The sequence below is a fragment of the Diplotaxodon limnothrissa genome, linkage group LG8 (assembly GCF_057381915.1).
Source record: "Diplotaxodon limnothrissa isolate DT_005_m linkage group LG8, D_limnothrissa_male_GT1.1, whole genome shotgun sequence".
Lineage (NCBI taxonomy): Eukaryota > Metazoa > Chordata > Actinopteri > Cichliformes > Cichlidae > Diplotaxodon > Diplotaxodon limnothrissa.
In genome coordinates this window covers 10,925,973-11,214,330 of record NC_140603.1, presented here as the reverse complement: position 1 = coordinate 11,214,330, position 288,358 = coordinate 10,925,973, and the positions used below count along the sequence as shown (strand labels likewise).

The window sequence follows — 288,358 nt, the reverse complement described above, 5'->3', positions numbered from 1 at the left end:
ATTAGTTTATATAACTTAGAATTAATCTATCAAGAATATACAAGAGCTGGCGCTGGTTTGCAGAAGCTAACATGTTGCCCTTAATCCAGAGGCATCGATGTTCCATCTAATCTCTAACACACAAAAGCATACATAAACATACTTCCCTATATTATCATAATCATCCACAGATTACAAGGTAGCAAAACAACAAGTTAATTGTTATAAACTAACATTAAACCAGCTAATGTCAGACTGGAGTGTCCTAAAAATCACACTTTTGATAAACTGTTTGATTACATTGTCACAATGAATGACAGTTTATTCCCCAAGTGTTCAACAATGTAAGATCTATTTGAGAGAAAGTTTTACTAACATTGACAAACATCAGCTAACACGTTAACAGCAGCTAGCAAATTAACATTAGCTAACAGTGGCAAAAACAGCAGTGCTGCTTTCAAACAGAAAAACTCAAGATATCCTCAACAACTCCCATCAGCATTACTGTCATTGGACAGAAGTGAGCTTCACTGACTCATCAATGACTATCGGACTCCTTTTACAAAGTTATACATACTCCTCGACAGTAAATAGCTGTGCACACATATTGGCAGCTAGGTAAACAGTCGACTGACAGGCTAAACCTAGCCAACGATGTCTGTCCTACACCAGTGACCGTATCAAGTAGTGCTTTTGATATCGATCTGATACCAAGTAAATACAGTCATCAAATCAAGCCTGTCTTAAACCAGAGACAATGGTAAAGGCATGTCACCTGGGCTAAAAAAGAACCGGGTTGTTGCTCAGTGGTCCAAAGTCCACCTTTTAAATGAAGGTAGATTTTGCATTTCTGAAGGAAAACTGGAGAGGCACAGAATACAAGGTGTTTGAAGTCCAGTGTGAAGTTCCCACAGTCTGTGATTCTAGGTGCCACAGCCTCTGCTGGTGTTGGTGGTGGTGGTTGGGCCACTGTGTTTTATTACATCCAAAGTTGAAAAGGTTTTCAAGCACTTCGTGCTTTCTTCTGCTGGCAACCTTTATGGAGATGCAAATTTCCTTTACCAGCAGGATTTAGCACCACGGTGCTAATCCAAGTGAGAATCCATGGCTTATTGTCAAGAGGAAAATGTGAAACAACAAATACAGACAAGCTAAAAATCCAAGACCATTAAAGCAACCTGTGCTTCAATAACACATCAACAGTGCCAGAAGCTTATTATCTACATGCTACCCCACAGTGATGCTGTAATTTGTTGTAAACTTTTTAGAAGTCAGATATTGTAAATCATTTTTTCATTAGGAATTCTAGTAATTTGAAATGTGCACATAGCTGATTTTCATGAGCTGTAAGTCATAATCATCAGAATTAAAACAAAAACAGACTTGAAATATTTCACTTCAAACAGGATGAATACAAAATACATAAAAGATAAATGACCAGAATACAAAAGTTAACCTTCGTTATATTAAATTCCAAAACGGAAACTTTTTCACAATATTACAATCGTTTGAGATCCTCTGGTATAGTCCTTTTATAAACCTAACAAAAGCAAGCAGATATCAATGTATGAATTAATAATTTAACCCTAAAATGAACTTATTATCCACTCTGAAGCGTTAAGCGTAAATTCAGCTGTCCTGCACTGAAGAAGGGCACTGAAGTTTGGTGCATACTGCATTGCTTGGCAGATGGGAGCAGAGGGAACAGGATGGATGGCTGGATGACTCAACTCCCTGACGTCATCACTGCTTGGTAGATGTTCGATCGCTCGGCGGGTTCTCGGCGCATATATTCACATGCTGGAAGAATATCCCAAACTCTTACTAGACTAACTGGACTCACAATCGAAGCAGTTTTATGACTTTTCTTTAAGAACCAGTGGCAACATCTGGTTTAGAGGCTGGTTTTAAAATCTTTAACATGTACAAGCATCCAAGGTTTACATTCTGATTGGAAGCAATATTAAGACGTGTCCATGTGTAATCTAGTCCACTCGGAATGATGAATTTTTAATGGGATCTTGCTGTCAAAATAAAGGTAAAGCCAAAATATGCCTTTCTTTGTACAGGCAAAATTGTCAAGTCAGGTTAGTCGATTCTATTTTTGAAAAACTGGGTCTTCATAAGGGTTTCTATATTTTACACATATCTGTTTTTAATTAAAGTTTTACTGGATTTCTCCTAGAGTGCATTCTGAAAAAAAGCAGGTAAACACCCTTGATGAGTCATTAGTCTGGCGCAAGGCCCACAGACAAACCAACACACTCATTCTTAGTGGTGATTAAATTTTTGACATTCACCTGAGTGCAGGGTTTGGGATATGCAGAGACTGATTAATGCAAGTACAGTGGAAGTTTCCAATAAAGCTTTGCTGTGTTTTTTGTTTCTTTTCATTCTTCAAATGCAGTTTAGTTTCACACGTATAGGCTAACCAAATCTGTCTACATGTGTTTGGATTCTCATGACTTCCCTCGTCAGCACAACTGCAACACAATCAACACTTAACACAGAATGCTATCAATATAACGGAGTCAGGCGCAGAATATTACTACACAAGCTTTCACACTTTTCATTCAAATGCCATAAGGACTGGATTTAGTGGAAGTAATTAGTGGCAATATTCCAGCGACGCACACACACACAAAAACATACAAACACGCACATGCACTGTCCTAGAAAAGTAAGTCTTTAAAAGCATTGTGTCTGTTCTTCAGTGACATATTAACTCTTTATTTTTCCAGAGGACGGATTTGTGAATTACAACCAATAATGCTTTGATCGATGGGAGAAAAAATAACGGCCCCATTTTCCATCCGACAGAAAAGCAGCAGCATATGTCAGTGTCATGGCATGTTTCGTAATTCCACGGCTCTGAAAATAGGGAGGAGAAAACATTTGTTTTGTGTTGTCTTAGAGGTGTGTGGAGTCACCGGTAGAAAATAAGTCTGGTGCAAGAAGTATCAATTTATTAAACAGGAATATGGAGCAAACCTTTGCTAGATATGCACACACACACACAATTTATTCGCACATTTCTGTAATATTGTATCTCCTCCAAGAGGTATTCTTTAATTATAATGTAACAGGATGCGTAAATATGAAAAAATAAAACCTTTTCATGTCTTATAAATCCTCTTGGCAAACGTATTCACTCACCCATCAGTTGTTTAATTTCATTGCTATTAAATATTCCACCATCAAATGTTAAACCAAAGCATTATAACAAAGTGGAAGTGATTGGGAATGACAGCAATTCAACCATGAAGTGATTGGCCGTGTAAAATTACAGAGCGGGGTCATACTCCCAACTTTGTAGGAACAGTTTGGGGATGGCCCCTTCCTGTTCCAGCATGACTGCACCAGTGCACAAAGCAAAGTCCATAAAGACATGGATGAGCAAGTTTGGTGTGGAAGTACCTGACTGGCCTGCACAGTGTCCTGACCTCAACTCAATAGTACACCTCTGGGATGAATTAGAGTGGAGACTGTGAGCCAGGCCTTTGGTCCAACAGCGGTGTCTGACCTCAAAAATGTGCAGTTTTCTAAACCGTGTGGAAAGCCTTCCCAAACAAGTTGAAGCTGTTATAGCTGCAAAGGATGTGCTGATGTGAAACTTTTTTCTTTTTCTTTTTTAACCTCTTAAGCCCCAACGCCCCCTGATACGGGGGGCAAAAGGCAGGAGATCAGGTAGGCTTGGGGCTTAAGAGGTTAATATATAATGTATGTATGCACCTATGACCTCAGCATCAACTGAAACTTTTGTTCCAGTAAATACAATACATAGATGGACAGTCAAAACATTTGCCTACTAGCTTTGTGGAGCGTTTCATCACATCTTCAACATGAGCTTGAATCTGCAAAGGGTCCATTCGTTGCCTGTGTCAAAGACATCTTGCCCCACTGTGGCCCTAAGGGCTGCAGACTCATGACACTGACATCACACATCATGAAGACCCTGGAGAAATACAACCAGCTCCATCTCATGGTCAAGCCACAGATGGACACCCTTGGAGCTGAGGACAACATTCGCTTCAGCACCATCAGACCAGCTGTCCTGGTTAATAAACTGAAAGCAATTAAGGTGGCTGTGTCACTAGTGACTTGGATAGTTAACTATCTGCCTAGCAGACGATACTGCGTGCGCCTGTAGCACTGCACATCGGATCAATATCACCACAGTCCTGCAAGGTGCCATCCTGTGTCCCCCTCTCCTTGCCCTGCACAGAGATCAGGCACCTTAAGGAGTTTTCTGATGACCCAGCTACACTGTTTGAGGAAGACCAGAACACCAGTGATCCCCCCCCCCCCCCCCCCCCCCTTCGTTCCATCGATGCGGTCTGTATTAAAGTAGTGAATGACTACAAATACACTGACAACAATCTGCAATTCACTAAAAACAAAATGCCTTCAACAAGAGGTTAAAGCCATCTCTGTTATAGCTGCTGAGGTCTTTGAAAATATGCTCAGACATCAGCAGACTCAGGAAAAACAAAAACTACAAGGCCAATTGCATTGTGGGTGTGGAGCTTGACTCTCTTGAGTCTCTATCATGTGCTTGAGAGTTACAGCAGCACATTGAGTAATTCATTCCACCAACATGCACCATAGAAAACTACAGGAAATCACTCCTACTTGTGACACCTGGATTATTTTCACTGCCATTATCTTGTAGCTGTACATAATATTTGGGGTATTTATTTGAACATACTGCGATTTATGTTTTTCTATATTTCAGAATAAATACTCTGTAAAGAATGTAATTAGGATACTCTGTTTATGACTCTGATTCAAAGCAAAAACAATATTTATTTTATGACTTATTGCGATCAAAGGGCCAACTGTCTAATTTTGCTTCACCAGCAGCTGCTTCTCTTGCACTGGTTTTTAGAAAACAAGACCACCGTGGCCCCAAGTAAGGAACAGACAGTTAGCCTATTAGCTTGACTGCTCAGTAAGCCACAGTATGCTGGAGCACAGCTTCTGATATTGTAGCAAGGGCAGAGATGCCAGTGGAATATGAGGTGGCAGAAGATGAATATGGATGATACTCGAACAGCTGCACACAGTGGAAATGTTATTGGCATGTGCTGCTTAGTGTGCCAAAAAATGCTGTGAATAGAAACCACGATGTGGCTCATTGTGCCAGTTGGAACACTGACTGTGCGCAGGATGGAGATTTTTGTTGTTGTTGTTGTTCTTAACCCTCCTTTTTAGTTAATATGTCTAATAAGACAGCTTCTCCTGACTGAGCCGACTGCGCTTGACTGACGTCTCCCTGAACCATATTCTAGTTTGCATATTACCAATCAAAATAGAACAAGTTGTACTTTTCAATATACTGAGCACCGTGACATCAAGTAATTTCGAGGGTACGATCGTGCACCTTCAACCGATGCAGAAGCTTAATTAGCCGGAATAACTGAAAACACTTGAGCGGGTGTGAAGGATCCACACAAGTGTTATTAAAGTTGGGAGCTCAACGGCGTGCGTACGAGAAGCTGTTTATGGAAACAAATGTTTTGGGGTCACAACTGAAGCTTCATGTATCCTCCCTCTGAAGTTCCTGACTTCTATCTGCAGGATTTTATTGGTCCGACATCATGATTGGCTGATTAAGTATTTTCATTAACATAGGCATGTGCACACATTTCTACATGCTAGTTTAAAAAGGACGATTGTTTAATCTTCTCTTAAATCAATTTGGAGATGTGTTGCATCTGGAAACATTATTCTTTTTACAGCTTAATTTATTTGCTGTCTAATATATATATATATATATATATATATATATATATATATATATATATATATATATATATATATATATATATATATATATATTAGGGGTGCAACGATACACAAAATTCACGGTTCGGTTCGATACTTTGGTGTCACGGTTCGATATTTTTTCGATACAAAAAAATGTTCATGCATTTTTAATTTGTCATTTATTAAAATTATAAATATATATTTTAACTCAAAAGTACAGTTTTTAAATTTAACCCTAACCCTTGTGCGTGTTTTTTATTTTGACAGCGAATGCGCACCTGCGGACCACTTATGTGCAGCCCTGGTTATTTAGCTCGTCATATTGCAGCCACAGAAATTCTTTTGTCCATATAAACCATAAAGCTGCACTTTCTTTTTGCCTTATAGTCTGATTTGTCATAACTTCTCCGTTTTGTGGTAAGCTTTTCTTTGGCTGTCACTTCTTCACCCTGACCTGTCTTATTTGGCTCAGCAGAACTGAAATGCTTTTACACACTCACTCACATAAGCTCAGCGATTCTCTGCGCGACCAACCTCTCACATGTTTAAGCTTGCTGCGGGAGATTTCACTTGTCATGTTTGCATAGTAAGCTAACGATTAATAAGACGATGTCAGAGGAATTGGTGCACAAATTATCACTCACAGATCAGTGCTGTCGCTCTCTATACACAGTTCGCACGATTGCAAAGTGAAAGCAAAAAACAAGCGCAAATTCAAACGCGACTTCAATATGTCACATATTGACAGTGGCTCACCGATGCCAATGACATAATTACCCAGCTACATTTCTGAAAGAATGCAAAAGCATTGACATATATTTTTCCTTCTTACAATAGCCCGACGGGCAGGGAAGAGATAGATTTTGGTAGCCCGACTGAAAAAATCGCTAGCCCCAGGACGTCAGGCTAGCGATATTGCAAGCCCTGTATCTGATTGAGGAATCACTCATCTTTGGAAAAGAGAGTTTATTACAGAGAAATGGCTCTTTCCAAAATAAAAGCTATACTATCCGCTTCTTCTGGGCTATATTCTCAGCAGCATAAGGAGAATCATGTGCTAACAGCTGTCTAAATGACTCGGCTAAAGTTAGTAGCATGCTTGCTTTGTTTTGTCTGCTTCCACTTGTCTTTGCACTAGGATGATGTCGGCGTAAATGTGCAGTCATATTCGTTGTGTTCCCACTAGTGCTTTCAGGTTAATCTCGTTGAAATGACCTTAACGCCACAACACGGCAAATCTCCGTTAACGAGCTACCGCCGATCGCTCCGTGCATGGGGCTAGACGGCCAACACGTTAACGAGCTAACTGCGCTAACACACTAGTTCACACCAATGTAATTGAGCATTGCATGGCACATCCAACATACTGTTTTACTTTGGTCCATGACTCGCTTACCTTCAGGGTCATACGTCACATGAAAACCAAAATAATTCCAAACGCCAGATCTGAATGAGGTTCAATTTGCCTGTTGCAAGGAGAGCTTAACTTCTGTCTCGCTAGCTTGCCCTGCGCTCTTCCTTCTGACTATGCTGTCTGTGTTGAGCGCTCAGTGGATCTGCGCTGGACAGTGCAGCCTAGGCGGAGTAGTCGAACGCAGATTCACTGAGCGCTCAACACAGACAGCATCGTCAGAAGGAAAATTGATAAAATAAATTACAAATGTTGTATTGTTCGATACATATGCGTACCGAACCGAAAGCACTGTATCGAACGGTTCAATATCGATACGAATATCGTTGCACCCCTAAAATATATATATATATATATATATATATATATATATATATATATATATAATTACTGTCTACTTATTAAAGTTTACTTTTTTGTTAATTCTTTTATCAGGACCTTGGCCCCTTGCGTATCCATGGTAGATCCGGTTACAGCGTTTGATGAAGTTTTCAAATAAATTTGAGCTCACATCAAAGAGATTCTGTAAATATTGGAAATTATTCCTTGACACCGAGCGCATGATTACTCCAACAAGTGGCTCTCATTCACTGTCACACACTATCAGAGGTGCTCCTGATCAGTTTTTCCACGTTGTAGCTCTTTGATGTGAAGTGAGAAAGGTGGTTTTCATAAACCAGTGCAGGGCGAACACACGGCTGAATGATGATGAGTCGCAATGTGACGAGGCTGACACGAGTGACTTCAAAGCCACCGGAGGGGAATCTACATTAACTTCCTTACAGCATTTCTGCATACGGCTGGCTGTGCACTGTGCAGGCGGGGCCGCGCAAGAATTGGCACGCGCACGGGCGACACATGCTCATACCCACGGAAAGCAAGAAACGGGCAAACAAACAGATACACAAGCGCACAAACACCCATCAATCTCCTTCCTTTCACCGCCGTGTCCCGTCTCTCCAGCTTGGCTTTTCCCCGCTCCATTCTTGCTTTCACATACAAACACACAGCCACTCAGGTGAGGTAATTGAATGTGACAGCAAATCCTGAGAGGGTTGTTGGCAGGTTATCAGGTTAACCTGTGAAATATAACCCACCTGACACCAGCGGGATGGCTCTGACACCTACAGCAGAAATGGTTGAACCATTCCAGCAGAGACTCCAGGGTAAACACGGTGGGTTCCTTTTCTTCAGCAGATGTATTTTCACTTGGCCCGAGTTCACCGTAACCTCCGAGTAATAAAATTAACATAATCAAGTCCATCTTTGCCATAAAATGCTTAAAAATGGAATCCACACTAAGGCCAGCACACAGACCGGAGTACAGCACCAGGAAAATTACATTCAAGCTTTAAACAGAAAAACAGATATTTAGTTAAGACTTCAATAGCCAATAGTTCTGACACTGCATTCTGGCAAAAGCAGGCCCTTCTTCCTCTGCACCAACTGTTTACCTGCATGCAGCCAAAGCCTGCTCAAACATGACTGGTCAACAGAAGTCAGATTAGAAGCAAGATCCCAACAGATGCTAGAAAGCTTTGAGTACCATTAGTCTTGTGGCTTGCCTGGAGATACCTTTTGACACTCAGGCTCTCCATCAAAGGTCCACACTGTGTCACAACAGTTTCATAATCATCATCTCGTCAGGAGTAGGAGTGAATTAGGTTACTGGTATGCTCTGCGCCTGTTGCTCTATAGCTCTAATTAACAGGTCTTTAGTTGAGTACTCCCATGTCAAATGCTGCAGTCTATTAGAGGGCTTTGCCATGTAAGATAGGCTTACGTGGCAAAGTTGTATTCTCTCCACTCAAATCTTACACCAGATTAAAGGAAGCACATGCGTAGCCTGCTGGAGGTCATTTTGGAAGGCTCTGGCAGTCTTTTCCTGTTGCTCTTCACAAAAAGGAGCAGATACCGGTCCTGCTGCTGGGTTAATGCCCTTTCACGGCTCTGTCAGCTCTCCTTGTGCAATGGCCTGTCTCCCATGATCTCCTCCATGTTCTTGAGCCTGTGCTGGAAGACACAGTAAAACAAAGAGCATGTATTGGATGTGCCATCCTGGAAGAGCTGGACTACCCGTGCAACCAGAATGTTCTGCAAGTGCTGCTTCATGCTAATAACAGCAACTAGAATAGAAAAAATCTGAACTAGAGAAACATCAGTCACCTGGGATCAGGAGAGAACAATGGTGCGTGGCGACCACCTGCTAAACCGTTCCCTTTTTTAGGGGTTGTCTTGTTGTTGCCTCTCCAGTACATGTGCACATAAAAGATTTTCATACTAACCTCATTCAACAGGTGGATGCTTCTTTATGTTTTCCAGAGAAGTAAAAATTCAGCAAATTTATTTCTCCTTTTTTTTCCTGTGGTAAAATCTCTTGAGGAAGGCTTACGTCATTTATGCATCTTTCCAAGTTTGTTCCCGACATAATCAGAGACCCGTGAGTGGGAGCGATTCCAATCAATGATCAAGGCCGCATAATCAACTAGTTGCAGCAGAGCACATGTGTCTGGTGGCCACAAAATCAACCAAGATGTGGGAAAACATTAATCAAAATTCAGGAAGGAAGTGTAGGTCATGTGCGTGGAATAGCATGAGAAGTGTGAGAAGCGGCCTTGATTTTATTTGCATACACATATATCAAGGCCTTAGAGACTGAGGGTTCTGCACAGCATTCATGCTGTTCTATTACTGCATTCTTCTCAACAGATATTGCGTTGGGAATCTGCCGGAGCTCCTCTCCCACTTTGCTCCTTTAATCTCTTGCATGCTTTTAACTTCACCTTTCACATCTAAATGTGATTTTGAGTATGGTTCAATCACAAGTTATTAATAATCTCTGGCTCTCTTCCACAGCATGTTTTTTTTGTCCCGTCTTCCTCCCCTCACTCCAAATAAGATGCGGCAGATGGCTGCTCCTCCCTGAGCCTGGTTCTGCCAGAGGTTTCTTCCTGTTAAAAAGGAGTTTTTCCTTCTCACTGTCGCCAAATCATCTGATTGTTGGGGTTTTCTCTGTTTTTTTTTTCTGTAATATTCTTGAGTCTTTTCTTGAAAATAATAAATCTCCTTGAGACTACTGTACATGTGATTTGATGCTACATAAATAAAACTGAATAGAATTGTTGTTTTTTTACTCTGAATTTTATCGGAATTTAGAATTTTGTCTAAATTTGTAATGTAAAGATTTGAAAATTTGATGGGATTTGATCTCACTGTAAAAAAAAATTTTTTAAATTTTATGTGTACTAGGTAATAAACTTGATGTGTTTATTTATTTCTTTTCTTTTATTCTGAAACAGAAGAAATGCCGTTTCCTCCTCTAAGCACAATACTCCGGTCTCATGCATATTAAATCCTTTTTGTGATGTTCAGTGCACTTCGATAGTAAGCATATACAGATGTTGCAGACAATATTGCTCAACGTCAGCATTTAAATCCCTCTTGTATCTGCTGTATGTCTCCTCCATTGGGGAGAGGATGTAGGTAGAAAGGGATTAGGGGCTTTATGCCTGAATTTACAGTGTCAGAAACATAAAGAAATGCTTTGTGAGAAGGGATGTGGTGAAATCTCAATTGTGATTCTTGCTTGGCAGCAGAACAATGTAACAGTTTACATAGAGTTGCAGTTGTCCTTAACTGATGCAGGAGTGTGGTGATGTCTCCTGCCATAGACAGCCATCGCGAGTCAGAGACCTGCCACAGTGTTATTGACAGCTCGAGATTCAAAAAACACCCATAACCAGTCAGTCAGCAATTGTCATTTCAACTTTTAAAATCTATGCGCAAGTCTGCTGCTGTTTAACTGATACCAACAAAGCTCACGCATGATGAAATGCAGCGCAATCGCCAGGAAGGTGGTGCGTTCTTGCTATCAGTCACTTCTTCGACACGATGAAAGCGTTTTAACTCTTAGGGCCACAAACATCAGTCAGTGGTCTTCAGTCGCTCACTGCGACTTTGATCTGCAACGATAAAGGTGACTTTGAGGCTATCTGCACGCAATCGTCGCTTGATAACACAACGATGACTGACAGTGTAATGACAGATGACGATCAGGAGAAGGAAAAGATGGAGGGTTGAAAGAGATAACTTTGCTGCTGATCAAAGCGTGAGGGATGTGAGGGATAGAAAAGTAAGAAAACGGCCAACCCCCATAGCCCTACTTTTCTACCATTCAACCCACGTGCTGTTTTGTATTCACTGTTGGAGCCAAGTTTCCGTTCTGCCCCACATTCCCTTTGCCCGTATATCATGCAGGAGGATAAGTGAGTGTTTGATCGGGATTATATGATCATGCTGATGGTGCTCATTACAAAGACAGTGAATCCTGGACTCTGAGTTCAAGAGAGAAGTCTAAACATGTTCATTAAACCACACTAGGGATAGGGATATTGATCAGTCGCTTAGTCTGTACATTATTTCGGCCCTGACTGAAATATTTAAACAGAAACTGTATTCAGATTTTATTCATGTTCTCTACAAAGAGTCAATGTTAATCACATCTTAGTAAATGGCCTGCATTTGTATAGCGCTTTTCTAGTCCATAGGACCCCAAAGCACTTTACACTACATTCAGTCATTCACCCATTCACACACACATTCACACACTGGCAATGGCAAGCTACATTGTAGCCACAGCTGCCCTGGGGCGCACTGACAGAGGCGAGGCTGCCGGACACTGGCGCCACCAGGCCCTCTGACCACCACCAGTAGGCAAACATGGGGTTAGTATCTTGCCCAAGGATATTTGACATGCAGCCAGGATGCAGCCTGGGATCGAACCACCAACCTTCTGATTAGTGGCTGACCTGCTCTGCCACCTGAGCTACAGTCACACTAGAGTAAAGCTAGGACAGCAATCTCCCTACTACTAGGAAAAAGTAGTGGTTGACTGATAAATGTATAGAGCCATCCATCCATTTTCTTCGCCTTATCCGGGGCCAGGTCGCAGCGACAGCAGCCCAAGCAGAGAAGCCCAGACCTCCCTCTCCTCCAGCTTATCCGGGGGAACACCAAGGCGTTCCCAGGCCAGCCAAGAGATATAATCTCTCCAGCATGTCCTGGGTCTGCCCCGGGGCCTCCTCCCAGTGGGACATGCCTCACCCAGGAGGCACCCAGGGGACATCTTTGTCAGATGCCCGAACCACCTCAACTGGCTCCTTTCGATGTGGAGGAGCAGCGGCTCTACTCTGAGCCCCTCCCGAATGGCTGAACTTCTCACCCTATCTCTATGGGAGAGGCCAGCCACCCTTCGGAGGAAGCCAATTTCTGCCTCTTGTATTCGCGATCTCGTCTTTTGGTCACTACCCACAGCTCGTGACCATAGGTGAGGGTAGGGGCGTAGGTCGACCGGTAAATTGAGAGCTTCACTTTTACACTCAGCTCTCTCTTCACCACAACAGACCGGCACAGCGTCTGCATCACTGCTGCCACTGCACCAATCCGTCTGTTAATCTCCCGCTCCCTTCTCCCATCACTTGTGAACAAGACCCCGAGATACTTAAGCTCCTCCACTTGGGGCAGGGTCTCGTCCCTGACATGGAGTGGGCACTCCACCCTTTTCCAGCTGAGGACCATGGCCTCAGATTTGGAGGTGCTGACTCTCATTCCCACAGCTTCACACTAGGCTGCGAACCGTTCCAAGGCGAGTTGGAGGTCATCACCTGATGAAGCCAACAGAACCACATCATCTGCAAAAAGCAGAGATGAGATCCTGAGACCACCAAAGTGAAAGCCTTCTGCCACTTGGCTACGCCTAGAAATTCTGTCCATAAAATTTATGAACAGAATCGGCGACAAAGGGCAGCCCTGGCGGAGCCCATCACCCACCAGGAGCAAGCCAGACTTATTGCCGGCTATGCGGACCAAGCTCTTGCAACCGTTTAAGTTTAAGACTGAATGGCCCGTAGCAATGGGCCAGACACCCCATACTCCCAGAGCACTCCCTACAGGACCCCCCGAGGTACACGGTCGAATGCCTTCTCCAAGTCCACAAAACACATGTAGACTGGTTGGGCAAACTCCCATGCATATCCTCCTTGAGTATCCTCGAGAGGATAAAGAGCTGGTCCAGTGTTCCACGATCAGGACGAAAACTGTATAACCATATAAATGTATAGAATTTCTTTGAATTTGACAACTAATTGCAGTTAGTTGCAGACTAACTACCTGGTAGGTAGCAACCAATCACTCAGATTGATGAAGGTTTACAAACTGCTATCTAACTCATTAACGCAGACAGGTTGCCAACATATTGCAATCAGTACGAGTCAGTTGGTTGCCATATGGTTGTAGTGTTTATATTGCAGTTAAATCTCTGTCATGCAGCAACTACGTCACTATTTATGAGGAATTTATGGTTCATATCTATAAAGTTCTGGCAGGATTCAGAATACAAGAAGTTAATGTGAATTTCTGTGTACCGACATGGCAATAGATTAGCAGTTATGAAGATTTTCAACAGTTAATTGTCACTGTAGGAGCCTTAGATGCAGTTTGTGGAGTTTATATGATTAACATAATTTGGATTAATAATTCAAACTAAGTTATGGCTCACTTGCTTAGATATTGGAAGTAATACAGATTGACATATTAAGAATAATGGAATATGTTTGTAACTTGATTTCTTATGCTTAAAACCTTTATTTTGATAGTCTGGTAGAGACAGGAAGTTAGGTGAGAGGAGAGTGGAGCCACAGTTCTTTAAGCTCTCAATCTCTCTGCATCCATTTGAACTGAACTTTGTAAGCCTTTGATAATTCTGGATTCAGTTACAAATGTGCAAAACAGGCATACTGTGAGTTAATATTTAAAAACTATATCAAGGACTCCTGTCAATTTTTGGATAAAGAAAAAAGGGGCTGGTGGAGCGACATTCACTGGAGAGCTACAGTCACAATGTCAAAACCAAATTTGGTTATTGTTCTTTAATCCTGCCCTGTCAGAGTTGTTGTGAGCTATGAGGTCATCATGGTGGTCCTGAACTTGGTACTGCAATATGAGCAAAGAAAGATACAATAGTACACAAAACACAACGGTTGTTGAATAAAACACAAGAGAATTAGGGGGGGAAAAGTCTCACGAAGCACATCTGTATGGAACGCCAGGACTGCCATAATGAATTAATTAAATACACCATTAAATAATTAATTAAATGTGGCAATAATTAATTAAAATTGGAATTAATTAATTAAATAAATAGTTATGACACATGTAATTAATTAATTATTGACACATTTAATTAATTATTTATGTATTTCACATTTTAATTAATTATTGACACATTTAATTAATTATTGACACATTTAATTAATTATTTAATGATATATTTATTTATTTCATTTTGGCAGTCCTGACGCCTGGCTCTCCTCATGAAATAATTTTATCTGTCAGCCTCACCCATCAAACTCAGGGGGCGGGGTTAACGCTGCCCATGCAGCTTCTCTAACATTTGATTGGTTGCCGTGCAAAGTAAGTCAAAACAGGTCGATCCTAGAAAATCGATTGCTTGTGTAGACTTGGGGCAGCCAGTTATCCCAGAATGCAGATCAAATCACAAGCAGCAATGGTGGTGGTGTAGTTTTAAAATACCCCGTTTTTCTGTCACCAGCTACACTTTTAACAGTGTTTTAGCCGCGAATGTCGCGCCGTATGTCTGGTCAGGTTGTCAACATAGAACATGTTTGCAAAAGTGCTCAGATGTTTTCAGAGATTTCACTAGCTCTGCTAACAGTTAGCATGCAGAGTGCACCGAGGGGGTTACGTTAACCGGTTTGTTTACATATTCCACTCTCCGTGTTCCACATGTTGCATTCGCAGATTCTCATTTTCACCGAACGATCGTCTCTTTCCGCCTGGTCTTGTGTCTCTGTGCTTCTGTAACATAAAGAACGAGCTGACATTTTTCTCACGAAACCAGCGATCAGCTCAACAGACCCTCAGTTTACCTGCATGCATCCTCCTCCTCATCTGTCAGCTGTTTAACACCTGCTGCTAATTCAAGAAACACGCCTACGTTACCTGGTGATAGTCACAGTTTAACTGGGCAGCGGTGCTCGATATAACGCAATGTCAGCGCATTTTTCTGCACAAGATAAGTAAATATAGTGTTTTCCCCGAGCGCAGAGCTGCTGGAGCTCGTTTCCTTACAGAGCACTTTATAGGCGAACAGCTTCATCAGCGGCTGATGTCCAATCACCGGCACACAGCTTTCAAACCTCAGCTGAGTTTTAGCTCTCAGTGGTTAAACGCTGGACTTCATTCACTCAGGTTCTGTCTGTCGGGTCACGTTTACTTCGCTGTTTTATTTAGAACTGAGCAAATCGGTTTGGCTGAGGTTAAAGTTACGTTTCATAACTGCATAGTTTCACAGACGTTTAATGGTTCACTGGCACATGTGTTAGACTGAACTATCATCTAAATATCATCTGTTTTTTAATAGTTATTCAACTGTATTCTAAGCACCAGCTGTCTGTTAGAATGTGATTTTTTTTCTCTCTCTGTTGGCAGAGGTATAAAAATGCGCAGGAAAATCTGACATGCATGGCGAACTTCACCGACGATATTTAGGGAGGAATAAACACACATCAAACATAAATGAACCATTTGTCTGTCTCCATAATTGAGAGAATTTTCTCTTCTTATGTCAACACTCTCTCTCTTTTTTTTTTCTTTTTTTTTTCTTTTTCGGTCATGTTATGTTTACCTGTCAAAGGCTTGTTACAAACTATGAAACACATTGTGCAGACTTCTGGATGTTAGAAGAAAACTAATACTGCTCATGAATGAGACTAAAGGCAGGAAGGTGTCCTTTAAAACTAAACATGTTAATAGGACCTCCCTGTTTATATCATAGTTTATGATATAGCACGTGTATTTCAGTAATAGCCTGCTGAGGCCACTATACGTGCTGGCTTCATATCAAATGTGAAGGCAGACTGAGTCTATGTTTGACGTTTTTTATATCTAATCTTCCTTTTCAAACATTTAAACAGCAGCGAGTCTGCAGCTGAGGGAATACAAATTCAAATTGCCGGAACAGGTTTGCTCGTTTCTTGGATTCATTTGGTGATTTATTAAATGTATAACTGTTATTCTAATCTGCTGCTGAGTCTCTTACACTTTTCTTTATGCTGTATATTTTCACGTCTCTGGAATAGTTGGCAGTTAGATAGTCAGCTGGGAAACTTTGTGTTAACTCATGGAGCTGAGGATATCGTGGATATGCTGACCTCGCTGCGTGGTGTACAGAGCGAGGTCAGCATGATTAATATTCACAATAAAAATATTAGCCGAACATCATGAAGTCTGTATGTGTTTCATAGTGTCGAACAACCTTTGTACAGTTAAAGCCAGCAGTTACTACATGACGGAAACACCAACGTTATCTCTTTTATGTGTTTATACACAGGTCACGCTGATTACTGAACAAAAACCCAAAGATCAGATGTTAAACAGATTTATTTGCTCTCTCTCCTCCTTAAACATGTTTTTAATGTTAGTTATAATTCAGAATTGGCGACTGAAACACGTAGGACACATAAGAACATCAGGAAATAAAACACCGATAAATATAACCTCAGTAAAAGAAGTCAGCGGGGGTTACTACAGCTGTGTACCGGGGCCTGCGCTTTGTCGGTGGGATTGCTTGCGAGGCGAGCGGGTCTATCCCACGCTTTGCCGTGAGACTGGGCAGACATCTCCGAAATCATCGAAACACTTTTGCAAAGAGGCTGTATCTTGACAAACCGACCAGACACATGAAGATTAAACCACTACATTCTCGGCTAAAAAAATATTAAAACGGTATTTGGTAACACACAAACAGGGTTTTTCAAAGCTCAGTTCTGTTAGCTTCCACATGCCGGTTGTTGTGTGCTAGAAACAATGGCCACCAGGCCAAAGCAATGGTTTTGACTCGATCAGCGTTAACCCCGCCCCCTGAGTTTGATGGGTGAGGCTGACAGATAAAATTATTTCATGATGAGAGCCAGGCGTCAGGACTGCCAAAATGAAATAAATAAATATATCATTAAATAATTAATTAAATGTGTCAATAATTAATGAAATGTGTCAATAATTAATTAAAATGTGAAATACATAAATAATTAATTAAATGTGTCAATAATTAATTAATTAAATGTGTCAATAATTAATTAAAATGTGAAATACATAAATAATTAATTAAATGTGTCAATAATTAATTAATTACATGTGTCATAACTATTTATTTAATTAATTAATTCCAATTTTAATTAATTATTGCCACATTTAATTAATTATTTAATGGTGTATTTAATTAATTCATTATGGCAGTCCTGGCGTTCCATACATCTGAAGTGTTTTTTGGGAGATGTTAATATGACAGAAAAGCTGTGGAAGTGACATGTTAAGGATCACAATGCGATATACTTAAAAAAGCGGAGGATTTTTCCATGTTGTGAGGGAGGAAACAATGCAACGTATTGTATGTTTTAATCGCATTACTCAAATAATACTGTAGATACATGTTTTCTATTAGCCTATCACTGTTGGCTCGTTGCTAACTTTACTGTGTGTGTGTGTGTGTGTGTGTGTGTGTGTGTGTGTGTGTGTGTGTGCGTGCGTGCGTGCGTGTGTGTGTGTGTGTGTGTGTGTGTGTGTGTGTGTGTGTATTAGAAACTGTGGAATCACCAAGGGAACGCACCATGAACACTAAGCAGTTTAAATCCATGAATATAGAGAAAATGATTGCACAATATGAGTCAGCTGAACCGGTTTATAGAACATGGCCAGATCAGCAGCTCAGTTTAAAGTTAAAGTAATTAATTTGTTTCTCTTCTGTTTTTTAGCATTGAATAAAGTATCTGGTGATCTATATGTTTTTTATGCTTTGTTGATGCAAGCAGGTTATTTTTTATGTTATATATTCTAAGGCAAATACGCTCAAACGCCACCAAATTTGCACTTTGCCAACTTAACCCCATTCAATCGCAAACTAATTAACAGACAGACTCGGCCTTATTGCCATTATATTGACATATTGATGCACCAGGGTCACTTTGAAGATGGCAACTGACTGCGAGTGGTTGCACACCTGATCCCCCGTCTTCAAAGCAACCATTTCAAAGGCAAAAAGATAACAAGTTCATTGCACACAGTTGCAATTATTTTGCTCGTGTTGTAATCTGTTACCAAGTGTGACTGCAACATAGGTGATAGCGTACAGGCTGCCAGTCCTGCTTTTAACTTTGCACTAGTATTAGCATGATGTCAACCTTAGTAGACAGATTCAGCATTTGGTCACCACGTCAATACTCTCACCTAACAGTGGTTACACATAATATATTCTACATGTACCCCCCGTCATGGCCGCGATAGCCATGAGTTAGAGGAGTGGACCCAAAACAGATACGGGAGAGAAAACGAAGTATAACAAAAAGCGAGCCGTTTATTAAGGCTGATATCAACAAAAGAAAACAAGGCAAGGCAAACTGGGGAAAAACTGAACTAAAACCTAAACATGAAAACTATGATATGGACCGTTAGACTTGAAGTAGCACGACACAAGACAACACAAGCGACACGACACTGAACAGAGGGAGACAGAGTGGAAACACCTGGGGAAACACAGCAGACGCAAATGAACATGACAGGGGAAGCAAAAGTAAACACAGTGAACATGGAACACAAGACCTTCAAAATAAAACAGGAAACATGGAGAGACATACCCCGGGACGCACAAGCTTGACACAAGAAGGAGCAAGAGAGGGAGAGGGAAACTGAACGACAGGGGACATGAGAAAGAAGGAACGAGACATGACGGGCAGAGGAAACATACATGGATACACGCAGACATGAAATGCATGACAGATTGGGGAGACACGGAACACAAGGAGAGACACATGGGAACAGATAAGGGAAACTTACACAGAGAACAGACAAACACTCATGAGTAAAGAGACATGGATGATAGCATTGACTAGACTAAGCCCTAACTGAAAATAACACAAGAACTTAACTTTATTCCAATCTATCATAAGAAATCAAAAGTACAAAATAAACTCAAAATGCTGGGTCACAGACCCGGCCCCCTGACACCCCCTTCCTAATGTAGTACCTTTGGGCATAAATTTAAGGCGCTGTATTGTGCCTTAAATTTATGTTTTTTAAATCAACTCAGGTGTACATTACTGCCTTGTATGTGTAGAATTTTGCTGTAATTTTTTCCCCCGCAAAAGAAGTCAGTTCAAGCATTTACAGTTTACTTAGTCTAATCTCTCAGCAAACTCAGTGGTGGGCAGGTATGCTTGAATAGGCAGCAATTTAAGTGTGTGTGTGCATGTGCGTGTGTGTGTTTGTTTGTTCCTTTGCAATTAATATTCTGGTTTCCAAATGCTGCTGTGAATCCTTTCATAATTGTGCATTTTTGTTAAATAAAAAGTGGTTATGACCTCTGAATTATAACCAAAAGCTCAGCTGGATCTGGTCTTGCTGATCAGGCTATACTTAAATCCCTCTTCACAAATGAATGTGAGCGTTGTGACACTATGATATTTCCTCCAGTTCCTCACAGGAGCTCGTGTCTGATAGTCATTGATGTGAGCTCCAAAGAACAGACTGCAAACTTTGTACTGGAATGAATTCTCTGAATTTATTTCGGGCTCCTTTTTCTGTGCATAAAGGAATTGGGTATTTGAGAGTGGATCACAGGTGTTTGAGAGATAGATATGGCTCTTTAACACAATTCCGTACTTCCGTACTTTGCGTACACATACATTAATGTGTAGCCAAGGGCAGCTGGCTCCATTCCTATTCAACAAGCTATTGGTGGCTTTGAAGAGCCATGTGGATTTTGCATATGCATATGTAAACATGCACTCACAATGCAATGCTGATTAAATTTTATCTGCATTAACAGTGGCTTACAGATACTGCGTGGAGCTCCAGAGTTTGTAGTTCTGTGTAAATATACTCACATCGCCTTCATTTATTTGAAACTGCAGGTCTATTGTTTGTCGTAGATACTGCAATTTGCCTAAAATCTGACAGACTTTGTTAGCTTTTGTGTTGTGTTTTTCTGCGCCCACATGGGATTTTGCATATCTGTGTCCTTTTTCTTTAGCACATTTGTGATTTTGGGATGTTTTGCTGTGAAGCTCCTTGCCTGCTAAGATGCACTGATTACATCTATATAATATAAGGCTACAATATACTATAAAATGGATCATTTTTATTATACTAAGTGTTATTTTATTCCTCTTTCAAGCAAGTAGTTTCATACAAAGCGTTCAGCTCCATAACTAATTATAAAGACATTATGTCGTCCTTCTACCCCTGGGGCTAGTGTACTGAATATGATCCTGATCAAAGTCCACCAAGTTGTCACGGTACGGCATGGCACACCGTGGAAGGAGTGGGGAAGGAGGACCCAGGCGCGGTGCTCTACGTATAGACAGTGTTTATTTACAGAGGGTGATATCAAACAACAATAAATCCCCGTGTTTTTCCCCAGACTCCCGTGTCGTGTCCTCCAAGTGCTCTCTGCTCCCGTGTCTGCACTCCCGGTGCTCGCTGCTCCTTAAGCCTTCCACGCTCCTCCTGCGGGAAACAATAGCGGCAGCAGTCAGGACACTGAACAATGGCAGGCATACACTACACGACCAAAACCTAAACTGGGTAACTAACGTGGAGTCCCAAGCAATGATCCCGCGCCGGTGGGAGCTCCAAGACTCTTAAGTAGCTCCCCCGACGAGGCCTGATCAGCAGCAGGTGTGTGGCTTCGGGTGTGGCCAGTCCCCTTGCAGGGCCACACCCTCCAGGCCTGACGCCGCCTATAAACAAGTGCTCAGCCACCCACACACACATATACACAAGCACAGGGAAGGGGGAGCAACACCAAAATACACAGCAATAATAATAATAATAATATAATACATGACTGCTCAGGGATCCTGGGTCGCCCAGTCCCAGGACCCTGACACAAGTATCTTGTAGCTTGATTTTCCAGAAAAAAACAAGATTTCTGATAACATAGTATTCATGTGATTGTTGCAGAATTAGGTTTATACCCTGTGGGATGCTCACATGAGAGCAACTGCTTCCACATTACTGTACATAACAGACAACTATAGAGGAGCACAGCAGCCTGCGTGGATGCCAGCTTCTTTGTTTTGGCTTTGATGTCCATGTGAGGCAGTACTCCCGCAGGACATGCTGCGCTCACTCCAGTGTGGATTGGCATTTCTGGCAGTAATATACACAGAATTATTATTTTGATTTCCACAGAGGCAAAGGGAAAATGGAAATATCCATGTGTCTATATAAGGTGGATAGACTTTATGTTTGTTTGTACTTGCATAAAAGAACGTGTGAGTATAGGTTCAAAGTAGAAGCAATAGACTCAGCAGAGAGCCTTTATGAGCCATAGAGTGCAGAGACACACTCCAGGGAATGTACAGATGGAGTATTTCTCTGTCCTCTGGGATTGACACACATGTAACATGTGCACTACACTGTCTAATACGGAATTTGTTGTGGAAAGATTCAAAAGGCTGTTCTGAGGTGCTTCATAAAAAGTAAGTTGACGAGTAAGACTTGGAAAATCATCAGTAAATTATTCATCCACCAAGAAAGTCTAAAGAAGTCAGACAATAATCAATAATCAATCCTACTCTGGGTTTAAACCAGCGTCTAGCTTTTTTTTTCATTCACACTTAACCTCTTTCTCTTGGTTAGTTAGTAAGTTGAAAATTTCAACTTACTAACTCAAAATTTTGAGAAAATAAGTTAAAATTTTGAGTTAACGCTGCCAATCGCAAAGCTAAATGACACCATGTCTTTGTTATCCAGAAACAAATCGCACACTGAAAATCAGGTAGCAAAAGCAGCAGTGAGCTACCAATGTATAGTAAACATGAACAAACTGCATACAGTCGTTGTAAAATGAAAGTACATCCTCTTACATATCAGGACAGAATAAAACATTAGCTAGTCCATCCCATGTCTTAAAATTAAGTCAATACATTACAACCACAGATAAACAAATACATATTTATTAAATAAAAAATGAGCCCCACTGCAGAAGCATTGCTTCGGTTCATTGAGGTTTGCAAGTATTTATTCATGAACAGCTCTCCTAAAGTCTCTCTGGACTTTGACTCGGACATCTCAGCATCTGGATTCTTTTGTTTTTCAGCCACTCTGCTGTAGATCTCGTACTATGTTGAGATCACGGCCCTATTTTAATGACCCAGGTTTTAGCTGCCAGGCAGATACCCTCACAATTGACTCGAGAATAGTTTGGTACGCAGAGGAGTTCACAGTTGACTTGGTGACTGCAGGGTGCCTAAGTCTTGTGGCTGCAAAATAAGCCCAAATAATCACCCTTCCACCAACCAAATTGTTTTTCTTCTTGCGGTTTGCTCAGATGCAATGCTGCAAACCTAAGCTGTGCTGTTCTTATAAGAGTGAAGAAGCTTTCTCCTGGCAACGCTTCCAGACAAGCCATACAGGTCTGTTTCTAATTGTACGTTTAACATCCTAACTGAGGCCTGAGCTGGAGATCTGAATTCCAGGCATTTGTTTGCCTAAGTTAAAATTATTATTTAATTATGATTTATCATTTCCATATTGTTTCCCCCAACATTTTTTAAAATGTTTTTAAAATTTTGCTGAAGTTACATTACCATCGTTGTTCAACCAATTTTCCTAAAAGTTCAAGGTGGCAGTGTAATCGCTGCCTGAATTACTTTAATAAAACATTAAGCAACAGCTGGGATGTGCTGTGATAATAAAAAAGCACAGCTCTGCTTTGTATCCTATGCTAAAAATAGCTTAATGTATGTCAAATGTTGAATCTGCACACAAAGAAAAATGGCAGTCTATGTCAAAGTCTGAATTTCCACTTCCTAGCATACAACAAGATCAGAAAGAGTATAAAGCATAATACCAGAGTTCTGGCTGCATTTCAAAAAACTTCTATGAAGTGTTGGAACATGAAGCCTAAAGGCAGGGAGTTATCTCGTTGGGTGGAAATAAAGGAAGCACTTGTTCTGCTTTGCTCAGTGATGAGACCTGTCACAGTGATGTATTGCTCTATAAGGAGTGAATTGGTGATGCTGGAAAGGATTACTTTTGTGATGATGCATTGGATAAGGTTCAGGATAGAAAGCCAGAGCGTCTTAAATGATTCAAAGCGGCACTAAGCATAGCACTAGTCCAAGTCAGCTTTATCACAGTTATCATTAAAGTTAGGTGGGTGCTGTGTTGGTCTTCTAGGCGAGGCTGGACTAGGCCATTGGCTTTGAGGACCAAACTAGTTAATTTAAAGTGTGTTATAGACTTCTGCTGTTTCAGTAACACTGCCCCAAAAACCCGACTGTGCACAATAATATGCTACTTTAATAATAGAGTACCACTGTGCCTTTATATCGCATATAAAACGGTTGTTAAAGAAAGAAAGTTATTAAAGAAATACCAAACATTAAAAGAAAATTCAGTTTACAGCATTCAGGTTCCTTTTTGGCATTTTTCATCAAGAGTTTTGCGAGATGTGTAAGGCATGCTGAGAATTAATCCATATTATTTTGTTGAAAAGAGTTGGGAAATTCATCAGCAACCAAAGTCAAATTAATTATACAGACTAAGACTTTTGCAAAACAAAAAAGACGTATAACCTCTGAAAATATTCACTGGTAAATGAAACGGCAGCTGCTGTAATATGTAATCACACAGCGAAAACACACAAGTAGCTTCAAGTATAATCTAATTAGTATGGGCAGAAGATCTCAACACTTAATTAATCTGCGGTCAATTGCATATTGTATTACAAGTATTTGTTTTGATCAGCGTATAAATAATGAAAGGGACCAGATCATAAAGCCCCCAAACGTGTTGAAAATAATGTTCATTTTGTAGAGCCGCCAACGCTGATCTTTAAGGTATTGAAAAGCAATCACTTCACTGAAAGAGTGTGGAGATCTGTCATGCTTTATAAAGAAAAAAGGTATTATAACAGAAAAGTCATTATTCCAGTTTTTTTAATAGAAATTCAATTCAGTTCACTCATTTATATAGTGCCAAATCACAACAACAGCAGTCGCCTCAAGGCGCTTTACACTACAGACCCAACAATAATGCAGAGAGAGCCCCAACAATGGCATGTTCCCTGTGTGCAAGCACTGTAGGAAGAAAGAAACCTGCAAAACCAGGCTTGGGTTTGGATACAGAACAAGAAAGCTGTTAGAAAGTAGGATCAGATGACTGATAAGTTACCGAATGCTCAGGGAGATCGGGCATTTGCCTCTGCTACATTAAATGTATACCTATAAAAACTATATAAATAAATAAAAAAAATCAGAGATTCTTTTGTGTTTGGCTCATTAAGCAAAGAGAAAGTGAAAAATTAGCATTATGAATAAGTTTATACATAATTCAATTTGCATTAGGACCTTCTGTGCACAGTGGATTGGAGCAGAGTCAATTTATTGCAGTCCTGCACCATCACTGATTATGCCATCATGGACCGAAACCTCTAACCAGCTATCATCTCCCAACAAGATACAGACACCCTCTGGATCCAAATTCTTATTCTGTTTGGGTGTTCCCTTGAGCAGTAGTCTAAAAAGGCCAGGAGTTATTTCCATTTTTATTGTGCTGCTTCAGTCCCCCGATGAATAAATCAAAGGCGTAGCTAATAGCCTTCTACAGATTCCTTAATAAATCTCTGCTTTAATGCGGATCATTAAGTACTCGCTTGCGTGCGAGGTGGCTCAAAATGCCACAAGTACTTTGTTTTCATTTGCTAAACAGTCATTTCAAACACCTTTCAAAGTCCTTCCTTTCTCTCTTTGACGTTTTTTGCCATGCCTTTACTTCATGGAGGCAGTCTTGGGGCCTTAATCGTGGTACTCTCCCTGATTAAAATCAGTGTACTAAGCCAATTAGCATGCCCACAGGTGGGCAATTAGGAAAGTGAATGTGCAGCACAGAGCTGAAGTGGGTCAGCCAAGGCTACAGGTTGGGGACACGTGCTCCTTTGATTGTGAACACTGCACCAACACCAGCCACAACGTCTGTGCAGCACTCATTAACAGCGGTGCTAAAAATGGCAATTGTTTTCTCTGCTACATGCTATCAAAGAAGCCTTACTTTTACGATTGTCCAGCCACTTTATCAGTCCCATCAGATTTGGCCGTTACCTTGACTACACGATGGCAACATCTGTATCACTGAAATGGATCCTAGCATTAAGTCCTTCACACACCACTGGGAGCACACAGACCTGGCTTGGAAACACTTCAGTTTAGTCCAGGAACAAAGGCCTGGATGGTTGGTCCGTTTGGCTGGCTGTAGAAGGCTGCTCTGATGTAGTACATCTCAAATGAGATGCTGGACTGTTGCATTGCGCAAACAGGAGAGAATAGGTCTGTGATTGGTGACAGAGATGGCAGTTGGAGGTCCTAAATTCTCTGTTTGAGTGTAATATGCTATCCTCTGCTTTGCTCCTCTTTACCCATTTGCTCTCCTTTCGTTCCACCCTGTCCTATCAGAATCATTTTCATTTTCAATCACACTAACACACACACAAACACACACCCTCTGTGCGTATGGGATGATTGTTATGGCACATCTGTTTGAGCAGTAGGGAGAGGACAGCAGTCAGGCTAATGCTTAATGCTATTCTATTGGTCCAGATACCCAGCTTGTGGCTTGGCTGAGAGAAAATAAACCCATCGCACAAACCCTTAACAGCCTCTTCCTCTTCTGCTGCTGCCGCCTTCTCCTCCAATACTGGAGGAGAAAAAAAAAGTTTGAATCCACAGCCTTAACTTCCCTTTTAAATAATTCAAGCACTGGACCACAAAAGTTTTTGGAGACAGAAGCTCCTGCCAAGATTTTCTCTTCAAAGTCTCCTGCCGGGAGTCGTTGCGCAGCCTCAGGTATGCACAAAGATGATTCTCAGGAGAAACAGGTTGGAGAAGGGAAGTAAAACTACAGCCACAAACAAGCATCTGCGCTATTCAAAGAAGTGCTCTCCAGAGGACATTAATGTAAACTTAAACTCACGTCCACGTGGTTCAGTATATTAACTTCAACCCGAATCGTCGCTTCTCAGGCGACCGCCAATTTGCTGCGTTTTGACGAGTGCTTCCTCTGATGTGTTCGGTATGATTTAATCAAGCAGAATCCAATTTCCATTCAGCTTCAAAGTGATTACTTTCTCTGCCAGTAAAGTTGGGAAAGAAAAGAAAAAGGTGATTTAAAAAAAATTTAGCTGTCGCATTAAGGGTGATTGTATCAGCATACCAAAGGAAACCGACGTTATCCTTTCACCAGCAACGCTTGGCACAGCAGACCTGACAGTGTTCATTTGTCTCTATAAAAATCACAGTAGCATGTTTAGATTAAGTCCTCACACATCACAGTTAATTTGAACAGCTGCCTCAGAGCCATATCAGCTCCATGACTGGACAAACAGCCCTCACTGCTGCAAATAACCGTCACCAGGATGACACTGGAAAATTGGCTGCGCTGTGGAACGGACCTCACACAGGCAGCCCACGGATGTTTGCACACAGTGGTGGTTCAAACCTCAGTGGGTTTTTGAATGCTCTCATAGAAAAAAAAAGAAATGACCCAAACTACAACAGATAACTGGCATATGTTCACCTTTTTTAAAGATGCAACAACATGCTCAAGCAGTGCTGCAATGCTTTAGTATCCCAATTTTTAATTTACACTGTTTGCTGTCCCATAAAGGCACAAATGGTAACCACCACAACCTACAATCTGTTCCCATTGAGAGACAGATGTAGGGAGTGGGTCAGATCTACCTCAGATCCATATTTTGCTCAGAAACTTACACATGACTGTGGCGACCATATTTTATATACAGTCATGTTAAAAAGACTGTTTTGCTGCAAAAAAACTCATGAATCCTTGGGTGTACTGTGCATAGAATCCTTTGCTTTGGTTTTCACCAGGCTGTAGAGTGGAGAAGCGGTCCCCAACCCCCGGGCCACGGACCAGTACACCAGTACCGTGAGTTGAGACTCGGGTGTGAAATTTATGGTTTTCGGGCCTTTAATCGTTAACTCTGTCTTTTCCTGTGTTGTAGTTGTGTGTCTTATTTTGAAAGAAATATTTTACGTGTTACCATAGCGACCAGAGAGCATTAACGGGCAGAGAGGAGGATGTCACTCTCAATGTTGTTGACGCATTTCAGGAGGACGCTGCTAATAAAGTTACACAATTACAGAGTGAATTCGGGTTTATTATTATATTTACAAAATACCAGTTTTTGTCTTGGTCGTATCATTTATTTTGTTGTATTTATCCGCGACGCCTTAAAGGCCAGTCTGAGAAAATATTGTCGGACATTAAACTGGTCCGTGGGGCAGAAAAGGTTGGGGACCGCTGGGTTATGGGCTTGTTATTGCTTTATGAATTTAGTGTCTCGTGTCTGTTTGGTCTCTATGTTCATCTTTGATCTGTTTGGGTGTCTTTGTCTCAGTCTCAGTATTAGTTATGTTTCCTGTTTTATTGTTATAGCCTCTTGTCTCATGTGCATTATGTTGAGTTTGACTTCCCTTGTCTCATTAGTCATGATTTACTTCCTGTGTTTCCCATGTGTCTCATCTTCCCCCAATCACCCTCCTGTGTATATGTTGTCCCAGTCTTCCCTGTTGTTTTGGTCAGAGTGTACTCTTTAGTTCCCTGTCTTTGGTCTCTAGTGGTTCCTTCCCCAGGGTTAGTTTAGTGCCTATAGTGCAAATTTTTCATCAGCTGTAGAGTCTATATCTCTTCCAGTTTCTCCCAGATATTCAAACTGGATCAAAACCTTGAGTAAATCTATTGAAGGAGTGTGTCTCAAACTTAAAACACAGTGTTGTAAGTCACCCACCAGCATCCCACCTTTTTATTACTCCGCTTACTTCTCAGCAGTTTCCCTTTCAGACAAATATTTCATAGTTACAACTGGCTTTGGGAACTACTGACCAAGTTTTGACATTCATAAGAGGTGACCAGGGAGCAGGCATTTGGAGGAGCCTTAAATGAGATGACACCATTTTCAATCTAATCACAAATGCCCAACAGAGTATCTGCTTTCCGTGTCCACTAAGTACATCGCGGCTAATTCAATTCTGTCGATCATCACGGTTGACAGCCCCGTGCTTCTGCCTCGCACCACCACGGGTTGCACACAATCAATGAGGGGAAGGATGAAGGAGAAGCGGTCTTCACAGCCACCTGCTCAGAAGAGGATCCTCTATCATCATCTGTCTCCTACACTCTCAGAAATAGAGGTACGAGAGAAGAACATTTTTGTACCTATAGGTACATTTTTTTAAAATGTTCCCTTAAAAGTACAATACTGGTCTTTAAAAGTCCAGAAATGCCCCTTTAAAGGTTCAATTTGAAATAAAGTACAAATCTGTACCATTTTGACCTGTACTGCAGTGGCAGAATGTGGTAATGGGTCAGCATGGGAAAATCTGGATGGGCCTGGTTAATTGTAAAATTCATATGAGATGTGAGTGTGCTCATAAAAGCTACATGTTATAATCAAATCTGTTGGTCCTCTCCTCTGTACGTAAATTATCCTATGATGCAAAGAATATCTGTAACCTACCTTTGTGTAAGTTATGTTAAATTATATTTAAAAAAAACACACACACAATGACATGCAGGCACAACCAAATGATGTTAAAAAAAACTGGTCCATTTCCATTTTATTAAGTTCCAGTTATAATTTTTTAATGTTTTAAATCTTTCAAAAACGTGAAATCATTTTACTGTTATGTTTGGACTTTACTTTTTTGCTTTAACTACATCCTAGAATTGTTCATTAATTGTGAGGTTTTTATGGAATTTGCAACATCAAGTTAAACCGAGGTTCTTTGGAAGTTAAAATGTCAAGCAGATTTTTATGTTACGGTGACTACATTTTGTAAGTTACAAATATAGTTCGCCAAGACAGCATAACGGTTTCTAAACAACTGCGCATTAATACCACAATGTTGTATTTTCATGTGTCAAATTCGCAACGCGCATTAATCCCAAAGGCCGAAAAGGCAGCAGTGATGAGTGCTCCGCCTCCGCGCTGACTAGCGTTGACACAGAAAATGACTCTCAGGGGGTTATCCACGGAGGAGCTCCTTAAAAGGTTGATGGAAGAAGGCATTGATGTGTCAGACGACGAGGCGCAAAGATTTAGAGGTAAGTCGGGTGTGATTTTGTGTTTTTATAAAAATTACAACGTGTAATTTTACAGTAGAGTTAGCAAAAGTCCGAAGAGCTAGATTTAACATGGGCGAAAGCTAGCAGTTAGCTAAGTTTTAAACAAAGAAAGGTACAAATGTGGACTATTTAGACTGTTGGTGGAATGTTCAACGTCTGTCTGCCCGCCGTATTCGAGTGTTTTATCAATAAATAGTGTCGAACCGTGTACAAAAATGTAAAAAAATCAATAATTTCTCAAAACATGCTAGTATGTAAATATAGCTATTAACAAAATCGTTTTCTAAGCAAAATTTATCCCATCTAACTTGTTTCCCGCTCAAAGGGATTTTAAACAATGGAAGGTACACATTTGTACCATTCCACCTACTTAGTGGGATTTTCGAATATGAGAGCTGTAAGCTCTGTGCAGGGACACTTACTTACATTTTTATATTACCAGTTAATTTATATTAACAATTAATCAAGAGAATTAATTGTAACTTCCTTTTGGGGAATATAGACAGATTCACAATGATAGCTTATTGTTATTATTATGTTATTAAGTTTGGGAGAGATGTGGCTGTTTGTCCACGCCCATTTTTAAAAAATTAAAATCAACTTTAGCTACATTGATTTGACATTGGTCTACAACATACTATTTACGGTAATAACAATATGATTAGAAGAATTGAAGAACAGAAAAGCCCCCAGGAAAGGATAAGAGTAATCAGTGCACTGTGGGTTGTCTTTCTTATGTTTGAAACAGGTACCCAACCCACTCAGACTACATCCAGGTAATCAAAGCCCTGATTGTGAAGTATCCTTTAAGAGATGTACACGGAAATGGTTATGTGAGTACCTCTCCTTTTTTGTTTCTTTTATAGATTATATTAATATAAAGTAAGCATAATTAACTACTTATATACATTTGAAACAACTAGGACACCTGGCACAGCCAACTCAAGAGAAAGTTCAAAGCAGAACGGGCTCCCCTAATCAGCAACGAAGAAGTGAACCGGGTTAAAGAAAAGTTTGGACGCACGCAGAAACATCGGACCACAGAGGAATCGAGCAGCTCCTGTCTGAAGAGACTGAAGCCCTCTCTCGTAAGTCCTCACACCCTCAGCCTTTAAGAGCTAAGGTAACATATGTAGTCTTATTATGTTCACTGTAAAGCTAAAAGTAAACATTAATTGAAAGAAACATGTTAACAGATAACATTAACATAGAAAAAGGAACTTCACAGTTGATTTAACAAAAGTCAGCTCAACTTGCAATTCCTATTCAACATTTTTGCATTTTTTTCAAAGCATTTGGTGTACAAATTACCGCATTTCGAGTAACATTAACTTATCAGATTTTACTTATGATAATACTGATATCTGTTTTGACAAAGGATTCGTGCTTTGTGGGGGAAGATGCAGCCTCCGTTGATGCTCATATCAAGGTGCTAAATGATCAGCACAAGAAGCTACATCCTGACACAGCACTGGTGAAAGACCGCATGACAAAAACCTTTGCATGGAGACGTCGAGAGGTAGCTGAAGGAATGTGTACTGTGGACCTATTAAAGAGATATCCATTCCTGGGGACATCTGCAGGGGTAAGAATTGTTAAGATGATTGGGGAAACAGCTAATGATTTTTTGTCTCTAAATCTGATTATTATTTTCTGTACTAACTGATTAATCGATCTGTTCATTATCTTTAGAATTTTTGTTCACGGGTTAAAGCACTTTACATTTATCTCCAGTCTGTGTCTTTAAACATGTCAAAAATTTAAATCCTCAATGTAAAATGTCATTCTTTTGTCTATTCTGCTCTTTTCATTTCCAGTTGTGTTATGAGGTTGATTTAATGCATCCCTGCCAAGACAACATCTGTCGCCGCTTTAGCGAAAACTTCACTGCTGTTCTTCAAAATGTTCTTCAAATGACCAAGGATTTGCCACTGAAGAAGGTCTCGCTGGATGAGGCCTACATCTCAGCATTCTCCACCTTCTTCATGTTCAACATGACCTACCCTGCATACTTCAAGAAAACACTTGTCTTTCTTCAGAACTGCATTGTCAACATAGGAGACCAGGGAGACAAACCCCTGCCAGTAAGTGTCGCCAGGGTACTTAACCAACTCTATTAAATATGCCCCCACTCCACAAATGTTCAAAATGTTCAAAAAGGGCATTTACTCTGAGGAAGTTGATTATACATGTTGGGTTAGTACACGCACATGAGCCTCATTTCAGCATCACTTGTGGAATAAATGACTGCCAGGCAGCTTTTTCCAAGTATCACTCTTTTCGACGCCATGTGTATCGCAAACACAAACCCTCTGTTTTGAATAGCCTTGAGGTAGTTGAAGATGGATTTGAAAACCATGCACACAAAGAGGTTGAAGACCCACACACACACAGTTCAGACGAGACGCACACAGTTCAGCAGCCCACACCACCTAGTATGGACAGTTTGCTTGATAATTTAGGAGATCATTTATTTAGCTTTATTCTCAAATGTACTGAAAAAAATAACCTTCCACACTCTGTTCAGCAAGACATCGTTGATGATCTTAGTTTTCTTTTGTGTTTTTTTAAAGAAAACTACGACTCGTTTATTCGTTATCATTTGGATAAACATGGTTTCCGCCTCAGTGATTGTCCAGAACTTGAGCAGGTTTTGTCTACTTCAGATTTTTTCCAGAAAGCATGTGATTCAATTCGTTCACCATTTATGATAAAAGAACACTGCAAATCAAAAATGAACATGACAGAACCTATCAGTTACACAGTAAGAGACCATTCTGGTGTGAAAATTGGTAGTTATTCGTATGTTCCAATCCTACAGGTATTAAACAAATACTGTCAGGTGGAGGATGTGTGGGAACAAATTGTTCTGGATAACCACAGAAATCAAGATGATGATGTTTTGACTGATTACAAAGATGGCATGTATTTTAAAGACCACTCATTTTTCAAAGACCATCCTCAAGCTCTAAGACTTCATTTTTATGAAGATGAATTTGAAATTGTGAACCCACTTGGTGCAAAACAAAATAAATACAAAATCTGTGCATTTTATTATACTATAGGAAACATAAGTGGAAAACATCGCTCAAAGTTGAGTCACATTCATTTAGCCTTACTGGTTCGCCATTCACATTTAAAAGAGTGTGGGCTTGAAACTATACTTCAGCCCTTGATAACTGACTTGAAGATGCTGTCCACAGAGGGTTTCACTATCTGTGTCGATGAAGTAGAGCACACAGTTCATGCTGCTCTTGCTACCATTTCATGCGACAACCTTTCTGCTCATATGATTGGGCGTTTCTCAATGTCTTTCAATACAGGCAGAATATGCCGATTTTGTATGGCCTCGCACTCGGAGATACAACAGCACTTTTGTGAGGACCATTTTGTTATTAGAACAACCAAAGTACATGAGTACCACATAAACTGTGTGGAAAACAACCCAGAGAGTGCTGCTTTGTACGGTGTGTATGGTAACTGTACATTTGATGCACTGCCTTATTTTGATGTGACCCAGTCTCTTCCCCCAGATGTAATGCACGACTTGCTGGAGGGGGTTATTCCTTTGGTAATGAACTTGGTTATTTGTAAAGCTCACAGGGAAAAGCACATCACCATATATGAAATCAATGATGAGCTGAAAAATGTGAAGTTTGGGAGGAATGACAAGCCGAACAGACCAGTGCCACTGACGGAAAAGATGTGCTTCGAAATTCTAACATAGTTGGATCAGCCAGTCAAAAATGGTGCCTTTTCAGGCTCTTGCCTTTTTTAATGGCTCCCCATGTTCCACCTGGCACTCCATATTGGCATGTGTTCTTATTATGTTCAGAAATCGTAGATCGTGTAATGGCTACAAATGTGAGAAAAGATGAGCTTGCTCATTTAAACCTGCTTATTCAAGAATTTCTTGAAATGACTACAAAAGTCTTTGGAAATGTTTTAACACCCAAGTGTCACTACCTTATTCACTACCCAAGGCTGATTTTGATGTATGGTCCTCTTCGCCCTTTATGGTGTATGAGATATGAAAGCAAGCATCAATATTTCAAAAATATAGCGAGTAAATGCAAAAACTTTGTAAACATCACTGCAACTCTTAGCAATCGTCATCAAATGAAACAGTGCTGGGAGTTTTCTTCAGGTAGGTTGCTTGTTGACTTTGAACATTCACTCAGCACAAGTGTCAGTGTGCCATTTTCATCTCTGCCAGGTGACTTACAGAATGCTCTGGAAATGAACAAAAGTTTTACAGATGTGCATTTTCAGGATAAAGTGCTTCAGCGTGTGTCTGCTATATCTGTCAGCAGTGTCAAATATGAACTTGAGGATGTTTTTGTAGTTGGCCATGTACACACTGAAGCCATACCTATATTCTTTAAAATCAAGTATATTTTGAATGTTGATACTTGTTGGGTATTGTGTGGGAAACTGTTACTTCCTCGCACTTATGAATGTCATTTCCATGCTTACCAAGTGGCAGTTGACAATGACTGGATCCTGTTCAATCCAGGAAATGAATTAGATTTTCAAGCTCTAGACACCTATTTAGTTGATGATAGACTGTTTGTGTCCTTGAGGTATTCTGTGTGACGTGATTGCAAGAACATTTTCCACTTTGTCTATATATATGACATATATATATTCTGGCTTGATGAAGTAGAGCAAAACATTTGTGTGGACAGTTTTTTAAATACATGACATCTCTGTGATCCGTCAAAACATTGTGTTCAGGTGTTTAATGTCTTTATGTGATTGTTTACTTTTTTTTAAATGAATGTATTTTTCTTAACATGTCCTATGGCAATGTATGAATGTAATCAAGGATGTATTCCTGTGGTTGTTTAAATGCTTTGATGTGATTCTATTATCGAAAATAAATAGTTAAATAACCAAATATTTTGGACTATTGGGGGTAGGGATGGGTATTGATAAGATTTTAACGATTCCGATTCCATTTTCGATTCTGTTTAACGATTCGATTCCTTATCGATTCTCTTATCGATTCTTTTTTTTTAAAAAAGGAGAACACTAAAGTCGATTAGCTTAGAACTTTGTTTTATATCTTCTCTTTGAACAAGATAGAAATTTAGGAGTAACATGGCCTTACAAACCCAACAGTGAGATCTTAAGAGATCCAGCCTACGGCTCTTCAATGGGGTGTCACAGGGTCCCCAGGAAAAAAATTGTAAATGTAAAATAATAAAATAAATATTCTCCTGTAGCAATAACAAAGTTTAACATAAATTATTCTGTAGCAATTACACAAGAATATCCAGTAATGTCCCTGCCTACAATTAAACACATTCACTTACCAAAGTGAAATTGGGGGCATCTGCTGTGGCAAATGGGTGCAAGCCTTTGACCACAAACTTAGTCACTGCTCGGTGACGTTCGTCTATCCTGGCCTGAAAGGAGACGCTACCGGTAGACTGCAGCGAGAACTGCCAGCATCTGAGCCAGACTCTGTCTGTCTCTCTCATCATGGTCACTAAATGCAACGCACAGTAATAGCAGGTTTTGTAATAAGGTAAATCGCGCTAACATAATATGCAATGCTAATTGATTAGTTACCTGCAGTATTAACGGGAGAGGACGTGGAAACGCTACCGCTGCTGCTGGGTTGAGCTTCGCTAGTCCGGAGCGGATCAAAAACACGACATTCGTTGAAAGCAATCGCGTGTTTTTTGAGCAAATGCTTTTGCATGTTCGTAGTGTTTCCTCCCTCTGATGAAATCTCTACTTTACAAGTATTGCACGTTGCCCTGTTGTCATCCTTTCTCATAAGTTGTAACCAAACTTTTGAGCGTTTGCGCCGCTCAGGCGCCGTGTTTCCTACTGGGTAAAAGACGCTACTCAACGTGATGACGTCATTCGGGGCGACTGGAATCGATAAGGGAATCGTTTTTAAAAGTGGCAAACGATTCCAAGGAATTGAAACAGTGGGAACCGGTTCTCAACAAGAACCGGTTTTCGATACCCATCCCTAATTGGGGGTACATTTTTGTCTCTTTAGGTACGAAATAGGTTGTCGCTGGGGGGGTACCCTCATAGGTACCCTATTGTACCCTTTTCAAGGGAACATTTCTGTACTATAGTTTGAAGGTACATTTATGTCTTAGGAAAGTACATGATTGTACTTCAGATGGTACAACTTTATAAGGTACAAAAATGTACCAAGCCTAAAGGGTACAGAAATGTCCTTCAAAAAGGAACACCCCCAGCGACAAGCATTTGTACCCTTTTTGGTACACTTTGGTACCCCTATTTCTGAGAGTGTAGAAAATGTGTTTATACCACTAATTTGCTTTGGCAAATACATTAATGAGTAAACATTAGAGCTCCCTGCCTGAGGCACTGCTTTTCTCAAATTCTGGTAATATTCTTACACTCTGACACCAGAATAAGGCCACAGCAGGCAACTCTGATTACTCGTTGCTCGTAAACTCAGCGCAACATTAACATTCAATCAGAGTCCAAACTGGTTTACACTCCACCAAGACTTGATGGAAATACTTCATTAGATCTATTAAAGCCTTAGATATGTTTTTAGTTTGACAAAAAGAAAAAAACAGGTCATCTTTTGCTCCTTTATATTCTATATATAGCATATTTGTTACTGCCTTTCGGCATAGTAAACACTTTGTGTGAAATAATGCTAAAATTTCATCATAAACATACAAAGTACAGTTTAGCCTGGATGGTCCATTTAGTGACCGAATGCTTTCACAAGCAAGCAGCAGATAAAGTTAAATGTAAACTGTAAAGCAGAAACACTTAAAAAAATTCAAGTGGACCTGATTCAACATGAGCTTTTATCAACTTGTGCTGACTTCAGTCAGATTTCACTAAGATGGAGACACAAGTTCTGACAACTTGGATTTTTTGTTTAACCTTGTGAGGTCACAGGCGCTGTTGTGTTACAGAGTAGTGAAAGCATGCTAGTTGTTCACACAGCAAGTAAACTGGAAGTGCGTCTGGGGCGGTGTGTGGCTTGTGGCTCGGCTGCAGGGGAGGCTGAGACACACCGGAGCTCCATCGGCCAATTACGCCTCCCCGCTTGCCACGCGGACGGCCCCCTGATCCAACTCATTCCTGCCACTGGTCCATGGGCTGGGGACGCAGGTGGTCGTGGCCAATTTCCCCCTCCCCCCATGGGGGTGGGGGTGGAGGGGGGTTGGCTAGGTCGGACAGCTCCCCGACCTAGGTTGGGCGATGGGGTACGTGGTGGGGTGTGGCTCCATCAGCCAATTACGTCTCAAATAAAAACCAAATAAAAACATCAAGCGAACTGTGTGGTTGGTGCCATCATTCGTGTGTCACAACATAATAATATGGAGTTTTATTTTGTTTATTTTTGCTGTGATGCAGGTATGATCAAGGGATCAGGCCTGTCATAAAAAGGGTGCTCCCCTGGGATTTTGTTGTGTTTGTTATTTCTTTCTTCTAAAGAAATACGGCCCAATAATTGAGGTGTTAACATGTGTACTGAAAGCTAAAGTGTGTGTGTGTGTGCATATGCAAGTTAAAACTTGTGGACTGGTTCTTATATAGCGCTTTTCTACTCTTCTGAGCACTCAAAGCGCTTTACACAACTTGTGCATTCACCCATTCACACCCATTCGCACAAGCACATTTTTCCTAGGTGCTTTCTAACTGACATTCACACACATTCATACTCCGATGAATGCATCGGAGAACAATTTCGGGTTAGTATCTTGCCCAAGGATATTTGGCATGCAGACTAGGGGAAGCCAGGAATCGAACCACCAACCTTCCGATCAGTAGATGACCTGCTCTACCACCTGAGCTACAGCCACCCATTGGGGGCTCGTCCGGGATGACAAGGATTTCTGAGGTACACAGACGACTACGGAAGTTTCCCTTGTATATGCACTCAAGTTTTACCAGCAATCAGTTTGATGCTCAGGCAAATGCAAAAGCTCATGCACATCGCACCCCCGCCACAAGGTGGCGCACACGCATGATGCCGTTAACTGCAAGGCTTCCTCAAGGGAAACTTCCGTAGTCGTCTGTGTAACTCAGAAATCCTTGTCATGCAGCTTTGTGCAACTTCAAATTTGTTGGACTGACAAGCTTTTACTTGCTGCCAGTGACAAATATTTATTTATTGAACGTTTTACTGAGACTAACAAATACTAGTTGTCATTTTTACAGTGCAGACCTGATGACACAATAGTTTGAAAAGTAACAGATTGCCACAGTGCAATTCATCCTAAGAGAAACATTAAACTTTGAATTTCATTCATCTGGTAATTTTTCATTTTCCTCCTACTACATGCTCGTTCTGCTATGGCTGTTTATTACCCACTTGCTTCTTGGATCCATTAGTCTTTTTCTCTTCCACCATCTTTCCCAAATTCTGATCACCACTTACCCTGCTGCTTCTAATTCCTCCCACTTCTGTCTTCTCTCGGTTTCTTATCCCTCAGTCGTTTGCTCCCAGCCCTCCCAAAACAACCTCCAATCCCTCTGTGCTGCCTTCCATCTTCTCTCTCCCCTGCGTTTTCCCACACTGGCTGTTAGAAATGGCAGCAGGTTACATCAGACCTGAGCCAAGTTGTGCTGTTCCAGAATCTGCTATGCCTGGCCAACTGTTCTGCTCTGTTTGGCACACCTGACTGGGCTGGGATCTTTACAACAACCCCACCTTGAAATCCCCATCACGGTCATTCTGCTTCTCCTCCTCCATCTCACAACAATTAAACTGCGAGCCAGTCACTGAGCCCATTCTCAACTGCCATTAGCCTAATTGTCGCACTGCCTGCCTTGTTTTTTACTTACCTGAATGCCAAATAGTAGGGTTCAGTCCAACACCCCCATTGCACTTGGCTAAGGGAAAACTCACTGCTGGGCCAATACATCTTACTTATTCTCTTAACAACTCTGATTTTCCATCAGGGCTTTAGCACAAAAAGTCCCATATCTCTCCGTCCATTAACTGATGATTCTCAGCTAAACTGGACAGAACAGCTTTAATGTGAGCACCTCAAAATGTGTAGCAATTACAGCACTCTGATTCTGCTAAATGTAATTTTTTCAAGAACATCCAGTTTTTGCTTGATGCATCTTTGACTTTACATTATTTGTCCACTGCTTTTATCATAAGGCCAGCATGAACGTCTGGACCAAGTTATGCAACAATCTGTCAAATAGTTGATAAGGCATATTTAAAATACATATATAAATAAACAGCTTCATTCCCACTAACATGAATTTCCTAGTCCTGAATTATTTGAGATGTTTTTGTTCCAAACAAAACATTGAAAATAGCTTAAAATATATAATTATTGCAATAATACTTGTCGACAGTAATATGGCAATAAGGTACCTGCAAACATTTTAGCACTTAAAGTAAGTGCAAATGATTTTTTGCTTTTTTTTAGTAACCTTATGAATACTTTGTCTTCATGAAGTTAAAAACATTGGTATAGCCTACCTGTTCCGAGCATCTTGGAGAACTTGACACAGTTCCTCTGAGGATTTTACATTTTACGGTTAAATATTCCTTTTTGCTTTCTGTCATATCTCCCTTAGCATATGATGCTCTGGAATATTCTTTAAGAAAGTGAAATAATGCCATCTCAGCACCATCCATCCACATGTCAAGATAACATAAATCTAACTATTATGTTCATAGAGGCCAAGATGGTAAATGAGCCGGTTCTAATATAGCGCTATTCTACTCTATTCCAACACTCAAAGCACTTTATACAACACTCCTCATCCACCCAGTTACACACATTCGTACTGTTTTTTACAGTTAAGTGCTGTCTATCTAACATTCACACCCATTTACTGAAGTGTGTCTGATGGATGCATCTCAGACCAACTTCGGGTTCATTATCTTGCCCAAGGATACTTCGGCATGCAGAACCACTAACCCTCTCATTAGTAGATGACCTGCTCTACCTCCTGAGCCCCAGCCTCCCCATCAAGGGTCAATCCCCATAAAACTTTGAAACAGAGATAAACGTATGTGTATAAAAAAACATCTTCAACCCGTCAGTTCAAAGAGAACTAATGGCTAAACTTTTAATAAACAAAAAATGATATTTTCACTTCTATCTCTACATTTTGTGTTTACTTAGTCACTCTAACAAGTTGGCTATTCAGTTTTGTTTTGTTTGTTTTTTTAACTAGACTTCTACATTAAGCTGTAACCTGTAACCAAAACTTTAGCCTCCCAATTTAGTCAACTGTGAACTATAGATGCACCACGCTAAGCTAGCTTATGCTAGCATTAGCTGAAAACTTCCCTCCACTTTGTACTAGCAGCACAGCATTCTTTGCTTTAGCCATTTCAACCATTTTCTCAATGATTTGGAGACAGAGAGAAGACATGTAAGCACAGGAGGAACATGCTAACACCACACAGTAAAGCCCTAGCCTGCTAGTGGATGTAAACAGAATTTTCCTTAGGATTTCTTTTTTCATTGATCCCTTTTATTATTTTTCACTGATGTCAGGAAAAAGTTAATGATATACCATGAACCATAAACAGAGCATCTCCTGTCATTTCTTCATTCTGTCTGGTAAAATACTGTTTAAACTTTTTAAATTCTTTTTTAAATCTTGGTCTGCAGATTGAATTTGACACCACTCAGATCTTTACCAGGTGTTGTGTGATCGATAAGAACCTAAACATATAAAGTGCATATAACTTTTCCATAGTATTCTATCATATAGTGGCTGCAACAAAAATATTTGCCTAACACATTACTCTGTATGCTAAGATAATGCATTGTTATTCAGTATTGCGTTAGTCAATGGTATAATTACATAATCTATTTTAAAAAAAATCATGTAAATTACACCATTATATTTGACATTAAGCAGCAGTGTTGGTCAAGTTACTTGGAAAAAGTAATCAGTAACTAATTACTGATTACTTCCCCAAAAAAGTAATCCCATTACTTTACTGATTACTTATTTTCGAAAGTAATTAATTTCTTAGTTACTTTTTAAAAACACGATTTACAACCTGAATAGGTGATAAAGTGATAGATCTTTCAGCCCAATTCTACATTATCTGCATAATCCATCATACAAAATGTAATCAAATGGAAAAGTGTCTTTTTAAAACTTGTTTTTATTAGTTTTAATCCTTTAACTTTATGCATCAAGCAAACATTAAATTATATGCAACATTCACTGACTGGAAGAAATTAGTTTAACATTTAAATCTATTTTCTGCACATTCCAGCACATAAAATAAAATATTTTTTTGTGTTTACACTCAGTCTTTCAAATAGATGCAAGTGAAACACAGCAGAAAATAAATAAAATAAAAGACTCAGTGGTCCTGTTGCTCTATTTTCACCTGTAAAGCAGGAGTGGCGTAGGCGGAGGTTTGCCCTGGGTCAGGTGTGCCGCAGCGGTCACTGGAAGAATCCGCGAGTTTGTCTGTGAATTTCCCATTACGTGGTAGCGCACTGTCGGTACTTGCTCGGAAGTTTAGGGGTTTTTTCGCTGTAAAAAGAAGTTTTCTTCCCACGCAATGAACAGCGGACGCTAATGTCTGTGAAGGTTCTCAGTCATCCAGGTCATCGTAGTCAAAGGAGCTTGCAAAGAAAAGCGTCTGGACTTCTTTAAGTTGCTTGAAGACGTTTCACCTCTCATCCGAGAAGCTTCTTCAGTTCTAAGGTCAAATGGTGGAGAGTCCCAGATATAAACCTAGTGGGAGAAACCCCCCACAGAGGGACAAAAGGACCCCCTGATGATCCTCTAATCGCCTGAGCCAAGGTGGGAAACTGGGCGTGGGTCCCAATCAGCCAGAGTTTCGGGTGTGTTCCCAGTTTCCCACCTTGGCTCAGGCAATTAGAGGATCATCAGGGGGTCCTTTTGTCCCTCTGTGGGGGGTCACTCCCACTAGGCTTATATCTGGGACTCTCCACCATTTGACCTTAGAACTGAAGAAGCTTCTCGGATGAGAGGTGAAACGTCTTCAAGCAACTTAAAGAAGTCCAGACGCTTTTCTTTGCAAGCTCCTTTGACAGCGGACGCTAATGTTTTTGTCACTTTTTATGGAATCAAACTCAAAGTAAGGTCAGTACTTCCACGCTTTAAACACTGCACGCTCATACTCTCTCCGCACTCGATATATTATCCATTGTTGATCTGCACACAGCTGTTGCCACGAACGTCGCACTCGCTTATGTCATGAGACATTCTTAGCAACGCAGTAACGCAGCGTGCTTACGGGAAGTAACGGTAATCTAATTACTGTTTTTGCAATAATAATAATGGATTGGAATTATACAGCGCTTTTCTAGGCACCCAAAGCGCTTTACAATACCACTATTCATTCACTCTCACATTCATACACTGGTGGAGGCAAGCTACGGTTGTAGCCACAGCTGCCCTGGGGCAGACTGACAGAAGCGAGGCTGCCATATCGCGCCATCAGCCCCTCTGGCCAACACCAGTAGGCAAGTAGGGTAAAGTGTCTTGCCCAAGGACACAACGACCAGGACAGAGAGCCCAATGATCGAACCGGCGACCTTCCGGTTGCAGATGCGATTCCCAATCCCCTGAGCCACGGTCGCCCCAATAGTAATCCCTTACTTTAATCATTACTTGAAAAAAGTAATCGGATTACATCTCTGTTAAGCAGTGTGGTTTTACTTAGCACTCTATTACACATTTAACATTTGCAGCACATAATGAGAAACATTGTTAGCTGCAATTACAACATGATCATTAGCTACATTAGCTGTTACATTCTATCTGCTGCCGTAATGCACAAGGGATTAGTGTTTTTGCATTTTGTTTTTATGTGTGTGGCGATTCGACTTTAATGTCAGAACTCAAGGGCATCACAGGAAAGGAGAAGCATGGGAGGAGACAGTGGGAGGGCTGGCTTTGACAGGTGGAAGGATGACAACGCTATCTACCTGTATATGAGCCTCTCTACGCTTTGATACACGGCAGACGACTGATTTTCCAACAGACAGATGTTATCATCAACAGGAGATACAGGTGACAAATGACTGTCTGGGAGACGGGACGCGGGTGTGGGTGGAGGGGTAAGATGAAGTGGCACGTCTAGGATGTATAGGCAAGTGAAGCTGAGGTGAAGTGGGAGAAGTTTCAAGGAGAAGGGAGAAGGGTTATGCACATTAGCAGACAGTCCAATAAGTGGCTCAACACCTGGAGGAATACATGTGCACATTTGGTGACAGGTAACTTGAAATAGAGTCAAAAATGACAGAAGCCACAGAGGGAGGATGGGGAAGAGAGTCAGCGGGATATGCCATGCTCGGTAAACTGTGATAACTGGCTGGATGAGAGAGATGTTGTTAGGCAGAGCAGAGCTGCTGCTGTATTGATCAATGCAAATTAAAAAAAACAAAACAAAAAAGAAAATGACATGGGGAAGACAAGAAAATAACAGTACATTCACGAGGCAGAGCAGCCATTTGCAGCAGTTTCAGATGTCATTGATAGTCAGCCAGCGTCTCTCGTCTGCACATGCTGACTGGAGACGTGTGGTAATATTCCAGTTATCCTGAAAAGAAACCACAAACCTGCTGCACTCTTTTACCCTGCGCTGCTGTCCTCTGAAGCATGAGACGCAGCTCAGTGCTTGTGAGCATCACAAAATGCAACAAGTCGAGCTGGACACACACACACGCACACACGCAAAAGCCCTTGTTGCTATGGAAACAAGGCCCTCAAAAGGGGCAAAGAGTTTTGGAGGATGCAAAAAAAAATACCCACCGAGGTTCTGACTTGCAGGAAAACAGCAATGTTAGAAACGGGGAAAAAATGTTAGCACTTACGCCATCAGCCGGTTATGACAACGTGTGTTTGATTTATCTGTAAGGTTAGGACGGCTGCTCTGTGGCATTTTTTCCTCAGTGATTATTAGCTTTTCGGCTCTTTCAGCGCACTGAATATGGTTTGGAACGCAGCACGGCAGCAGCCCACTTTGTGTTTCGTTTTTCTCTTCTGGCATTTGACTCGACAAAAGACATTAAAATAGATGTCTTATCCTCCTATGTTCACGTCCTGTCACATAAGCACAGAGGGAGATGTGTTCGCACGAACGCGCACACCGAGGAGAGACATGTAACTTATTCCAGGATTTCAGACAGACCATTGTTATTTAGAGAGCTCCCACCATCAGCCACACCACCCACACGCACACACACACACACACACACACACACTCCAGTCATACCCCTCCCACACTGCCGCCCATCATCCTACCTACATCACCACGCACAGAGACACACACAAAATCAATGCATCCTCCAAATATTTCACTCTTGGCAGCGTGGCCAATCCTTCAAAGCACCATTTAGACATGAAATTCAGAAATTGGGACAAATTTTCAGTTAGTAGCTCTTTAAGAAATATCAACAAAAAACCCGACAACTTTACAATAACCAGGGGAAAATCCTCACACACAGACACACACCAGCCAGACTACCCCTGTTCACCCATCCGGCAGCCAAACAAATTAGCGAAGGAGGCTTGACCCCTGTTAAAAGAAAGGGCATTGCCAGGAAATTGGAATGCAAAACTTGATTAGAGACCCCGCGAGTGCCACGCACAGATGCATGTCACCGATATGCTACATCGCCCCACACGTGTTTAGGGCCCGTAATTAACACACACCACCGATGCTCGTCTGTGACAATGGACATGGGCCAGGGTGAGCAGATTAATTTTTACCCATCAGTACATGAATATGCAATTGTAATCAAAGCTCTCTAATTACTCTCTTTTGGTCCCGAAGCCTCCGGAAAGGACGGAAAGGCTGCGAAACTCAAGAGTTCAGTCCATGTCTGAAGAGCTGAAATGTTATTAATGTTCTGTTCAGCTGTGTAGGAAGCCAAACAAAAATCTGTTGCTGTTCCGCCCACAAAAATTATTCTCAATTCTACCTCCCCCCCAAAAAAACAACAAAATAAAAGTTCACAATCCTCGTTTACCAGAAAGTGCACAATCAAGCTCTCCATTTTTTTATGTAATGGTTTTGTCAAAATTTTTGTTAACTGCATCTTAACATATACCCTGTTTCCACATTTAGCCCTTTTTCAGGTCATTATGCCCTATTTTGTCAATCTGCAGTCTATTGTATCTGTAACACCTGCTTAGTATAGTAGGGTTAAACTTATAGACTAGATTCGAGAGGAGTAAAATAAATTTGAGAGAATTGAGTGTTGAACAGCCGGCAGGTTTATTACAATGTTACAGTGGTGCAATAATCCAATGTAAACAGCATAGAAAATTAACAGAAGATCAACAGAGAAGAGCGCTCTTTTGAAAATAACAACAAAATAAAATAAAATAAGTAGTCTCTTTAGACCTGACTCCTGATGAGCAGGATATTGGGAGTTCAATAGTTTCCCAGAGAAACAATCCGTATGAAGTAAGCAGTTTTTGCTCTTGCTTATCTGAAATCCTGCGATTCGAAGTAATTCAGACTGTAGCTCTACTCCTGCATCCAGAACAGCTGGCCACACTGCTTTTGGATTTGCCAAGAGTTTTCACAGGGTCTGGCTCGCCATCCATATCCAGAACCACTTCAGATCCAGGATCACAAAAAACCAGTCTGCACATACAGTACAGAGCAATAAACAAAATAGTTCTTAACAGTTTTTCTAAATAAAATGAGATCTCATAAAGTTTTCAAAATCAAGTACACTGTTGTTTTAACATTGTTCTGTCTCTATGAATTCCATTTGTATTGCTTTACAGCATTACAATCAATTGTATTTATATACCCCTTTTTAAGGCATATGTAATCACATCATGAAATGTTTGTAACGTAACTAGTTTTAAATAACTTATTTACATGTATTAACCTATAACTGAAATGACAAAGTGCAGAAAAGGCACTGGACAACATTTATGGCTAAAAGAGAAGTGCATCCTGCATTAGTTTTGCACATTTGTGAAGATGCCCAATCAAATAGACAATAAAATAAAATACGACATTCCATTTCACACACGATTCAAGTACTCCGACTGGTTTTAGCTTTTTTTAGACAATACGGAATTCGCACTGTTGCAGTGTTTATCACATGTAAAATTAGCATAAGTTTTCCTGCTAACTTATCATCTCTAGTAACTCACCGGAATTCCCAAGAAACAAATACACGCTCTGCCTGGTTTTGGTCGAGAGTAAAACACATAAAGGCCTCTGAAAAGTACATAACTTTAAGTTAGAGACTGTTGAAAATACTTTATAACACTTATTTTATACCAAAAGACTCACTGTGTAGCTTGTTATTTGCTCTCGGTGTCTTGCTCCGTTTTGCCTAGCTTAATGCAGCAACGTGCTTTTGTTGCATTCACTGAACTACGGAAAATCAAAGTGTGTTCAAGGGGTGTCGGAAATAATAATACCAGGTAAAAACAAGAAAATACTAGTAACCATGTCTATAGGGGTTACACCCTCCCCCTTTGAATAAACATGAGTGCCTTCATGTACTTAAAATGTATCTAAACATCATAGATTTGAGTGTTTTCATAGCTACTAAACGACTCAAGAGCTTGGTTAAAGTTATCCAGAAATCGTTGTGCAAAGGATATAAGGGGTTGACCCAACTGGGGGTAATGAAACCGTCCTGGGGGTCGCTTTAATCTCTCAGATTTTCTCACTTGAGGTGTTTCAGGAGTTATTTCAGGTGTTTGTTCAGCATGTTGGTCAGTGATATTTTCACTCTGCTCTATGTTTTCTATCTCAACATCTGGTTCTCCTTGAACTTGGACAATATGATTCTCTCCCATGATGTTGGAGTGAGATTCAGGTTCAGTTTGATTTCCCTGTCCATGGTCATTCTCGTCCGAGATTGTCTCTATTGGTTGAAGCAAAGAGTTGTCACTTTTGAGCGTACATGGATCATTTTGAATTTCGGAGCTTGTTGTCTCATTTTGCACATGGGAATGGTTTTGAGTTTGGTCACAAATTCTGATAAACGTCTTGGTTTGGATTGAGGGATGACTTGAAATGCATTCATACTCCTCCTCAGACTCTGACATTTCTGTATCTTTAGGTTCAGAAGGGCTCTGCCGAGTCTTAGGTCGACGTGGAGGTTTGGGCTTTGTCTCAACCTCATCCTCAATGTCTGAGAGATCACCACATGCAAGTAAAAGGTCTCGATGAAGAGTCCTGCTCGGACCACCACCCTTCTCCGGTTGGACCACATACACAGGAACATTTTCCAGTTTCTTAACAACACGGTACACCATGTGTTCCCATTTATCGCCAAGTTTGTGTTTACTGCGCAAACGAACGTTCTTGACTAAGACTCTGTCCCCAGCTTGAAGTGTGGACTCTCTGACTTTTTTATCAAACCTGTTCTTGTTTCGCTCAGCAACTCTCTTGGAGTTTTCAAGTGCAATCTGGTAACTTTCCTCAAGCCTAGCTTTCAGATTGCGCACATACTGGGAATGGGATGTTGGTGAGTCCCCTGTAACTGGCAACCCAAAGGCAAGGTCGACTGGTAGCTTGGGTTTTCGACCAAACATTAGCTCGTAAGGGCTAAACCCGGTAACCTCACTCTTTGAACAGTTGTAGGCGTGGGTAAGAGGCTTGACAAAATCACGCCAATGAATCTTTTGCTCATCCTTCAGAGTGCCCAGCATACCAAGCAGGGTGCGATTGAATCGCTCAACGGGGTTACCTCTCGGGTGATAAGGACTGGTCCTTACTTTTTTAATGCCTGTGGTTGAGCACAATTCCCTAATAACATGTGACTCAAAATCCCTCCCCTGGTCACTATGGAGGCGTTCGGGGAACCCATAGTGAACTAAAAAGTTTTCCCAAAGATTTTTGGCCACAGTGGTTGCCTTTTGGTCTCGGGTGGGCAAGGCCACTGCATATTTCGTGAAATGATCTGTGATGACCAACACGTCTTTGGTACTCTTACTGTCGGGTTCAATAGAAAGAAAGTCCATACACACCAATTCCATTGGGCGTGTGGTTTTGATGTTAACCAGTGGTGCTGCTTTTTCAGGCAAGGACTTCCTTCTAACACAACGACCACAGTTCTTTATTTTAGTCTAAAAAATAAATAAAATCTTGCCCTCACTAGATCATGAGTCCTCTCCCACCCCATATGACCCATATCATCATGGAGCAGCTTGAGAACAGTAGACCTAAGAGAGACAGGGAGTACAAGCTGGTAAGTTGTAACTGAGTCACACTGTCGTTTCCTATACAGAAGGCCATTTCTCATTTCAAAACGTTTCCATTCTCTGAGCATCAGTTTTATGTCAAATGTTTCAGACCTGTTTTCGCATGGAACATCAGCACCAGATTCTAGTAACTGAATGACATGGTTTATGCTTGGGTCAGATCTTTGGTGTTCTTTAAGCTCATGCTCAGAAAACAAGGGAGCAGCTACTTGACCAGATATTTCAGCATCACTGTATGCATCAGGAATGGCATCAGCACTCATAGCCAAGGACTCAACCAGAATGACACAAGGTGAGTCCTCACTGTTCTCATTGAGAAGATGCTTATTACATATAGCTGCTACAGTGTCAGGGCATACACTGTTAGAGCTTGGAAGGGATCCGAGAAGGCGTGAGGTGAGTTGTTGAATCCTGTTTTCCTCTTCCAATGTCACACTATCTGCAGCCAGAGTTTGATGAGGCCTCCGTGATAGGCCGTCGGCATCCTGGTTAGCCTTCCCAGCTCTGTATTTGATTTGGAAGTTGAAGGTAGACAACGCTGCTAACCAGCGATAACTCGCTGCGTCAAGTTTTGCCGTGGTCAGAATGTATGTAAGCGGGTTGTTATCCGTTACAACGATGAACTCGTTACCGTAAAGGTAATCATGGAATTTTTCGACAATGGACCATTTCAGAGCTAGAAATTCTAGCTTATGAGCTGGATATCTGGTCTCGCTTGGTGTCAATCCCCTACTAGCATAGGCAATGACGCGCATTTTACCATCCTGCTCCTGATAAAGAGCGGCACCCAGGCCCGTGGTACTAGCGTCAGTGTGCAGAGCATATTGGAGCTTTGGATCTGCAAACCCCAATACAGGGGATGATGTTAACTTCTCCTTAATGCATTCAAAGGCTGACTGACAAACAGGTGTCCATCTGTCTGCAAAGGGTTCTCGAGGATTGAGATATTTAGAAGTGCCTGTTTGTTTCTGGCCTTTTCTGAGAGGTGGATAGCCACATGTGAGATTGTTTAAGGGCCGGACTATCTTTGAATAGTCCTTAACAAATCGACGATAATAGCCTGTGAACCCTAAAAATGACTTCAGCTGTTTCAAGTTTTGTGGCACTGGCCAGGTCTTGATAGCAGCAACCTTTTCAGGATCAGTCTGCACACCATTTTTGGAGACAATATGGCCCAAATATTTAACTGATGTCTGGAAAAAGCGACATTTTTTCGGGGACAACTTTAAGCCATATTCACGAAGACGGTCCAAAACATGCTTTAGCCTCTGTTCATGTTGCTCGAGGGAGTCTGAGAAAACAATCAAATCGTCTAGGAAGACGAGTACCTCCTTGAGATTAATGTCTCCCATACACCTCTCCATTAACCTCTGAAAGGTGCTGGGAGCATTTGTGATGCCTTGGGGCATTCGATTGAACTCATAAAACCCCAGTGGGCATACGAAGGCTGTTTTGGCTTTATCCTCCTCCTCCATCTCTATCTGGTAATAGCCTGACTTCAAGTCCATGACAGAAAACCAGTTTGAACCAGATAGGGCAGAGAAGGTCTCTTCGAGGTTTGGCAACGCGTAAGCATCTTTTACCGTTTGCACATTAAGCTTGCGGTAATCCACACAGAGGCGTACCTCACCATTCTTTTTCTTGACTACAACGATGGGGAATGAGAAGGGAGATTCTGACTGTCTTATTACCCCAGCATCGAGAAGCATTTTAAGGTGTTTCCTGACTGCTTCGTAGTCATTTGGATGAATGGGCCGCGATCTCTGTTTTATAGGCGTTTTGTCTTTAAGCTTGATCTTATGCTTAACTTTAGTGGCATGGCCAAAGTCGAGATCGTGGCATGCAAAAACGTCACGGTAGGCACTAAGACTCTGCGTGACCCGACTTTCCCATTCCTTGGGCAGAGGTGAATCGCCAAAATCAAAGCTCAACTGGTCACTGGGTAATGAACATGAGTCTGCAGACAGGCTGCAACAGCCTGCAGAGTTTGCACTCGACGTGGTTTGAGTTTCAAGGACTTGGTCTGCAATGTGTAGTTCAGCAAGAACGCAGTTGCCAGGAAGGATGATGTCATGATCGGTTTCGTTTCTGATCCAAATAGGATGCTTGTAAGGACTTTGACGTGGCACTGTGATAAGGCAGCAATCGACAAAGATTCCTCCCGGAAGGGCTGAGGAAGTTGGCTGCTCTACAACTGCCCATCTGTCAGTGGTTGGTGAATTTAGGTGGGCGTAACTCTCTAGGCAAACCCTTTCATGAGCTGGTATTACGTAAGGTGTGTTGCCCCTCAGTGTCATTAGTCCAAGCTTTCCTGTGCTTTTTGTTTCATGTCTATGTTCAAGGATTTTTAAAATCTGACTATAGCCATAGACAGCTGATGAAATAGGAGTATCCCTACAGTGTTCCTCATATAAAACATCAAGGGCATTTGTACCAATTAAAACTGGTAAGTCTGTGCTGGAACGTAAATCAGGGACAATGAGAGCTAATGTAGAAATTTGGGGCTCAGACTCAACAAACTCCTTTGGAAAGCCAATTGGAACTTCTACATACCCTAGATAAGGTACAACTTGTCCATTTGCACCCTCAACATCTAAGTCACTGATTGGCTGGATGGGAAGATCAGACAAATGTCTCTGGTAAAATGAGTGTGAAATAGTCGTTACTTGCGACCCAGAGTCTAACAAAGAATTGCAACTCACTCCAGCTATGTTGACATTAGCTGTGCACTTCTTGCCAATTAAGCCCTTTGGAAAGCTGGAATGACGCATACTTGTTTGTGCACAACACTTTTTTGTTGGGCGGTTTTGAGTGGGACTTTTGTCGCTTCTAGTTCCAGTTTGTCCCTCAACTGAAACAGGAACTAGTTTAAATCAGAGTCACATTGGTCTTCCCAAGCTTTTTGTTTTACCCTTAGCTCTTTCCGCTTGGCTTCAACAGTACTGGGATTCGGCTCATTGTCACAAGAGGGAGCTATATGGCCATCCTCGCCACAGTTAAAGCAGAACCATGGGCGAGGCTTTTTGTTTTTGCCAAAGCCTTCATTTTTCAACGGAGAGTTCTGTGTTTGTGCCTCCTTTAGCTGCTGTTTCTTTACAGCTTTTGGGAACTTTGCCTGAGGTTTCTTTGCAACCATGGTTTCCATTGAAGCTTTTAAGGAACTTAACTGTTCTTGCAGTTGAGCAATTTGTTTTTGCAGTTTCTTGGCAGATGCTTGAGCGGAGCTGTCAGTAGCAGCAGCAGCTTGAAACTCAGTGGTTGGGTAAACATTTAAAGGATTGGACTGCACCTTTACTTTTGAAATTCCCAAGTGCTGCTTCATGCGAGTTGACTTGGCTGCCTGCTTATCTTCCTCTGTTCGCAAGAGTAAAAGCAGCTCAGAAAAGGAGGGTGGACTGGATTTCTTTTGCTCTAGATGGAGGCTAGCGATTAGGTTATCATCCCAGCATCCCCTACAGAACTGCTTCAAAAGCTGCTGATCGAAATCACTAACTGGGACTCCTCCCCCTTTTACAACTTTGTCAAGGGTAGTCTGCAGCCTGTGCACATAGGCTGAAGGTTTTTCGCCAGCATTTTGGTTTGTACTCAAGAATTTTGCGAACAGCTCATCAACGTCATCTACAGTTCCATATGCAGAATCAAGCAAGCTCAAAAAGTCTTTGAGGCTGGACAAGGGACCCAATTGTTTAACAATGTTTGCAGCTGGCGGTAAGAGGCTGTCAATGATCTTCCGTACTACTTGTCTTTCAGGAACAGAAGAATCTGCAAGATAAAACTCAACATGACTTCGCCAAGTGTCATAGTCAACCTCCGTATTAGGGCATGGAGTTTTTCCAGAAAAGGACCTGAATTTTACAGAGCTTGGATAGGATTGGGACATATCAGTACTTTTGACAATGTGCTCCACAATGACCCTCTGGACTTCAGGTGTGGTCAAGTGTTCAGGGTTCAAAATAGGAGCTGGTCTGTCAGTAAGGGAAGGATTGATGGTGTCAGTGGTCAGAGTGGGTGGGATAGTTTCACTGCTTGGTCGTCTCAAAACAGAACCAGGTATTAAAGGGACTGGGTCATCTACTGAAATGACCTTAGAGGGGGCTGTACCCTCCCTTTCCCCAGCAGAGGCCTGAAGTTTGTTAAGTTCACTAAGTAGCATTTTCTCATAATCTACCCCACTCACCTTAGCAATACCCTTTAAATTAGAAAGGTAAGACTCTGTAGTACTAGCCGTTAGCTTAGCACTGTAAATTGGGGATAAGAGTTGGATGCTGTGAACTACATTTGGGTCAGATGTTGTTCTGTGACAGGGTAGTTCACCCTGAATCGACTCAATGGCTGTGCCATACTCAAACTCAACTATAACTGTATCTTTAAAGTCAGGGTCAGAACTAGCAATTTTCACTGTTCGTGCAATAGAACCATAGTGTTGCAAAAACTTAACAACTTCTTCATCAGTCTCTGTACCAGAAAACCCACTGATTAGTACAGCATTTGGTACCTTGATACGTTCACGTTCAATGACATCCATGTTACTTCAGTGGAAAAATGTGCAAAAATTGTCATAAAACTGCCAACTGTGTGCCAATGATTGGATTAAAGGCATTAAATAGCCAAACTCCTCCTGGCTGGCTCGCCACTTTTATGTAACACCTGCTTAGTATAGTAGGGTTAAACTTATAGACTAGATTCGAGAGGAGTAAAATAAATTTGAGAGAATTGAGTGTTGAACAGCCGGCAGGTTTATTACAATGTTACAGTGGTGCAATAATCCAATGTAAACAGCATAGAAAATTAACAGAAGATCAACAGAGAAGAGCGCTCTTTTGAAAATAACAACAAAATAAAATAAAATAAGTAGTCTCTTTAGACCTGACTCCTGATGAGCAGGATATTGGGAGTTCAATAGTTTCCCAGAGAAACAATCCGTATGAAGTAAGCAGTTTTTGCTCTTGCTTATCTGAAATCCTGCGATTCGAAGTAATTCAGACTGTAGCTCTACTCCTGCATCCAGAACAGCTGGCCACACTGCTTTTGGATTTGCCAAGAGTTTTCACAGGGTCTGGCTCGCCATCCATATCCAGAACCACTTCAGATCCAGGATCACAAAAAACCAGTCTGCACATACAGTACAGAGCAATAAACAAAATAGTTCTTAACAGTTTTTCTAAATAAAATGAGATCTCATAAAGTTTTCAAAATCAAGTACACTGTTGTTTTAACATTGTTCTGTCTCTATGAATTCCATTTGTATTGCTTTACAGCATTACAATCAATTGTATTTATATACCCCTTTTTAAGGCATATGTAATCACATCATGAAATGTTTGTAACGTAACTAGTTTTAAATAACTTATTTACATGTATTAACCTATAACTGAAATGACAAAGTGCAGAAAAGGCACTGGACAACATTTATGGCTAAAAGAGAAGTGCATCCTGCATTAGTTTTGCACATTTGTGAAGATGCCCAATCAAATAGACAATAAAATAAAATACGACATTCCATTTCACACACGATTCAAGTACTCCGACTGGTTTTAGCTTTTTTTAGACAATACGGAATTCGCACTGTTGCAGTGTTTATCACATGTAAAATTAGCATAAGTTTTCCTGCTAACTTATCATCTCTAGTAACTCACCGGAATTCCCAAGAAACAAATACACGCTCTGCCTGGTTTTGGTCGAGAGTAAAACACATAAAGGCCTCTGAAAAGTACATAACTTTAAGTTAGAGACTGTTGAAAATACTTTATAACACTTATTTTATACCAAAAGACTCACTGTGTAGCTTGTTATTTGCTCTCGGTGTCTTGCTCCGTTTTGCCTAGCTTAATGCAGCAACGTGCTTTTGTTGCATTCACTGAACTACGGAAAATCAAAGTGTGTTCAAGGGGTGTCGGAAATAATAATACCAGGTAAAAACAAGAAAATACTAGTAACCATGTCTATAGGGGTTACAGTATCCATCCCCGCGTCTCTCCAGCCACGTCAGAGTACATAAATGCCAGCAAGCAATGAGGAAGCAGGAGTGTTTCTAAACCCGAACAGACAGATAGATTTGGGCTGCTTATTCAATCCATTCGTCTTTGGATTGGCATTAATGAAAGAGCTATTAGACTGAGAACACATTAGGCTCTGTGTGTGTGTGTGTGTGTGTGTGTGTGTGTGTGTGTGTGTGTGTGTGTGTGTGTGTGTGTGTGTGTGCGCGCGCGCACGCAAGTCCACAAAGAGAGAGAACATGAGATGGTATCGGCCACTAAAGGCCAATAGTCTTTAAAAAAGGAGTATTAGTCCTTATTACTGTTGAGCTTTTCTTTCAGCAGTTCTCCAGGTGCTATTAGTGTAACGTATCACATTAATGCTTCCTTACACACTCGGTGTGACTCATCTTCGCAGATGGGCAAAGGATGTGAAGATGGGTCAGGTCTGTTTACTCCAGTAAAATGAGCCGGGCGAGGCCAGCTGTTTTCCTGTCACTTTAGATGAACCACGCTGCACTGCTGCTTCATTCCCCGTTGACATTTAAGAACAGATGAACCGAGCTTCCCTCTTAAGAAATAGGCTCCTCTATTACCTCCACCTGACACAGCGAGTCTGCCCGTCCCTGTCTCTGTCTGCTCCTCACACCACTGCAGTAGCAAACTCAATAAACAAACCACTTGTTCCTGTTCTAATCACTATCCATCTTCCTGAAAAAATAGAGTGTGACTTCAGTGATTGTCTCCAGCTGTTTTGGTGTCTTCTTTCCCCCCCAAAACCTAATTCACTTTAGACTTGATGATATGCTTGGTAAATTGGAGTCTGAATTAGGAATGGAAAGAGTGCCGGGTCAGGTAAAACGTATCAGTGATTGCAAAGAAACAAGCACTGTGTTATCTAAAACGGCTCCCATTAGGGCTCGAATGCAACATTCTCAACAACTTTTGTTCAGAATGTGATTGCGCAACAGGCAACCTGTCTCCAAACAATTGCAGTCCAACTTGGACTGATTGCATTCACCCTCAGACAGCCTGGTGAAGGTTTGAGTCTCTTTGCAATTGGGGACACGACTCAACTGGTTGCCAACTTGTTGCCATTTTGTTTCTATTCCTATGTCAAAGCAAGGTTGCTGAGCACTTGTGCCAGCTTAATTGCTATTCTTTAGCAACTATGTCACTCTTTGTGGAGGAATTTCTGAAGTTCTTATTTTTTATGCTTCTTGCTGATTTATCACAGTAAATCAGTCTCACAAAAAGAGTGGATGTATTTGCCAACTTGACCCCATTCAATCATAAACCAATAGCAGACTGTCTCACTACTATTTCTCACTGTTCTCATGCACTAAAGTCACTTTGACGACTTGGACTGACTGTGAGTGATTGCAGGCATGACCCCATCTTCAAAGTAACACTTTCAAAGGCAAGAAGACTGCAAGTTCATTGCACACTGTTGGCACAATTTTCGCCCTGCTGGAGTCTCTAACAACTGTTAGCCCTAGTTTGACTGTAGTATTAGAGATAGGGTGAAGACCTTAGTCATTCACGAGAGGCTTAGAGTAGAACCTCTACTCCTCCACGTTGAAAGGAACCTGTTATGGTCCTTTAGGGATTGAAGTTGGATGACTCTAAGGTGAGGTGCTCTGGGCATGTCCTTCTGGATAGAGGCTCTTTGGCAGACCCAGGACTCACCGGACACCCAAAGAAGAACTGGAGGAGGTGGTGAGGGTAGAGGGAGATTTGTGTATTTGTGTTTAAACCAGGGGTGGGCAACTCAAGGCCTCGAGGGCCGGTGTCCTGCAGGTTTTAGATGTGTCCTTGATCCAACACAGCATATTTAAATGGCTAAATGACCTCCTCAACATGTCTTGAAGTTCTTCAGAGACCTGGTATGAACTAATCATTTGATTCAGGTGTGTTGACCCAGGATGAGATCTAAAACCTGCAGGACGCCGGCCCTTGAGGCCTGGAGTTTTCCACCCCTGGTTTAAACTGCTGCCCCATGACCTGGACCTGGATAAAAAATAAAATAAAATGGATGGACAGTAGGAAGAATTCACTGTCACACTGGTTTTGTAATGAAGGTTACTCCAACATTAAGTCTTTCTTTTTGTGCTGGGCAGCTTTGGTTTCGAAGAAAACTGCTTACTACACCAACTGGACTTGGAAGTTAATGTCCTGGCTGCAAACAGATAACAGCAGGGACTGCTGACATCCTGTCTGTGAGGTGAGACCTTTACCAAACCAAAAGTATGGCTGAATAGAAAGTTTCAACCAGGCAAAAGCACACTGAGGATTGAAATGCCTGAATGCCTTTATAGGCAAATGCGTGTCCTCATAAAACTTCAACAACTCACCAGGCTGTCTGCTAACTGACTTTCTGTGGTATGTCATTGTCAGACTTAATGTGCAAAGCAGTGTCTCATGTCTTACAAAATTAGGCCTTAATGAGTATCTCCAGCCCCCGAAAAAGGTTGCAAAATCCTCCGAAAACTTTCTCCCCTCTAAAACTGCAGACACGCGGACGCCCTCGCTGACAGTACATGAGCATTTGATGAGCTCTATTGTCAAGGCGCTACATGATTTTACAGTGTCTCGCGCTTCCCTTTTGGCAAGCTCTCTTCACCCATCTATTACTGCATGTAACATCATAGACAAGCTGCTTTTCCTCCCCCTCCCTCCCTCCACTCCCCTTTTCTCCAAAAATGCCTCATCAAGGTCTGAGTCAATGTGAGCCTGTGAGAAATTAAATTCCCCTAATTAGGCCAGCAGATTTGCCTACTTTATCCTTCTGCCTCCCAAACCTCCCCTCATCGAGACAAATCTTTAATTAATCGCCGCATGCTGCTGTTGACTATACTTCAGAGGCCGGGCCTCAGTGAATAGTGAAGCTTCACTCTAGAAATAGGATTCTAAAAAAGGCTATTATAATCAGAGCTCTTCTAGTATATATGTGCATATTCTCTCAAGGGTTGTTCAGTGTTTACATCAAAGGAAAACTGATAGATGGCGTAACTGGTGATATATATATACATATATGTGTGTATGTGAATTTAGCAAAGGCTTGTGCATGTTATATAAACCGTGCCTCCCTGTTCGCATCCCATCGGCCGTGATGGACTTTTGAGTATCTCTGGAAACACTGCATGTGGACAAGATGGCTTAATTGCAACAAGAGGGCATAAGATGGGGGGATTTCTGCAGATTTCTTCAGCTAATTAAGGATCAAAGTTGCTGGTCCAGACGACTTCAGAAGTTCAGATTGCTAACAACTATGTCATCAGTGCTTCATACTGCTGCTTCAGATCTGCAAATAGGAAAATAAAATCATTTTCTTAGAGGAAATCTGAGTAAGTGAGTGAGAATTTCTGCTAGTTCAGTTCATGAATACTTCTGCTGGTTTCTGTAGGGTTTTGCCTAAATGTGAGTCATGCAACATACAACAAGTAACCAGTGGTGAGAAGAAAATAGTCCAAAATAAGACACACACTGAAATCTCCTGGCTCAGAAACCTCCAAGTGCAGAAGTTGCCACTCTAACCATTATGACCAATATGGCCAATAAATTTGCCAAATAAGATCTTTGTGAGACCAGAACAGCAGTGTTTGATGCCAGGAGATGAAAATGCATTGTCAGCATCCAGAGTCGTGTTCACTTCATTAAAGACAACATTAGATTTCTAAAAATGTTTATATGTTTAACACACACAAGCAAGAGTGTAAATAGTTTTAATAGTTTTTGCGGGTTGGTTCACGGGTTGGTGGTTGCTCTTTTAATTGTATTGTAATGATGGTTAAATGTTATTTTACAGTGACAGGTTGGTTATCTCTGCACGCTGTTGTTATTTCTTTAAGATACATGTTTGTTTGTGCTGCAGGAAAAAGGGAGTTAATGTGTGCAGGAAGGGGAGGGGGGTCCTTGTTGTTGTGTGACTGTATGGGGCTGAAGTGAGGTGTTGTACGAGATCAAAACGTCTGGTTCTTGAGAACGTTACGGTATTAATAGCACTCTCTAATCCTGCCACGGTGTCTTGGGCACCAAAATAATTTCTTAGCGGTATCAGTTCTTGACTTCTTTTGTAGATTTTCTTTCAATGTTATTTCTAAACTTCAAAAACATGACCGATCAATCAAGCATAAAGAAAGTTAAACACAGGAACTGCTAAAACAAAACAATGCTAATGTGCAAACTTGCTGAACAAGAGTCTCGACTGAAATCCAGTCCAAGACGTGTCATTTTATTACTGCTTTCTGTAATCTGTACCTGGGAAATGTCAGAGCAGGTGTCAGAGTGCTCTAAATGTGCTGCTTTAAAAATAATTTTTTAAAAACCTTTAACTCCTGTAGAGAATTTAAGAAGATACTAGTCCCACTGATCAGCCAAAGAACCATGAAAAAACCTGTGTGACTTTGATTTACAAGCAAATACAACAAACCAATTCCTATCTTGTCTCTGTCCTGCGTAGCATTTGTTTATAGATGGTGACTATGTAGATATAGTAGGTGTAATGCATAAGAAAAACCAATATCCCATACCCCACCCCATACATCCTCACACACACAACCACATAGAGTCACCTGCTGTTTACCCGGGCACTGCTCCCGTCCCACTAAACCTCAGTTAGAGAGCAATAGAAAATTCATCTCAAACTCTCAGCTAGTCCAAAGCAATCAGTGAGATGGGATTCAGCTAGCTGCTGGCTTTACATATTCAATCTGTCTCTATCCTCTTTAGATAAACATGGCTTGCCAGGGTCTCCAGCTGCAGTCGCAATGTGGCTTCACTGTAATGAGTCGAGGACAGCTGACAGCGATGAGGAAACGGAGACCGTTTCGACTCGTGCACTGATAGAACCGTGTGTAGCTGTAGGTGACTGCTGGACTACACGGGGGGAAATATGTAGGTATACATGCCTGAGCAACTGAAAAATCTGTGTACAGTCAAAGTATGTGAGTGTAATCCATCTTGGAGAGGCCCATGCATACCCATTTATGTGGAAAAGAGGCACATTTCACCTTTAACCTCCAAACACAAACAGACAAACACAGAGAAGCCTGAAGTTTCGCTTGCAGCTGCCGCATCTCTCAGAGGTTAATGCATTTCCTATGAGTGCAGGGGAAAGACTAAGAAAACACATTGTGTAGATGCATCCTTGTAACAGAAACACACACACATGCGCGCTTCAGATGCATGGAAATTGATTTTCCCAGGGGCCGTCTGGGCGTTTCGTGCTGCTCGACCGTAGTGTTTCTGCAGCTAACTGTTCATTCACGTGTGTCGTGCAGGGATCACAGCAGCACTCTGAAGCCGGAGTCTTTGTGAAGTTCTCAAACAAAATGCGAAACAGTGCCGCTTCCCTCTCCCTGCTCATGTGAAAGTCAGTAGCTGTCCATAGTTATTACTGCAGCAACCAATCAGCATCCTTGGAGGTTTGCTGGACATCACAAATCTGATCTAGCATACCGTTAATAAACACAAACAGCACATCTGTTTGCCATAATCACGCTGATCCAAGTGTTTTTAAGGTCAAAGTAAGTCATTTGCTTGGATATAAACTGGGTTTTCTCATTTTGTCTTAATATCTTCAAACAGAGGGCGAAATTTAATGAACATCAGCGTTTCCATGGTGATGCGCAAAGGAATAAAAAAGCCCTGGTTGCCATGGGGTTTGAGGCGTATATTGAGTTAAAAGCTCCCTAAATACACTGTCAACACACTCAGCAGTCTCCCGGGACATAACAGGAAGGATCCCTCCCTCTCTTTCTCTCTCTCTCTCTCTCACACACACACACACGCACACACACACACACACACACACGCACACACACACACACACACACACACGCACACACACGCACACACACACACGCTGGCTGACTGACAGAGACACAGAGTGAAGACACTTAAATGCATGGGCACGTCAATCACCAGGGGGACAGACAACAGAACAAATATAATTATTGATTTCCATATAATTATCGGTTTGTTTTAAAGTTGCTCCTTACTTCTTCAGTTCACAGTTGCATGTTATGGTGAAGAGAAAAGTGGGGAAAAGTGTGCCTGTTCTGTAACCTTTATTTAATTGGACAGGAGAATAAATTGCTCCTAACAAATGGCGAACGAAGAGTTTAATTTGCTAAAACAAATGTGAAAAAATTCAAATAAAAATGTGGTTCTCTTTATCTTCTTTCTAAATGAAAGTATCTCTGTTTTTTTTTCTATTCTGCGGCTGTTGTGTACTCTTTAACATGCAGGACAGGGAATGAGATATGAAAAAACAATTAAATCCTTCAGTTTATTTCATTTGTATAAATCTAATTCATTTTCATATATATATTTAATTGAACTTTTTATTTTATTTTCTGAGTCGCAGTAGAAACATTTCAATTTTAATTTTGACTATATCCTCTCAGCAGAACTCACTCTTCATGCTGCCAAATGCTTGCAGACATCACTTCTTGCCCTTTTTTAACTGTAAACTGTAGCTATACTGTCCTAACTTACACATTATAACATATGTATTTGTGGTGTTTCTGATTTCTTGCTCAGGAACATTCATACCAATGTCCAGCTGGAGGTCATTTTGTAGCTCATCCCTCTTTGTCAAAGGAGCTTGCAAAGAAAAGCGTCTGGACTTCTTTAAGTTACTTGAAGACGTTTCACCTCTCATCCGAGAAGCTTCTTCAGTTCTAAGGTCAAATGGTGGAGAGTCCCAGATATAAACCTAGTGGGAGTAACCCCCCACAGAGGGACAAAAGGACCCCCTGATGATCCTCTAATCACCTGAGCCAAGGTGTGAAACTCATTGTGCTCATTGTGAAACCTGGCCCCACCTTATCATGCGAATTCCTGACGTCAGATGGCCCAGGATGTGAGTGGGTGTTAAGGCGTCTGGGGAGGGAACTCAAAACTGGATTATAGATGATCAAAGATGGTCGCTCACAGTGGACATAGATGGCTTCTTTCACTCCTCTTTCAAACCATCTGTCCTCTCTGTCCAAAATGTGAACATTGGCATCCTCGAAAGAGTGTCCTTTATCCTTAAGATGCAGATGGACAGCTGAGTCTTGTCCTGTGGAGGTGGCTCTTCTGTGTTTATCACAGAGGACCATCAGGGGGTCCTTTTGTCCCTCTGTGGGGGGTTACTCCCACTAGGTTTATATCTGGGACTCTCCACCATTTGACCTTAGAACTGAAGAAGCTTCTCGGATGAGAGGTGAAACGTCTTCAAGTAACTTAAAGAAGTCCAGACGCTTTTCTTTGCAAGCTCCTTTGACTACGATGACCTGGATGACTGAGAACCTTCACAAACTCATCCCTCTTTGCACAAAGGAGCAGATACTGGTCCTGCTGATGGGTCAAGGACCTTTTACGGCCCTGTCCAGCTGTCTTAGAGTAACTGCCTGGCTCCTGACATCTCCTCCATGTTCTTGAGGCAGTGCTGGGAGACACAGCAAACCTTCTGGCAATGATACGCGTTGATGTGCCCCCCTGGAGGAGCTGAACTACCTGTGCAACCTCTGTAGGGTCCAAGTATCACCTAATGCTTCCAGCAGTGACACTGACCTTAGCCAAAAGCAAAAACCTACTGAAAAAGCAGTTAGAAGAGACAAGAAGGTGCATGTGGAACCACCAAAAATGGGGAAAAAACATTATTATTTGTCTATTCACAAGAGAAGAAAAAACATGAGTATTTGACTTGTATTTGATAGCTTGATTTATTTCATCCCATTTTTCCAGTATTGTTAGTATTCCAGACTTTATCTGAGGATTTAACATTTTCGACCTACTTCTTAGGTAGATAGATGTAAGTTTGCTTAAGACGCTCCACCTGTGACTTTCTGAGCAAACACCTCACAGATATTTCATAAAGACCAGGTCAACGGTCCTCCATAATCCTCTTGATTTCTTATTCATTTGTCTTATATCGTTAACATGCTGGTCTGTGGCTCAGGTGGTAGAGCAGGCTGTCTAGTTAGTTGCAGGGTTTGCTGCCGGTGTCTGACCCTTCCTTTCTATAATCTGAGGTATCCTTGTGCAAGTATTAGTGGAAAGTTTAAATCCCTTGGGCAACTGTTCGGGTAAAATGAAAGTATTTATTGCCAGTAAGTGCCTGATATCTTTGTTTTCGTGATGTTTTCTGATGGGCGAAAAGAAAAAGGAGATATTCTTGTTTTTGCCTTGACCTTGTCTTTGAGAGGTACATTTGGGAACTGAAGCAAACCCGAAATAATTTCAGTAATGCACATTATTCCTGCAGTAAATATACTGCACAACACAGGGGACTATCCAGCCTATCCACTTTACCACGTTGCTCTTGTTGACACATCCGCCCACGGCCACTAAGCAACCCAAATATGAATTGTCTCCGACCAGCTGCTTCTTTATCTGCTCTCAAATCCCATGCACCATGTTGGAGCAGAGACGTCCTCTTCCCGCTGCAGGTGGAGCGGTGGCTGTCTTCCAGATCAGACAGAGAGATGACACCCTCTGCCCTGGGCCACATGTAATTACTCCCACAACAGAAATCACAAGTGGGAAGAACAGAGGCTGCCAGAGATTTGTCTTCTCGCTCCTGACTGGCCCACAGTTTTGTCTTTTTCCTGATATCGTCTCTCTAACTTTCTCTCCTATTTTTGTGTCACCCACGCACAAACGTTAATAATAAACAGTAACAACTTCACCTAAATGTCCACCGAGTCCAAAGCGTACACACAACCCGGACACAGTCAAGCGGATTGCCAGATACTAACAACAGCAGCACCGCTGGGAGTGCTGAAGGTTATGGTTCATGGAGAGATTTATGTCTAGGCAAACAGTCCCAGAACAGAAGTGTGCTCTCTGGTGTCACCGCTGGAGCTACTGTACTTCCAGAAAAGCATCACTGTTTGTTTCTGGGAGTCAATACAGATCGCTTAAAAGTTGCTGAGATTTCTAACTTTCTCTATAATCTAGATTTGAATAAACCTTGTTTGAGACGCTCCCAATCCCCCCTCTGGATTTCCACTTGCATTTCAGCTGCTTAACAAAGGAGGATGAGAAATCACTGCCAGCGTGGGATTTTAAAAAAAAAAAGTTTCTTGCAAACAGAAAGAAAAGAAAGTGCTCTGGGATATCTACTTTCACTGCTATAATGTGGATGTATTCATGGGTGCTAGATGTATAGTTGCCAGTCTGCATGGAGATGCCACCTGTTCTGCAAAAGCAGCCACAAACTCGCTAAAAATGGAAGCGAACAGCTAATCACCGGCCGTGAAAGACCTGTGAAAATGAGGCGAGCGGGCTGACCGACCCGTGATGGTGTAATTGTTGCACTTCTCCGAAATAGCAGCAGTCGCCACTGTTGCTGAGAAATGAAGATAATTAGCGCACAAACAACAGAAGGGAGGCGAACGGAGTTAGGTGTGCACATGAGCAAACAGTGGCATCTTCCTTTGCAGTAACACTCGCGCGCACATAGACGCACTTACTTCCAGCAAAGCACCGACACTTAGAGGCATGTGAGGGAAGCCTTACGTAGGCGAGGAGGGAATCTACAGTACCGACAGTGTGATATTTCACAGTTTATCGTGTCGTCCTTCATGGCACTAAATCACAAGGATTCCACCTGTGACTCAGCAGTAAATAAAATTCTGCCATCAGAGGATAAATTGTCACTTTCTTGAGCTGAAGAAATTCTCAGTACATAACTCTAATATTAATAACACACTTAGCATTCATTGTGAGTTGATGGGGGGCTACATGGAGCAGATGCTGGCTGCTTTCAAGATGTTTCTAACCTTGAAGTGTATTGGCTACAACTGCTCCATACTTTTTTCATCTGACGGACTCCCACAACCCTGTTCGACAGACTCAAAAATCCCTTTCTACTCAAAACCTTTTATGTATGAAGCTGTTCAAATAAATTCTGATTTCTTCTCTGGACAAAAGCAGATTTGTTCTTGTACATTTGACATGTTTTCTGTGGTCTATTGTGAGTAAAATGTGGGTTTATGAGATTTCCAAATCATTGCATTTATTTTTATTTGGATTTTACACAACAACCCAACTTCTGGAATTGGGTTTGTACACACATGTTACGTTAGCTGGTCTGAATCTGTTTCTGTTGTATTAGAGGAGGTCATCTTTCCATGAAGCCCCCGTGATGCTTGTAGCTGAATGAACGTCAAACCGACATCAATGATGTTTGTTCAAGGTATGTCTTTAGTGTTGCTTAGCCGTTGTTGTTAGAGCTTCAAGTAACAGAGGAGAGTTGGGTTTTTTACTACTTTTTCTACCAAAATGAAACAAAATAAAAATGTTTCTTGATGATAAGTTCACGAAAACTCCAACTACTTCAAGGGAAATAGAATTTGAAATAAATTACTTAAGTGTGTTTTGTTTTGTTTAGAGAGGCTGAGGTGTACAAAGAAAAAATGTTCTAAGGATGTCTGTTCATATCTGTGCAAAAAACTGGACAAATGTATTCCCTCATTCTTTCTTTGCAGTAATCTGATCTATTATCTGTTCCTCATTTTGTAAGAGACTACATGGAAACATCAACATCCGTCTGTGGTTCTGTTTTTGCTATTGTACCGCAGCGACGAGGGAGATGATGTAGGTGTTTCAACCGTATGTATGCATACACAGAGAACAGAATGATTTAAGATTTGATTGTACTTTGGGAACATTATGCTGGCCGTGTGTTTCACCTATGCGTCTCAGCACTGGACTTTTATAGGATCTGCCAGTCTGTGACTGAGTTGCTGTGGCTTTTGAATGCTTCCACTTTGCAGTAATACCATTTACAGTTGATCCTGGAAAATCAAAAAGCAAAGAAATTCCACAAATGGACTTGTTGCAGTTCAATGCCCAAATTCAGCGAGCTCCTTAGAGCGACTCATTCGTTCACAAATGTTTGTAAAGGCACAGCGAACGGCTAGGTACTTGAGTTTTAAATACCTGTGTCAGTGGAGTAAAAACATGACTTTACACTATAGGATTCAAAGATTAGGAGGTATCAGCTTTCGTCAGTGTAGTGTTTCTAGAGTGCCTCTTGATCAGTTCAGTTGTGTAGAAACCTATAAGTCCTTTAAAAACCTTCTAGAGTTAGAAGCAGTTGGTGAGAAACTGGGAAACCTTTTGATTTTCTAAAAAATCTACATTATTATCTTATTCCCTCCCCTAAAAACATTTGACTTTGAATTAATTGTATTTTGAAAGTAATCTTTGGGTTAACTTTGGGTTCCAAGCATGCAAAACTTGCCTTTTTACATCAGCCTTGAAAAGGCTAAAAAGGCGAGGACTTTCCTGAATGCTGTCAAACCATGTTATTTTTCACCACTGAAGGCCATCCTGTCACTTTCTATTCATATGCAGCGCTGTAACGGCAACACCATTATGAATTCATAAGAAGCACCTGCTTGGCAGTCAAATATATTCCTTTCTGTCACCTGTGTGTCTGTTTACTGGTTACAAGACCTCACAAGATGGGATCAACCTTCATGTTTCCCACTGTGGACAGCCTCATCGCTCTTGCTTTTCTCGCTCTCGCGCTCTCTCATCACATGAGGGACCCTCTTGTCTCTGTGAAGAACAAATGAGGCTGACCTTGTCTGAAGCACATGAGATGGATCCAGTGTGGTGCATTTGCCAACTGCGACTTTGAATTCCATCTCCTCCATGTGCTCCATTTCTGTTTCTGAAGAGGATGGTAGGTGGCTAGCTTCACTCTGTCCACTCCTTTTAATCTTTGCCTCATTCATGGGATCTCTACTTTCTTCGGATCGTTCCACCTACTGTCCTCTTCTCAGTTCATTTCTTGTTACCTCCTGGTCCTGATTGGTCCTTAACCTCTTCTCACTCTCTTCCACTGCTCGCATCTTTCCCCCCCCTTCATCCTGTGAGCAACACATTTTCTCCTCTCTCTGTGTCCTTCCAACTTTGGCTCTTTTTTTTTGTCTGTGTGCAAAGAAAAGACATCTCAGAAGCAATGACAGGGGTCATAGTCCAGGGTCAGCAATTTCTGCATGGAGCTAACGACTGAAACTGTCAAGCAGCCAGAATCTTGGCTAAAGTAAGACAAAGAAGAAAGTAAGTGAAAGGAGGAATTTAAAGGTAAGAGAGAAAAAGTAAATGTAACTTATGTATACCTGTATGTGCAGTCATGCTGCAAAAAGGTGATTAAAGCCAGTCTTCTTCATCTTTTTCCTCCTCCACTAGTACATCCACCCCTTTCTTCCATTAAGGGCCATCAGTTCTAACTGTGAACACCACTTCCTGTGATTAAGTGTCCAATTAAAGCCCCATTTTAGTCCTACGCCTTTTTTTGGCTCATTGTATGAAAGCAGATTTGAAATCATGTCTGAATGATACTCCAATATGAAGAAAAGCCCAAGTAATCACTGACTGACTTCACCTGACTCAGATGTATTTAGGACATTCACGTGTTCTAATGTAATTTTACCTGCTGGGCAGAGCTGATTGTTCCTGTGTGCGCCAGTATGTTTATTTGGAAATTAGTACCACGTAAGTGCTTCTAATTTTGCAACACTCTGCCCAAATCAAAGACTGTGCAAAAGGTGGTTTGGCCTCTGGATCTGAGAGGTTGTAAAAGTGCTTCAAACCTCCTTTCTGCCTGATAACCAGCAGCAGGCAACTCTTCTGAATGAAAATGGAAGTCTGATTGTGTCTATGACAGGATGAGGTGAATTCTTAATAAGAAAGGACACATTGTACTAGCTCAGAAGGACCAAAAGGCCCCAAAGACCACAGATAACAACTCAAGTGCATGACCACAGAATTATTTTTATGGTTAAGACATAATTTCACAACATCTAACCACGTCACAGTATTCAGGAGGCTGGTGCATCACTGTCAAGGTCAACAATTAAGAGACACATTCAAAGGTGCAATATGACACGGTGGACTGATATTGCCTGTATATTAACTCTACTCTATATTTGCTATAGGAAATGGGCACTAGTGTGGGAGTGGTTTTATGTGTCTCACAACTGCTGTAAGCCAGGTTGGGTTAACTGAAGACAGGTTTGCTTACATTCACAGTCTCGTCTACTTGTAGCCCTCACTGCAAACGCTGTATGTGGGACTGTTTCTGTCTCTCTCTGCAGGTATGTCATGTGGTTTTCATTAAAAATATTTATAATGAACAACTTGTTGCTCTGACGTATACAATGAAGATACATTTGAAGGTGAGCATCATCTCTTTGTGCAGGCCAGGGCGTATTATATGCTGCAGCCTAAAGGCAGATTTGGCTTACTGAGGCTGGGATGATTGCCAGCCTACTACTTACATGGTGGTGGCTGTTTGGTCTTGGGTCTTGGAGGACAACTGCTGTTTCCTGTCGAAGTTGTCAGCATGTGAAGTGTAACTAATTTGTGGAATAGCTGGCCGTGACCCTGGACTATGTGTTTTTTCCCCTTTACAAGTGGGACACCGGGCTGTTATAGATTATATTTTAGAATCTTATCGGTTGTGGTCTTTTGCCCACAGCTGAGGCTGTCGGTCAGACCTAGACTCTGTGTGTGTTACAGCAAACCACCAGCTACACTCAAGCACAACAAGGCCAGATCAGGCTTTTCTGTAAAACATGTCGAAGAGCCAGCGCTGCTCTGTAATTAAAAAAAGATTGAAACAGAGGAAAGCAAGATTAACTTGTACCAGAATGAAGAGAGAAGTATAGAGCAGGAGAGAAATGGCTCACAGTCAAATGCATATCATTGGTCAGAAGTGTTTATTAATGATATGATTGCAAGGGGTTTTCATTGGAGTATTAAAAACAAACCTTTATATTGTCTAAGGAGCTTAGAAAAAAAAGCATCTGGACTTCTTTAAGTTGCTTGAAGACATTTCACCTCTCATCCAAGAAGCTTCTTCAGTTCAATGCAAAAGGGGTTTAACAAAAACCCCTTTAATTAATGCTGAAAGTCGGCACTTAAAAAAAACCAAACTGATTGCTAAAACTTAAAATTCACTGTGATGGCGTACAGAGGCAAAACTACAGAAACTTTGTCCAGTAGATTAGAGCCCTACTGTAGCTAAGTGAACATTTTCCTGACAAGTCTGGTGTTTTGCCAAGTTTCCAGTCATCTTCAATAAAACATGAAGTTTATTTTGTAATTTAAGATCCCACTGAGATTAAATTAGACAACAAAGGGTATGCTTGAGGGCCCGGATCCTGTGTGATTGGCAAGTCCAGTATTTTTTTCACTTTAGGCGAGCATGAGCTCCGAGTCTGACCTGGATAGTTTATGTTACTTTTGAAGAAATGTTTGGTAGATTTTTCTAGGGTCAAGCTGTTAACCTTTGTGGGTTCAATCATGCCTTTCCATGTTCACATGAGTTTTCTTTTGCAGTGACACTGACAGAACGCGTTTCTATCAGTGACCAAAGCACTGATAGAAAGCACATTTTTCTGCCTCACCAGGACCATGAGTGTGGCAGCCCACTGTAATCTTTGATGTAGTTTCAAACACACAGTTTATGTTGGCATAATTTAAAAAAAAAATACCTTTCATTACCGGCTTGAGTATACCACTTGACCTTAGCTATCCATAGCATGAAGTAGAAGACTAGAGAGGAGCTCAGATTTTATTTTTTGTACTTTACACCCAGCTGTGATCTGTGCACACACACTTTTTGCAGTAGCGGTATGAGGTTGTCTCCTTTAAAGCTTTCAAGAGCTGACCTTGAAGTCCACAAGTGTGAATATAACCTGTGTGGTGGCCAGTTATGAAATGACTGTGTCTGCCTCTCCAGTGGAGTCGCCACCTGCCAGGTGTTTCTGTGCCCTCCACACAATAAATGCCAAGAATGACTCCAGCGTACGAATCCCTGCGAGAGTAAGGAATGAGGGGTCGTCTCTTTTTATTCTGAAAAATCAAACAGTGATGTTAGTAATATTTGTAAATGTATTTTAGGGTAAAAGTATACACATACAAATAATTAAATTAATTTGCATTTGTTTACTGAAGTGAGCTGTTATTTCTATGCAGCAGAGGTCAGTTATGCTGTTGAATGCAGCACATCATCAAATGCGGTTTGCTAGCTGTTATATGCTCTTAAAAGCTGTGGGAAGTTGGGCAAAAAAAGACAGGCAGGGGACAAAGACATGCATGTTAGGTTAATTAGTGACTGTAAATTGTAGGTGTAAATGTGAGTGTGAATGAAGTGTTGTCTGTTCGCCCTAAGATAAATTGGCAACCTGTGCAAGGTGTACCCCGCCTCTCACCCCGTTGATACCTGGGATTGCCTCCGACACAACCATAGCTCTGAATGGGATAAGTGAAAGGAAGTGGATTCATCGGTGCTTTTGGAAATCTGTTTTTTCCTATTTCCGTTGTGTTTTGTGTGCTTTTGCAGCGTTTTCCTTATTGCTGGTGTTTCCTTATGGTAAGTTGCAGTCCGTTTGGCCTCTCAGGGCCACCGTACATTCTCTTTCAAAGCGTCTGCAGAGACTAAATGCTAGCACCAAGCTAGTACTGTAGCAAAGAACCTAGGACCCTGAATGATGTTAAAGCTGAGTGCGTGCTGACCTGAGATAATTAGTCAGGCTTGTATTATTGCAGCTTCCATTTCCCACCATACTCGCCATGTACTCTATGATACAATGCAGTGTGTGTTTGGTGGTGGGTACAGCAGTGTAACAGCATTTTTGCCCTCCAGGGCTTCACACCAGTCGCATAACAAAACTATGAAGTAGTGCGAGACATTAAAATGTCCTCCATTGCTTAACATTGCAGTCTATTTAGAGAAATCAGCATTATTTCCACCTCTGAGTTGGAACAAGTTCTCAGACACCTTCAGAAGTCCTTGCCAGCGCTAGCAGCTGCATCGTTAGCGCAACGTAGGTCCCTCTCACCTCCCACTTCCTCCCCTGCTGCAGTTTAAGCACTTCGAGGTGTTCTGATCAAGCTTCTGGGCTGATTAAAAGAGTGCCATGGACTATTGTGGAAAGCCTGCGATAGCTTTGAGAGGCAGGTAAAGCACAGTTCAGGACCTGATTGCATTGTGAGGAGGAGGCAGGTTGCAGTTAAAGGAAAACTCAAATGAAGACAAAAACAAAGGAGGGCCTCGTGAGAGCTGTTGGTTTTCTGCAGTAGGAGCTGAATCCCAACCTGAAGCTGTGAAAATAAATGAGAAATTGTAAGACAATCCATGCTGCTTGTGTACTTTAAGCATTACCATGAAATTAACATACCATGCCGCATGCATATTTGATTCTTTTTTCTTATCTGGCCCCCAACATGATGAGAATCTGCACATCAGTTATGTAATTAACGCTGCTGCATGTTCCCTTCATACCGGAGACGTTTATAAACAGCTTAGGGATAAAGCACACAGTTTATTTCCCATGTTCCCAGAACTGATAGCATATTAATTAACATAATCCATTACAGCTTAACTTGGGATTTCATTTAGATAAGATACAACAGAAATGTATCCTCTGATCAGAGCCTTAAGTGATCGAACCCCCTGCTCCCTCCTTATAACTACAGGTTATGTGAACTTTGATGTAACAGGCAGGAGTCTGCACTCAATGCAGAATAAATTGAAAAAGATGAAAGGAGGGGGTGAAGAAAAGCCTGAAACAATCAATTTTCCAAGACACTATTTGAAGATTCAGCGACAGACGGCAGCAGGGAGAGTTGAGAGGAAAATCCTCCGAAGGGCTGGTTCACTGTCTCTCCTGCCTCATCGCCGAGTAGGTAATAAATAGAGGCGGCGAGTGACTGGCTGAGTAAATACAATGTGCCAAGCAGGCTCAGTCTCTGAAGGAACAAGGTATGGCAATGGAGAGAGAAAGGATGAGATTGGAAGTGGTGGAGGGCTTGAAGAGACAGGAAGGGATGGGAAGCAGTGTGAGAAGGATAAAGGTAGTCTTAGGGTTTGAGAGGCTAGAGAAGAGCAGGATAAAATCAGCTGCCTATAGGTGGAAAATGGAAGAATGGAAGAAGACATGGAGAGTGAAGATGAGGTGGGGATTGGAGAGCACTGTTAGAAATGAACATCCTCTGAGAGAGGGTGAGGGGCTGAAGGAGGGCAGGATGAACCTGAAGAAAATCAACAATGAAGGAAAAAACGAGGCAGAAAAAGGTATTAAGGTAAAAGGTAAGAAAATAAAAAGACAAAGGTGAGAGAGGGAGCAGAGAGGAGAAGAAAAGACTCAGAGAGAAAGAAGAGAATGAGAGAGCAAAATTTGAGAAGGTGCTGTTCATTGGCAGTGCAGAGGAGGGGCATGGCCCACCTGCAGGGATACAGTGAACATTTAATTTAGCTTCTGCCAGCTGAAGAACAGCAAGACTGTGAACACACACACAAAAAAATGCTCACGCTCAGATGCAGGTCGTGCTTTCTGACAAATAATCAAAACCTCCAAACACTGAGAAACAGAAACAGCCAAGCTGAATCACAGGATGCAGGGAACTGAAAACAGTAATAATTGCCACTTATTAACTCGTGCTAATTGAAAGGGCTTATTCTGGTTTTGGCATAATAGAAAATTCTCTGCAATCCTAACAAGCACAGGTAGGGATAAATAAATACAGTGGAGAGGGATGCTAAGTAAAATGCAAAATAACTATGGTGAAGGGTAGAGGTGAGGCTGTTCCATGTCGTTATAAGTAACATGCAATCCGATGCCACGTGTGTCTTGTAAAGAGAGCAGTTCTGCTTATACAGTGATCTTGTTCAAAGCAGGGTCTCTGTCTCCTTGATTCTTCTCACAAATGTAATAGCTGTGTAATTACACGCTGTCCCGTAAAATGATCCCACGAGGATCTCTGTGTCTTCAAGGAAAGGCTGGAGAGGCAAAGAAAAAGTGGACGGGGGATGAAAAGGTGAAACATGGTACATTTCTTTATGAAATTTTAAAAAAAAACCCAGGAAAAATGCTAAATTTGCAAATAAACATACTAAATATCTCCCAAAAAGACTTTTGGGAGAACAATGTCATGCCATTCTCTCATTTCATGATGTAACAGATGTTTTCAACCAGTAAAAGGTCTGCACTGCAGGCAAGTTTGGAGTCTTTGACTATGAAGCCGCACTGATACACTGAAAAAGATGTCATCTGGATGGGAACATGTGTCATCCTAAAACATGTACATACCTTACAGCACTGATTGTGCCTTTCAAGATGTGCAGACTGCCAATTCCATAGATAATGATGCATCTCATCAGAGATGCAGGCTTTTGTTTTACGCACTTATAACAAGCCGAATGACACGTCTCCTGTTTTTTTTGTCCGATCACGTCACAGATTTTTACTTTGAACCAAATCTAATTTAAAAAGAAGGAGATGGAGAAGTTGGCAGTGTTTATACATATGTGGCATTTTCATTGCATGACAGAGCTTTAACCTACGTTTGTGGCGAGCTGTGTTCACAGACTGATTTCTGAAACCGTTTCTGAGCCCATGCAGTGAATCATGCCTGATTTTAAGGCAGTGCTGCCTGAGGCCCCAAAGATCACAGGCGTCCAATACTGATTTTCAGCCTTGCTTTGGATTCTCTGACTCTTTTGATTATTTCGTGTACTATAGATGATGAGATATTCAAAGTCTGAGACAATCTGCGTGTCTAAGATGCTCTTTTTATACCCAACCATATAACTGACTAATATGACAGTTGAACTAATTCGTTGCACAATTTTTCTCCAGCTGTTTCCTTTTAGTACCACATACTTTCTAGCTTCTTTTTTCTGCCTGATCCTAACATCCCAAAGGGGTTCAGTCTGGTTAAGGTGAAGACTGTGCAGGCCAGTCAAGTTCTCCCGCACAGGACTTGCTCATCCGTGTCTTTATGGACCTTGCTTCGTGCACGGTGCACAGTCATGTTTGAACAGAAAGGGGCCATCCCCAAACTGTTCCCACAAAGTTTGGAGCATTAAATTGTCTTGGTATGGCATGACTCGAATGGCATCCTGGTACCATGCTGGAATTCATTGAGCTTCTAAGAGCGATCCATTCTTTCACAAGTGTTTGTTAAAGGTGTTTGCAAGCCTAGGTGCTTGATTTTCACATGTAGCTGTGAAAGTGAATACATTTGGTAATATAGTGTATATGTAAAACACAGGAACATCCCAATCGTTCAGGTTTGCACCACTTAGGTTTTTTTAATCTCATAAAAGCCAAAGCCAAGCCCGGCAATTTTATTCCATTAAAACAATAGAAATGTTAGAGAACATGTCTCGTGCTCAACGCTCGGTGTTCTTGACTTACATGCAGCCAAATGAGTGTAATGTTTAAGCAGCCATCCACATCCTAAACGGGCTTTTAACCAATTTTCCGGTCAATGGACGACAAGCATTTTGTACACCCTTGCTGTTCTTTTTTTTAAAATTTTCCCTCTATTCCAATTGAGCAAAGCAAACCCAGAAACGGGGAACTGTGTTTCCCAAAAGCTCAGAGAATGCTTAGTGAGGCAGTGAAGGTTAAGTATTCATTAAACCAAGAGGAAAACAGATGCAGCGAAAATCAAATCCACAGCATCCATCCATGTATGCATACGGTTCACAGAGAGAATGTGATGGGAGGACTGATGAGTTCATCTCGCAATATAAACACATCTACGCTTTACTACACACCTAATCTGTATTTAAATTGCACGCACACACCATCTGCATGCGTGCATAAATGCACTCTGACATGACTTCGCATTCTGAGCTTATTATGCAACAAATGTAGTGGCCGATTTGCTTTCATCCGTGAACGCGAGCGACAATGTTAACAATGACAGTAAGTGACACAGAAGTGTTGGTAGCGTAGATGCGATACTCTTTATTGTTCAGTCCCTCTTTGCTGTGACAGTGATGGATAAGGCCAGGCCGCCGACAAAAGGCAAGGACAGAAAAGTACATAAGAACAAACGAGGCATACTACAAAGAGAACAGTTTGGCTGCAACTCAATAAGCCAATTTCACTTTCGTTGCTTGTCATCACTCTTGTTACCAGCCTCAAGGTGCAGCAAGCAATTACGGGGGAAGGAGATGGACTCATTTGAAAGAATACTGATGTACTGAAAACTCTACCCAAAAAGAAGGGAAGCTCCACCACTGAGCATTTTAAGACTACCTGAAATACGTAAAGAAGTGTGTGATGTGCAGCAGTGGTCACAGAGTTTCAGTTTTAAAATAAGCCCTGTGGAGTATTGAGTGCTTTTTCTCCAAAATAAAAGAATTGCAAAGCTTTTTTTTATGTTTTAAATATACTGCATTGTTTACATCAACAGGAGATCGGGAGCCTTGGTCAAAATAGAAACAGCGTGTATATGGATGCTTCATAGTGCTATAAAAACCCCAAAGCGTATCAATCAGCTGCTTTAAGGGTTTCTTAAGTCTTAAATCACAAAAGCTTTTTGTTATTAGCGGGAGCTGCACAAATCTGATAAATTAGCTCCTTGTTTCTGTCTTTTAGGTTATATTAGCCACTAACAGCTAAATGCACCCTAAACTTCAACTGCAGCTGTGTGAGCTGTTTGATTAATGTGGACACCATCCAGTCTAAAGCTCAGTGATGGCGGCTTTCTGATTGATGCTGCATACAGTTGCTGTACAGGACACTACCACATATATCGTATGAATATTTGTGCTGAAAAGTTAAATGATTCCCACCTTCACTGTAAAACTGATGAATGAACAGCTGCTTTTTTATTACTACAATGAACACACGACATGTTTGCTAGCAGTACAGATTACACACAATCATGATCTGTGGGCTTATTTTCTATAAGGCAGTTCTGCACCTGCAGTGTTTTATTGTATCACAGTCATATAAAAGGAATGATAACAACTATCTCAGGGATTAAAAACCTGTATGTATTGATGAAAGTCGTGTGACAGTTTCCTGCCACGACTGGAGTGTTTAGCAGCGGCTCGATACTAGTGAGGGTCGGTTTTTGTGTGTTTTAGAATATCAACTTAATTAAAAACACACGAGGCTTATTCTGTTAACCTCCCATCAACAATAGTCAGGAGTGTTTACCACTTTTGCGAGCCGCCCCCTTTGATACAAGTTTCCCAAAGCCCTTCTAACACAATCACTCATTTGAACGTAGTCCGACTACTCTTGCGTAATCTATGCATATGCATGAGCTCCTGCTTTACACCACACTTGATGCTTGGTAGCACTTTGCTTGCACTCTAACAAGCAGCTTTTCTTCAAGTGTTTAGTCATTTTTAAAACATTCATTTGCAACATAACACCGCATGAAAATCTTGCTAAGACACATTAGCAAAACAATCATTAAATATTGAATTGCAGTTCAGTCAGTCGACCTTTGATAATCACCCATATTTATGTAATGAATAGGAGGGTAAACCTCCAAAACACGGCTATTTCACAATCGTGTTTCCCCCCTCCCAAAAACAAACCAGTTTAAAATATAATTAAAAACAGAGTGCAATGATATGCAAATAATTTAAAGACCCATATTTATTTGAAAATGGATGCAAGGACAACATATCCAATGTTATAACTGGTCATTTTTCTAGATATTTTTGAAAACGTGTCTGTTTTAAATATGTCTCTTGTCCCAAAGACACAATGTTTTCCACTAACTTGCATCATTTTAGAACTGAGGACACCAGCTGCTGTAGTTCTAAAAGTGAAATATTTTATTAATCTTACTTTTTTTTAAAAATAAGATTTCTAATGTTTCACAGTTTAGAGCCTCCTTTGTCATATCTTTTGTTTTAGTTTAGTAATAGGTCTGCACTGCAGGTTGGTCAGATTAACAGCCGTGCTGTTGTGACAAAATGCATTGTCTTGGAGAAATAATGGGTCAGCATTAATGGTGCTTTATAAATGTGCAAGATGTGCCTCAGTGCTTCCTGTGTACCATTTTCAATATCATGAAATCATTTGCAGATGATCGCGTTCTGTTTATTAGCATTTTACAGAAAAGTCAACTTTTTCGGTAAAAGAGTTATTTGGTAAATTTTAGTGGTATTTTGTTATTTTACCATTTTCTAATCTTAAAATATGTACGACACGAATTGATATTACACAAGGACAAATGTACTGGCCCATCTCATTACATCTATAGGAGCTGCTCTATCATGGGAACCGATGCCATGAAGCTCCTGGTGCACAGTTTCTAAGCTGATGTTAACACCTGCAGATATTGAGTCACTTTTATGCACTGTGTGCCTCAGCACTCGGCAACACTGCTTTGTTACTACACATAGTCTGCAACTTTGTGGCTCGAGTTGCCGTTCTCCTAATGCTTCCTCTTCTAAGTGATACCTCTCACAGTTGGTTGCGTTTGTAAAATTTGCAAAGGTGGAGCACACTGCTAGGTTCTTGATTTTATAGACCTGTGGCAATGGGACTGAAAACCCCTGAATTCGAAAATAAAGAGGTGTGGGCCAATATTTATGTCAATATTATGTTTGCATTTACTCATAAAATGTGGCTGCTTTTATTCTAAGTCACAATCGTGGTTATCCCAAACCTTATAACCGTGCATCAAACTAAGATCACTGGTTATGTGATCATGTATTTTTGAGAGGACATACGAATTTACACTCATTTACAGCAATTCATTCATTTAGCAAGGGGCTATTCAAAAACTATGAAGGAAAGGAAAAAGGAAAGACTTTTTTTTTTTTCATTTTTAAGAAAAACTGACTCCCCAGACTTTTTCACAGTCTCTTAGATATTTTAGTTTACCAGTGGTGTTTAAACCAAATCCTTTACCGTGATTATTAAATTGGATTTCTAACTTCTTTTGATAATTACTGCACCCATGGTAACATTAAGTTATGTTACACATATCACAGATTTTCTATAAAAGTCATATAATATATCAGAAGCAGGAAGAAGGAATGCCCGTTGCCTGGTGGTCCACGCCACTGATGGTGAATCAGTGTTGTCCATAAATGTAATGGCACTAAAATGCTGAGACATAAGCAGAGAAAAAAAATCATTTCCAACCAAAGACTTTAATCCCCCCCTTTGACCTCCTTCACATGCAAACCCGTTCCCTACCAACCCAGAGCAGGAATGCAGCTACAAATACTGTAGGCACTGTGACCATGAAATACTTTCACTACAAAACTTAAGAAAAACAACATGTCCCCATCATCCCAGTGTGTTTGAGAAAATAGAGAGGATTCCAAGCTAGTCCATGTGCAGCTTATAGAGTCTTACAAAGAGTCTTGGCAGAGAGTCTTTCAGTCTCTCAGTGAGGTAAAAGACACTATTTGATTGGGTCCATCAATAGGCAGTTTCAGGGGAGCAATTCATCCCTTACTTAGCCAGGCAACACAAAGAAATCTTTTGATATTCTCCTGGAATTGCCTGCAGTGAAGGTTTAGGTGACCCAGGCGTTTTATCTGTAACGCCTTTAGTGTCCTTCAGATGCTCCAAATGTCCTTTCACACATTTGAGCCTGTGGTTCACAGTCCAGAGGCACTGCAACATCGTCCCCAGATCTGAGTTCGAAGGCCCTCGGGTTAAAGGTCACCACTCTGAGGTTCAGGTCTGGCTTCCTGGGTGTTCCTGCGGCCCAGTCTGGGAAAACGTGACGAAGTTTTCGACCGTGGCGTCTTGGCTCCGCCATCGTTGGCTTGGGGTGTGTCTCTAGATAAGAGAGAACAGCAGGAAGGAGAAGAAAGACACGTGGAGTTTAAACGAACATCTGCTGAAGTTTATTACCAAGTTTATTATTCAAACACACCACTGATGCTGCGTCTGGTGGAATAAATGCATCATTTCCCTTCTGCCACAGAACCTCTCCCCTTTGAAAACCAGCTAATAGATACATTTCCATTTTGCTTCTCTAATTGACTGTTTGTTTCCCTTTAGTTACTATTACTACATCTGCCAAGATTCTCTCTTGGATGGCTCATTTGCAGTTTACAAAGGATTCATTATTCAAAATTTGGAGCAATTTTTGAAACATGAGGTCATTGCTTTTAGACAGAGGGTGACAAGAACAGACTTCTCATTTCTAATTAGTGTGGTTTTTTTCTGTGACTAACTGATTAATTCAGGAATACCTGTAAGTACCACTACATGGACTATACACATGATAGTCACATGGGAATAAAATTAAAGAATTGTTTTTCCAATTCAATGCAATTTTATTTATATTGCGCCAAATCACATCAGTCGCCTCAAGGCATTTTGTATTGTAAGGTAAAGACAGTGAAATAATAGCAAGAAAACCCCAACAACTAGCCCCGCCCCCCATAAGCAAACACTTGGCGACAGTGGGAAGAACAAACTCCCTTTTAACAGGAAGCCAGCTTTTGTGTTGTAAAGCCACAGAGTCCTGTCATTAGTTGTGTAATTATAAGAAACGTGAGATCGAGTTCTAAAAGCCTCTTTTTCTTGGCTTACATATTTGCTTGGATTCCTAATCAAATCCTAAAACAAGACAAAATCCTTTAAACTGGATTACATAAACTTTTATAATATAAATTTATATAAACTTCTGCTACAGTGTGAAAAATGTTGCAGTATGTAAAGAAATCCATGGCTTGAGCTTTTGCAATGATTGTATAATCACTGTTAGTTTCACCCTTTTTTAATTTCAACCTGATGACATTGAACGAGAGCCACTTGTCTAACAAAGGAAATCAAAGGCAGGAGACCGAACACATCGAGTCGAATGCTTTCTCTGTGCACCTGTGTTCTCCTGCTCAGATTTGATTCCTTTCAGAAACAACCAGCAGCGACTGCAGCAAATTAATCATTATTTCTCAAATACAGCATATAAGCCAGTCACCTCTCACTGCTGCTGGTGACAAAACTGTGACCATTAAGTGTAAATAAAAAATGGACACAGTCAAAAAAAGTCAGCCATATTTTTTTGACACCTTTAGAAGCTAAAATTCAGCATCTCGGCTGCTTCACAACAAGCAAAAGGTGGATCAGACTGAGAAATCAGGGACACTGTATGCTCATATATACTTGGTCAATTACAAAGTGGCCTCAACCTAAAGTAGACCCTTGTTTATTGTCAGTTTTGGCCTAAATGGGACCACTATTTATACAATATTTTTGATTAAATACCACATGACACTAACTTTAGGGCTTGAACTCATATCAGAAGAGTGTTTACTGATGTCTTTTTTGCAGTATCCTGCTGCACTTGGTTTCACCTTTGTTACCTGAATGCGCCATCTTTCTCATACACTCTGTGGCAGTGACTCTGTAATAGAAGCAGTGGGTTCAACTGTTCAAGTAGCAATAAGGAAGAGAGCATCTCCTTCTTGATGTCCAATTGGCCCAAATTAATGATGCGCCACAGCTGCTGGAGGTATGATTAAGATTAGCGGGGACATCTGAGCTATTCAATGTCAGGGACTTTCATTTCCACTCGAACAATACGGGCTAAAAATAAACACACTTGTGGCATGGTGAATGGGTGGAAGGCAGCAGGGGCAAAAAAGCTTCATGGTGGCGGATCCCAAAAACTCTGTCATGTTAAAACAGATGTATACATAGAAGGAACAGTCACAGCACAGCCCTGCAAGCATACGTTTGCATTCAAAAATGCAGTATATAAATGCATGGCTCACAAGTGTCTGTGTCATAATCATCAAGATCAGAGAGCTTTGGGCTACAGTGAACTGCCTCAGATCAATTAATATATGGTGAATATTTTTTCCCCCCTCTGGCATAACGTACATTTAGCAGTGGCTCAAGTACCACTTATTCCCAGACCTCCACTGCACCAGGCAGACTCAATCAAACACAGTCACACTATTTGAATTTGACAACGATTGGGAAAAAAACTGATATGATGGGGAGTTTTATCAGCAAAAATCATACTAAATTGAGTGCAGCATGCAGAGTTGAAACTGCAAGCCACCTCATTTATTCATAGCAAACTGTGTAAAATAGCAAAATGTGTCAAATTAATTAGGCCTATAGATTTTTTTTCCTGCCTCTCAGCATGTGTTTGTCCTCCATTTGGACACGATATTGATTTGTGCAGGATAATAACTTTCCCAGGCACTGTTGGAATATTAAAAACTTGAATGAAGAGAAATCTAATTAGAGTAAACAGGAGCACAAATACAAGCACGCAACTAAATGACTGCCTAACCCAAAGGTAGGTTATAATAAACAGTACAGTTTGAATAATTATCAATTCTCGGCCATACACACGCAAACAATGCACCACCGCAGTAAAAGGTTGTATACTTATTCTGAGGTCAAACTGCCTGAAACTCCTCAGCAGTGAGATAAAGGTCTACAAAACTCTTTTTTCCCCCTGATGCAGCAGGTCAGTAAGGCGAGAGCCCAGATTGAGTACCGTGTTCTGAGTAAACTGCAAAAGTGGTGAGGTTGAGCTGCATACTAAGTGGTGGCGAATCTAGGAAGAGGTGTTACCTCGTCACTGTTCCAGACAAGTGAGGAAAATTGCAGCATGCAAGACCGGAGAGAGTGTGGAGAGAGACGAAGATCTGCGGCCAGATAAGTGTTGGCCACCAAACAAAGTGTGTGCCTTATTTCTTAAAAAAACACAACAACAAAAAACACACTGCTGTAACTGAAATGGTAAATGAACTGCTTTTCTATGGTGCTTTTCAAGTCACAAAGCATTTTACACTACAATCAATGATTCACACACACACACACACAAGAAAAAAAAAAAATCACAGCTAGGTCTGCCCATGTTCGCCTCATCATCAACAATGAAGGACAGAATCACCGACCTTCTGACTGCTGAACTAGGTGTCTATCACAGTGAAGCTGGTCATTGTTAATAAAACAAGGGTACATCCACGCTAGCAACTTTATAATCCTGCTATCAATTAAGCAAACGTACAGGACATTTATTGGCTCTTCTGAAGTAAGTTTTCATTTGAAAAATGATCTTAAAAACCAAATCAATCAGTAAAAACTCCCATAAAATTGTGCACTTGAAAAATAGACTAAACTGTTTATAAAGCATCTTCTGTTTGCTTTTCTAAACCTTAACTTTAGCATTTTTGCTACCACCATGTTGGTTCATTGGAGCCAGAAGTCTCCAAACTTGAATAAGGTGCCTAAATGCCAAGTTATCAACTGATGCTAGAAAATTCTGTTAAAATGCTCCAAAAAAGCTAAAGAAGTCACTTGAATTAGCTTAGCTTAGAGCAGTGTTTCCCAACCACTGTGCAGCGACATATAGGTGTGCCATGAGAAATGATCAGGTGTGCCGTGGAAGATTATCTGGTTCCACCTGATTGGTACTCTCAGCGATTGGCTGAGTAATGGGCAGAACAATTACATTCTCTTCCACTAGAAGGCAGTACAGCTACCTGCTCTAATTAAGTGAGTTGCCAACTGCCAGTAAAACAAAAGAAGAGGCAGGGCATAATAGCGATAGCTAAATATTTAAAAAGAAAAAATCTGACCTGTGTCCTGGAGACAAACCGAGCTAATTCTGCTATACCTGGTGCACAGGGAAAAATGATCAATGTGCTTTTTGTGATATTTTTGTTTGGTGGTGTGCCGTGTGATTTTTCTAATGTGAAAAATGTACCGCGGCTCCCTTAGGTTGGGAAACGCTGGTTTAGACCTATCAGCTACAGCTAGTCAATCAAAGTGGCCACTGGACTCACTTTAAGCATCAACTAAATCCTAAATGGGTGAGTTAGAAACTAAACCCATTTTCTGGTTTTATTTAGTGAAGACAATCTTTTTAATGGGTTAGATTTATGCATTTTAACATGGGAATCTCTGGAAACGGACTCACTTTTCCTTTTTTTCCCAATTTCTTCCTACACTTCAACTCCTCATAAACAAAGTTTCAAGTAATATCAAAAAGCACAAAGCGTTTACTTTTAGAGCCTGCCTCATGTAACCACTCGAGGAACACTGCATGTTAATTTAAGTGTGTTGTGCAGTGAAAAAAACAAACAAAAAAACACTGAAGATCACAGAAGATACAGCATACTGACATCAGATAGGATTTAGTTACACAAACTCTTTGTACTCTTTGTTTCGCATTAGAGACGTTTGAGCCTCTGGAAATAAAGACACCGTCCACTGTCACTTTAAAATCTCATCCTGTAACAGACTGCTGTGATCAAATAGATAAGCGTCAGTGCTTATGTCAAAATAATGCTAAGTAACGGGAACACTTCCAGCTCTCCGACACTTCGGACAAACCACAGGAGGAATAGTAGTGTTATAGCTGTTTAATGACTCAGCGATGGTAAACTTATTTTTGAAGTTTGTGACAAACAACCACGAATTTTCAGGTGTTGACGTCACTGCTTCAGCAGCAAAAAGCTGTCATATCAATTCTGGCTTTGATTGATGCATCTCTCTCATAGCGATCTTTGAGCCACTGAATTTTGTGTCTTTTTTCAATGCACTGCAAGATTTGTTATCTTGCATTTGTGGATCTTCAGTCTTAGTGTTTGCCATTGTATCTGCCAAATCAGCAACCATACCTGCTGGCATCTTGTAACCCCAGACAAATATTGGCTGTGCACAATTAACAGAGGGGGCGGGGAAACAGCTATTAACAAAGTGAGCTGAAAAACTCATGTGCACAAATGCACTGAGTATCTGAAACTGTGAAGTAAACAATCGAGAGCTACTTTTGAGGTGAAGGTCACAGTTTATGTTAATGTTTCTCTCTGACACTGTGGTCAGATAATAGAGTGATGCATGGTTTCTTTAAAGGCCGAGCGCTACTCAACCTTGCGCCTCCTCCACCTCCAACCCCTCCCTCTTCCTCCATCAACAGGTTCATGACCACATTATTCAGGTGCTCATTCCTCACCACAGAGGTTAGACATCGTGAAAACACCAAAGGCAACATTATCAAGGGCTGTTGAGATGCACGGCCCCTTACAAACCCACAGGAGTCGGTATTATTGTGGTACAGTATGCTGATCTGAGTTGATGAAGTGTCATCTACGATTTCACTGAGTCGTGTGTAAAGACTTCAGCGTCACTACAAATTACAACAAGAAGACAACAGCTATTCAGCAACTGACATATTTAGAGGCTCTCTGCTACATGCTACACGTCTGCTTGCACACCGACTACAAAGCTTAGTTGTGCGATGGTGTCACTACGGTTACACTACAAACCAGAGTTTTTTTACTTGTAGTTTTAATTGAAAACCAGCACAAATGAGCTTGTCAGCACGTTTGTTTTCCCTTTCTGCTCTAATACTTTGTTGTCTAAAAACCACACACAGAAAATATAAAATCTCAAGGACATGCTTTAAATGGGTACACACTGAGATGTACATCAGACACCAAATGACAAGGAAGGACTGCAGAAAGACTGCAGAGTTATACCACACACACAGACACACACAGACTCACTCCTGAGGTGAAAACAATATCATCCACGCTGGAAAAAATGTAGTCGTTTCATTTTGAAAGATGACGCCGATGTCTCGGGAGAAGAAACAGCATTCCACTCGGATGGCGCGACAGGTCAGACATGCTGGCTGATCGCAGTAAGTGGAAACTGATGTGAATATTGACAGGAAACGACTGGAACATCTCATTTTGAAATGTAGCCTGGGCGGTAGGTGGGCATCTGAGGCATCATACATTTTCACACTTGCTAGTCTGAGAGTGTGTGTGTGTGAGTGTGTGTGAGAGTGTGTGTGTGAGTGTGAGAGAGAGAGAAAGAGGGAGAACATACTGTGTATTTTCCATGTGTGAATATGAGTGTTAAAGTCAGGGAAAGTTTGTTTTCCAGAGACTTCCAGGATTCTGTCTGCTCGCTTGTATCCTGTGCAAACTCTTCACACAACACTAGTGACAGTTAACGCTTCCTACAAAATGTTGTATATTACAATGATATAATAAACAGAGACAAATGCCAGGAAGCTGTTATTTTTTTCTTTTTAGATGTTGTGTATGCAAACAGTGGTTAAACAAAACCTTTAAATAGGTAACCATGGGGACTATATTTGAGCTTCCTGTAGACAAAAAGCTAACACCTGCATTTGATGATAGATGTTATATAAAGGAAACTAGAAAATTATTTACATTACTCCCACTCAAATTAGTTGAGAGTTTCTTAGAAATTTCTGGCAAGATTTCTCTCGGAAGTTTCTATAAGACGACGCCAACCTTTAACAGACACGATCTGAACATGTGCTAGAAGCTGTTACCTGAATCTGTTGCACCTACGCACACAACTGCATGTCATATATTTAAGCTAATATTCTGTTTTTCAGGAGCTTATGTGTGACCACTTACTGACAGAAAGGCAGCAGCGACAGCAGCGTCTCTTTGGTGGGGCTGGCTGTGAACTCTGGCAGCGTCTGGATCAGTTTGTTCATCACCGTGCGAAGGTAGCCCTGCAGCTGCTTCCTTCTTTCCTCCACAAACTTGGCATCCTGAGACAGATGAAGAAGAGTTAGTCTGAAATAGACACTGAGGTTAAAGCTGCACCTGAATACATACATCATGGACTGCGTGTGACAGGATAATATTTCCTCATAGCACCGAAACCACACATGACTCTGCCTTAGAATTCATTTTCTTTTGGACTTCTGACCTGCTGATTTGGGTTCACTTTAACTGCTATTATCAGTATAGCACAATCCCACTGCAAATACAGCAAATTTTATTGGAGGATTTAGCCAAGTGCCAATGAAGGTGGACGTTTTCAATGTTAGGTTTACTGCTGTTCAGCTAATAGTTAGCAAGTGCTTGAAGACTAGCTGGCATCTGACATGAAAACTACATGTGACTGTGGAAACCTGCTAACAACCACAGAAACTCCTCTTCGTGACCAATTTCATCTAGTGACTCGCAGCAATCACTTGCTATCCAGTGGTTGCTCGTGGCCAGTGATTGGTCTTTAGGCTCGTGAAAACTGAGGCGTAAAGTAATTTAAAAAATAAATAAAGGAAAAAAAAGCGCGTGTACGCCATTAGAAGAAATCAACGTCAACATTTGGAAAGGTCAAAGAGGACCTTTTTGTAGAAACAATTGCAAATACTGTATACATTTACACATTTACATTTTTCTTTCTTAACTGTATTGGTGACAGGAAGTATGTACATTTTTGCACATGTGTAAAATGACATAGATCATGTTGTGACAAGCTGACCGGGACCGTGGAAAGGTAAGGAGTTGCAAATTGTGACTTAAAGACATGTAACTGACGTGCCAGATTCAGATCCTTTGCAGGTATCCTCTGTGATGAATGGCTTTCAGTTTTTCTAGCATCCATACAAACCAAAAGCACCCTGCTGACTCTCTGCCAGCGGCCAGGCTGTCCAATCCTTTCCAATCTGCTCTGACAAGAGATATTGCATAATCCAAAAAATAAAAAGCATTTTTTAGGATTACCACATTTATTATTTGTGTTGATTTTGTCGTTTCATTTCTGATGTTGATAAAGCGCAGTGTTCTGAGCATTCAGACCCGCTTCCACTGTGCGACTCTGAAGGTAGAGGCACAGAGCCACATGGCCAATGTGAGCATGGCTAATCGGCATCCAGCAAGGCTCAGAACAAAGCCTGGGCAATGCTCCGTGTTACTCTCTGGTGTTTTGGGACTGGAACAAACAGCCATTGAAGGAGGCCAATATTTCCCTTTTTTTTCCCCCAACTACTGCTTCTCTTTTGATCTCAAATCCCAAAACGCATGTGATTTAATTGTTATGGCTTGAAATGCACATGTGGTTCTTTTGAACAAGAAGAATGAATACCAAGGCTGAATATGCAACCATGGGAAAACAACGCTTTATTTTAAGAAGATACAGCATGTGATAACACATCCAAAGAACAACTCACAATTAAAGTGAGAGCACAGGAGTGATACGGTCTTTCTTTTTTAAAAACATCTGGAATGCTTGGTGAGTTTTCTCAAAACTCATTTTCCAAGGAGCAGCCACATTCACACTTCATTCCTATCAATGCTTAAGAAATAACTATGGCAAATGCTTATAAATAAAGACAAAGCAAACACCAGGAGTCTTCCAGCAGTTTTTTTAAGATAGGAAACCGTCTGTATACCTGCGACACGATGCCTTACAGACAAATTGTGACTCAAGATTTGTTCCTTTCACGGGAACAAATCCACACCTCACTGACAACTATATCACTTCTAGTTTGTTAAACAGTGGCACTGATGCTGATAGGACAGCGCAGAGCAGACAGAAAAGTGGGAGACGGTGAGAGAAAGACTCGTAGGTAAGTATTCATGTGCTGTTCCCAACTAAAAATGAACCCGCCTAAAATCTCACATTTGAGTTGCAAGTCCTACATTTCAAAATTGATTAATTTAGATGGATAGTAAAAGGAAAAGAATTCATTTATTTTCCCATCCCAAAGTCAAATTAAATCAGTTTAACCCACAATACACACTTTCAGTCGGATCTTACACGCGACGCACGGCAGTGCTCCGATTACATCAAGTAGCACAGGACGTGGAAGCTAAAACACTGAATCCTCACCGGGTTTGCCAAAATGTTATCATACATTAATTTGAATTCTTCCTATTAAATATGAGAATATATTATATGATTTAATACTGAAAAACTGAACAAACTCAGTTTGGATTTTGTGTTTGAACATGAGAGGCACTCTCAAACCTTTAAAATGTACTTTAATTATTTTTAGATTATTCTTTTATCCTATCCTTCATGTACTTTGTTTGAAATTGTTCAATAATGCAATGACTGGATTTTTCAATTATTGCTATTGTGAACTACAGAAAAATGAACTGAGCTGAGCCCAGTTATCTCTTGTTTGCGTGTGCAACCTCGGAAAAGCTCATTTTAATAATAATAATAATAATAATAATAATAATAATAATAATAATGGATTGCATTTATATAGCGCTTTTCAGGACCCCTCAAAGCGCTTACAATTCTACTATTCATTCACACACACATTCACACACTGGTGGAGGCAGCTACAGTTGTAGCCACAGCTGCCCTGGGGCAGACTGACAGAAGCGAGGCTGCCATATCGCGCCATCGGCCCCTCTGGACATCACCAGTAGGCGTTAGGTGAAGTGTCTCGCCCAAAGACACAACGACCGAGACTGTCCGAGCCGGGGCTCGAACCGGCAACCTTCCGGTTACAAGACGAACTGCCAACTCTTTGAGCCACGATCGCCCTTAAATGGGGACCACTGAAACTCACCTCTCTGTCAGCATAAAGAAGTTCACCTACATATTTAATCCCTCAGATTTTTCAAGATTTTTCTACTCACAAAGAAATCCTGTTGTAGCACAGAAAGAAATTGATCAGCAACTCCTTGGGCTTAATTTCTCAGAAATAATAAATGAGTAAAATTACAGGAAAAGTTCTGGCAGCGTTTTTGCTATGTCACAGAAAATGTCCTTTTTTTCCTGTAGTCCCATAGAAAAAACAAAAAACAAAAACAGGAACAGAAACTTTCCTGTCATTTGATTGTTTATCTATTTCGTTGTTGGCTTGGTGTTGTATGATTGACCATGAGGGATCAAAAGTTGCAAAAAATTACAATACAATAAAAAAATTTACAATTAAAAAATACAGTAGGAACTATAAAGTCCTTCAAAGCCATGAAGTGGACCAAATTACGGTGTTTGCCAGGATGATTCTGGCCCTTGGGCCTCGTGTTTGACAGTCCTGTGGTAAAATATGTTTAGAATGAAGATGTTAAAGGTTGGATAACAACAACTAGTTATTATTATTTCAATCATTAATCATTACTAAAATCTCTACATTTCTACCAGTAGTCTTTTTAGCCTTGAGTCACAGCAGAATGGCAACAGTAATAATAACCAAGCTAAGCTGAACTTTGAATAGTACACTATTATTGCATATTTCATACAGGCAGCAAATACTAAAGGACCTCTTTAGGTCTAGCACTGCTCGGCTTAAAACAATTTAAAGAAAATCATCAGTAACTGTATAAATCACTGCAATAAACACTGTAAATGTGGTGACAAGAAACATCCTCTGTGGGAGGATATGAGCTGCGTTCGGTGCAGCATTTTCAAATTTTTCCTGTCTGAACCTACAAAAGTTAGGTAGATGATATGCAGGGCAACAGCTAGAGAGAACTTTAAAAAAAAGTTCATTGTAGCCCCAAATAGAGGATAAGTACGGTATGTAAGTTCAGCAGAGTGGGAGTGGATAACTAAACTCAGCTGCATGCTGGGTAAAGCAGACGGGGGTAAGAGCGGGTAAATCTGATGTGTCAGATTAGGCTGTGCATGCCAGCACGGGTTTCATGCTATGTCGACACAACAAGGGACACCCTGCCTGCTTTCACGGATGTCAGAGCAGTAATAACACTAATGGACATCATGACAGACTCATCCTCTTGTGGAAAAACAGAAGTTTAAAGAGAGGCCAGGTGCTGTGTCTTGTTTGCAGAGATGAACAAGAGGGCAGAGCAGAAACTACTGTGGCATACTGATGCTGGTACAAGGCAGATGCTGTCCTCTTAAATCTGTCCTCTTACCTCCTGCTATCATAACACTGCTCTTTACTTGCTCCCCCACACTACTACACTCGTGTGATATCACAAGGACATATAAACATAAAGGTGATGTTTTATGAGCATCTCAGTTCTAAGCTTTATACTGTGTGTCACACAGACTGTTCAATCAAGATGGAAAAAAGAAGAAGCAGCAAGACCGACTGTTTAGTAAAGTCAAAACTAAGATTTTGCATTTTTGTATGTTATAGAACATCTGTTCACTAGATATTATGAAGCACGTTGGATTGGTACATCTAGAATAAAAGACTGATTAGAAGCAAGTCGTGCATCTTGGCATTGCCTTCATTTTAAATTCCTTATTTACATAAAAGGGGAGACAGCAACAATTTTCATTTCTATGGTCCGAAGGACTCGCATTCATGAAATCAAAAGACAGATCTGATTTTTAAAAATGATTTTACATTTTGATGTCGCCCAAAATGAGATTCTTCAAAGCCCACAAGTTATAGTACAACTGCTACAACACAAACACTGCAAAACATTACAGCTTCATTAACTGCTCAGTGCAGAGCGCCGACACATCGACATCTGTGGCTCGTTCCACCACAGCACTAAACTAATGCCATGCTAATTCACATGAATAAGTTAACCAAGTGAAACAATAACTACACCTTCATATATCATTTCTGTGATAAAGAGCAGAGATGCCTTGTAAACTTCAACTGTGTATAAGTCAGTGTGACACTACGGCTGGCCCATATATTTCCTGTTTGGGCTGTTAGCTGGTTCTTTGAGGGCAAAACCAGGACAACCCTCATCTTCTTACTCCTGTAGTTAGCCACATATTACAAAGCAAACTTTTCCCATCTGACTGCTCCCGCCACTGATGATGTAGCTGATATAAGAACTGACAAAGACTTAGAGTGAGTGATCAGCGATCTTAAAACATTTAGTTAGATTAGCTAAAGTGTAAGTGCAGTAACGACCCTGTTTCTGTCCTTTTCATGGTCAACATTAAACCCTTGTTTCTTCTCTGCTGTGGTAGTTAACTCAAGCAATGTCCATTAATAAGTCTCTAAAGTCATTTGTTGCAGGAGAAATTGGGGTTGTGTCAGAAAATGCAATGCAAATGCAAATTCCCACTACTGAGCCATAACGACTCAACAACATGGTCTTAAAGTGCAATCTAGATACATGACATTATAATAGCAGCACTAGCTAACATTTAACTGTCACTTTCCCTAGATGTAATCCTTGTTGTTTATTTGATTCTTAGTGTTATTTATGGTTTATTTTGATTTTCATTCATTGCTGAGCCTTTAGCTCTTCTCAACTCGTAGATCTAGTTCATGTTTTACATTTGTGGAGTCCCTTCTGTGGTTCCACCTTCTGTTACGTTCATGCATGTTCTATGGATCCTTGTTCCAGTGTGGTTGTTATTCGTCTGCTGCTTTGCTTTGCTAGGCCTTCCACTCTTGTGTTTTGCATTTACTTCTACTGCCTCATTGACTTCACCTGCAGGATTATACACCCCTGATTAGCCTTCTGTGTATTGTCCGTCTCTGCTTTTCTTTGTCATCTGTAATCCTACCCTGTCTGTTTCCCTCTGTCTTATCAAGTGGATGTTGTTGCCCTGCAATTCAGTTTACTGGATCTTTTGTTATTGGAATTCTGCATTCTGCATCCTCTCGCTGGACATCTACGCCGATCTGCCCCGATCGGGGATTATGAAATGGTCGTGTAATGACAGACGGAAAAGCTGAATATATAGCACACATATGTACACACAGCACAGCTAAATGTCACCTCCCAGAGAGACAGATAAGCAGGAGACAGGAGCTGCCAATGGAACAGAAGTGTAAAGTAGTCACATATGCGTCAGGGTCTCCACAAGTACTCTGTAAATTTGCTGCCAGCTTTTCGGTATTCAAGTCTGGAGGAGGGAAGGAAAAAAACTCTAAATAGATAGTCGGAACGACGGAATGTTGCCTGGCAACAGAAAAACTCATTTAGAAGTGAAAAGTAACTACACCCTACGGTATCAAACATTCTTACCCCCCTGAGATAAAATCAATGCCTTTGACCAAGACTTCGATCCTGCTTGAGAATCTCGAATTACTGTGTTTACAATGAAATAAATTCCTGCTGTGGTTTTTTCCCCCCTTTTAAAGAGAGAAAGGGCAGATTTAAGGACTTTATATGATAGAAGCCTCAGGCAATGCCGTTTTTTTCTCCCAGCAATTCGCATAGTTATTAGAAGCAACATTTAAACACAGTGCTTTGAAAGCATCTGGCACTTGGTGTCTATCAGGTATTTCCTGGAAAAGAAGGTTTTTCAGCACTACCTACTCAGGTGAAACAAAAAAAATTATCATAATGAGCTACCCTTAGTCATCACATTAAAGAAGAACATCAACCTGGGCTCTGATTTAGCCTGCAGTCCACTTGAATTAAGAGAAAGGACAGCAGTGGTACATGCTGGCAACAAAACAAGGTCAAAATGTTCCACAAAGTCAGCCCACACTGGACCACAGTGGGGCTGAAGAGGCTTCTCTCTTGATGCCTTGTTTAAACACTCTCAAAACTACGGGTCCGGATCATGAATAAAACATCGCATGCAATTCAAGAATACCCATGCAAGACCTTCACAACGTCTCCTTTGTCATAATTAAAAGCATATAACATGCATATTGCATAATATGCGAGCACAACATACTAAGACTTGTTAATAATTCACTGTGTAGTTTCTGATTAATTAATCAGGCCGGCCTCGGCACTCTACTCACTTTTTGTCACCGTATGCATAGATGGGCCAACCGCCACCAAGGGCCATGCTACTTTCAGGAAACCTAAACAAACGTTGAATGATTGTGATCACTGTTCACACCCTTGAATTCACATCAGACTGTTTTAGCATTTTGTGCATTTTAATGTATCACACTGCTATAAATGAGTAAAGCTCATGACCTGGCTAATATCTGCTGCAGATTTGAGGTATGATCACCAAACCCAGCGTGACCCATAACTTCACAGCTGTATCTTAAAGATGTAGTTTTTATACATAAGCAAGGAGCTGAATACATTTGGCATCAACAGAGGTCATGGACAATATAAAGAGACCGCTTGCATGGTTTTAGTTGCAGGAGGAACACAGGATACTTAAAAATCACTTAAACCATTTGATGCCAGAGAAACACCACATCTCCCACCTACCCCATGCTGTAGGTGATTCAGTGCCATTAATCAGCAGCACACATGAAATCTGTGTACTCTGGTTCAAAGTTTCAGCTCTGTTGCACTTCTAATCATGGTGGCTTCAGAGTACACTCCTTCACCTTTGAGTACACCTGTTTTTACTGCAACAAGGTAAGAATTAAAATCAGTGAATATAATCAAAAATTAAGCTTTTAAGGAGCTCTTAAGTTACACTTTAGAGATACTCGTAAAGCTTTTAATTGCCTTTCTAATAACCAGTGTAGTGCTGTGTGCATATCTTGACAGACTGTAGGATTAAAAGTGACTACCCACCTCTACTGCTCTCTTAGTACTTTGATAATGCTCAATGACTACAGGGGAACTATCCTACTATTAATGCCAGGGTACGCTTGAAACAAGCTACCCTGACAATTATCAGACCTGTTTTCTGACCTCATCTGCAGGAAAAGTTTTCATAGCTCTTCAAAGGGTGCAAACTTTAGGATAACTTTTCCTCAAAGGCATTCATGGGCTCGTGCTCATTTACGCTTCCAGAAATAACAGGCAAAGCATGTTGGTTTACTCGTTTCAGAAAATTCCCAAAACTGTGAAGGTGCTGAACCTCAGAAGTAAATCAGTTTACAGTTTATATCCTATAAAAGTACATATTTTGAACCTTCCTATGGAAAATATTTGTGAATTCCCTGCTGTAGAGAAACTATTTCACCCCTGGACTGTTTGAGCCCTGAAAAACAAACCAAAAAGAAAAAAAGATTTGGGGGTCTGATAATAATGTCTCTTTGATGTCATCACTCTGCCTCCTCTGTGCCTCAACATTAGCAGAAGGGAGGAGGAAGCTGACAGACATGAACAGGGAACACTTAGGCTGTAAGCGTGGGCTGGTCCCTGACAAATCAGCTGTTTAAAGGCTGTCATAAGCAGAGAGCGTGCATGTGTGTTACATCTTCTGTTTTACTTAGTTAAACAGCTGGACAGTCTCACCTAAAGCATATGCAGATGCAAGAGTGGGCGGTGGGGGTGTCGCATTAGCTCAATAACAGGACTGAAGAGACACAGAATGAAAACAAAGACTGATCAGGTCCAAACTAGCACTGACTTTGGGTGTTGACACTAAAGGTGAAGATACCATGAACAATATTAAAATCTCTAATGTTTGCCATAATCAACGATCTCTTGAAGACACCAAAAAACCTACTGCATTAGGTTTGCCTACTTTAACAGACTTTGAGTCAGAGTTATGCAACTTAAATGTAACAAGACTCCAGGATGTAATTACAGTCTTTATTTTGTTTATTCCTGGCCTCATCAATCCTGCGTTTCCTTGGGACCTTGTTAGAACAAAGACGCAAAGGTAGGACTTACATGTAAAAGCTTTAGAGTAATTAATTTAGTGAAGTAAGAGGCATTCATCAAGTAACCTTCTGTTATTCACTGTACAGTGAATCTTTAAAGTGATTATGTCAGAGAGTAATGACCCACCTGCAGCCTGACATTGGACAGGAAAAAGCCAGTGATCACATTTAAATGAGACAAAAAAAAAAAACAAAAAACCACATGATTTATGTGAGGCAGATGAAAGTTACATAAGTGGTCCAATCAGGGTGCTAGTTTAACTGCCCAAAAAGCCAGGCACATACTTGCACATGCAGGGTTAGCTGTTACATGATAGAAGTATGTATCAAAAACTCGTCCATAAGTTTCCCTGCAAACATAAATCCATAGCGTAGCTGATGTTCTTTGACAACTTCAGAAACGTGTCTCTCTGAAATGTCAGTCACGTGTGTGCATTTATGTGCGCTCTTGTTAACAGGCATGAAACAGAGAGTAGGAGCCATGTAATACAGTTAGTAAGGGGTGTGTATTCACCCAGTTCCTCTGTTACCTGATATTCACTGACAGCCGCTGTGTTTCATCCCTAACACAGCGAACCACAGCAGAGCGCATATTCACGGTGCAGATAAAGCGCTTTTGAAGGTCTTTCTCCTTCTCTCTCCCTTGCAACACACCAAGTACCCTATTCCTAACATTAATATTTCTCCATCATTAGCTGGATATAATGGTGTGAGGCTCTGTGTGTGTATGTATCAAAGTCCGCTTTGGATTTGCAAAGTGTGTCTGTGATGGTGGAACCCTTGAATGAGACTAAAAGCACAACAGACAATAGGAAAAACAGATGGACTGGCAGCGTTTGTGAATGCGCGTTTCAATCAAGTCCTGGCATTGTAAACAGACAGGAGACAAATTAAAGGACAAACTACAATACGCTGTCTTAGAGTAAGGTGCCTCCACGCGCATCCAAAACAGCTTTAATACACCTTGACATTGATTTTTCAGGCCTCTGGGGCTTGTCTGGAGGGCAAAGCATCTGTCTGCTAAATGCAAGGTGGTCTATTCAGTGCCCTATGGATAGGAGCACTGTTATGCTAGAATATATCATTCCCATCAGAATAGAAATGTTTCATTAGAGTATTAAAGTTCTAAACGTGAACTATAAAGGCCAAAATGCCCCCATCAGCATAAAGGACCAAGGATCTCCTCACTGTAGGAATGAAGTTCAGGTTTTTTTCTTCCATGCATGTGGCTTAGGACATTTAATCCCTCCATAGCCAATTGTTCTGGGAAAACAACTGTTTTTTAATAAAGTAAAACTACATATTCTGATAGCATTGAGTTAGGGTAATCACCAATAATGACACATGACTCAGAGGGGTAAATTATTATATGTCATCCCCAAGAAATGACACTGCAAAACATTTACATAATCTTTACATTTCAGCTAGATTTACAGCTTCCTTTAAGCCAGATGCTCTGACCACAGGACAGACAGCTACTTCACCTCACACCATATTAGGAGATTAAGCCCAATGTTTCTGCTAGCTAGCTGGATACTGATACATTTTATATGTACACATATTAAGCTCTTATCTATTAATTTGTTCTTTTTTTCATTAACCATAAATAAATACGGTTTAAATGCTGATTAATGCTACACATGTACCTATGAGGGGGTTAGACATAAGGCACATGACTTTTTATAGTAAGTCATGTGCCTTATGACAACTCCATGTAGAAAACTGTGCTACAGCTAAGCAAGCACATGATTGTACAGTCACACCAATCTCTGTTCAATATATGATTCATTTTATGATATATTTAACTTCAACTAGAACAAAATGTATCCAGAAGAAACATCTTTTTTCAGCTTACAGTATATTTTCTTATTTCAATTTGGAACTATTCAATCCAGGGTGTGAGTTTGAGTAAACGCGCTGATATACTCCATTCCTGTTTTCAAAAGCAGCCCTGCTCTGTACTTCACCTGAGGTCATCACTGATACAAAAACTACAAAGTACTCCCAGGGAGCCAGAAACAAACGCTCACTGGACTGAAATAACAGGGAAACTCAACACGGCAGGCCTGCTGCTTACTGATACAACCAGGTACACAGGAACAAATACACAATAAATACACAACTAAATGCCATATACAAACTACATGCACTTACTTTCGCACACATACGCAGACACACGCACACATTTTGTTGTTTCTCTGCTTTGCTTGTACACAGAGACACAAACACTAACAACCACTTAATATTTATCATATTTTGAAGCGGTTCATCCCTCCGCCTGCTGCTGCATTTGATTTTAGTCAAGACCAAAGACTTTGAACTCTGTTTCCTCTCCCAACCTTTGTGCCTGGAACACCGGATTTTAGCATAAATGGTCAAATCAAATGAAATTTACAGACATAACAGAGGTCAAACAAAATGTAACTAATATGAAACAACTACATTTAATGCAAGCAAAAGGTCAAAGACTTTCAGATTTTGAATAAAAACAGAATATTATATATGCAAATCATTTAAACTGCATATCTGATTCAAAATAATCCAACGGCAACATAGAAAATGCTGGATTTGTGACTAAATAAAGGCTCATTTTAAATCAACAATGCCAGAAAACACTTTTTTTTTTTTTAAAAACTGGGCTGGGCACATGGTAATACGGGAATGAAGCCGTCTTGCATTCGTTGTTTTGCTTCATAATACACTTCTTTTAATGGGTAAGAAGTCTGGACTGCAGCCAGGCCAGTTTAGCACCTGCACTCTTTCACTGCTGTTGGAACACATTTAGAAACTAGGTTTGGCATTTCCTAAAAAATTCTGCCTAGATATGCAGTATATGTTGCTCCAAAAACTTCGGTGTTCATAAAATCTTCACACATATGAGAGTTACCGCACCGAGTCCAGTAACACCCTCCCTGGCGTTTGTGTGCCGATACCAACTGAGCCATTTCCTCTTTAGCCTAAAGGACTATGCTTTCACAATTTCTAGAAGTATTTTAACATTAGCGCGGTAACAGAGTGAGAAAGATCTGCTCTGACACAACTTTTTGGTTGCTGGTGTCAAATTCAAAATAATAAAATGGGGATAAAATCCAAGCATTGGAGTTCTGTAGTGTGTGAACCACTAATTCGTCTCTATGTCGATTCACAGTTGTTGAAAGAGAAACAAAAGCATTTCTACTCATGTGCTGCTTCCAATTAAATATAGGTAATAAACAATATGTAAGTCATTGCATTCTGTTTTTCTTGACATCTACCATCCGAACTTTTTTGGAAGCATGTGTTTCTCTTCGAGAAGAAAGTGGTGTCCCTGCTTTAAAACGTGCTCAGAGTGTAACAAAGCCTGGACTACTTTTTCTGTCATGATGGGCGACTTTCAGGAGATGGTAAAAACCAATAATTCACACAGACTGCACTGTAATGGGCTTTCAAAGAGCTTTCCAGAACACAATGACACCAACTGTCAAGGCCTTTGATAGACACGTGCACTGTGATGTGGTATCATGTGGAAATGTGAGACAGACACACACACACTGATGGCCTCCTGCTTCTTCTTACATATGCAGTGCCTGCAAACACAGCGTTCGGTCCGCTTTCTATCCATGAAAGTGCGCCGTCTTTGAAGGTGGGAAGTCACACCGCATCGTTTTGGCTGTGGCAGCACTAAATCCAACCAGCCACAGAATTGAGGTCAGAGCCAAATTATCCCCCAAAGGTTGTAGGCAGACAGTGGAGAACAGGATGAAGAAGAGTAAGGGAATGGTGCGATGAGGAGAAAGGTGGGGGCTCTCCAACCAGACAGAAGGGACACAAGCTTTGAGAACCCAGGCAAGCAGATGAAACCGGTAAAAGAGGAGGAGTGATAAACTGATGTGGTTGTTAAGGTTGCCTTTTTCCCCTCTACAGAGCTTACCATCTTAAAAGGCTCCAATCAGTTTTTACAGTCTGATATAAAATTTTATGAACATTATGCAAGGAAAGACCTCTTTTATGGGGTTTAATGCACAATATATTGAAATATATTTCAGTAGGAGTGCTTCCTATAATCAAATGAATTCGTTTGGGATTTTATTTGGATTCTCTGAAACAAAAAAATACACATTTGTTTTAGAGATGGCACGATACCACTTTTTTATGTCCGATACCGATACCGATATCATAAATTTGGATATCTGCCGATACCGATATGAATCCGATATAGTGTTTTTTAATCAACAAAACTGTTTTTTAAAATATCTTGCTGCATTTTGCAAGTCTGCAAGTTCATACTCAAGTTTAAAACAACAACTACACTAAAGCTATTCTGTTATACCTGTATACAAAAAAAATATTTCATAGTTCAGCAATACTGATCAATCTAATAAACTTAGACCTACACCATCCTCCCTATTCTGGTATTTTAAAGAGTACTTAGCGTAAATATTAAGCAGCCTAACTAATAGGGTTCCAACTCCCAGCAACAACAAAAATAAATAAATAAAAAATAGGGAACCACCCCTCACGCTCCACCTCATGATGCTTAGTCGACGTAATCAACCTTAATTTGATGCAGTGTGAAAAAAAATGCACAGAAATCAATTATTTTTCAAGAAATATTAAATAGATTCAACATCTTTCTTCAACAAAATTGCAGACTGCACAGATGGTACCTTCCCAAAGGAAAATGTACTATAGCTTACTAGGGTATATATATTAGACTTAATAGTCACTATATACAGTAATTGACTTCTATTCATTTTACATCAAATTAAAACTTTGGGTGTCAGATAATTATTTATTAAAAGCTAGACATTTTAAATGAGAATAAGAAAGAAAAGTATGTCTTTGTGCCCCCTTTTCCCAGTTAATGCCCTATCGGCCCCCCTGGCTAAACTTTGCTAGATCCGCCCCTGCACAGTTACCAGCCGTCAGCTACGTAGAAAAAGATCCTGGTGTAGAAAGTAATATTAAATAAATTGTAACAACAGCTTATCAAGCTTAAACGTGCTGCTGTTGTTCAGCCGCTGGTTTGCTCTTTCTGGCGCAAAGTGGGCCAAAAACAAACAAGAGAGACTCACGACAGAAAAGCCGATCAGCTGATCATTAGCAGTTTCACGATTGAAGTAGCAGCCGGAGAACGAGAGGCAGTCGCTCGTTAAGCTTAACGTGGGAATGCTTTACAAACATTCAGAGATGGACTTACACACTTGCTTTACTTCTCTCGGGGATAACTTTGTCGGAGATGAAATGCCAGGTTGCTAGCGAAGCTCCAAATGCTATCCAGACCACAGGTCCCGCATGCCACAGCTGCTCTATCACGTGATGCATACTGCTCCGACGTTCTGAGGTGAGTTACGGCGTGTTGCAAGTTTTGTGAGGTGCTTTCGTGATATTTAATGGATCGGATTACATTTTTTATTTTTCTCCGATATCCGATCCAGTAATTTAGGTCAGTATCGGACCGATACCGATACGTAATATCGGATCGGTCCATCTCTAATTTGTTTAAGAGGCCAAGAACACACTGCCTGTATTTCTTAACAGCAGCCGATCCACATCATACTGTATCATACTGCACTGACCACATCACACTTGTCTGTCACCTTTTCATATGACAGACAAACACAGTTTTCTGGATTTATAGTAAATATGCACTTTAATTGTTTATGATAAACAGCTGTTATTATTTGTACAGTTTTTATTGTCTTCTTCATTTTGGTTTAAGAATATTTTGGAGGGAGAAATGTCATGCTTCTGATATTTTTATATGCTTACACTTTAGCTCAGTTCAATTCACAAATTTTGAAGATTCATATTGACAGACATGTTTAGAGTTCAGTTTTTCTGGTTTGTTTTTTTGCTTGCGATTCATTTGTTGCACGTTTCTCTGTGATTCTGCTGTGATGTGTTTCTGTAACAGGTTGTGTTGGGTTCTTCTGCGGCTCTGCTGTAATTGATTTTTTTGGTTGTTGCTTGGTATTATTTGTGTGTCTGTTTGCAGGATTATTGAAAAAGTTATGGACAGATGTGAACAACAGTTTTATCAGAGGCAACTTAGCAATGATTAACAATGTGAAACTGGACATTTCAGCTACCAAACAGCTTAGCAGGGACACACAATTCATCATTGCTGAAGTGGGTAAGTGAGAGACAGAGCGAGGGTTGAGGTGGCTGACAGTGAGACAAAGACACACATTAGATTTACTATCAGCTCACCTTGTTCCCTATGGCTTTCTTGGGTGGGAAGTTGAAGGTGTCCACCTGAGGAAACTGTGATCTCAGATGATTGTGGAGCTCCCTGAATTCGGTGTAACGCCTGTACACATTCCACTCATTGTCCAGGATGCGGATATACACCTGAAGACATGCAGACACATCACCATGGTTGTCATCAGTATCAACACAAAGATAAGTTAGATTAGCATGTCCTGATTTTCAAAAGTTCGATATACAGTTTAGGACCTCCATCTATAATTAAATCTAATTTCAGTTACAACACTATAATATGTAACCTAATTTCGATATTCTTGAAAATGTCAAACACACCAACGACCCGCTGTTATGCAACAGCCATTCTGCAGTTCACATATTGGTCATCAGGCTCTTGACGGTGCTTTACAATAACCCTTGTAAATGTGTATTTTCACTTACATATTGCAGCACATAACAGAAAGAGTCTATAGACGTAGCTGTGCAGTCACCATTTCTATGCGCCATTAGCTGCTTTATTCAGACTCACGAGAGATAGAGGGAGCAGAAAGAAAAGAAAAGATGAGCCTATTACAAGAAAGAGGGGGAGTCGGCTTCCATTTTCACAGCAGAAAACGACTGCACAGAGACAAAAGAGAGAGCAGAACAGCTTTTGAAAATTCAATTTTAAAGTGGCCTACCACAAAAAATACAGCTTTGATTCAAGTATATGAAAACAGAAACTGATTTAAAAATCCACCAAATGAACTTCAGCATAGCCCCCCCACTGCCAAGCAAATCAACAAACGCCCAAACTGTGGTTCAATAATGAACCGCGTCCCTTCAAACCCACATAATACTGAATGTGTCCATAATGGAAATCACGCTTTTATGTATAAAAGCTGTGATAGAGTACGTTAAAATGATAATGAACACTGAGGCAACCTTAAAAATGGAGAAACCCCGAGTAGAAACATCCACGCTGCAATGCTGTGCAAAAGTCTTGAGCCACCTCACATTTTCAAGTATTCTTCATATTTTCCTAGGAAAACTGGAAATGGGTTCAGTTTGTCATTGAAACGTGGAAAAACATACACAGAAGTAACAGCTTATCATGCAAAAACAGAGTTTGAATAATTTGAACACATTTATTTCTTTAACTAGTCTTCAGGAAGAGTTCTCCAGACTTCTTGGAGGACATTCAAAGCTACTTTGGATGTTGGCTGCCTTGTGTTCTGTTCTGTTGCGATGACTGTAGAAATGGAAACAAATTGTATCGTTGCAAGATGCTGCTAGTAACAAAAGACTAAAGATATCATTTAAAACTGTTTGTCTGTCACGTCTAGACAACACTGAATTATCCTTTGAGTTAGGTGCTATTTTTATGCTTAAATGATTTATAGGTCAGTGTTAAGTGGCTTAACTCTGAAAGACCTTCAGAAAATCAGGAGAACTACTGTTCATGACCACCACAGACTCCTTCAGAGCAGATATAAAGAAACGAAAACATTTTACAGAGTACTATACATTGATGGTTATCTTTAATGTAAACTTTGTATTTACATAACTCAGCTTACTAACTCTAGGTCTGTGATTAGCAGACTGATTTACAGCTACAGGAAATCTTTCTACATTTTGTTCATGTCGGCCTCAAAGGTGGTTTGACAGACAAAGGAGGGAGCAGATAATGACAGAATTTTTTTACTTTGAGGCAACATTTGCTTTACACCACTGAACTTTTGTCAGCATGGATGCTACCGTGCAGTCTAGACTACATAACAAACATAAGAAAATGTGGCACTTTTGACAGCCATTAAGAGCAAACCAGCAGCTGAAGCTCTCCAGAATGTTTCATGGTGAATATCTCAGCAACAGTAATAGGCAGGTCTAGACAGGGTTAAAGTTATAAAGGTAAACTTTAACTAAAACCGCATGATTGTTTAAAAATAGCATTTAATTCATTACAAAAGATATAAATGATAAATATCACACTATGACTCCATCTCCTTCACTTTGTTAATTGATTTCATCTACAGCACAATCACTGACTAGTGTGATAATATGCTTACAAAAAATATGAATTTAATACATTGTATCCCCAATAAAAACTAGTTGGTCAAGGTTCTGTTTAAGCAGCTTGTTGTGTGGAGAGCAGCCGTGCACAAGCAACGACCTAAATCTGGTAAGTGACAGTGGTTCATGACAAGATGGAAGAAGACAAGGCCACTAATGGACCGAAGACCTGTCATCTCAGCACTTCACATCTGACCTACAGAAGCACATTTAAGTTTCCACCAACTTCACTTTTGCAAGTTCAGAGAAGCACTGCCCCGATACAATACGGTCTAATTGTGTGTGTGCGTTGATCAAAGTGGATGATGGAGACTCAGCTGACAAAACTGGGGCATGATGACGTCCTTATTCAAGACACATTAAAGCTGCTTTGACGTTGTACAGGTCTTCTTTTTGTTTACGGTAGATATTCTGACAGCTGATGGGAAAAACACAGGTGTAATTAATCGCACATCAACAACAACAGCTACTCTGCATTAGATGAGCTAGTTTCTAGTACCTGCTCACTGTCACTACTTTTGCTGACATAATGTGTTCAAGTATAGAAGTTCAAGTACGTATTGATTCTAACACATACATGTTGGAAAATGAGTGAAGAATACAAACGACTTAAACTGTGCTTTGAGCACACCCAACATATCGGGTGTCCTAGCCCAGCTTTCTCAGCATGACCGCTTTCCTTACACAATAACCTCATAAATATTAGAGGTGGGGAACTAATACAACTAACAGGGCTGAGCATGTAACCCATATCATGCGAGATGATTGCAGGCCCTACTTTCTCTCCCACTTTTCCTGTCCACTTTCAAACTGTGAAATATAAGAGAATCTTCTAGCCACATGCAATATTTTAGTTTCACATGCTTAATTGGCTTGCAGTTTTCTCCTCCTAGAACTGGTGTGAAAGTCTAATGAGGTTTTAGGTCATATTTTTGCAGAAATAGAGACATTCTCAAACTTTTTCACCAACTGTATTGTCACGTCTGAACCACAACAGCTGCATTAGCAACAATAAGACGACAGAATCTGTGCAGTTTCTCAGCCATCACATGGCTCCTTACATATGGCTGTGTGAAGCTTAATCCACTTTACAGCGTCTCATTGGCATACTTATTTATGGCAACGCATTAGCCTTTGCACACAGCTACCAGCTCCTTTCCCTTGACAGGTCACAAATCTCTCTCATTATCTCCAACAAAGATCTTGGCACCATCTAAATTGTATCCCTAATGTTTGAGCACTGGTGGTTTGATATCTCCAATAAAACCAGTTTTCAAACAGTGACGTGGCCTTTAATGATGATTCAGATAGACCTTGTGGAAGAGAGTTGATGGGTTTGCGCTGTTCCTGAAAGCTTAACTGTGATGGACGCAGTCCTATTGTCAGTATTTGAATGGCTTAAAAGAATATCTGAGAAAACATAATAATACGCTTAATAAAAATACGCCCTCAGCGGGTCAACACAAAAAGGAAAGAAAAAGCATTTGGCTGCAAAAGCATAAGAAAGACTTTTTTGTTAGTACTAAAATCCATTCGGTGTGCTGAATATACCAACAAAATTAACTCAGTTACCTCAGTATTAAACTCCCAGCTTTGAGCTTCTGCCTTGAGAAACAGGCTAAAAAGTGCGAGCATTATTCATAATTCTTAACACAACCATAACTTCACATCTTTGCGTACTCTCACTGGTGCAGGTAGAGAAAGTTCCCTGTTTATGCCTGGAATTCCCACTTTTTGGGAACTATATGCACTTGAAACACATTTTTCTCTGGACAGATGCTAATTTTTTAGAAATTATTATTCGTACACAAATATATTAGCTTTTTTTTTTTCAAGTTTGCTGCCATTATCCTGTGTACTTTAAGGTTGTGTTTAATTCACATAAATAACTTGTGTTACTTATTTATCTAATTTTCAAATCAAGAGCAGTTCGTCTACAGAAAGTGTGAACACTGCTGATGGTTAACGGTGTTCTCACAGCTGTTTAGACTCTTTTTAACATTCACCACAAGCGTGGTCACTGCTAAACAACTTTCACTATGCTTATATAGTGAATCTCGCTGTGCACTGTATTTTTCCAGAACATTTGTATGTCAAAAGGCTGCCATGTGCTTCCATTTATTCATTAGCATCCCCTTTAACAGACACCTCAGTGACTGAAAGCTGGTCTGAGGTCCCCATAAGTCCACATATCCACAAAAACGTATTCAAAGTTTCTTACAACGTAAATTATCTAGAACATCCAAACAGCACACAGTGACAGAACCATTTCCGCAGTTTATCCAGAGTAGCTGACAGCCGAACATCTTCCTGTGAAAACGAGCCCTTGTATACTATGAAAACCCTTCGGAAACAAAGATCTGAAACAAAGTCTGTGAACAGATAATTGCAGCTATTTCTTTCCTTGACATTTAACTGGATCTTTAGCCTGAGGGTATTCCAACAAGCAGGTTGAAATGGGAGTAACTGTGAGCACAGCTAAGAAATGCAGAAAGTGCGGATGATAATTGATGTATTTCTCCATCTTATATCTTCCAGCACCACAGGAGACCCACAGAGAAAGCCCTGTTGCTCAATTTCCAGTTTTAACAATATGCAACTACAGGGCACAGAGAAAAGATGGCTAATTATGGCTTTCATTCAATGTCTGACATCATGAATATCACTGTTTTTTGGAGGCAGCTTAAGCGGCTCACACTTAAGCTCTGAAAGATGGACATAGCCACCCTGACATCACTCGTAGGATAAGTCTCAAAGTGAAGCCTTGAGCTGGTGGTTGTGGTCATCTTGGTGTACTAAGACCAGATGTGATGGGCTAAGGACAGGTGGATCTGAAGTAGAGGTGACATGTACAAAATGAACATGCTATCATTACTTACTCATTAACTCAACACTAGTACTTGAGGTCATACACCCAACTAAGACAGCGTTTGCTAAGGTCGTACATCAAAGGTGCCAAACTTTTAAAGTCTGTTTTTCCAATAAAACACTTTAAAAAGAGGTTTAAGGCATTTCTGCATCCTTTTCACATTTCAGACCCAGAACCTCCATCGATCTGTAATAACGTGGCCTCTGCAAACATACAATTTACAATAGCTTTGAGCAAAAACAGATGTAACAAAGACGTTGAAAAAAACAAACAAACAAAAGTGCTTTAATTAAAAAACAAGTACCTGCAAGCTACACGGTTACTGTATGAATTAATGATAAATTTACAAAATAAACAACTAAAGAGGAAACAAATCTTTTGAAGCCTCAGAAAGACACAACAGACACCTGACTGTCATGAAATATTTGTGGATGTATGTTTGTTGAGAAGGGGAGAATAAGAGGTTTGCTCAAACCAAAGGAAAAGCAGCAGAGTTTCATATTATCACCAGTCTCTTGCAGGCCTAACCAGCTGCCCAATTAGGCAGAAAATAGAATCCATTTGGAGGCTTTAGAAGGGAGAAGAGCAGCGAAGGACCATGGAGAAAAGAGGAGTAATGTGCCCTTCCCCCATCTAGGTTAGCAATATAATCTGGTCTCTTCGGCCCAGACTGAAAGTCCAGACTATTGGGTGGACTGGCATTCATGGTCCCCAGAGGATGGCTTGTAATGTTTTTCTTGATTCCTTAACCCAGAGGTATCAAAGATAAGCCTCGGGGGTCATACTCAGCCAGACAAAGACTCCAACCCCGTCCACACTGCTCTTCTTCATGTTTTCCAACATAAGGTCAAAGCAGGCTGTATCTGGCCCACGATGTAAAATGATTTTGACATCCTGCCCTAATCTTTCCAGCTGAAATAATTATGAGGTTCGCACATCTTTGGTTTTGTGCAAAATATCTCAATAATGTACTCTATTGACTACTAAGGAAAAAGGGGGTTTATATTAAACAGTTCTGTTTTCTATTTATCTGTCACATCACTCGACAAATCAAAGACACAAACACATTTCCATCTGCTACAGAGCATATTGATGCTTTAGGAAAACTAAATTACCTAAGCTAAAACTTGTTGGATTGCAGCATCTGCAACCTAATCAAACTGCATGTGGAGCCCACGCAAACACGAGGAGAACATACAAAGTCCATACAGAACTAGTCAGATGGTGGAGTTGAACTCAGGACTTTCTTGTAGTGAGGCAAGAGTGCCAACCACTATTCCACCGTGTTTTTGATGACTAAAATATAAAAGTTGCCGTCTTTTTTTCTACTGACAGTTGCTCCAAACACTTTACAAAGCATCTTAGTTTCCTTAACATCAAATGCAAAATTTCTGTTGCATTTTCATGAGAAACAGGGAGCACAGAAGCTAGTTGTACAGTTCCCTGATCAAATGTTTGCATTTAACCTTACTGCACAAGCAGATTAGTTGGGATTGAATCACTTCTAACTCATCCTGCCACGAGTCTCGTTTATATTCGCTGACCAAAGTCGCCGTACATTACATCAGTTTTTGTGCTCGTACATTCGTTTTTATTTAGTTATCGTCGTGTTTCTGTCAGGAAACAAAGGTTGTTGACAAAAAGTATGACGAAACTTACACTGATGGCACAAAGCAGCTTAAAAAGTTGTAGACTTTTAACTCAGAATAGCCATCTCAAGCAACACATGAAAGCAGGGAGAGTGAATCAAACGAGGTAAAGCTGTGGGTCCTAAAACAAAAAGAACGAGTTCAAAGGTTTATAAAGCCTTCATAAAGCACAGAGCTGACAAGGGCAATGACCGGCGACCATTCTCTCTATTTATCATCAGGAACAACCCCTTTCACAAGTGGTCCTGTGATCTATTATTCATATAGAAAATTGGATCGTAGCAGCTTGAAAACAGCATGAGCCAAGATTTAAGGAGGCCTAATCATCTGTGACAAAAGCAGTAACCTCAGAGCTGAAAAATAAAGGCACAACACAAGAACCAAAAACTGCAGTTTCCAGTATCCAAAAAAAGTCAACCCTGATTAAACTCTTCAAACGGATATCTGCATGAGGAAGGGCACACAGTCTGTGTTCTTTAGTACTTTCTTCTGATCTGGGTTAAAAAACAAACAGTAAATATGCTATAATGTGTAATTAGGTGCTAATGGAGCTTTGCTTCCATTCTGGTTTCCACCTGGAGACCACATGTAGTATTGAGTTTTATTAACTCATTCACTGCCAGCCATTTTCAAATCAGGTAACTCCCCACTGCCAGGGTTTTTGAGCATTTTTACTCATTTTTGAAGAGCCACAGAAAACTGTGTGTTATGATCATATAAACGCTGAACCTACCAAAATGAAGAACAGACTCTCTTCTTTCATCCAAAAACAAAAAAAAGCTTGTTTCTACCATTTTCCATTCTTTAGTAATCAGCTGTAGAAGAGAGGTGGGTTCCACCAAAAATGCCTGTTTTGACCAAAAAAAGGGAGAAAACGAGCTTTTTGTGAAAAATACATTTCAAGCAGAAAAGTGCCTTTGACACTAATATTTCTTGCTTTGTGACACCTCTAACATATAAAATAGTTTTTCACTTCTATAAAACAGAAATAACACTGAGAAAGGTTATGTTTTATCAAAACTATTTATTTACAAATATATGAAAAAATAAAATTCACTGACAAGCTGCCCGAGGTTGTATTCTGGCCCCTCCCATTGAAAAACGTAATTGACGTCTATAGACGTCAATGGCAGTGAATGAGTTAATAACTCAGGATTATCAGGACAAAAGCTGCGACCAAAAACTAGCAGAGAAAAAAGCATAAGTGTAACATATACAAAGACAACATAAGCAGGACTTATATGAATACAGTTTTTACATGTTGAGATGATATCAGTCCACTAATTAGAGCAGATTAAATCCATCGCTGAATATGAGCAAGGTCTAATTCTGTGCTCTCGCTGGTATTACCTTTCATCCTGGAAGTGGAAAATAAACCTCCTGGTTTTGTGTTACAGTGGGTGGACAGCTACATTAATTGACTTCAACAGTAAATTGCATCATAGCACAAACTTTTGCCTAGTAACATATGCAAGACAGAGTCGAATCATCTCATCCTTCATTTGTATGTATACTCTGTATTCTTCTTCTTAATCTATACAGTCTGACATGTCCTGTACTTATGGATGCGCCTTGCTAGCCAAGCTAAAACTGCACAAACAAAACTGAAACAAAACATTCAAAATGAAATCAAAACGGATGACACGAAAAGCAAGTAATAACACATGACAATGCCTCAGTGTGGTCTGTAATAAGGTGGTAAAACTCTTGCTATCATCATAAACGTAACCTAAGACTCGTAAGGCCTATAGGAATTATTCCACCGTGTTTTCCAGTCCGAATTGATCTATTCCTAACACAGAACAGCCATCGACACGTCAGACATGGAGCTTTTTAATCACCAGAGCAATCAGCTAAAGTTCTTTCTCGAAAACCGGCAGGTGGTAACCAGATATGAGCACTCAACATCGAAGTTGGAAACTACCCAGGAGAAACTGAGTGACGCCACAGCAGGAGGAAAATGGGACATGCCGCAGCTATTATCGCCATCTTTTTATCACAATTGCTTCCCTTACGCTGTTCTCTTCATCTCCCACTTCCTTCACCTGTCAGCGCTCTCCCTCCCACTCTTCGTATTTGTGTGTCCCACACCACCACCACCACTCCTCACTCACACACATACACATACACTCGCATGAACAAATGAGTCACTGACAGTTTGTGAGAAAGGGTTTTCAGCATAGTAAGGAAGTCAGAGATCAAGTGATTGAAGGATAGGCCACGCAGTGGATGATGCAGTGCAAATTAGAGCTGAATGAGACAAAAAAAGAGGGGAGGGGAAAGAGGAGTATCAGGAAAATGGAGCCAAGAGGAAGCGGCAGACAACTGGAGACACAAATAAATGTGTAAATATAAATTGAGGTTATCAGGGGAGAAGAAAGCAGGGAGATGAGGCAGTCTGACAAATTATGTTCCAGCTCAGAGATCTAATCAGATATCTGGAGGCTAAAGCAGAGATTACCACATTCCCTTCTGACTCCTTCCACCAAACGACGTCACCATCCAAATCCTTCCATCAGTCCAACCTCCCCATCACCCTCAGGGAGAAAGTTCCCAGCCCCCCACATCCCATTTCCACCTGCAAAGACACACTTTGAAGTGTTTATTGGCGGGTAGGTCACTGATCAAGTGCCGCAGCAGGGCTTAGCCCATACTGCTGGGTGCCTTTCAAGAGCTCAGTGTTGCTTTGCTATGTTTATAAGGGTTAAATCCAGAAACAGGTGCTGTGCAAGCCAAACAGTAAGAGGTGTATGATAAGATAAAATAAAATAAAATAAAAATTCAGCCTATTCTGAACTGCCTTCATAAAGCAGTGTGTGGATTGATCTTTGCAAATAAAAGTGCAACAATATCTTTGTGAGATACAATATCTTTTGTTTGGACAGTTTTAGCAAGGAGGAAACTCCATCCTATAGTTTCTCCTGCAAATGACGCTACCCACAGGCACAGCTAGAGGTAAATCTCCTTCATGGGGGCTTGCAGTTATGATAAATAACGTTTAGTGCAGATAAAACTGAATCGAATAAAACTGCAAGTTGAGAAAATTAATCATCCTAATTCGTTACACCAGAAACCTTTTGCCTTTCCCATCTAAAGATATTTGTACAGGCTCTAGTTGAGGCGAACTGGTAATTCCAGTTTTACTCTTTTCCAATGCATTATGCAGGTGTTGCATTTTCTGTTCTCCCCCTCAAGTCAGAAGGTCACAGCCTCATCCCTACTCCTGCCAATGCCCGTGTCCTTCCACAGAAATGCATTTTATTTAAGTACTATTGAATGAGACACTGAAGCTCAACCTCCCCACTGTGAAATGCTCTGGATAAGAGCACTAACTTAAGTGCCTAAAATGGAAATGTAATGTAAATTACACTGATGCTGAAATTGATGAGGTGCCTGTGCTGCAGTGTACAGCAGCAAAAGCAGCCTCTGCGTCTTCCCGAGGGTGTTTAATCTATGACTGATGGATGTAAGACGAAGACAACGATTGTAATTATCATCATCATCTTTGTAAAACATTCATCATTACTGTGGCGGAGGAGTGGCCCCGGGCGCAGCTGCAGGGGAGGAGTGGAGCGGAAGGCTCATCAGGGCGGCGCTGCGAGGCCGGTAAGAACAGCTGATGTTGTTTATGGACTGATGATGGTCTCCCTCCGCTGTGTTTATAGTGAGACGAGGAGGAGCAGCCAAGAGAGAGATCAGCTGGGCTCGTGAGCTGTCAGACTGTGTGACTGAGTCAGCTGTCAAAACAACAAACACTTGAATAAATGTGGAAGTTGGCTGTACCTACCTGTGTGTGCGTGTGTCTGTGCCTGGTGTATTCCACAAGTGGTGCCGAAACCCAGGAAAGTGCCGGTGGGGAAATGTCCGACCCACAGGCCGCGCCACCCGCCTCTGCAATTCTTGGCGCAGATGCTGGCGGAGATGGCGACGATGAGCCGGGATCAGGCGGCCGACCAGCGTGCCCACCTGGCCGCGCTGCGGGAGCAGACGGACCGGCAGACGCAAGTTCTGGAGCGGCTGGTCGGGGCCGCTGCCACGCCGAAGCCCTCGCCACTGTCGGTGGCGGTGCCCCGGATGGGGGACGGGGACGACCCACAGGTTTTTTTGGAGACCTTCCGTGCCACGGCGGAGGCTTGCCAATGGCCGCGGGAGGAGTGGGCTCCGCGGCTGCTCCCCCTGCTGTCCGGGGAGGCACAAACAGCGGCCCTGAGTCTGCCTCCGGCGTCGAGGAGCAGCTTCGCGGACGTGAGCCGGGCGGTGGTGGACAGGCTAGGGCTCACCGCCGAAGACCACCGCCGGCGGTTCCGGGCCTGTCGGCTGGCTACAACGGACCGACCATTCGCCTGGGCCCGGCAGCTGCGCGACGCGGCGGTACGCTGGCTGCAACCGGGAACATCGGAGGGGGAGACGAAGCTGGTGGACAAGGTGGTGCTGGAGCAGTTCACGGAGGGATTGCCAGCGGAGACGGCGAGATGGGTCCGGTGCCACCGGCCCGCAAGCTTGGAGGTAGCGGTGACGCTGGCGGAGGACCACCTTGCCGCTGGAGCAGGGGAACCCGGGGACGCCGGATGGAGGCCGAACAAACAGGCCCCGGTGCCGGCCCCGAGGCGCCGTGTGCCGGCACCAGGGCAGGCAGAGCGGCTGCCGGCGCTGAGCCCCACTAACCCTTTCGCGGCGTTGGTGCCGTCCAGGGCAGCCGAGCCAAGTGGAGCCGCCCCCGAGCCACGGAGAGCAGCACAGACGCCGGGGCCGGAGTGTTGGAAGTGCGGGCAGCCGGGGCACCTGAGGAGGGATTGTCCGCTTATGGAAGTGGGGCAGGTGTTTCGTGTTGCTGGCGCCCCAGCACCCTCCCCCGGTCCAGGAGGGACATACAGTATTCCGGTAAGGACTCGAGGGGGTATACGCCAGGCGTTGGTGGACACGGGCTGCACGCAGACCCTCGTACACCAAAGCTTGGTTCGCCCCGGGGCATTGCTGGAGGCAGAATGGGTGGAGGTGAGGTGTGTGCATGGTGACGTTCACAGGTATCCCATAGTGCCGCTGTTATTAAAGTATAAGGGCAAAACGCATAGAGTAACGGCGGCGGTTAGCCCGCGCCTGTCGCACCCCCTGATTCTGGGTACCAATTGGCCGGGGTTTCATCAGCTACTGGGACAGTACGCGGGGGTGCGATCACGACCGGAAGCGGGGTGTAGCGTGTGCGCGGCGTTCAGCGGTGACGCGGGGTCGTCCGACACTGACTCCGGGGGGGAGGAGCCGGCGGGTCCCTCACGGGACGTCCCGCCGGCCCCGGAAGTGTCCCCCATGGGTGATTTCCCACTGGAGCAGTCTCGTGACGGCACCCTACGCTCAGCCTTTGACCAAGTGATGGCTATTGATGGTCACGTGGTGCGCCCTGAGGCCGCGCAGACCTACCCGCGTTTCGTCTTATTAAACGACCGATTATATCGAGTGAGTCGTGACACTCAGACAGAGGAAACACACACCCAGTTGTTGGTGCCGCAGGGCCGCCGGGAAACGCTTTTCCAGGCGGCCCACTATAACCCCATGGCAGGGCATATGGGCTATGAGAAAACTCTGGAGCGAATAACGGCCCGATTTTATTGGCCGGGCATCCGAGCGGATGTGCGCCGCTGGTGCGCGTCCTGCCCGGACTGCCAACTTGTTAACCAGCCGGCCATACCGAAGGCGCCGCTGCGCCCTCTCCCCCTCATTGAGGTCCCGTTTGAGCGCATCGGCATGGACCTCATCGGGCCGTTTCACCGGAGTGCACGCGGCTACCGCTTTGTGTTAGTCTTGGTGGATTACGCAACGCGGTACCCGGAAGCAGTTCCGCTGCGCACCATCTCTGCAAAGAGTGTGGCGCAGGCACTGTTTCAGGTCATCTCCCGAGTCGGAATCCCGAAAGAGATACTGACTGACCAGGGCACGTCGTTTATGTCTCGTACACTGCGGGAACTGTACGAATTACTGGGCATTAAATCTATTCGGACCAGCGTCTACCACCCTCAGACTGACGGGCTGGTGGAGCGGCTGAATAAGACTTTAAAGTCCATGATTCGGAAGTTCATTAACGAGGATGAACGCAATTGGGATCACTGGCTAGACCCTCTGTTATTCGCAGTGCGGGAGGTGCCCCAGGCCTCCACGGGATTTTCTCCCTTTGAACTGCTGTTCGGCAGGAGGCCACGTGGGGTGCTCGACCTGATTAAAGAAAGCTGGGAGGACGGTCCGAGCCCCGCCAAAAATGAGATTCAGTACGTGTTGGACCTGAGAGCAAAACTCCACACTTTGGGGAGGTTGTCATGGGAGAATTTGCTCCAGGCTCAGCAGCGTCAGCAACGCCTGTATGACAGAGGGGCTAGGCTCAGGCACTTTTCACCGGGAGATAAAGTGCTTGTGTTACTCCCTACTTCCAGCTCGAAGTTGCTCGCCAAGTGGCAAGGACCCTTTGTGGTCACACGGCGAGTCGGGGACGTGGACTATGAGGTCGCTCGGTCGGACAGGGGAGGAGCCACGCAGATTTATCACCTCAATCTCCTCAAACTGTGGCGAGAGGTTGAAACCACTTCTCTGGTGAGCTTGGTGAAGGAGAGAGATGAGTTGGGGCCTGAGGTGCCAAATTCTATCATTCCCGCCTCCCTCCCTTGTGATGACCATCTCACACAGGCCCAGAGAGCGGATGTTGTCGCGTTGCAACAGCGTTTTGCGGATGTGTTCTCCCCCCTGCCCGGCCGGACGTCCCTCATCGAGCACCATTTCGTGACGCAGCCTGGCGTGACGGTGCGTTCACGGCCCTACAGGCTCCCGGAGCACAAGCGAAAAATCGTGCAGAGGGAATTGGCGGAAATGCTGAGGATGGGAGTAATAGAAGAGTCGCACAGCGCCTGGTGTAGCCCCATCGTTCTGGTGGCGAAGAAGGATGGGTCTATACGGTTCTGTGTCGACTATCGCAGGGTGAACGAAGTGTCACGCTTTGATGCCTACCCCATGCCTCGGGTCGACGAGCTCCTGGACCGGTTAGGCACGGCCCGCTTTTTCACGACACTGGACTTAACCAAGGGCTATTGGCAGATTCCCTTGTCTGCCGAGGCCAGGGAGAAAACGGCCTTCTCCACTCCGTACGGTTTGTACCAGTTCGTGACACTTCCGTTTGGTCTGTTCGGGGCCCCGGCCACTTTCCAGCGTCTCATGGACCGGGTACTGCGTCCGCACGCAGCGTATGCTGCCGCCTACCTGGATGACGTGATCATCCACAGCGACACCTGGGCGGAGCATGTGCTGCGGGTGGCCGCGGTCCTGGAGTCCCTGAGGGGGGCGGGGCTCACGGCCAATCCGAAGAAGTGCGCGGTTGGACGGAGGGAGGTGCAGTATCTGGGGTACCACCTGGGGGGCGGGCAGGTGCGTCCACAGGTGGAGAAGACGGCGGCTATCGCATCCTGCCCGCGCCCCAGGACGAAAAAGGAGGTGAGACGGTTCTTGGGGTTGGCGGGTTACTATCGTCGCTTTGTGCCGGGGTTTGCGCAGCTAACCAGCCCCCTGACCGATCTCACTCGAAAGGGTGCCCCGGATCTGGTCCAGTGGACGGGGCCGTGCCAGGCGGCGTTTGTGCAGGTGAAAAAGGCTCTCTGTGGGGAGCCGCTGCTTCACACTCCTAACTTTTCCCTCCCTTTTGTTCTGCAGACTGACGCCGCGGACAGAGGGCTGGGAGCCGTTTTGTCCCAGCAGGTAAGGGGGGCCGACTGCCCTGTCCTATACATCAGCCGGAAGCTAGCAGAGTGCGAGCGCCGGTACAGCACCGTGGAGAAGGAGTGCCTGGCCATCCGGTGGGCGGTCGGCTCCCTGCGCTATTACCTCCTGGGACGCTCATTCACCCTCTGTTCGGACCACGCCCCGCTGCAGTGGCTCCACCGCATGAAGGATGCCAACGCCCGGATCACCCGGTGGTATCTGGCGTTGCAGCCCTTTAAGTTCAAGGTGATCCATAGGCCGGGGGCGCAGATGGCAGTGGCCGATTTCCTCTCTCGCTCGCGGGGGGGGGGGGGGGAGTTGGCTCGGCCGGACGGCTCCCCGGCCTCGAACGGGCGGTGGGGGTGTGTGGCGGAGGCGTGGCCCCGGGCGCAGCTGCAGGGGAGGAGTGGAGCGGAAGGCTCATCAGGGCGGCGCTGCGAGGCCGGTAAGAACAGCTGATGTTGTTTATGGACTGATGATGGTCTCCCTCCGCTGTGTTTATAGTGAGACGAGGAGGAGCGGCCAAGAGAGAGATCAGCTGGGCTCGTGAGCTGTCAGACTGTGTGACTGAGTCAGCTGTCAAAACAACAAACACTTGAATAAATGTGGAAGTTGGCTGTACCTACCTGTGTGTGCGTGTGTCTGTGCCTGGTGTATTCCACAATTACCATCATCAACATAACCGTTATCTCGCTCTTTCACCAACCAGCCATTATCATAACCATAATCACTCACGTGCACATCCATACAGAGTCCAATACGTGTGTGTGTGACAATACACACACACACAAAAAAATCCTGCAAGCTCATGATCAGCGATATTCATGTGTCTTTAAATGCAACACCAACAAACATGCACAGCTATCTGCACATGCTCAAAGATCACATTTAATACATATGGATGTACTATCTCATCTGCACAGGGAAAGCAGTCCAGCAATGCAGATTAAGCCTCCGGCTAATCAGAGCTGCTCACGTGGAGCAGGTCTGGATGTAGGGCATGCCGGCTCAGTAGCCATGAGTCTTCCTAGCTATATCCAGTGGATAACACAGAAATTAAAGGTGTTAACACAGTTCCCAGTTTGCATGTCTCTGGGGGATAGCAGTCCATTGAAGGCAGCTGTGCACACATCTGAAAGAGTTTCAAGGACGTATCAAAGATTCACAGATGCGCTGATTTATATAGTTTATATACATTAAAGTCTTTGAGAGAAGCAAGTTAAACAAGGTTTATGTAACTGCTATTTCTGTAATTGAGACTCTGCTTGAACAGGCTTGAAGATGAGCATACGCAAAGTAGATAATAACAAATATAATTAATGAACTTTAATGAACTGCAGTAAAATTAATGGACTTAATGATAATTACATATTACTTTTAGAGATGCATCCCTTGTAATCAGATTAACAGTCGATGTGGTCAGTTAACTAACAACCGTAATCTGTAATTTATCACCATCAACAGTATTTTCTGGGATCATTTTTAAGCATTTTCTGGCCTTTGTTACAGTTTAAAGTGGACTTGAAAGCTGAGAGAGAGCAGGGGGAAGACACAGGGCTGGAGCAGATGGCAGCATGGAAACGGTATCATCACTTTAACTTAGCTTTGAGTGCACTACAAAGCAGGTAAGGTTATATTTACTTACCGATGTTTTGAGTGTCTAGCATTGTTGTGTCTGCATTATCGTTGCTGTTTATCTGCTGACATTTGAGATCTGTTTTATTAGTTCCAGTTGCCATAAATGGCAAAGCAAGCTTTGTAGCTCAAGCAGTTTTAACTAGCTATGGTCTGTTTAAAAACTTCTCAGGAAAAGAAGCCTGTAAATTTAACTGCAAAACAGCTTTTCAACCCAGGAGAGTGGAGCAGCAATGACCAGTGGACCCAATCCGAGCCTCCCTGTTACCCAACTAATAGGAAAAAAAAAGAAAAAGAAAAAAAGAGCAACACTATTTCTCATTTCTTATGGTGTGTACAGTCTACACCTCATCTCCATCACACCCTCTTCTTATTATCTTGAGCTCAAGAAATACACAAGACCTCTGAAGCAGGCAGAACCTTCTGCTGAATAAAATTACCTCTGATGGCTTAGAGTGCATACGCGCACGCGCGCACACACACACACACACACACACACACACAGCAACAGTGTGAGGGACAGACGAAAGAAGAGAACAGTAGATGTTTCCAGTCAGATTAGCATAACTGAGTTTTCAGCACTGCAATTATAGGTGCAGCATTTGGCTGATCAAAGAGACGTGCTCCTCTTGTATGTGCAGATACTGTATATCTATTGAATCTATATGTGAAACGGCTAACACGGACTGGAGACACCAGCTCTCAACTCCAGCATTTTCCATTGGACTCACTTCAAACTACAGGATGCTACATTTGTTCTTGATGCCTGGATTGTGTTTGAGTTTATGGATGGACCTGTGCATCTACTTTGTAGTTTTGTCAGTTTGCCATCCCCCCTGTTCATGTTATCTTTGTCTCATCTGGGAAGTTGTATGAGTTTAAAATTATGATGCATTAGTATCAAATTGCTGTGGAGGTGGAAAGATCCCAAGCATTTTGTCCTGGACTTCAGCAGCACTAGAATCAATGAATAGAAAATTAATAGGTGAAAGAGGATTAAACCAGTAAAGGAGAAAAATAGTAATTGGAGGAAAAGTAAAACAGCAAGACTGATGAAAATAAAAAGAACAACAGATAGATAATAAAGCAAAGGAGAGGAAAGCAGAAAGAGCAATTTTTAAAAAGAGATTTGGAAAGGAAGATGATGAGGGGCTATATTCAAAAACTTTGAAGTGAACGGTGCATTTGTTGGACTATTTCCAGCTAAAACCCCAAGAAAAAAAACAACTTAAGAATCTTCTTGCCTTTGGAGTTACAAAAGTGGTGTTTAAAAAGCTCCTTTTATGCAACTTTTCTCCTTCTTTTGATGTAAACTGAGGTGTAACTTCCCATTTTCAGCATTTTGGTTGGAAAGGTCCCAGACTAGCTTTCGCAATTATATGTCACAGCCCATGCAAATTTACTGAAGTTATTGCTTTACTGAAAAAAAGTCAGCTCATGATGATAATACCCGTTTCTGCTTTGTTAGCAGATAAAACTTTATCATAGGTAAATGCTGCTGTGATACAAAGAGCATATCTTTCATCTACACCACAGGTATGACGCCTCATAATCAACAAACTGAAAGCTCCCATCAGACAGCAGCACAGCAGTAAGCTTCTCAGCAGGACTACTTTAGAGTGTCTGACAAGAAATAACATAAAATACTTTTGAGCTAAATGGCACAAGGCTTTTATCTTTTATTGTATGTGAGCAAAAAATGAGCTATGGCGCCTAACCTAAGGCTAAAAGCTTCCCAGCTTCACTCTTGTCACACTTTGCCATGAAAATGATGTGTTAAAAACTTTATTGCAAAAAGAGGCATAGTATGGCACAGTCGTAGTGTGCAGCACGTTGCATCATCTGATACCTTACAGATTGCACAACAGACTGCAAGAGAACAAATATGATTGTCAGAATGTCCCAATGCAATGCATGCGATGAATTTGTTATTTCTCTATAGCCCCTGCTCTCATACCCTGACCCATCATGACACATCTTTATTACATCCTATTAGATTAATTTGTGGAACTGCATTGAAAACAACAACACTTATTTTATCTGGCCTAAGTAATATCTCCAAAAGGCACAGTAACTTTTTTTGAATTGAAAGATCAATAGGGTGTTATGTCCCTGAACATTTCTTGGTCAGGACCCGTAACTAGGCAACCAGTGAAGAATCCACAAAGTTAGTGCTTTCAGCAATGACAAAGGTGCGCCATTAGTTTTGCAGGTATTTGGTTGCCTGGGTCCACACGTTTTAATCCGTCTACTCTGATGTATCTGGCATTGTTAAATGTAACAGCAGTCTCTCCATTACAAAAAAAAAAGAAAAGAAAAAACAGTCCAATGAAAGCCGCAGACAAAAAGTGGCGGACCAATTTACCAAACCACTGACACCGCCATCTCCAGAGACAAATACCTTACATTTAGTTCTAAGATGTCTTTCCCAGAGTGTTTGTTTCTTCTACTTTTCGCTGACAGCCTTGTTGCAAGCACAAGGATCCCATAACACACAAGCAGCCAGCACAGACACTTCTTTGGAGGAGAGTTCCTCATCAGCCTCTGACTGATGCTCTTTTCACAACACAATGCTGGTCCAGGATACACAGGTAATGAAAAGCACAGACGTTCACGCGCACACAGAAATCACCGCTTGTGCTCGCTGCCGGTGTGCAAACCATGCGTTCTCTCATTCTCTTTTAATAGCCTCTATTGTTGGGATTGTGTGGGAGCGAGTCAGTGATTTGCCACGGCCGGTATAATTCTCTCATTATGAGTTCAGAAGGGGAAAGTAAAGGGACGGAATGATGGAAGAATAAAGGCCCAGAGGCGCACAAAGAGCAGAACCCAACTTATAATGGAGCAAATCCATCAGTCTCTCTCTTCATCTCTGTCTGTCTGTCCAATGGCCGTACCACACTTCAGATGGAAGTCATTTTAGAAATCTTGGAGGGGGGAAAAAGGGGCTCTGAGGACATGCAAAGACGAAAATGGAGTACAAGTAGGCTTACCCCTGTCATAATGGTATGCAATCTGGCAGGGGGAGTGAGACAGATATGCAGGCTGAAAAGGAGGACAGTGAGAATGAAGCAAGGAGGCAGACGCGCTATGAGATGCGATGGTTAGATCAGCGCTTCCACCTCTCTGGATGGGTTTAGCAGCAGTATAGAGCTCCTAGCGAGCTTATTTTCACCACAAGGTTGCCGTGACCTAACTCGGGCTCAGGCTTCTGAAATCCCATTCACTCTCCAAGCCTTACAAAAGCCAGCTTTGGCTATGGCTCATTGCTCGCATCATTGGTTCAATTTTGCAAGCATATGAGTGTGTGCGCGAGTGCAACAATGAAGGAAAAAAAGACCCAAAAAAATCTTTGCACTCGCTTGAGGGTAATTTAAAGAGACCCCTGCCATTTCCTCATGATACCCTCAGGTCTTTAAGACTGTTGGCTCAGTGTTCAATCACCACAACAGCCTCACCTTAACAACAATGACTCCAGTAACCTTGGCCATCCATTAACCTGTCTAAGAACAAAAGCCGTTTCCACAGGGAGCCATTAGACGAATATAGCTCTGTGAATGGAAGTATCCAATACACCAGATGGGTTGTGCTTTATACCAGCTCCAGGGCTGGACAGTAGTCTCTCAGAGACCATTTTTCAGATGGAGAAATTAGGCTAAATTAGCTCAGCTTCAATACTGGAGTCCATCCATAAATCCGCAACTGCAGGTGGATGCTAATAATTGCCTGCAGCGCTGTACATGCCTGTGTGCGGTTCACCTACTTTTAACCAACCATTACATCGCATTCAGTTGAAAGCGTGGGATTCCCACAGGCAAAAAAAAATATCTTTAGACTCTCGTAAAGACTACGACTTTTTTTATTGTTTGTTGAACAATATATCCAGAAACGAGAGGCTCAAACTGGGTGTAGTGCTTAACAGTCTGTAATTATTTCTGGCAAAAAAAACAACAACCTGTCTTTATGGGAGCACAATTACAAAGCAGTCACCCGAATATAAAAGTTACCAACTGCATTGAACGACTCACTTCACCCAACACTGCACAGCAGTTTGAATGTGGGCCACTTTCCACTGAGCATTTTACTAGCAGCAAATGATAATTCTAAATTATTGCCATCATGTGTTTGGTGGTACATTTATTACTGTGCATGCATAATGCAGAATAAAGGCCCTGCCCCGTGCGGCGTGAAGCTGCGAGCGGGTAGGAGAGAAATTAAAACAATGCGTCTCATTTGCCTTTGTCGCGCATCAGTCCTGCTGAGAGGACGGAGACAGTCTGGCTCAAAAAGATGTCACACAGCTAAAAGTTTGAGTCCTGAATTGGGAATTTACATCTATTATGTATAAGTTGAGCCAAGCTGAGATGGTAGCCAGTCACTCCTGCCTATCCGTTACAGCTAAGGATGTGTCACCTGTCTCTTCCTGTCCCATATGGTTTTCACTGACTAACATTACAGCTGTACCTCCTGGCTACAGAGCAGATAATACCAGTGTGTACACACATGCACTTTTCTGTCTGACAGGTGTATTTGTGCAGCGTGAAGAAGGTGTCCACTGTAGCAGCACTTGTGTGTGTGTGTGTGCGCATCAGTTTTTGTCTCATCTCCAATAGTGCAGGTTTGTGTAAACACCTGAGCAGGCAGGTGTGTGTGTGTGTGAGTTTGTCTGTCTGATGAAGCTCAACCATGGGACTTAATGTCTGAGTATGTGTGTGTTTCTGTCTCACATGGGGGAAGCAGGGGACAGCCACGGCGAGAGAGCTGAGGTGTAACACCTTGTTAATGTGACAGACACAGTAAAACAGCCACAGAGGGAATGAGGTGCCGTTGTCTACTTTGCTCGATAACTTGACAGATACAAGAAGCAGCAGCAGTTCGGTTTGTTAAGCTGCTCTCGAGTCCAGTTCCCAACACACCTTACTTAGATAAGTACCTGGCACAGAGCTCTGGAAACACTATTTTAGTTAAGTGGAGTTGCTTTATTATTATCGGTGTAAACGCTTAAAGTTCTGACCAAACTTGATTGCAAACTCAGAAATGGCAGGCTCGAGTGGGAAGCGCAGTGAGCATTCTGGAACTTATTTAGGTCTGCAACAGTTCTGGCAGGGCACCAATCGATGACGAGGGACACACAGCCATCTTGGAGCACAGACTGCCCCCCAAAAAAAGCGACAGCTAGCCTTTTATTTCTTGGCGTTTCTAGACAAACCTTTTCTAAGCTTAAAGAGCAACTCACAGGTTGAATTTGTCACAGGATTTATACTCGTATGTATGATTGCAGAAGCTCAGTAACTTTATGTTCCTGAAGATGGAGTTCAGATGTGATGATGATGAAGCCAGGACCATGTTAGATTGATATCCGGTACAGACGCCCACCATGTACCAACATTAGAAATGATCCCAGATTCATCGGATAATTAGTTTCAACAAAAATGTGAACTATGCGATTTTTTTCCTGATGTATGCCAGCTTCTACCTTAGTCATCTCCCCCTCTTTCTGATGAGGCACAGTATTGATTTATGTGGTCAACGAATCCCAGCTGAAGCATTCGTTTCTGTTATGGACTGTTAGAGTTGTTACAGTTTTGTATTTTCTGACTAGTTTTTATTTTTATTTCCGTTTTACTTTTTGTTTACACAGTGGATTTACTCGTTTCTGTTCAGTTTTTATTAATTTCAGTGTATTTTTTTCTAGTACTCTTGTATGGCAGGCACAAACCAATGAAAACAGATTTTTAGGTATTAAAAAACTTTCAAACAAAACAATTAGAATAAAAACAGATGATGAGCTATTAATGCTCACGTGAGCGAATGTGTAATTATTTCAGAGCTTTCTCATTTTGTTCCTTCGCTCTGTGCCTCCATGAACTTTTAACTTCTTGTTCTGTCCATTACTTCCTTCCACCGTTTCTATTCCAATTAAAACGTTATTTTTGTCTTATAACTACAGCAGTCTGTACATCAGACATCAAAGTCAATGTTTAAATCGGTATATTTTGATGAAATGACTCGTTTTGCCTGGTAAACACAACGCGTGGCTCAGACAGAGATATTAATGTGGCTGTGTGTACCTGATAGACGTGGTAGGCGTTGGCAGCTCTGCCTTGCAGGAACACAGAGGGGATCCATACGTTGATGAGAGCGCGATGAGCCCTGAGTGACACAAACAACAAACAGTTCTCACCGCCGTCTTCATTATCATCATCATTATCCCGAGCAGCGGCAACATTAACAGTATGTCAGCACTGTGTTTGGACAGCTACCATTGTTTGCAGTTCACTCTGGTAAAACACCTGAAAATCTAATTTAGTTGTAAACTCAGAGGAAACAGTGCAAAGGGAGAAAAAGGGGTGAGAGACATCAAACTATGAGAGGATAGAAAGGGGTGAGAGAAAGATGCGTTGGACGGGGGATATAGAGAAATGTTCTTACGTCTCAAAATCTGACAGGCTAGGGTCATCTGACGTCTGGCTTAAATCACCTGGAACCTGGAAAAAAAATGAATGAGAGGAAGAACGCTAAAGAGCAGGGAACAAACAAAAGGAGGACTTTCATTTCAAATACAGGACAAACTCCTGCACAAATATGTTATCAGATACGCACAAAAAAACACTGAATCCATCTACCAGTGATCCCTACACCAGTGTGTTCCCTGTGTATGTATTCATCAAGCATGCATGCCTCCAGGTTGGTGAAGTAACCACATTAAACGTGCTACATGTTGGCCTTGTGGATGAGAAAGAGTATGTGTGTACATGGCCGTGGGAAAGAAAGGAGACAGCAACTGCCCCTGCCCAACAATATGTATCAACATGCGAAACGAATAACCAAGATATACACAGCATACCCATGCATCCATACACGCAGGATGTTCCTGCAATTCATACATACAGTGTGTAATTACTATGTAATCAATCTTAAACTTCTAATACTATTCAATTTACTGCTATTGTGCAATGTCCAAACACTCAGACAAATTACATTTTGATGCTTTGGCAATTTTGTCTCTTGACACTTTCATGCCAATAAAAGCCTCGAGAAATGAAGTCAATCGAATTGAGAAAGAGAGTGAGTGTACTTGTGTTACTCATGTTGTGTGTGTGTGTGTGTGTGTGTGTGTGTGTCTAAATCTGTTTAGAAAATCATGCTATTCAGATTTCCCAGAGAGCCTATCTAAACCTGAGCAAAAACACTGTCACCACAGACAGTGCAATTGGGCCGCCAGCCTCCAGGCTTTCATCAAACACACACACACACACACACACGCACGCACGCACAGAGAGAGGGTAATAGATGAGCAAGACCAAGAAAGGGATCAGTGAGGCAGCGACCCTGGTTTGGCTGTCTGCAGCAGCTCTGAGTTGTAGCAAGCACGGAGCACTTAGGAAACAGAGATGGACATGCACAAAACACACACACGCCCACAGGAGTCCAGTACAGCAGGGCTGAAGCTCAGGGATAAGAGCTCCTATCTGCTACCTGGGGCTCCCTTCACTGAAGCTATACCAACTCAAACTGTGGGCAGGCTGTGTGTGTGCACGTCTAGACAGCTTTAGGCTCTCCAGAGCATGACCAGACGTTGGTAATCTGTGCGTTTTTCTTGTTAGTGTAGAAAGTAGTGAGAAAAAGTAGCTCTGTCTGTGTACTGTCTAACAAGAACAATGGATACTTAGTATTAACATCGATAGCCATCAAGATCAGGAGAAAGTCTCCCGGAGAAAATCAAATCTCACCAACAGAAAATAAGAAAGAAGATAACTATTATTGACGCCGCCGACTGTTGGGGAAAATGAACCGAGGGATGGACAAACAAACAGGACCAAGTAGAAATGAAAATCAAACAGAATCAGTGGGCAAGTCAAAGAAGAGAAAAGGAGAAAACCCGCAGAGAAATCAGACGAGACAGGATGCGTCTGTTGCTGTGTGCCACTCACCGGTCCTCTCAGGTCAATGAGCTCCTGTCTCATCTGGATTATGAGGTGGTCTTTGGCCATGAGCAAACGGTACAGGCGCTCATTAAACTCTATCAATTCACCATGCATCTCAGCCACCTAAAAAAAACACACACACACACACACACACGAAGAAAACTTGAATTAATCAAACCGTGGACCACTCTTCTGCAGGACACAATTATGTACAGTGTAAAATCATTTAAACATCATTGTAGGAGTCAGAAAACAAAAAATTAATTGTCAGTTTATATGAAAATCACACAAAAGGCAAACACACTCCAGTTAAGACATAATGGATAAGGACAGCAGGACAATTTCCAACAGAGATAGGAATGATGGAGGGAGAGGAGGTGAAATTTGTTCCCATCCTATGTGTTCTCCTTCCTCCCTGCTATTCAAATGTCATGAGCTCTAACTAACCTTGACACAATGTTATTCCGTGTGTGTGCGTACGTGTGTTCATGCAAATACAGCCAAGCTATCCAGTGTGTCTGTGTGTGTGTTCCCCAGCCTGTCTGCCTAACCAGGCTGGACGCTGTGGACAGGTCTCTGTCAGGAGACTGACAGCTGTGACACACACTGTGCTGTATGGAGGACACCTGCTGTCACAGCCACTTGGAAAGAGCGCCGTTGCCGGCTGACAGGTGAGCTGAGCATCAGTGTTGCTCCAGTGCTGACCTTCATACATTAACTTTATCCCATCGCATTTAGAAGCCACACACTGCCATAAAGAAGAGGGGAGATTTCTCGAGTAATAAAGACAAGAGTGTTGACGACGATATTAAATCTGTGGTTCCCTGAATATTTTACAAAATAGCTTTATGCCAAAGTCGGTTTGTGTTCTCGTACCAGGCAAGGTATATGAAAACTGCAATATTACCAAAGGAAAACAGTGAAAAGAGCAACAGGAAAGGCTCATTTCAAACAAAGGTGACAGTGAAAGTAGCCAGAAAATGTTTTTAACCAAGAAAAATGAAATATTGCAGCTTTATTTATAGAGTATGTGTGGCACTGAAAAACATTTACACAGTAGTTCTGATGCTGGTTGGCTGCGGTCTTTGCTGGCTGTGAGGAAAACAACTCTGTTTCTCATTTAAGTTTTTCTTCAACTAGGTGAAATCGACTGAGGTTTAGGGGTGGGTTTTAATAATCGATTCATCGATTAAAAACGATTCTGGCTTGGAGAACGTGATATCGATTCATTAAAATCCTGAATAGATTTTTTTATATAAATTTATTTTGCCCAAAATTTCAGAATCTCAGGTGAAACGTCACAAAATTTTGACAACCACCAAACATTTAAAACAGTAAATGAGAGCAGGAACACGGCTTCTGCACAAAGACGTAAACACAAAGCGCGCATCAGACTTAGTGAGATGTCGCCTTTCTCACCCGACGGCACGGACACGCTCGGGGCTGAAAGCCGACAGCTCGCTGATTCCGATGTTTCGGCGGGTCCGCGCTTTGTGTTTACGCCCTTTTTGCGCTGATTCTAAAGCTGTTAGTTTTATCTCTCTCCAAACAATATTGACCGAACCAGCAGCAAAAGAAGATCCAAACTAAGCTTCACATAAACATCGTCATGGACTCCCTCTGACTTTTGCTGTTTTGCTGCCACCACAATAAAATCACACTTCATGCACAGCTCTCTCTCGCTCTTTCTCAGTGTACTTCAAGAACAGTTTCCCGTCTATCCCCGAAATCTGTTTTTGCATTATTCGCTTGCTTGTTACGCACAAGTCTACCGCTGTTTACAGCGCTGTCGGACGATGTTTTTTTTAACTTTTACTTACTTCCGAAAAGAAAACCTAATTTCTGCCGTTCAATAGGCTTTTGAACAAATTTAAACTTTTTAAAATTAAACAAAATGCAAAATGCTGTGTCTCTAATAAAACCGCTGTAACTTCAGAGGTAATGTTCATAAGTTGATTAATGGTTTTCTTTCGTTTTTGATGTACTGCAGAATATTTTTATAAAATCCCAGACCAGGAAAATCACCTTCATGTTTTTCTGTGTTTTATCTTCAGCTACTTTGACACAAAGGCATCTGCTGTGATGCTCACACCTTTGATAAAGTCTGGAACGTGTCAGCTTCCTTTTTATAGATACAAAAATATGTAAATGTACTGATCTGAGTTATAATATTTCTGACTGTCTGAGGCAAAATTTCCCAGATTCAAATCGAATCGTGGATCGAATCGATTCAGGACCTTGTGAATCGGAATCGAATCAATTCTAGAAATCAGTGACGATACCCAGCCCTACTGAGGTTGCAGCCCACTTTTACAAGCGTCTGCCATTTAAACTTGAGTTTGTCACTTTATCGGTTTGTAACAATGATTGAAATTAAAGGGGCAGTATTATGATTTCTCTTCCTCAATACAATACAGTAGATGTACTGTTACGGCACATCTTTCGTGCTCTATAAGGTCATGAGAGTGGATATCACCAATTTGGTCTGAGAAACTGAGCATGAGCTCACAAGCCCAACCTACTTGCTGTTTAAACCTTGCATTTGTAAGAGAGAACCAATTAGGAGACAGCTGGCTTACAATCAGTGAAAAAAAAAAAAGCTTGTTTTACCAGTGACTACCACTGCCAGAGACAACAGTGCTGTCTGTCAGGGAACAACTGACGCGTTCTATAGGTAATTTGTCAACATTTATTGAATGTTTCAAAATTGTATCAAATTTACTTTTCAGTTGCCATGACAACCACAAGACAACAGCAAAGACAGCAAAGCTGCAGTGGAGCAGAGACGAGTTCTGCCACAAGAACAAATAACGAATCTCCTTGAAATCTGACTGCATTCAACTGGACAAAAGAATGAAATACAAATAAATAAATGAAAAAGAAGAAGATCACGCAGAATAAGCTAGTCTTAAGTATTCAATAGTGATAATGGGTTTTTCCTTGATTGCAAAAGACTTTACAGGTTTTGTCTTAATTGTCATTTGCTGTATTCATCTCAGTAAGGCCGCGGAGCACAAATCACACTGAGTCATGATGCCTGCCGTGTATTTGGTATAAACCGTGAGCAGGAAAAGATCATTTTGCCAACGTAGGTGGAGATGTTAAAATGCTCTTTTAGGTGATACTGCTGTTCACTTCTGTCACAGCTTTGTTATTTTCAGGCAAACAAATAAAGTCATGTGTTAGACTACTATTAGATTGAGAAAGACAACTACACAAAGTAGACACGATTCATTTTGTGTTATATGCACAATCTCAGCACATTTGTAGACTTCAAATGTAAAAAGGGAAACATGAACAACAAATGCACACGTCCAGGAAAAAATGAAGCCACTCCATGGTTTATTTTGATAAGTTATCGTGTTGACGTCGCCAAAGTTTGTGTTTCAGTTTTGCTATTACTTAGCACTCATTAGCATCATGTGGTGTGTGTGCCAGTGTAGTCTATAGATGTAGCTTGCTAGCGTTAGCTCATAAATTTGTATTCTCACTTCTCATCCAAACATGGCCACTCGTGCCAGAAAAAAGGACTAAACTGGTGAAACTCTGATTTTCTCAAGCTTTGTGCCAGGGCTTGTTTTTGTTTTCAGGTATTCCACGTTGAATAATTTTGGTCTGGCATTACAAATGTATGTATAATTTCAGAGATATTATCAGTACTGCAGATTTCATCCAGGGTGATGCAACAAATAAGTACTGTATGCAACTCTACAGTCACAACGACTGTTATCTACATAGTCGTAGAAGTATATTATATATATCTTTTTTATTTACCTGTGAAAAACAGACTGTTAGGGGGGCTGGGTCGTCGACCCAGTGGTTTTGTGTTTTTGGTCCTTTGATTGGATTAATTATATCTAATGGTTTGTAGGGTTGTTCTGAGTTTAGGTTCTCTGTGTGGTTTATGTTAGAGTTTTAGTCTTTTGGCTTCTGTCTGTATTCCTTAGTTGCTGTATCCCCTTCTCAAGTCTGCATCTCTGTGTTATGTTTCCTGTTTTACTTTGAAGTCCGTATCTCGGGTTAATGTATCAGGTTTTGCTTCCCTTGCCTCGTTAGCCCTGATTTGCCCCAGCTGTGTTTCCCGTCTGTCTCTCATTCACTGATTGCTCCCTCTGTTTTTAAGCCCTGTTTTTTCCTCTGTCCGTGTCGCGATCTACCCTCATTCTGTACTGTGTGTTCTGTTTGCCAGCCTGGTTAGTTTTTTGTATTTTTTCAGTTTAGTTTTTGGTCTGGTTCACCATTAAAGCTGTTTTCAAGTGCACCTTTTTCGTATCCAAGAGTCTGCACTTTGGGTCCACCATTCCAGTCCTGCCTGCATACAGCCACACATGACACAGACTCATTTTTCTTCAGAATTCTGTTTGAGCTCGGTTGATACTCTGCCTTGACGCTTTTTGTTTAAGCAGGTATACCAGTGCTCTCAGTCAATATAAAAATGTCTCTAAATACCCGAGGCAGTATAAATCACTGGATCAGACAGTGCTGCAAAGCAATAAAAACAGCTGATGCTAATCTTTAAACATAAAACATAACTGACAGTGGCTCAAAAATTAATCCCCCAACCCTTAAAGTTTCCATCTCTCTCCCGAGCCCAGACATTTGTGATGAGACGAGATGAAGATGCGACATGATTTGTACGAATGAGAAACACAAACGCACACTTTGAACTTCAATTTGATTTGGTAAGCCCAGGTCAGACAGGGAAGAGTAAGGGACCCCGCACATGTATGCTTAACACCTTTGACTGCCATGCAAGCCATTCATCACCTCTATTTATTTAGCTGCCATGACTCTTAAATAGGACATTATAAAGGAGGGAATTAATTTTAAGCGTGAGGAAACCCAATTAATTCTCAGTGAGAGTGTGCTAATAAGTTTTTCTCTGGCTGTAGATGTGTGCGTGTGTACAGTAGTGTATGTAGTATAGAGTATCCAAGTGTGCATGTGAAAATGTGAATTGCAATTTTACACGCCAAACACGGGTCTGCATTAAGCAGTAGCTACGTGCTAGCATTGCCAATTTGTTTCACCAGGCAAGGTCATCTCCTCTGTGTTATTAACGCTTCATTAAAATGCACAACTAAGTTTCAGCGTTCATTCACTCATATCTGGACCTCACATGCAATGGGCATTACTCAGTGGGCATTATCACATTCTTTAGCTGACCTTTCTCTAGACAAGGCCACCCAAAGCCTCACTTCAGTGTTGCATCAGCCAATAAATATCTACTGGGTAGCAGCTAATTAGTGGCTTTTGAAATTTCATCAGAAAAAAGACAAAAAAATCTGTACTTCATTATGGAGATTCCAGAAGTTAGCTTTAGAGTTCAATTTGATGCCGTAAATGGTTTAAAAGGAAAGTATATACATACGGTGTGGTAACATGCCAAACAGTAATAAGCAAACTAGGGATATGATGCAATTTAACCCTTGCAGAGAGTGTACTGCTAGACAATACACAAAGAACAGCAATAAAACCACTGTTGCATATGTCGCCCCTACTCTTCCTTGGCTGACCCGGGCTTAAAAAAATCAGGTTAAAACAATGTCCTTCTGGCAAACCTCAGACATGGATTCATGTGGATGTTAGACAACCAACTAAACACTGCTGCAGACACAAGAGGACAGGACAATGCGCCTCACCACAGTACAACAACATGACATGACAAAGAGCCCTCCAGCGTTTCCAGTGTTACCCAGTGTGAGTGAGAATCCATAGAATCCAACCCAAAATACCCCAGGACAGCATCAGAGGTCTCTTGCGTCAAAGCTATTGTGGGTGGCACCTCCAGAGTTAGGAAGGTGGCAGGGATCTGTGTGTATGACATGTATGTCCTCTTTCTCCACCTTTATTTTCCTCCTAGTACCTTCTTAGCCTCAAGGCTGATGGACTAGCTGACAATTTCCATCAAGCAGCTTCAAACTCTAAAACCTTCAGTGTGGAACCATAAAACACAAGGAAAAGCCCTGACAACTCAAAAAGTCTGAAAAATGGAAGCCTGACAGGCAGCTGTTGTAGAGCTTTGTACAACTTAAAGTCATGGCTCAGGTAGGGATATCCAGAGGATATCCTATAATCAAAACTGAGAACCAAAAGTGACCAGAATGAGCTGCAATGGCCTGCCTGAGGAGGTAGGACATGTGATAACTGCACTCCCTTGCTCCGAACTAGGATGACTTAAAGGTGCTTAGGTTTGATGAATAGGCCACAATTCTGAATATTGTGCATGATAACAATATCAGACATATACTTGCTGACAGTTTCAAGCTATTGCACTGTTGGTTATGGCAATACCTTGGGAGCCGAGGACACACACAAAGCATTTTAATGACAAGCTGTGAACGTGAAACATTACTTTACAAGGTGCTTTTAATAAGCCATGAAGCCGAAGTTTAATTGCTCATTTTGCAGAATTTCATTTGCAAGCAATTAGATTTACTTATTGTAGGAATAAACACATTCATGGCTCGTTGCATTTCCTGGAAGCTGTGCTAATCAGATTAAAAATGATCTAGCAAAAACTCTGAAGGACAATATGCCTTCTCTAATTATAATCTTGCAGTATAACAGTATACAGTACCATACTTTTACGCATTTGTAAAAATAAGTGGAAATTAAACTGCAACTCACGCTGTGATTTTTCTGGGCTGAACGAGTCTATTATTTTAATTTTCTACAAAACTGATATAATTTGTACCGTTAGCAGCACTTAAGTGGGATTAACAGCTGGAACCTTTAAATAAAACAAACGAAAAATCTGATTCAACTGATTCTCTTCCTCTACCATTAATAATGACAAATATACTAAAGCTCCGTGATTAAAACAAATACCTTTGTTGGTTATTGTGTATGTAAGAAAGACAAATTGCTTTCTTTTATTCCAACTCTGCGACTCTGCGAAGTTGAAGTGTACGGCTTAAAAGCAAATACAAGGCAACATTTATTTTTAATCGCACTGCGTGAGCCTTCACCAACCTAACTAATCACATCAAATATTTGAATAAATTAATCAGTCATGTTTTATGTAAGGATGTCATAAAAATAGCCAACAGCTTCAAAAAACGAAAACAATCTCATCTTAGCTTCAAATGCCTCATCCGATGCAGATATATCCAAAATACCGTAATGACTGACTGTGACTGAAAACTGGACTACAGAAGAGCAGAAGTCTCTCTATCAGGCATGCAGGGCTGGTTTAGTAAGATGCACTGCCTCACTTCAGCAAAACTGCCACCCAAGTGATGTCGACCCCATACAGTAAAGACTCCCCGCTCGAGTGCTCAAAGGCCCGCTCGCACAAGGACAAAAATCTCATGGAGGAGGATAACGCCTTATTCTTCTCTGCTTCTCTCCACTCCCATCTCTACAGAATCTCTCCGTGCGCCTCTCCCTCTCCTCTCCTCCCGTTTATGATCTGATCTGTGCCAAGCTGAGCTGGCCTGAATAAAAAATGCCATCGTGAGCTGAAACCCCCAAAAGAAGAAAACAGACGGGGGGAGCAGTGGTACAGCTGACCCAAAACCTCATAACCTTAATTACACATACTATAAATGGGGTGGAGCAAAATTAGATGGAGAGGAGGAAAAGCTCATCAGGACAAGAGGAAACAAAAGGGAAAGCTGATATCAGGGTTTGGAGGTCACAGGCTGTGGTACGGTGACCTCCACACTGAGTAAAACAGGCATAGTGGGTGTAGGGTAATGTGTGGCTACATACTGACTAACAACTCACTACCACATGAGTGTGCGTTGTCCCTCAGTTTGAGTCATATCAAGCCCTCTATTAAGCTATGAGGTACCAGCTGTTCAGTTTTTACAGCAAGTACATTTTGTTTAACGTCGCCAAAATCGTCATCCGAATTAACATTATAGTGATTACAGGGATGTCAATGGGCAAAAAGTCAAACTCTAGCCTTCACCAGTGGGTGATGTTGAGGTTTTATTTGCATACCATTTATGGATTCAATAAGTAAAATTGTTTTAGGAGTTGCTGTCTGATACTGACCTAGAAACCATCATCAGAGGACTGTCTATGGACGCCAGCAGGGTGTGCTGTGATGGAGTACACCCAGACTTCTCCTTTCTTTTTAATACTTGATTTTAAGTGGGTTTCTGGTGAAGTGGAGGCCTGTTAATTGGAGTGACAACTTGACATGAATACTCTGATCACAGAAGACAGAGAAGCAGGTGCAGCAGCACAAACGGAACCTGTTGTCTATGAACACAACACCCTTTTTTCATGTTACACTTATCCACTTTTTGAAGTTCGCACATTAGTATGTGCTCAGTTCGAAGCCAAGCCCGAGTGTTTCCTCTTAAATAACAGAAAGCACTTTCATAAACGATAATGTTCATACTATTTTGCTTTTCCGGGAGATTGGAAGGTAGTGAGCAGCTGGAGACACAAAGAAAGGGGATGAGCATGAGTCAAAGTGGCACCGGTGTCCCTGTTATTTAGCAACTACACTGCATCAATACAAGCAAACAAACAATGCAAAAATCATACGTGGTTAAAGATATTATGAATCAGTAACAGACATTGTTTTTGTTCATTTGTGTCCTTCCCAGTGCGTCTGAATCATTTTAAAAATAGGACTTTGACTGTGAGATTACATAAACTGTTCATCAGATAGGAAACCTAATAAAAGGCATCAAAGGTTCATTTAAATGTTAAACCTGGGTGAGACCTTAACCATAACAGGGCCGGTACTGGGCTTCTTTGTACATCTAATAAATGCAGCTTGGGTCTCTATGTGCATCTCTGAGTCACTTCAGCACAGCTGCTCCTTAAGAGGAAGAGACACAGCTGAGAAATGAGGGAGGGGGGGCAAGAAAGAGTGTGAGAGAGGACAAATATAGACATCACAAGCTGTGCTGTCCACTCTGAACTGAGGTGGAAAAAAACAACAACATACAAATAGAGATGGAGAGATGCGTTAAGAAGTGTGAGCTCATGAGAGCGGAAGATGGGCCGATAGAAAAGCTAGAAATAGAAGTTTATGGGGAAAAAAAAAAGAAGCTAAATCTGTCTTGTGGTACAGACGTGGGTTTTTGTCACTGCGGCATCACACGGCGAGCTGCCTGTGCACTTGGATCACACATTTTTTTGATTATGCAGTATTATTACTTTGAGACGCTACAGTGATGACAATGTTAAAATACAGTCTGTCAGCTTTAATTTTAGGGGTGTTTTCATCACATGCGGATGAGCATTCAGGAAATGAAAGCCCTGTCTTGGTAAATGTTCTCGTGGCCTACACATGCCAGAAGTATTTGGGTGGATTAAGATTAGGTTTACATTGGAAAAGTTGTCACTTTCACCATCAAAACTTAACATTTTAATATACACTGACAGGAATTTGTCGGGATGAAGATTGTGGATTAAAAGAGCACTCAGCTGGTAGTTATAGATTATTGCAACACATAATAAATGTTTTCTCTTTTTTGTGGACTTCTGTTCTTCCATGAATCTGAAGGGCTGATCTGTGTTTGCTGTGTGGTGTAAAACCAGCAGAATGAGACATATATTATGTACGGTGTGGTGAAAAAGTATTTTCTCCATTTAATAGGTTTTTTTTTTTTGCATATTTGTCAAATTTCAATATAAAGATAATCCAGGTTAAAGCCAAGCGTTTCATATTTGATACAAGCCTTGTGAGTTTTTGAGACTTTTACATCATCATCCTCATCAGTATGATTAAATCATGGCATAATGTGCTGATTTTAGAGATGTTTTAGCCTATTTCACTGTTTAAGAACACACCTCTCACGTGTCAGGTGATAGTTGTAACTTTCAGGCAACAAAATAAATGTTGTGAACCACTGAAATGATCCAGTTGTTTTAAAAAACTGCAAAGAAGTTCAGTGATAAATCTGCCAGTGTCTTTAATATAAACAGCATCGTGTGAAGATCAGCAGGCAAAATGATGGAAACTTGGAGGAACCTGTCCTTGGTGAAAAGATAATAAGACTGGCTAAATAAATTCTGTTAATCATTTTAGAGTCTTACTCAACCGGCTTTTCAAATCTTACTCTGGTGCTGCAGAGCTTCTGTACAGTAGCAACGCTCAGGACTCCAGGATTCATCAGCCGAGTTCGATAGTAACAGAGACGAGCTGCGTAGCATTAATATACTTTGGCATATTGAAGCCCCGCATCAGGTACGCTGTGTTTTAATGCTGGTCTGGTGTTCGACTGCGTTACAGGTCTTGAATGATTCATCTGAAGATGAATAAAAATGCCCACAAATAGTAACTGAAATCATTAGTGCATTAAGGTTATGCAATCGAAGACATGAGAGAGCTTACCAGTCCAATCTGAACAAAGAAATCCATAATTCCTATAAAAGAGAGAATTTAATGCTCTGAAAGGCTTTTGTGCTCAGAGCCTGTCTGAACACTTCAAAGCAGATTGACCTGCATTATTTGAGAAAGAATAATATGCATTATGCAATATCTGGGCTACTCAAGGGTCACATTCACTTGCATTACACAGCAAAGACAAGGAGAATTATAGAAGCATGCTGGTTCATATTTTTCTGGTTATTAATATCGCTCTTGTGAGTCAGTAGCTTGTAATTGTTGCACTTGTTCTTGATGTTGTTTATGGTTAATTAATGAGCTTGTGGATCAAAGGGAGAATCCCTGATCCCACTGGAAGTTTCGACCTATATGTCTTTTCTACCCTGCAACAGCAATCTCATTCTACTTATCAATGCAGTACAGCAGATAGAAAATACTCAACACACTGCGTACTGAAACAAGATGAAAAATATCTGTAGTGTAAGACGTGACAGATCACTACTGAACAATCTGGCTAATGATGACAGAGGATTAGCCTAGTTAGATTACAGCACTACTGTATGATGTACCAAGCTCTCAAAATGAGGACAAAACTTGGCTGTTTAAATTAAAAATGAGCAATTTTCAAACTACTTTCAAACTCAAAAGAAATATTAAATGTTTCCAAAGACTAATTACTACATAATTATTAATCTCACCTTCCAGTTTGATTAATGGTTATCAAAATTAAAATGCAAAACAAATAATTTTATGGTTTTTTAAAACATAAGTAGTTAAATCTCTGTCTATAACGTGCAATTATATGCCTAAATATGGGATATTTAAATGAAATGAAAAAAGAAATCTCTACATATCTGATCTGCTTCAGCAGCACTTGTTGGATTTAATTAAACTGACATTTGAAAAGTGCCCTTGTGTGCATTTTTTAAAATTTAATCTGGGTAAAGACTTCTTATCACTAGCGTACAAATTCAGTGGTTATGGCTAACAAGGTGTTTTATGAAGTCACAGTGACCTTGACCTTTGACCGAAAGATTCTCATCAGTTCTCCGATTTCAAGATTTTAAGAAATTACCAAAAGTTGTTCTTGAAACATTAAACGTATGGATGCAGTAATAATGCTTTTGCCTTATGAATGAAACTGCAGGACACTATGTACATATTGCAGAGTTAGATGTGGCTGTTCTCATGAAAAGGATCATCACTGGGCTGGGTTGTCAGGTGACAGGTGGGAACGTTATAAAAAGAGCATCTTCATATGATAAAAAGAGACGCAGCAGTCTGTTGTTGCCCACCGGTTCCACTTTTTTAAATGAGACTTCAGCCTATTCGTAGGCGACATTAAGAGGTTCTTAAAAAGATCCAAATTGGTTTTCAGAAACACAAAGAACTGATTTTACTCAAAGGAGTATTTGAACATCTCCTACTGGCTTAGAGGTTTCCAGGTATAAATCTGAATTGCCTAAAGAGAAGTAGCCTTTAAACTCTCCCTTTTTAAAATCATAACTAAGGAAGAGTTTTTCTTTAAAAATCTTTTCCTTTATTTATTTATTTTTTTAATAGGAGGACATTTTGTGCAAAATGTTCAATAAAAACATCCTGAATGGCTGAGTTAAGTTAACTTTAAGTGAACTAAAGTACTGCGCAAAAGCCCCAAGTCTCTCTTCATTTCTTTATAGTTTGCTTTAAGAAAATGGGAAATGGTTGCAGTGATTTATTGAAATGTGCAAAAATATTAAAACCTAGTATGAAAGGCAAAGATTCAGAGAGGTTTTTGGAATTCTAACAAACTTGAGTCAGTATGTGGTACGACCACATGTATTTTTCAACACAGCCTGAACTCTTAGGCATCTTTCTGGTCATTTCAGTAAGGATCGGCTGCAAGAATAGTTTTCCAGGCTTCTTCCCTGTCAAGATAATTCCCACACTGTTCCAGTAATGTTAAGGTTGGGCTCTGGAGGAAGCCAATCCATGACTGATAGCATGTTTTTCTACCCAGGTATGCTTGGACTGCATTGGGAGATAGTATTGCATAGGATCAAAAATTTTTTAAAAAGTGGCGATTTTCTCTGCAGTTTTGCAATTTTGACAGATTGGCCAACACCCCTGGCTGAAGTTGGGAGTCCCAAACCATTTTATTCTAAATTTACAGCCACTGGTTCTTTGGGAATCACCCCATTGCTGCCTGCAAAAATACTATTTTATGCCTGTCAAACTGTTACCTCTGGTATTATTTGCTTATTCATCTAAAGGTATGATTGCACTGTTTGCTCAAGGCCATTTAAAGAGATTACATGAAACTCTGCTTCTTTGGAAGCAAAATACAAGGACATGAAAGCTGGCTCGAGACTTTTGCAAAGTGCTCTGTCGGATCAGCTTCACAATTGATAAAAAAATATAATTAAAAATGAACAGTCACATCCTGGTGAGTGTGCATGACTGGAAGCCTGATAAGTTCATAGAGGTGTTTCTGTACTGTACACCTTCAGCCTGCCACCAACAGCCTGCGTGCGCTGATAAGACGATGTGTTACATCATCGCCTGCCCACCTTTTCCTTATCGCCCAACACTCACAGATCGGTGTCATGCAGTTTGGGTGTTTCTCAGAAACCTCGGTGGAAATCTTTACTGCATTATGCAAAGCATTTTTGTTGTTGTTGTTTTTTTATTATTCACAGACAAAGAGAAGTACAATGCCATAAAGATGCAAATTAAAATGGTTATGTCTTTATTCCCTGGAGTTGTTGCACTTGCTCCCCCCTCGTTTTCATCTCTCTGCATCTGTCTGTCTTTCATGTCCTTTTTGTTTATTTCACTCAGAAACAGATCCACTGGGATACGGTGATGTGCTTGCACACTGATAGCTTTTTTTAAACCAGCTTTGATCAGACATTCATGAAGATTTATGATAGGGATTCACGCAGTTGGCGAATGCAAGCGCACACGAACACGCCAGCATCACCCTCTGATTGACACGGCAAAGAATGAAAGGAAATAAGAGAAGAATGAGAGAAAACAGATTGTGGCACCAAAAACAAAGGCTTCTTACTCACTGAGACCGTTTGGTTATAGGTTGAATGAGTAAAACCAAAAACATTTTAAACAGATGATTTAAAGAGATGATTTCAAAACTGAGATGGGAAAAGCACACGCACAGCTAGCTGTTAGTCAAAGAGCAGACAGGCAAACGCAACCATACCAAAGAATTTCCAGATTTTTGACCTACATTACATAATTATTTAAGACACTTTTCTTGTTTATATTCATATTCATCATGCAAGACCATATAAAATGTGAAAAATTAGTACATGGAAACTTACCATTTAACCATGGCAACCAAGAACATAGAGTGGCATCCCATTATTGATAACACAAACCGTGATCATCTTCTGTCCCTACACAACTGTCTCTAGTTTAACACCTGGCTCATGGACCAGCAACAGCACAAGTAAGAATGACCAACAGACCAGCTGTCCCACAAACTGTGTATATCGTGTATATTTGTGTTTGGGTGGTTAAAAAAAACAACTACAACTCCCTATTCAATGTGTGTGCTGACATATAATGGCACACACCACAGTTGAGGTCATTTCCTGACAGATGTTGCCCCTCAGGCACCTCAGGATGTTACAGCAGGACTCTGCGTTGAGTGTCCAACACAGTGCATTAACATTCCTGACGGTGGTCTGGGCCTGAACGCAACACCTTCAAATTACTGCAGAAACTTTTGCCTATTTCACAGATAAATCCTGTTCGGTCTATAAAAGCTGGAAACTCAGCTCTCATCGCTGGTGATGATCCTCAAAGCAAAAGCTGGTCACTGAGATACAGAAACTGATGTTTGCAAGGTGCATATTCTAAATCTAAGAATGCGTCTTGCAGGGATCAATCTCAAACTAGCAGCCACGCTGGGAGGAAGTTCAGAGGTGTTCAAGGAAACTACCTTAAGGAGAGATCTGCAAAGTTTACATCTGGTAAGATTTTTGTTTCCTGTGGGCATCATCGTGGATCTTTTTGATCATACTAATAGAATCAGTAACAACAGAGTATATCAGGCTGCTGTCGGTGTATTTCTCTTCACAGCCTTTTAGACTCTTGTAGCTCATTGTTTGATTTAATGGTCCACAAACTGTCAGTATGTTCATTTGTAGCCCCAGAAGGCAGGCGCTTTCAGAGGAAGTCTGATAAACCCACTGTATACTACCTGCTTAGGCTTTACAAGCAGAGTTGGTAGAAACTAAAATTCAGAAACAAAAGTCCAAATGAATGCCAGTATGGCTCCATATCTGTGTAAATTACTTAATGATCCATTCAAACTGCCATAATAAGGCTCTAAGGTGATTATGTTCTTCTGTCTAATCTGCATCTGCATTATCAGAACACCAGCTAATGCAGCTTTAAAAACATTTAATAAAAGTGGTTTTATTGTAATGATAAACTGAACTAAAGTGAGCTCACTGAAACTATAACAAATGGATTTTTGTAGCAGCAGTAAGAAATACTTCTTCTTTGGAGTCATCAGCAACCAGCCAATCATATTTGCTGCCTTGAATGGTGCAATCAGTAGCTTCAGTGGAATGGCCATATGAGGCTTCATTGCCCTTCATGCCTTTACAAGACATCACAAGCTTGGTTCTGGTAAAAGATGCCAAGCCCAAAACCAAACTCACAGGCCATCATTACCTGCATGTCAGGAAAAAGCTACCCTGTTGAGCAACCACTAAATTACTTTCATTTGTTGAGGTTTGCCTTGTGCACAGCTTCAAAGGCAACATGAAAAGGAAACGAGCATCGAGTTCTGAGTGCAAAGTTAAAGTCAATACAAGGCATTTGCATCATTAAATTAAAACTCAAATAGGTCAGAAACACGGGCGTGTTTCACAGGTTAATGAAGGTTGAGCCCCCATCCAGTATTTATTTGTCTCAGTGAGGCCTTTATGTATCAAACAAGGCTTGATGTGACATTTTCAAAAATCAATAACTTGGCTGCTCAGATTTTGTCTCAGTCACCGAGCGGAGACAGTGGAATCAGGAGTGTTGACAGCTGCTCGTGTAAATCACAAAATGTCAAATTCTTATATCAGGAGAAGCTGCGCTGCAGTTTCAGCTCGTGTGAGCGGTGCATTTATCACACTGCTAAAAGATGGACTGAGCTGTCAGGACTGAAAAGTATGGTCAATATGGAAGTGCCTTTACTCTATTTTTTTATTAAAACAGATTATTTTAATAAAAGTAAATTCAATTATTTTTATTGCTCACCAGCCATGAGCCCAGTTGTTGCTTTTTGTATCGTTTGAGTTTATTGGGAAAACGACCCTCATCTCCATTTGTCTGTGAATACAGCAAACAACTTCCTGATGAGTTTATGGGCTCAGTCTCCATTTTGAAGTTTATTGAATATAACATTAAGTGCGTTTTGTAATTTCTGGCCATGCTAGGAGGCAGAAAAGTGGATTATCCAGGAATTGCTGAAGTGTGTGTTTTTACAATCAGATCCACACCTCACTCATCACATTCGGCTTCAAAATGCAAAGACACAGCTTAACAAACCAGCGTTTTGTTAAGCTGTGTATACACTAAATCTAAGTTACGGTGAGATTAGGGTTGCAAAGGCCCAGGCACCTTTTGAGATTTCCTGCGGCCAGTCACTCTATTCATCTGTATTTGTTCTCCCAGAACAAACACTGTAGACTGCAAACTCCACCTTGAATTTATTAGAGGATTTCTTCCCAGCTATAGCATGCTAGCATGGTTAGCACTAAAAGTAAGCTGATACCATGTCACGTGCAATGCACACAGAGTTTGGATTTTTTATGTGTGTGTTTGCTTCAACTGTCGTTCCTGTGTGATTGATGCTGTGCCTGACAATCAATTAGTCGCAACTAGGGATGGGTACCGGTATTCTGACATAAACGGTAGTAACCAGACCGAAAAGCAGCGCACATTTCGGTGCTTTTTTCCCCTGAGATGTCATACACTTTGGATTCTAGCCAATCTGTCTGTGAAGGTTCTCAGTCATCCAGGTCATCGTAGTCAAAGGAGCTTGCAAAGAAAAGCGTCTGGACTTCTTTAAGTTACTTGAAGACGTTTCACCTCTCATCCGAGAAGCTTCTTCAGGATCATCAGGGGGTCCTTTTGTCCCTCTGTGGGGGGATACTCCCACTAGGTTTATATCTGGGACTCTTATAGCATTTTGTTAAAAGCCGAGAAATGCACCGTATTTGATAGCTTGCTGCGAGACCTCACATCGAGCACATCTACTGCGGGTGTGGTGCCTGTTATTGGACCCGGAGTTAGCAACATCCCCCAAAAACCCGACCGGGAGAGTCCTGGCCCCTAGCCCTGCCAGTGTAGCAGAAATGATGACGGACGATGGCTGCAGCAGCCGTTCTTCTCTGTGTGAGTAGCTTAATGTTGTCCCTGTGTAATTTACATTGAGTAGGCTAACCACGTTATTACATTAATGCACGTAAGGTGAACTAGCAAACATCACCATAGCTACATGCTGCTGTCTTCTTGTTTGATGGCAGATGCTCCCTTCACCCTGGCCAAAAAGGCTAAAACGACCAAAGAAAAAGTGGAAAATAGCTAAACATGAGAGGTTTTTGGACAAAGTTTGTGTTGTTTCCATTGATTAAGCACTGCTTCCAGCCAAGAGTGATGCCATAAATCCCCTATAGCTGCAGAAAAGGCTAACATTGTTACCTTTTTACAAAAAAAACAGCTAAACATAAGAGGTTTTTGGACAAAGTGTGTGTTCTCCATTCTTTAAGCACCGGTTCGGGCACCGGTTCGAGCACCGTTTAAGCACCGGCACCGTTTCAAAAGTACCGGTTTGGTACTGGTATCGGATAAAACCTAAACGATACCCTTCCCTAGTCGCCACATGAAGCCCAGATAGGATGCTCGTGTCCTGTGACAATTCCAATAATCACTCTGCATGTTGCTGTCTTCATTGTGCACAGAAAAGGCAGAATGTTGGCGCAAGATTGGACCGGCTCTGCCATCTTACTCCACCTAGCTTAACCCAAACCAGCAATCACAGCACTCCAGTGATTGCTGGACTTTTCTTGTTGGCAATATGTTGAATAAGAATAACTTAACTATTATGTCATGGCTCAAGTTTCTTATTTAAATAAAAATTTATAAAAAAAATTGTGCCATTTTTCTTCTTTTCAAAGACACTGAACTGGGACCAGTTCAGCCCACACATCACAACTCTGCTATTTCCGTTCATGAAAACACACACACACACAGAGTTTTCCATTAAAAGCCATTTTTCTGCTTTGCCCGTCTCTATTTCACACTAATATCCCACTGCACTGAATATTATGGTAAGTCCTATTAAGGGAGACAGCTGACAGCACTGGTGATGAACAATAATAAGAACATTCTTTATCTCCTGTTAGCTGCAAGTCTTTCTTGTTCCATTTTCCTCTGTGGTTTGCTGTTATCTAAAGAGCAAGCACTAGCCTCACCAGAGCAGTCACACTCACATTTTACAAGATCCCTACTCTGCAACTTATTACCAAACAGGGACGAGGAAAATACCTGCATCCTGCACGACAGGATAATTTATACCAAGTTGGATGAAGGACAGAGTCTGCAGGGTGATTGTGCTCCACACTGTCCTCCGGTCTTGCTGTAAAGGCCCAAATGACACTGACAGCTCGGTAAACGAACAAATAAATAAGTAAACATCATTAAAAATGCACCATACATGCATGTGCATAAATAAGTGAGGACACAGTTTGGGGAAACACAGACTGAATTATTTCTTATTAAAAAAATATAAAACCTCAGATGAATTATTCATGCAGACACCCTCACACGTGTCACTACCCATTAGAATACACTCTTACTGGGAGTGTTGTCATATTGGTCAATCTAACAGTAAACTGGACACAGCTCTCATCATTACTCAGACAGCAGGCAAAGTTATGCCTTATGTCCTATTATTATAGAGCTTCCTGAGATCCTCAATTGATGTTTCTGCAAAGAACCTGCTCGGGGAAAAGCTCTGTTGGCACTGTTATGGGTTTTAAATCAATGCAAATGCAGAAAGTCCAATTTCTCTACTTTATTTAGTTGGAGTAGCCTGGGGACATTTTTCCCCAAAACTAAAAGCTCTGAATGCAGGTATTAACGCAAATCATGACCTCATTTACTTTGATAATATATACAGTAAGTGAACACTTTGTATTGTGAAGTAGAAGCTGTGACTTCCCCCGTTCGTTTAAAGCAAACAGAAGCTTTCTGAAACTCGGGCACCGGCAGATGATCCTGAGAGTGAAATGCAGACGGGAACGTCGTGTTTATCCTTCCGAGTAAAATAAACAAAATAAAACTCAGAGTGAAAAATCAACTTCTTTGAATTGAGGCGCAACAAGGTTTAAGTGGTTGGAATTTCAAAAGCTTCATTTCAAAGACAGACACAGCCACAGTCACAGCACATTACAGTTTCTGTACTACAGCGTGGCAGTCACGGTCATTTTTTTGAAGATGGGTGGAACTGGTTACCTAATCCTACAAATACAAGACTGAACAAACAGCGTAGCCCAAGGCATGTGTGTGGGAAAACCCTAAAACCTTCCCCACTTTATCAACTACTTTAGTCTAAACAGGACCATCATCATTTACTAAATTCAATAATATACTGTAGGGAAGTCAGAAGTGATGTGAAGTTTATGTAGAAGCACATTTAAGTGCAAACTGTTCGACAAACAAAAGAATATGAAATAAGATAACAACAAAACTGATCAACCTCAGTCTGTATGTCTGGGTGGTGGCGGTTAGTAATACTGGGTTACCACCTGTAGAAGTTCTTTGATGACCCTGCAGTGGTTGGCTGCACTAAGGGTGGGCAGGAGTTCAAGTACAGAAAGCTGGTCACTGCAATGAATGGCAGAATGGACTGGAGGACCAACAGCAATGCTCCGCACAAGAAGGGGATGAGTAAACTCTACTTTCTAAGGAAGCTCAGATCCTTTAATGTGTGCAGCAAGATGCTGGAGATCTTCTACTAGTCTGTGGTTGTAACTCCCATCTACTTTGCTGCTTTCTGCTGGGGGGAGCAGCATCAGTGCCAGAGATGCCACCGTTTAAGTCACTGAGGGCCAGCACGTAACTGAAGATTTAATGTACATATTATTTATTACTACTCTTTTGAAAATTCTCAAAAGTCTTATTTTTATTTTACTTCTCTATATGTAAATTTTTGGACTCTCTCACAGTATAACGCCCTCATTATGTGCTTTAACAAGAAAGAAAGAACCCACCTTCTGACAAAAATGGGGTGAAACATAAATCCAACAGCAGTAAACAGAAATCAGTATTCAGTCAGCTTTAAAAGCCAAATAATGCTCATACGAGTTTCAGAAATGACTAATTTTGGAAAGCTCCTGATGTGAAGGTGCAGTTTGGTCCACTGCAAAGGCCTGATCTCCTTTATGTTTTAATCAGGACCTTGGGACAGCTAGGAGCATCTGCTCAGCAGACCTCATTGATCTAGTTGGAGTGAGCAAAGTTAAAAGATCAGAGACGTAAACAAGTGCCAACCCATGTAATGGCTTAAAAACAAACAAGAAAATCTTCAAATCAATTCTAAAACTCAGCAGGAGGCAGATCTAAGGAAGCCAACACGAGTGATATCTGGTCTTGCTCGCATGAGCCAGTTTAACAGCTGAGCAGCTGCAGTCGGCCAAGCAGTGACAGACTGAATAAAGACGCAACAGTCGAGACAAACTGAGGCCATGGATGCCCTCTGAAGCAGAGCAAAGAAGCTCGTTTTAACAACAGCATGGATCCGTTTATCAAACGCAAAAAGTGCCGTGCAGACCACTCCCAGGTTCCTCACACAGAGTTTTATAGATCCTTAAAGGCCTGAAGCAGTAGAAAAAAATGAACATGTGAAACTAGTGGTCGAGCAAAAGCTTAGCAGAAAACGTTAACTGAGGTCACAAATCGAGTGATTATTTTCTCATAGACCTCAATAAATCTGACTACTTTTCACAACCACAGGAGTCGCCCCTTGCTAACGATGAGATAAACACAAATTGAAATGGCAGTTTAGCTACAATTAATCTTATCCGTATTTATTAATGTGGTAGAAAACACAGGGAACCGCTCTGGAACTAAACCCAGAGATACAATTTGTTATTTTATCTCTCCTGTTAGCACAATAATTGTCTTGAAGTGTGAAAATTGAGAGCAATGCAATGTCTCAAACATGAGGAACTAACATTTACAGTATGTCGCTCATGTGATGAACTGGAGGGAACCTGGAAACTTCCTGGATTTTATTATAAACAAGCTTTAAAAACATTTGACGCTGATCCTTCTCTCTGTAGCAGTATGAATGAGGACAACACTCACCTCGATGAGTTTGCGTTCATAGCTAGCAGCCAGCTCCTCAATGTCGCCCATGAACTTATTCTGTGGAATTGGAGTCTGCTCTTCGCTTGACCGCAACACGGACAGGGCTGCAGCAGACAGAGAAAGAGAGAGAAGGAGCATTGACAAAGATGAAAAGATACTGAGACATGTCCAAAGGACACGCTGTGGTGAAAAACTCTTATTACAGTCATCTTCTGTGGTGAGCTTTGACACTGGCAGCTGTTCCATGTCTTGTTTTGAACAACGCAACCATGCAAACACAATGAATCTCAATTTGGAATGCGATATGAGTATAACAATATAGTCTGCTTGAAAGACAACAACACGTCCACAGAGTATGCACTCTCTTAGAGTATGCATATATACTTCCTTTCATGTGCACTTAAAACCACATTTTTCTTTCTCAGAAATCTTCTTACTGTTCTGTCAAAATGATAAACTCCCCTTCTCTCACCATTGCCTGTTCTACTCCGACTTCCTCTTCAGATAGAGTTTATTGTTTCTTTGCACTACTGTAGCTTGCTAACTTGCTAAAGTCATCCCAGCAGAGCCTGAAGCGGCGCTTCTGAGCCTATTAACGTCAACTAATCCAGTTCCCTCAGCAAAGAACGGCAGAACACGCTAAAGTCAGAGCACTGAATCTTTTTCCTTCTTTTTTCCAGAAGGTGGGTGTAAGATGGATTGTTTTTTCACCTCAGCAAAAGCAAATGAACAGTGTTATTTCACTGCCACCACACATAACAAACACAGAGACTAATAGACTGAGGCTAGAAGGAGGGAGAGACAGGGAGAGAGACATGAGCCAAGACAAATAAAAGAGGTTGAAAATAAATTACACAGGAACATATTCAGCATGTCCAAAGGCCCGACAGAGCTCAAATAAACTCGTGGCAATGGCTCTTTAGGGGGAGGTTTTAGAAAATCTACAGCTAGACTGTAATTATAGAGAGAACCTCCAGCAAGTGTCTGAACGTCTAGACAGAGTGAGACAGGTATTGATGAAGGAGCTTCCTGTGGTTCCAAACAAAGGTACCGTAGGGAGAACAGCTGCTGAGAATCACAGGCAGGTACAAGTTCACAAATAAGAGGAGTAAAGTTATCCAAGTGGACTGCTGGTACGCACACATAGCTGTTCACATACTGTAAACATGTGCATGTTATTCTCTGGAGCAATAGTTCTCCAGGTTTTTTAAAGGTATTTCTTTGTTTTCCTTTGGACATTGGCTGCTTTTTTCATTGATTTCCAGTCCAGTCCTTGTACCTGACCATTTTTACAGAAATGCCTTTCACAAAATAAGCTTGTAGCTAAAAAAGCTTAAACACTAGAGCCTATGAACCCAAAAAAGTACCATCAGCTGAGTGACAATGATCCCAAACACACTTGCAATGCAATAAAAGCAAATAAAAACCTGGATAGAAAAACACACAATGGAACGCTATCCTTCATGGATCAGCATGAATTATTTTCTCGCTGAAACTGAACTGACCTGTCTTCCCCATGTGATGTTTGTGTAATGTATGTATGGTATGTATGGCAGCCTTAACCCAATTTTGGGATGAATAAAGTATCATCAATCAATCAAAAACTGTTCACTTGTATACCATGTTTCTATGTATGTTGCCAAAAGTTTCAATAAATCACTGCAGCTCTCTGCCAAGTGCAGTGATTACTTTGCCCAGCAATGTCTGGCAGAAATCACCATTTGTAATAATGTACCACTTTAACAAACAAGTCATCTGCAAAAAAGAAATCAAGGAATTGTGAGGTGGCCTTTAACGAGGAGAAACAGGAATAAGGATGGGAAAATATCTTCTCCATATTTTCATTAAACGTTTCCAACAGCAGTTTACACCCAAAATTAGTACATACAAGTGAACATATACAACAAACAAACAATTATGTGCAAGTAAATATCAGCAAAAAATAGAGTCAGGAAACCCTGAGCTGGGACCATTCTCATTGTAGAGTCACCGCATAAAAACCAGTGAACAACTTTTATAACAAAAAGCAACCTGTGACATTTTTAATGAGGTTTGTGAGTCCACTTAAAGAGTCACTCAGAGCTTCAAACCGGTGGTGTCTAGCCTCCTGCTGCTGTCTCGTAACAGCTCCAGTTTTAGATAAAACATTCATGGCTGCAGAGCTGCACATTTTAAATTATCAAGGTAAATTTTATAAAAGGCCAAAGTGTTTAATTAACTTATTTTCTGAGTAACATTTAAAAAGCCTAAAGGGATTCAAAGGAAAGCATAAGCACCCCACGGACTTGACAAAATCTTCATATTTCTCTTATATAAAGATGTATGTACGCATGCAACAACAGAAACACCTCAGGAGGCTGACAGAAGCACATCATCACAGCTCCAACAAAGCGGCAGCGGCAAAGCAATCCCCCAGCTTATCTCTGGCCCGCCAACAGCACTGTACTGTATACAACAGTCAGCAGCCTAATAGCCTAGAAAGCTACAGTACACCGATATACACGGAGATAGAGAGAATGAAAATGTATAAATACTATAAAAAATACTGAAAGACATATTTCCCCAGAGAGGAATCCAAGATGCGCGCGCGCGCGAGCACACACACACACACACACACACACACACACACACACACACACACACACACACACACACACACACACAGAAAAATGCACATACATAGAGGACTGCTGACGGTGGAGCTTGCCATACCAATTTAACTCAGCTCTGAAGGGGTTTTTCCCCTTAAGTTGGATTTCTGTTACCTGTCACACTGATACGCTCTTAATAATGAAAATACAAGGAGTGTGTGGGCAGACGACAGAGGAGAGATAGTGAGAGGGGATTAGGAGGGAGGGCACACACAGATGTTCCTGACTCTAGGAAATTGAGCAGACAGCTGGTTTGGAATAACAAAACTAACTGAGCAACCGACCAAGCAGCTGTGTGTGTGTGTGTGTGTGTGTGTGTGTGTGTGTGTGTGTGTGTGTGTGTGTGCGTGTGTGCGTGTGTCCTGAAGAAAACCTCCAAAATATTGAGCTCTATGTAAGCAGATGCTTCAGCAGAACGAGCATTAGACATCGTCATAAGACTGTTTACTGGTGTTTGTGAGTGCCCTGTCCCACTCCCAGGAGTGTGAGTCTCCAGAGACATCTCTGAAATGATCACAGCGTGTGAGATAATTAGTCACTTAAGTGACGAGGTCCACTGAGACACACACATTGGGGAAAGACGGTGGAGTAAAGTTTTGGGTTTGGTTGTTAGGAGTGTTTTTGTGTTTTCAGTTACAAAGCAAGTTCATGTTTATAGGGAAGTCCATGTCATTTAGTCCATTGAGTTACTTTGCCTAAAATAAATGATTTAGTAATAAATGCATGAGAGGCTAAAATAATTCTGACCTTGCAGTACAAGGTAATGTGGAACATATATAATCTTTACTCTGACCCTGCACATATGAATGTTCTTACAGACAGACTTCCCGGTTAGTTGTGTCTTATGTTCACAGGACACAGATGGATGCGTGTATTTTCATAAAGCTTCCAATTAAGGTTCCAATTCAAGCAAAACAAAAGTACTCATTGCTGAATGACTCAATAACATCATGCCAAGTATTCTATTAGATGTGCAGTTTTGTATTTGTAAGTTCTTTTTGCTAATTCTTCAATCCTTGATAAGTAGGGCTAACACAAGTTAACCCCCTTTGTTAACTTTCCCTATCACGCACAAGGCCACAAGTCCAGACACGCCTGAGGCCACGTCCACACTAATACGTTTCGTTTGAAAACGCATCTTTTTCTCTCCGTTTTGGCTTTACGTCCACACTGAGACGACGTTTTCGGTCAAGGAAAACAGAGTGTTTTGAAAATGCTCTCCAAAGCATATACATTTGAAAACGCCGTTTTCGCGTCGCAGTGTGGCCAGCGAACCAAGCCTTTTCGAAAACGATGACACATTTAAGTCATGTGATGCAGTCATGTGACCAATTAACCTAAGATAGAGGGCATTATACAGCAGTTGTTTTGCTTGCTCTCAATTTTGACAGCCCTATTAAAGATTAATATCAGTCTGTACATGCTCCACATAGCTTTTCTTCTAATTCTTTAATTCTCACTCGCTTTTGCAACTTTGTACTTTAGTGTTAGTCGCAGCAACAACTCCACCTCATTGTGAGTCCGTTTAAAAAACTCGGTGCTTTTCTTCAACATTTTGCCGCCACGTTTCAAAGAGTTAGTAAATAAACGGCAGACAGAAATGAGGCAGGTCGAATCGTCTTGCGCTTCATGCATGCGCAGTACAGGAACATAAGCATTTTTGGTCGTTTCAGCGTGTACGTACAACTCTGTGAAAACGACTGAAAACGATAGTGTGGACGAGGAGCGTTTTCAGAAGAAAACGCCGTTTTCAAAATATCCTGGCTAGTGTGGACGTAGCCTGAGAGCAAGAGCCACACAGCTGTATGAAGCAAATGAAACTATATACAATCTCCCAGTGAAACACAGACGAGCAGAAATATTTCCTCTCTCCTTCAGCCTGATGTCGCCACAAGCTCAAACTATGCATAAGAAGAGTTGCCAGATAAACTCCATCTGGCCTTGAAGCACTTCAAAAGCAGGTTCATATGTACTGCGTATGAAATACAGAAAGCTCCCATAAAGAATGACCTAAACCTTCTGTGAAATCAAGGAAATCCTGAAATATCCTTTCTAAAGTGGGAGCTTTGACTGGTGATAATAACATCAGTGCCAGCAGTCGAGAAAGCGGGGCAGAGCCTGACACACTTGACTAATGCTGCTCCGTCCATTAGCAGTAAGGAGACGTGGCTCTGCATCCACGACCCTGAGCACGCAGCAGACTGAAGAACAAACAAATGTCCATCCTGCTACAGATGAGCTGCTGAATAAAACATGCGAAGTGCTCCCACTACAACAGGACTTATGTGCAATCAAGTGAAGCGCTCCTTGTAATGCCGTAACGGCACAAACCTGCGGCACTCACACCACTGTGAAATTGGGGCTCTTCTGAATCTTCCATTTCTTATCTCTGTATGAAATCGCTCCATCCCTCCCAGCTCCCGTTTCCCATCCTTTGTTCTTACTGTTTTTGTGCCATTAACTTTCTTTCATCTCTTTGCACTTAAAAAAAATATGCGCGTCCTTGTTTTGCTTGAGTCTTCTCCTCTATTAAGAATTGATTTGGTTTCTCTTTTTCTCGTCTTTGCCGCGTCCTTCTTCCCAACTTTCTGCTCTTTCGTGCTGCCTTCATTCATCTCCTCTCACCTGCTTCTTCTTTTAAATCTTACTCATCATTCTTCCTTCACCTTAATGTCTGGCATCCTCTTTTGTGCAGGTAACTTTTAATCATGCATATGCACGAAAACTATAATTTAAAATGCACACACACACACACACTTGGACATCAACAGAAACATAAGAAAGAAAGATCAAAAGATGAGCTGATAAAAAGGGGGGGAAAAAAACATGTTTTTTTTTCTCTACTAATGACAACATGCCTTTCTCCAACTCACACAAACACACACAGCTGAGTTAATCACACAGCCAGGCCATGTATTGTGGATGGGCTGGCTGGGGAGCAGGCAGGCGGCTGACTGCGTTAATTAATGAGTGCTAATCAAAAGCAATCTTCTTTCATTTTCTAATCGTTCATACTTCATTTCTCCCGTTCTCCTCCTTCCTTTGTGTATCAGCACTAAGAAAGAAAAGACAGAGGGGAAAGATCAGAGCCGCCTTGCTCCCGTTACACGGGACAAATAGCACAGGATTTTCATTCACCCAAACGAGAGGCAGAAGGTGTGGAAATCACTATTCTCCTCGCTCTGATGGGTCCAATCAGGGGAGCTCTGTGCCAGCCTGGCTCAGTCAGGGGTTCGCTGATCATGAGTGGAGAACCGACGACATCCTGATCCCACATGCGCCCCACAAGAGCACACGCTAGCTTTCTCTCTCTTACTTGTCTTTAGCCTTCCTGAGTTGTCTGAAGTGGCATAAAAGGAGCCGCTCCAATTATAATGAGCAGAAAGAAAGCGAAGGAGGAAAGGGTTTTTGTTTTCTTTAGTATGAGCTTTGTAAAGGACTTCACTTCAACAAAGACAAATGAGAAACGTGAACAAACGACTAAATGTTGTGCGCTTAAACTGACAATCAGATTATCCTCTGAGTAAGCTATCAAACACAAAGGTTCAGGATTTTAATTTAAACGTTAAACAGCAACAACAATATCTGTCTGCTTGCATTTATTCCTTTGCTTTCAATGGTAGTATTTGAGTTTGTTTTTTTTCCCTCCAGGAAGAGTCCAGAATTGCTCCAATCATAGCAAACCACCATCTATCACACCAAACTGCACTTTCCAGCCTTGCACGACACAAAAGGAGAGAAACAGTTCAAAGTCCTTTTCTTTTACCCTTGCGATATCTTTTGATTCGCAAACAACACGTCAACTTCTCTCACAGCCGTTTTAACAGAAATCTAAAATCATTCTTCTTCCTAAAATGGAACAGAGAAAGTTACTTGTTGTCCGCAAGCCGACCTGACCTCCAAGCAATGCCTTTTTTTCTTGGTCTAGTTTCAAACAATCAGCTGGACGCTGTCAGATAGAACTTTAAAGCGTAAAATCAGATGCGGTGAAACGGACAAAAACATTTACAGCGAGGAGAAGAAATGTCACATGCCTGGTGGTGTAATGGCAACAACAGTATGGTCGTGACTCATGCAGAACATTTGCAACGGTGACGGCATGCAGGGGAGTTTTTGGTCACGATATTGTGGGACAATCACACATTGAAACACCGGTTTGATACACCTTTGCATTTGGATATTTATTAAAGTTTTAAAAGGTAAAGGTTTCAATATTCTTATATTTAATAATATAATATCACCCTGATCACTTGCATTTACAGCTTTAGTGAGAAGCTGTTTTAAGTAAAAAGCTCACCAGTTGTGTTTTGTTTGTTTTTTAAAAAAAAGAAGAGAAAAGGAGCCGTTTGTTGGACAAAAGTGGCCAGAGGCATTAAGATGTGAGGCATCAACAACAAGAAATAAAGTGAAAAGTAAGTGAAAAGTAAGACGCAAACAGTAGACGTGACATTCGCCTTTTATTATCGTGTGGAGAATTCAGAAAGCTATATGTAACATTATTATTTTGAAAGTGACTTAGCTGGCTGAAATAGCTTGTAACACCTGTTAAAATAAGGTTTTAAAGGCTAACTAGATGCCGGGTGCTAAAATCGTCCTCTGACATGTGCATTTTTTAAGCGAATCAACATCAGCTTGTTAATGTTTTTAGTCCTGAACAGCAGCTAATGGAGCAGACTATTTTTTCCCAGTGGGCGTAGTTTTCAGAGAATGATACATGTGCTCTGTCATGGCGGCACATTTAGCAGCAAGAGCCTCGGGCAAAGGGTTGGTCGACACAAAATAATGACGGGGCTGGTAAATTGTAATGTCCCTCTGTGGCTGCGGGAAATGTAATGTGAGAACGAACATGTTTCAACATAAACATGGAGATGATATGAAATCGTGGATATCAACAGAATTGGTAGACAAGGAACTAACTTTTTGTTAGTCTTTCTGGTTTCCACTTGTACTCAGTGTTCTGACTACTATTAACCAATCACGGAGCAGGATTTAGTCTACTTATCTGCAACTAGCTAAAAATGCCAGTATGTTTTACTATCAATCTGATTTGGTATTTATGTTGAGTATTGAGGTTTAGCAGTCATGTGATCATTAAAAGCATTAAATCATTTTGTCCGTCATTTTGGAGTAAAGTGAATGAGGTTCCATAGACCTGGAGACCTGTCAGTGGGTGTTGTCCTTGATTTGTTAGGAAAAGCCTCCTTGCGACTGGTTTGGTCTTTATCAGATTTCTGCAGCTGCATGAAATTTGCATGGACAACAGCTATTTGTTTGCAAACAACTAAAAACTCTCAGCAATAGTGAAACTGTGAGAAATGCAATACAAATCCTACAAGACGGCTGCAACTTTCACTTGATCCGTTTCTGGATTGCGTCACATTTTTAGAAGTTTTACTACTTGGCTAATAGTTAGCGAGTGTTTGAAAGTCAGAGTCTTGTGTGCAAATCGCAGGTGAGTGCAGGAATCTAGGGACCAAAGCAATCACAGGCAGGTTTTTGGTGCAGCTTCCTGTTTGCAGCCAATTTCACCCAGCAACAACCAGGATTCTCCAGGAACCACTCAAAAACCAGTTGGGGAACACACATTTGTCACTAACGAACAGTGATTGTGTTGCACCCAACATGGCGGACAACTTTCAAGAGACTTCAAGTATGTGCACCTGAAATCGCACGAAAAACCTGTCTCCCCCCCTCAAGAAGATGAGGGGAGAAAAAAAAAAACACTCAAATGCAGGCAAACATTTTTTTAATAGTAGTATTACTACAGTTTTGTGACAATAGCAAGAAATGTTAAATATTAAGAATCGTATGCAGTGAATATTGTGCAGGATTGTGTAGAATGAGAATAAGAACAAAGGTTTTTCAGTATGAGACTCCTCACAGTGCAGAAGATACAGAAGCCTGTGAATTTCTCCTCAGGAATCAGAAAACATGTTTTGTTTTATGTACTCTACAAATTGCCTTTTCTGAAATGACCCAATTTAGCTGCCAGGATCAATAAAGTTCATCTGACACTCTTAAAAGGACTCAGGCGATTAAATCTGATTATGTTAGCGCAGGTAATAATGAGAGTTTCAATCTGCAATCAAACTGTGCCATGTCTGCTACAACACTGATCAAATCAGCACTGATTGTCTGGACAAGCGCATAATCCGAGTAAGCCTGTCAGAGTGACCCGAACACGTTGCCACGCCGTATTCTCGAGATTATTGCTTTTTCCTAGCGAGGCATTACATCTCTGAACGTGTGTTTTGAGCACGTATTTTCAGCACTGTCCTGATAAACAGCACATTTGTAAACAACCTGCTGCCTCAAATGTTCCCTTTATTCTGTGTTTTATTGTCAGCGCGGCATGTTCTTTGGTTGTAATTACTTGTATTACCGTCAAGTCTCCATTTGCTCTTCTCTTGTCTTTGGTTCTCTGCTTCTGAATGACCCAGTTTCACCGCTTAGATTATTAAAGTTTCATTTTATCATCTGCTCTAATCTGAGGTACTCCGCCTTTGTTTCAGCTCGACACCTCTCCGCATTACGTGAGCATCCACTGAGGTTTGCGAGCACGACGCTGTGCGAGCAGTGTGAGGTACAAATAATAAGATGGGACACCACTCGTGTAGGAGAGAGGAGAGGGATGATCAATATTTGGATAATGTGCAGCGGAAGGATTGAATAAATATTCATAAGAAGTGTGAAAGCATATAAATGGCTTAATCATAGAATCTCGTAGTCTGAATCAAAACAAAAATGGCATTGCAGTGTGCACATGTCACGGTGATGAAGTTATGAATGCATAAACCATCACAAGAAAATGTTTCACACACAAACACACAGAGAAGAGGCTTACAGGCAAAACACACACACAGAACCCACTGCTCCCTTCTCCATGAAAAATCTCATTTTACAAAATTAAACCTGAGTTAGAGACTTCCTCACCCGGTGCATATTTTGTACCTGAAAATCACCACAGGGAAAACTCGAGTTGAGTCAACATCCTGTCCACAGAACAAACAAATAAGCCAATTTCTTACGGTGGTCAAACTTTTACAACCCAGAAATGTGTTTTCCTCACTACTGATGGTTCGCTTGCCGTAAACTCAGACATGCAGAGGAGGGGGATCATCTTAATAACTATTTACTGCCCCAAAACAAACCAAGCTCCACAGCAACTAACTGAAACTTCCCTCCACATTCAAGTTCAACTTTAGTTATTCATAGGATCACTTGAGATAAGAAGCCCAAATTCAATTACCCGCCCCCCACAGCAGTGATTCTGTCCTTCCGAGTCTTTTTATCTCAAGTGTACTGCTGTACTGCTGTACTAACAGCTACCCATTTGTAGAATAGACCTTGGCATGCTGTGCTGAAGGTGCAGACTTAAGAAGCCCAAATTCAATTACCCGCCCCCCACAGCAGTGATTCTGTCCTTCCGAGTCTTTTTAAGTCTGCACCTTCAGCACAGCATGCCAAGGTCTATTCTACAAATGGGTAGCTGTTAGTACAGCAGTTTCAAAAGAGTGACTATCCCTTCTTATCCTGGAACAGTTAAGCACAGGTTGCGTTTGAAATTCACATTATCTCGACGGAGCACAATCTGAGTGAATCTTTGATCTGACAGCGCGTCACTTGTTTTGTAGCCCATTCCTCCATCTCCTGTCAGTGTATGTTAACTGTATGTTACTGTACACTGAAGGCTGGAAGAAAAATCTGTGTGAACAGGTGACTGAGCCTGCTAATGCGTGTTTTCAGATGAGACAAGAAGAAAACCTAATTATTCCTATGATCAAAGCAATTATTAGGAGAAAGAAGGGGGGAAAAAACTCTGACCCAAAAACGTCTCAGCTGGAAAGCATCACAGCTCAATCTGCTGCGGCCTATTAAAAGTTATTAAGCATTCGCGGAGCGCTTACAGACACTCATGCATGACAAAATTTGCACATTTACAGAACCAATTCCGTGCAAAAATGTGAGCCAGCTCGCGTAAAATAATACTGACACACACAGTTATCACCCTTTTACTTACAGACTGACAAACAAAGGGACCTGCCAAAGACCTGGAGAAGAAGGCTGAAACAAAATATTTTTATTGAAATGTTTAACACCAGTTTAATTGCCATTTAGCATCCTGAACATTTGGCTAAAAGCTCTGCTATAGTTGGGTTGTTTTCTGTGTAAACAGAGGAGCCAATTTCTTATCTGATGGCTTCCCAACCTCCATGAAACTGAGCAAAATAAAAAATGACAAGCTGCTGTAGAATAAGCAGTTTGAACACATGCACTGCAGCCCTGAAACTCTTCGGTTACCTGAATTTAAAAAACACAGACAGATTAAAAGAGAATTCAATCTGCCGGCTCCGTGGTGGAAGCTCTGCGTGATGCCTGAATTTGGAGATTTGCACAGGTGAGAATGTGAGAACAGCAAAGATGATGTTTATTTGGATTAGAGGTCGGTGTTCTAAGCTATCAGCCAACTTGGTTAGAAAGCTGCATGCATGAACTGTATGCGCGCATAATAGTGTCGCAAACTTGCTAAATAAGATGCAAATACAAAAAAAGTCTGTGCAGCACAGCTGAAGCACAGACTTTACAAATGTCCATTTGGTAGAAGTAGGAATATCATTTATTAGATCATTTCAGAAATGCTCCAAATAAACAATGTCACAGTTTAGTTGAACATAACATCAAATACGGAGACTGAATTATTTTGTTGTCATTGTAACATGTGTCTGTGGGGACCGAATGGCTTTTGGAACCAGCCATAAGTGACCACTAGAGGAGCTGCAGTTCTTTGATGCTGGATTCATAGATATTTCTCACTATATATGAATGTATGATTACTACCAAGATATCAGAGCATCTACTATTTATCTGTATATAAACATATCCATTTACTGTACGAGTAGATTAATGCCTAGTGACCGCTGTGACAACTACAAATAGCCAGCCAACCTTCAAAATGTGTATCAACATTTGAGGTCTGCACAGACAAAAACCACCTACTATCTTGTCTATTCCCATGACAACATGGCTTTCTTGTTTCCAGTCAAGTCTGCTTTCTTATAGCAGCAGAGTGCACGGTGTGAGACATACTTATATACAGTGGGGCAAAAAAGTATTTAGTCAGCCACTGATTGTGCAAGTTCCCCCACTTAAAATGATGACAGAGGTCAGTAATTTGCACCAGAGGTACACTTCAACTGTGAGAGACAGAATGTGAAAAAAAAAATCCATGAATCCACATGGTAGGATTTGTAAAGAATTTATTCGTAAATCAGGGTGGAAAATAAGTATTTGGTCAATAACAAAAATACAACTCAATACTTTGTAACATAACCTTTGTTGGCAATAACAGAGGTCAAACGTTTACTATAGGTCTTTACCAGGTTTGCACACACAGTAGCTGGTATTTTGGCCCATTCCTCCATGCAGATCTTCTCGAGAGCAGTGATGTTTTGGGGCTGTCGCCGAGCAACACGGACTTTCAACTCCCGCCACAGATTTTCTATGGGGTTGAGGTCTGGAGACTGGCTAGGCCACTCCAGGACTTTCAAATGCTTCTTACGGAGCCACTCCTTTGTTGCCCGGGCGGTGTGTTTTGGATCATTGTCATGTTGGAAGACCCAGCCTCGTTTCATCTTCAAAGTTCTCACTGATGGAAGGAGGTTTTGGCTCAAAATCTCACGATACATGGCCCCATTCATTCTGTCCTTAACACGGATCAGTCGTCCTGTCCCCTTGGCAGAAAAACAGCCCCATAGCATGATGTTTCCACCCCCATGCTTCACAGTAGGTATGGTGTTCTTGGGATGCAACTCAGTATTCTTCTTCCTCCAAACACGACGAGTTGAGTTTATACCAAAAAGTTCTACTTTGGTTTCATCTGACCACATAACATTCTCCCAATCCTCTGCTGTATCATCCATGTGCTCTCTGGCAAACTTCAGACGGGCCTGGACATGCACTGGCTTCAGCAGCGGAACACGTCTGGCACTGCGGGATTTGATTTCCTGCCATTGTAGTGTGTTACTGATGGTGACCTTTGTTACTTTGGTCCCAGCTCTCTGCAGGTCATTCACCAGGTCCCCCCGTGTGGTTCTGGGATCTTTGCTCACCGTTCTCATGATCATTTTGACCCCACGGGATGAGATGTTGCGTGGAGCCCCAGATCGAGGGAGATTATCAGTGGTCTTGTATGTCTTCCATTTTCTGATGATTGCTCCCACAGTTTATTTTTTTCACACCAAGCTGCTTGCCTATTGTAGATTCACTCTTCCCAGTCTGGTGCAGGTCTACAATACTTTTCCTGGTGTCCTTCGAAAGCTCTTTGGTCTTGGCCATGGCGGAGTTTGGAGTCTGACTGTTTGAGGCTGTGGACAGGTGTCTTTTATACAGATGATGAGTTCAAACAGGTGCCATTCATACAGGTAACGAGTGGGGGACAGAAAAGCTTCTTACAGAAGACGTTACAGGTCTGTGAGAGCCAGAGATTTTCCTTGTTTGAGGTGACCAAATACTTATTTTCCACCCTGATTTACGAATAAATTCTTTACAAATCCTACCATGTGAATTCATGGATTTTTTTTTCACATTCTGTCTCTCACAGTTGAAGTGTATCTCTGGTGCAAATTACTGACCTCTGTCATCATTTTAAGTGGGGGAACTTGCACAATCGGTGGCTGACTAAATACTTTTTTGCCCCACTGTATATACAAATAGCATAAAATCAGCCTCAAGATGTCCTGATATAATGGTTCTTCATTCTCTCTTCAAGTCAGAGAGCTCTCTTACATCCTAACAACATACAACCAAAACAACCAAAGCACCTGAGCTTTCTAACATTCGACTTAATCACACAGACCATTCCTTTGCTCTTGGAGCCGCCCACTGACCAACTATCGTTTAACACCAGTGATTAATGAACTGTTAAAGGGGTCAAATTATGATATTATGTAACCTCACAGCAGCTAAACCTCAAAACCACAATTGGACGGTAGGTACTGGAAGCATATGAGATACTAGCAAGATACTTGGTGTATAAACGCTCACTTGGAAAACTTAGGGCTAATTGCTTTGAACTGGCTCAGCATGGTGGTGTGCTAACCACCACACCACCATAAATTGACCATAGATGTGGAAGTGAATGGTTGTCTGTCTCTCTGTGTTATCCTTGCCACAGACTGACAACATGGCCTATGCCCATGCATGGATGGATGCATGGATGCATGCATGGATGGATGCATGCATGGATGGATGGCTGGATGGATGGATGGATGGGAAATGGGCTACCATGTATTCAAGGTGGCCTTGGTCTGATGAATAAATAAATAAAGCATTACTGAGTAACACAAAAACCTCACTGTGAAGCCTCATAAAAATAAATAAATAAAGAGTTTTCTCTCAATCAGCCTTCGGTGGTGAAATAAAGACTGTAATAGTTGTCGGACTGAAAGGAAGAAAGAGTCAGAGAAGTCTGCTCGGTGCGATCTGTTTGCTTTGACAACAGTGAGAATGATTCTCTACTTGTCTCAGATTAATTACAGAGAAAGCAAACAGTGTCGACGGTGAAAAGAAAACATCCATTTAAAGTGCAATGGCAAAATAAATGCACTAAACATAGCTAAAGTAGCACTGTCACTAAAGTAGCATTGCCAAACATTTAGCCCTGACATCCTGGTGTGTAAAGGACCAGCGTCCCATGTACTTAAAATAAAATGTAAAAAATGACAGAAAACCAGAGAAACAAAGAAGCCCATGTTGCCATCCTGTCTGCCATGGATCACTGCCCAAACATGCACTGAGGTTTCAGAGACCTGAAGAAAGCCAGAAATAATGAATGATTTAGCACAGTATGATTTTCAGACTCTGCCCATACACTAAGCTGTGATAGATATACTAGTTTTGCTAGCAGCTGTACTCAATGTCATGCTCTCAAAAGGATGCTAATATGTTTATAATCACCATGTTTAACAGGTGTTGGCTGTTGGTGTCACTATTTACAGAACACAGGACTCTTTTACCATTTCAGTTTGGCTTGTTAACATGCTAATCTCTGTAAACTTGCACTAAATTCAAAGTGTAGCTGAGGCTTATGGGTGTTAGTCATAATCGAAGTTTCACATAATCAAGTATGTGAAACAACGAAAGGTTGACTTAATGATCGTGCTTGATGAAAAGGGTAACATCATCCTGAAGAAAAAATTTATGTATATTTGATGTATAAATGTATAACTTTTCCAACAGTCACCATCAAAAAAACATTTTTGAACCCATCAGAGGAAAAGCCTGTGGTTCATGAAGGAGATTAAAAGTTATCCTTTGGGATGCCTGGGAAAAAAATTCTGCTGCACTTCCTCCAGTTATTGCTGAGATATTTCAATCTCAACTCGCTGACCATCAAACTGTCATTTCAATCCTCATAAAATAAAAAAGTAATAATATCATGAGGATGTTTGAGGTCCTCTTTTCTCAGTCTTCCAGCATACAGACACAGTTAAGTATTGCACTGCTTGTTCTGCAGGGCTAAACATTAATGTTTTTGTTTGAACATGCAGCCGCTTTAACAATAACAACATACTGTGATAATATCTGAGCAATCTGTGATTCCCACTCCTACAACAGTGCACGGCACAACACAGCACAGAGAAACCTTAAATCCGTGGAGGTCAGCAACAACAACACTGCATTACGTATTTCTATACAGAAAAAACTGTGCTCCTCAAAGCTGTTTTAGCATCACTTCAAAACTACTTTATTTATTAATCATTTCACTTCAAAACTATGTCTTTTATTTCAAGCAACAAAAAAGTGGAAATAAAATCCTCCTCCGTGACGAAATAAAGTCAAGTTCCCCAAAAGTGAAAGCAATGAGCATGTAATACAGAATCCACCGTAGAAGCCAAAGGAGGCTGCCAGTTATCTCAGTGATTGCCTCGTTTGTTGAAAGTAGTTATTTTAATGTCTCAAAATTAATATGTTAATGATCTGTTGATGTGCATGCGCTGCATGAAGTACTCTTAATGAGAAGCCTCGATATTCTTCTAGGTGTTTCAGATGAGCCAAGTGAGAGGAGACCCTGTGCTCTGGTTTTGCATGCTGGAAGGGGGGGGGGGACCAATATGGCAGAATGAGCATTAAAAATTGATGTTTCCATCTGGAAGCAGAGGAGAGGGAGGAATTTTGTCCTTCTTTCAACAGTTGATAGGAACAATCCTTACATTTAGCATTAAATGAAATGTGTTCTGTCTCTAACACTGAATTATAAAGACAGAGATAAAGGACAGAGAAAGAAAGAGTGGAAAAGTAAGGGCTGCTAACGTATTAGCAAGTGTAATTTAGACATTTCCTATTTTAGAGCTGAAGGAAAGCCGAGGGGACGGTGACAGAGCGAGGCTACTCAGACATACGTGACACACAGAGAGACAGAGACGAGAAAAAGACAGAAAAGAGAGCCGTGAATGAAAGACAACGAGGAAAGGAGGCAGAGAAGAGAATATTACACACAGAGGTCATCTTGATCGAGAGAGGTCTTTGATTCGGAAGCTACCTGTGGGCTGTTACGACCTGCTTGAAACTAGCACATACAGACGCACACACTGAGGTACAAACTAATCTGCCCCAACAAAATGAGTCTAGCCTACAACTTAAGCCATCTTATCTAAACGCATACAGATTCATTTAAGTCCCCAAAAACGTGATAAAATGGGGCAAAATACTCAGACTCATTACAAAACGCATAAAAAAGGCTCACCTGTGCGAGCAAAAGAGACAAGTCCTGAAGTCTAGAGCAGGCAACAACTGATTTGAGTACACTGTCAAATATTCATTTACGCTCCAGACAGAACTGGTGACAAACAGCAACACCAGTAGCATTCAAGCACACGTTCTCCAGTTACACAGCAGTCAGAAAAACAAATGCCAGCTGTTACTCAACAGAGCTCAGAAAAACCCACCAACACTCAGTCCAAGATGACTGTACCTCAGGTGACCGAGAGAACTCGCAGTGATATTCTCGCATGGCTTCTGTGGATTAGTCTAGCAATCTTTAGCAGGTTAGACAGTTTTATAACTGAGACTGGACACCATGTTGGCCAGTACCACCAAATAACAAAAAAAAAAACCCCAAAAAACTGGAACACCTGGCTCAAACTTTGTGGTTACCTACATGTAATCATGTTCTGGTGCTGTGGGATTGGCACAATTTCCCATAATTGCTTTTCCAAATAATTTCTTCTCAGCAAAATCTTTAACAGCTTCTGCAAGTTAAGTGGATCGATACAGTCTCCTATTATTTTGAGCAACAAACACAAATCTTAATCTGAAACTTTTTGTAATGTGTGTTTAAATTTAATACACTGAGTGGTTCATGATAAAAATAAAACGAATCAATCCTCATATTTTTTTTCTGAATATCAGCTGTAGTCACAGCAGTCGCAGACACAGCCTGCTAGCAGAGATAAGACATTGACGTATCTGTGTTAAAACATCGAAAATGCACATCTTACTCCTCCTGGTGCTCATCCATTATGAATGAGGAGTGTGACATAGGCGGCAGCTCCATATGAGCTTCAGGAAAAAAGAGCCATGAAGAGGAAAGAAAGAGGTTGTGGAGCAAAGAGGTGGTACATTCACACCAGACAGGCAGGGGAGCGTGCGAGCATGTGTCGATAGTGCTCGGTAATGCAAATCCGCTCTCCTAGTGCGAAATCAACAGGTTCTGATCACTTTGCGTTTTAACAAAAGCAGCATTAAAAAAAAAGGCAAAGACCAAGTTTCGCAGAGTTTTTCTTTGTCCTTACTTCCATAGCTCTTAACTAGTATCATTAGTCAAAGCTGTCTGCAAATCAGTGATGTAGTCTGGTGTTACACTCGCTCTTGGAGCGAGGTCAGGCTGCCGCGGAGTGGAGCAAGATGTCTTTCCAAACTATTTAACAGTGTACATCTCATTTCCTTGCAGGCCATTACAGTAAATCTACATTACAGAGTGCTGTCAGTGGTCGTCTGCCTCTTCTCATGCTATTACAGAAAGGCAGCCACACTAAGAGCGTGCTACAGACTCATGGACACACTGCCATCTATGGGTAAAGGTTTTAGCCCTGCGGAGATCTAATGCATAAACAGCACAAAACTGTACTCACATAAAGTGGAGTCTTGTGTTTTACCCTCATAAGAACCACCAATACGCACAGCTTAGTCTCGCTACTGGCGACAGTACCTGTGGCTGTCTGTGTCAACACAGACGCACGGCAGACATAACTGTGTTGGTTTTTTTGTTTTTGTTTTGTTTTGGTTTGTTGGTTTGTTTGTTTGTTTGTTTGTTTGTTTTTTTTGGGGGGGGGGGGCTTAAAAGACAAAATGATGAAATTTAGCCAAATTGGATATTATTTCAATAAAAAAGTGATAAACACTGCCACTACTACCACTCTCATATCTGCTGCTGTAAGTAAACAAATTTGCTGTGAGCCAAATCACTCACAGCACATCCAAAATGACCCCAAAGTTCATTTAGTTTTTTTAGTAGTGCTGAATTTTTAGGCCTACCAAAATAACTCCAGTAAGGCTGTAGTGAGGCAGTTTGTGATCACTGTCCATGGTGCTGAATCCAGAGCTGACCAGGGTGCTGCTTAAGATTAATGCTGTTAAACTTCCCACAGTAAATATTGAAGCTTTTACTGATACCTTAGTGCTGCTCTGTTGGTTTCCTTCACTTAGCTTTTTAGTTATTTTTCTGCCAAGGCCTGAGCAAAGGTGGAGGTACTTATTGTCTGTTTTATTATTTTTCTGCAGGATTACACAAAAAAAAAACTCCTAAGTAAATTTCATAAAAACCTGATGGAGAGGAATAAAAAAGGAAAGATTTCATTATATATTTGGTGTGGATCCAGATCATTTTTGATTTTTTTTAAAAGTGCATAATAGGCCAAAGGCTTTAACGGCAGATCTGCCGAGTGCCCTAGTTTTATAAGTTAATTTCCTCTTGATTACATTTGGGCCGTAGAACGTGTCTTCTGGCCAACGTGATACATAAAATTAGAACTTGTTACAGAGAGTCTCTCTCTGTGCAGGATGAAGTCACAGTGTGAAGCCCTGTGCATGCCGGAAAAAATGTCAAGCACGCTCCTGGTCGCACTCCTAACCAGATGCATCCTCCTTCAAGCTTACAAAGTGACTCAAAAAACTATAGTTTGGTCTCTGGGTCATACCTGCAGACTTCACAGTAGTGAGGATCGCTGACATGAAAGTCAGATTAGCTTGACACAGATGCTGGTGTATGCTCTCTGCTTAAAACCTAGATCCAGGAGGAAATCATCGCATGTCAAACATTTGAATCCAATCTTGTATACCCCCCCCCCAAAAAATTAGAAAACAATCACACCAGCCTGCTTTAGAGGAAACTGTAGCCTTAGCTATAGTCTTTACAGTAATCACTGCATCGACTATAAATAGATGAAGCATTTATAGTTGATCGAGTAAGCCACAGATATAAAATTACCATCGTTTGCATTGAACACATTTAAAAGAAGTTCAAGAACTTCAACTTCCCAAGTTCCTAAACAAACATGAACAAATGCATACCTTATTTAATCAATACGAGAGCCAATTACACAGGAGATGAGGGTGCCATTACACACTGTAGTTCAGTCACAGCTAATCACTTGAGGTGACAGCAGGTTTCAATCAGCGCCACCTGCTTCTCACTTATTGCTCTTGAAAACAACAGTGCCATGGTGGATTTTGTTTTTGTAAACTCTTCAACTTCCCCGTGTGTGTGTGTGTGTGTGTGTGTGTGTGTGTGTGTGTGTGTGTGTGTGTGTGTGTGTGTGTGTGTGTGTGTGTGTGTGTGTCTCTCTCTATGTGCCAAGCTCCTGACTCATTTATAACCACAGATCAGATCAGTGTGCTGTAACTAATAAGTTCTGACACCTAAACTTGTCAAAGTTTATTAGATGGCCTTTAATCACCAACTTATCTGCAGACATCTGAGCTGTTTTTGTTTGTCGAGCCTAATAAGCAGCGGTAGCCCTGCAGGAAACAGGAGGGGGAAAAACAAAGCCTGAGAGCTGCTGAAACAGTGAAGTGACCCCCGCCGCTGCGACGATGCGAGTCATCCACGTTACGCTGAAGATTCCGACAACACAAACGCAAACCGCATCACCTGTCTTGTCCCCGCCGTATGCAAAACACACACAGACGACTCCACACGCAGTCATTAAGAAGTGAACTTCCAGGAAGTAGTCTTCAACTTGTGTGATGTAAACCGCTTCCTCCAAAACATCCTGACACTCCTTTCCATATTCATATTTACACAATGAGGAAAAGCTTAAAGGGGGGGAAAAAACCTTTAGAAGCCTTTTCCACATGCAGGGGATGAAAGGGACGCAGAGAGCAGCAAAAACTCTCTGAAGTGTACTTTTGTGTTTGCTCTTTTTTTTCCTCTCTCCATTATTCTCTCTGGGATGACTGCTCAGCCACGGCAGCAGCTCCAAACACAGGTGATATTAGCTCTCTATAGCCGCTTTCAATGGGCGGTCGAAGGTTTGGAAGCCGATCAAAAACATACAGTGGTGTGAAAAAGTGTTTGCCCACTTCCTAATTTCCTATTTTTCGCATGTTTGTCAGACTTAAATGTGTCAGATCATCAAACAAATTTAAATATTAGACAAAGATACATGAAGCTGTTTATTATTAATGGGGGGAAAAAAGCAATTGCCGAACTGTGGTGTATCACATCTTTGTAAAGCTGAGTTCATTTTGTCTCTAGCCACACCGAGGCCTGATTACTGCCACACCTGCTCCCGATCAAGAAATCACTTAAATAGCACCTGCCTTACAAAGTGGAGTGACCCAAAAGATCCTCAAAAACCAGACATCATGCTGCAATCCAAGGAAATTCAGGAACAAATGAAAAGGTTACAAAAGGTTACAAAGCCATTTCTAAAGCTGTGGGACTCCAGCAAAACACAGTGAGTGCTATTTTCCACAAATGGTGAAAACATGGAACAGTGGTGAACCTTCCCAGGAGTGGTCAGTTAACCAAAATTACCCCAAGACCACAGTGACGACACAAAAGACCCAGATTTCCGAGACGAAAACCACTGCTGAGCGAAAGGAACATAGAGGCTTGTCTCAGTTTTGCAAGAAAACATCTTGATGATCCCCAAGACGTTTGGGAACTTTTTGGAAGGTGTGAGTTTTATTACATGTGGTGTAAAAGTAAAACAGCATTTAAGAAAAGGAACATCATACCAACAGTAAAATATGATGGTGGTAGTGTGTGGTATGGGGCTGATTTTCAGCGCTTGGAAGACTTACAGTGGGGCAAAAAAGTATTTAGTCAGCCACCGATTGTGCAAGTTCCCCCACCTAAAATGATGACAGAGGTCAGTAATTTGCACCAGAGGTACACTTCAACTGTGAGAGACAGAATGTGAAAAAAAAAAATCCATGAATTCACATGGTAGGATTTGTAAAGAATTTATTCGTAAATCAGGGTGGAAAATAAGTATTTGGTCAACAACAAAAATACAACTCAATACTTTGTAACATAACCTTTGTTGGCAATAACAGAGGTCAAATGTTTACTATAGGTCTTTACCAGGTTTGCACACACAGTAGCTGGTATTTTGGCCCATTCCTCCATGCAGATCTTCTCGAGAGCAGTGATGTTTTGGGGCTGTCGCCGAGCAACACGGACTTTCAACTCCCGCCACAGATTTTCTATGGGGTTGAGGTCTGGAGACTGGCTAGGCCACTCCAGGACTTTCAAATGCTTCTTACGGAGCCACTCCTTTGTTGCCCGGGCGGTGTGTTTTGGATCATTGTCATGTTGGAAGACCCAGCCTCGTTTCATCTTCAAAGTTCTCACTGATGGAAGGAGGTTTTGGCTCAAAATCTCACGATACATGGCCCCATTCATTCTGTCCTTAACACGGATCAGTCGTCCTGTCCCCTTGGCAGAAAAACAGCCCCATAGCATGATGTTTCCACCCCCATGCTTCACAGTAGGTATGGTGTTCTTGGGATGCAACTCAGTATTCTTCTTCCTCCAAACACGACGAGTTGAGTTTATACCAAAAAGTTCTACTTTGGTTTCATCTGACCACATGACATTCTCCCAATCCTCTGCTGTATCATCCATGTGCTCTCTGGCAAACTTCAGACGGGCCTGGACATGCACTGGCTTCTGCAGCGGAACACGTCTGGCACTGCGGGATTTGATTCCCTGCCGTTGTAGTGTGTTACTGATGGTGACCTTTGTTACTTTGGTCCCAGCTCTCTGCAGGTCAGTCACCAGGTCCCCCCGTGTGGTTCTGGGATCTTTGCTCACCGTTCTCATGATCATTTTGACCCCACGGGATGAAATCTTGCGTGGAGCCCCAGATCGAGGGAGATTATCAGTGGTCTTGTATGTCTTCCATTTTCTGATGATTGCTCCCACAGTTGATTTTTTCACACCAAGCTGGTTGCCTATTGTAGATTCACTCTTCCCAGTCTGGTGCAGGTCTACAATACTTTTCCTGGTGTCCTTCGAAAGCTCTTTGGTCTTGGCCATGGCGGAGTTTGGAGTCTGACTGTTTGAGGCTGTGGACAGGTGTCTTTTATACAGATGATGAGTTCAAACAGGTGCCATTCATACAGGTAACGAGTGGGGGACAGAAAAGCTTCTTACAGAAGATGTTACAGGTCTGTGAGAGCCAGAGATTTTCCATGTTTGAGGTGACCAAATACTTATTTTCCACCCTGATTTACGAATAAATTCTTTACAAATCCTACCATGTGAATTCATGGATTTTTTTTTCACATTCTGTCTCTCACAGTTGAAGTGTACCTCTGGTGCAAATTACTGACCTCTGTCATCATTTTAGGTGGGGGAACTTGCACAATCGGTGGCTGACTAAATACTTTTTTGCCCCACTGTAGTGTCATAAATGGAACCATGAGTTCTGCTGTCTACCAAAACATCCTGAAGGAGAATGTCCGGCCATCAGTTCATGACCTCAAACTAAAGCGCTCTTTGGTTCTGGAGCAGGACAATGATCCAAAACACACCAGCAAGTCCACCTCTGAATGCGTTAAGAAAAATAAAACGAAGACTTTGGAGTGGCCTAGTCAAAGTCCTGGCCTGATTCCAATAGATGTGCTTTGGAATGACTTTAAAAAGATGGTTCATGCTCGAAAACCATCCAACAGGGATGAATTACAGCAATTGCAAAAAGATGAGTGGGCCAAATTTCTCCACAGTGCTGTAAAAGACTCACTGGCAGTTATGGCAAACACTTGATTTCAGTTGTTGCTGCCAAGGATGGCCCAACCAGTTATTAGGTTTAGGGGCCAATCACTTTTTCACACAGGCCCAAGTACGTTTGTATTGTTTTCCCCTTAATAATAAACACCTTCATTTAAAAACTGCATTTATGTGTTTACTTGTGTCACCTTTGTCTAATATTAAAATTTGTTTAATGCTTTGAAACATTTAAGTGTGACAAAAGTTGAAAAAAAAAAAAAAAAAAGGAAATCAAGAAAGGGGCAAACACTTTCACACCACTATATATACTCAGCCTCTTATTTCTATCTCTACATCTGCTCTGCATTTGTGTGAATTGCTAATGCAACAAGACGAGCAGCTAGATGAGAATAAAAGTGAGAGTAAAGATAAAAGACGGTGAAATGGCAAAGGAAAGAAAATAGGAGGTACCAAATGTAAAAGAGAGGAAACAAGAGTGAGTGAAGAAAGCTGCCACGCACGAGGCTCCGTGCCAGTATTAAATATTTCAATCACAGATTGAGCTGCTATGAAAATGCTTTTGATCCAGACTCCAAAGGACTTTTACAAAACAAGCATTTCTTTGAGTTGGCTGCAGCACAGTGGGATTCACCAAGGGAGCAAGTCCAAAAAAATCTGTGTTCGAGCAAGAAAAAAAACCTTTCACATTACGTGGATCCTCTCTAAGAGAGTTATCTTGATTATGATGTTGAAACCATTTCCCCCCTTTAGCATTACACTGTGCAAGCCCGCAGATATTAAAGCACAAAAGGTTAAAGCATGGAATGTCTGACTTTTTCTTTGTGAGGGGAAACTTAAGGGTTGTTTAACAAAAATATATTTAAAAAAAAACCTTTTCCAGCCTAAACTACGCTAAACTAACTGGAGGCTGGCTGCAGCTTCATATCGAGAATATATAAATAATGCCGATCTTATAGTTTGACTCAAGGCAGGAAAACAAAAACTTTTTTCTCAGTGTCTCCCCTCTGAATCTGGCAGCTTGACTTTGCAGTGTTTTTGGGGATGTGATTACCTTTTCATTCATTTGTGAAGATTTACAGTCTGGAAGTCAGATTTCTTTTTTTTTTGAGTTGGTTAACTTGTTCGCTTTCAGGGCAGACTCATAAAGATGTTGGTGAAGTGATCTCTACAAAAAAAAATGAGGAAAGTAACTCCAGTTAATTTTTTTTCAGAGGTGACAGGGACGAAGGTCCTGATCCCCTGAGGTCCAGTCCACAGCTGATGAATCTGGCTACAGCAGAGCGTCAAGTCTCTGATGGAAAAGGAGGTTGGGCTAGAGCTTAATGTAGAGAAGTACTGGCTACTGGTATGCAGCCTGGGCCTGTCCCACTAAGGCGGGCAGCGATGGGTATACTTGAATCCCGCGGTTCAGTCCCTGTTTGTTAGGGTTTTCCCTGAAAAAAGAGAGGGTTATTTCTCTGCACTTTTGGGTGGGGCAGCAGATCCTTTTTATATGATAAATGGCAGTTCAGTGAATCCGTCTTTCTTGAAGTTGCCCTCCCGGGGACTCCATTCTCCTGCTGGGCCACTTCAATGCTTGTCCCAATCTTTTGTGTGGAAAACGCCAGTCACACGAATACAAGGGCGAACAAGACAGAGATGGACTGTCAATGCAAGAACGGTACTTTGATGCTAAAAGAGGCTAAACCATTAACAAAGGTCCAACAAGAGCCAACAAGAAAAAACAACAACCCAAAAGTCAGAAAAGTGGAAAAGAAAACACACACCAAGCACAAACAACAGAGAGAGAGATAATAAAGGCACAGGCAAACGCAATCAAGACAATAACGAGTGTGAGAAAAGTAACACAGAAGGCAAGAGAAAGCACAAAAAGTCACAAGAAGAACCTGCAAAATAAAGCAGTAAACTGTAAAAAGGGACCAAGAATAAACTCAAAGAGACCGAGAGATCAGACAGGATGAACATGGAAAAGGAAGATACCTGAGAAAGATGAGAGCAAAAACGCAGCCATAAACCGGATCAACACAAAGACAATGACAACAGGCACACATGGATTGAGCAGTCATCTATTTTTTAACAGTTGGAGGGTGTTTACTGCAATTCTGAGGGCAGGATTAGTGAAGAGCTATGTGCAGAGGCTGAAGCATCCTGCCTATTACACTGCAGTGTCTTGTTGTCTTTCTCTACACGTTTTAAATACAAAAGAGGCAGAGTGTGGGTGCAGAGAATTTAGAGTCATTAAAAGGCTCTTTTTATGAGTAAAGTAACATATACTTGTTTTTTACCTAGCAAAGAGTGACTGAGCGCTCCAGAGACCATTTCAATATCTATGCTCATTGCTTCCATTTCATTATTTATATCCTTCTGGGATATCGTTTGATCATTGCAATCTCCAAGCATATCTGAGATGCAATTATAACACTGAAAAAAGGGCCTGTTTGCATTTGTATGCATGTGAAAGCTGCCACAGATGATGTAAGATGTGACTGCTGAGCATGATGCGAAAGCAAAAATTGCAATTTAATTTTGAATACTTAAACCCAAAGATATATGGACCTCATTGTCATGCTAAAAACAAACTGAGGATTAAGTTAATCTTAACTCCCCCCATCTCTAAAGCCGTTGATCTAAACTAATATCACAATCAGGCACACGCCAAGACAGAAATTATATTTATCGCCATCTCATTCACAAGCCTCGACAAACAACAGTGTAGTCTATTCAGATCTATGAACTGATGAATCACATACTGCATGCTGGCTGCCCAGAATGAAAGCAAGGCTGTTCACTTTATAAAAAAAAAAAAAAAGACTTTTGATGAACTTCATTTTCTTCCTCCATCCCAGTTTTTGTGATGCATCTTTATGGATTTGGTTTTTTTTTTTAAAAACAAGAAAATTTTAACATTTGATTTATTAGGTTTGTGCTGTTTTCAGATTGCACTTGGGATTTTTCCATTCATCCATTCGCTTATGCAAAGTGGGGTCAGGAGAGGGGTCGGCCTATCCTAGCTGTTATAGGGAAAGGGGGGGGGGGGGGATAGTCTAACACAGGGCTAACACGGAGACAGCTATCCAAAGCTCACATTCACAACTGCTTTTTTTTTTTTTTTTAAAGAACGGCCAGCTAGCCTAACCCATGCAAACTCCTAACCAGGTCAAAGTTCCGGTGCATTTGGACCCCAGACCTTACCCCTGTGAGGTATCCACTAACCACTGTATCCCCGTGCCTAAGATGTAGAGATTTAATAATGGGGGGGGGGGGTATTCATTCCTCAGCTGATAAATTAAAATGCAGAAGCTAAGTTGCCCTGATTTTCTGCTCTGAGTTGCTGCAGAATATGCTGCTCAGCCCACAAACCATTTCACCTTCATCAGTATTCTGCCTCTGATGTGGTACAGCTTGCTTGAAAGACAGGTAAAGCCCGTGTCTTCCCCCAGAGGAAGAAAGAGAGGCACAGCTAAGGACTTTAGAGACCTCTCCTTATGCTCTGCAAAGGTATTTGGCCAACACAAAAGAGACTAGTGGAGTGAAGATGAGAAGGCTGTTAGTATGTGGTTAGTATGAAAAACCCTCTGCAGCATCCCTCATCTCCTGAGTTGTTCCACTCTCTGCCTCTGCTCATCCTTCTGTCTTCTGTCTACTATCATCAGGAAACGCGTCATGTCAATACTGCTTTCATGCTGCTGCAAAAGACTGAATTCAATATTATTTCTAAGCACATTTGATTCGTTTACGAACTGTGCTCTGCAAGCTTAAATTCTTTTTCAGCTGCAAACTTCTACAAACTTGTAAGTCCAGGTGTAAGATGTATTGGAATAGTTTTAAATCGACTGCAGACTGAAATGACTTTTCATAGTAGAGCACTCAGGATTTTACAACTAGAAATCACTGCAATGCTTGGCAAAACACAAATTAATTGCATTTATTTCAATTGGATCTGCATCCAGAGTGGGAATGTCAGGAAAGTCCTAGGTTTGCAGAAGGAAATAATGAATGTTAGCTAAAAACTATAGGTGTTCTGCAATACTGTGTTTGTTCAGCAATACATTTTTGTTACTTCTTAGCAGAACAGGAAATATGTGACAGCATAAGTGAAGTAGGTTGCTGGATTCATGGACTCATCAGACAAGTCCCCCCAAAAGGCAGAAGACGGACAGGACGAGGCAAGATAGTATTACTTGAGCGGGTGAAAAACAGGCTGCTTAAAGTACCAAAAGAAAAACTTCTCAACAAATATGAGTTGATCTAAAACCAAAGCTGGACAGATGCCAGCCAAGAGCAATCTGGAACGCTGCTACAGAAGCTCTGCTATAATACCCAACAAACAGAACAGGCTTTCAAATGTACTTCATTTCAAGATGTGAATGGAATAATGCTCAACTGCCCAGTTTTCTTTTATACAAACTAAGACAATGAAGACAAAATATCACCAAAAACTGAAAAACAAATGCTGACTGCAGGTCTATCAGAGGAGATGTAGACACTGCCGACCACCAGCTCTCCAACAAAGCACAGAAACCACAGTGCTTCAACACCTCTGTGTAAATGATAACATAAGGGTCTATAGAAGGTTTAAAAATTGAAATCTGGACTTAAGTTCATAAACTGAAAAGCTTTCAGTAAAATTAAGGCAATCGGTTGCCTTAATTTTACTGCATTTGCAGCATACTGGCAGATTTGTCTTTTTGAGGGATTCAGCAAAGAGACTCTCTTAACCACAGAACACTGCACACAAAGTAATATCACACATGCAGACTAAATTAAATACAGAGTAGCTAATAAGTTACCATCAACAAGAGAAGCACGGCATGACGCAAACATGAGTTGGAAAGCGTCTCCAAACTTTATGGCCATTAAATTTATTATTATTTGGGGTTTTCTGGAGAAGAAATGGAAGAAAATCAGTGAAATGTACACTTTTGAAATGACAAGTTTGCTCCTCAGCAATACTGAATCAAATTTAAAAAAACAAACTTCTTTACTGATGTGCTCATTCCAGTCTATGCTCCTCTGACAATTTCCTGATACTGCTCACTCTCACCTCCTCTTCCATGCAACCAAACTCATATCCATGCGTATGCAGACCCACCCCCGCTCACCTTCACCTCTCCTCTTAAGCCTGCGGGTCTTTGAAAGAGCGGAGAGCATTGCTCTCCGGCACATAAGAAGCAGGATTAAGTTGTTTATAGAGCCGGGCTGTTATCACATTGCACATTAACAAGCCGAACGCACAGACACCAGACAAACATGCACTCTCACACACAGAGGCACACGTACAGAGGGGAGTTCAGAGGAACAGCCACACGACTGGTGATTCGCTGCGAAGGGAGGGGGTGAAGTGCTCTGAGGCGGCGATAAAGAGATAGAGATTTGCTGGTTTGCTGGTGGCACTTATTCAGCAGAGAGTTGCTGCGGCTTCTCAAAGGCTCCATGGGGTTTCGAATGAAAAGGCTCCAAACAAGCGTGGATAGTTATCTGTGTAAGACTCTAAATATTCATATCCAAATCCCAGCAGTGCTCCAAAAAATAAAAATAAAACTCATAATCAAGCCGAGACATATCACTCAAAACAGATTACTCCCACATGTTTGGAGACTCGATTTGAAACTAGACAAGAAGAATGCTTCTTTTGTTCTGTGCAGCATACTTGGGTTCCTTGAAAGGCACTCCAAGCTAAATTATTATTACTATTATTTTCACAGAGATGCTGGTGAGCAGCACTGCAACTTGTTTTCCTCTGTAGCTGTTATTTTGGTGCACTTTCGCAGCATTTACTCCACGACTCCACACTTACCGACTACACCTGCTCTGTTGTCTGAAATTTGTGGTGGCACTGTAGCGCTGACCTTTGCAGCATCTTGTAATATCACTTATCAAAGAATAACTGCTCATCCCTCTGTACTCACTGGGAAGATGTAAGGCAGTGGATAAAGCCAGGAGGATTATAAAGACATTAGTTTTCAATCTTGACATTCTTTTCCTTGTGCCCACCAATTAATTCTAATTATGTTCTATGTCACTGTGCAATTATCCCACAGCGACTCTGCAGTGAACGCTGTTCTCCAATAAAATCTACCACGGAAAACTGGAGCTGTCATATAAACAAAAGTACTGAAATCTTCTGTTTGTAGCACAGAAGAATTACAGAGAACTCAATAAGAGATTACAGGATTCTGACCCATTTATCTGACTAAGCTTTGATAGAGAAAAAGGAAAACTCTTGTAAAAGTATTCCAAGCATCTTCCATGGATGTTCCACAGGCTTCCATAAATTCTCCGCCTAGCGAGCAAGGACATTAGCCTGCTGAATCATACCCATATACACCGTGCATGCCGTAATTCCCACTAACTGGACTGGTTGATTTCATGCACACATGAATGAGTTTTAATTAAAAGCAAAAATCATATTTTTAAATGTTCCTCATTAGTAGTATTTAGTTCACATAATGGGTTGGATTCATAACTCATTTGATGAATCAGTGTTTATAACTTTGCTTTCTGTAGAGATAACATGGTCTCTGATTTTTAGGGTCAGTCTGTTTTAAGTAATTTGCAAGTAAAGCACTGATCTGAGTCTATGCTTTTCATTTTAATTATCATATAGATTTAGAGAGGATATAAACTAAAAATAGGTTGTAAATTAAAAGAGTTTAAATGATCCAAACATTTGGACCACTGTGGGTTAATAAAAACAAAACAAAACTTAAAACCTGCTGAACTTTACCCTCGACTATCATGATTTGTGTCTCATTAAATACATCTGGCAGTAGTTCAAACACAAATGCGATCGACTCTAAATTATAAACCTAAATATAGAATTTTTGCAGCTTTACTCCATCCATGTGAGGCTGGAAGCATTTATTAAACACAATATTAAATATTGTACGACTTAGACATCTGATTAATTGCTGAAACTGTCTGTGTGTGCGCGCACTGCCGAGAAAAGCCACACACTAACTTTTTCGTTATGAATGATCTTGTGGACAAAATGCAAACTTATCACTCATGCTAACAATTTACTTGGTTGGCATATAAATTTAATAGTCTGTGAAGACTGCAACTCTAATTTAAAACCAAAGCACATCTGTTTTATCTAAACGTGAGCATCATTTTCATAAACAAATCATCAGAAAACTGATGAATATGTCTTGTTGATTAAATATGAAGAAACAACATGACCTGCGTTTCTTATTTATTATTGTGACTAAACATTTTATTCTCATAACTATGAATGATCTTACTGTGTTCTGGGCAGACTCATCTGTAATAAAGACGTCTGTGACCTTAAAAAACAAAAACAAAAAAAACAATCCTTACTTAAAAATTGGCCTTGAAGGAAAGAAGCTGATGTACAACGTCACAGAGCAAAAGCCATATATTTAATATGTAAGGCAATTGTTCTGACAGCTCTGTAATTAAACTGATCATAAGATAAGATGTACTGTAATCGATCAAACTGACTGCTTTTTAATCTGATTAATAAACTCCAGTTATTAATCAGAGCACGAGAACCTGTAGTTAAAGCAGAGGCAAATGTGTATCTGAGGTTGTTTAGCTGCTCTTGAAATTCTCCACCCAGTGCCATTAACTGTGGAAATACAACAAAAAGACAGAAGAAAAAATAACTTAATAAGGAGCACAGGGAGTGCACGTTCTCTATCAAGGTTACCTACTGCAAACTTCAAACAAATTTATCTAAATACTACAATGTCTGGTACAGTTCATTTATGGTTCACAACAGTTCTACATTTTTCTGATGCTGCATAGGGCTGTTCAATATAACGATATATATTGGATGACGATATAAAAACACCTATCGTTTCATTTTACGCTATAGTTTGTTTCGTGGTGTCGCAAAATAAACTGTTTACGGCAATATTTGTTCATCGTTTTGATGGTCACTGTAGTGGCTATATTGATTTCTTAAAGTTCTCTCTTTCTCTTATATTTAATATAACCACACTACGGTCGGACAAGCGCCTGTTTTTATGCGTTGTGGTTAGCAACAACGACGGTAACACCATCGCATGTCCGCTTGTTTATGTTCCACACAAACCTTTCACAATAAAGCTCAAGATCCTGTTGAGACTTTTCAAAATAAACTGAATCACGTGAAAGAGCAGATTATTTACGGATGAGAAGTAAAAAAGAGCCGCCAGGTGCTAAAAAAATAAATAAATCTTAGACTCAAACGTTAGAACAGGCTTTTCCCCGCAGCGCGGCGTGTAATAAATACTCAAAGAAACAGCGGCCTTTACAACTTATGTCTAAAAATGTATAGTTTCATGCATCTGTTAAAACACTCGATCTGCATACTATTACTATGCTACTAGCAGCAGGTGCCTTTTAAACTTAACCTGCAGAGTGTTTAATTCAATTATTTGCCACAGCGGAGCAGTTTTAATAACAGGAAATGTAAAAACTGAAATGTTCAAAATGCTCATGGACATGATGGACAAAAATAAAAAGAGAAAGGACACAAGTGACAGATGCTCCAACAATTTCATTATCAGCTCCATGTGTGGGAAACCACGTAGGCTGGCTGTCGCAGGGCACTGATGAACTGAGCCAATGTTGTTATTGCTACTAAAGTATGCTTGTAAGCCTCCACCTCCTACCCAGAGTGCACTGCAGCAACTGTGGGAGGTGTGAAATCGGCGGAACTGCCGCTGGTATCCGACATACAGCTGTAGTAATTAAAAACCACCCCCTTTAAACAAGTCCACAGTCACTCAACCTCAAACTCTCCGTCTGTCATTCAAAACACAAACACGCGCTTAACTTCAAAACTTTCCTCCTGTGCTTTGTGATGCACAAACCTGATTGTCACGCTACATCACAGCACCGTCAGACACTGGCGAGGCAAAAACATGCGAGTAAAACAGCAGCCGACATAACAAATGGGATACATGTCTGTACCCAACATCTGCTCGCAGCTGCCCAGACTGTTTCGCTCCTGACACCAGGCAGCATGTTAAAGTAAGTCGGCACTGGGTTATTGTCAGCACGGGCAGTCACACGGTAAATGAGTGGCTAATAGAGCACCAGGTCATGCACGGGCTGAAAGGCACGCAGGCGGACGAGCTCGTAACAGATGTAATCTGTTATGAGCAGATGAGTTTGCCAGTGCATCGTTGCAGGAAAGGAGAATCCTTGCAGCTTCACATACAAGTAAGCCGATGTGGTTGAAAGATAGCAAGATACATGATGAGAGACCATGAGGTAAGAGAGGCGATGAATCTCCAGATGTCTCGCTTAAAGCCTTCCAACTCCCTCTGACTCGTCTCTATTCACACCCCATACCCACTCTCTCTCTCTCTCTCAACTTAATCCAGTCTCAGAGACGGCGCCTCACTCCATTACAAAGCTTCGAGAGGATTGAACCAAATATCAGAACTGTCCTCCTTAAATTGAGTTGCTCTCAAATTTTCCACACAATGCCTCAGTTGCCTGAAAGACTGAAAATCCCTCAGTAAGCTCATTCCCGATCCTTTCTGAAGGTGATTTGATAGTTTGTTTGTTTTTTCTGATATTTTTATTAAAGTTTTTGCATCGACTTTTACAAAAGACAAATTGAACAATATGCCGTTTTCTTTTTAAAGAACATAAAGCAATATAAGACATACACTCCCACCTCATAATTATAGCAGTACCAGTGGGTGTACAAACAGAAAAAGGAAAAAATCCAATCTAATAATACTAGTAACAAACCCTAGGGTACAAGACAACAGTTCCTGAGTGTACAAGGGAGATGTGGAGAGTATCCAAAACCCCCACCTCCACACAGACACATAAAAACCAAAACACACAAACAAACAAACAAACAAAAAAAACCCACACATGATAAATGGTCAGCTTAGTTATCAGGATAAATCAATTCTGTTAGAGAAAAGAAATATGTATAAAGTAGTTAAATAAATACCATCATAGAACGCAGGCACAATAGAATCCATATACTTAAACTTAGGCCTCTTACTTGAACATAAGATAAGAAAAAATAAAATATGATAGAGTCTGAGCTGGCTAATTGGGAGCATTGCGAGACCGCAAAGTCTGAACATGATCAAAAAAGGGTTGCCAGGTCTTAAAAAATTTGGCCGTAGGGTGAATTTAATCTTTTCGAGTTTGCTAAAATGCAGAACGTCTCTGATCCAGATTTCCCAGGATGGGGCAGAAGGGGACTTCCAACATAGCAATATTCTGCGTCTTGCCAATAAGGTGAGAAATGCGACCAGATCCGCTTGAGGCATCGGCAAGGCAACTGAATCAGGAAGAACCCCAAACAAAGCAGTTAAGGGCACAGGTTGGAGGGTTAGCTGGATGATCTTAGATAAAATCAAGAAAATATTAAGGTGATTTGATAGTTGAAACAAGTACAAAATCTCAGCTTCCATGTAGATTTACAGAATAGAGCTATTTTGGGGAACATTTAAAGACTCTCTGAGAGCAGCAAATGTGCAATATTTATGAAACAATCTCAGTGCGCAGTGTTATTGGGATTTTAAATAAAGCTCATAAGAACTTAAAGTTCTTTATTTTACATGTATGTGGGGTGCTTTATGTGATGCAGGAAAACAGTGATCTCTGAAAGTTGAAATGTATGTTTTTCTTTTTAAATTTTCAAACTCAGGTACCGCTGAGAAATGTTCTTACTCTTCCTCTGGGCTGGGAATTTTCTTTTTTAATTCAATTAAAAATATGGCTTTCAGTGACTGTTAAAACAATATAAGATAATCAAGACAAACGTATTCTTGTTCTTCAGTCATTTTTGTAACGACGCTCTCATTTTGTTTTGTGCTTCAAGGTCTGGGGATCGCTTGGCTCTGCAGCAGTGTCTGCAGCCTCTCCTTAGCTGCTCAGTTTTTCTCCACCAGAGATGATGGTGGTCAACAAAATCAACAAAATTTATGAAAAGAAACAAAAGCTCTAACAGATTTTTTAGCGGAAAAAATGGACGATCAGTCGGATAAAATAACTGTCATCTCCTCGGCCGTATGATTTTTGCCATAACCGAGCAGCTGTCAATCAAAAACACTGACAAGCAGTGAGCAGGTCATCTTCTTTAAGGCGCTGCTCTTTTCTTGGGTTGTTGAACCTTGGTGGTTATCACTGACCATTTTGTTTACCCACTTATTCTTAATGTTCCTGTATTTATATTTAGTTCTGTGACTCCTCAAACATGCCGCGTGCTCTTGCTGTCCATGTGCAGCATCTTGGTGTGAATGCATGTGTGTAGAAACTGTACTGAACACTGAGCAGCACTTAGCTGTTGTAGGTCAGCTACTAATCGGAAGGCTGGTGGTTTAATCTCTGGCTGCTGCAGTCAAATATAACCCCAAGTTGCTCTCCAATGTATCCATCAGTATAAGTGTGTTTAAATGCTAGAAAGCACTTAAAAGCATGATTCTTGTATGAATCGGTGTGAATGAGGCAAGCTGTATAAGGCACTTTGAGTGCTTAGAATGAGTAGAAAAGCACTATATGAGAACCCAACAATTTAGTAATGTAACACAACAGTACAACAATCAAAAAATGACTATTAGAGCTAGCAATGAAAGTACCTGAGTACATATTTTCATTCCTCACCTGAGTCTGAGTTAAGTGTAAAAACATTTTTTTCCCCACTAAAAGCTAGAAGGCTGTGGTTTCATGCATTTTTTTAAAAGAATTTGGGAACTGCTCAGAACAGCCGAATAACATTTAACTGGTGTGTGAAAATCATGTTTATCTATTTGTTTTGTGACATTTTAACAGCTTGCAGCGAACACAACCAAACACAGAAATGTTTGGGTTATCAAATCTTGCAACAAAATGGCAAACGCTCCAACAAACGCTTCGATTTGGTTGCCTGAAAGCCAAAAAACGTCTCCGATGGGAATCCACACCCCGCTGGAGTGCTTTCCCACTTCAGCAGCGCCCTTCCATATTTATCTTTGGGAAAGGCGGATGATGACACCCAGCAGGCTCTGGCACTCCGCGAGATGATTAAAATGTTCATTAACACCGATCCGTCCAGGTGATGAAATCTGTCACACACCCCTGCTGCGCCCACATGGAATCGCCTGCGAGATATGACGCTGCCGACGCATAAATCTATACGCGCGCGCACAAAGGTGCCGCACTCACTCCGACGTTGACCACCTGGCCCCACCTGTGACAAACAATACGCAATGTCACCTCTCTCGTGCCAGGTAAATAAGCAGTGTGTTAAATCCATTGTCATATACACACATACAAACAGACCACCCTCTGCTGAAAGTCCCTCACACCTCTGAGACAGTAAACATGCCCAAGCTGTTGGATGAAGACCTAAAAGGCTAAACAATGCGAGCTGCCGCCTGGCTTCTCTTCTGATGATCTGAAGCTCCGGCTGTACGTGTGGGCACAATTAAGTTCAATTCACATAGAGAATGACTCATCATTTGCGCTTTTTACGGTGGGCCTACAGGGACGCAAATAACTTTATAACATAAACCACACCAGTTACAACAGTTTCATATCCACCTACAGCCGCTAATGCACAGTTTAATTTAGTCTCCTCACACTAACGTCCGTATACACCACGTCTCACCTACACTCACACGGGGGGATATGATACTCGAAAAGACAATTAGCACAAATACGAGAGTATATTATGTAAATGTGCACACATATGCACAAAAAACACATAGCTAAACACAAATTTTCAAATTATGACTCCCCTCTTGTCACTGTGACCTGCTTTCCACACATTAACCCCCCCAAACACACTCAGCAGCTTATTTGTTAACAACTAATCAAAGTCCACCTCCATATTAACACACACACACAAATCAAAAAGTTTGTACTGGCACGGCTTCACACTTTTATGCATACAGAAGGCAGGTTTATGCAGACAAACAAAAGCACAGGGCACACACACACACACACACACACACACACACACGGCTGACAGCTCTCAGCAAGATGACCGACCTCCCCGGGGCCCTACAAGGGCAAAGTGTAGCACACACAGGGCCAGCGAATGCAGATCTATGTGTGTAATGAATAAGTTACACACTCCTATTAGGCCAGGCAGCAGTGACAAATGCCTCTCATTCACTCATTAGGCTGCTGGCTGTCAGAGGAAGGAGAAGGGAGCAAGGCACAGCAAGGGAAGCTTATTGGGTTTTAAATGGCCATGTAATCCATTTCCTTATTGGAGATGAATAAGCTGCTGTCCACGGTGGGTTTATTTATGGGCGAATTAAACACGTACGCAGAGACAGGCAAAACGTAGAATGAATCAAAGTGCCGGGATGCCATCCGTGTAAAATTCGTGGACGGAAAACACAGCTGACATGCAAAAATGAAAAAAAAAAAAGAAGTCAAAAATGAGGAGGTGTAGGGGATTGGACAGAACGGGCTGTAGAAAAGTAGGAATCATTATATTGCAGTTGCAGAGGTGGGCTGGAGGATTGTAGGAGTCACGCTGTAAATATTTTTGAATCATGAAGGGACTCATTGTGCTTTACTTTTGTTTCTGTCATGTGTATACGATTATATGTATTTTATTGTATTCTATATATTCTTATGTCAAACTTTGTCATGAATAAAAAGCGTGTTCTCCCATCTGGTCTCTACTTTTTAAATTTTCATTTATTGTCTGCTATACCTGCAAATAGATCGGCAAGTCGGTGCTCTGGGAATCCATCCTACCCGACAAACCATCCTACCCGTTGTTTCTATGCATGCGCACAACACAAAATTAACTGGCGAACCCTCCTACCTTTGAGAATATGGGCTACAAACATACTCTGATGGGCAAAGTTAAGCGGCAAACCGTCATACCTACTTAAATTTGTGCTGGAATTTCTCTGTGACAGCAGAAATGTGCATAAACTACTTACGGTGGGACGTTTTGCCAAAGTAGGATGGTTTGTCAGGGTTCAATAATCTTGAAGACACACCTCTTGCACCAGGCTTCACCTACCAACTGTTAAGACTATCCAGCCAATCAGAAAAGAGCTGGCTTAAAGAGAGCTAAAGAAGGTAACCCCTTCACGTTTATAAGTCCCAATACGTCCGGCATAAACCTAACATAGCAGTTCCATGATTTCTACCAGGAAATCCTGAAGAAGAATATCTGGATATCGGTTCATGTCCTAAAGCTTAAGCACACTTGAGTTATGCAGAAAGACAATGAGATAAGCAGACAAGTATTATGCTTCAGCGCGACCTTAGAATGGCTCAAAAACCCTCCAGTGTGGCTGAATTTTAAAAAAAATCTTCAAAGAAGAGTGGGTCAAAATTCCAGTTCTTGCTGCCAAAGGTGGTACAGCCAGTTATTAGGTTTAACTGGCAATTATTTTTCCCACATAGAGCCAGGTAGGCTTGAATAGCTTTTTTTCCTTAATAAATGAAATCAGCCAGTTTCACCGGCCCACAGGGGACCATCAGTTATCTTAGTGGTGCTGAAACTCCCAGAATCCCCACATCTGCCCAGATTCATTTACTGCCCCCCTCGGAGAGGCCGTTCCCTCAGGTAAAGGAGTCAGTCAAACATCAGCGAGTCGACCAGGCATAAAACCTCCACCTGGGACAATGAAACAATATCGCACGTCAAGTGAGAAAGCATCCATGTTCCGGGAAATGTAAAGTTTTAGTAATTCAGTCAAGCCCCTGATTTCATCATGTGACTTCACACCACAGCAATCCATCACAGTGCCAGCATTAACTCACTATTTTTCACCCGCTCACTACAGTTAAGAACAGACTGCCACCACCAGAGCTTTCTTTTTGAAGTCACCTGTATAGTTGGAGAGAAGAGCCACATGCTTTAATAAAGACTAGCTTGACAATAGTTTATGAGATATGTCAGTGTGCATTACAGTATTTTTGGCATTTTGTTGTGCGTTTGCCACAATGACAATAAAATGATTCTGATCCTGATATGTTCCACGACGCAGGTCACTGCACTGCTTGGTGCCTGTAGCACAGAAATTCAGAACAAATGTACTCAAAACCAAACTAGATATGCTCGAGTCAAATCAGTTCTGAGTAACCTAGATGCATCACATTCCCCAAGTAAGGCCACAAACAAATAGATTGTAATTGGGTCAGTTTAATGGGGTTGTGTAGCGCCCCACTGTATTGGTCTGGGTATTAGATTACCCTCAGAGGATCCGAATATACTTGCCCTTAGCTTAAAGTGTGTATGGCATCATAACCGTCGCCAGCGGCATCTCTCCGTTTGGTTGGCTTCACTTTCAAGCAGGTCCTTTTATCCCTGACTCTATTCAGATCCAATCTGACTAATCCCTTTCCCTTTCATTTTGGATCTCTATATTCACGCAGGTCAGATTCAGATACGTTACAGTGATTCAAGAGGGTGACGCTAAAACTGAAAGAATGAATTTGGGGTTTTTGCATATCTTACAAATGTCTTAAAGCCAAAGCAAAAACTAGCTTTCAATCTCACTACTGTAAATATATTATTTGAAAATCACTGAGAGATTTAGATTCTCCGCTGAGAATCTAAATCTCTCATTGATGCTCGTCAGGGAAAGGGTTTTTTCCCCCCTCTTTTCCCTCACCTGCGTAATGCCCGCGAGAAATAGATTTAGACCTCAAATGTTCGTTCACTGGGAGAACTTCCAGGAATGAATGGTAGTGATTGGTCATTAGACTGTATTTTTATACATTTATAGAGCTGTTACGGAAACACAACCTCTTTGACACATGTTAGAGAGGTTCAGCATCACTACAAATGGTGATGAACCCGATAATGTTAGTAGTAAACCATGTTCTTGACACTAAAAAAATCCAGGGATAAACCAGAAGTGAACCTCATCAAGCCCCAAATCCTGCAAGTAACGTCCACAGAATGACAAAAACTAACCAAAGGAAAACTTCCACCTAGAGCTGGGCGATATGAGATTTTTTCATATCACGATATGTTTTTTTCATTTCAGGCGATAACGATATCTATCACGATATAAGCCAAATAACTATATTTGTAAGATTTAAATGTGCCGTTGCTCACAAGTAAAATGTGAAATAATCAGCAGCTTGTTTTTATTTAAATATTTATTTCCCATAATAAGTTCAACAGGGTAGATGTACTTAAGGAACATGAGACTTTTTCAGATAAATAAAGGCAAATATTGCAAACTACACAAAAGGCAGCCGCTAAAGCGTTTAAGTTTCAAAATAGAACAAACGAAACAGACTAAATTGTCAATTCCACTTAGAAACAAAATATTAATTCTAAAAATAAATCTTAGTTTGTGTTACAGAAGAACAGACAAAACTGACTAACTTTTGTCAATATCAAATAAACTGAGAACTAAAAGGAAATTCTCAATCTCTCCTTGTTGTATAGCTGAGCTTTTCAAACAGTTTTAACAGTTACTTTAGTCTGACAAAAGCCGAATGATGAATTAGCGCTTCCAGTCAGAGACTGAGGCTACGTCCACATGTACACGGGTATTTTTGAAAACGGAGATTTTCCGTTTTAAAAAATAATCCCGTCCACACATAAAGGCAGAAATGAAGGAAAACGCTGCTATGAACATGCCAAAGCAGCAGGTGGCGCTAGATTCCTAACCGTGCAGAAATGTTGGCCAATCAGAAGTCTAGAAGCCTCGGTGGGAAAAAGTAAACAAAGCTGGGGCATAGAAGCAGAACCGAGTCGTATGTGTGGAGGGACAGTAACTGTGTGTATATGTAAGCATTTAAACACTGCAGAGAGTAGAATTAACAGTAACAGTATTGTAGAAATTCATTTCACCGAAACAATAACGTGGCGCACAGTGTGACGCATGCACCAGTTTATTGTATTTCCAGACTTGCTTTCGGCACAATTTACAGTGCACGCTACTCTGTTTTTTGTCAGACTTGAAATAGCCGAAATACCTTCACACTACGGAACTTCTATGGCTCTTCCGTTCGACAATCTCTCCGGCATTGGAACCATCATCTGTTTTCTCTTCGGTCACGCTCGGTTGATTTTTCTAGTCGGCACACTCATTTCCTCCATTACGCGCTGGCTCCATTACCCGCTGGCTGCTTCCCAAACAAACACACGTGCGGCTTGGCACTTGTGCTGTACGTAACAAGTCATGCAACGTGACGCTGCGAGGTCTATCGCGATAGCTTAATTTCTCTATCGAGTAAAAGTTATATCGCGATACATATCGTTATATCGCCCAGCTCTACTTCCACCACAAAACACTGAAGCAAAGGGAAAAACAAGGAGAAAGGTCAGACTATCCTTACAAAAAAGTGGGAATGAAATGAAAGCAGGAAGTAAACCCAACATAACATAAGTCAGTGACGAATTAAAACAGGAACTTTTTCTCTTGTGCACAAGTATGTCTAGTATATCTACCACTTATGCAACATATGCATATATTCAAACAGCATTCATGCATGTGAAATGATTTGCAATCAACACTCTGTAATAAAATCGCACTGCTCCTTCATATCCAAGTATAAGTGGTGTGGGGATATCCCCCCAAACAAACAGGGACACACAGCATCACACATGGAAACAACAATTATCGCTTCTCTGAAACAGAAGGAAAGGAAAACCATCTTTTGTGGGATGTCAGTGGGTCTGACAGCACCTGAGGAGCATTTGAGAGATCAAGTCTGCTTCGCTATCATTAGACAGGAGGGGTTTCAAAAACGCAGCACACTGATCAGGGGGAAACATGCTGACAGCTCATAAAAAAGGGGGTGCTTGTGTATCAATTGAAACCCCCCCAGCAGCCGTGATTTTCTGCTCCCCTTAAACTCCTCGCACGTTATTTTGCCTCCTTCATTCCCAACACACAACGGCAGGCTCTGGTAGTCGACATCAAAGCACGATGGAACGAGGCGCATCATTAGCAGGAGAAGACAGAGGCAAGGGAAGATGAAATCATTTAGACGCCGCTGCGGAGGGGGAATTACTATGCCTGTCGGGACGACGGTGGTGTGAATGGAGCGAGCGGGAGTGTGGATGGGTGGAGAGGAGAGAGAAATGGTACAAACGACAAGAAACTGAAAAGTCAACACGAGCAGGTAAGGTAATGAGTGGCGGCAAAACAAGAAGAGTGCAAAAGAAACAAGAGGAAGCCACAAAGTGAGGAGGAAATTTTTGATTGAGAAACTGCAGCGGGTGAGGGCTATTTCCTGATAACGCACACGCGTGAGAAACTCACCATTGCTCTTTCCAATCATCTCTCATCGTACGGTTCCTCCCCGCCATGGTCTCCAGTGTCAGCCGCTCAGGCGGCCGTGTTTCACAGGCTGAACACAGTAATTGCAGGAACCAGAAAGATGAAATGTGAACTGTTGTGATGTTTTAAACATGACTCTGTTGTAGGCCGAACTCGCACAGGTCTGTGCCTGCTTAACAACCGCAGACTCTCAGTGATCATCAGTTCAATTCTTCTGAATAGAAGCATCTTTTTGGTAATTAATATAAAACGAGTTTTTAAAAACCATCAGATTTTTTTTTTTTATTGCAATTGAGATTAAAACTGCATGACAAGAAAAACTAAATGCAGTTTCATGCAGGGGTCATTCCATCCAAAACCAGCCAATATTTAGAACATTAGATGAAAAACTTATGGTGCAAAGCCTGAACACGAGTGCTGTGAAATTTTAGCTTCATATTTCAAATAGTTTTCAAGATCCATTTCTTTTAAGTGATTTATCGACCGACTTTCAGGCATTTTATTCACACACTGAAATCTGAGGCAATGTTTGAACATGAATATCTCAAAGACTATCAGAGATAAAAGCCTGAAAATTTTCGCTGCTGTTTCGTACCTTAAAAATGAAACGGGCTCTGTAATTTGGAACAGACAAATCAAAAATGTATCTGCCTGAGTACTCATAACTTAAAATAAAACTAAAAGGCCAGCATGCCCACAAAGTCCCATATTTGAGTACAAGCTAACTAAAAACAGGCAACTAGTGACAATTTCTACATGATAAATAGCAGAATTATACACTACAGTAAACAAAAGCATGTAGAACACTATCGTGGGATTAGTCACAAAAATGAAAAGATGCCATTTTTATTTAAATTTCATGCTGGATTGAACAAATATGACAAGTTGAAACACACAAAAAATATCAGTGTATCCCATTCGCTTCCACTTCCTTTATCAGGGTCGCGGGGGGCTGGAGCCTATTCCAGATGTCATATGGCGAGAGGCGGTGCACACCCTGAGCAAGTCACCAGTCCATCACAGGGCTAACACATAGACTCAGACAACCATTCGTACTCACATTCACTCCTGCATTCACACCTATGGGCAATTTTCCAATTAACCTACCCCCACTAAGTGCATGTCTTTGGACTGTGAGCGGACCGGAGAGAATATAACTTAGAAAATAATGTTGTTAAACATGTTCATATATTTTATTTTAGAGACCTGAGTCAAATATTTTAGAATATTTACTGCTCCAATTTGCACAAAAATTGTATAGTCCAAAGTTTAAATATGCAATATACAATGATTGCCTCAGTCTGTGTTTATTTTGTGACTGGATGGCGAGCGGGTGCTGGTGGTTCCTTGCTAATGCGAAGTCAAATTGGTTTCAAAAGAGGTATACGGTGCAGCGCCAAAAACCTCTTTGCAATTTCTTTGGCTGCTAGCAGGTTTCCATGGTCGCCCATAGTTTGCATGGAGGAGTTTGCAAACCTGCAATGAAACTCTGACACAAACAAAAGGGCAAAGTTCACCTTCAAAGTAAAAGCTGCCCCTTTGAAATGTGTTGCTTTCGGTGGAAGGCCACACGTTTTAGTCTGAAGGCCACCCTTTTTTTTCCAGTTTCAAGTGTCTACAGTTCACAGAATAAAAGGCAGATTCAACATATTCATGAATCAAACAGTTTATTATTGCTAAGGACAGACGACCTTTAACTAGTTAATAACCTCCAGTTTTAAAAGTCATATGATAGCCTCAATGTTAATTAAATATAATGCAAAGTTAAGCCTTTTTATGTTTTATTCAAGGTGCTGAGGCACACTATGGCTGATTTATCACCCATGATTACATCATTGCTCACACACAAACTTTGACCTTTCCGTGTATCGTTGGGCCTAACTGTCCATCTGGTCATTGGACTTTATAGTGCGGATGCTGACATGTTTTATCACTGATATAAATAATTAAAAAGACCCACATTTTAATACAAATTGAATTTTCCTCAAAATAAAGATAATATTCATCTAGGCTCAGGTTTCGTGTTGGTGATAGTGTAGCGTAGACGCTGTAGTGCATTATTAGAAGGGTTACTGTTAAGAAAAACATCATAAAACATGAATTTAATAGGGAAAAGATGCACCGAACAAAAGCACAAAAACCTCAATGAACCCTCTGGGTTTTAAAGATAACCACTCCCCATTTTGTCCCATAGATTGCAATTGACCTAATATATGGCCCTCTGTTATCTGCAGTGTTCATTTTATTTGCATTTGACACAACAGAGGCTTATCTTGCTAGTTTTCACACAAAGCCTCGCTAACATCCCTCTGCAACACAAAAACAAAGTCAGAGATATCGAATCTTTTCAAAAACTAAAACTCTGGATAAATGAAAGTGAGCAGGACTGAGAGGGAAACCAGCTCTCTCTGTCTGACAGGGTCTCGTACTGTAAAAATAGAGGGTAGTCATCAGAGCCCCTGAGAAAAGCACCAGAACTGATCTGGCATATGAAAGAAAACCGATGACCTTATTTTTCGCTGTTTGCATCCATGTGCGCTGCTGTTTGAGAGCAAAATAGGTGGACTGGGACGCTGATACGAAATCTAATTTCAGCTCATAATGATGCACGGAGAGAGCGCGCACACGTGTGTGTGTGTGTTTGCATTTTACCGTCATTGCCTTGGCTTCCTTCTCTCTTCAGCATCTGTACCGCCCCCACATATTTCTTCAGCTGGACCTTCAGGACCTCATTCTCCCTGCACAAACAGACACACAAAGCTTAAACAGAAGAAAACAGAGGGCTAAAACAAGAAGGTTATAGCTACAACGCATTGTATGCAGGTCGTTTTCAATGCCAAATATCCTTAGTGTCATTAAGTAAGGACACTTAAAGATAATGTACTGATTAATGGAGAGCTAGGATGGCAATATAAGTGCAAAAATATACTGCGTATGACCGGAAGGTTCTCTGACAAAGTTTCTAGAAATTGTTTTTTCCTCTGTTTCGAGCTGGGCCCTTTAGTTCCCATTAAGGGAAACATTAATGATACAGCGTATAGTGATATTTTAGATAATGTGCGCTTCCAATAGTGTGACAATAATTTGGTGGGAAATGTCCCTTAGCGTTTCAATATGAGCTCTTCCTCACAATGCAAATGTAGATGAATTTAATAAACTTCTAATGTTCTCATTCAAATATCTGATGGATCGTCTTGGCTTTAGCTCCAGTCTGACTCTGCATGGCGTGATTTGAATGCAATCATATGGAAATCTTTTCACTCATGCAGAAATGATCATTCTGGAGCAAATTAAAAAATTATCAGACTAATTACTGCAAAGGTACTTGATGTAAAAGAGAAAAGAGATCGTGTGTCTCGAGCTCATGAATCTCAGTTCTGAATTTTTTGTTTCTTCTTCTAGGTTTACTCTCTATCCAGACAAAGCAATACAGTTAGGTGCTTTACTATCTCCCAAATGAGGAAGAAGTCAGGCTGGCCTTGAGGCCTCTCTACAGACTGAAATAGAAGATGCCTGAGAAGAAAACACGAGGCCAAATACAGGGTCAGATCAATGCACTGTAGTAAAGCTAGTAAAGCTAGGCATGGCCTTTTCAAACCTCCCCAAAACAGTGAGACCCCAACAAATAAAGAGACCTACTTTTCCCACCCTTCACAATTGTTATAACTTACAATTCCCTCAAACAACTGCACTGCAAGCTTTGTGCCATCTTTTAGAAACGCAGTTACTTGTAAATTTGGCGAGAATCCACTGTTACCTGGAGAAAAGAAACCACTTCAGCTGTTTCTAAATTACAGGCACATGTAATCATACTGCTTGACTATCCCACACAGATTCAGCACCAGTTGGATAAACCGGAACACTACTTATAGGTATATCAGGGCCTCTGATAGTTCGGAGATGCATCTTAAGAGCCCTTGAAAATGTAAACGCACATGTTGTACTGTGACCGAGGACACAGGCACAAAGACGCGGTGACAAAGAAAGGGACTGAGAGACAGACGCAGTCTCCTTACAAGCCGTAGCCGGCTGAGCATCGTCGACTTTGGGGAAGAAATCAATCAGAACTGGAAGTGCGGCTTTATGCCCTTGGCAGTTACATTTAACAGTCTTTGTCTTGCACCGCCGTCGCGCCCCCACACCGCCACCCAAACCCTCATTCTCCACGGGTGATGTTTGGTGCCCTGCTTATCAGCCCTCATTCACAACCAACAAAAGAGGGACCACCGGGGAAACTTCCTGAAATCCACATGACGAGCTCTCAGTGGAGCCGTCCACACGGTTATCAGAACAACCCGCAGCCCAGATGCTTTTTCAGCCTGATTTAATTATAGCTAATACACACCGCCTGCTTTACAGAGTGTGTGTGTGTAGCGGGTCGGACAGATACGCAGATATTCAGAACAGAGGAATCATTTTACTGATAAAAGGCCTTGTGTCTGCAGGATTTGACATAATGTGAGACACGTGAAGCTCAGGTTAAAGTGTTCTTCTATTACGAACTCGATGAATTTGGCTCTTTTACTTGCCGTCTGTCACGATGGCGTGTTAGAAATTGTTTTTTCACCCTTGTACGCGCACACAGCCTCTGCTCACTTGGTGGTTTCATCCTCCTAATCAATAGTCTCATTTTAAGACCACACAAAATGTATAAGGAGGTGGGGCTCTAAAAGCCTTAGCAGCTCTATTATCTTCATCTCTACCAAGCATCTTTGTCCTCAGATTCTGTTAACATTCACAACAGTGCACTGCATTCCCAGAAGCCAACGTTGCCAGATTAAACTGTCATCAAGACCTTCAGTGGGTGCCTTTAAAGTCACCTACTCATCGTAAAAGTAGTTTAGTGTTCTGTTTTATTAAGAAACCCGGCTCCATGTAAGAGATAATGTTATCTCTATAATAAGATATCTGCACATCCGCAGGCCAGGGGTGGAAGCTTTCCGGCTTGTCATCTATTGATCAATCATGCTGCAGGCTTTGATTGCATGTAGGTGAACAGTCTGAGTTTACAGGAAAAGAGAAATTAAATTTGCTCAAACTTTTTTGTTTGTTTTTTTATAAATAATAACCCACGAATGGAGCAGGAAGTCATGGTCCTTAAAAATTAGCTGTGGCCTTCAGAAGCAGTTAAGTATACAAGCTAATGGACTGCAGATGAGATTGCAGTATTGACTTACAAAAAGACATGGCCACTTTATAAAACCCCTAATCACAGAGCTTGCCAAACAACGAGAAATTCATAATAGAGTTTAACCAGTGTCACTATCTGGAAGCGACAAGAAAACGGTTCTTTTCTTTGTTCTTTTTTAAATGTTTACTCAGGAAACCCTAAGTTAAGTTTATCGACATAGAAGTGGTGAATAAGTGAAGAAAAGCCCCACATCACTGGGGCCCATTTACTACTTATGTCACTGTAATTTTATTCAATTACATTTGAAAAACTATAAATCATATACGGTGGCTCTGAGAGGTCAAATGCACTGCAAGTTAAAGAAATCACCAGAACAGATAATGAGAAGTGACAGAAACCAAAACGTGAAGGACTCCACTGGGACACTTTAAAGAAGCAGACGATTCGTCGGTGCTGTGCAGGTAATGTTGATTTTAACCGCATGATTCATATTATACTACAGATACAAGTTTGCTATTAGCATGTATTCCACAGCTGATCCGTCATGTTGTTGTCTCCCCCAAAACACTTCTTATTTAAAAAACACACTTTTTGTGAGTTTTTGCAACATTTTTTGTACCATTTCCATTTTGTTTAGTTTTGTATTTTGCGCTTTTAAAGCTTTTTGTTTTTGTTTTGTTTTTTTTAAGTTGCAGTGCGTTTGACCTCTCAGGGCCACCGTAATAACACCCATCTAATAGACTACAGAAAACTAAATAACTGTATAAATATTAATATTTTTTTTCCAATAGGTGTTTTATAATTAGATGCCAGTTTGCATGTTTTCTAACAAAGAATTTATCCAGGTTTTTCTTTTTTGTTGTTGTTGCCAAAAATACCACAAGAGGAAAAAAAAGTTTTAGCTTCTCGGTCATGTAAAATGTAATCAGACAGGCACCAAACAGCAGACAGACAAAGCCCATCGGACTCAGCAGTGAAGAATTTAGCAGGTAAAAAATTAGCTCTTACCCAGAGGAGTCGATGACGACAACAGAGCACAAAGCGTGAGTGTTTAGCAGGAGCCTCGTTACTGTTATTAAATACACCTGTGCTTTTCTGCCAGGTATGTAATACAGGTGTAGTAACAAAGGTTAATCAGGCTGCTTGCTCTCTTGCTTTCTTATGACTACATTAAATGTTGCTCTTATGGGCGATCGTGGCTCAAGAGTTAGGAGTTCGCCTTGTAATCTGAAGGTTGCCGGTTCGAGCCCCGGCTTGGACAGTCTCGGTCGTTGTGTCCTTGGGCGAGACACTTCACCCGTTGCCTACTGGTGGTGGTCAGAGGGCCCGGTGGCACCAGTGTTCGGCAGCCTCGCCTCTGTCAGTGCGCCCCAGGGTGGCTGTGGCTACAATGTAGCTTGCCATCACCAGTGTGTAAACATGTGGATGACTGGATGTGTAAAGTGCTTTGGGGTCCTTAGGGACTAGTAAAGCGCTATACAAATACAGACCATTTACCATTTATTACTCGTTGCATTATTATTATTGGTGTTATATAAAACATAATACTGGGGAATTATTTTCCCAAAGAAAAAAATCCAAACTGACTAAGTATTGATTTCAAGCCTTGACTATCTTCAGCAGGTGCCGTCGCTGCCTGTCATCTACTGTGAGCCTTTTCAAATCTCCACCGTCATTCTGCTTTTTTTATACCATTTAAATTATTATGCACTCACAATCGTTTCAACAGTTGTTATTATTTTCTATTGAACAATCGTTTCAACAGAAAATAATAACCAGATGCCTGTCAGCTATTCAAGAATAAAATAAATAAAAAGAAACACACACACACACAGTTTTGTTTGTTCTCGAACAGCCGTTCCGAAAAATCATTCGGCAAGATTTGTCTGCTCTGAATAAATGATTCTTTGAACAAACAATACTTAGCGCGCTTGAAATTGAATTCCTTTCTCAGGTTACAACAGCACGATAATGAACACATTTTGCTGAATTATTGATCACTCTGATACAAGTAAAACACTTTGTGCCCGTGTAATGTGCTTGCTTTTGGAAAACAATGCCTGGGCCGGGAAAAACAAACAATCTTTCAACGGGATAAAATGTCACCTTGGTAAATACACTGCATCTGTCAACCTCAGCTGTGCTCTCCGCTGACAAGGAATTGTTGGTAATCAAGTGCATCAAGCTTGGAATTATTTGGCTCAGGTTTTGGGGACTGATTCGAATTGCTGATTAATTAAACTTGAGCGAACTTTGCAAAGTACACTGAACAATGTGTACAACTCCCTCCATTAAGAGCTGAGCATGTCTTTAGCACGGTAACATATAAGATAATATAAGTGGCCTGGTGGGGAATTTAGGGGAACGTACCCAAGCACTCGATAACACAGCAGCTGTCAGCGTGAGGATGATTCTGACCAAAGCCCCAATAACTGAACTGTTTTCAACTGAGTATTTTCAAATCCAATTTCAGGGCAGAGGGATAAAACACAGCCTGGAGGTGTGATAAACACCCTAGGTGTCCAGTATTGTGTCTGCAGTGGAGCAGCTTCCCTCAGGTCGTACCACAGCTCAGCCTCCCACATGCAATAAAAAATAATCCACCTGCTTAACACACAGCTCCTCTGTTTTTGCAAATACTTTTACATTTTTACTGGTTTATTTCAGGTTGTTTCTAAGTGTTGCGCCCCCTCAGCTTGATCCTTCCATGCAGGGCAGCAACCACACACTGTATTTTAAATACCCACTAAGACTGAACTCGTTGACTTTTGGTTTGCAGGAACTTCCTCAATGCCTTCAGTGAGTCTATCAAAACAAACTCAGTTCAGATATGTTCAGAACCACAGGACGAGAATTAAATAATGGATACGGAACAAAATTAAACCACAAAGCCAGAAGGGAGGAACGCCGCACAATTTCTCAATTCCGAAACTGAGAGCGATCCATTAAATTATCTGGTGCTTCTACTGGTGAGCAGGACGTGTAAACGTGACACATTCAAACTCATCTAAAACTCGAAGTGGGTTGTCTGCCTTGAGGGATGCTAAAGTTTTAAATTAGCGTGTTGAAAGTTAAGGACTCGGCATCTCTGTTAAATAAACTGCATCCTTCATCCAGCAGATATGGGACCAGCCACACACTGCTTTCTCATTAGGGGCAAACGTCTGCTCTAGAAACATTTAGTGTAAACGTCTGCTTAGAGGATAAGCCTATTAACTACACTGGGCAGTAAAACTGTTGAAGTCATCTCATCTTCCTCAGTGCGAGATAAGTAAGAAGGATAAACCGTGTGCGTGCAAAAGATTTAGAAAAAAGCAGGATTGTTTTGTGCGTGAAGGAAACAGCGGGGGAAAAGAAAAGCTACGTGGCTTAGAAACATTTAGAAAAGTATTTTATGTGCAAGTGAATGGGAGTGGGGAAAGAGCAAAAAACTGTGTGTGCTTAAGAGATAAAGAAATTATGAATATTTTGTTTAAAAGAAAGCAAAGAATGTGAAGTCTGAGAATGGGTTTTATATAATGGAAACACTGTAAGACACTGTTAGAAAGCCAGTAAAAAAAGGAGGGGGGGGGCTCTTATCTTCTCTTAGAGTACAAGCAAAAAAACTATCTGAAAAGGAAAGCTTAAACTCAAACTACATACAGTAATTACTTAAACTGAATAGATGCCCTGAAGTGATTTTTTTCGTATTACATTTCCACATCCCTCCGTTTATTATCCCATGGTCTAAAGCCATCTTAATGTGCAATAAACACAGCATAAATTGGCTCTTCTTCAGGTACAGTCTGGCTCTGTTTGGAAGTAGTGAATGAGAGGTTCAAAGACGCCTTCAGAGATCAGCAGCTCAGTCGCTAGGTAATGCTCCCGAATGCAATTTACTGCACTGCCATCTTTAAAAAAACATAAATAAAAAGCCCTTAAAGCATACATTCTCTCTCCTGACACACTTCTAGAGGCACATATATGCATTAAACATATAGATAAATCCACGCAGAGGCACAGCATGGCTGTGGGGTGGAGGACTGGGTTGTTAAAACTTCCGTTTGGGCAGAATGACATAACTGACTAAACACCTCCAACAAATAAACCGGGCAAACATCACAGCCGCTTGCTCTGCAACTTTATTTTATTTTATTTATTTATTTTTTTAGAAAAGCCGTACCAGACTGCTTGGAGAAAGGCGGCTCTGCCAGCTAAGAAAAAGGCATCTGCTCTCGTTTCTTTTGCATGCGAGTGTGTGCGCGCACGTATGTGTCCGCCTGTCCAACCACCCCCTCTCCCTGTGACGAGGAACTGCTAGCTGGCCCGAGCCCACTCGACTGGCCACCTTCCCGTCTTCCTGCTGCGAGAGGCCTGCTTTCCGCTCTGCCAACTGTCGCATGAAGAGGGGGGCAAGAAATAGTTGAGGGGAAAGATTTTCTGTGTGTCTGTCTCACTATTCTCTGAGGAATGAGCTTGAGGGTTAGACATTTAGAGCAAGGTCAATTGGTGTGGGACATTGCTATTTAGCAACAGCTTTCTGGTGACTTAATGCCTTGTGTCATTAGAAATGAAGAAATTAATATTAATCACAGTATTAATTAATAATATTCCAATATGCATTGCCATTAGGGAGTCATCATATTGATAACAAATTCATTTTACGGTGTAATAATGACGAGGATCATCTTAAGTGACAACAAAAACAAGGAGGCATCCAGATGGTAAGAGGAAAGGGCAACCAGTTTCAAAGTGCAGATCCTCCAGACTTTTTTGTTTGTTTGTTTTTGCCACAGTAGCTACTGAAGATAAAAGTCTGAAGCTTTTACTTTCGTTCTTATCAAGAAGATAATTCAGGACCTGTAATTTGGGACAGATACATTAAAAAATGCTTGAGTATTGGCTAGTTAAAAATGTCAAGTAAAAACTCGAGCACTATTGCAAAATCCCACAATTATAAGAATCAGTCTAAACTCACTGGACGGTCACACCAAAAACTACGACTTTTATCTATTAGCTCCAATTTATATGAAGCAAAACATTTAAGATTTGACTTGCTACATGTGCAATATTCCTTCATAGGAAATCCAACAGGTGATGGAAATACAAAGAATGCAAATTCTTGGTGTGCGTACAGGACCACAAGAGAGGACTATTACATATGCGCTTGGGTTGTGGGTAGGGCTGCTCAATTAATCGAATTTTAATCACGATTACGATCTGGGCTTTCAACGATCATTAAAAATGACTGAGCCGATTATTAGCCCCTCCCTCATTTATCCGCGACACCTTAAAGGCCGGTCCGTGAAAATATTGTCGGGCATAAACCGGTCCGTGGCGCAAAAAAGGGTGGAGACCGCTGATTAAGAGGACCCGAGGGAAGCTCGGAAAGCTAAGCAGAAGTTATTTGGAGAGGAGAGTGACTGCTGTTGGTTGAAAAGAGAGGTAAAAAAAAACTTCAGTGGTGTTGCACACTATTTTATATTATTTTCTAAAGTCATTGTTAACCCTTTAAATCCGGTCAGAGCAGCACACTCCGTTTTGTGTAACTATTTTTAAATCCCTGTAGAACCTGAACCGTGTAAGCTAGCGCAATAATTTGTTTTGCATATGAAACCAGAGGAGTTGTACTTACATCTGATGCCATCAGCTTGTCCTCGGTCACGGTTTCCTTCCACATAAAGCTTTGCAAAAATTGTATAAAAAGCGCTTGCAGGAACAAAAACGTAACATTCCAGAAACACGCTTTGCCGATCCGATCAGCTGTTCGTAACACTTCCCACATTGAAAAAGTCGTCAGCCCGAACTGTTGCATGTCCGCCATTTCCTGGCCGAAACCGGAAGTGACGTCATTTTCGCGGAAATGTAGTTTTTTACTTGTAGGCCTTAAAAGCCTACACTGGTCATGTTTGACTTTTCTGAATAGTTGCTGGGATGCTTAGAGCTCGAATTGCACTGCTGGAAATAGTTTATTTTGATGCACCTGCTGTTTTCTTTGCAAATTTGCATCATAGGATTGTTTTTTTTGTTTTTCCTGCAGTATATAAAAATTGGTGTATCTCCAAGATAAAACTATGAAGACACTCAAAATAAATTTCCTGTTGTTGTAAACTATTTTTTGCAACTTTTTTGTATTTAAAGTTTTGAGGGATAAACCTCTTAAATTTCTCCAAGTAGAAATATATGTAAAAAAAAAACAAAAACGATTTTCAATTTTTTTTTGTAATTTATTGCACTTTTTTGCAATTAATGTAGTTACTATGGACTTAATGCATACATATTATTAAAATATGGGCTATAACAGTTATTTAGCAACTTGAAATGCTCCCACAAATGGCACTACAACATGTAAAAAAATAATATAAGCTCTGGCGGACTTGGTTCTATAGTAGGTCTTAAAGGGTTAAATAAATATCGTCAAATAATCGAGATCTCAATTTCAGTGAAAATAATCGTGATTACCATTTTTGCCATAATCGAGCAGCCCTAGTTGTGGGTTGCAATGTCACAATGTGTGAGTATGGGTCTTACACTCTCGTGTTATATGTGGATGGATCTGTGAGTAAGTCGGTAAAGTGGGCAGCTGCTCGTTTTAGCCCACTCCCCTCTGCCTGAGTCTACGTCAGCCGGAATCTATGTATGGAGGCTTGCTCATCCTCCGCCACCCCCATGTACGACCAGGCTCACACACACGCAGGCATCCATACACGCTTTGTGTATATAAGACACTTCCTTTAGTATGGGTATCACTCTACTATGTAAGAAGGATCGTTCAGAAGATTTCTAAAATAAGATGACTTCCTCAAACAGCAGGACCATCTGGTGGTAAAGATAAAAAGTTAACCTGCACAGTGCCAGAGGCAGCAAAGTGATTCCTCTCAAATTAATCTCAGATTAAACAATGTCTCGATTAATTAAACGGGAGTAAAGCACTTCCATCGGGTCAACAAGAAAAGCAGTCGTTCTTATGAGTGTTAAGATGTTACCATTTCAGTGTCAAAACTGACTCAATTCACCATTAACGCAGTAATGATGAAGAATTGTGGGGCACATAGCAACAGTTGCCAGTAGCCGCTTTCACAGAATGATGCCGACAGCTCCAAGCCCTCATTCAGCGGCTAGCTGCTCCTTCAACGGTATTTATAGCCGCTATTGATCGAGACAGATTTGGCTGAGAAGGAAAAGCAGCACTTGAGATTTAGCAGCAGACTACAGAAACAGATTTATGTGTCTGAGTGCGATTGATTGTGTGAAAATGCAAACTGTATGTCACAGTCCTCTCTTGTTCTCACTGCCTCTCTACCTCGTGTCATTTCCACCCCATTAAAGTGCTCCATATGAACATCATCACATATTAAACGGCTCAGTCAGCTGCTGCCCTGTCCGCTCCCAACAACAAACCCATCAGATTCAGTCTCCACACACTTAACTTGAGTCACCCAATCAATCCCAGCTAGTGGATTGATTTACTGTGGGAGGCTACAATCTTGCTTGCTGGGGCTTTCTGTTTCGACTGCTGCAGGATGACTAGTCATCTATTTAAAGGGCTCAGGGCTTGACTGAGGACTCTGGGCACATGCCAAGGTGATAGAGGCCACTTTCAGTGAACCGTAGATGGCCAATTATTGGGATAACACTGACTGTATCTGCGATTTAGGAAAATATTTAAATGTCATGCAGCTCCATTTCTGGAATTTTAAAAGTGTTTTCAAACACTGGTGTGACAAATCCTCCCACCACAACATCATCCATACACCATTTGTCCTTAAACTACAATCAGCAGCCATTTGGGTTTTTATGTTTGTTTGGGTGCACTTTGCTGGCACTGGGCTGGGTGCCCTTTTGCTTTTAGAACAGACGTAATTCTTCATGACATAGATTTAGCAAGATTTAGCAAGGTGCTGATAACATAATAGCATCACACAGTTGCTGCACATTTGTCAGCTGCACATCCATGATGTGAATCTCTCGTTTCAGTCCAGACGACTGGATTGAGATCTGGTGACTGTGGAGGCCATTTGAACATGACACAGGACCTGAGGGATACACATGGCCCTGAAGCCTCATCAGAAATGATCTCAGTGGAAGGGTGGCTGTCAAGAAGCCATTCTTAAGGAGGGGAAACCAGGATAAAAAGGCTGAGGTATGAAAAATTACACAAGAACTGGACTCAAAATATTCTTTTATGGACTCAAAATGTATGAAGGAGAGGTACAACAGTGTCTACAGCCATCTGTAAAGCATAGTGGAGGCTCTGTCATGGTTTGGGGACGCGTTTCAGCCAGTGGTGTTGGGGATTTTGTTAAAAGTGACAGAATTATGAATGCAGAAAAATGCAGTCAGATTTTGAGCCACCATGCAATGCCATCTGTCATCTGTGACGCGTGCCATTAGAAATTGTTTTATTTTTCAGCGTGACACTGATTCCAAACACACTGCCAACGGAGTGAAAGCATACCTGGATAGAAAAACAAACACTGGAACATTATCAGTCAACATTACTGAAGCAGTGTGGGATCGTCCTGACAGAGAACAGAACAAAAGCCAACATCAAAGAGCTTTGAATGTCCTTCAAGAAACCTGGAGAACAATTCCACAAGACTACCTAAAGAAATGACAAGAAAGCTGCCTGACAGAGTTCAGACTGTGTTAAAGCACAAAAGGTGGTCCTAACAAGTATTGACTTTCAAACTCATTAGAATTGTGCAAACTGTTTTTCCCCTCTTCCATACATGTGCGCACACTTTTCAATCCATGACTGCACCTATTTCTCATTTTCCCTGCAAAATATATTGACTCAAGAATATATAAATTTAAAACTACTGTATGGGTAAATATGTGCCAGAAAATCATAAATGTTACAATTTCTTGCTAGAGGTGAAACCAGAAGATCATTTGACATCATATTCTGCCACTATTTTGTGTGCCCAAAGGGTTATAGTGTGGAAGCTTCGAATGGGACTTCATTTGTTATATCAGAGGTGCCATTAACAATTTTCTGACTGCAAGTCAACAAATTGAATAACCTGTGGTCCAAAGTGTCAATAAGAGTAAAAAATGAGTTTTCTGACCAGTAGACAAAAACAAATAAATCGTCTGTTTACGTCAGCGTGCAAATGCTTTGGCGCACACAATAATCTAAATTTACTGTCACCTGAAATCAAAAGCAGTATTTTTAAATCTGCACTCTTTGCTCTCATTCATTTGTTAAGAGTGCATTAACTTGTTAAACGTTAATAGAATAAGTCCCCTGCTACGTGCAGTTTCAATCATCCACTGTGCAGGCAGATGTTACGTATTAACGTATGGTCCGCAGTCATCACGTGTTACCTGGCCAGCGCCTGGACCTTCGCTGAGTGCCTCTCTTCCAGTTCTGCCAGCTTCTTCTTCAGCAGATCGGTTTCCTGCCTCAGGCCTGCTGAGTGCTCCATCTCCCCATCCAGCAGACTGCGAAGAGACCTAAAGAAAAAAACAATTTAAAAAGCAGCTGCCATGCATGTTTATGCATAAATAACACAGGCTTCTATCACTATCACATTCAGGTAGCATCCCATACACAGGCTTAATCCTCTAAATGTTAAAATACTGGGGATGTTATTTTCATAAACAGATTAGATAAACTGACGATACTTGCTTTAATTGCAGCACTAACTGACAGACTGATTTACATTTAGCTCTGATATAAAATATTTAATCAGCACTTAATCTGTGCCTGTGTCGTTAATTTAATACCCTAAATTTAAATCATTTAGTATGAAATTCTAACCTCTGCTTGGCAGGAGATTCACTTTAATTATATAGAGAGATCCTCGCCTCATCTTCTTAAGGAAACCCTTCATAATATTCAGGCTAGTAAATCCTTCTTTGTCATCGGGTTGTGTATCACCTGCTTTCATATGCGCTGTTGTGCAGCTTTTTTTTTCAAAAAGAAAACTTCTTAAAATCGACTTTAATCATCAGACCTTTTTAGACACTTGTGGTATTTGTATTTTAATGGTCTTTTCTTAACTGCTGACTCGGGTTTTTCTGCTCTTTTAGTTATTTTAGATTTGTTGTGGCGTACCTCAGGGGTCCATGTTGGGTCCTACTCAGTTTTCATTATATATGCTGCCTTTGGGATCGATCTTCAGGAAGTACAAAATTCACTTCCATTGTTACGCTGACACCATCCAGATTTATTTTCCTGTCTACGAGATGTTAGAGACGGGTTAACACAGCTTTTATCACCTGCGTCAGATTCCCAAAGCAAAATCCCATCTTCCTCCAAAAGGCCTTAAAAATCCATATTTATGCTTTCATCAGCTCTAGATTGGACTACTGCAATAGCTTGTATCTGTTTGTTGCTCGCAGGCAGTCAAAATGCTGCTCGTTTAACAGATTTTGCATCACTCCAGTTTCATCAGGTCTATAAAGGCTCCCTGTCCATTTTTTATATTAGAAAATGTGAGATCCTTTTACTTACTTTTTATTTTTAAATGGCAACCAACTATTTAACCAGGCAGTGCAACTTAAACAACTCCAAATTCTCATAGTACAGCCATGGTTCCCATTAAAGCAGTTTAGTCTATTTTATTGTATTTTTGGTTTTTATGTTTTATTTCACTGTATCGTTTTTAATTTATTGATCAGTTGTTTCATCTTGTTTTCTTTAACTAACTTGTAAAGTACTTCAGTCAACCTTTTTGCTTTCAAATCTATAAGAGAAATAAATATGTATTGTATTTTTGAGCTTATCAATAGGACTATTGACCTTTGACTTTCAGCATGCTTAACTTCTTTTTTAGCATCTATTAAATCGCTGCAAGTCACAGTCTCTGGAGGCTAATAAGAGAAGTTCTTCCAGCCTAAGTACGTGTGTGTGATGGAGCATTTGAAAGTTTGCAAGCAGCAGGTAAGAGGAGTGAATCCCAACGTACGTGTTTTGTTCTTCCAGTTCGTCCTTCCTGTTCATCATGGCTACAATGGCCTGACGCAGCTCCACTGCAGAAGAGACACTGCGGTGAGATTTCTGCATAGAAACTGCTTCCAATGCATCACAGACACACAAAGACTACACACAGTAATATGCATAAACTCATATCATACAGCTTTCAAATGTAGAAATAACAGCATCCCACACGCCGCACTTGCTGTATTAATGTGAGATTTTTGTTCTGTCACAAAGATGAACTGCTTTGATAAAATCAGGTTTAACTTTTTTTTTTTTTATTCAGCTGACAGGAGTTATACAGAATGAGATCCATCGGACTCACAGAGAGCAGCACTTTTATTGCCACAATAAAACATACTTTTGTGGTAGCTACTAAAAACTTTGACGAAAGAAACAAAGCCAAGAAAATCTAAGAGTGAATCCAGGTTTAGATTTGGGTTCATGTAAACTCTGCTCTGCCGTGCTAGTAAACAAAAACACAATTACCTCACAAATATCTAATAATTACAATCATCTGAACATAATTTGCTTTTATTTTACTGAGCAGGCATTCCCTCTTTTGTACTCGATTCTCACAAGGGAATAAGGGATTACAGTACCAAGGTTATACTAGGTTTTCTACCTTCTGAACTTCTCTCCGACTGTGTTGATCAGTAATACAGACCTTTATTAGCCAACAGTAGCCTGACTGCTGTTACCGAGAAATCCTCAGACCTGAAAATGCAGCAGGCCTCGGGTTCCCTGGTGTAGGAAAGTGCTCGGCCATCGATGCCACTGACTGGACCTAACATACCCCACAATGCATCCAACTAGGAACCTCTGGGATATTATGTGTCATGCATCCAAAGCCACAACATAGCACCACAGTCTGTCCAAGAGCTCACTGATGCTCGGATCCATGTCTGGGAGGGGATCCCCCGGGACAACATCCACAGGAGTGTGCCCAGATGTTATGATGAGTGCGTACAGGCATACGGTCTACTTAGCCACAGGATCACCTGATGACTTCATCCAGCCCTCACACTGTTGGTGGTTTCGCTTTGACTGACTGTTAAAATCAGTAAAGATTTTAAGCTTCAATATTTAGTTCATCAAGATGTGTGATTTAAGTGTTCCATTATTTATGTATTTGTTTTCGAGCAGTGTATTAACACAAATCCATGGGATCAAATTTAGATTGTTTATATCTTCATAGTGGCAGGAAGGCAATAATAACAGAATGGTGGCTGTCAAGTGCCAGGAGCAAAACTGTGCGACTAAAACTCGGGAACAACTCAAGAAAAGATTGAAACGAATCACTGAAAATCAGAGTTTGAGTGCACAGCAAAATATCTGAAACTGGGCAGGACCACTCGAAATTTTGGATACTGTCGCTCTAAAGTTTGGCTAAAACAAAAAAAGAGAGCAAGCTGAAGCAGTAAAAAATTCTTGACCTTATGAATTATATATGTCTATGGAGTTACATCAAAAAAGACAAATCAAATAGCTCTGAGGAAAACAGTTTTTTTTCTTCCAATTTCTGACATTTCATAGACCGGAAAATCAATTCACAGAAAAAATAACCGACAGATTAATCCCTAATAAATATAACGGTGACATTTGTGTCATATGTGTGGCAGCAACTTCAGTTTAAAGGTCTCCGGGTCTTTTTCTTCCAGCTTAAAGCGTCAGTCAGTGGAACTGTATCAGTCGCAGCCAAAGTCTGCCAGCAGTCTGCTGCCGGGTGATGTTAATCTCCATCCTGATGTTGAGGACAGATTTGGGCCAAGCTGCGCAGTTGCACGGTGACTCATCTCCATAGTTACGCTCGGAGGTGAGCGTTGAGGTTTCAAAGTGCCTAACTAGGCTGTTACCAGGACTTCCATTAATATTAACCGTGAGACACAGAGCTAATCCATCCTGCATTTTGCATGTCCTGAATTACACACATGCAAAGACCTTAGCTTTGTTTTCATGGCTAATGTAGGGTGTCGATATAGCCACAGACATGAGCAGGTCTCTCATCTAACCCCGGGATAAGTGCCTGTTTGGAGGAGGACGAGGAAAAAGGAAAGGCGAAGAAGAAAAGCGATGACAAGCACAACAGTGAGGAGAAAGGGGAAAAACTCGATTATCTCCACAGCTCCATTCTCCACATCAGCAGGCCAGAAATAAACGTGACCTTTAGTCCAACCACGCGTTCACAGCGGCTGCCACGGACGAGCCATTAGGGACTTCAGTAGAGCCAGACGCCCCTCTGTCCGCACAAGAGGACGTGAACAAATTACAGCACAAGTCTGTGTGCAGCAAGACAGACGCACGCACCTCTGTGCTCAGGCTCTGCGTGGAAGAGCCATCTTTCCAGGAAAACAAGACAGCGTGCACTTCCGCCAGCACGTGCACGCCCCGGCTCAATCGTTCCAATAACAGATGCATTAGGCGAGAGCTACGCCTTGTAATAAGGGAGTCTTGTGAATTACAAACTCCATACTCTCCAATCAGTGGACCGCTTGGCCTCATGAGCTGTCAGACCCAGAAGGAAATCACTGAGGCCGAGCTCACACTGCACCCCTCATCCTTCTTTTTTCTCCTAACACAGTTTTTCCTTCAGGTTCTCCAGCACGCCTTTAAATAAATCCAGCACCTTCTGAATTTATCAAAAATGTACTCACTAAACAGGCAAACAACATCATGGGCTGTTTTTACTGCCCTTCAGTGTGCTCTAATAACATAGTACAAATGTATAACACAATCTAAACCTAATCAGTTCGAGTAATTTAGTATTTTGCATGCATCACTCTGGTGTTTTCACAGGCTCACCGTTACTCTTGTTGACAAGTCCACTCAATTCCACGTATGAAATGGTGGCACGTCTCTATGGAAAGTTTAACCTGCAGTTTAGATCAATACAAAGTGGATTTTACCTAAAGGCAAAACCCAGAGTGAAACGCTATAAAATCAAGGTTTAATCAGACATGTTCTGCGTATTTTTCCTTCTCCTTTCAGACGATTCTGCACAAATCTCAGGGGGAACTGTTGTTTTGGCTTAGGTGCAAAAGCAACAGAGCCAGGGAGAGCAAAGTGAATAGGAGTTTTTCAGCTGAGAAGAAGCTCTGATCTTTTACTGAAAATATAAAAACTGAATCAAGTCAAAAACGGTATCTCTGCCTCTGTTCACTGGTTTCCTCCTTGTGTGATGTGACTCAGTCTGGAGAGAAGCTCTTTTGCTCTTTAAGGTCTGATACCTAAATGTGACGTTAGAGTTTCAGGCAGGATTTGTCTTTGAAGGAAGAAGAAGCTATTGAAATCTGCTATTCTACATCTTTTAAAGGCCTTGTGTAACCATGAAAACCATCCTCTCTGCTCTTTCAGATCACCAGCTCTCTCTCCTTCTCTCTCTTTGACCCTCTGGCCTCCTCTTACTGAGGACTAATAGACTAGACGACCACTCAGTCCCGGTGCTTAAGAGCAGTTCCCCCTCACCTTCCCTCCTCTGGCTTTCTCCGTCTTTCTCTCTCTCTCACACACACACTAAATCCCAAAATCTCAAACAGCATCCGTCTGGGCGTCTAAGGGTCTAAGCTCTGATTAGCTCCGGGGCACTGAGCAGAACACCAAGCAGACTCCAGGCAAGAGGAAAAAAAGTCTGTGTGTTCAGTGAGCTGGTCGCACACACCAAAATGTCCATCATGTGATTTCATTTTAGTTTTCTGTGTTTTTGTTTTTTGTTTTCTTACAGATCAGAAATTTGATGTGAACTACAGGCATTCTCACAATCTGATTTTTGCCATGCTCCCAAGCAAACAGCGAGTCCATAGAGTACATACAGTAACATGTCAGAACACTGGAACAACAGCGCCACCTGGTGGATGATTTGACATAATCAAAACACAATGAACAGTCTCTGGACGAAGGGCTTAACTCACTGCAATTAGATCAGTTTATCCGCCAAGAAAAATGACAACAAGGTTTGAAAACACTAATCAGGAAGTTCAATTTCATTTGCTCCGGGTTCCACAGCTGTGGAGAAATTTCCCAAGAAAGACATGTCAGGACTTTCAAAGGATTCATTACGGTCACAAACTTCTGGGCCTACAGCTTGAAATCTGATCATCTTCTGGGTGAAGCCTCTTGAGGAACAGATAATTTGACAAGTGAGTTTCCTGCAGTCAAATCTAATGTAAGGCGTTTGTATGTTTCATTCAATTTAGGAGAGGTTTGTGGCGTTTTGGGCCACTCGTTATTCAGCTGCGCAAACTCAAATTTCTCACACACACATTTTGCTGATAAAAGCAAGTTTAAATGTATGTTTTGAGGTTAGACAAAGTGTGTGTGTGTGTGTGTAATGCACATATCACCTTTTGGGCTGAAGAGAGTCTCATGCATGTTGTTTTTCTTGCATGCATCAGTGCACAATTTTACAAATTCTACAATCATGCATGCAAGAAAATAAAAATATTAATTGAAAACATTTTTCTTTATCTGAAGTTTTGCTAGCTAAATGAGTATTTTGTTGTGTATCCAGCAGGTGCTTCTTAGCAATTTGTAATTAACTCTTCTGTTCCTCTTAAGGCGTTTTTTACTCGTACTCCCAAGAAACTAATTGAGGGTCACGAATAAATGCGCGAGTAACAACATGTTTTTGTTTGGCAACCAACCCACAGCTCCGCACCAAAAGAGATCAAATCCATCTTGTTCGTGGGCATGTTTGAACCTTTCTTGTCAGAGTGACTGAATAAAATATGCTGCTCAGCTGTCGTGAATACCATGCGTCAAACGCCGCAATGATTCATATCACTGAACAGTTTTGGGAACATTAAGAAGAGAGAGGAGGCGAGAAATAGTAAGAGACAGACAGACGGATAAAGAAAGCACACTCACCCACTGTCATGGACTCGGGCAAAGCAGATGTTGACAGCGCGCTGGAGAGCGGAGCAGGCTGCGTTGTTGGACTGGACTCCATACTGAAAGAATTCGAAAGAGGAATCACATCTTGGAATTGCTTCTTATTTTATTTTGCACATTAAGCTGCAGCACAACATCACATTGAGGAGGCCTGGAAGTGAAGAATGTTTCACAGCACTTCTGCCTGAAACGACAGCTTACTTGAACGTGAGCCGAGATCTGCTGCTGCTCTCGCAGTTTCCCACTGATCCTGCCGACTCACACTGAACAGGAAATGCGGCCGTGTCTTCCACGGAGCTCACTGAAACAAAGTGAAAGTAAAGCTGGAAGCCAAAAGAGAAAGTCCCTGCGTTTCATTCGATGAAATAAATCCTTCACGGAAAGCCGCTCTGATCAGCAGTAAAAACACAGCATGCCTACTGCAAGAGAAATAAGGACCATTTCCCTTTATGGCCTTTCAGGTCCCCCATCAAAGACTGCCAGAGGCACTGATGTGTGAATGTTATGTTTGTGTACTCCTGATTGATCCTCGTGATATCATTTTGGGACAAGAAATTTCATGAGTTCCCACAGAACTACAATCAATCTTTGGCTATTTGTGTGAATTGTGCATTTCCACTGTGACGTGAGCCACTAACCGCTGCTGCAGTACCTGACTGAGGATCGGCAGGGTTCACAGGAATGAGGATGTCTGCGCTGCTGTGTCCAGCCATGACTTGTAGAGGGCTCCACGTGGACACGCTGGACAGGCTGCCCACCACCACCCTAAAACAGCACAATTTCACTCTTGGTCAGTTTGCTGCTTGAGGAATCAGTGAATAAATTGACCTACAGGTCAGTTTATTGTGGTGTGTTCAAAGTCTGACACACCTGTAACAGACACACCTGTTAACACAGCATAATAATGATAATCAGCCAATCACACAGCATAAACCAAGTGCATGTAAGCATACAGACATGGCCAAAATGAGAGGTTGAAATTAAACCAAGCTTTTTCTGGGGCAGAAGATAATTTAAGTGACTTTGAATGTGGCAGGGTTGTTGGTGCCAAATGATGGTTTGACTAACTCAGAGACTGCTGATCTGCTGGGACTTTCCCACACAACCATCTCTAGAATCTAAAGAGAACGGTCCAAAAAAGAGGAAATAATCATCCAGTGGCATTTCTCTACAACAGTAACCACTCTGTCCAGCCTACAGATGGACTACAAAAGCAGCAATAACTGCACCAGCTGCCACTACTGTCAGTTAAAAACAGGAAACTGAGGCTACAATTAACACAGGCTTGCCAAAACTGGACAATATGAGACTGGAAAAGTTGCCTGGTCTGTTGAGTCTCGATTAACTGCTCAATGTTTGCATGTGCGAGTCAGAATTTGACATAAAACCATGGGGTATCAAGGGTTCAGAGTGATGATGGTGGTGGTATAATTTAATTTAATAACTCTCTACCCGAGTATTGTTTCTGACCATGTCCATCTCTGTTCGACCACAGTGCACCATCTTCTGATGCTCAACTCAAGCAGGATAACGCACCACCTCAAATCATCTCAAACCCATTAGCTGAACATGACAGTGAGCTCAGTGTACTCCACATGTGCAGCCGACAGTGTGATGTTGTCAAGTCAATATGGACCAAAATCTCTGAGGAATGTTTCCAGCACCTTGCTGAATCTCTGCCATGAAGATTGAAGACAGTTCAAGTTGAAAAAGGGATCCAGCTCAGGACCAGCAAGGTGTGCCTAATAAAGTGTCTGGGGAATGTGTATCTATTTGAAAACTACAAATTAGAACTTTCTGCTGTTCATGTACGTCTCCGCCACCCTGGGAAGGCGCGGCTCACAGTTTGAAAACCTTTGGTATAAATAAATTCTATATCTTTTTGTGGTATTATACATGCATACATTTTATACATACATTTAAAATTGAGTGCTAAAAGTATAAAAATGCAATCTAACTGAAGTAATTTTCTTCTGGTCTGTAGATGGCAAGTTTTGTAGAAAACAATTACAGAAAAAGGGCACCGATCTCTCTTTCCAGAAGTCATGATCATGACCCGAACTATTTTTATTTTCTACCAAAACTAAACAACCCGCAGCCGGATCACCGTGCAGGAGCAGCGATGCATCTAGCTGTGACGAAAGGCTTATGCTCATGGCAGTGTGACAGTCAACAGTCCTTCAGCTCAAATGTAATGTTAGCGAGCTGCACGCAGAAAGAAGAAATCTCCTGCATTCAAACTGCTCACATGCTGCTTTTTGCTGAATTTCTCAAATATATTTTTTCTGCTGTGAGCACCAGAGTCTAAAGTACAACTACTACTAGTCTACTTCGGTTCTTTTCACTTACTGATCACTCGGTATCCTCTCTTCCTCTTGGGTTTGTGCTCTAGGCTTATATATCTCCTCCTCTTCCTCCTCGTTGTCTACACTCTTGGTGTCAGGCAGCGGAGGCGCCGTTATGGGAGGTGTGCGGCAGGGATGCGGGGACCCCACCCAGTTGACTATGCCCGGCTCAGACATGCCATTCTGGGCAAGCGACTCCGAGAAGACCGGCTCCAAAGGGTCAATCCCTTCCTCCACACTGCTCTGAGCAGGAGCGGTGTGACTTTTCCTCATCCCGCCAATCTTCTGGGAGTCGTCTTCCCCGTCCTCCTCATCCTCAGCTCCTCCATCCAGATCATCATCAAAGGAAATGATGTTGGTGATCTTCTTTTTCTTCCGCCGCTCCTTCCTCAGCCCTGAGTCTGGGTGGAAAAATATATTTCTTTTTACAAAGGAGTGAACAAAAACTTATATATTTTTAAGGTTTATACTTTCATCTTACAAACAGCTGTAATGCTTAAAAGATTAAAACGCTAACTTAGACTTAGATAACCTGCATACTGACATTTTTATCATGTGTAATAACTGAGACACAGGACACATAACAGTCATTTTATTCATCTTATATAGAGAAAGCAGTAAAAGCTAAAAAATCAGCACTAAAATATCTATGGATTACAAGCTGTAGCTACTGTGATGCCGCTCACTGATCAGTGAAGTCCCATTTGATGCCTCAAACTGAGTATTTTGGCCAGAGGTCGAAGACTGCATGAAAAATTTAAGGTCATCACCTATTCAATAATGGTTGAAACACTTGACCGAGACGAAAAATGTTTACCGATGTCATAGACTGAACGAGAAGTCGGCTTGTTTTCTCATAGACCTCTATATAATCTCTTTGCAACCAGAGCGCATCTATCTTTTATATACAGTCTATGTTATCAACGTAGCACACTGCGATTACCAGCTGCTTTTGCAGATTTTGCATTCATGATTTAAGTGTAAGGTGAAAGAACTGTTTACAGTTTAGTTTAAGTGCTTTTAACTGGTATTTGTGCAATGCAAAACTCAAAAATTGGACTGAGAGGAGAGAGGGAGAGGACTGGCAACAGAATTGGGAGCAGTCCTGTTTGCAAATTACAGAACATGTGCACTTCTATCCATCCTCAACTGTGCATAATGAGGAAAAAAAAAACAATTATGTGTATTATCTGCCGATTCTGCCTCTGCTGACAAAAGTGATGAATTTCCTGGCGCCGTGTCTTCATACTTGAGACCAACACTGGCTTTGGTTTTTCCTCCTCGTTTGGAAAGTAGCTGATATGCTAGACTCATGATGACTGTTAAGCAATTATCGTCATTTTGAAGGCTTTTGTGAGGAACAGATGAATGACGATAAAAGAAAGTCTGTCTCCTTCCTCTCAGAGCCAAAGAGGCTGGCTGTGCATTAGCAAGTCTTCTAGCGGTGAATAATCTGAATAGGCTTTCCCACTCAGAGGAGCCGGCGCAGCAGCTTAGAATTTCATTTACATTCATTTCAGCAGAAAGTTTCAGCAGCGCACAGTTAAAAGTCTAAAGGCGCTTTAGTCCCGTTGAGGAGAACATATGGAGAGAAAATGGTGTGAGTTTCCCCCCGACGGGACAGACTGGGGCAGACTTCTAAATGAGGTCAGACTTCACGGTGGGATTCTTCTCTGCTGCAGATGCCTCGAGCTGCATCCTTGTTTAAGCATCCATTATGGAAGCACAAACTGAGCCATATGTTGCTTTTTGCTGGTTTTGTGACACTTACAAAAACACATATACTGCAATACTAAAACAAAGCAAATAAACAGAAAGTGTTTGGATCAATCAAGTGCAAAACTAAAAAAAAAATCACCAGTTTCTTGCATATAAGAGCAAGTCAAACACTGCTGTTGCCCTACCAGCAGAGGTGCTGCGTGGCACCACAGGGAGTGGGTCGGAGGCCCCATCCACTTTAGGGGTGAAGCCAGGCACCACAGCTGTGGCTGTGCCGATCTCTCGCAGCAGGCTGCTAACCCCCTGAGTGGACTCTTTCCACAGGCTGCCGATGCCCTGCGTGGACTCCTTGAGGAGGTGCGACACTGAGGACCCTCCGCGTGTTACGGCGCCGTTCAGGTCGCTGTTGTCAATGTTGATGGCAAACAGAATGGAGTTCAAACCTGAGCACAGCAGATGGAGAGAGAAGGAAGTGAAATGTACTTTAGTTCCACTAGAACACATGAAGCTTTTGAACTTTCTTTGTGCTTGCTAAGTATTTCTGGGTGCACACACCAAATCTGCCCGAGATGTAAAAAAGAAGAAGAAGAAGAAGAAGAGAGGAGAAATGCTCTGGCACAAGATCAGTGGTTTACATTCTAAATAATTTTATGGTTTGTTTTCATCCGAGTTGTGCTCATCAATAGTTCAACAGCACCAGTGCGCCCATTAACATAAATGGGGTCGGAGCTTAAACTGTCAGCAAAAACCCACTCATGCTTAACAAGTAAAGTGCAAAGTCAGTCAGTTTCCTGTGTTTTACAGCGGCTCCGTTTGTGTGAAGTCATTTCAGAGAGACTGAGTGTGGTTAGTAACACACGAGAACACAACATTTAAAGACTAAAAATGCAGCCATAAGTTGGCTGAATTTAAATCTTCCAGTGTGTAAATTCTAATAATGGGGCAACAAATATAGCCCAGCAAAAGGACCATATTTTAAAAGGGAATTTTAAACCTCGGGCTTAGTTGTATGAGAGGGGCCACAGAAGAAGCTGAAAAACGAAACCAGTGTGGAAATGCAGCAAACTGCACGTCCTAGAGTGGAGTTTTATTTTATGAGTCTCCAACAATCTGAATGCCGGATGGGAGCTGACATGGACATCCGTAGCTCCCTGGCTGCCTGTTAGGCATTATCTGAGTCGCTGAGCTGACCTTTTTAACCTTGTTTATCAGACATAATATGCCCTGCTGTGTGGCTAATTACACCAACAGGCCATCCAACAAGTTGGTGCTTTGTTTTAAGCTGTGGTGAAATGTATGCAGATGTGTTTGGGCTATGCAGGCATACAGTCTGTGGATGCATTCAAGCTACCTAGAGCCTTCTGTCTGCAACTAAATAGCTTTAGCCAAAATGCTAATATTCAGGTGGCAGTAAAGAGGCTACTGTCTGATGTCAGAGTGGCTACATCCAGCTTTAACAGTTTGAGTTGCTTCCACTTATGTTACTTAAGCTTAACTTATAACCAACTCATAAAGCACTGTGCAAAAGTCTTGCACCACTCCTCATTTCTTTATATTTTGCTTGAAAAAATAATTTTTACAATTATCATGAGCATGAAAATGAAAACTTGGTATGATCACCTTTATTGTTAAATGGAGCAAACTAATACTGAGCAGAACAGTACAGCTTATTGGTCTTCTGGAATAGTTCTCCAGGCTTCTTAAAGGACATTCAAAGCTCTTCTTTGGATGTTGGCTGCCTTTTGTTCTGTTCTCTGTCAAGAGATGTTTAGGCCCGGGCTCTGGGGAGGCCAATCCATGGCTGATAGTGTCCTGTTATGCGTTTTTCTATCCGGGTATGCTTTATATGTACTGGAGGTGTGTTTGAAATCATGTTCATGCTGAAAAATGAAGCTGTTACCAATCAGATGCTTGTGAAATGATGACGTATGGCTGATCAAAAATCCGATTACAAGAACTTCCTGGGTGACTCGAGACTTTTGCACAGTGCTGAAAGTCTGTATTAAAGTTTGAACCCTATACTCTCCTGCTGTGTCAGCAAGCTGTTTAGTGTGTTTACCACCAATAATTTAATGCCAAAACACAAGCTCACCTGCAGCCATGGTGGGAAGCATACTAGCTCTCTCTTCATCAAGCACAAAAGCCCAGTCTTCATAGTAAGATCTAGAAAACACAAAAGATCTATAAACAAGCGAAAAAGAAAGAAAAAATCCCACCTAGCTGAGAAAATGTGTGCGGAGCATAACTGACGAGGGGGCTTGTCACTAACCCGAGACGGGGGCGGTCAGCCAGCAACGTGTGCAGGTAGCGCTCCAGCGAGTGCTCATTGAGGGCGCAGCGCAGCCAGGCACGACCTCGGCCGAGCTCTGAGGAGATCTGGCGCAGGGAGTAAAACCGCTGGAGCTCGTGGCGGTTCAGGTGCTCCTTCACGTAGAACCAGAAAGTCAACTCTAGCGAGCGGGACAAAAGGAAAGAGGAAGAATAAGCTCCACCTCCATTGTGAAAAACAACTGCTCTGGAGTTAAGTAAGAGTTCAAAAGGGCAGAAAAGAAGCTGCAAAAGACTCTCTCAGCACATCCCCCCTCTCATTAACAGAAGAGGGGACCCTTCACGCACCACTCACACAGCTCCATCCCGACCGTCTCCATCCTTTGTTCTCTCCTCAGAACTCAAACTAGGTCTGTTTTAATGTTGTGTTTTCTGAGGTGTGGTAATTAATAGGGATGAGCGTTATGCTGCTGGTTTGCATACAATCACCATGTGACCTCAGAGAAAATTGAAACTCTGGCTATTATTGTATTTCTAGCATTGTCAGAGGCCCTAGCTTCATTAGTAAGCTCTAAATCCTCAGGTTCAGGCACAATCCTGTCTTCTAACTGCCTGTGAAATACAGAAAAGCATTGCATATGGTAATAGATATACATGACAGAAGTCACGCATTTGTCCTCAATAGCAACACTGTCTTAATATTCCACAGAATAAGCTGTGTGGTTGTAGTTTTTAAGGATACCTTCCGCAAGTCTGCTTATCCAAGGTCACAGAGGGCTAAAGTGAAGTTTCTGCTCCACTTTTCAACTCTAAACCCACAATTTCACAGCCGTACGGGAACCTGGCGTACCTGTTTCAGTCTTGCTGCTGAAGCCTGCGGCCTGTTTGAGAGCGGCAGCTGTGAGGGCCAGACCTCTGCTCTTCCTCAGACCGTGCTGCAGCACCGCTTCAAACTGTGCGCACAGACAGATCACCCTGCAGAGACAAAGACAGGTTAGGATAACATGAAGACAAGCGGGTGGGGGTGTCGCCTAATAGTCAGAACAGCCCAGTTCACCCTGCTGTGCTTTTTATGCTGCACTGGAAATGTTGCTTTGGCTGTACATTCAGATGAAACTACAACTAATCCATGTTAATGTTAATGTTCAATTAACTGAGTGCATCACATATCAAATGATTCTCCTAATGCAGATAGTCTGAAAGGCCTGAGGTTAAACCCAGCTTCACTTTATGGGATTTGGCCTCACATTTGAATCTCATAAATCTACTATAGATATAAGATTTCTCTCATACAAGACTGCAGTAGCTCTCACACGCCTTCTCTGGATGACCTCCAGGCTCTGTTTGTGTATCCCTTTTCTACTGAGCTCTCCAAGACCCTAATGTGGCAGCTTTACCTGAGGTTATCTCTGCAGCTTCAACTCTCCGCCCTTTTAGCTCCTGAACTTTCTGAGCTTTAGTGTCCGAGAATGAGAGAAAGCGACATTCCCTTGTGTCCCATGTTTGCGCTACGCACCTATACTGAATGTACTCCGACTATGTGTTTTTCTGTTTTGTTAGTTCTGCCAGAGGCAAAGTTCTCTGTAAGCAGAGGCCCTCTCGCTGGATTGTGGAGGCCATCTGCCGAGCAGGGGCACGGTAACATCACAGTTTTACATTTAAAGCGCCGTTTGTGCTGCAACCAGCTGGTCACTGCCACACACTTTTTCCAGCTCTACTATTATGATGTGATGACGGGGAGGGGGGTCCTTTTCTGCTGGGTATACCATGCATCACGGTACTGGTCGCCAACTTTAAGATGAACTGAGGAGAGGTGGAAAACTATACTGTGGACCATACAGTAAAAACAAATTCCTTTTGGAAGTCGTGGCTACAGCATCCTCTGACCTAGAGAGGAGACAGGTCATTCATCCTACTACTAGCACGCAGTTTTAAAAACAGGTGCATTAGTGCCACTAACCAGTCTTTTATAAATGCTCTTCATCTACAAGGCGGACATAATATTGAATCTTAAAAACCAGTACTCAGAGCTGAAAATGAGATCTGAGCAGCACAGAACATGAATCAATAGTATTCTCTCTCAGCGTGAAGCTCTAATGAAACAAAGTTGGTACATCATTTTTCTTACATAGCCACCATTAACATCACAAAGGAGAACATTCTCACTGCTCGGATATGATGGAAAGTCTGCTAAAGCTCTCAGACCGAAAACAACAACAACAAAAAACAACAATTAATTGCTGTTTAGAAAGTAACCCTCAAAGCTGGGCGTACAGCCAGATCGCTGCACTGAAAAAGCTGGAGGTAGCGCGAGCACATACTGGAGCCTAAAGCACTACATCATCTATGACCTGGAGCTCCACACGTAAAACAAAGCACCTTTTAGAATGATAAATAACCATCGTGATAAAGCAAAAGAATTTCTGGGTAACAGGCAGCTCCTCTTACCTGCTGTCTGAGTCTGTGGCGATCTCCTTTCTTCCTCCAAAGCGGATTTGGCACTGGGAAGATATGAGGAAATTGCTTTTTTTTTCTTCATGTATGTCTGCTAAGTTAAAAAAGTCTAACAGCACTTTTCAAAGCCTTAAATTGCAGATCGGGTCCTCCTTTAGTCCTCTACGGACACTACAGAGGGTATCTGTGCTACATCTCCTGGCCTGTGGTTACAAGGTTACAGACAAAATAAAGGAATTACAGAAAATGATTTAAAGGTCAAACTGTGTTTCTGATCTGACCTTCAAGAATTAACTGTAGGGGCTTGGCTGGTGCTGCAAACCTGAGAAGGAAGCTTGTCTGACTGGCAGCACTGGTCTCAGTTTTGATATTTACATTTGACACAGTGTCAGAGTCCAGCCCAGCTCCGATACCGTACATGCAGTTTCATCTTCCCTCAAAGCATCAAGCCAAACCCGATCCAGTAGAATAAGAGTTAAGGGGTTTTTTTCTCCTCGGACGTTAAAAAGTATCCTGTGTCAAAATGAGTTGAAACACTCTGTAAGGTATAGATAAAAATCGAAAAACACTCCGCACCCATTTCGGAATTGAGAGCAGCAGCTGCTGTGTAGACAGTGAAACAGTATATTTCATTTCCATATATTTGCTTAATGTGGGACTTCAGCTGCTAAACGGACATGTTTTAAATGCAACCACACTGTGCAGCCCTGCTGTTATGAGACAGGGAGGACGTGATCTGGCACTGTCAGTCAAACAGGTACGGCCTTCTCTGGCAAAGACCTCGCCCGGACGGCACCATATGTGGCACCAAATAAAATAAGGAATAACTATGAACAGGGTGGAGAAGCTTCCTACATCTTCACTTATGAAAGACACCGATCATTTTAGTCACACTAGAGTAAAAACAGAACAAAAATAGAGCACATTTGTGAGAGTTTTTCAGTCTTTTATTGGTCCTGTGCCAGCTTTTTGAAACTGATTCCTGGCATTTAATACAAAACGTGTACTAGGGCTGTTCGATATAACGATATATATCGGATGACGATATAAAAACATCTATCGTTTCATTTTACGCTATCGTTTGTTTCCTGGTGTTGCAAAATAAACTGTTTACGGCAATATTTTTTCATCGTTTTGATGGTCACTGTAGTGGCTATATTAACTTCTTAAAGTTCTCTCTTTCTCTTATATTTAATATAACCACACTACAGACGGACAAGCGCCTGTTTTTATGCGTTGTCGTTAGCAACAAGGATGGTAACATCGGTGTCCGCTTGTTTATGTTCCACATAAACCTTTCACAATAAAGCTCAAGATCCTGTTGAGACTTTTCAAAATAAACGGAATCACGTGAAAGAGCAGATTATTTACGGATGAGAAGTAAAAAAGAGCCGCCAGGTGCTAAAAAATAAACCTCAGACTCAAACGTTAGAACAGGCTTTTCCCTGCAGCACGCCGTGTAATAAATACTCACAAAGAAAACAGCGGCCTTTACAACTTATGTCTAAAAATGTATCGTTTCATGCATCTGTTAAAACACTCGACTCCAGCTACATGACGCGCAGCTGGAAACACTTCCCGCAAGACGAGCTGCCCGAGATTCACAGAATTTACAGAAAATGTTACATTTTTGTGATTTATATCGTTATCAGGACGATAAAATTCCTATATCGGGATATGAGATTTTGGTCATATCGCACAGCCCTAACGTGTACCGTAGTTTTCGGGTCATAAGCCACTACTTTTTCCCCACACTGTGAACACTGCGGCTTATACTGACGTGCAGCTAATGCATTTTTTTTTTCATGCAGCCAAAAACATTTTGCCTGGTAACAGTAGACCAATAAAATTGATAAGTAGTATATATTCGGTATATATTTTTACCGGTTGTTAAGAGATGTTGTAATGTTGTTTGTGCACTGTTCCGTAAAAAAACCATAAGCAACGTAATTTGTGTGTTACTGATACGTATGTATACTTAAAGGTAGCGCTGTTCGAGGAAAAAAAGCATTTGCAGTATGTATTTTTGTATGTTAGCATAACGTTTATGTTACCTTACGGATTAAATTAAACATTAAAAAGCCTCACGTGTAATATTTCTGTGTAAATATCTCATATTACAAGTGAAACGCATACAGCTTAAAATCGGGTGCGGCCTGTACAAGTACAAAATTGATTTTCTTTCTAAAATTAGAGCATGCAGCTTTTTATCAGGTGCGCTCTGTAGTCCGGGAATTACGGTATATATTTTTTCATGTTTTTCAACTACTTTCAATTAAGCATCCTAGGTTTGACTCTGTCTTTATTCATATTTTACAAACAACCGCAGCTTTTTTGGAATGGGGTTTGTATTCATGGTCATTGTGTTCTTTTAGGTAGGACTCTACCCATGTTTTTAACTTTGTTCTACAGAATATTGGGTTACAGAGGCCGTCAACAGAACTCGGTTTTACTTCCTCCATTGTGTTTATAGAAAGGGAGATAGAAGGAACTGTAACAAATTCAGTCACCACAAAAATGTTGACCGGGAATTTAAAAAAAGCCTGTTCCAAAGAAAAGATCACTCACAACTAGTCACACATTTAATGTGAGCTGATTTCCTGACCATAAAAGCAGAGGCTTAAAATTATTAAACCTCGCTCAGTCTATGTGGACTGCAGCACTGATGATAATTTCTCGTCTCCAGCATAAAGAACGTCCAGATAACCGGTAGCTCACCTGCTTCACAGCATCCAGCAGCCTCTCCAGGAGGTTCTGCCTCTTTGTATCAGTCTGCTGGGTGCCTGCGGAGGGTAACACAAACAAAAACAAGAGGAATGAGGAAAATGACGTTGCCACAGATTAAATTTCCCATCATTTATCGTTACTCCATTCATTATTCATGACAATGAAGAAGGAAATGAAGTTGTGTGGCAAGTAATGGCTGCTCGGAATCAACATAAATAATCAAAACTGACTGCGAAGTTCTGCGTTTAAGGACTGCTGAGCTCCAACTGCGACAGGAAGCGCCTATGGACGTTAATATTACAGGGTACTGTGAGGATTCTTTAACCTCTAGAAGCACTGTGGAACAATGTTTTATATTAACATTTTATGGGCTGAGTGAATTATCCAGAAAAAAATAGCAGACGAATCAACATTAGTAATCATTAACCCTGCAGCCCAGACAGCATATTCACAATGGCAATGATGATGCTCCTTGTCTCAAAGGTTTTAAGTCATCGAAGAGCTGCCAACCCACTGGAGCAGCTCCCCGGTCATGTGTTTCCTCTGGAGCACCTGTGAGTTTGCAAAGGGACTTAAGTTACTTTCATCCACCAGCTTGTTTACCTGTGAATTTAGGCCAGGAGCTTGTTAAACACACACCTCTTACCATAAGCTTCAAGGCTTTCCAGAGACTTCAAGCATACTTCCCTCATATAAAAACTATTAGGTGCTTTCCAGCTTTCAGTCACAGTTGGCCTAAGCATTATGGGGTTTCCAGTTGTTTACACACTGGAAACATTTGCAAAAATAAGACCGTTTTAACACTTTCATTCCTGAGAAACCCCACTTACATTGTGCGGAACTGCTTCGTTTTCCTGGAGCATTCTTGACCTCGATCTATCGTTTCAACAAAGCTAGCAAAAAGGGGGGAAAGCCATGTGTCGAACAATATCAGACATTATGGAAACCAACTAAAAGGCCCCCAAATGAAACTTAGAAAGTCTCGCCAAGTTTCTGAGCAATCTCCTGCAGGCGTGATTTGACATGTTGTGATTTTATGGGTAAGAAACAGAAAGCAGTGAAACAGCAAATCTTACCGTTCATCCTTATAAACAGACTCCAGTAGCATCCAAGCTAAACACTTCCCCACTGATACCATTCATCCCTTGATGTCGCCTTTAATCACAAGAGGCTAGCGATGCACCGGGACCATGCTGTCTCTTTGGCCGAGCCGGACCCACCCAAGGGCGGCGTGAGGACTGATGCTTAGTCGGTGAACAGCGAGGCCTGCCGGTAAGCTGCAGAGCTGTGAGTCTACCACTCTGACATGTAGGAGTTGCACACAGCCAAATACACGGGTAAAGTGCGACAAGCACGAACCGGAGTGTGTTTTCTAACCAGCTACAGGACGGGTCTAAGGTGTGTTGGGCCGTTTCGGACAGAAACGGACTGTTTTCGGTTTGCTGCCTGCGACACTGCGAAAAAGGGAAACGGAGGACTGACATAGCAGCGCCAGGGTCACATGACAAAACACACAGTCGTCATATGACGGCTAAGCGGAAGTGGGAGTTGTAGTCTTTTGTAATATAACTCTAGCGTTTGAAACAGAAGTAAAAAGCATTAAATATTTTATCTGAAATCAAAAGTGTAGAAAACGTTTTACACCAGCCCTGCCACAAGGGTGCACAAGCTGGTTTTCCCCCAGAGATGTCCCTAATTCAATTCAGTTTTAATTATATAGCCCCAAATCACAACAATGGTTGTAGGGTAAAGACCCCATAATAATACAGAGAAAATCCCAACAGTCATATGTATCCCCTATGAGCAAGCACCTGGCGACAGTGGGAAGGAAAAACTCCCTTTTAACAGGATGTTAACATGCAGCAGAAGCAAGTTCAGGTTTGGGTGGGGTCCGTGTTAACAATGGCTGCTTCAGGTGCTGTTGGCCAACAAGGTGCCTGCAGAAACTAGTCCACCGCAGGATCATAAGGTCACATGAAAAAGGAAAAGTTTTCAGAGGGTAGTTTTCAAGCTAAAGCTCAGCCAAAATCAGTTCGTGCAAGAAAGCAATGATCTCAAACACAGCAGCAAATCTACAACAGAACGGCTGGAAAACTAAATAATGAATGTGCTCCAATGACCCAGTTATTTCAGTCCAGACCTCAGCACCCCTGAAATGCTGTGGTGCCACCTTAAGAGTGCCGTGCATTAATGAAAACTCCTCCAGTGTGACAGCCTCATAAAGCAATACAGAAAACAGTTGCTTCATGTAATCGCTGATAAAACTGGTTCTACAAGTTATCGAATCATTGGGCGCACATAAAACTTTCTTTTTCACATGACTGTAAAATAGATCTCTTACGACAAGAATAACCAACTAAAGCTTTAAAATAAGTGGTATGGAGTCCAAAGAACAATATCTATACCCGTAATGCAGTGGGGTATAAGCAAAAGAAAATGGTTTATTGTACTTGGTTAAATTGTGTGCAAAAAGGGTGCCATGATTAAATTGTGTTCATCCAACAACAGATTTTTTTGAGTGTACTAACAGCAGTAGGAGAAAACACGAAAACATAGAAATACTTGAATAAAGTAAGAGTACATTAATAATGCACTTTAATAAAGTACATTCGATCACCACATCCTGTGGTGCTCTACTTTGCAAGGTTAACAGTAACCTTGTTTCTAGTTTAAACTGCTGCATTTGTATCAGCTGACATCAACTAAGCACATACTGTAAATACCCAGGTGTTTGTAGAATGAATAAACAGTTAAACTGCTATGTAAACTGGCATCTAAAAAGTATCAAGCAAAACTGATGATTGAATATGAGACTTACCTGAGGACAGCACTGGGGAGAGATGAAAATTCCACATAGCCACTTATTGCAGGCCATGCAGTGTCAGGTGGAGCAAATGCTGTATGCAGTCTTGTGAACACGAGTCATGTGAAAGAATTTACAGATTTTATGTATGCACGGCTAAAAAGTCTGAAGGACCTGATGTAATGATCAACTTCAGCTGTCATAAAAAAACTACTCTTGCATGTTTGACATTCAGCCTGCAACAAAGGTTCACAATGATAGACTTTCATGGTTCTATGACTCAGAAGACTCCATAACTGCATTTATCTTTGACTGTGCCTATTATATGTTTTATAGCAAATCAGGGTATGTGTTTAGGCAGGTGGACAGAGAGTCTGGGACAATAACATGGCAAAACGAGCACCAACATACTAATTTATGGTATTACTACTTGTGTATGATTAACATGATATCAGTATTATTATTATTATTTGATTTAACATGGGTGGTTCAGAGTTTAGCACCCTGAAATTCATACTTTGAACAGAGTTTATGAGCTCACAGCTGGTCCTGGACCAAAAGATAACTGGGAGTCGAAACACTGGGAGGTGATCGCTGTAGGTTTTTTGGATAAAGGAGGAGGTGTTGGTGGCATTTAACAGCTCTCCAGCCCAGTCATTTACTCTGGGCTTTGTTTTTTATCCAAGAAGAGGTAAATCTTCAGTCATGTCTGAAGTAGATCTTCGAGCTAACAAAACTCAAGTAGAATCGCTTACAAAATAAGATATTGGCAATGTAAAAAGTTACTGGAAACCTACGCTCATGTCCAACTCAGTATTTTTTTTTCACAGTTAAAAGAAAAAAACATCTTCTTTGTCTTATACTGAGCCTTAGTGCAGCTTTTCACACCATCCTCTAAAAGAAGCTGTTTTAGCTCCCTCCCTTTAAGTCTTCTTTCTTCTGATTGGCTCGTCCAAATAAAAAAAAGTTCTAAACAGCAGGTTTGTCCTCACAGCCATTACTCAAATGACCATATTAAAGATGTTTTTAGCCAGTAGTAGAAAGAAAAGAAAGAAACACACCTGATATCGAGCATTCAGAGCACCTTTTCTTTTGCTCATAGTGATAACTTGTCCGTATGCTCAGCAACCTTTTTCAAACTTTGGGTATGTTTAATGTAAGCATCTGCAGACGTTTACAAAATTGTTGGTACCCTTCGGTAAATGAAAGAAAAACTCACAATGGTCACAGAAATAACTTTAATCTGACTAAAGTAATAATAAATAAAAATTCTATAAATCTTAACCAGTAAAAGTCAGACATTGCTTTTCAACCATGCGTCAACTGAATTATTTAAAAAATAAATGCATGAAACAGGCCTGGACACAAATGATGGTACCCCTAGAAAAGAATGAAAATAATGTGTCCAGTAATCAGCATCACAGGTGTCTAAAATCTTGTAATCAGTCAGTGGGCCTATATATAGGACTCCAGATAGTCACTGTGTTGTTTGGTGACATGGTGTGTACCACACTTAACATGGACCAGAGGAAGCAAAGGAAAGAGTTGTCTCAGGTGATTAGAAAGAAAATCATAAAATCAAAATCATAAATCATCCAAGCAGCTAGATGTTCCTGTGACTACAGTTGCACATGTCATTCAGAAATTTAAGATCTGCAGGAGGAAAATTGATGACAGATCAAAGAGACGGATAATCCGAATGGTAACAAAAGAGCCCAGAAAGACTTCTAAAGAGATCAAAGCTGAACTTCATGCTCAACGAACATCAGTGTTAGTTCACACCATCTGTTGTTGTTTGAGCCAAAGTAGGCTACATGGGAGACGACCGAGGAGGACACCATTGTTGAAAACAAATCATAAAAAAGCCAGACTGGAATATGCCAAACTACAGTTGACAAGCCACAGAGCTTCTGGGAGAATGTCCTGTGGACAGATGAGACAAAAATTGAACTTTTTGCCAAGGCACATCAGCTCTATATTCACTGACGGAAAAATGAAGCATATCAAGAAAAGAACACTGTCCCAAATGTGAAACATGGAGGAGGCTCGGTTATGTTCTGGGGCTGCTTTGCAGCACAGGGTGTCTTGAATCTGTGCGGGGTACAATGAAATCTCAAGATTATCAAAGGATTCTAGAGAGAAATTTGCTGGCCAGTGTCAGAAAGCTTGGTCTCAGTTGCAGGTCATGGGTCTTACAACAGGACAATGACCCAAAACAAGCAGCTAAAAACACCCAAGAATGGCTAAGAGGAAAACATTGGACTATTTTAAAGTGGCCTTCTATGATCCCTGACCTCAATCCTGTTGCGCATCTTTGGAAGGAGCTGAAACATGCAGTCTGGAAAAGGTGCCCTTCAAACCTAAACAACTGGAGCAGTTTGCTCATGAGGAGTGGGCCAAAATACCTGCTGAGAGTTGCAGAAGTCTCACTGACAGTTACAGGATTCGTTTGGTTGCAGTGATTGGCTCAAAAGGTTGTGCAACAAAATATATAAAAGTTGTGGGTAACATCATTTTTGTCCAGGCCTGTTTCATGCATTTATTTTTTTTTAAATAATTCAGTTGAAGCATGGTTGAAAAAGCAATGTCTGACTTTCACTGGTTAAGATTTATAGAATTTTTATTTATTATTACTTTTGTCAGATTAAAGTTATTTCTGTGACCATTGTGAGTTTTTCTTTCATTGACCGAAGGGTACCAACAATTTTGTCCACGTCTGTACTACTGTAACTGTAACATACGAAAAAAAATGTGGAAAGTCATAATAAGTCGTCTTATATTTGTAACAAAACCTTCTTTGACAGAAGGTCAGACCTGCACAATGTTAAAGAATTTGTGTACCTTCATAACTGCAAGGCTTCAGTTGAACCACACTCTGGGCTGAATCGCTTTCTTGGGGTCATCCCGTCACATGGTTTATTGATTTATTGTCTGTGCCTCTATAAAAGGTCTAAGTTCTTAGTTTGAAGCCAATCTGTGATAGATTTTATTTACCATGTAGGGCCATTGATTGTTGCAACACATATAAGCACACAGGGGGACCTGAAACCAGACAGCTGGTAGCAAATAGCTGAATGATCTAAACTTAGCTTGACTTATCACTTTCATGACGCATAAACAAGCATGGAACTTTCCTGTGTCATCAAAACTACAATGTGTTTATTTTGGGTGACGACATTGAAGCTTTTTTAACATAAAATATTAATTTGAGTAAATGTTATAAATTTAACTTGTTACAAAAACCATAAAAACCACACATCATTCCTCTGATCGTGTTTAGCACACTTCTACTGCCGTTCTTTTACAATAAAAGGCTGTCCGTAACACATTTATCAATATACCTTTTCATTTTCTATTTACAGTCAAAATCTGTGACGCGAATAATATCAGAAATAGTGATAAGTGAGGAGGCTGTTGTCTCTTAATCGGTGTCATGTAAAAACACTGTTATAGTGTGCAAAGTTTGCATCTTATCAGCAAGGTACAATCATGTGGCTCTTGTCAGGGCAGCACTTCATTGTTACCTAATCATTAGTTGTGCATGTTGGTAGAGCAAACACAAAATCCTTTTCAACAAAAGGCAAATATAATGATCGCAGTCCGTGTCTCTGTGTTCTGCCGTGGAGCAGCTCACACTGACAGTGTCTCTCTCACAAATTCGTTTGAAGTAGAAGCCAGGGTGCCGTCGTAGATTGTAGAGAGCGACACATCTGCACCGGCGTTTACAACTCCGTTGTCGGCCGGGGGGCCCTGTCTAACCAGCCTGCCGCTCTTTCTGAAGGAGTTCCTGATCCCGCTGGCGAGGCGATCAGACAAGCGCCTCACCGCCCGGCTCAGTCCACGGTTCTTCTGCTTCGTCAAGCCCACGTCGTCCTCCAGCTCCTCCGGCGGCACGTCGATGTTCCCCGTGTACCAGAACACCCACCAGATCAGGCTGAGGAAGAGGATAATGGCCCCGCCGTAGACAAACAGATCGTGGATAACCAGTCCTCCAAACACCCCAATCATTATAATCAAGACACCGAGTATGTCGTGGGCCACTGCGAACCAAAATGAGCACTTGCAGCGGCCAACTCCTCCGTACCTCTTCTCCATGATGGGCTCCACCTGTACAGGTGTTGACATGATAACTTATCCAAAGAGTTTATCCAGACGTGGAAGAAAATCCAAAGCGACTAACTTTAGCAGCCGGTGTAAAAGCAAAGACAATCAAGTCTGATCCTCGCTGAGAGAAACATAAAACAACCTGCTGTGACACGGTCAAAGTACAGTGTACTCAGGCCATTATCAGCAAGAGCCACACCAGCTTGACTGTACTGGATGTGTCAGAGCACTATAAAGAGCATTTAATAGCATTTTATCTTTGACATCATCAAGTCTTTTCCATCTTCTGCTCAAGCCCCCTGGCTGATCCGTTTCCGCCTTTCCTTCTCTTTCAGAATGGGGACCCACACCAGCCCCATCGCCACAAACATCAGCCCTAAAGACAGGCAGGCCGAGGCTACAGAGCGGGACGCTTCAGTCACCCCTGAGTACTGGAGCAGTAAAAGTACTGCGCCTGCTACAGACATCAGAGATCCCATCACAATCATGATGATAGGTTTGTGGAGGTAAGCACGGCCCGGGCCTTCAGCAGCTGCTGGCTGTGTGTCTGGGTACAACCGCTGGCTCCCAAAGTCACCCGAAAAAGAAGTTTCCATAGTTGAAACAAAGCCTTGTACCTTTGATGTACAGAGAAGGGAGATGATAGCAAGTGGACCTCAACAGGACACCGATTGTCTTCTTTAAATCAGTCCCGAGCCGTTCTGTTCATTCTCTCAGTCCATGCAGACATCTGTCAAGAATGCAGCACCTCCCAAAAGTCACATGAAAGAGTTGTATCATCTGCACGATGACCAAGTGTGTGACTGCCTGATGCATCTCTTAATCTGCTGCTCAGTAACCCGTGAACACGCTGTAATTCCAGATGGGCCACCACACCCACACAGCTGAGTGAGGACAGACAGTCGCAGCCCACCTGATGACAACAATGTCATCACCTCTCATTAGCTTGCTGTCAGGACGATCTTGTTACAGTACACTTCCTTTTTTTTTTTTTTTTTTTTAATATTTTTTTTAATATATATATTTTTTTTTTCCTTTTTTGCATGTTATGCCTTGACTTGTTGTGGCAGGTGAAGCTCCACTAAATAAATTCACCACATCCTTATTACGACTGGTTGCGTCTTTGTCTAAAATGCCTGCTGTGACCGACAAATAGGCAATAAGTTAATTTAATCAACAACTGCAAGCTTACCACACCACGTGTAGATGTGTGTACAGGTAGTAAATAATTAAGTAAGTATCTAAAGTAATTATCTAGTGAATTACAGTACACTTCCAAAACAAAGGCTGTCTATTCGAAAGCAGGGAAAAAACAACCCAAAACTGCTTATTGTCACAAGAATCAGATGGTGTGTAGAATGTTATGCATGCTTGCAGTTTCTGACATTATTATGTTGCAAAGAAATGCAGAGTTTCATATATTGGATATACTCCACCCTCTCCACTCTCTCTCTCTCTCTCTCACACACACACACAACGCACTATTACTTGCTGACAGCTGCTGCACAGGCTAGGTATTATAGGTATTATTCCCATTAACAATGGGGATGTCATCTGATACAGCTGGATGGCTTTGCAAGCACAGAGCCATATCCAGCACAAGCAAACAAGGCTAATACATGTTAGAGCAAACAACTGTTCATACATATAGATAGATAGATAGTCTGTATAAATCCTCAACCATGTAAGCCACATGATTATTCCTTGCTGATGTACGAGCTAATCCTCCTTGATGTAAGGTGGATGGTGTTCCGGTCTCCTCTGAGACCCGAGTGAGCTCCTTGGACAGTCTGTGTAATTTGTGGCATAGATGCACTGATAAATCATGTCCCAGAGGTTCCCAAACAGAGTGCAGTTTAGCAGTGTAGTTGCCTATTCACAATTATTTTGCTGCCATTTGACCAACAAGTGCAGCTGTAAATAACAGGAGTAGCTGAAAATACTCATCTTTCCAGGCCTAAAAAAGCAGCATCTCATTATCTTCTCTAAATTGTTCACAGGATTACACATCAGGCTTCATCCACTGCTCGATTACTTTATGCATCTTTGCAAGTTTCCAAATATTAGAGAAATTGAAAAAAAAATCCACCTTTCAGAACTAATGAATGTCATAATAAAGAACTGTGATTCATTTACAATAAGCAAGGCTGTGCCTGCACGTGATAGCAAAAACATTCTGAATATGAGGTTGGCAAACAGTTAAATTCAAGTGTTTTATTCACATTGCTGCCTTATTATAGCTTTTAAATGGAGACTCGGGTTTGATAGGTTGAGCAACAATGTTTTTTTATAGTGGAGGAATTAATCCATTTTTGTGTGCACACTCCTCTACTTTCAGGAAGTCATTGTAATTGGGCAAATTAGCATCACTGTACATAAAATCTTCATTTTAACTTGTCATGAATCCTTTGAGGGCATTGAATCTGCTGACATCACGGAGCAGCGGGGTTTCTCGTTTGTGAGGTTACTGCCATTAGCGTCACGTTCAACAAGTAAAATGCACCAATAGATTGACTCACCTGCTGCACAATATTCCCCCCACAATTTTCAAAAACTCACCGAGTGCCTTTTTCAGCACATTTTGGATCGTTGTCAAAATTATACACTCATCAACATTTCCCACCAGCCAAACTACTCAAACACTGTTACTAGTGAAGTGTCTGTAATTGAACACTTGAATCTTAGCAGAAAATGGCTGTAAGCCTTCAACAACAAACTTTTAACATCTCCAATTGAAGCTGAATTTTATAATCCCATATTAATCATATAAATATAATTTGAATGCATTTCCATTTGTCAGTGGCAACAAGTAATCATATTAACCAACTACAGCCCTTAACCCTGTAATACCATGTGTATTGTATTTGAGCTTGTGTAATGTTTTCACCCACAAAACGTAAAAGAATTGCACATTTTTTTTGCAATAAATTGCATAAAAACCATTAGGTGCATTGACAACAGTACACATGAAAACTAATGCACCACACTTTAGCCCTGCATCAGGCGGTGACTGGTCCAGGACGTACCCCGCCTCCGCCCTATTGTAGCTGGGATAGGCTCCAGCCTCCGCTGCAACTCCTCCAGTTTCAAACACATTTAATGACAAAATATTTCAGCGTTCAGGTTTTATTACAACAGCACGTAACCCCAACACTGTATATGAAAACTGGGAATTGTGAGAGAATCTTTCACACGTTAGCTGCTTGATTAGGTCGAGTCCAAGGCACTGACACTGTATGATGACTCAGCACAAGATGGGCTTGAATCAAACACATGAGTAGTTTTGTCTCTGTCATCAAACAGTGACATTACATTCACAGAATACAACAAAACTAGAGGGAAAAAGAAGAACAGAGAAAAAAAAATAATTCAATGTCCACGTTAACGATCATTTCACTTTAGGTACTTTTCTTTTTACTTTGGAGTCGGTCTTCTTGATCAGTTTGCTCTGAGCTTTTGTTCCTTTCTTCAGCGCTGCGGGTTTGGGGGCTTTCTCCAGCTTCTTCTTTTTGGACGCCTTCTACAAAAAACAGAGGAAACGTTAACGATGCCAAAGAAAAACAAAACCTGAATCATCTGCTGAGGTTCCCTTCAACTCAAACAGCTGTGAAAAGTACTGACCTCCAGTTTAGGCTTTTTGACAGGGGTTTCTATGGGAACCAGCTGTGGGATTTCTTCCTCCTCTTCAGCTGCTGCTTTATTTTTCTTCACCTTCTTCACCTTCCTCTTGCCCTCTGCAGTAGCATCTGCTTGCTCTTTGTCCTCCGTCTTATTTTTCTTTGTGGATGCAGATTCCTGAAATGCACACAAACTTGTTACTTTTCCGAATGTTTCAACAAATGCAGCTTATACAAAAAAAATAATACATTTTGAGTGCTAACTTGTACTCACCTTGTCTTTAGGCGTCTGAGCTTGTTTAGACTCCAGGACAGAGAGATGGCCCAAGTCTGAGGTGTAGACAGGCAGAGCCACCGACGTTTGACTCTTAATGTGGATGAGTTTAATCACTGGTCCTTTCTGTAAAACAGCGATCAAATCAGACACGGCAAGAAAAACTTGCATCGATACATAAAAGAACGCTGTGCAACTTTTTGAATTCCAAACTGAAATTGCAAACTCTAAATAGTGTTGGACGATATACTCGATGTATCGTAAGTTTGTCCACGTACCATGGTTAAAATAGCTTTATCGTAACCATCGAGTATAGGTTGCCATGGAAATATTAAGCTGTCTGCACATAATTCACTGAGTTTTTTTTCTCCCACAAGCTGCGAATGCATCATTAATCCCCCCTCCCAACCGGAAAGTTTTCTACCCGGCACACTGCACTGAGCATGCGCGTTTATACACCATCAGAAAGGAGAAATATGGCGACGGCAGGCGATTCAGACTTGGATTTCACGAGGAGGACGTTAAACAAAATGCGGTAATTTGCAAATCATGCCGTTAAACTATTGCCGGAAAAGGTCGAAGAACCACAAAGTTATTCCACCAGCTGAAAAGTGATCCACTGCAAAATGAAAAATGTTTTAAACTCCACGTGTGAACGTCTCCCCGCACACCAAAGAAAACTTTAAATAAACCAGCTGTGACCCGACCTACGACTGCGATCGGCGAGAGAAAAACAGCACGGTAAGTTTAATTCCATGTTATTTTTTATCAAACAAAGTTATTTTGGTCTGAATCTGTGAGATCTCTACACGTGCCGTTTGCTTGGTTACGTAAAGTCAAGTGAGTTTGTAGCTTCCTTGTTTGTGTTTAGGCACATTTCACGACATTGCGTAACTGCGTTTTTAATAGTTTGCCGTTTTCGCTGTTCGATGGTTGTTGAAATGGTTTATTTGAGCTTTTAGCTGAGATTCGGATGTTTCTGTGGATCCACACACGCTGACTTCACTTAGGCTTAAACTGCAGCTCACTCCCTTTGTCCCCGGTGCTGGGGACACTGAGGCTCAGGACATATTGTGATATTTTATCGCGTATTGCAACATAGCCACAAAATAATCGGAATATTAGATTTTCCTCACATTGCCCAACCCTAACGCTGATCAGTGCCCATTTTGCTGCACAAAAATTGTGCCGTTTGATACCGAGAGGTGCGTTTTCTTCCATACACGAAACAATCAATTAACAACTGACTGCACGAAAGACCCGATCCCACTGAACGCATCATCCATCACGTTTAATCACAGGCAAAATAAAAACTGCTGAAGCCAATGAAACAAATCAGCTGTTATCTACATGCTATTATGACACGTACGACTCAAAACTCTTCATTTCTGCACCGAGATGCTGGATTTTTGTTTTTCTCACCAGTAGACTGGTGCTGGAACCAGTTGTGGGGACTTCCCTCCCACGCTAAAGAGGCAGAGCCTTACTGGGGATTTATGTTGCCATCACTTTGATGCAACTACAAAGCCTTCTAAAACTACTGCGGCTTCAAACTACTGTGATTTGCACATTTCTACACAGCTACTTTTCCTATCAGTGAGAGAATAACAATTACCATCTCAATATCAGGAATATTATTGAGAGCTGGCATAGATCAGCTCAGTCGGGGTGTGATAAGTCTAAAATCTAACAACCAAATGTAAAACAAAAAGTTCTCACCATGCGCAGTTTGGTGACCACTGTTTGCACGGCAGCCTCGATGTTTTCCGTCACCTCGTCTGCAGTCATGCCCGAGTGGGCAACACGTGCCATACTGCAACACAGGCAGAGTGCACGAAAACACAGTGTTACCAAACACACAGATCACAGCAGCAGTATATGAAGCACCAATGTGACTGTTTCTTATTTTTTAACCGAGTAAGATGCTAAACATTGTGTATCAAAGTTGTAGAGACAGGCTCCACAGAAAGAGGAGGTCCATCTGGATTTACTTTGAGTTTCTATAGCACCAGTCTGACCCGTATCGATTACAGAGAATCGACAAGGTTGTACTGAGGTGCAGTTAAGATCATCTGCTACCGAAGAGTTTTTAATAAAGGGGAATTTCTGCACAAAAAGCTGAAACCAGGGACACGTGAATAAATCTCACCAGCAGCAGCCCTTGTTGGTAACCTTCAGGCTGGTCCCCTGGATGACTCTCTCGATGTCTCTGGCCAGATGCTTGCTCTGCAGGTTCACGCACAGCGGCTCTCTGGAAAAGAAAGCAAAAGGGTAAGAATAGAACCGTCGCAGCTACACGACACCTTAAAGTCATTTGCAGCAAAGTATCCAAAACAGAGAAACGTTCAGAGAACACAAGTGGGGGTGAAAAATTGTGGGAATAAGGGGCTTTGCTTTCAATAATGTTTCAAATGACATTAAGCTCTTATCTTCTTTGGATACCTGGGTTTGCTCTTTTCTCCTCTGCTGCTGAATTTTTTTTAATGTGATAGTTTGTATTGCTTTGGCATGTTCTCCCTCCACGCTTCTTAGTGGCTTCTGTGGCTCAATGCTATATTTTCAAATCCAATTTCTTGCATTCATCCTCATACAGAAGCACGAGCAGCTGCATTGCCAAGGGCTCGGAGAATCACCTGCAGTGAGTTTCTGAGGAAGCCGACGCGAAAAGAGAGGCAAGTAACATGATTGGTCAATCTGTTTGTATTCCAAGACTCGACTGCATGCCAGGATGGCACAGCAAAGAGTGGAGGTGAGCCCACGACTTGCCACGGCCGGCCGTGGCGTTTGGGTACGATGCCACGACTGGCCAGTCTGCCAGAATGTTTGGGTGCGATGCCGCGACTTGCTACGACCTGCCGCGGCGTTTGGGAGTGATGCTGCAGCTTACCACGACTTGCTGCGGTGTTTGGGTGCAATGGTGCGACTGGCTACGACCTGCCGCGGCGTTTGGGAGTGATGTCGCGTTCAGGGGTGAGACTGGGACTTGCCACTGCATTTGAGAGGGATGCTGCAATCTGCCACAGTGTTTGGGAGTGATGCCGTAACTTGCCACGACCTGCCACTGCGTTTGACAGTGATGCCGCAAATTGCCAAGGTCTGCCGTGGCGTTTGGGGGTTATACTGCAATCTGCCACAGTGTTTGGGGGTGAGGCCGCGGTTTGCCAGTCTGCTGCTGCGTTTGGGGGTGATGTCATGACCTGGCATAAACCCATGAAGTAAAAAACCTTGTATATATAGTATAGTTTACAGTCAAACCGTAGTTCTTATTTTTCTAACACACACACTAAACAGGACAAACTGAAAAGCGCTCTCACTTTTTACTTTTGTAGAAATGTTTCCCGAGGTGCGATGGCAGCAGTCGGCGGATGCGGTCATCAGAAATGAACAGGTCAAAGTTTCCCAGCAGGCGGCGCTTGGCTTCGTATGGTTTGTACTCCGTCTTCAGGACCTTATACGGTATGATCTGCCACAGGCAAACACATCCCTGAATGTTTCTTACCACTGACAAGACGGTTTAAAGCAGAAAAATGTACACTCAGGATAGCAAAAAAAACAAAAAACCTTGCCCATGTCTACTTAGGAAAAATTCCCAAAAAGGTGGCAGTTAAGCCCTTCTTCCTTTATACCTACTCTGAGCAGCTTAAGTGGACTTGACTCCTCTTTGCCAGATTTCAATGAGGGTGGGAACATGATCATGGTTAGGATTAGGGTTGTGGGACTATAGTTATGGTTATTGTGTTAGGTGAGTGGTGTGATGTGATGGCTTTTCCATATGCTACTATGACCTCACACCAATATGATTGGTTGCTTGCAATGCTGAACCTGGACCAACATCAGTTTAGAACAGCGTACCTCTGATATGCCTTTGACACCTCTCTCCTGCAGAAGCTTCTTATAAAACCTCTGGGTCTGCTCTGAGGTCATGTTGGGCTCATCTCTGGTGAAGAGGCAAATCTCTTCTGTGTCTGACCGCTGGCCATGGGGCAAGGGACTGCGGATAACAAAAAGAAAACAAAAGAAACACAATGACTCTGGGGGAATGCCATTATCAACGAATTACTTTAAATTTGGAAAACATTTGCTGCGACGGAGGAACTAAAATTCAGTCGCCTGGGCTGCTCACATGCGTATGGTCTGCGCTTCTTTGGGTATCTTCCACAGGGTGAAGAGCAGGCTGATATGCTGAGTCTCATCCAGAAACGGGGCTTCACCACTAGCTTTGTTTTTTAGGAAGGCCTGCAGGGCCTGGACGGCCTTCTTTACCTGTCAGACACATTAAGTTAAGACACCGCAATACAAATGAGGCAGCTTAATACCTGAGCTAAAAGTTAGCATTTGCTAACGCCAAACGTGTTAGCATGTTGAAGAAGCTAGTTGGAACCAGCTGGCTCATTAGATACGTGGTAACAAACTTTATTAACAAGCAGCGTAACCCAAACATTCTAAAAACGACTAATTCAAACAAATCTGAAATCACAAATCAATCAAACTTTTACCTGCGATCGGTCCAGTAAAGCTTTCTCTGCCATTCTTCACACGTGGACCCCCCAAAAAACACCAGGGCGCATGCGTTGAGCGTCATGCTATGACGTAAAATATATGTGTACATAAAATCAATATCGGATTCCACCAACAAAAAGGCTCTCAAAACAATACATATATGTGGATTTTGGGGTGTATTTATATAATCATTATTATTTTTACCCCTGGTTATTTGTATTCATGTTCTATTCTTTTGTATATTTCATCTGTTTATATGTTTTATACTCATTGTTTGTTCAATAAAGTTCCTGTAAAAAACAAAACAAAAAACAAACATCTCACCTATGGAGACAGCTCAGGATGGACTAATCCTGTCTATCCTAATGAAAATCCTAGTCTGTGAAATGCTTCTAAAATATCTGCTGCCCTATTGGCCTTATCTATCTTGAAAAATAAAGTTTTAATGTCAGTGTGAATTTTACATCCAAAAATAAAGGATATATAAAAGTAGCTTTGCCAAAAAAATTTTTTCTCTCTGGCTTAAAATGGAACTGATATCATTCACGGGAAATATGTTCAACAAGTATTTCACAGCTCAGGCCAGCAAATACCGGAAATCCCTTTTTTGCACATCGGTCTTTCTGCTTCCGGATCTGTGACTCGTCACATGACTCTTCTTCCGGCTGAAACGAAGTGCCACCAACTCCAATCAGAGACATAACAGATGATGACGCTAACGATAAAATGGTGATTCAAAAACTGTAAGGAAAATTATAATATAAATAAAAGCATAAAATATAACAGTAAAATGCAGCACTGTGGCAAATAAGAGATTAGTGCAGAGCAAATCGTTAATCACGTGATTTAGCCAGGTTTTTTTTAAAAAGTCACTTTCCTCACTTGCAAAACTCTGACGTTAAGCTCAACATAGCTCGTTAAGACATTAATCTGGCTTCGTAATATACCTCAGATCTCACTACCACCTGATAAACTTTCCCTTTCTGTTGCTGCTACCATTACTTCACTCTTCTCCACCCTGATATCTTTTTCTCACCTTGAACCCGTCCACCTCCCTGCCCTCACACCTGTCCTGCATCTCTGCCACTTCAGACTTCCTTAATCTACCCTCAAACACTCTGCATAGAACATTTACATATTAAAAACCTAAATTAAAAGTGCATCAAACAGATTTGTAAGGTCATGGGTCTTTTACTGTTAGACATTTGTTATTTGGTTAAATAAGGAACAAATCTAAAAGAAATGTGGTGTATGAGTGCAGTCGTTTAACCTGACAATACATCCCTGCTGTAAACCTGTGGTACAAATCAGACAAATACACCTTTCAGTTACAGCTTGATCTTTTATTTTCCATTTCGATTATGTAACAGCTGTGTGGGTCTGTCCGTGTGAGTGTGTTTACCCTTGGTTCATCAGAGTAGTATGTGAGCTCAGTCCAATTAAACCATCTCATGTGGAGAGAGACCAAACTAAAGACTCTGGCACAGCAATCCTTAAAATCAAATAAAAATGTCCTCTCTGGACTCTAAATCCTGCTCTTGAGATGGGAGAAGCACTTAGCAAATGATAATTATAGACTAACTCTGCTCTTTTTGCAGGATATGAAATCATTCTGGACTTTATTTGTTTTTGTTGTTTTTTTTCCTTCCCCAAACTCAACAACACTGCATCCATCTCCATTCAAAAAACAAATGGCGCGGCCAGCAGACCGTACGGTCAGGCCTGGGAGTACAGAAAGGGGCGGGGCATGTAGCTACATTAGTGGCATAGCTGAGCTCTCAATATGAGAAAGCTGACACACTGGACTTGGTCTCTCATTTCATATGGTTCATCATAAAAACTGATTCAGTCATGTTTTCTTCATTTGACATGATTTTATTCTTCCCTCCTTTTTTGTCGTTGTTCGTCTCTTCAGCATAGTTGTGTGTAAAGAGAGAGTAGCTGTTTGGGTCGGCTCTAGCAGCATTTCTCCTCTGGGAACGAGTGGAAGAACTCCATGCATGCTGCCATTGTTGCATTTAGTCCTTTTCTGGCACCAGCTTCAGCACTTTGCCAATGGCGATTGTTTTGCCTAATAGTATCAAGAGAATTGAGGGACAAAAGGGCGATTCAAAGATGCCTGAAAACAAATCCAGCTAACTTCAAGCCTGCACGGTGTCCTTACCTTCGTCTCTCAGTGTGAATCGCCCCATCTGAGGGAAGTCTTTGAAGGTCTCTAAGCAGATGACTCCTGCTGCCCGGAGCCTGGCGATACAAACCTGGTCCTGCTTCACAAAGCGTGGTCGTGTTTTGCTTTTCTCTCCCGTCTTCTTGTCCACCAGACAGATTAAGGCCTGTGGTGAGAATTGCACAAGTTTAGCACGAGTAATCAAATAATTAAAGAATGAAATAACCAAATAACTAATATGTAAGCCCAACAGTAACTTACTGTAATTTGCACTTCTTCGATGCAGGTGTGGATGTGAAGGACTGCATTGTAACCAGGACAAATGATGGATTTGTGCTCGATGATGACGATCTAAAAAAAACCCAAAAGAACATTTCAGAGGACTTGAAAACCAGATTGTGTCTTTAGATACTTTGCTGTTAGTAGCCTGTTACAAAAGCACATCATTTGTTTTAATTTCTTGAATATAAGAAAAATAAAGAGTAAAAAACTGAAAAAAAGGCAGTCAACATCCAAAGAGCAGCGTTGATGTCCTTCAAGAAGCCTAGAGAACTATTCCTGAAGATTACTTTAAGAAATTATAAGAAAATTTGCCTTCTTCTGACTCTTTTTTTTTGCCTTATATGCTGTATTTTCCATGTGTGTTTGGAGATGTTTCAATACATACAGTACAGGAAAAGCTGACAAAAGATTCTGCCCGAGAATCCCAGCTGTGCATGAAAACAGCCAAGGAATGACACAATCAACAACAAGCAGGCTTCGCAGTATTCCCAGTGTTTGTTATCTTAACTTCAACCGAGCCACGGGGGGGTCCCAAGCCCGGATGAAATGCATCTTTGATCTTTTCCAGATCAAAAATGCAGATAATCAACAACTAAAAGTGAGACCCGAGTCTCACTAGAGACTACTAAATGGGAAAATCATTTTTTGCATGTTAACAATCTCTTGAAGCTTTGAAATTTTAGGAAACATTTGGTAAAAAAATGAACGTTTTGGACTACAGGTGGGTTTTTGCATGCTGCGTCACATATTCTCTTATAATACCAGAAAAGATCCTTTGAACCTTGTGACCCCTTAATATAAAGCGGTGTGTATACTACGATGTTTAAATGGATGTCTTGCCTAAGCTTATTTTCAGACCTGAAGGTAAGCATTTCACAAAGAAAAGTACAGATTATCAACACATAAGTAACTATTTGTCTGGCAAAAGTCTTACTTTATAAGCCTGTGTCTGCTCAACTTGTCCAAAGCAAGCTCCATCAGACAACTCTGCAATTAACACAGGCTTGAAAAATGTGTCTCCAAAGCTCTTATGGAGAAATGCCTCATCTTTGATAATTACTTCTGCTGGTCTGTGTAGACCTGCTGTGAACACATGATCATCAACCAGAGTGGCGACTGCTTTCTAACATAGCCAACCTGCAAAAGGATGCATTTAGTTTTGTTTTTAATATGAGACACAGCAGAGACACGGGAGCGGATTCATTACAGGAGCCTGTGGTGAGGAGTTTATTTGCTGGCATTAAATTAAATAAATGGCATCACCTGTGGTTACCTCACCCCCTTTCATCCCCCCAACTTCTCCCCACAGTTAACGACTGTCAAAGTCAGGAGTTAGAAGCCAGCATGCAGTAATTATCCAGTCTTTACCTGCGCATCAAAGGTGCGCCCAGAGTGGCAGAGGTTGTCGGGGCTGCAGAGGATAAAACCAGGAAGGATCTCTTCCTCCTCTATGCCCTTCAGCCGCAACTTCAGGTTCTCCCCAGGACTTGCGTCGTCCGTCTCCACATCGTCACTCAGCAGGCTCAAAACCTCCACCGTGTGCTGCAACACACACATGCATACAGCTACACGTGAAGTGAGGAAAGACTATTTCTGCATTGATGCAGAAATATATATGACTGGCAATGAAAATGAAACTGAGTATTTGTGGTTACAGGATCCTCTTTCAATCAAGAAGAGGACTCACCCTGTTTGGCATCATGACCAGCTGCTGGGCTTTACTAATGGATCCAGATTCCAGCTTTCCAAGGATAACAGTACCCATATCCTACAAACAAGGAAACCCACAGTTAGAGGCAATATTCAAGTAAATGCACTATACTTTGCTAACCGCTAATACACCCATGTGTCCAAATAACATCTGCCATATAGATAATTTTACACTGGTGGAATGTCATATCAAATATGGTCAAAGTTTCTTTGCTGTTTGCAAATAATCCCTGTGAGCACAGAAGCTCCGCCCCCCTTCTGTCCAAATCTCCTGTTTACGAGGAGCAGCCAATCACAGGAAAGTTGGCTTAAAGGGAAGGTGGGTGAACTGAAGGAATGCACCATAGCTCAGAACAAGATTATAATAAGGATTATCTTGAACTTTGAATCATGCAAAGCTACTCTAGTAGAGTCCAAAAATAAAAATATACAGTTCAAATATATAAGTTCACTTTAAACAGTCAGTAAATCCATTCTGACTGTGGTGGGTGTGGCTCAGGAGGTAGAGTGGAAGGTCAGAGGACTGTTTCTCCAGCGACTCAAGTCTGCATGTCAGACTATGGTTGGGGAAAGATACTGGGCCAGAGTTACCCCCGACACATGTGTGAGTGCAGGAATGTTAAACAAACCCTTAGGTACAAACAAAAGTGCTATATAAATGTGTAAGTGCCAGTCCATATCCCATTTACTTTAGTCTTAAATACTGCATTTCCTCATACTTTCAATAAGCACATAGTTCTAATGCAAGCCTTAGAAAAACATGGACTCTTGGAAGAAGCAGCTTGCTGTATAAGATATGATACTTTTCTTTTGGCAGTAAAAAAATGAAATAATGATCATGACTGTGAGCTTTCAGACACCACCAAAATAATGCACAGTGTTTTCTCCACAGCTGAAAGGTTGCTGTATCAAAGTCCTGGCAGTCTCAGTGACCATTAGTATGCAGCATCCAGTTGACTGAACCATAATCCCATTACTTCAGGAGAACATCAATTGAGGCTACTTAGTCATATAACTGCTACATAAGGCTCTTATGCAATCGCTGGGAGAGAAAGACAACAGGATAAAGACAGATGATGACATATGAAGAAAGGAAGAAGAGCCGATGGTCAATTTTTGTTTCAAAATAATTCAATTCCAACAACGCTTACAGTGTGTGATGAACTGCTTCCAACATCTAAACCAAGCTGAGCGCCAAGGAGCTCAATTATCTCAAAGAGGAATGGCTGTGCGGAGGCCACAGTGTGTGTGTGTGTGGCTCATTGTGTGACTGTCTGTGTGTTCTGGGAAAAAAACTCAAGAGGAAGCAAAATGACAAACTGACAAGAGAGCGAAAAAAGATTTTGGCAAAGTGAGCACGAACCAAAAGAAATTTTACACCCACTCATCCTCTGAGAGCGGAGCTGTGCAGAACACAAGCTGCCAATGGTTTTGGTTTTCTTCTTACAGGAAATGAGGATCAAAAGCTTCCAGTTGCTCACCTTGTATTTGTCTACGATAGGTAGTCTGACAGGCCCGTCGCTTGATCTGGTGAAGTTTGGCAAACTGTCCAGGTGGGCAATAAATGGCAAACCCCTGTTAGAAAAAGAAATAAGCAAAACAAAAGTAAACAGTAAAGGTTTTTATTGTAGTCAGCATTTGCTTCACACAAATCAATGCACAAAAAAAACAAACAACACTACAGAAAACAGAACAAATCTGTGCAGTCTTATTTCTCTATGACTTATGAGTTCTGTAAAGCAAAAAGTCAAAGAAACACCGCACACACCGGCTTCCTTCATTATAAATGCTGGAAATATTTAAATCAGCATGTGTAAACAAGCCTTACCTCCATCTTTTCATTATTACCCATCATTTATGCATACTGTTACAATTACAGATAGTCAAACACAGCCAAAGCTAGCATATAAATGTGACTTTAATGCTCCGGCTTCAGACCTTTTTTTCCACTTTTTTCCGATTTGCATATTATGAAGTGTGCATGTAGAAAGCAACACATTTGAAATGTTCCCCAATTTATCGCAGTTAACTGCCACGTTATCAAAAACACATTGCATCCAACTGCCAACTTGACCGCCCATTCAATGGCAAACTGATAGCAGACGTTTTATCGCCGTCTTGAAGCGCCAGTCTCTTTAAAGATGGCAGCTGAACACAGGTGGTTGCAAACCTGGTCCCTGTCTTTGAAGCAACCATTTCAAAGGCAACAACATCCCAGATTCACTGCACACTTTTGTAATAATGTTGTTTATGCTGCAGTGCCCAACCTCTGTAGAGGGCCAAATGGAGAAGAAATTTAAATGGAGAGGTTATGAAGCGCTAACGCAGCGTGCTTCAAAGAGTTCATTAACTAAGTGGCTGCCTCAAGGCCTAGGGTAAAATACATAAGTCTGATTTTAAACTACTTTGACAGATTACAACAGAGAACTGTGGAGTTTGAACTCAGCATAATAGATCACCTCCTTTAATTCAAACAAATTGTCTTTTTGGCCTCAGAATTTTGATCCTCTGATTCTCCCAAAGTCACCAGAGGCTGAAGGAGTGTGAGCTGAACACTACATATTGATTCTTTCTTCACACATAATTATCAACTTATGCAGCAAAGCAACTATCCTATCACCCCAGCTAAGCTTTAACATGGCCATTATGATCACTGTGTACTTCAGAATCACTGTTATTATTGTTATTTATAGATTATTATACTGTAAGAGATGATTAAGGCAGTGACCAGTTGGATGACGGGGACTAATTAGTATATTTATGTGCTTAAAGTCAGTAAGGTTGACACAGTGTTGTGGTTTTTTTGGTACTGACCCTTCTCTCTGGTGAGGTCTCACTTTATCTTATAAAGGTTCAAGCCTGGTGATGCCGTTCAGAGCACAATGACCTAACTGTGTTCTGTTTGTCTTGTGTTCTCGCACTGTGAAGGCTTTCAAGGGCAGCCTGTCTGCTTGTTGACAGTGCAGGACGTCACCATGTGTCTTTACATCCAGAGGGGTATAATGAAAACTCTCTACTCTACACAGTAATATAATAATATAACCTGAAGTGTTGACAGAACACCTAGTGCCCCTCTAGTTGTTGCTCATCATAATCATTCATATGGTCAGCACCATAATTACAAAGAATCAAAGAATCCTCCTCACTCGACAGCTCATTTATTCATTTTTTTAATTCACTCACATATTTAAATTACCGTATTTCCCGGACTACAAAGCGCACCTGAATATTAGCCGCACAAGCTAAAATCAGGGGAAAATCCTGTTTTGTACATACATTAGCCGCACCTGACTAAAAGCCGCAGGTGTTTCAATGTTGACTTATCATATGTAAGAGAATATGCACAAAGCGAATTGTCAGGAAAGAGATGGCTGTTTGGAGACACATCTCTTTTATTAATATTTTGAAAAACAAGTTATGGGTACATATTTGCACAACTTTTTAGGTATATGTACAAGTAGCGGTAATTACAAGTACGAAACATGTGCTGTGCTTCAAAAACGAGTAACAAATGTAGTACATAACAATAACCTACACACCAGAAAAATAGATTCAGACTACCTTTTAGGCTCAGGTGGATGGATGGATGTTTTCACACTTTTCCACGCTGTCAGATTCCACCGGTGGAGTTGAGCATAACTTGCTTTTCGCAAGTTTATTGCCGCACACCATCCACGACTCCCGCTGAACGTGTAGCGCTACTTTGAAGTTTGTTTTTCGAGCTACTTGTACGGCACTATGTTGCCTGGCGGATGGACATGTGACCAACATACCACTCTTGAACCCCGATACTGTGTGTCTGATCACATGCCCTTCCGCCAGGCAACGTAGTGCCGTACAACAGCGGAACAAACAAAACAAATCGTCTTACGATATGACAAAAATCATGGACAATCCATAGAAAAGCCGCACCTGACTAAAAGCCGCAGGGTTCAAAGCTTGTGTAAAAAGTAGCGGCTTATAGCCCGACAATTACGGTAGTACCCTTAACTTTATTTTTTCTTAAAAAGCCACGTGTTTAAATATTCATTCTTTCTTTCTTCCCCTTTTATCACTCCAAACATAACATTTATTCACAGGCTTTGTGTCAGCTACTAATCTGCATATCTGTGTAATCTATCCCTTTGTTGTCTTTCTCTTTGATTTGTCTTCCTGCAAAGCACTTAGCGTACATTTTAAATAAACTCTCGCACGCAAATAATAGGCCGAGCCGGGCACTCATCATTTTGTACTCGTCATAGAGCAGGAAATACAGACTGCAAGAACTATATTTGAATTCACTGAAATATAAATAAGCGTGACATACTCAGAAAGAGCTCACGCGTTCAACGCCTGATGACTTCAGGGGCCGTTCAGAGAGCTGACTTACGTGTACCAGGGGCATTCGGATACAGGGTCCTTGAGGTTGGCACCTGTGAGTCCAGAGCAAGGCATAAAGTGGATGTCCTTCTTAGGGTTGAAGCCCACCTTCTTTAGAAATGGCACCAGCTTCTCCTTACACTCCTCATACCTGCGAGAAGAAAACAAAAAAATTATTAAAATATTTCTTAACATTGTGTTTGACATAAATATCACACTGGAATCATTAATGAACAAATAAAACAAATAAAATCAGTCACTTAACCACAACTGGTGATGCTTTAAATGCCAAAATTAATACTAACACTTTCCTGGAGATACTGCATGTTTTTCTTTTTTAAATAAAGTCCGAAATAAACATTAAAATTCCCAAATTATCCATTTTAAATCACCTTTCTAGGCTCCAGTTGACAGTGGGGTCATCCATCTTGTTGATGAGGACAATGAGATGTTTAACTCCTGCCGTTTTAGCCAGCATGGCATGCTCCCGCGTCTGCCCACCCTTTTCGAATCCCGTCTCAAACTCGCCCTTTCTTGCCGAAATCACCTGGCAAAAACCAATAAGGCAAGAGAGAAATATTTAGAGAGCGCCTTTTATATTAAATCAACCCGTGAAAGAACCGGGTGATATGTTTCTGAGGTTCAGGGATAAAGATCTGTCTCACCAGGACTGCTAGGTCAGCTTGAGACGCCCCACCGATCATGTTGGGGACAAAGCTCTTGTGTCCGGGGGCATCGAGGATGGTGAAGTGTTTTTTCTCCGTCTCGAAGTAAGCTCTTCCAACCTCGACCGTCTTCCCTTTGTCTCTCTCCTCCTGATTTGTATCCAGAGCCCACGACAGGTACCTGCAACAACCACGCTCGTGCATTCATTTATGTTTTACAAAAAGGTGCGTACGGCACAAAGAAGGTAAATGCCATCAAAACACGACGCCCCTCACCATGTCTCCCTGTTTTTTTCTTTCGCTTCTCTTTCATATTTCTCCAGGGTTCGTTTGTCCACCATTCCAGTTAAGTACCTTTCAATGAGGGCACAAAGGGAGGAAACGTTAACAAAACGTGCAGCCCAGCGCACGTCCGAGACAGCCACAGGCTTCGGCTGTTGTAACAGATGATTCAACTCTGTGTTTTTATTCTCCTGTATCGCTAGTTGAGCTAAAAACAACTCCATAAAGAAACGAATCAAAAACAACACAAAACATTTAAAAATAAATGGATCACTCACATGATCTGTCCTCCGATCGTCGATTTCCCGGCATCTGGCAAGTACAACCAATTTTTTAGTGAACATAACTTTGCATAAACAGCCTTAGATGAAACACAACCGAATGCAACGCACCAACATGACCAATGAAGACCACGTTAACGTGTTCTTTCTTAGGAGCGTCTGGTGGCGCCGGAGCCACTTTGGGAAGGGGCATCTCCTCCTCTTCCTCCTCCATCATCTCCTCGTCCTCTTTCCCTGCTGCGCCTCCCTCCTCCGCGCAGGTCTCCCCAGACCCCAGATCCTCCTGTCCGCCACCTCCTTCGTCTCCCCCGGGCTCCTCCTTCTGCTCCCACGTCTCTTCCTCTGTGGACATGTCTGCCTCTGTGCTTCCATTCTCCACTGGAGCTGGAAGCACACATTTTGCACATTTCTAGTTATCTAACTCCGCTGTAATAACCGGCATCGCACCGACAACTTGGGGGCTGCTTTTCATTTGCTGGGAGGAACTTTAAAGACGCTGTATGATAGGAATAAAATCAAAAGTGACAACTGACTTATTGCAGATCCTGGGCTTCAGTCAAGCTGATGTACATCTTGCCAGATCTTTTAGCAAACTTAAATCTTTTCAAGCACATTTGCACAAAGATTTCAATCAAACAACTTCAAAGACAGGCCTCACCTCCATTTATCTACATCTCCTGCATAGTCTATTGCTTTAATTCAGCATGCTTTGTAATATGTGCTGCAGGACTTTCTAAATAACCTAAAAAGCACCCTATTGCTACATATCCGTGGTCTGCCCACTTTATAAAGACAAAATCAATGCAATGTTCTGCAACGCAAGCGCGTCAAAAATAAATAAATCAGGAGCAAGAGGACGCTGAAAATGTGCTGTGCCTTGCAGAAGAAGAAGCATCTTCCCTTGGCAACACACAAATAAGCCTCCAGTTTCCGTCACTATGAAATTATGCGGCCCAGCAGTTGAGTACAATGTCTATTTTCTTCTCCACGCCCTTCATTTATAATCAGCTGACTTTGTAGGCTGTCTCGTCAAGCTGTACTTATATTTTGAGACATGTTCGGGGACATCTGAAGGAACAAATGTTGCAGCAACCATCTCCATGAATGTGTCTGCAGGCAATGGGACTAAGGGAGGTGACTGCAGAGCTCGCTCACTTATCTGTCCTTATGTACACTACACGGTCATCTGGTTTTGTGTCCCTGCCTCAGCCACTCTTTGAAAAGCAAAAATGAGTTCCCCATAACTCAAGCAGAGGTGTATGACATCCGGGCAAAAGGCCAAATATGAGGGAAATAAAGCCTCACCAGAACAAAGTTAATATGTTCCTGGTGTAACCAAACACAGTGCACTGACACAGAGCAGGCCGGGGCCTTGGACGGGCAGCTCTTGACACATACGAATCACGGCATGTGCCAGTAGGAGATCTATTTTGGGCAGGAGCGAGTGAGGTTGCACCACATTCTACCTAGGCCCATGCACGTGGGTTTCTACCAATGACAGAAAACCAAATATGGCTCAGTAACTACTTACAAGTAGTGAGCATCCAAGCTTTAAAAACTGCATGAGGTCTGGTGTGATACTTATAACGTGGATGTTAAATCTTGCACACCTGAGCCTGTATCTACCCCCTGAAGCCTGAGCTAGAGCTGTAACTTAACCAAGTGAACATGCAGTGCACTGGAGTACACTGTGGATGCGTACCGACTGTTTCTGACACCTCCATACTGGCAGCTGGATCAGGGGTACCTTAAAGATAAGAAAACAAAAAATACTTTCGTAACTACTCATTAGAAAAGATTGCCCGCGGCTCACATATTCGTTACTACTACGTCATGAATCAGCTATTGCACCACAGCCGCACTTGTGCCGACTTGTTGATGAGTTAGAGGGTATGCTGTGCTGTTCAGCACAGCGAGTTACACACAGGAAGGCTAACTTAGCTGGACTAGCAAGCAAGCTAGCAAGTTAAGCTAACTTCCAGCCAGCTGTCTGGAATTTAACCTACCATCTGAAGCCGGCATTTCCACAGCGCTGGCTTGAAGGAAGCTTGGTACAAACACCGGGGCGTTAACGTTGGGGACAAACGGCTTGGCGTTGACGTTAAGGGCGGCGAAGGCGGTTGGGAGTCCCGCCGCGGCAGCAGGGGCCTCGGCATCCTCTTCCAGCTCCCACGAATCCGGGGCTGTGTCTCTCGTGTCCATCGCTGCTTTTTCCAGAGTTGACAGGCTTCCCACCACCGGGCAAGGCGAATGATTTTTGTGGTTCCGTTTATACGGGTTTAGTTGCTGGTGTGTTTTAGACTCTTAGCAGCACGCTCGGTGAAGTTCCCATTGCTTTGTTAAGCCTTGCCTTGACAAGCATATGGATCCCGTAGCTGACGAGAAGTGGTGCACGGCAGCTGCACGTCCCTCGCACACCGCCAGAGGGCAGCACCGGACACCTGCAAACCCGCTAAGTATACAGTCAGGGTACAATTAGTCTTGCAGCCCCCCCCCCCCCCCAATGAAACCCAAGTATGAAACATCAGAAAAGGGATTTTTATTCTTTATTAATTTCATAACAATCTCTCAAACAGAAACAACACCACCACCAAATAGTACAATACTATATGTCAGACTTTAATCTTTAACAAATTACACAAGGTTAATGAAGCTATTAATAAATAAATAAATAAATAATATAACTAACAAGTTGACGGGTTAGCAAGGAACAGTGTTAACATGCAAGTCTCATCTTTTCCTTTTATTATACTTCAATTATACTTCAATCTTTGGCATCAGTAACTCCTCCAGCAGAGATGGCAAAGGTTGCCTCATTCTCAGGCATATCAGGACTGGAAGCAAACACGAAGAGACAGATGAGTGTAGAACATTTATCTAAGACTTTTCACGCTTTGCTCACGTTCACATCTTTGTCACTACAGTGTCATATCATGTCTTATACTTGATCCAAGTCATTAATAATTAAACTGATCACTATGAAAATTGCCCTTGAACTGCTAAATACCTGTCAAATATCTTGGCGATTCTCATCTCCCCACGCCCCTTCCTCAAGCTGATGCGTGTGGTGGAAGCGTGGGCCAGGATGTGCCCACCAATTGGCTTCTTGGGATCAGCTTGAAACCTGAAATGGGTGAGAAACTTAAGAACATCTCAGCAGTGTTTCACACGGCGTTTTTATCAGAAAACCTCCTATTTGTAAGCATGAGGGAATCTGCGCTATCTTACGTCATTCCGGCTCCAGGATCAGCTGTCATTTGGTTGGTAATAAACACAGCTACGTTGTACTCTGACGAAAACATAGAACATAGAAAACATAAACATAGAAGCCAAAGTGGAAGTGCTTTAAACCTACAGTCTATATAAGGTCACCAGATGGTGAGAGTTGTAGGTGCAAAAAAACTTCTGGTCCTCATCTGTCAAAATGGAAGATTTTTTGTGGCTAAGGAGTTACAAATCACAAGTCATTGGCCCAATTAGCACACTGTTTCACAGTCAGTTCACAGTCAGTGGAAACACTCATCTCAAAGCTTTAAAAACATTCTGTCTCCATGTTGATGATTGTTTATCCGACATTCCTTATACATAAAGGTTACTATATGAGGAAAATGATCAGGGTGCTATTTCCAGTCAACCACCAGCAACTTCTGTTTCCAACAGTTCGTGTAAAAGATAAGGTGTTAATGAAATAAATATTTACACACAAAAACCGAGAATCCTGATTCAGACCTTCAGAGATTTTCTGCAGCCTTGAAAGCATCTGGGCCAGTTTCTGCTGCCGCTCAGCGAGCTCCCCTCTGCCAGAGAAGTCCACTCTGAACAGAGCCATGATGGAGTCGATAATCTACCAACGACGAGCACACAAGCAGAGTGAAAGGCCAGAGAAACAGGGAAACCCGGTTTCTAGGTGTTGTTCTCCACCTTGATTAGATTTACAGAGTTGATGACTAAAACCAATATCAGAAGAAAAGTTCTCTTGCTTACCAACAGCTTGAACACGCCTCCTTCTTCATGAAATTTGGCTGCTACAAAGTCCAACAGCTCCATCTGGTGTTCACCTGCAGAGTTTTCAGTTCTTTATAAAATGCTCTAAAAAAGTCAGTCTAAATCAACTGTAATGCATGTTCGTACTAGTGTAGGCTCGGGCGTAAAGCACGTTGTCCAGCACGGCATCATGGTCCACGTTAAACCTGTCAGCGATGTCTCTCAGTCTGTCCGGGCGACTCAAATCAGACAAGTACAAGTCAAGGAAAATAGGAGGCAGATTACCATCAGCGTTACATGGCAGCGTTTCAGCTGGTATATATTTGTGCCGTGCTCATTCCAAGGATACAAGGTGTTCTCCGTGTCAATGAAGATTACTTTTCCGCCCGAGTATCCATCCTCGCCCGGCAACTGAGCAGTGACTGAATGACAAAGAACGCGTTTTAAACTACTCTGTATCAGGAAGCTAAAAACCAACAAAAAAGATTCTTTACTCACCACAGAGCGTGTGAGACAGCTGGGTTTTTCCTGTGCGAAACTCTAGAAGAAGACATACTGAGAGTAAATTCATGAATTTGAAATGTATTCATGAATTTAGATGAGAAAACATCAGAGAGGAACGCATTACAGGGGGGCGTCTGCTCACCTCCAAAGGCCTCTGTGATCGCCATACTCTCTACACCTCCACCCAGCAATTTACTGCAGAGACACAGTTCACATACATGTAAAATCATCGGTTTAATCAATACTAACGCTGCTGTTGATAAATCTCAAAAACCTCCTATATCCTCCATGTTACTGCCAATTTATCTATTAATATGCTAAAGCTATGAAGCAAAGAAGAAAGTCTAGTGTGATTACTGCGTGCACAAAGTTCAGTGAAAAATAACCCTGAGATTCACAACTGTGTGTATTTTATTGAACTACAAGCATTCTGAGCCAGTAGACGACCGCTCGCTACCTGTTATCTGCGTGAACTGCGGGGAAGTTGAAAAAAACAAACAAACAAAACTGGATAATTTATGACTGAAGGAACTGAAACAGTGCCTGAGGAGGAAGCCAGAAAGTGCACAGCTTTTAAAAAGAGTCAGCTGAGAAGGGACAATGGTTAATAACAAAAGGGAGGTTTCGGGTTAAACAAATAAACAAAGTGATGAACTTTATCTCCCCTGAGACAAGAAGTCTTCTAGGGTAAGAAAAGGAAAAGTTTCGACATAAAAAATTATACAAAACAAACAGAACAACCTAACGGAAGAAAATGTGCAGTCTGAATGTGTGCTCTGAACACAGACCACACAAAAGGAAGAAGAGTGAGGATCTGAGGAGTGTCTGATCTGTCAGCTCAACAATGTCAATGACTTTTTTGTTTAAATAGCACAACTGATTATACTTAAACTCAGTCTGATGAACACGGGAGACAAAAACATAAAAACCTATGTAGGTTTTAAGGCAGTGAAAACAAAATAAAAGCTCAATTACAACAAAAGCTCAATTAAACTTTACAAAGAACACACATGCACCGCTAATTAATGTAACAAAAACATTTTGAGGGTTTTTTTTTAATGTCGGCACAGATGCATATGACCTCTGGTCAGCAGGCAGCTTGTTCCAAAGAACAGGACCACAGTAACCAAAGCAACCTCAGCACAGTGAGAGGTTTGACCGGGTTATAAACAATTAGTAAGTCAAAGACACATTGGAGGGGTCAAGCAACAGAGAGGCTTATGAACTAGCACTGAAAGCCAATGAAGTGACTTCAATAGTGGGGTCACATTTTCACATCTATAAGAACTGATTCGTCCTACTGATGACCTGGAGACTCCTGCAAATTGAGCGTTACAATAATTCAACCTGCTTGTTTGCTAACCTAAAAGCATGGATCAATTTCTCACCAATCTTAAGTTTTAATATTTTCTGAATATGATTATCAAATCTAAGATCATTCTCCAAAATAATTTCAAGGTTCCTGACTTGAGAAAGGGATGATAAATATGAGCAAATTTTCTGTCTCTGACTTTTTGGACTAATACCAAAAACAAAGACGTTTGTTTACATTTTTTGTGACCTTCTAGCCTTCATCCAAGTGGCGAGAATTTATGCATAAAGATAGTTTGAGGGAGTTCTTAATTAAGGTATGGACGAATTCAGGTGAGAAACTACTGATGAATGCTGGACTTGCGTGTAAAATGAAAATAGGGTACACAAGGTTTTGTCCACTGTTTGTGAATGAGGCCCAATATGAGGAAAACTTAACTCAAACTCTTGGCTCCCAGTTGTGACGTGGAACACCTGCTTCCTCCTTGCGCTGTATTCAAAAGCCGTCTGGAAACCGACATTCTACAACATAAAGAGAATCAACTATAACACAAATCGTCTTTTCAGTCACGTTTTGATCCCACTACAGACATAAACAGGACAGAGCAGATATTTAAGGATTCAAAACGCAGTGTCTTACCAGCAATTTTCCAGCAGCTTCCTTGATTTTTTCCACTTTTGCTTCTGACAGGCCCTTGATGTTACACAGAGCTTTGCGGGTAGTCATCTGGATCCCCTTAACAGTGCAGATGCCCACTGACTTCAGCTTTTTGATGTCTGCCATGTTCTGTGATCACACGGCAGGAGGGTCAGATTGATGCTCACACACTCAAATTGCTCTTTGTTAGATGAGTGATTTTGAGCTCAGCTGTTTACTCACTATCCCATGTTTCTGCAGGAGATCAATGTCTTGGAAGAAAGACTCCTGTGAGGTTCAGAGGAAAAATCTATATGAGCTAACTGATCAAGAGTAAATATAACATTAAAAAGCCTGCAGATTATAGCTTTTCATAATGTTTTAATCTACTCTTCTGCATTATCTTTATACAATATTTGTAACCAAAATATAATATAGCTTAAACTTTAAGTTATTTAAACATTGTTTTTTTTTTTATCTTAAGGCAAATCTTCATTTAACATATTTTTTTCCTCTTTAAAGAGGGACACTATAGTATTAACACGCACTGAATAAAATAATACTCAAATCTTACCTCATCATCCTGGAAACTAGAATCATCTTCAACAACTTGATCCTCTGCAACTTTCATTTTAATGCAGAATGAGGTCAGAATTAAAGATGAAAGGTATTTTGATTACTCAGCTAAGATATTTAGCCAGTCTAAAATCAAGCTAACTCTTTGCTAACCATACACCGCTCTTTCAAGGCAAACAAACAAACAAAGAAAAACAGGTTAAACTACAAAACAAGACTGTCAGATTATCGTATGATTATTAGCTATCGGACGCCAACTACAGTACGCTCATGGATGAAAAACAAATATAGTGTCTAAAGTTTAAAAGATAGCTTTTTTGTGTTCATGACAAAACTGGCCTTTTGTCACCGGCGGGAATTTCTGACTCTTCAGGTGCAAGCGGAAATTTCTATTTTGACCAGTTAAATGAACGTGACCAAACAATAGTTAGTATTAATGTTGCGTTTAAGTGTTCCCAATTACATCATCGGACGTTAAGGCTTTAAACAAATATCCCCATAAAATATCTGAAGGAGTTATGTCTCTCGAAATCTTTGGAACACATTCCTATCTTAATCCTTTGGAAACAACACGTGAATGCAGCATTGTCCTAAATACTACTTTCTAAACTTCTGAATTTCTAATCATTTGTATACAATAAAAACATTTTTCTATGACAATGGAACTTTTTATCTGAAGACAAGTTACTGATTGTCAGAATCAGTATTGTTAGATGGTTCTTACAAGCTAAAATATCTCATGTAAATAATAACCAATATCAAGACTTTATGATCAAAATGTGGTGAAATAAATACAGACTCTATGATTACAAAAATAAATGAATGACGATAATTTCAACGATACCTCTTGTTGATTATTTAATACATTTGACAAACACCTCAAAATATTTGATCTTACACACAAAAACAAGGTGAAAGTAGACACAAGGCTTTCTATTTGATTTGGTGTTTTAATTGTGGCAGTAATGTTGAACACAAAACAAAATCATGGGGTTGCTCAGTGGAGATTATAAAATACTGTCATATGAATGACAACAGAGGAAAACTAAATTACATTCAATTAAGACTGGACACATCAGCGTCATTTAACCAGGAGGACACGATAAAACCAATAACTGTGGAAAGTTCAAAGCGAGAGGCATTACACTCTGACATACTATACACATATAGTACACTGGTGATCTGAGACAAAGACGGAACCACAGCACGTGGTCAATGTAGACACCAATCTTATAATTTAATAAAACTTGTCACATATGATCAGATATTCTAACTTCATTCTTCACATGCAAGGGGAACCAATAAGCATATGAAGATGAACTGAACTACCAATGAGAGTACCATTCTTCTGACTACAAACACCGAGCTATACCACCGCTAACCTCCACACTTCTCTTTTCACTGTATCCAACTTCAACTGATATCCCCTATGAAGAAATTATTTATGCTGATATAAGTATTTAAAAAAAAAAAAAAAAAAAAAAAAAAAAAGGAACCCAAAAAAGAAAAATAACAGAAGCTGTGCTTCTGGAAATCAGTCTCTGCATGATCCTGGGAGTAAGGAGAGACAGCGAGAGGGAAGTGTTGGACACACATCACATCCTCCTCCACAATATTGCTGGAGTGAGCTGAACGCTGCTGACATACAGCCTCTGCCTTTTTTTCTTTAAACTTCAGGTCTTCGCTCTTCTCTCTTGTCTCTCCTTCCGAGTGACTCTGCTGCCTCTCCAACAGCAGATCTCAGGCTCCTGTCGGCCCTTCCTGCCCCCTCACATCTTGCCGGGTGCAGGAGGCATCATGCCCGGCATCCCACCGGACATTCCAGTGTTAGGTCCCAACAGGATCTAAAGGGGGAAGAATCGATTATTCAGGCTGCACACTGAAATTTCCCAGTAAATGCTTTTCCCCTGAACAACTACCAATTAACGCTCAAGTGCCCCATAACACTCACCTGTCTCTGCTGTTGTAGCTGCTGCTGCTCCAGCTGTAGTCTTTCTGTCTCAAACACAACAGGCAGCACCAGGATCATGAAGGAGGTAGTGCCGACCCAGAGCGCAGAGCGGGAAAAACTGTAACAGAACACCAACCTGATTAGTACCTGCAGTTTAAAATGTGTTATACGGTACCCTTTAGTTACTCTAATACTCCTTTTAGTTAGACTCTAATATGCAAAGACTGGAATAATATTAGTTCACCCCCAGACCCTGTAAGCTGTAGAAAATCCATGGATGGATATTGCATTTTGCTATATGTAAATCTGTGATTTGGTGTTTTTCCATTCTTTATAATGTTGTAGCATTTACCCAATGCATACTTGAACCAACAGATTTAAGTTAAGAGTTGACTTAATTGGCACGAGCAAAGAATTTGTACCTGTTATATCCTTTACTGTGGCCTCTTAACAAACACATTCGTGCAATTACTAATGAAAAGCAACAGACTGGGAGAGACATACCTGTAGAACTTTTTAATCAATGAGACTGAGCAGTGTGCAGACACCTCTGCAGCTGTGCGCATCGTTTCAGGAAACATCTCAGTCAGGCCCCACAATCTCTCCATCAGCGTCTCATCCAGCTTATGGACGACCACAAAAAGCAAACATTTGAGCCGTGGATTAGAAAATAAAGAAGCATCTCTAATGAGTAAGAACATACAGGAAAATTAGCTAACATCTAAGTGGGAACATGAAATACATTCGTGTACAGTGAAACTGGTTTTTAGCTTGCAGCATTGTTAGACAGACCGTATACCTCAGGTAGGTAGCTAGCTAGTTAGCTTTGGTGTTGCCCTATTTAGGCAGGGGAACTAACACAGCAAACAAAACAGTGCAACACACTGCTAAAGTCCCATTTTCATTCAATCTTTTTTCAAGAGCCCATGAATAATAAGGGAATTACATCTTCATCTTCGTCGTCGTCAATCTCGTCCTCTGGGGGCCGTACAGACACCGAACTCGTAGCGGGGGACAGTTCCTCGACTCCGGCCATTTTTTCCTTCCTGTTAAATCCGCGACTAAATCAGAACAATGAGAGTCACTGCGGCCAGAACAATGTGTTTCTGAGGTTTTACCTGCTGCTAAAGGTAAAGCTCGGAAGTGTGCTGACTGTCTGAGGTCACAGTAGGAAAACGTGAGACTCGGGGTCGGATGACGACAGGAGGTCAGGGGTCAATTTGTACGTGAAGAGAAACGTAGTGCGCCCCTTGCTGTATGGACTGTCTAATGGCAAGCTCGGGAGTATTACTGCCACTTGCAGGATCAGCCGCTTAGGTTAACTCTGTGAGGTCTAAGTCAAGTCTTTGGTAATCAGGGGACAATAAAAATAATTATTCTATGTGACTCGCATCAAAAATTAAAAATTTCCAACAATAAATATTTCTTTCATTTCTCCAAAGCACAGGGTTAAGGTGTTGGCTATGGGTGGGGTTATCGATCAATGATGGCAAAGACCTCATTAGGTTATCCTTGTGTTCAGGGGTTAAAGTGAGATTTGGTAACCCTAAGGTCCAATGGAGCGACTCATTTGTGAATACAGTGTGACAAATGCAGCGCATATGCACATCAGACTGTGTGATCAACCTCATCCTCAGTGCGCCAGAGAGGAGGAGATGCTGCTAATGGGGATAATCCCACTTTCCACATCAAAATATTCACAATCATATTTTGAGAGTTTAAAAAACACTGCATTGTTGTCTTAGTGAGCAATGCTGTGATAAGCAATTCTTCTGTGTGTTCTAAACATTTGTGTCATGGTGCTGGGTCTGTGACTCAGTGTTTTGTGTTTTTTAGATGAAGTTATATTCTTTGATTTGTTGTTTTTCATGGTTTATGTTTTCTTTATTGTTTTCTGCTTGTGTTATATTTATAATTCCTAGTGTTTAATTTTCTGTCACTGTGCTTTCCCTGTGTTCCATGGTTAGTTACTCATGTCTCCATGTTTCAGGTTCCCTAGTCAGTCATGTCACTGTGTCAAGTCTGCGTCTTTGTGTATGTCTCTTGTTTCCTGTTTTACTTTGACAGTCTTGTGTCCCATGCTCAGTGTTTTCAGTTTTGTTTCCTCCCTGTCTTGTTTTATCAGATTAGTCCCAACTGTGTTTCCTTCCTGTTTCCCATTCCCTTTTTACTCTCTTGTGTATTTAAGCCCTGTGTTTTCCTCTGTCCGTTGTTGCGTTGTTACCTTATAAAATGTTTTTATAGCTCAGTAAAGCTGCCTTTTTGTGGTTATTCCTCCGTGTTTGTGAGTCCTGCATTTGGTCCTTCATCCTGTAGCTGCCGCAGCCACACGATAGAACGACGCAGCCATCACACGAACCTAGCAAACAGCCTGAAATGGGGACCTCCTCCGCACCGCGCAACCACCTGCAGGAATGAGCTGCGGGAACCACCAGTGGAACCGCCTGCTCCTGCCATGCTGCCACCTACTCAACTACACCAACGTCTGTGGAACCGCCTGCTCAATCGCCTGCTCAACCGCATGCAGCTGCCGCGGCGCCACCTGCTCTACCATCTGTGGCTGCCGCGCCACTGCTTGCCCAACCGCGCCGCTGCCTGCTGGAACTGCATCTGAATGGCCTGCTCAACCACCTGCAGATGCCGCGCCACCACCTGCTCAACAGCCTGCGGCTGCCACACCACTGCTTGCCCAACCGTGCTGCCGCCGGCAGAAACTGTCTGTGGAACCGTCTGTGCAACCGCCTGCTGAGCTCCCTGTGGCTGCTGCACCGCCACCTGCTCAACCACCTGTGGCTGCCGCGAAAACCTCCTGCTCAACCACTCGCAGTTGACATGCCGCCACCTGCTCAGCCACCTGCCCCTGCTGCGCCGCCACCTGCTCAACTGCCTGAAGGTGCCGCACCACTGCTTGCCCAACCGTGCCGCCTCCAGCAGGAACTGCCTGTGGAACCATCTTTGCGACTGCCTGCAGGCGGCCTGCGGCTGCAGCACCGCCACCTGCTTGATTGCCAGCGGCTGCCACATCACTTCCTGCTCAACCGTTCACAGTTGCCGTGCCGCCACCTGCTCAGCCCCTGCTCCTGCCACACCGCCACCTGCTCAACCACACCACCGCCTTTGGAACCGCCTGCTCCTGCCGTGCTGCCACCTACTTAACCGCACCACCTTCTGTGGAACCGCTTGCTCAACCGCTTGTAGCTGCCATGGTGCCACCTACTCAACCGCCTGCGGCTGCCGTGCCACTGCTTGCTCAACCACGCCACCTGCTTCACCGCCGCCTCCCACGCAGTCAGTCTCCTGAACTGTTTTGGCACTGGAGCCAGGCGGGTGACCACCAGAACTGTTCCCCCCCCCTATTGTGGACTGTTGTGGCCTCCTGTTTTGATGTCTCTTGTTTCCTGTTTTACTTGGTTTTGGTTTTCTCAAGTTTATTTTATAGAATGTTTTTACAACACAATAAAGCTGCCTTTTTGTGTTGATCACTCTGTGTCTGTGAGTCCTGCATTTGGGTCCTTCATCCTTCCTGTCACCGTCCCCTGTACCCCTGATATATACGTGAGGATGTTAAATTACATACATAAACAATCCAGCACTACAGGGTTGAAATAATGAGCTGGATTTGGATATTTTGGATAATAATGAGACACATTTTATTTAATTTTTCAGACATTTTAGAGTCATAGCAAAAAGAAAGGACACCCTATTTTAGTGCTAAGGTTTGTATCAGGTATCATAGCAGATCTTCAAATTAGGTAACTACAACCTCAAAAAACAATAATCATCAGATTACACTGTCATTATTTATTTAACAACAACTGAGCCAAAATGGAGAAGCATTGTATGAAAAACTAAGTACAGTGGTCCTTCATTTATTGCGGGAGTTACGTTCCAAAAATAACCTGCGATAGGTGAAATCTGCAAAGTAGCCAACTTTAGTTTTTATAATTATTATAGAGATTTTAAGGCTGCAAAACCCTTCACTACACACATTTTTCTCAGACAGGCATGGATATTTTAACACTTTTCTCTCTTGTTTAAACATTCTCAAAGTTCAAACCTTCGTAGAAAAATAAGTCCAGTATTACAGAATGAAACCAAAGGCACCCGTGGTTGCCTTTGGTTTCATTCATTCTCGGTGCAAAACATTTTGTCGACATTGTTGTGTTACAAACATACAGTACCGCACTTCAGAGTCACGCTGTTAGCGATCGAAGATTTATCTAAATTCCGCTCTCTCAGATCTTTATCTGCCACTCATCTTGTTGTTCCTTCTGCTTGCCTTACCACTTTAGGGCAGAGAGCTTTCAGTCGCTCCGCTACTCGGCTTTGGAACTCACTCCCTTAAGAAATATAAGCTGTGTCCCAAAACGTCGGCTGCATCCTTCGGAGGACCCGGCCTTCGCGGTCTACGTGGGCCGGGTTTAATCTGAGTAGCGAAAGACAGCGGGAGTCTGAAAACGATGAAGCCGGGAGTCCGCTGCTCTCGCCGGCTCGAGTGACCATTGAACCCCCCGGCTAGCTATCAAGCGGGCGGGTAACAGACGTCTCCGAAAACATCGGCGCACCTTTGCAAATATGTGATGTCTTGATAAACCAAGCAGATATTTGAAGTTTACACACCTTCTCGCCTGAAAATATGTTAAAAGTTTATTTTGTGACCCAGAAAGATTAATAAGAGTAATTTTAAAACTTAGTAGCGGCCGCCATTGTTGGAAACTGAAATTGGCTGGGCCACGCTATGAATTCTGGGATATGGTGGGCCACGAAGGACACACCCGACCCATCCTTCAAATTCGAGGAAGGTCAAAAAACAATATGGGCTTTGTAGATAATTGAGAAACTTTCTAGAGGAAACCTGGTCTTGTTAGGAGAGACGGCATCCATCCCACTTTGGATGGAGCAGCTCTTATTTCTAGAAATCTGGCTAAATTTATTAAACTCCCCAAAATATGACTATCCAAATTTGGGACCAGGAGGCAGAGTTGCAGTCTTACACACCTCGCTGCAGCTTCTCTCCTCCTGTTATCCCCCCAAAACCCCATCCCCGTAGAGACTGTTTCAGCTCCCAAACAGACGAAAAACAAACTAAAAACCAGCAAAAAAAATGACTTAAACACTTTAAAAACTTTTTAAAAAAATCACAAAGAACGAACAATACAGTATCCTCAACAGCACCAAAGAGTAAAACAGTGAAATGTGATTATTAAATATTAGGTCTCTCTCTTCCAAGTCACTGTTAGTACATGACTTAATAATTGATCAACAAATCAATTTACTCTGCCTTACAGAAACCTGGTTACAGCAGGGCGATTATGTTAGTTTAAATGAATCAGCACACCCAAGTCATTCTAACTATCAGAAACCTTGAAGCACAGGCCGGGGGGGCAGGGGCAGCAATTTTCCACACCAGCCTATTAATCAACCAAAGACCCAGACAGACTTTTAATCCCTTTGAAAGCCTGATGCTTAGCCTTGTCCACCCCAGCTGTAAAACTCAGAAACCAGTCTTACTTGTTATCATCTATCGTCCACCTGGGCCTTACACAGAGTTTCTCTCTGATTTCTCAGACTTTTTATCGGATGTAGTGCTCATCTCAGATAAAAAAAATTTTGTGGGTGATTTTACCATCCATGTAGATGCTAAAAATGACAGCCTCAACATGGCATTTAGTCTGTTATTAGACTCAATTGGCTTCTCTCAAAATGTAAAAGAACCAACCCACCACTTTAATCACACTCTAGATCTTGTTTTAACATATGGCATAGAAACTGAACATTTAACAGTGTTTCCCTCTCCTGTCTGATCATTTCTTGATAACATTTAAATTTAAAATAATTGATTACACAGCAGTGGGGAGTAGACTTCATCACAGTACATGTCTTTCTGAAAGCGCTGTAACTATGTTTAAGAATGTAATCCACTCACTGTTATCAAACACGTAGCCTAAACCAGATAACTTGTAAGCTGGAGAGGAAATGACGTGTCATAAATTTAGAAGATCATTTAGCCTGGAGAAATAGTTTGTTGCCTTTTAAGAAAGCCCTCCAGAAAGCTAGAACATCTTACTATTCATCACTGATAGAATAAAATAAGAACAACCCCAGGTTTCTCTTCAGCACTGTAGCCAGGCTGACAAAAAGTCAGAGCTCTGTTGAGCCAAACATTCCTTTAACGTTGTCTAGTAATGACTTCATGAACTTCTTCACAAATAAAATTCTCATCATTAGAGTAAAAAAAAAAATACTCATAATCATCTCACAGTGTGACATTGTCTACAGCTTCTTTCAGTACCGTTGATATTCTTTTTCTCAAACGGATCTTTCTGAGTTAACTTCAATAATTACTTCCTCCAAACCATCAACGTGTCTTTTAGACCCCATTCCTACAAAACTGCTCAAAGAACTCCTACCATTAATTAATGCTTCATTCTTAAAAATGATCAACCTATGTCTAATAATCGGCTATGTACCAAAGGCCTTCAAGCTCGCACTATTTAAACTGTTACTTAAAAAGCCATCTCTAGACCTAGCTATCTTAGCTATTTAAAGGCCAATCTCTAACCTTCCTTTCATATCAAAAATACAACTTCACCTACTTCCAAGGTGCAAAAATTCTTGTCAAACAGCTAACAGATCATCTGCAGAGGAATGGTTTATTTGAAGAGTTTCAGTCAGGTTTCAGAGCTCATCACAGCACAGAAACAGCTTTAGTGAAGGTTACAAATGATCTTCTTATGGCCTCTGACAGTGGACTCATCTCTGTGCTTGTCCTGCTAGACCTCAGTGCAGCGTTCGATACTGTTGACCATAATATTCTGTTAGAGCGATGAGAGCATGCTGTAGGTATTACAGGTACTGCGCTGCAGTGGTTTGTATCACATCTATCCAACAGACTCATGTTTGTTCATGTAAATGGAGAGTCTTCACACACTGAGGTTAATTATGGAGTTCCACAGGGTTCAGTGCTAAGACCAATTCTATTTACATTATAAATGCTTCTGTTAGGCAGTATCAAGTCAAATCAAGTGGCTTTTAATGTAATTTCAACCATGTACAGCCGGATTTCCAAACCTCCCCCTCTTGTTAGTCCTCCACCTGCAAAGATTGTCTTGTTTGTCCCTTTCTGGATCACTGGGATTTTATCATTGAAACACTTCTCCTTTACTTGCAGTGCGCCGAGACTCCCGATTGCATTTCCTGGTGCCCGTGCCCGCCTTCCCTGCCTCAAGCCAAAATCCCCTAGAGAATTAACGTTTCTCTTGTTAGAAGTGTTTTTGTGGTAAGTCCTAGTTGTAGGTTCTCATTTAAATCATAGACCCAAGATAGCTAAATTCATAGTTCACAGTTCGAATTTCTCGTTTCCTTTTGGATTCTCAGTTGATAGTTCAGGGTCTTGACCTTTTGCAATTTGCTTAAAGCCTTTGTCTGTACTGGACCACAGAGGCAGAGCATCATTCAATCCTGCCAGCTGCCTATCTTGGTAGCATTTCAAGGATGACAGACTCCACTTTCTCTGCAGCAAGACAGCTCATAACGTTTTAACAGTCTCTCCCTGTCCTCATGCTCCTATATCATCTGCTATAATCAAGAGCCATACACTATCATTGCATCTACACTACAGCTCAAAAGTTTGAAATTAAATAGAAATGTCTGATTTTCTAAAAACACTGAAATTCATGTTCCAATTTTTTATTAATTCATTAATCAGAAATGTCAAGAAATATGAATGTTTAAAAGTGACATTGATCACAGTTGATGAATGAGGTTCAGTGGAATATCTACATAGGTATACAGAGGCCCAGTTTCAGCAATAATACTGTAAATGTTGGCTGAAGGAGGACCCAAACGCAAGACTTTCTGGTTGGAGAAAGTGCATTTATTTACAATGAAAACGTATCAAACAGTGCCAAAAATCCACAGCATGTCCCAATCCAGGTGCCATGATTCGTGAAGTGTTTTGTCTTAGTCGTTGCTTCTGTACTATAGTGCGCTGCTCCCTTCACACCTTTCTACAAACAACCGGGAAACAATGCCACAATGAGTACAGTCCCCGCCACCGGCCGGCAAAAACACCTTCACCATTTCAGCAAGAGAATGATTGAAAACATGATAATACGAGCCAGAGAACTAACTGAAGTTCTGGTGTAAAGAACCAGCGCCGACTGCCGCTCCACTGCTCTCTTAAGTAGGACTCCGTGACTATGCAGATCAGCAACAGGTGAGTGACGATCCTCAGGTATGTCTGGCTCAAAGGAGGGAGACTCTCCAGGCTTGATGTGGCATGAAAATCTTATTCTTTGTCTGTCTGTCTGTCTCTCTCTCTCTCTCTCTCACACACACACACACACACACACACACACACACACACACACACACACACACGAAAGTGTGGGGACAAAGAGCAGATCACACCAATGAACAGTCATACTGTAAGCGATCTGGAAAGACCAAAACATTAATAATATTCAATGCGCCAAAAATGAGCCCTGGGTCTCCTGACAGGTATCAGCTGTGTTTCAGTGGTACATTGTGTTAACTACTGTCAGTTTCTCATGTGAAATCCTGAACTTGTCAGTCAAGACATAAGCATAGACCAAAATCATTGTGCAGATTCAAAACACAGCACAATCTGCAACATTCATGTCAGATCATCCCATTTTCACTTTGTAACCTGATTAAACCAAGTTTGAGCTTTTCTATAACAACAGTGGCACACCCAGATGTTCAACACCTTCAACTGTTTTTTCACTTTTATGTATAGAATAAATTTCATTTCCTATAATCATATTTCATCAAACCAAATCTTAAAAACGTTTTTTCTTTCGTTCACTTTCAGACTGATTGAACCCATAAAGTTGAATTTCCAGACCCCAACTAACCAAATTTAGTGTTTTTTAAGCTGCAGAGTAGTTTTCAGCTCTACTTGTCAGTAAGATGATTCGAATCATATATTAACCATCTGACCTGATACATTTGCATTAAGTACCACCATGTGACCTGTAAATACAGGAGTCATTGTTACTGAAAAGTGGGCCCCTGTATTACTGTGTAGAGATTTTCTAAAACAACATAACTGATTTATGTAAAAAACAACATCTGTGCAAACATTACTGTTAAACCTCATGTAATATTACATGTAAACCAACGGAAATTTGTCTTTTAAACAAGGACTTTTCAAACTGTTGAGCAGTAGTGTGTATTGTATGCATGTATCTGTCTGTATCTGATCAGGATTTTCTCCTCACTTCCAATCCAAGGTTACATTTGTAAACTGTGTCCTTCTTTAAAAAGTGACTTCAAGTGTTTCAAGGCTGATGGGAAACTCTCCCTAACAAGTCCACTTTATTGCGTGCTCATTTATTCTCTCCTATAAGTGGCTCATAGGTACTAGTTCACTTTCTGCATGCTTCCTAATCTGTCACGCTTATCAGTGGCTCATGGTTGCTTAAAGCCTATGTCTGTACTGGACCACAGAGGCAGAGCATCATTCAATCCTGCCAGCTGCCTATCTTGGTAGCATTTCAAGGATGACAGACTCCACTTTCTCTGCAGCAAGACAGCTCATAACGTTTTCACAGTCTCTCCCTGTCCTCATGCTCCTATATCATCTGCTATAATCAAGAGCCATACACTATCATTGCATCTACACTGCAGCTCAAAAGCTTGAAGTGCACCAGAAACATCTGATTTTCTAAAAACACTGAAATTCATGTTCATATTTTTGTTAAATTAATCAGAAATGTCAAGAAATATGAATGTTTAAAAGTGACATTGATCACAGTTGATGAATGAGGTTCAGTGGAATATCTACATAGGTATACAGAGGCCCAGTTTCAGCAATAATATCTGCTGTGTTTCAGTGGTACATTGTGTTAACTACTGTCAGTTTCTCATGTGAAATCCTGAACTTGTCAGTCAAGACATAAGCATAGACCAAAATCATTGTGCAGATTCAAAACACAGCACAATCTGCAACATTCATGTCAGATCATCCCATTTTCACTTTGTAACCTGATTAAACCAAGTTTGAGCTTTTCTATAACAACAGTGGCACACCCAGATGTTCAACACCTTCAACTGTTTTTTCACTTTTATGTATAGAATAAATTTCATTTCCTATAATCATATTTCATCAAACCAGTTCTTAGAAAAAAAAAGTTTTTTCTTTCGTTCACTTTCAGACTGATTGAACCCATAAAGTTGAATTTCCAGACCCCAACTAACCAAATTTAGTGTTTTTTAAGCTGCAGAGTAGTTTTCAGCTCTGCTTGTCAGTAAGATGATTCGAATCATATATTAACCATCTGACCTGATACATTTGCATTAAGTACCACCATGTGACCTGTAAATACAGGAGTCATTGTTACTGAAAAGTGGGCCCTTGTATTACTGTGTAGAGATTTTCTAAAACAACATAACTGATTTATGTAAAAAACAACATCTGTGCAAACATTACTGTTAAACCTCATGTAATATTACATGTAAACCAACGGAAATTTGTCTTTTAAACAAGGACTTTTCAAACTGTTGAGCAGTAGTGTGTATTGTATGCATGTATCTGTCTGTATCTGATCAGGATTTTCTCCTAACTTCCAATCCAAGGTTACATTTTTAAACTGTGTCCTTCTTTAAAAAGTGACTTCAAGTGTTTCAAGGCTGATGGGAAACTCTCCCTAACAAGTCCACTTTATTGCGTGCTCATTTATTCTCTCCTATAAGTGGCTCATAGGTACTAGTCCACTTTCTGCATGCTTCCTAATCTGTCACGCTTATCAGTGGCTCATGGTTGCTTAAAGCCTATGTCTGTACTGGACCACAGAGGCAGAACATCATTCAATCCTGCCAGCTGCCTATCTTGGTAGCATTTCAAGGATGACAGACTCCACTTTCTCTGCAGCAAGACAGCTCATAACGTTTTCACAGTCTCTCCCTGTCCTCATGCTCCTATATCATCTGCTATAATCAAGAGCCATACACTATCATTGCATCTACACTGCAGCTCAAAAGCTTGAAGTGCATTAGAAACATCTGATTTTCTAAAAACACTGAAATTCATGTTCATACTTTTGTCAAATTAATCAGAAATGTCAAGAAATATGAATGTTTAAAAGTGACATTGATCACAGTTGATGAATGAGGTTCAGTGGAATATCTACATAGGTATACAGAGGCCCAGTTTCAGCAATAATACCTGCTGTGTTTCAGTGGTACATTGTGTTAACTACTGTCAGTTTCTCATGTGAAATCCTGAACTTGTCAGTCAAGACATAAGCATAGACCAAAATCATTGTGCAGATTCAAAACACAGCACAATCTGCAACATTCATGTCAGATCATCCCATTTTCACTTTGTAACCTGATTAAACCAAGTTTGAGCTTTTCTATAACAACAGTGGCACACCCAGATGTTCAACACCTTCAACTGTTTTTTCACTTTTATGTATAGAATAAATTTCATTTCCTATAATCATATTTCATCAAACCAAATCTTAAAAACGTTTTTTCTTTCGTTCACTTTCAGACTGATTGAACCCATAAAGTTGAATTTCCAGACCCCAACTAACCAAATTTAGTGTTTTTTAAGCTGCAGAGTAGTTTTCAGCTCTACTTGTCAGTAAGATGATTCGAATCATATATTAACCATCTGACCTGATACATTTGCATTAAGTACCACCATGTGACCTGTAAATACAGGAGTCATTGTTACTGAAAAGTGGGCCCCTGTATTACTGTGTAGAGATTTTCTAAAACAACATAACTGATTTATGTAAAAAACAACATCTGTGCAAACATTACTGTTAAACCTCATGTAATATTACATGTAAACCAACGGAAATTTGTCTTTTAAACAAGGACTTTTCAAACTGTTGAGCAGTAGTGTGTATTGTATGCATGTATCTGTCTGTATCTGATCAGGATTTTCTCCTCACTTCCAATCCAAGGTTACATTTGTAAACTGTGTCCTTCTTTAAAAAGTGACTTCAAGTGTTTCAAGGCTGATGGGAAACTCTCCCTAACAAGTCCACTTTATTGCGTGCTCATTTATTCTCTCCTATAAGTGGCTCATAGGTACTAGTTCACTTTCTGCATGCTTCCTAATCTGTCACGCTTATCAGTGGCTCATGGTTGCTTAAAGCCTATGTCTGTACTGGACCACAGAGGCAGAGCATCATTCAATCCTGCCAGCTGCCTATCTTGGTAGCATTTCAAGGATGACAGACTCCACTTTCTCTGCAGCAAGACAGCTCATAACGTTTTCACAGTCTCTCCCTGTCCTCATGCTCCTATATCATCTGCTATAATCAAGAGCCATACACTATCATTGCATCTACACTGCAGCTCAAAAGCTTGAAGTGCACCAGAAACATCTGATTTTCTAAAAACACTGAAATTCATGTTCATATTTTTGTTAAATTAATCAGAAATGTCAAGAAATATGAATGTTTAAAAGTGACATTGATCACAGTTGATGAATGAGGTTCAGTGGAATATCTACATAGGTATACAGAGGCCCAGTTTCAGCAATAATATCTGCTGTGTTTCAGTGGTACATTGTGTTAACTACTGTCAGTTTCTCATGTGAAATCCTGAACTTGTCAGTCAAGACATAAGCATAGACCAAAATCATTGTGCAGATTCAAAACACAGCACAATCTGCAACATTCATGTCAGATCATCCCATTTTCACTTTGTAACCTGATTAAACCAAGTTTGAGCTTTTCTATAACAACAGTGGCACACCCAGATGTTCAACACCTTCAACTGTTTTTTCACTTTTATGTATAGAATAAATTTCATTTCCTATAATCATATTTCATCAAACCAGTTCTTAGAAAAAAAAAGTTTTTTCTTTCGTTCACTTTCAGACTGATTGAACCCATAAAGTTGAATTTCCAGACCCCAACTAACCAAATTTAGTGTTTTTTAAGCTGCAGAGTAGTTTTCAGCTCTGCTTGTCAGTAAGATGATTCGAATCATATATTAACCATCTGACCTGATACATTTGCATTAAGTACCACCATGTGACCTGTAAATACAGGAGTCATTGTTACTGAAAAGTGGGCCCTTGTATTACTGTGTAGAGATTTTCTAAAACAACATAACTGATTTATGTAAAAAACAACATCTGTGCAAACATTACTGTTAAACCTCATGTAATATTACATGTAAACCAACGGAAATTTGTCTTTTAAACAAGGACTTTTCAAACTGTTGAGCAGTAGTGTGTATTGTATGCATGTATCTGTCTGTATCTGATCAGGATTTTCTCCTAACTTCCAATCCAAGGTTACATTTTTAAACTGTGTCCTTCTTTAAAAAGTGACTTCAAGTGTTTCAAGGCTGATGGGAAACTCTCCCTAACAAGTCCACTTTATTGCGTGCTCATTTATTCTCTCCTATAAGTGGCTCATAGGTACTAGTCCACTTTCTGCATGCTTCCTAATCTGTCACGCTTATCAGTGGCTCATGGTTGCTTAAAGCCTATGTCTGTACTGGACCACAGAGGCAGAACATCATTCAATCCTGCCAGCTGCCTATCTTGGTAGCATTTCAAGGATGACAGACTCCACTTTCTCTGCAGCAAGACAGCTCATAACGTTTTCACAGTCTCTCCCTGTCCTCATGCTCCTATATCATCTGCTATAATCAAGAGCCATACACTATCATTGCATCTACACTGCAGCTCAAAAGCTTGAAGTGCATTAGAAACATCTGATTTTCTAAAAACACTGAAATTCATGTTCATACTTTTGTCAAATTAATCAGAAATGTCAAGAAATATGAATGTTTAAAAGTGACATTGATCACAGTTGATGAATGAGGTTCAGTGGAATATCTACATAGGTATACAGAGGCCCAGTTTCAGCAATAATACCTGCTGTGTTTCAGTGGTACATTGTGTTAACTACTGTCAGTTTCTCATGTGAAATCCTGAACTTGTCAGTCAAGACATAAGCATAGACCAAAATCATTGTGCAGATTCAAAACACAGCACAATCTGCAACATTCATGTCAGATCATCCCATTTTCACTTTGTAACCTGATTAAACCAAGTTTGAGCTTTTCTATAACAACAGTGGCACACCCAGATGTTCAACACCTTCAACTGTTTTTTTCACTTTTATGTATAGAATAATTTTCATTTCCTATAATCATATTTCATCAAACCAAATCTTAAAAAAGTTTTTTCTTTCGTTCACTTTCAGACTGATTGAACCCATAAAGTTGAATTTCCAGACCCCAACTAACCAAATTTAGTGTTTTTTAAGCTGCAGAGTAGTTTTCAGCTCTGCTTGTCAGTAAGATGATTCGAATCATATATTAACCATCTGACCTGATACATTTGCATTAAGTACCACCATGTGACCTGTAAATACAGGAGTCATTGTTACTGAAAAGTGGGCCCCTGTATTACTGTGTAGAGATTTTCTAAAACAACATAACTGATTTATGTAAAAAACAACATCTGTGCAAACATTACTGTTAAACCTCATGTAATATTACATGTAAACCAACGGAAATTTGTCTTTTAAACAAGGACTTTTCAAACTGTTGAGCAGTAGTGTGTATTGTATGCATGTATCTGTCTGTATCTGATCAGGATTTTCTCCTAACTTCCAATCCAAGGTTACATTTTTAAACTGTGTCCTTCTTTAAAAAGTGACTTCAAGTGTTTCAAGGCTGATGGGAAACTCTCCCTAACAAGTCCACTTTATTGCGTGCTCATTTATTCTCTCCTATAAGTGGCTCATAGGTACTAGTCCACTTTCTGCATGCTTCCTAATCTGTCACGCTTATCAGTGGCTCATGGTTGCTTAAAGCCTATGTCTGTACTGGACCACAGAGGCAGAGCATCATTCAATCCTGCCAGCTGCCTATCTTGGTAGCATTTCAAGGATGACAGACTCCACTTTCTCTGCAGCAAGACAGCTCATAACGTTTTCACAGTCTCTCCCTGTCCTCATGCTCCTATATCATCTGCTATAATCAAGAGCCATACACTATCATTGCATCTACACTGCAGCTCAAAAGCTTGAAGTGCACCAGAAACATCAGATTTTCTAAAAACACTGAAATTCATGTTCATATTTTTGTTAAATTAATCAGAAATGTCAAGAAATATGAATGTTTAAAAGTGACATTGATCACAGTTGATGAATGAGGTTCAGTGGAATATCTACATAGGTATACAGAGGCCCAGTTTCAGCAATAATACCTGCTGTGTTTCAGTGGTACATTGTGTTAACTACTGTCAGTTTCTCATGTGAAATCCTGAACTTGTCAGTCAAGACATAAGCATAGACCAAAATCATTGTGCAGATTCAAAACACAGCACAATCTGCAACATTCATGTCAGATCATCCCATTTTCACTTTGTAACCTGATTAAACCAAGTTTGAGCTTTTCTATAACAACAGTGGCACACCCAGATGTTCAACACCTTCAACTGTTTTTTCACTTTTATGTATAGAATAAATTTCATTTCCTATAATCATATTTCATCAAACCAGTTCTTAGAAAAAAAAAGTTTTTTCTTTCGTTCACTTTCAGACTGATTGAACCCATAAAGTTGAATTTCCAGACCCCAACTAACCAAATTTAGTGTTTTTTAAGCTGCAGAGTAGTTTTCAGCTCTGCTTGTCAGTAAGATGATTCGAATCATATATTAACCATCTGACCTGATACATTTGCATTAAGTACCACCATGTGACCTGTAAATACAGGAGTCATTGTTACTGAAAAGTGGGCCCCTGTATTACTGTGTAGAGATTTTCTAAAACAACATAACTGATTTATGTAAAAAACAACATCTGTGCAAACATTACTGTTAAACCTCATGTAATATTACATGTAAACCAACGGAAATTTGTCTTTTAAACAAGGACTTTTCAAACTGTTGAGCAGTAGTGTGTATTGTATGCATGTATCTGTCTGTATCTGATCAGGATTTTCTCCTCACTTCCAATCCAAGGTTACATTTTTAAACTGTGTCCTTCTTTAAAAAGTGACTTCAAGTGTTTCAAGGCTGATGGGAAACTCTCCCTAACAAGTCCACTTTATTGCGTGCTCATTTATTCTCTCCTATAAGTGGCTCATAGGTACTAGTCCACTTTCTGCATGCTTCCTAATCTGTCACGCTTATCAGTGGCTCATGGTTGCTTAAAGCCTATGTCTGTACTGGACCACAGAGGCAGAGCATCATTCAATCCTGCCAGCTGCCTATCTTGGTAGCATTTCAAGGATGACAGACTCCACTTTCTCTGCAGCAAGACAGCTCATAACGTTTTCACAGTCTCTCCCTGTCCTCATGCTCCTATATCATCTGCTATAATCAAGAGCCATACACTATCATTGCATCTACACTGCAGCTCAAAAGTTTGAAGTGCACCAGAAACATCAGATTTTCTAAAAACACTGAAATTCATGTTCATATTTTTGTTAAATTAATCAGAAATGTCAAGAAATATGAATGTTTAAAAGTGACATTGATCACAGTTGATGAATGAGGTTCAGTGGAATATCTACATAGGTATACAGAGGCCCAGTTTCAGCAATAATACCTGCTGTGTTTCAGTGGTACATTGTGTTAACTACTGTCAGTTTGTCGTGTTAAATCCCATCTAGTCATACAAGAAACATATTCACAAAGACATCAACACTCTCCAAAAGTGTTTGGTTTCTCTTCCCAAGAAACCAAACACTTTCCCACAATATTGTACCGATCATCCCATGTTTTTTCTTTCCAAGGTTGCACTTTTCGATCAATAATCAAAGTCAGGTATTCAAAATTTTTTAGATTTTTCTTGTTTCCCACATTGAATACTTTTCATATGCCACAATAAGTTTTCCACAACAAGCTTTTCATTTTCCTGTTTTTGTGTCTTTTCAGACCACTTGAACACATAAATCTGAAGCTTTTGACCCTGACCTTATCAAATTTAATATTTAATTTAATCAGTCCAAAATATTTCTCTACTCTTAATGTAACTGCAGCTAACCAGGATTAAGATACTTTGAACTTGAACTATCTATTAATTTTCAGCGCTCTTAGTGTGTTATGTTACTCACAGTTTTGCCGTCCGTCTCTTTGACTTCATGATTTGCTCTGGTCTCTCTTTTTTGCTGTTTTTCTCTCTCCTTATCCTGTACGTTAATGTGTCCTGTCTTCAGATGTAATCCTGACTCCTTCCTCCCTGTTTCCACCTTGACTTGTATTGGTAAAATTTCCAAAGTTAAGAGTAATCCAGAAAGGTTTTTCCTCTTCAAAAGCTCCTGTCTTCCACTTATCAGTCTTGTTGTTGTCCTTTAAATTTGCTTAGTTCAGTTTCTGTTCTTGATTTTTTTAAACTTAATGTTACCGTGACAACATAACACAAAGCATTATGGCAGATTAAATCAGGGGGTTCTGTCCTTCTGATGTCAGATAAATCCAAAACTGTGTTAATGATGTTCATCTTTAAGACACTTAATGCCTCAATTTACATAAATTATAAGATTTTACAAAACAGGGGTGTTTTCTCCTTATTATTATTTTCTTGTTTTTTTTATTTTAATTAGATTTCTTTACAGAAAGAGAAAATCCAGGTCAAGTCAAATCGACGCCATTTTTCTTTGACCTTTTTAAGCACAGCTGTCTGCACTGATTTCTACTGTGTATTTTTACTTGTGATTTCAACTGTTTGATTCTAAATAAATGTGTGTGATGGCCCTCAGGCCTCTATATCCACTTCCAGGATTTTTGGATTAGGAGAGTGGCTCATTTGGAACAATTTTTGTTACTTTGGTTTTGTTTGAATTTTGTTAGCTTTGCACAGCACAGAAACACCCATACACAGACTGCACACATTAACAATCAACTGATGACACAAGACACTTTTTAATAAATGTACTTTTTATAGTACACATAGTCATGTGTCATGTCCATAATATGCCCTTCCTGTTGAGCCGGGGGTGTGACATGGTTGATTGTCCTAGGATGATACATTTAATGACACTCACACATAACTGAAGGCACAGACTCGACTTAGTCATCTCTCAGTCTTCATATTTTTAAGGTGGAGGTGCCTGATACAATTCTTGATAATCTTTTTTAGATAACTATCCATGCACCGGTCAGTGAATTACATTTTTAGGTATGAAAGAAATTTTCTAACATACCAAAAATATGTCTTAATATAAAAAAACCTTCATGTGTCAGCAGCAAATGAGCATCTGTCCTCTGAGGCGTGCAGTGAGTGTAGCCATCAGACTCTCTGCTAATAGTCAGCAGTCGTCCTCCATTAGGTTTTCCCAGCCTGACGTAACAAATATTTTCATGCTTCTTCCATCAGGATGTCAACCACAGCACAGCACTGAGACGTTGCTAGGTAAAGTTACAGACATGTACATAAATACGGAGCGCATTCATACAAATACTGGCAGATGAAGTCTCTGTCTCTGGTCGTATTTTTACGGCAGAGCACGAGAGTGGACCCAAAAGCAGATTCATACGGCGGCACTTTACTTGATCGAAATAACAAAGCTTTATTTACAAAACACGAGGATTGCACTTGAAGCTCCAAACATAAAGCGTGAGCTACGGGTGATTCGAAGATGGGGTCATGGTCCGAGGGACGATAGTCAGAGTCACTGCAGCAGAGGAAGAGATATCAGGGGTGCACTGGTGAGATCATGGGGAATTTCGACAGGTAATTCTACTGGTGAGTATCCAGCTGGTGGGAGCGGTAGCAGAGAGTCCAGGTGGAGCGATCCAGAGATTCTGAATAGTGAAGACAGAAGGGCAGGCAGGCGGAGCCTGGAAGAGTATGAGTCGCGGCAGAGATTAAACAGAGAAGACCAGCGTCCGATGACGTGAGTATTGCAGAGTGGGTGAGTAAAGGATCCGAGGAATGACCAGTGTTGGGACTAACGCGTTATTAAGTAACGCGTTACAGTAACTACGTTATTATTGTGGTAACGAGCACAGTAACTAGTTATTATGCCAAAACCGGGAACGTGTTACTCGTTACTGGGATTTAGATAGTGAAAGAAATCTCCGTCCCGGGTTTCCCCGTGGATCGGGTTTCCTCCAAGGCGTGAGCACCGATAAGCAGAGTTTTGTCCTTTCCTTATAAGATTCCTAATTATTCAAAGTAACGCTCAGGTATGCCGTTCAGCTGGGTTAGTTACGACGATGGGAGCAGTTAGGAGAACAAAATGATACAGAGACTGTTCAGGTTGCTTTCCCAAAATCAACTCAAAGGTTTATTCAGTATACAACAGTTTATATAGAAGAAAAAAAGGTTCGTGTGTCAGCAGGTTCTCAGTTCAAACCGGTACAGACCAAATAAGGAAACGTCTTCCTGCCTTCTGAGCAAAGAAGTATCCTTTGTGTAGTTTATCAGTTCAGCTACAATTTATGATCATCCCAGCAAAATACACTCCTAGACATAGAATACAGAGTTCTTTCATTAGTGAATTCTGAAACAAACCACCTGGCCTTTAACAAGCTCTTTTCTAAAGGATAAGGAAGGGAGGATGGGAGTAAGGAAGTGGTCTCGTCTCTGTGGTATTTTCGACCTTGGGGTACCAGCCTGTGAGTCTTACACATTAATTCTTGGGTCACAGAGAAAGAGAAAAACAACTAGTAAATGGGCCTTATTGAGTAACAGTTTTCCTGTATAATATCACTATAAAACAATATCCTGTAAATGCTACCATGGTATCAAAATATCACAACAGTTCCCTCCTTTTATCATGAAATGATAACATAGTATAAAGACAGAATGTAATAACATAATATAAAGACAAATCATAAATGTGAAACAAATCATAAATGTAACTAGTCCTTCGAGTAAGCTTAATATCAAAATTCTAAGAAAAAGAAAAAAGAAGAAAAGAAAAAGAAGAAAACTTCATTCTCTTCTTGGACAATCGAGTAATTCCCAATCTAATGCTCAATACATACATCAGGATCATCATTGATGACATCTGACACATAATCTGGGTCAATTTGTGCCAATTGCAAATACATTGAAGTAGCTGTACTAGTAGCTATACGGGTTATCATTGAACGTACACAGGGTATCACACAACAGACAATAATCATCAAAAACAAAATAATACATGCTACAATGGTTACAAAAGCTACAATTAGTTCCTTCCATTTTCCAAACGTGTCCTGCAGCCACTTGTCTAGCCACTGACCGTGACCTGCATTGGCTCTTAGTTCTATCTGTAATGCTTCAAGTTTATTCATAGCTTGTGTGAATGAACCGTTAGGGGCGGTATTATTGGGAATGAAAGTACAACAAACATCTCCAAACATCGCGCAAACACCTCCTTTCTCAGCTAACAGCATGTCTAAGGCCATCCTATTTTGCATGGTCATTAAAGAGGTAGCAGACATCTGTTCTCCTAGGGCCTTAAGGGCCGTATTGGTCAAATTAGTATGTCTTTGCTGATGGTAATAAACATAATTGATCCAGGCTACATTTTTGTTTACCTGTATCCACGGTAGTATTGAGACAAACCCTGCGGATATTTCTCCTTGTGCCTTTAATTCTTTTGGTATCCCGCGTGGAACCCCTATAGCATCTATGTAAACGTTATGTGAGTAAGCGGAGCGTTTTGTACGTCTGCTGGATACAGGCAGATCCAAGGTTTGTTGTATTAGTAGTTCTTGAGCTAAAGTTACTAGACCGCAGGTACCGGTCCAATTAACAGGTAAAGCTAATCTAAGGGTATTATTGCACATCCAATAAGCATGTGGAATTGGTCTGGTCAGGCGCGAAGCTGTAAAGCCTTTTAATATGCCTCCCCAGTACGAGTCGTTCAGTGTGTTGGGCGAATGCAGGATTGTTGAGATATCTGAATGCGTATTTATATATGCATATAGATAAAAAGACATATGTCTATATTGTGTCCTGTCAACACTCGCTGCTAGCCATGTTTCGTTACAGCGTGCTCCTGGAGAGTCAGAAAAAAATGTATAGTTTTGCGCGTCATAATTTATGTTTTTAAGCTTTGGTCGGTGTATGCATGTCATCAAGATATTTGGGTGATGGCGCGTCTGTTTTGGGGGCGAAAGAGGTTCAGTGCGGTCTTCGGGGCGCTGCATTGGGTTGCAGGGGTGGGTAATGTTGTCAATCATGCTAACATCCTCACTAGAGACTTGTCCTGTGTATATGAATAAACAATCTAAAGGACTTAGTTCTACTCGCACCGCTCCAATCAGGGTTGCTGTTAAGGGCCCCTTTTTATCATTTTTGAACAGCATCTTTGTTAAGGGAAAACCTGAAATTGGGTATCCCACTATAACCTGTTCTGGGTTACCCTTTGAACAGACATAACAGTTACTGTTTCCTAAGTCACGAGCGGCTATTCTGGCATTTTCATACCAGGCGTTAGCTCCTGCTCTAGGGGGTGCATAAACTGGTTTATTAGTGGCGTCTATGTTGTCATTTACTGATTTTAGGGAACGTGAGGAGTGCATTAAGTAGGTGTCTTGCAAAATAGAGCATGAGGTATCGTCAGCAAAATATGACCTGCAGAAATGTGAACATGGTTGCAGTTTACAATACAAAATAGCAAAGAAAAATCCTAAGGTTAATGCGATAGATATGATAAATAACCTAAATATATAAGAAAAAACACAGTTCTTCAGTCGTCTCCTGGCCTGGTCCCAGGTTCGAGAGACATTGAATAAGCGCCGTGTGATGACAATGGGCATTTCATTTTCTCCATTATCAGGATGGAATGAGTCTAGCTTTATCAGGTTAGACATCATGTGGTACTTTTGGCTTTCTATTCCTGCTGGATGTTCGAGTACCTTGCTGTGGCTCTTTCAGACGTTGTGTGTTAATCAGTGATTGCGTGTGTGTAGGTGGATTGGATCCGGGCGCTGGCTCGCCGGAGATGTCATCTACCCGTGTGTATTTATTTGTTCTGGTTCCCGGCGCTGGCCCGCCTGAGTAGTCGTCTGCTTGATCCGACGCCTGAGATGGTCTGATTGGGCTGGTCTTAACCCTGCTGGCGTGTATCCACTGAGGTTGTCCGTCCGTAAGGATGCTGGTTCTCGTCACTGCCAGTACAGTCTGGGGGCTGGAAAACGCGGCCTCCCCGAGTGTCCTTGGTTTTAGCGACTTCACCAACACCGCGTCCCCTGGTCTCCACTGGTGCGTTGGAGCTGTGGAGGGGAGAGGCTGGGAGAGACAAACTTTCTGATAGTTATTATTCAGTGTTTCTACCAAATTGTGGACATAGTCGGACAATGCAGTATCTATATCACCTTCTAATAGCGGTGCCCCTCTGGAAGCTGACCATGGTGTTGGAAATGGTCTTCCCATGATTATTTCAAATGGAGATAATTTGGTTGCTGCAGATGGAGTCATTCTAATCTCGCAAAGGACTTGAGGAAGTAATTTGACCCAGGTCATTCCTGTTTCTATCATTGCTTTAGTCAGGCGATTTTTTATGGTCCTATTCATTCTTTCTACAACTCCTGAACTCTGAGGGTGGTATGGCACATGATATTTCCAGTCTATTCCTAAGGTTTTGGCCCACTTTTGAATTACTTCTGATGTAAATGAGGGTCCTCTATCACTGTTAATCTGGTGAGGTATTCCAAATCTGGGTATTATTTCATTGCACAACTTTTGACAGACTACTTGTGCAGTTTCTTTTGAGGTTGGATAAGCTTCTACCCATTTACTAAATTGGTCCACTATTACCAGTAAGTACTTGATGCTTCCTTGTGCTGGCATATGTGTAAAATCAATTTGTAATGTCTGAAATGGAAAATCTGGTTGTGGTAAATGCTGATGTTTTGCTTTTGGTTTTCCTACATTAGTTCGTGCACATGTTAGACAGGTTGCTAATATGCTTTTTACTGCATGCAATGTTTTCTCAATTACAAATCTTGATTTTATTGCCCCTATTACCCCTCTTTGTCCGACATGACTCACACCGTGAAAATGTCGGACAAGGACTGGCAGCAGGGAAGATGGGAGGGCAATCAAACCCTCAAGATTTTTATATAGGCCATCTCTGTCATCTAAGGTACAGTCATTATTCTCCCAATAGGTGTAATCACATGCAGAGGCTTGCTCTTGTATGAATTTTAAATCAACATTTGTGTCTAAATAGTCTGGGAGTGTAACAAGTGGCAGCTGTAGGGGCAAAGATAATACTTCCTGTGGAGGTGGGAGCTGTGATGCAGCTGCAGCCTTGGCTGTCACGTCTGCTAAGGCATTACCTGTTGCTTCGTCTGTGTCAGCTGTACTGTGTCCTTTCGTTTTTACAACTGCAACGGCCGATGGCAGCTGTATAGCCTGCAAAAGTCTCTGCACAAGATCAGAATTAGCAATCGGTTTTCCATCAGCAGATCTAAATCCTCTTTGTCTCCACAATGTGCCAAAGTCATGTACGACGCCAAACGCATAGCGGCTGTCTGTGTAAATTGTCACACGCCTATCCACATGGAGCTCACAGGCGCGTATTAAAGCCATGAGCTCTGCTTTTTGTGCTGAGTGAAATGGTAATGAGTGAGCCTCTAGTATGATGTCAGGCAATGTCACCACTGAATAGCCACAAAGAAATGAGTTGTCATTCGGCCTTGAACAGGACCCGTCCACATAAACCGTGGCTGAGTCTGGGATAGGTGTTTGCTCTAAATCTGGACTTGGTGCTGTGGATTCCTGTATACGCGTCATGCAGTCATGATCGTCAAGCCTGTCTGAGCCATCCTGTCGGTCAGAAGAACACAGCATATGGATCAATAAATGTGCTGGCGAATTGGGTGTGCTGCTCGCTTTTATGGTGAGGTTTGCTGTGGTGGTCAGTGTAGCTTCATAACCTGAGCGACGTTGTGCAGTCATATGTTGTGTAGTTATGTTTGCTAGAATGGTCGTGACCTGGTGATTGGTGTGTAGAATAGTGTCATGTGAGAGTGTGAGCTTCTCGCAGTCCCTTATCATGATAGAGCAAGCTGCTACTGCCCTCAGGCAGGCCGGCATTCCCTGAACAACCACAGGCAGTACCTTCGAATAGAAGGCTACTGGACGGTAGCCACTGCCATGCTCTTGGGCCAGTACACCTGTGCAGGTTGTGCCGTTCTCTGTGACGTACAGATGGAATGGTAAGTGGTAGTCAGGCAGACCCAAACAAGGGGCGGAGGTCAGCGCTCCCTTTAATGCATTGAAAGAGGCAGTCATTTCTGTGGACCACAGTATTCGAGGAGGCTTGTCTTTTTTACAACAGTCACGCAGAATGTGGTCATGAAAAGAACAGTCTGGTATCCACTGTCTGCAATAGTTCACCATGCCTAAGAAGGACAGCATTTCCTTCTGTGTAGTGGGCCAAGTGTACTGCTTATTTCTATGTGTGAATGCAAATAACGGCTGTGTGTCTTCATGCACAGGTACTGAGAAAAAGGCGGAACACAGGTCCACCACGGTAAAATGTATAGCTGTGGATGGAATGGATGTCAATATGCTGGGAACGTCTGAGAGGTGGCAGAGGCATAATGACTGCATTAATTTGCCTTAAGTCTTGTATGACACGCCATACGCCAGGTTTGTTAGGCTTTGGCACAGGATTGACAGGAGTGTTATATGGAGATACTGTGGGCTTTATTACTCCTGTAATCAATAAATCTCCTATAATGACATCAAGGGCTGCGGCTTTTTCGGTGGAAATGGGATATTGCTTGACATATACTGGCTTGTTGTGTTTCAGCTGTGCGTGATAACGTGTACAGTCAATAAATCACTGGTGTGAGCAGTTATCATGTTGTTGAACAGTGTGAGAGAGACAAAAGTGTGGCTCCCAGTCATGGGATTACCTGGTAGTGGCGTCTGTACACGTTTTTTGGCACAGTGTGTGACATGGAGTACCGGACAAAAAGATGTTGAGTTCATTCTCTGCTGAGGCGTCCAGCTGACACAGAGGCTGTTCCTTCTCCATGATGTCGGTGCATAGGGCAGAAAAAACATAGCTGTTATCAGTGTCAGCAAACATTTCACCCTTTGTGTTAAATGAAATACACAAATTCATTTTTGCTCTGGGTGTCTGCGGCTGCTGGAAAACTGAGCTAAATTTGCACCTCTAGCTTGTCTACCTTGTGGGTTATAATGCGGGTTGTAAGGCTGCTGCCTAGATGTGGGGCCATTATTGCGTGCTTCTTGTGGTTGCCAGTTACCTCGACTGGAAGAGCTCCGCTGACACCTAGTGGCAGGAACTCGTCCTGCGTTCTGTGGTTGAGGCACGTGTGCCTTGTTGGAAGCTGCAACTCGACACTCCCTGGACCAATGTCCTATCTTTCCACAGCAAAAACACACATCTCTACTCTTATATTTCTGTCCTCTGAAACTTCCTTGCTGTGCTGGAGCGGGTGATCCTGCATACATTAGTTTCTCACTTTCCTCTGAGCCTTCAACATCAAAATTCAACATCATCTTAACACTTTTAGCTTTTGTGGTAGTAGGGAAAAGATCTGCACTGGCCTTCAGTTGTACAAGCTTTAAGAAAGCATCTTTACTCAGTTCGTAGAGATTATCAGTAGCTGTCACTTTTAGCAACTGAGAGCATTCAGGGTGGATATTGTTCAAAAAGGTAGTAATGAAAATCTGATCATTACCATCCTCTGGCATGCATGCCTCGTTAGTCCAACAGTGCATAAAGCGTTTTATGAATACTAGGATAGATTCATCAGGCTTCTGTTTACACATAGTTACTGCATTTAAGTCAATTTTGTCTCTGGACATTGTTAGCAGGAATTTCTTTAGATTCTTAAAGAAATCGGTGATTTTGTCATTATTTACCCACAAAAACTCTGCAGTTGTGGATGCTTTATCATGCTTTGGGTCTAATTCACCTATCTCTTCTATGAGTTGTGACTCGGTTACTCCAGGAATGCATTGACACAATATGTACCTGTAATCTGGACCACCCAAATGGTGATATCTGGTACTTCTCTGTAATGCAGAGACAAAGGCTGTAGGATTTTTAAGAGGATCGGGAAGCTCTTTAATAGTTACCACTAATTCTGAGATTTTAGGGGGCTGAATACAACACTGATCTCCTATTATCATAAAGGGGTAAGTGTCATTGACGTCACTAGATTTTGGTTCTGTTTGTTTATTACCGCGAGTGTTGGCGTAAGGACCTTTGTCATCCTGGCTTTGTTTTTCCTTTTTTCCTTTTAGATAAGTCTTTATTAAAGTTCGGGTAACAGGTATTTCTTTAGCTACCTCTAAACCTCTAGCTACGATATCGTGGCGTTTCATGTGGGTGTCTATCGTGGACACTGCCTGATGCAAAAGTTTTTCTTCATAGTCGTCTAAATTGTTTTTCATAAGTTCCTCACATTCTTCTTTCAAAAGTTTTTCTCTTTTTCTATGTTCTGCTAATTCTTCCTCGCGGCGTATATATTGTTTTTCCTGATCTTGTTCAATTAGGTGGCTAAGATCCGTTGCATGTGATTCAGGTTTTTTGTCACTTTCTTTTAAGCTGGTTGGATCAGAATGCTGACATTGTTTACGTGCAGCTGCTACAGTGACTATTAATTCGGTCTCATCTTCGTAAGGGGGTGGGGCTGTAGGCTGAACGGCTGAGCATGCAAGACTAGCTTTTCCTGCGGTAGATTTATTTTCTATGCTAGAGCCTGCACTAGTTTTATTTGATGTTAAAGCATCTACACCTGGTTCCGGTCCCTTTTTCCATAGCGGTAACATTCGATGTATCACGTCGCGGCATTCTATCATATATTTTCTACAGGACTGTTTAAGCAGACTACTTTTCTTATCACAAATGATATTCAACATTTCTACTGACCTGTTTTCTGGCGATAATCGTTCGGGATAAGGCTCCGGAAATAAATTAAAATGCATTGAACTTACAGTTCTTAAGTTGTAAACAAAGTCAGTCACATAAGCACTTCCACATGTTCTGGATACGTAATCATGGAAGTCTTCACCGATTCGCGGACGTGGGTTACACGTAACCGGAAGTGGGAGTCGTACTGAGCCGTTATTTGTAGCTTTATATATTATTTTTTTTGGTTTTACAGGTAATTTCGATTTTTTATCGGACCTGTCTGTGGTCTTTGAATTATTCTGACCCATGTTCAGTGATTTCCAGAGGGGTTTACACGCTTGAAGGATTTATGTTAGTATTTTGCTGCGGCACAGCTGAGGTTACTTTAAATTTATTGCTAGCAATTTTTGTTTGGGTGAGCAACTTCTCACTTAACGAGCAACTTCTCGCAATACAACAGGCAACTTCCTGTGTCTTTCTGCTTTTAATTTACTTTATTCGGGGACTAAGGAAGTCGTCAGTGTATCTCTCTGGATCACTAAGTGAAACTTTGTCAGCATATCCCGTTTCATTATAGATCAATCACTGAGAGAGGTATAATACAGTCCCATATAAATATTAAAGACGTGTATTTACCTTCGTCAGCGGATCCCACTTCTGACACCAAATTGAAAGAAATCTCCGTCCCGGGTTTCTCCGTGGATCGGGTTTCCTCCAAGGCGTGAGCACCGATAAGCAGAGTTTTGTCCTTTCCTTATAAGATTCCTAATTATTCAAAGTAACGCTCAGGTATGCCGTTCAGCTGGGTTAGTTACGACGTCGGGAGCAGTTAGGAGAACAAAATGATACAGAGACTGTTCAGGTTGCTTTCCCAAAATCAACTCAAAGGTTTATTCAGTATACAACAGTTTATATAGAAGAAAAAAAGGTTCGTGTGTCAGCAGGTTCTCAGTTCAAACCGGTACAGACCAAATAAGGAAACGTCTTCCTGCCTTCTGAGCAAAGAAGTATCCTTTGTGTAGTTTATCAGTTCAGCTACAATTTATGATCATCCCAGCAAAATACACTCCTAGACATAGAATACAGAGTTCTTTCATTAGTGAATTCTGAAACAAACCACCTGGCCTTTAACAAGCTCTTTTCTAAAGGATAAGGAAAGGAGGATGGGAGTAAGGAAGTGGTCTTGTCTCTGTGGTATTTTCGACCTTGGGGTACCAGCCTGTGAGTCTTACACATTAATTCTTGGGTCACAGAGAAAGAGAAAAACAACTAGTAAATGGGCCTTATTGAGTAACAGTTTTCCTGTATAATATCACTATAAAACAATATCCTGTAAATGCTACCATGGTATCAAAATATCACAACAGATAGGCTCGTTATTCGTTACTTCGTGTGGTGGCTATCGCTGAGCTTCCACAAATTCAATAACATTAGCAAGTGGTGGAAGCCAGCAGGTGGACGAAGGAAAAGGGAGGCAAGAGGAGAGACCCGAAGCGGCCGCTGGTCCGAGTGTCAGGTGAACTGAACTTCAGGTAAGAAGTTATAACCTGCAGTCCATCTGGGTCAGATATGAACCAAGTTTAGGTGGAGTTTATTTTCGTTGTGCTGACTTTTTCGTACTGCGTGCTAGCTAGCATGACGGAGTTTCTATACAGCTGGGTGGGTGCTATGTTACTGATGTTGAACTTTATTTTGTTCATAAGGTTAATTATTAGAGTTGCCAACCGTCCCGTAAAAAACGGAATCGTCTCGTATTCAGAGAAAATATTACGCGTTTCGTATTTAGGTGAAAAGGAACAGTTTGTCCCGGACTTCAGCTACAATGAAAAAGACACAAAGCTGGAGTTATTCTGTGTTTACGCTGCACAGCTGCCTCTTCTTCTCTCATCCTCTCACCCTCCCTCTCCTGTTTCTACTTCAATCATGAAACTGATCAATGATCAGCTGATCGGCTTTTCTCTCTTGTTTGTTTATCGCCCACTTTGCGCCAGAAAGAAGAAACCAGCGGATGTCGCGGTAAACAACAGCAGCACGGTTAAGCTTGATCAGCTGTTGTTAGAATTTATTTAATATTAATTTCTAGTATAGCTGATGTTTGCTGGAGCCACAGCTGTAAAGCTGCTGGTCATGATATTGGTTTGGTTATGTGGTGAGAGGGAAACATGAAGATGAAACCAGGAGATGTCCTTACTGGATCATCAGAGCTGAACAATGATGGAGAAACAGGTTTACCTTTTAGGTGACATGAATGAGTTGAAGAGAAGTTATGAACTGTTTCTGAGAGACAAATAACACCAGGATCCTTTTCTAAGTAGCTGACAGCTGGTAACTGTGCAGGGGCGGGTCTAGCAAAGTGTTGCCAGGGGTCCATGTAGGGAATTAAAAGGGAAAGGGGGGCACAAGGAAATACTTTCTTATTCTCATTTAAAATGTCTCACTTTTAAAAAAATAATTATCTGCGTCTTACAACAAACGATTGATAGATTGATACATATATACCATCAGAACAGTGTACATCACTGTCACAACAGTGTTTATTTTCATTCAAAGGCTTTATGATTTTTGCTATAATGGCGGCCGGTCTCTAGTCAAAATACCCGGGACGATTTTTTTTGTCCCAGTCCAGCCCTGTAAGCAGCTCATCTGCAGTCTGGTGTTACCTACATCTTCCTATTCAGAAGGCAGAATTTCTGAGTTCTGAGTACAATCGAAAGCACCACGACTGCAGTTTTTGTGTTGGATGTAAAAAGCGAGGATAGAATGGCTAGGATAGAATCAGGCGTGGGATTTCTCTCGTGGAAATGTGCACATTATTTTTTCCTTTCTATTGGTAGGTGGCACAGTGCACTTGTGGCAAGTAAGCAAGCTAGAAGATTGGCAATCTTGCTGGGTATCCAGTTACGGAAGCAACACATTAACAAGAGAATTCTGAGTTAAACCAAAGTTACTTTCCCTAGTAACTAGTTACTCTGAAAGTAACGAGTAACTTGAAGTAACTGAGTTACTTTTGATAGAAGTAACTAGTAATGTAACTAAGTTACTAATTTAAAGTAACTTACCCAACACTGGGAATGACTAGAGCACATAGAAACCACAAGGTAAGTAAAACAAGCACAGATGGTAATATATACTTTTATAGATTTCAAGCTGCAGCATTTACCCCAAGTACAATCCACATTATTAATTCAAAGCTTCTTTGCCATCTTTTGAATCTGGTATCATTTAGTTTTCAGTAGCTCCAAGTAATTATCTGCATTGTATCTAAATAATGAAATCAGATGGGGCTGTTTTGACCCCACGTACTGACATGGGGTGCATCTTATAACCTCTCGCCACCACTAGTTCCATCTAGTTTTGCATATGACAGTGTTTTCTGTTAAAATAAGCTAGTACTGATGCTTTGAGCAAGTCTAGCTACAATTAACTTTAAATATGAATTCTAAAACTGAGTGTATCACATAAGGACCCAGTTCAGGTCATACAACATACCCCCCTGCTTTTATCTTGTTGTCAATAGCAACCAATGCCACGGTCTATGACGACACCTATGATTGCTGTCAGAGGAGATTTTGATCTTAAAATGATTTCTGAGTACATACAGTGTGGGAATGATGACAAGTAAAAGGACCAAAGGTATCAGGTAACTTACCTTAACATGTATCAAGAGAACAGAGTGGAACCCAAAACAGACCCATGTGTTACAACAAATAGGGGCAGAAGAGGAGTTTTCCCCAGCAACAGAAAAAGACCTCTCTGACAGGTATGATTAAAAAAAAAATGATACAACGGTGCCTTTAAAACCAAAAACGTGTTCAAATCTCGATAAAAGGATGTTATGATCAACCGTGTCAAAAGCAGCAGTCAAATCTAAAAGGACTAAAATAGCAGAACAACCTGAGTCGACAGTTAAAATAAGATTATTTAAAACTCTTAAAAGAGCCGTCTTAGTACTGTGATGAGATTAAAGCCAGACTGGAACTCTTCAGAAATGCCACGAGTGTCTAAAAAAGTCTGAAGTTGCTTTTTAATAATTGGTTGCACAACAGCGTGTTTGAAAAGAGCTGGTACATAACCTGATCACAAGGAAGCATTTAATAAAAGTAAAATACTAGGCCCAATAACGTGAAAAGCTTCCTTGAAAAGGCGAGAAGGGAGGACATCCTGAGGGGAATTAGAGGGTCTTAAATGATCGATTACTGCCTTTAAGATAGAAAAAGTAACAGGTTTAATGTGCTGAAAAACTGTATTTAGAAGACGAATCTAGGTCTAGCACTGCCTGTGAATGTGGAGACCTTAAAGCGGAGATTTGTTCACCAAAGTATTTCAAAAAGTTTGCACAAAGTGCAGAGGAAGCCTCCTTAGGAACAGTGGCACAGGGGTTAATCACTGAATAAAAAATATTAAGAACTCGGGGCTTGTCATTGTTGCTAGAAAAAGAAAAGCAGATTCTACGTCTTTAACAGTCATCTGATATTTTGATAAACAGTCATGTAGGATTCCTAAAGACTGAGCCCCAGTTTGATACGGATTGCAGCTGTGCGTCCAGAAACTCTTTGACGTGGATGCAGTGGACCTGAGTGGGAACATGATCAGGAAAATTAATCAGAATGTCTGTTTTGGATTTGCACGACAACCACGTGAGCATGGCAGATAACTCTTAACGTTTACCTGCAGTTAAAGAGTTAAAAAGCCAGTGAATCAATCGTAGTTACTGTACAGCCACAATACTGAGGTGCCTCGTGGGAAGGGTAGTTTCTAAAGTTGGTGTAAAATTGTAAAACTCAGATGAAAAAATGTATATGCAAAATACAATTAAAATACAACTAATACATTTTCTAAAAAGATACCCAGCGAGAAGAAACATTTAAGACAGAGAGAGAAAGTTTCTGTGCAAAGCTGAGAGGAAGAAGCTGATAAATACCACACTGTGTTCCTAAATCTTGACTCTCATTCATTTTCTTTGTGTTTGTACAGTTTCTAGGGCCTAGAGGGCAGCAGAGACCACACTAATACTGACAACCTCGTTCTCAAATACCACTTTTCTTTCCATGCACTCCCCATCGATGCTGATGGGCTGCAGCACAGACTTCCTCCTTCTGAAGTCAACTACCAGCTCTTTTCTCTTGGTGGTATTGAGGTCCAAGTTGTTGTCTGCACACAAATCTGACAGCTTCTGAGCCTCAGCTCTGTATGCTTTCTCATGGCCCCCAGAGATGACCCCCACCATGGTGGTATCATGTGCAAACTTTGTCTGGGGCGGTACTGACACAGTTATGAGTGTATAGAGTGTACAGTAGGGGACTTTGTACACAGCCTTTTGGAGAGCCAGTGTTAAGGCTGAGGACTCAGGAAAGATGGGGACCCACTCTAACTCTCTGTACACGGTCCAAGAGAAAGACTCTGATCCAGCAGCAGGCGGTAAAAGGAAGTCCGAAATCCGGTAGTTTTACTATTAGTCTGTCCGGGAACACCTCAGAGGACTATACTGTTTCCATTCCTGCTCATCTTGTACACCCCAGACTTTCATTACAACACCTACAGAAATAATTAAACAATTCTGCAGTGGCTGATGGGCAGGTGGAAGAGTTCGTAACCCCTGTGGATGATTTTCTGAAGTGGTCAGGAGGAATCATCTGCTTCTGAATGTGAATAAGATAGATGCCAACCAACTTCAGAAGGAAGAGGATGGCTACATGGTCCGTGTCTGTGACAGGATGTGGTGGAAGCTGAACTGGGAGACCAACACGGAGGCTGTAAACGAGAAGGAGGTGACCGGCGCCAGCGCCGTTGCCACAGGATAATACAGGAATTCTTTCAGACCTCACACTACCATGTGTGATACCATATGTCACTGTTATCTGGCACAGTCTGATAATAATAATAATTTATGTTACATATTATTTTATGAGTTATTTTTATCATTATTGTTATCACTCTATTTTAGTTACTGTTATGACTACTCTTGGTATGTTGTTACTTCAACTGCTGCAACAAAATAATTTGTTGGAAAACCAATAAACTGCTTTGCCAAGAGGATGACGTCTTTAGCTTCAGTCCTCAGATTACTTCCCTCTATCCCACAACCTTAAAAGCAATTCATTCTGTTTTCACTATGTTCTCATTTGCCTCACTATGTCCAGTCGACTCGATACCATCTGAAAACAGGGAATATCCTCTAAGGCTCATGTCATTCACTTTCTACTACAAGCCAAAGACTGCTGAGTAGACTGGATTAAGATCTCCGTACACACAGGCTCATTAAGATGCCTTCTCTCTGGTATTGACTCAGCATACTAGTATACAGTGGAATGATCTTTATTTAACTGCCTCCACCAGCCACCTGGAGACTGGTCAAACTTGAAATGTCCTGTGCGATCTTCCTGGACACACGGACACTGTCAGTGCTATTGAAAATCCATTCGCATCCATCTACAGATGTCCGGTCGTTCAGTTTTTGCCTGCTTTTTCCCCTCATCTATTTCAGCTGTCTCCCAACCCCCATTCTCCGTCAATCAACCAAACACAAAGGCAGCTTAATGAAAGAAACACAACTGCTGAGCAGGCAAAGCAATGTGGCCACAAATAGAATCTAATTAATTTGGATTGCACAGTGCTTCTCCTTTATTTTATACAAGCTGGCAAACAAAGCTGGACTGTCTCGTTTCTCTAGTTAGATTCAATAGTAATGGAAGATACAATAGTTTGTGGCTGCGTATATACACATCCACAAAACACATCCAACGCTTATCCAAATCAGGGTCAGCTACCATAGAGAGACTGGCAGGGTACACCCTGGACAGATTGCAGTGCTAATGCAAAGAGACAGACAACCATTGGCACTCACATTCACACCTATAGACAATTTATAATCACCAATTAACTTGGTGACTGCATGTCTTTGGACACCAGTAGGAAACCAGCTAAGACCATTTGCTGAATGACTATGCTCACCATCTGGCTGCTAACTATGACCAGGGTTAGAGCACGCAGCACAATGGAGGTTTGAACAAAGCTTCTTTGGTTCACTTGCTCATTACTTCAATATACCTTCAAAACTTCAATCACAGTACTGCATAATAACATGACAGGTCATAAATACTTTGCTGTTGATTACGAATGAATGAAATGTGTCTTTGGGATTGTTAGCAGCATGGACACTCCTTTTTCCAATGCTTTCAAGAGAGAATGAAAACTATTTGTTGTTTAGCTCATTAGTTAAAACCAACTTACATTAAAATATCAGTTAGATGTCAGGTGTTGTAGCTACATGGGCAGGCACTGTGTTGTAGAGTAAGACTGGTGTTCTGCAGATCTCAAGCTAATGACTAGCTAGTCTCTGCACTAGCTTTAGCACTCACTAGTTAAAGTGTGTACAAGATAAATAGGACTTTGGCAGGAAAGCTAATGTTGGACTGTCTTCTATATCTGTCTGTTTAAGCAGATTTACTTCAACTTGAATGAAATAAACAATCTAGTTAAACAATCATTATGGGGTAGCTTTCAATCATGGTGAGTTTGTTTATTACTCAGAAGAACATGGGTGGATTTACACAATATTTTTAACTGAGGCAGATCTTGGCCTTACTTAGAAGTAATTTGTTATTTAGAGTTGTTCTGGATTTGGATCTGGGTCTAAAATTCGTTACCATCGCAAACCATTCTTCATCATATCGTCACAAATATGTATCAAATTAAAATAATTTTTTAAAACCACTAATCTACCACACTAGCATTATCCTCGACTCGGTTTGTGCAGCTTGTTGCATTCTTCAGGCTGCTGCCCAGCTCAGTGTGGACTCTTCTGCTTGTGACAGAATGATTATGATGATGATGATGTTACTCCTCTATGCATCTACACCGGCACACTCTTTCCACTCTCTAACTCTTGCACCTAGACTTCCTCAGGGAAACAGACTTTCTTTCAGAAGACACCGTGACACCATGTCACAGCATGGAAAGTAACGGCAGAATTCATAATGGCTCACTTCCATTAAGTGTCCCAGAAAGCCACGACAGTGAAACAGCATGAACAAAAGCAGGACAACCCCCCTGAGGGGAATGGAGCCATTATTAATACTCCTGTGCTACAGTGACAAGTCATAATGTCTGCCATGAAAAAGGTTTATTGGCTGTCATGGAGAGATTAACAGCTGATTCAGTTCATCTGGCACACGTGCTTACTGTCTCTGACCTTTAAGATTTGTACCGCCAGCAAGTGATCTGCTTATATTGCTTATGTGTCATATATATTTATTTATTTATCACCAGTATTTGAAGTGTTATCATTTTTATTTATGCAGTCAAAAATACACTAGTTTTGCATATCTTATAGCATTATCTCAGCAGATGTGTGGAAGCAGTACATCTGCAGCTGTAACATAAATTAAGCTTGTTTTAAATAAAGCTCTGGCTCTCTCCACGTCACGTTTAGGTAAACACGTTTCTTTATATAGAGAAATGGGGGCATGGAGGTATGTAGATTACAGGTAGCGAGCACAAGCCTGCTGATTTACACTGCATGATTTAGCTTGCTGTTTAGTTAGTGGAGTCCTAAATGCACATATGCATCAACCCTAACGTAGGAAAAGGACAGAGTAAGAAAATTCAGATAAAGAGAGGGGAAGTCAGACAAATGTCATCCATATTGCATACACCACAGTCTGCTCTCCTGTCTGCTCCTCTCACAGCCATTAGTGGATGAAGTCATGGTTCTGTGCTAATTGTCAGTGACAGAGGAGTAAGGGAGGGTAATGGGGGCAGAGTGGGGTTAGAGAGAGATAAAGACAGTGGAAGACAGACGGATAAACCTCAAAGGAAAACACCTGTGTGTTGTGTGCAAATTTACTTTCCTTTCTCCCAATTAAAGGCATTTGATTTATTATTTGGGCAAATTTAAGAACATTTGTACCAGTGCGATCCACATCATACTCTGCATACAAGCCAAAGTGCAATTAAAACTGCATAGACACCTGCACTAGGATTGTGGAGACAGATCCCAACTGCTTTTCTGAATTTTGATCTAATTGCTTCAACAATTATTTTTTAAAGCTTTGAAATAGAGCTTCAACCAATAAATGAAGAAACTAATAAATTTGCTGCAGGCAATGGGAATGAAGGCCATTTCCCCTTTAGAGACTTTCTGATAACCTGTGTGGGTGTGGTGTAGTTTAGCTAATAAAAAAAAGATTTGCCTTTAGGCCTCTTTTACGCAAAAGCTCGATGATTGAGAAGTCATTTTGACCCTATCCATTTCTAAAGCAAGTGTGCTTTTGACCAAAACCAACCAGTGACAACCTCAACCTTCCTAAATGATGATAAGAGTAGTAGATGACTAAAGCTAAATATTTAACAAAATAGATGCACAATAATTGAATGAAATGCTATTTAGACTAAGAGCACTTTCTATAATAGCTGATACAATAAGATAGGATATTTCACTGCATAGATGCAAGCTGTATGAATATATAAAATTCTATGATAGCTTATAAATGTTATCTTGGGGGTCTAGGTTGTCATTTATTGCAACCCTAGTGTTGTTTATATGAAATGTTTTCCACATAATTATTTAGATGGCATTAACAGCACTATAGCCAATGCTGGTGAACTGCTGCCCATCACAGTCGGTGAGTGGTGATCAATAAGTAATGCTAAGTCAACAATCACACCTTCAGTAGCCACCCTGTGATTCTGTTTTAGCACAGCCCATCAGTGCCATTATGAAATTTTAATCATTCTCACTATCAATATTTGAAAAGGTTTTCCAAACACTGTGGACTTATTATCATTCTGACCATCATCCCCAGTGACATTATTTGACCTCAAAGGTGAGGAAAAATAAACACAATTATAGACTTGGAAAATTGAAGGGAATGTGTTGGGCGTCACTGCTTGTCGAACTAACAGTCCTGTTCATCCAATTGCTAAATTTGTGGAAGCTCTTCTAGCAGGAGCAATCAATAAAAACAATGCAAAATACTGATTTAAATCACTGATCACTGCAGGTCATCCCAGCTACACAAGCCATGTATCTCTAATCTGAATATGACAACAGCTTCTCTTTCATTACTCATCATACATGTATCTATCTATCCATTGTCCTACACTGTCAGCAACAATATTCAAATAAGTTGTGTGTTTAGATGATGTTTAGCTGCTACTAAGTGGCCCAGTGTGCCAAGAAAATATCTACCACACCATTACAACACCAGTGTGAACCGCTGTTCCGAGGAGGATGCTTTCATTTATTTACACCAAGTTCTGACACTACCATCCGAATGTTGCTAGGCGGAATTGGAAATGTTCATCTTGGAGTGGCTGCATTGCTTGGATTCAGACATTTGCATCAAATGGAGTGGCTTTTTCATTGACAAGCAGGGTATGTGCTTAAATTTTAAATTCCCTGATCAAAGTTGTCACCGTGTTCAAGTATCACTGTAATCCAGTGTTGGGGAGTAACGGAATACATGTACCGGCGTTACGTATTTAAAATACAAAATATGAGTAACTGTATTCTGTTACAGTTACTGTTTAAAAATGTGGTATTCAGAATACAGTTACTTTGTTGAAATAAAGGGATTTCATGGCGGTCTTTTCCTTTTTCATATGTTAGGCTGTCCCCTCTGTTTTTTTTTTTTTGGTAATTCCACACCAGAACAAAACACGCATTAAGAGACTCTGACACCTGGGTCTCAATCCCATGTCACCTCAAGTTGCGGCCCGCATAATGACGTGATGATATATTTTTAAAAATTATTGTTCAAAAAATGTTTTATTATGAAGGCAATAGGCAGAGTGTTACAGGCATAGCCCTAAAGAATGTAGCCTCATGGGCAGTGTAGCCC

At 41.3% G+C, this 288,358-nt stretch overlaps 8 protein-coding genes, 2 long non-coding RNA genes and 1 other non-coding gene across 13 annotated transcripts; 1 reads left to right on the top strand and 10 right to left on the bottom strand.

Moving 5' to 3' along the window:
- Nucleotides 1-29,265: 29,265 nt before the first annotated feature.
- LOC146626342 (sterile alpha motif domain-containing protein 3-like) lies at nt 29,266-40,056 on the top strand. Its single transcript, XM_085361805.1, has 7 exons — nt 29,266-29,359; nt 29,706-29,724; nt 30,129-30,213; nt 30,304-30,468; nt 30,759-30,965; nt 31,198-31,464; nt 39,991-40,056. The coding sequence occupies exons 1-7, from the start codon at nt 29,266-29,268 to the stop codon at nt 40,054-40,056; spliced, it is 903 nt and encodes a 300-aa protein (XP_085217931.1).
- A 4,857-nt stretch (nt 40,057-44,913) lies between these two features.
- LOC146626341 (uncharacterized) lies at nt 44,914-45,917 on the bottom strand. Its single transcript, XR_014906466.1, has 3 exons — nt 45,636-45,917; nt 45,494-45,560; nt 44,914-44,969 (listed from the first exon to the last, which is right to left on the bottom strand). It is a non-coding gene; the product is annotated as an uncharacterized LOC146626341 (long non-coding RNA).
- A 6,699-nt stretch (nt 45,918-52,616) lies between these two features.
- LOC146626340 (uncharacterized) lies at nt 52,617-53,443 on the bottom strand. Its single transcript, XR_014906465.1, has 3 exons — nt 53,339-53,443; nt 53,197-53,263; nt 52,617-52,672 (listed from the first exon to the last, which is right to left on the bottom strand). It is a non-coding gene; the product is annotated as an uncharacterized LOC146626340 (long non-coding RNA).
- Nucleotides 53,444-76,388: 22,945 nt separating this feature from the next.
- On the bottom strand, nt 76,389-218,183 carry snx29 (sorting nexin 29). The gene is made up of 21 exons (XM_085361258.1): nt 217,791-218,183; nt 216,706-216,770; nt 213,982-214,034; nt 212,384-212,508; nt 211,535-211,715; nt 211,358-211,428; nt 209,451-209,708; nt 207,551-207,947; nt 205,854-205,966; nt 205,403-205,502; nt 205,178-205,260; nt 200,304-200,367; nt 198,718-198,846; nt 186,930-187,015; nt 143,197-143,303; nt 122,529-122,645; nt 121,027-121,082; nt 120,666-120,747; nt 98,665-98,805; nt 83,711-83,850; nt 76,389-77,114 (listed from the first exon to the last, which is right to left on the bottom strand). The coding sequence occupies exons 1-21, from the start codon at nt 217,795-217,797 to the stop codon at nt 76,988-76,990; spliced, it is 2,502 nt and encodes an 833-aa protein (XP_085217384.1). The 5' UTR covers nt 217,798-218,183; the 3' UTR covers nt 76,389-76,987.
- A 4,714-nt stretch (nt 218,184-222,897) lies between these two features.
- On the bottom strand, nt 222,898-223,728 carry LOC146626338 (transmembrane protein 238-like). Its single transcript, XM_085360468.1, has one exon. It carries the CDS (start codon nt 223,640-223,642, stop codon nt 223,148-223,150), a length of 495 nt encoding a protein of 164 aa, XP_085216594.1. The 5' UTR covers nt 223,643-223,728; the 3' UTR covers nt 222,898-223,147.
- A 183-nt stretch (nt 223,729-223,911) lies between these two features.
- pirt (phosphoinositide interacting regulator of transient receptor potential channels) lies at nt 223,912-224,217 on the bottom strand. The gene has a single exon (XM_085361804.1). The coding sequence runs from the start codon at nt 224,215-224,217 to the stop codon at nt 223,912-223,914; it is 306 nt and encodes a 101-aa protein (XP_085217930.1).
- A 2,528-nt stretch (nt 224,218-226,745) lies between these two features.
- On the bottom strand, nt 226,746-232,070 carry rsl1d1 (ribosomal L1 domain containing 1). 2 transcript variants are annotated; one of them, XM_085360465.1, is made up of 9 exons: nt 232,009-232,070; nt 231,636-231,775; nt 231,365-231,503; nt 230,827-230,975; nt 229,662-229,763; nt 229,232-229,325; nt 227,513-227,638; nt 227,243-227,416; nt 226,746-227,141 (listed from the first exon to the last, which is right to left on the bottom strand). In XM_085360465.1, the coding sequence occupies exons 1-9, from the start codon at nt 232,039-232,041 to the stop codon at nt 227,010-227,012; spliced, it is 1,089 nt and encodes a 362-aa protein (XP_085216591.1). In that variant the 5' UTR covers nt 232,042-232,070; the 3' UTR covers nt 226,746-227,009. The 2 variants fall into 2 exon arrangements, with proteins under 2 accessions (XP_085216591.1, XP_085216593.1); XM_085360467.1 differs by having other exon boundaries at nt 226,746-227,138.
- LOC146626336 (small nucleolar RNA SNORA55) lies at nt 229,445-229,572 on the bottom strand. The gene has a single exon (XR_014906487.1). It is a non-coding gene; the product is annotated as a small nucleolar RNA SNORA55 (small nucleolar RNA).
- A 1,278-nt stretch (nt 232,071-233,348) lies between the features above and the next one.
- gspt1 (G1 to S phase transition 1) lies at nt 233,349-244,167 on the bottom strand. 2 transcript variants are annotated; one of them, XM_085361256.1, is made up of 14 exons: nt 243,765-244,167; nt 243,461-243,505; nt 241,870-242,142; nt 241,756-241,789; nt 241,472-241,549; nt 241,196-241,376; nt 240,923-241,077; nt 240,541-240,681; nt 237,653-237,746; nt 236,149-236,229; nt 235,830-236,003; nt 234,441-234,530; nt 234,177-234,345; nt 233,349-234,083 (listed from the first exon to the last, which is right to left on the bottom strand). In XM_085361256.1, exons 1-14 carry the CDS (start codon nt 243,958-243,960, stop codon nt 234,031-234,033), a joined length of 1,764 nt encoding a protein of 587 aa, XP_085217382.1. In that variant the 5' UTR covers nt 243,961-244,167; the 3' UTR covers nt 233,349-234,030. The 2 variants fall into 2 exon arrangements, with proteins under 2 accessions (XP_085217382.1, XP_085217383.1); XM_085361257.1 differs by lacking the exon at nt 243,461-243,505.
- Nucleotides 244,168-244,522: 355 nt separating this feature from the next.
- Nucleotides 244,523-248,825, bottom strand: dmc1 (DNA meiotic recombinase 1). Its single transcript, XM_085360464.1, has 13 exons — nt 248,769-248,825; nt 248,438-248,482; nt 248,198-248,344; nt 247,997-248,079; nt 246,389-246,441; nt 246,241-246,282; nt 246,092-246,164; nt 245,890-245,981; nt 245,743-245,816; nt 245,488-245,602; nt 244,987-245,047; nt 244,766-244,882; nt 244,523-244,592 (listed from the first exon to the last, which is right to left on the bottom strand). Exons 1-13 carry the CDS (start codon nt 248,823-248,825, stop codon nt 244,523-244,525), a joined length of 1,029 nt encoding a protein of 342 aa, XP_085216590.1.
- A 1,474-nt stretch (nt 248,826-250,299) lies between these two features.
- Nucleotides 250,300-251,899, bottom strand: tomm22 (translocase of outer mitochondrial membrane 22 homolog (yeast)). Its single transcript, XM_085360463.1, has 4 exons — nt 251,668-251,899; nt 251,226-251,344; nt 250,722-250,839; nt 250,300-250,614 (listed from the first exon to the last, which is right to left on the bottom strand). Exons 1-4 carry the CDS (start codon nt 251,755-251,757, stop codon nt 250,540-250,542), a joined length of 402 nt encoding a protein of 133 aa, XP_085216589.1. The 5' UTR covers nt 251,758-251,899; the 3' UTR covers nt 250,300-250,539.
- Between the last annotated feature and the right edge of the window lie 36,459 nt (nt 251,900-288,358).

Coding starts and splice junctions, on each gene's coding strand:
- snx29 (XM_085361258.1), bottom strand. Junction 205,967..207,550: donor GAGAGGATACCGAGTGATCA/GTAAGTGAAAAG, acceptor GTGCTGTTTTAG/GGTGGTGGTGGGCAGCCTGT. Junction 200,368..205,177: donor GCCCGAGTCCATGACAGTGG/GTGAGTGTGCTT, acceptor TCTCTTCTGCAG/TGGAGCTGCGTCAGGCCATT.
- pirt (XM_085361804.1), bottom strand. CDS start 224,217: ATGGAAACTTCTTTTTCGGGTGACTTTGGGAGCCAGCGGTTGTACCCA.
- tomm22 (XM_085360463.1), bottom strand. CDS start 251,757: ATGGCCGGAGTCGAGGAACTGTCCCCCGCTACGAGTTCGGTGTCTGTA. Junction 251,345..251,667: donor ACGACGACGAAGATGAAGAT/GTAATTCCCTTA, acceptor GTCGTCCATAAG/CTGGATGAGACGCTGATGGA. Junction 250,840..251,225: donor TTGATTAAAAAGTTCTACAG/GTATGTCTCTCC, acceptor GTTCTGTTACAG/TTTTTCCCGCTCTGCGCTCT.
- rsl1d1 (XM_085360465.1), bottom strand. CDS start 232,041: ATGGCAGAGAAAGCTTTACTGGACCGATCGCAG. Junction 230,976..231,364: donor GTGTCAAAGGCATATCAGAG/GTACGCTGTTCT, acceptor TGCCTGTGGCAG/ATCATACCGTATAAGGTCCT. Junction 229,764..230,826: donor CATTTCTACAAAAGTAAAAA/GTGAGAGCGCTT, acceptor TTTCTTTTCCAG/AGAGCCGCTGTGCGTGAACC.
- LOC146626342 (XM_085361805.1), top strand. CDS start 29,266: ATGACTCTCAGGGGGTTATCCACGGAGGAGCTCCTTAAAAGGTTGATG. Junction 30,214..30,303: donor ATGTACACGGAAATGGTTAT/GTGAGTACCTCT, acceptor TGAAACAACTAG/GACACCTGGCACAGCCAACT. Junction 30,469..30,758: donor AGAGACTGAAGCCCTCTCTC/GTAAGTCCTCAC, acceptor GTTTTGACAAAG/GATTCGTGCTTTGTGGGGGA.
- LOC146626338 (XM_085360468.1), bottom strand. CDS start 223,642: ATGTCAACACCTGTACAGGTGGAGCCCATCATGGAGAAGAGGTACGGA.
- dmc1 (XM_085360464.1), bottom strand. CDS start 248,825: ATGAAAGTTGCAGAGGATCAAGTTGTTGAAGATGATTCTAGTTTCCAG. Junction 246,165..246,240: donor GCTGTCTCACACGCTCTGTG/GTGAGTAAAGAA, acceptor TTTGTCATTCAG/TCACTGCTCAGTTGCCGGGC. Junction 245,048..245,487: donor GCTGCAGAAAATCTCTGAAG/GTCTGAATCAGG, acceptor TGTTTTCGTCAG/AGTACAACGTAGCTGTGTTT.
- gspt1 (XM_085361256.1), bottom strand. CDS start 243,960: ATGGACACGAGAGACACAGCCCCGGATTCGTGGGAGCTGGAAGAGGAT. Junction 242,143..243,460: donor GGAGGTGTCAGAAACAGTCG/GTACGCATCCAC, acceptor GTGTGCTTCCAG/CTCCAGTGGAGAATGGAAGC. Junction 236,230..237,652: donor CTATCGTAGACAAATACAAG/GTGAGCAACTGG, acceptor CCTTGTTTGTAG/GATATGGGTACTGTTATCCT.